This window comes from Calliphora vicina, chromosome 4 (assembly GCF_958450345.1).
Source record: "Calliphora vicina chromosome 4, idCalVici1.1, whole genome shotgun sequence".
Lineage (NCBI taxonomy): Eukaryota > Metazoa > Arthropoda > Insecta > Diptera > Calliphoridae > Calliphora > Calliphora vicina.
The window spans coordinates 18,439,026-18,722,135 of NC_088783.1; the positions used below are offsets into that span (position 1 = coordinate 18,439,026).

At 30.2% G+C, this 283,110-nt stretch overlaps 16 protein-coding genes across 24 annotated transcripts; 8 read left to right on the forward strand and 8 right to left on the reverse strand.

Annotated features, from left to right (window-relative positions):
- Positions 1-2,387: 2,387 nt before the first annotated feature.
- org-1 (optomotor-blind-related-gene-1) lies at positions 2,388-17,319 on the forward strand. Its single transcript, XM_065509130.1, has 6 exons — positions 2,388-3,507; positions 11,698-12,157; positions 12,331-12,487; positions 12,607-12,768; positions 15,346-15,413; positions 16,345-17,319. The coding sequence occupies exons 1-6, from the start codon at positions 3,312-3,314 to the stop codon at positions 17,204-17,206; spliced, it is 1,905 nt and encodes a 634-aa protein (XP_065365202.1). The 5' UTR covers positions 2,388-3,311; the 3' UTR covers positions 17,207-17,319.
- A 13,615-nt stretch (positions 17,320-30,934) lies between these two features.
- Es2 (ess-2 splicing factor homolog) lies at positions 30,935-32,685 on the forward strand. Its single transcript, XM_065509137.1, has 2 exons — positions 30,935-31,322; positions 31,384-32,685. Exons 1-2 carry the CDS (start codon positions 31,004-31,006, stop codon positions 32,580-32,582), a joined length of 1,518 nt encoding a protein of 505 aa, XP_065365209.1. The 5' UTR covers positions 30,935-31,003; the 3' UTR covers positions 32,583-32,685.
- Positions 32,686-32,996: 311 nt separating this feature from the next.
- On the reverse strand, positions 32,997-34,098 carry Sptr (Sepiapterin reductase). The gene has a single exon (XM_065507522.1). The coding sequence runs from the start codon at positions 33,998-34,000 to the stop codon at positions 33,206-33,208; it is 795 nt and encodes a 264-aa protein (XP_065363594.1). The 5' UTR covers positions 34,001-34,098; the 3' UTR covers positions 32,997-33,205.
- An 8,782-nt stretch (positions 34,099-42,880) lies between these two features.
- LOC135956455 (sepiapterin reductase) lies at positions 42,881-43,992 on the forward strand. The gene has a single exon (XM_065506961.1). It carries the CDS (start codon positions 42,948-42,950, stop codon positions 43,764-43,766), a length of 819 nt encoding a protein of 272 aa, XP_065363033.1. The 5' UTR covers positions 42,881-42,947; the 3' UTR covers positions 43,767-43,992.
- Positions 43,993-50,342: 6,350 nt separating this feature from the next.
- LOC135956898 (uncharacterized) lies at positions 50,343-54,694 on the forward strand. The gene is made up of 4 exons (XM_065507501.1): positions 50,343-50,399; positions 53,767-53,955; positions 54,057-54,148; positions 54,220-54,694. Exons 1-4 carry the CDS (start codon positions 50,343-50,345, stop codon positions 54,692-54,694), a joined length of 813 nt encoding a protein of 270 aa, XP_065363573.1.
- A 6,699-nt stretch (positions 54,695-61,393) lies between these two features.
- Positions 61,394-63,350, forward strand: Cp7Fb (Chorion protein b at 7F). The gene is made up of 3 exons (XM_065507503.1): positions 61,394-61,441; positions 61,516-61,798; positions 62,005-63,350. The coding sequence occupies exons 1-3, from the start codon at positions 61,394-61,396 to the stop codon at positions 63,348-63,350; spliced, it is 1,677 nt and encodes a 558-aa protein (XP_065363575.1).
- Positions 63,351-75,773: 12,423 nt separating this feature from the next.
- Positions 75,774-76,732, forward strand: Cp36 (Chorion protein 36). The gene is made up of 2 exons (XM_065507507.1): positions 75,774-75,818; positions 75,880-76,732. The coding sequence occupies exons 1-2, from the start codon at positions 75,774-75,776 to the stop codon at positions 76,711-76,713; spliced, it is 879 nt and encodes a 292-aa protein (XP_065363579.1). The 3' UTR covers positions 76,714-76,732.
- Positions 76,733-77,221: 489 nt separating this feature from the next.
- Cp38 (Chorion protein 38) lies at positions 77,222-81,309 on the forward strand. Its single transcript, XM_065507516.1, has 2 exons — positions 77,222-77,230; positions 80,292-81,309. Exons 1-2 carry the CDS (start codon positions 77,222-77,224, stop codon positions 81,189-81,191), a joined length of 909 nt encoding a protein of 302 aa, XP_065363588.1. The 3' UTR covers positions 81,192-81,309.
- A 13,653-nt stretch (positions 81,310-94,962) lies between these two features.
- otu (ovarian tumor) lies at positions 94,963-103,441 on the reverse strand. Its single transcript, XM_065507526.1, has 7 exons — positions 103,068-103,441; positions 102,673-102,830; positions 102,083-102,609; positions 99,465-100,839; positions 98,738-99,405; positions 95,376-96,014; positions 94,963-95,139 (listed from the first exon to the last, which is right to left on the reverse strand). The coding sequence occupies exons 1-7, from the start codon at positions 103,379-103,381 to the stop codon at positions 94,963-94,965; spliced, it is 3,858 nt and encodes a 1,285-aa protein (XP_065363598.1). The 5' UTR covers positions 103,382-103,441.
- Positions 103,442-105,566: 2,125 nt separating this feature from the next.
- Positions 105,567-107,854, reverse strand: Ndc80. Its single transcript, XM_065507720.1, has 3 exons — positions 107,725-107,854; positions 107,565-107,660; positions 105,567-107,497 (listed from the first exon to the last, which is right to left on the reverse strand). Exons 1-3 carry the CDS (start codon positions 107,787-107,789, stop codon positions 105,631-105,633), a joined length of 2,028 nt encoding a protein of 675 aa, XP_065363792.1. The 5' UTR covers positions 107,790-107,854; the 3' UTR covers positions 105,567-105,630.
- Positions 107,855-109,949: 2,095 nt separating this feature from the next.
- On the reverse strand, positions 109,950-172,751 carry LOC135956313 (solute carrier family 41 member 2). 3 transcript variants are annotated; one of them, XM_065506764.1, is made up of 8 exons: positions 172,606-172,751; positions 114,183-114,472; positions 111,698-112,022; positions 111,478-111,624; positions 111,131-111,278; positions 110,690-110,895; positions 110,468-110,616; positions 109,950-110,391 (listed from the first exon to the last, which is right to left on the reverse strand). In XM_065506764.1, exons 1-8 carry the CDS (start codon positions 172,628-172,630, stop codon positions 110,188-110,190), a joined length of 1,494 nt encoding a protein of 497 aa, XP_065362836.1. In that variant the 5' UTR covers positions 172,631-172,751; the 3' UTR covers positions 109,950-110,187. The 3 variants fall into 3 exon arrangements, with proteins under 3 accessions (XP_065362836.1, XP_065362835.1, XP_065362834.1); XM_065506763.1 differs by lacking the exon at positions 172,606-172,751 and adding an exon at positions 166,850-167,005; XM_065506762.1 differs by lacking the exon at positions 172,606-172,751 and adding an exon at positions 117,946-118,718.
- Positions 172,752-189,451: 16,700 nt separating this feature from the next.
- On the reverse strand, positions 189,452-194,595 carry LOC135956610 (late secretory pathway protein AVL9 homolog). Its single transcript, XM_065507148.1, has 4 exons — positions 194,258-194,595; positions 193,193-194,198; positions 190,776-191,364; positions 189,452-190,690 (listed from the first exon to the last, which is right to left on the reverse strand). Exons 1-4 carry the CDS (start codon positions 194,330-194,332, stop codon positions 190,057-190,059), a joined length of 2,304 nt encoding a protein of 767 aa, XP_065363220.1. The 5' UTR covers positions 194,333-194,595; the 3' UTR covers positions 189,452-190,056.
- Positions 194,596-198,949: 4,354 nt separating this feature from the next.
- Positions 198,950-214,503, reverse strand: LOC135959314 (leucine-rich repeat flightless-interacting protein 2). 7 transcript variants are annotated; one of them, XM_065510467.1, is made up of 8 exons: positions 214,242-214,503; positions 213,227-213,393; positions 213,009-213,156; positions 203,488-203,784; positions 203,055-203,418; positions 202,818-202,982; positions 202,566-202,750; positions 198,950-202,105 (listed from the first exon to the last, which is right to left on the reverse strand). In XM_065510467.1, the coding sequence occupies exons 3-8, from the start codon at positions 213,093-213,095 to the stop codon at positions 201,995-201,997; spliced, it is 1,209 nt and encodes a 402-aa protein (XP_065366539.1). In that variant the 5' UTR covers positions 213,096-213,156; positions 213,227-213,393; positions 214,242-214,503; the 3' UTR covers positions 198,950-201,994. The 7 variants fall into 7 exon arrangements, with proteins under 7 accessions (XP_065366539.1, XP_065366538.1, XP_065366537.1 ...); XM_065510466.1 differs by having other exon boundaries at positions 214,186-214,503; XM_065510465.1 differs by having other exon boundaries at positions 213,227-213,690; positions 214,186-214,503.
- Positions 214,504-216,190: 1,687 nt separating this feature from the next.
- On the forward strand, positions 216,191-220,224 carry Rab10 (RAS oncogene family member Rab10). The gene is made up of 4 exons (XM_065508008.1): positions 216,191-216,605; positions 218,764-218,963; positions 219,032-219,121; positions 219,242-220,224. The coding sequence occupies exons 1-4, from the start codon at positions 216,479-216,481 to the stop codon at positions 219,437-219,439; spliced, it is 615 nt and encodes a 204-aa protein (XP_065364080.1). The 5' UTR covers positions 216,191-216,478; the 3' UTR covers positions 219,440-220,224.
- Positions 220,225-222,775: 2,551 nt separating this feature from the next.
- Positions 222,776-224,593, reverse strand: Ost48 (dolichyl-diphosphooligosaccharide--protein glycosyltransferase non-catalytic subunit Ost48). The gene is made up of 2 exons (XM_065506833.1): positions 224,390-224,593; positions 222,776-224,118 (listed from the first exon to the last, which is right to left on the reverse strand). The coding sequence occupies exons 1-2, from the start codon at positions 224,526-224,528 to the stop codon at positions 222,905-222,907; spliced, it is 1,353 nt and encodes a 450-aa protein (XP_065362905.1). The 5' UTR covers positions 224,529-224,593; the 3' UTR covers positions 222,776-222,904.
- Positions 224,594-225,897: 1,304 nt separating this feature from the next.
- On the reverse strand, positions 225,898-226,843 carry c12.1 (spliceosome-associated protein CWC15). The gene is made up of 2 exons (XM_065507222.1): positions 226,671-226,843; positions 225,898-226,608 (listed from the first exon to the last, which is right to left on the reverse strand). Exons 1-2 carry the CDS (start codon positions 226,799-226,801, stop codon positions 226,008-226,010), a joined length of 732 nt encoding a protein of 243 aa, XP_065363294.1. The 5' UTR covers positions 226,802-226,843; the 3' UTR covers positions 225,898-226,007.
- Positions 226,844-283,110: the final 56,267 nt, after the last annotated feature.

Genomic DNA, 283,110 nt, shown 5'->3' on the forward strand with positions numbered 1-283,110 from the left:
CCAATTTAAAAAAAAAATCGGTTTGAGTAAAAAATTCTAAAAAGGCAAAGCACCGATCCACGAAAAAGTTCCATATACTTACTAAGTATTATTACTATCACACAGTAAATAACGTCACAGTAGGCACTTTTCTAAAAAAAAACTCAGTTTTTGGAACACATTTTCCCCGTTTTAGGAATTTCGGTATTTGAAAATAAAAAATGTCAAAAATTCGAATGCCATTGATTTAAGGACATTTGAGTCTATATTGATTCCAAATTTTGTTATGATATCTTTAACTGTTAAAATTTTACATTAATTCAAATTTTATATTTTTATTCGTGGAAAATCCCCATATTATATTTTTTTAGTTTTTAAGGTAAATGAAGTCTCAAAATTTTATAAAATTATTTAATTTTATTTTTGGATACTCTAATTCAAACACATACTGACTTAACAGAAATTTTTGGTGTAACAGGACAATTTTTCTCCCATCAAATACACAGCATTACATTAGCGGCATGGATATTTGGTTTTGGTGTCGATTCGGCTGGTTCGCGGGGCTTCCCATAAGATCTTTTTAAACGTGGCCGTGATTTTGAGACGAATCAGTTTATTCGCCTATAAAACAATTGCCGATTACAGATGGCATTTTTTTAAAAAAGTATGCGTTCGTTAATGAAGTAATTTATGCATCACTGATCGTTTGTGGAATGGCGATCATGATTTATAGATATCGAGAAAGCCTTCGAACTAAGGTGTAAATACGTTCCGCTCAAACTTATCTCACTTATTAAGTGCCTTTACCAGAACGCTAGCTCTAAGTAGAACTATAAAAGTTGAAATCCGTGCTCGGCAAGGCTGTGTACTATCACCACTTCTGTTTGTACAATTTCACGAAGTGCTCTCCAAAACGGCAAGGGAATTACATGGAGATTGCAAGGTCGTCTGAATGATCTTGACTATGTAGACCTAGTATCAAATCTGCGATATATAACAACAAAAAAAATAAATACTAATAAAATCAAAAACCTCCGAGACATTCCAAGAGTTATTTAAAATTAACATCACTCAGGTGCATATTATGAACTAAATTAAATTTTCGACTGAAGTCGAAATAGCTGATGGAACGAATTGTCATTTGGTATTATGGCGCACATTCGTTGCTTACAACCTTAGACCTGCATAAAATTAACGAAAATATTTCAGTTAGTGGTATTTGGTCCACCAAAAACAAATAAAATTACAAATATGTACTTATATTTTCAACAATATTTTTAATTTTATTTGCAGTGTCGAAAGAAAAATTGTGTTCGTTGAAAAATTCGATGTACAACGATACGAATTTTACATTCGATATTCGATAGCCAACGTATATCGTTTGTCGAATGCAACTCATAATAGATGTCAGCCATTTTTGCTACATTGAGAGCACAATTTCAAAAAAAGTCGCGTCGGATGAAGACATTGAAAACCGTGTACAGCAAACGTGACAAAATTCCGGTCGTTTAAGACCTATTTGGAATTCGTCTTCCTTTTCCACTCTTCTTTACAGTTGTCAAACGCTGACCCTCGAAAAATTCATAGGTTCCAGGTGTTTGTGAAGCATTTATTCGCAGGATCTTGCGAATTTCTGGCCAATGGTGATATCCAATATTATGCTCTGGGAACAATCCAATCCAGACCATAGCCTCAGAAATAAAAATACGATGGATTAATCACACATTGAGAAGGCCATGGAATGACATCACAAGAAATGCAAATGAGTGGAATCCACAAGACAGCAGAAGAAGGGAACGCTGCAAAAGATCAAATAAATTGCCCAAAAATGTAAGTACTTCTTTGTACACATATGCAACAAAAGCCGACGGAATACAAAATATAATTACACTAATTCTTTGAAATAATCTTTAGTTTGTTACATATCTAATGTCGGTACAAACATTTGTTGTCAAAATAACAATATTATTTTTGAGTTAAAATAAGTTGATTTTTTAAAAATGTGGCATCTTTAGCCAGTGATATATTATTGGTTTAGGGCTGGTAGCCAATCAAAATCAGTATCCGAAAATAGATTAAAATCACTCAGAAAAATAAGAAAGGAAAGAACAATCCCAAGAGAAATCAAATGTAAACAAACAACGATGGTGCACTCAAGTGTTTTACTTATATTGTGATGCTCTCTCTGCATTTTAGGCAAATTTAAATTTAATGAAATGCATTTGGGAGATGTGATGTGATGCCATTGGTCTAAAACAGATCTCAACTCCTGTGTGTGTCAGTTGCCACAAGTAGTGGTGCACACTTTTCAGTGATGTTGTTGTATTTGTTGATATTAACAACAAACTGAATAGATGATATTGTCTGAACAATGATTTCTGTTTATTTTACTCTAACCCGTTATACGGACTGCATACATATATTATTTATACGGCCAGTGTCTGGGGAGAATAGATTTTTTTAAAAAAAAGAGAGAGAGGATACCTTCATGTTGTTTGTCATTAAAGACGATAATATCAATTGATCGATGCCACGCTTACGGATCATTTCACACTTAACAAGCAAACTAGAATAATCGAGTACGGAATACAGAAGGAATATTCGAAACAAATATATGCAAATACAGTGTCAATACAACGGATCTACAACAAATCACAACTAAAAAAAAATTTAAAAAAAATAACATATCCGTCGCTCTGATCGTTGTTGTTGATGATAATGATGCCAGCCACAACAATTGTGATGAGATGATATCAAATGTGTTGCGCGCCTATCGGTCATGAATGAGTTGTTGAAAGTTTAATTAATTTCGATCAGTTCGCTTAACTTTGCTCGAGTGTTAGTAGTAGTAGAGTGTGAAAAGTGTCAAAAAAATTTGCTAAATCGAATAACAGTGATGATTTTGTGTGAATATTTCAAATTAACAAGAGCAATTTAAAACAAACAAAAAAAATAAAGAAGCAAAATAAAAAGTTCAAAACAATTAACGATTAAATACACTTCAGGTGTTGTCGAATTGATTGATTACACAGAAAGAAAGAGAAAAAAGTTTACTATAAATAAATAATTAATTAAATTTAAATATAAAATAAAACAAATTCAATTAGTGTAAAAGATAATTAAAGTGCAAATATCTGACACTAATATGAGCTAAATGAAAGACATTTGAAATACACACGAATTTAAAAGAAACAAATTAAATTGAATTGAATAAAAAAAAAAAAATATTTAGATCTTGATTGAAAACAAATACGTAACAAAACAAAAAATAATCCTAAATAAATCGAATATTTTGTGTGCGAAAATTTAAATATTTGTAAAAAAAAAGTGTTATGCATCAAGCTGTTTATATGAGACCTTCATCGAATATCATGGGTCCCACGGAATGTACTAGTGCCATTATGTCATCCATGTCATTTATCGACAATAATGGATTAGCTGCCAACATAACGGATTATGGTTGTTATACCACAGATCCTTGGTCTTCGCCCTACATGGGTAGTTTGAGTCCAATGAAACAAATCGAAGGTAATTAAGATTTAATTACATAAAAAAGCTAATTGTGTAACTTATAATTTTAGATAATATAAAATTTGAAACAAAAAATGATCGTTAATATTTCTAACTTAACATTTTGTACTTTAACGATTTTGATTTGTTTAAAGTATGTAGCAATATGTAAAATCACTCAGTTTTCAAGTAATTTTTGAATTTTTTGGATTCCAAAAATTGAAAACTGTTTTCTATTCGTGTTTCCATTCGTTAATCAATTAAAAAAAATCGGTCATAACTTTTCCGATTAGGAACCACAGTTGATATAGTGTGCCCTCTTGTGAATGAAAACAAGAGCTATGTTCCAGTACATGGCAGATTTGCAGGTTTTACAGAAAATTGTTTTCTAAAAAACCTGGTTTTTCTAATTATTTTTAACTATTTCTTACTCAAATCGGTAGTGTCGGTAAATGTCGACTTGACGTAACAAAAATGATTAGCGACATTTGTAAAGTGTTTTTTCAGTGATACTATTCCGAAAAATTGTCCCGACTATCCGCTTTACATATCTGCAATTATACAAGTTTCAGCGTTCAGATTCCTTCCCAACAATCAATAAATCTATCAGTTTAATCAAATATATTTTGATTAAAGGTATTTATAAACGGCAATACTGAGTATTAACACTTTTCAAATTTAAAATATTATTGAAATCATTCGGTATTTCAAGAAATCGTTTCAAAAAAACAGTTATTGTTTACACGATAGTATTACAAATATTTTATTTCTTTGTTGATCGATATTTTTCTGAAAACTTTATTTTTATTTTATATTTTCTTAACATTTTTGTTTGCCTTTTTTGTATTTAAAAATACATACCCGATACATATGAAAATAAAAAGTTTTTGAATTGTTTAAAACAAATTTTGTATACCGACCGTAAATCAAAAAAATCATTCGTATATTTTGAAAATCTAATACAAATTTTGCTTAGACGATGAAATTGTATTATGATACTTGAATTTCAGTATTGCCGTCTATGAATACCTTAAGGAACATTTGTGTTAGTTTTTTTCATGATGTGTACAGGGTTTTTAATTTTCCAACCTTTTTTCATTCCTGGGAATCGGAAAAATTTATTTCTACATTCTTGTTTACCCGACAATTCCCGAAATATATAACAATACTGTAAATTAGCAATATTATAACAATATTTCATATAAAAACTTAGTGTTATAATCATTATGTATATACATAGATTCGTATTAATTAATTCAATTTGAGCTGAATTCACTAAAATCTTAATCCGAAATTAAAAAATGTCAGCCTTTCATTACATAAATTCATTCACAATATATAATTCATTAGCTTCATTCAAAAGCTTAATTTAAATTTAATTCATTTTGAAGCTAGACAGAACAGAATTTATTCAAATTTTGAATGATAAAATTTTTGTTGATTCAAATCTACCACAAATTGAGTTCAAATGTTTTTTCTTCATTCAGTTTTATTTACAAAATGAATTGAAAAACTTTTTCTTAAGCCTTTTAGTAAAAGGAATGAATTCAATATTATGGCCGAGATATAAACGAAAAACTGTAAAAAAAACTTTTCTTTGTAGTTTCGTCAGTGTTTAATTCCCGGGAATTCCGACTAAAAATCCGGGGAATCGGGTAGTGAAAAATTGAAAAAATTCCTGGGGATTCAAACGTTCAAAATATTTTATCGGGAAAGACCAAAAAGACACTGTGAACAATTATAGAAATCGATAAAGTATTCAAGAATAATTCATTTAATAAATAAAAAGAAAATTAATAGAAAGTTCATTTATTCATTAATTCAATTTGAGTTTAATTCACTAAAATCTTAATTCAGGGGCCGAATTGCCGCATTCGATATCGAGTAAAATCGATCGTAATTTTCTTATTTGAGATTACGGCATTCGATATCGAGCATGAAATTCAGTACATTTTGTTATAATTACGATATCGAAATTATTTTTCGATACGATAGTTCATTCGATCATGAGTGCGGTAATTCGGCCCCAGAATTAAAAAAAATTATTTTTGTTAATTGAAATCTAATCCGAATTGTGATTCAGTTTTGATTTGCTCTTAATCATTAACAAAATTAATTGAAAAACATTGTCTAAAGCCTTTTTGTAATAGATTTGAATTGAAGAAAATTGTAATCATTCAATATTTTTTTAAAGATATTTTGTAATGGATTTGAATTAAAGAAAACTTGAATGAGTCAATAAGGAATTAATTCTATAAATAATGAATTTTCAAAGGAATTAAGACAACGAATTAATTCGTTGCTGAATGCATTAATGGAATGGTAAATAAACAATATGATTTTGAAAGTTTACTTAGGAATTAATTCTTTCGAAATAATTACTTGAAAAACAATCAGTTTTTCAAATATTTTCTTCAACCAATAAAGAAATTCAAGCTAGAGATTTAGCCATGTACATAGAGAAAACAGATTCGTGATAGCAACTGAATTTGTTGCCAATCGAATGATTCAGTTGCACACATAGAATTTTTCAGTTCTAACAACAGAAAGTCAGTTGATAAAGAAGAATTTCAGTTAAGGCAACCAAACTTTGGTTACCCATTCCAAAATATTGTAGCCACAACTGTAAAATTCGGTCACTAAGATAGAATCATTCGATTAGCAACAAATTCGGTTGCTATCACGAATCTGTTTTCTCTCCTGAAAATATGAGCAAAATCGGATAATGCAGTTATGAATCAGCAGGTTCCAGTAATATGACAGTAGATAACAAACAAAAGAAAATGTCAAAATGGTTGTGGTTTGAAAACAGGCACAAATATATAACACACTCGTTGCCTATTGAAAATTGTATTTTTTCTCTCGCTCTGCAACAACCATTGAAAAGTGGTTATAGACCGTCAAAATAACAATAATGTTCTATATTACTTCTTTGAGAACTGTCTTTTGTTTCATATCTGTTATAATCTGTGATTTAGAGGTTGCGCATATTATTTAAAGTTTCAATAGTAAAATAGCAATATTTTCCAAAAAATTTTAAAAATTAAATGTTAAAAAAATCAAAAAATAAAATAATAAAATTTTAAAATTTGAGAATCGAAAAAAAATTATTAAATTTTTTAATATTTTTTTTTTGGAAAATCTATTAATTTCAAGATTTGATATGTGTAAATATGCATAAAATTTTGTGATTTTTTTTTTATAATAATGTGTTATCGATGTCAGCAAATTATTATATTTGAATATATACTTTTAATTGGAATTTTTTCAAAATTTTTTTTTTTCAAAAAAATTTCTATTTTGACCCAAAATGTGCCAATTTGATAAAATGATCTGCATTGGAGTTTTAATTGACAAGAGACAAATTTAAGACCTTGGGGGCATCGAAAATCGCAAAATAAGCGCCACCATAATAGTCCCGTTTGCTGAGTAATTAATTATACAAGATTCAGATAAAAATGTCTGAAATTTTTTTGGAAACATTTTTGTTTTTTCACGCCTCAAAATGGGTTAAATATCATAAACATATCATCATGAAAAATTGAATTTATTTTGAAGCACTTAATTAGCAATTTATAGTAATATTTGTAGTGTTGAGTGACAATTTTCTACCGACGCCACACGTTGAGGTTTTTTCTCTCTTTATTTTCTTCATCTTTATAATTCCTTTCTTTGGCTGATGTTGAAAATAACAAGTTGTATTTCATCTAAATTTAGCCATAGCAATGCAACAATTTGTAGCACGTTTGTGTTTTTGTTACTCTTTTGCTTAAATGGAAATTGTATTGAAAAAAAGTGCACCACATAATAAAGAATGATGTGGTTGTTATAGGCAAAAAAAAATATATGTTTCTTATAAAACATGAAAACGAATAAAGGAAAAAAAATAATCAGTTTATTTTGGGTAGACTAAGAGAAGAAACTCATTAAAAATTTTCAGAAATATTATTAGGGGTAAAAGAAAATAATAGTCAGTGCTGCTAATTACACTATACAGCTGACAAAAATCTTTGCTCTTGCAATATATAAGTGCTGAAGTGCAAGTTGTGAACACAACATCTTTAAATCGCTCGTTTAGTTTTCAAGATATTTCGAATTTAAATAACTGCTCATCTTTTGATTTTATTTTTTAAATCAATTCTACTATAATAACGTGAAATTAATGTTTTAATAGTTTAATGTTAAAATTTTAAAGATAATCCAAATTTTTGAGTTTAATCTATCTAAACAAGGCATTTAACGAATAATATTAGGTGTATAAATGTAAAAATGGGGAATTTACAATAGATAGCGTATCTTTTAAACGTGGTTTATATTTTTAATAACTCATATGTCATTTTGAAGGGTACATATCTGTCATTTATTCTCATATAGTTATTGAACATTATAGTGTAAACAACAAAGTTTTTTTCTCTTCGAAAATGTCGAATTTTGTGCCAACTAAGCGTCATAGTTTTGCTTTACTTCTTTAATTTGAAAAAAAGTGCCGCTGAATCACACCGATATCCTACCAAAGCTTATGGTGAATGTGTTCCATCGGTTTCAACATGAGAGAGATGGTTTGTGAGGTTCAAGACCAAAAATTTTAGGCATTACTCCATGAAGATTGTTGTCAAACTCAACAAGAGCTTGCAAAATCATTGAGAGCTACACAATCAGCAATTTCAAAACCTTTGCAAGCAGCAGGATTCATCCACAAGCAGGGAAATTGGATACCATACAAATTAAAGGCGAGACACCTTGAAAGACGATTTTGCATGTCCGAAATGATGCTTGACGCAATAAAAGAAAATCATTTTTGAACCGATTCATTACTTGCGATGAAAAATGGATCCATTACGTTAACCAGTAGCGTAAAAGATCGTATGTGAAGCCCGGCCAACCAGCCGAATCGACACCAAAGCCAAATATCCATGGCGCTAAGGTAATGTTCTGTATTTGGTGGGAGCAAAGCGGCCTTATCTATATGAGCTCTCGAAATCTGGCCAGACAATCACAAGGAATCTGTACCGAACGCAACTGATATTCCATCATGACAATGCTGGGCCACAGGAGGTTTTGCCTCACCCGCATTATAGTCCAGACCGTGCCCCGTCCGGCTACTGTTTGTTTCGATCGATGCAGAACGCTTTCTCTGGGATAAGGTTCACTTTGGAACAGAGTTAGGAGTTATTTTGGCTCAGAATCCATATGTTGCCAGATAGATGGGAAAAGGTCTTAGTTAACAATGGCCAATACTTTGAATAAATTTATATTGTACAAATGTTTGAAAATAAATGCTAAAAATTTGGAAAAATTCCTCATTTTTAAGTCATACACCCAATATTTTGTACTAAGGTTGCAAAATCATTGAAGATTTCTTTAAATATTGAAAAAACCACTAGAAATGTACGTGTTTCTTATATAAAATTAATTGCAAATTTAATATACAGCCCAAAATCAAAATAATACCCCCAACAACAATATGGAAAGAACGCATTGAAATGATTTTACTGCATAATTAATCGAATAATAAATAATATGATTCGGATGACATGACAGAGGGTATAAATTCATAACCAAGCGAAGAGTGAGTGATGAAACTTTTGTTATAACAACCACCAAATGGATGGAGGTATATTGATTTTGTCATTCCGTATGTAACACATCGAAATATTAATCGCAGATCCACAAAAGTGCGTACGATCGTATATACGAAAGTCTAGTACGATCTAGCAGCTATGTCCGTCTGACCGTTTATCTGTCTGTTGAAGACACGATAGAGCCTACAGGATGAAATTTTTCTCAAATATTCTTTATTGTTCAGAAATATTGGTATTTTTCAATTTTTAAATATTGAAATTGAAATCTTTGAAATCTTGCACATTGAAAATGTTATTAATCGGTCCATGATTTCTTCCCGGAATATGGCTCTATGATACATAAATGTATATAATAGTGGTATCCATACAAAATTTAGTATTGAAAATATGAAAAATGTACAAAAATCGATGTCAGTCTTATATTAATGGTGGGTAAATAAGATTCGGCACAGCGGAATATAACACACTCTTACTTGTTTATTTTATTTTTGATAATAAACACTTGTTTTAAAATAAAATTCCTATAAAAAGAAACAATAAATTCTTCAAAAAAAAATTCACCACAAATAAGGGAAAACTCCAATAAAATGTGTAATATATGCAGATATTATCACTTTAGCATGTCAATGTCATTGTTTATGACCCATGACATGTTTTGTCCCATCAATTTGTGTTTGGGATGCCTAAAAGAAAAGGGAAAAATATCAACATTTCGTTTAGGCAACAAGTAAACAAAAGAGACGCTATATAATTTATTGGGGGGATCACAACTGATCGATTTCTACGATCTTCGAAAGAGACAAAAAGAAAAATGGTACACATTGAATTGATTTTTTTTTTGTTGCATTTAATGAATTCGAAAATCAATTAGTATTTGGCACAAATAATTGTTTTTCTGTCAAGCTTGACGAGAATCCCCAAACAAATTAGTTGTAATAGGAATAAATAGATCTTAAATTGTTCTGTTCTCTTTTTTTGGTTTGTTTGCATATAAAAGATTTTCTTAGGGAAGATTATGTAGAGACTGAATGGATAAGCTACACATATTCCAGTTTAGAAATACATTGTTTGTAAATTAAAAAAAAAAGTATAAGTATTTGAAGAAATATTTAGCAGATTTTCACATACTGCGCCACAGTATGACAAATTTTTGCAGCACCGACGTGAACAACTTTACGCAGCTATTACTGTTTTACAAATATGAAAAATATAAAGGAATCTCCATCCCATTTCTCAATCCCATAACCAATGGGAATTGTATGGGTGTATGACTTAAATATAAGGGAGCTTTTATTTTGAAACATTTGTACAATATAAATTTATTCATCCTTCTGGCAACATATGGATTCCTAGGAAAAATAACAACTTTTGAGCATAAGAACGAATCAAGTATATTTCGGATACTTTGTTCTGAAGTGAAGCGTATCCCAGAGATAGGGTGAGGCAAAACTTCCAAACCACTTCTTTCTAAATAGTTTTTAACAGGTATTGCAACATGTGGCATAGCCTTGCACAGTGGGGGCAGAATCAAAATTTTTTGGAAATCAATCGGGCGTTTCATATATTCCGAACTATATTTTTTTGTTTAGATAAGTAAATTTTTGGTCTTACAAAAAAATTTCAAGTCAATATCTCAATTCGATTAAAAAAAAAATCTACTTTGAAATCGGATGGAAAACAATAAAATCGCACGTGTTTAAAAATTTTACATTTCGAAGGTACCCTACTTTGAGCCCCCATAGCGCCGTCGACAAATGGAGCATTTGTAGTCCCAATTTGAATAACTAGAACTCGAATACTCCTTGGATCAGCCGTTTAGAAATGCCAGATTTATTTAAAAAAAAGTGATTCTGTGAATATTTAGGTTTCATGTCTGCCCGCATATTCTGGGCGTTTTTCGGTCAATGCTCGCTTCAAACGAATCAGTTGCCTTCGGTACAGGTTCCCTGTGATGGTCTATAGTCAGCTCCCACCAAATACAGATAATTACCCTACCGTCATGGACATTTGGCTTTGGTGTCGATTCGATTGGTTGGACGGGCTTAACATACGATCTCTTACGCTTCGGGTTATTGTAAAGGATCCATTTTTCATCACAAGCAATGATTCGGTGCAAAAATGATTTTCTTTTATTGCGTTCAAGCAACATTTCAGACATACAAAATCGTCTTTCAAGGTCATTCAGCATCATTTCGTATGGTTTCCAATTTCCCTTCTTTTGGTTGAATTCTGCTGTTGCAAACGTTTTGAAATTGCAGATTCAGTAGCTCCCAATGATTTCGACAACAATCTTCATGCAGTAATGCCTCCAATTCTTGGTCTAAAAACTTTTTTGGCTGGCCTGAGCGATATTTGTCTTCCGTGTCAAAATCACCACTTCAGAACCGCACAAACAATCTCTTGCACGTTAAAACAGATTCACCATAAGCTTTGGCGAGCAATCGGTGTGCTTCAGCGACATTTTTTTCAATTTACAAGATTAAAATATTAAATCCAAAAAGGCGTCGTAAACAAAATAATCGAAAAATTATTTCTATTCCCAAAGACAATTTTCTTACATCTTATAAACATGTTTGAATCATTTTTTTCAATTTATCTCACACTTTCCATATCTACCTTTGTATAGCCTGCATCCAAACAGCCGGTAAAGATCGCACCACCTATAAACCTCTTGAACGCACCGATTCAAAAATGACAGATGGCGATACGAATAGCACGTGCAGCGGAAAAGAAGAATCTGTCAACGCCTCAACAAATTATAGTGGCAGTGACACTAACAATAACAACAATAGCAGCAGCAATAATAAAAAATCAAATAAAAACAAAACAAAAGAATCAACGACAAATAATAAATTAGAAGAATCCATTCACCCACTATTGGCTCAGGCCGTTGTAGTCTTGGAAACAAAATCACTTTGGGATAAATTTCATGAACAGGGTACAGAGATGATTGTAACAAAATCAGGACGTCGCATGTTTCCTACATTTCAAGTACGCATAGGCGGTTTGGATCCACAGGCCACCTATATAATGATGATGGATTTTGTACCAGTCGATGATAAAAGATATCGATATGCATTTCATAAGTAAGTTTGTTTTCTAAAGCAATTTTTACATTAGCAGAATTTTCATCTGAGTTAAACAATAGATGTAAAGAGAATGTGAATTCTTTAAATGATTTAATTTTGGTGCACTCAGATGATGAGAATTTTTTTATTATTTAAAATTTTATAATTTATTTCTTTGTTTTTTTATAAAGTTCCAGTTGGGTAGTAGCTGGTAAAGCCGATCCCATATCACCACCACGTATTCATGTCCATCCCGATTCACCAGCACAGGGAGCTAATTGGATGAAGCAAATAATATCGTTTGATAAACTAAAATTAACCAACAATCAATTGGATGAAAATGGACATGTAAGTAAAAAAATATTTGATTTATATATTTTTCTTAATTTTTTTGAAATTATTTGTGTAATTTTTTAAAATTTTTAACAAATCCATCAATTTTTATTTTTCCACCACTCATTTTACAGATCATATTAAATTCTATGCATCGTTATCAGCCACGTTTCCACATAGTCTATCTGCCACCCAAGAACACTTCATTGGATGAAAACGAACACTCTGGTGATTTCCGTACATTCATTTTTCCAGAGACATCGTTTACAGCAGTCACAGCCTATCAAAATCAACGTGTAAGTGATATATTTCTTGTTTTTATTTCTTAAAATTTCGTATTTATCATAAATATGAGACTGCCCGCTCTAGGAGTGACATCTATAGAGACACTAATGATGTTATATATTTATATTTCATTGAGATAAATTACTTGTGGTGAAAAATTATTTTAAATAAATTAATATATTTTTTTTATTTTCTAAAGAAATTGGTGGACATCTTAAAGAGTATATTATGTATTTGAAATTCAATGGGGAAACAAATTTAAAAAAACTTAATATACTGCTCATTGATGTAGGCGTAAGTAGGGTTTTTATCCCGGGAATTCCCGGGACAAATTTCCCGGGAATTTTATAAATTTTTCACTACAAGATTCCCGGGAATTAAAAACAAGTTTTCACAAAAAAAAAAAACGTGAAAAGTTTTTTTTACAGTTTTTCGTTTATATCTCGGCTATAATATTGAATTCATTCCTTTTACTAAAAGGCTTAAGAAAAAGTTTTTCAATTCATTTTGTAAATAAAACTGAATGAAGAAAAAACATTTCTACTCAATTTGTGGTCAAAATTTTATCATTCAAAATTTCAATAAATTCTGTTATCAGTTAACTTCAAAATTAATTAAATTTTGAATGAAGATAATGAATGCTATAATACTCCTAATTTACAATATTGTTATATATTTCGGGAATAGCCGGGTACCCGGGAATGTAGAAACAAATGTTTCCGATTTCCGGGAATAAAAAAAGGACGGTAAATTAAAAACCCTAGGTGTAAGGCATAACAAGTAAACTTAGGAATCTACTTTTCCGATCTGAAGTTGATTTTTATCTATATTTTAGATAAAACTAACAATTTTAAAATGCCCTTATTTCTCCAAATATATAAATGTCCAATTCACAACTTAGTTGTATGTCGTACATTGTATGTTACAACTATTGTGGTTGTGAACACAAATTTCTCCAAGTCGTAAGTTTACCTCGTGTAGCGTTGAAAATGCCAAAAGAGGAAGATGAAATCTAACATTCAAAAGTATATTAATATTTAGAATTAATAATGCAAGCGAACAATAGCAAGCTAGTGTCTGCATTGTGTAAAAATGCAAACAATTGACAAATATTTAAAACAAATTATCGTTTTCAATAAATTAAATAAATTAATTGAATTTAGTGTTACCGTTTGGTTGTTATTTTGAATTAAAATGAGCTAATTTTTTTGTTTATGTATAGATATGAACTTTTGGTAACACTTAAAATTTCATACAACATTTGAAAAACATATGTAAAAATGTAGTAGGTGTTGTACATAACATTTATATAGAAATTATCAACAACATTTGTACAACTATTGTACATTCAGACGACTTACAACTCATATGACTGTACAACGTTAGTTGTGAATTGAACAAAAATGTTTTACTTTTATTTTTCACTTTTCTTAGTTTGCGAATAAAGTCAGCATCGAGTTAATTTAAAAGGTTCTTTATCAGCCAAAACTTATCCTTGGTCCAACAAATTATTATTTTTTAATCACGTAAAAATATGTAAAATATTATCTTTTCTAAATCAATTATTTTCAACTATTTTTCGCTGACCTTTTGGTCGTGAAAAAATCCAATATGAACTCTCAAAAAAATAGCAAAAGATCTGAATATTCATCGTCACACTGTTTAAACAGTATAAGGAAGACTTGAACATGGAAAGAAACCCTGGATCAAAAAGAAAAAATTGTCTAACAGAACAGTAATGCAATATAAGTCGAATAACTCTTTCGAATAGTTGTTCGACCGAACACTTCTATCAAAAAAGCAGCTCGTAAAGTTAAATGCTCCGATTCTTTTGTGCTTTGGCCGCCTCGGAGATGCGATTTGATCCATTTAGAGTTTTTCTTGATGCGAATTATCAAGAAAAATTCCACACCCTATTGCAAAAAGGCCTATTTGTAGTTTTTAGAATACTTTTTTAATTTTACGATCGTGTTCAAATTTCTAAAGCTTTTATATGAAAAGTTGTTAAAAAAAATTTAGATCATTTAACAGTCAATAGTACGATATATTTTAGGTTAGTTTAGCAATCTTTCAGATGAATAATTTTATACCGATGGGGAGATATACATGTAACGGGAAGAATGTATAAGTACAAAAAATAAATAAAAATAGCATTCACAAAATACCACACAGAATCAACAATATATGTAGGTCTCAACAATATGCTAGATCCACTTTAAAACAACAAAAAAATACTTAATCCATAAAATGTCCCCTCGTGTTTAGAGTTCGACCGAAACTGTTTTTTCTAGCTGAATCCTAACCAAACCTAAAATCGATTTAATCCGGAAATGTCAAAGTCGTGGTATACCGTAAACGACGAGGGAAACCCCTTTAACATATCTCTTCTTTCCATACAAATATAACTTAATATCCAAAGTAGTCGCGGGTTTTTTCTTTATTTCAAACTGATTTTTTAACAATGACTCGCCACAATCTAGAGCTTAAAGATTAAGTTCTCATTATCTCATTTAGGACCTTTTTCTTATAACTCTACAATTTCTTTTTCCCTTTCCTTAATTGCAATATAATTTTATATATAATTACAGGTAACCCAGTTGAAAATTGTAAGCAATCCCTTTGCAAAAGGTTTTCGAGATGATGGAACTGGTGATGCGTAAGTATTTAATTAAATTTATTAAAAATATTTTACAATTATATCCTGCAGATTTTTATATTTTCAAATGATATTGAATAGTTTAAATATTTGTTTTTTATAAATATAATAATATAATAAACCAACCGATTAAAAACAACAACAAGGAGTATTAAATCTGTCATATTTCTGAAATATATTTTGATCAAGAATAATTGTTACCCTTTTTATCAACGCACTCAAATACATATTTAATTTCTTTCTTAAGATTTTTTTCTAAAAATAGAGAAATATGTTTAAAATACTTTTTATAAATTGCCACTTACAATACGTTATTACGTCTCCAAAACAATTTTAAAAGTTCTTTTTAATCAAATCACTTGGAAATTTAAAACTAAACAAATCATTAAATAACATTCAAAATTCTTTATAAAATTAACAAACAAAAAAAATAAATGAAATGAAATTATATGGAAAATAATTTATATGAGTTATGACCGCGTGTTAACGATATGTGCGCCCACTTTCTGCTTTGACGAAGCTATAACTCTTAAATATGGAGCGCTAACACTGTCCGTCTGTCCTTCTTTTCATGTATATATTCATTTGTTAGCAGTATTTTCTTATTAGAAATAAATTTTTGGGGGCAAAAAATAAACAAATTTTTAATTAAATATTTAAAAAAGGGCTTTTGGTAACAAACACTTCACAGTTTTTTGTTAAATAATAAAAGAACTTTTTGTTGTTAAATAATAAAAATAACAAACAAATTTTTATAAGCATAAACACATGTGTTTGAAGCAGCCAAACTATTTGTTTATAGAAAAATTTAAAAAAAAAGAAAAATTGTTAAAATCAATATGCAAAAGAAATAAAAATATTAAAAATAAAAAATGTGTGTGTCTGATTTTTTATTGTTTTTCTTCTCTTCTTGTTATTGTTGCCATTTCAGAACATCGGGTATGAATCAAATGAGCCATGAATCACATGCCAGAATGAAACAACATCACAATGCCCAACAACAGCAACAGCAGCAACAACACCATCAACATCAGCAGCATCAACAACAGTTAAAGGCCCATCTCAAAGATATTAATACAGTGGCAGAAATGGAAAATCATCAAAATTCCCTACTAACACATGTGGCCACAACATCACCAAATCACATGAACACTTCATCGTCTACCCCCTCCACTACCGGCACTTCACCAGACCTCTTAAATTATCAGTCACTGACAACAACAGCCACAAATGCCCTGAGTGGTGGACACATGAATGGCAATTGTATATCGCCTAAAACGGATCACTCCCACCACAGTGCCAATTCACCTTATGGTGGTGCCCACTCACATCATACCTCCTCGAATTTAGTGGGTTTGTCGTCTAATATCTCTATGCCCAGTGCGGCGCATCACACTACCACACATCTCAATCTGAATCTTAATACCCAAGTAGTGCCCCAGCAGACCTCACCTCCAACACATCACAATCATGGCCAGGTTATGGGTGCTAGCAATATTTATTCATCCATTGGCCAGCCCTATACCACCGATAATGGCAGTTATGGTCCCATTTATCATCATCACCACAATGCCGCCCACTATCATGGCCATTCGTATGCCACGCCCTATGACAAACTGAAAGTTTCTGGCCATATGCGCCAAACCCACGCTGTTTCAAATACCACCCTCAGTGGCAATAGTGTTAGTACACCTTCTCCCAACTCCTATGCCATGAGCAGCTATCAATCGTTTTATGGCTCTCCACATCAAATGATGCGACCTGGTGGCTACCTTGATTTGGTACCCAGATAAATAAATGTGTATCCCAAATAAAATTAATGTGCAATTAAGCAAAACCAAAGATTACTCTATATAAATAGTATTATGATTAATAAATAAATAAATATTTGAAACACCTAATAATAAATACATTTTCAAATAAACGCAAAATAAAAAAGAGAAGTATTGAAAGTGTTAAATCTTCTTTTCAAGTATTATTTCAACGTACATACAACGTTTCCTTAACAGTTTTCATTCGTATATTTTATATGTAATATTTTTTTTTGTAATATTTTTAGTCAATTCTTAAACAATAAAAAATAAACTGTAAATAAATAAAATTTAAATAAATTTTAACTAAAAACTTTTGTAGTTAAATTAATTAATTGGATAATTTTTTATTTAACAAAGGTAAGAAAAGGAACATATCTAGTAATGAACTGCAGTAATAAATGTCGAAATCCAGTCAAGCAACAAATTATTGATTTTGAGTAAATCAAAGAAAACTGCCTAGCACCCTAAAAATTACTTTTAAAAAATTAAATTTTTTTTCTATCGGGGTTGTCATAGAATCCAATTATTGTCGGAATCGGTTTTGAAAACGGCAGAAAAAGTACATTGGTATCGTAAAATTCAAAGTTATCGGTTTTATATTCGATCTTGAATTAAATCCTTTATCGATTAAACAAAAAATTACATTGGATTTCAAAAGTGAAATGTACCTTCTTTGTCGTTTTCAAAACCGATTCCGACAATGATTGGATTCTATGACAACACCGTATGAATGGTATGTATTTGTGTAGCTGTTTGATAAACATAAAACTTTTGTATCTATGAATATTAAGATATATTTAAAAAATAATATAAAGTTTGCACTTGACTGGTTTCTGAAACAAACATCCATTTTTCAGTGGCGTTTTAGGCCACTGAAAAATATTCCTATAAACCTATAAAGTAGGGTTTTAGAGATTGTAATACCATGTTCACACGACGGCATTATTCGTCATTCAAGCTCTCATTCGTCATTCAACCCCCAATTACGAACTGAATTACATGATTCGCCATACAAAATTTCAAGTGCGAATTACCTTGTTCGTACGTAATTCAGTTTGAATTACGAACGATTTAATTCGATTATCATCTCTAATTTTTATCGATTATTTATGTATCAAAATCAGCTGTCCAAACAAAAATGTCAAAACAAAATAAAGAAAAAGATTTTAGTATTAAATAAATAAATTAAAAGAAATAAAAAGTCTGATTAAAGTTAAATTGATTTGTAGAAGTAGCAGCTCTGCCATTCTTTCAGCCCACACCTCTAATAAAGCCCGCTCGCTGCCCTGGTCCCACTTGCTTGCACTTTTTCTTTTTTCTAATAATGAAAATAATAATTAAATTATATTTGTTTAATTAATAATGCTACAATTTTATGTTTTTTCTTACCTTTTTATCCATTGCCAAATTACAAATTTAAAATTTGCACCAAACAAACAAAAAAAACAAGAAGAAGAAATAAATAAATGTCAAACTGAATTACAAATGTTATCGTGTAAACAGGTTGATTCGCAATCGTAATTCAAAACGCGAATTAAGTAATTCAGACTGCCGTGGAAACATGGCATAAATCTTTTATTTTTTTCACATTTATTGAGACCTACAACATTTATGAAAACATAGATTAGTATTACAGTCAAGCGCTGGTTCTTTCTGCACTAAACACGGATTTCACGGCTTTGCTTTACCATAGTAGGGGGGCTGTATTTTTATATTTTTTTTTTTTTGCTTTAAACGATGCATTTACCTTAACAAAACAGTAATCGTCCAATAACTCAATTTTGGAATTTTTGTTGCTTGACTGGTTTTTGAAACAAACATTTTTTTAAAAAAGTACCAAACGTTTACTCAGATTTGGCCCAATGCGCACTCGAGGTCCAAATACAACCAAAAGTAACATAATCATTTTTTAATAAAATGTTTTTTCCCTCTTTCTTACCCCCTTTTGGTACATTTTCCCCATAGTAATGTAATGAATACGATTTGTGGCAAAAATTCACCAAAAAATATAGTTTTTAACAGTACCAAACACATGTCTGTTCATGATTTAAGTAGATAAAGATTGGATTTTATGACACGGCAAATATTTGCTCAAAAAAGCGTAACCCAAATTTACGTGTTCAATCTTACAAGTGTTTTGTAAGACCAAACAGCATGAAATAAAATAAAACTAAATTTTTTGTTTTGAATCATCCTAAGTAAAATAAGTTTTTGAAATCAATAAAAGAATTCAAATGTATTTTATTTAGTGGTTACGTCTTTTTCGTCAAATATTTGTCATGTGTGACCCTACCTTAATTTGTATCATCATAATATGAACCAATTTAGTCATAATTTAATCCTTTATTATAATGATTTGTTAATTGGTAATTATAATATAATATGTGTCCAACAATAATATGATTCTGCCTCAATCTTAATATGGTTATGTTAAACAATTATAGCAGACATGATCATATTATGGTTGTAGCTCAAGAATATTATGGTTGACCTAAACCATATTTTGTTACCAACTAAATCATACATATGATTATTTTAAAAATTAACAAAACTTTTTTTGGAAACTCTCTACTGAATAAACATATTTTCCAACAGAAATCTATTTATATATGAAAAATTTACATAAAATTCTACTTTAGTTTTTTATGAAAATTCTCTTTAAAATTTATTTACACTTAACAAAATTCTATAATAAATTACTTTACAAACACCTTTCGACCTTGATATTATAAATTCAATACAAACTGTCAAAGAGATTCATTGAAATCTTTTTAATATTGATTGTTGTGAAGTCAAATAACAGATCAAATGATGTTTTTTTGACACATTGACACAGAAAACGAAAGTGAAACGAAAATGTCAAACATGCCAAACTACAACTGAAAGTCATTAGCTACACATGTTTTATGGATATTCCGATGCAGAGTCATTAGTTACAGATATGCCCAAATATTTGGTAAATATTAGAGGAAAAAGGAAAAAATAATAATTTGAATACCATTTAAACGTAAATTTAAAATTGTCGTACTTACATACATATTTTATAGATTCATCGATTTGGAATTACCTATAGAAACATATTTCAGAAATCGGTTGAAAGGAAAGCATATTAAAACATTATGAGAAATTTATTAGAAGATAAGGAATGTTCCAAAGATTTCAATTCATCAATAACTTTGTAAATAAGAGATTAATCAAGAAAAGATGTTCGATCTGTGATCTCTAATATATTGGACAGACTTTGTTTGACAAAAAGAGAAGAAATTTATTGGACATATATCATGTTGCAAATAAATTAAATGAAACATAAAATGGAATACTATTTTCGATTTCAATATTTTGAAAAATTAAAAGTAAAACTAATTTTTATCACGTGCCACAATTGGAATACCACAACAAAGTATTAAATAGGGGGCGGGACAAAATAATTTAAAAAAAACAAAAATACAACTCGTTAAAACAAAAGTGTACAGGAACACACCACATTTTCAATTATACGAGTATGACAAGGTACTACAAATAACACAAAATAATTGTGGATTTAAATTTAAACCAAAAAAACTATACAGGAAAATGTATCAGTCGTATGTAGGGAAGGGGTGTATGCTTGACTTGCTAACATCAAAGATCGCTCAACCACTTGAATATGAAACACAAACAATAAATGTGCGCTCGTTTAAACAACACCAAAAACATATCACAGACTCCGGCCTTCTCTATGCAAGGAATATCCGTCCGTCCATTTATGCTGCATATTCATACATAAATTTAACAAACAGTTAAGTGTAAGTGTCAAGAATGTGTTTCAGATACGAACACAATCTCTAGTATGTTGCAACTTGCAACAATATCAGATGGTTTTTTTTTTTGGGCATGAAGATGAATTGTACCTAATTGTGTATACAAATAAGGTTTCTCAATTTCAGAAAAGAAAAACACAACGAATATTTAAAGTGATTATTTTCACAGGCTCATGCAACAGAAGATACTGTAACATTATTAGAAATATATACAAATTATTTTATATATTAGGCAGAGACTTTAATGAATTTATTCATAATATTGATTTTATGAATTAATACATTAAAACTACATATTGTGGTAGTTCAAAATTTTCAACAAATTGAGAAAATTATTGTATTTGTGATCACTTGGATTACTGGGCAGAATTACTCGATATCGAGTAGGAAATTTAGTACATTCTATTATAATTTCGATATCGAAATCATTTTTCGATACGATAGCTCATTCGATCATGAATTCGGTAATTCGGCCCCTGATTAAAAGTTAAATTTTTATGTGAAATTCATAATTTGCCAATAACTTTGTAAATAAGCTTTTGATCAAGAAATGGAGCTTAAATTTCTGGCCAAAAATCGATTTTTTTTATGAAAAATGTAAAACATCAACAAATTCCTAAATAAGCGTTTAATCGGAAAAAGGACATTGATCACTGATCACTATATCTGTTATCACTCATATTTTTTTTATAAAAAAAACTCCAGATATTTAAAATCGTCAATAACTTTGTAAAAAAGTCATAAATTTAGAAAAAAAACCTCGATCTCTGATCACTCATATTTCTGACCAAATAACGATTTTTACATGAAAAATTTAAAGCGTAAATAAATATCTAAAACGCGTTTAATCGAGAAAATGATATTGATCTGTGATCACTAATATTTTGGACAACAAATTTACCTTTAAAAAATAGTCAATCACCCCTATCGCGAATCAATATTTCACATGAAATATTTTCCCTTTTCCTTTTCTTGTTCATCAACTTTGTTCACGTGAAAAAATTCCACTTGTTGTGAAATTTTTAGATGGAATTTTGTAAACAATAAACAGCTGCTACGAACAAAATCATTGTGAATGTAAAGTTCAAAAATATTGTGAATGTAAAGTTCATCGTGATATTCCCGATAGCAATTTTCCCTTCGAGGGAAATGGATATTTCATGGGAACAAAATTTCACATGTTATTGCCGATAGGGGTGAATAACTTTTGAGCTCGATCTGTGATCAATCACAAATTTCACCAAAATTATATTTTTATATAAACCATTAAGAAAATCTTTGTAAATATGAGTTTAATCAAGAAAGGAGTTCGATTTATGACTACTAATATATTAGACAGAAAACTCATCTTTACAAAAAACCAAAAAAGGTAAAATCGTTTAATCAAGATATGGAGCTCGATCTGTTGTCTATATATACAAAAGAGTAACGTTACTGACTGACTAAATGACAGATTCATCATCGCACAGTCCAAACTGCAGGAGCAGGAGCAATTTTAACTGCAGGTTCCTCTCTTCCCAAATGGATCCACTAAGAAGGGATTTTTGGGAAATCTTTAGGGAAAACAAGCTGTGCCGAATCTTATAAAAATTTTAAATATTTTTAGGTAAACAATTTTTTTTTTTTCAAAGTGGTTTTTTCATTTTTTGGAAAAAAAAAATTAAAAATTTTTTTTTTAATATTTAGCGAAAAAAAAACTTTTGGTGAAAAAAATTCGGATTAAAAAATATTTTTTGCGATTTTGACCCATTTTAGATCCAACTTACAATGGTCTTATATATGTCGTTGCAAAGGTCTTAGAAATATCTATCATTAGATATCCATCATATCGTCTATATTAATGACTTAGTAATCCAGATATAGGTCAAAAATAGGTAAAAAATCGAGGTTGTCCTGGTTTTTTTCCCTATATCTCAGCCATTTGTGGACCGATTTTCTCGAGCCGGAAGAATTCCGGAGCTATTGATGTATGAAACGTGTATGTAATGTAAGTTATTTGGGAGCTTGGGAAAGTTGATTTCAACAGACAGACAGACGGACATGGCTTAATCGACTCCGCTATCTATAAGGATCCAGAATATATATAATTTATATGGTCGGAAAATTATATTGTGGAAATTACAAACGGAATGACAAACTTATATATACCGTTCTCACAAAGGTAAAAGGTATAAAAACGGGTAAAAACTGTATTTTGTACTTTTTTCTAACGTGTATTTTGTGGCATGTATCTTTTAAACCAATTAGCATAGATATAAATTTTAAATCGCATTTTTTAATTATCAAAAAATAACAAATATGAATTTGGTACTTTTTGGAAATTTGAGGTATTTTTTATCATTAAATATGTTATTAATAAAAGCAAAAAAATACAAACATGAAACTATTAAAAAATCATATTTTTGATTTTGGACTTTATAAACCCATGTTATCCCGAAGTCAAATATACTGTTTATAAAGCAATCACTGATCACTCATATTTCTGAGCCAAAGTCAACTTTTTATAGAAAAAAACTTGACAAGTTTTTAATCGTCAACTACATTGTAAACAGCTTTTAATTTTTATCACCAAAAATTTAGTTTTTTATTAAAAACTCAAGGAAAGGTCTCGATCTTTAATCTGCGATCTGTTATTTCTGACCAAGAAAACAATTTTTTTAATCCAAAAAATTATGAAATCTGAAATAACTTTTTAAATAATAATCGAGAAAAACAGATCGATCTATGACCATTCATATTTCTGATCGAAAAGATAGGATTTAGATTTTATCAAGTTTTTTCTATTTGTATTGTTAATAAAAATGTATAGATAGATAGGCAATTTAAAAGATTGCATACCTTCTAGAACTGAATATTTGTTAGTGTTACGCACATCATAGATATTTATTAATAACAATATATGAAATGGAAATTTTCAAGTGCTTTTTGTGTAATTCAAACGCCAGTGTAATGTTTGGTTTCATCTAAACACTATGAATTTTCTTTCTTGTCTTGTTGCCTTGAAATGTGACACTTTTCGGTTTTGTTTAGATGCAAATCCCTCTTATATATACAAAACAAATTACAACAGGGACAGAATCAGAAGAGAAAGTGAAAAAAGAGTGTAATGTTGCAAGTTATACCTACCGCACTGAATTTTGGCTACATACTCCTAAATAGTTTTGTACCACCTTCTTATATTCATGCAGCCAGTCAGTCATTCATTCATTCATGCATATCCTGACAGTGGCTGCGAACTAATTTAATGTTTTGGCATTTACTCAACGGGACGCCCTGCACTTCAGTTTTTTTTAGCTCAAGAGCGACATTTTCTAGCCCTTGAACCTTTGAAAATATGAATATGAGCAGGACTAAAAAGATCATGAATCATGATCGATATGCGTGGAATATTATTTCAGCATGTCAATTGATTTATGATAAATAAACAAATATGATTGTACGATTGTCGTATTTGTATCTAGGGTAATATGTTTACACTAAATATCAATTTATCAGAATTTATGAACAAAAAGGACAAAAACTCTATGACTTTTATTCTATGCCGTCAAATTATCTAGAAAATTTTTAATTTTTTTCATAGTCATAAATTTTAACTTAAATTATCTAATAATTTTTGGAAAATTTCCAAATTAGTTTTTATTATTTGGGTTGTTGTTATTAAATGATAAACGTAGACAATAATAAAAAAAATTGTGCTATTTTTTTGAGGAAAAAATTAAAAAAAAATATAAATGGTTATTGTTTTTTTTTTTAAGTTTTGGGGTACTCACACGGTGTGCTATTAGCCATATTGTCATAATGTCCTAATTATAATAGTTGTTGTTGTGTTTTAAACAAAAAAATATTCAGGCCTATTCCTGTTCTCACTTTCACCATTCACCCTATTTTTGGAAGCGTAATTACAACAATAATATATGATTATCTCAGCATTTCTAATTATAAATGTTTACACATGATTTTTTTAACCTAAATTATATAATTTTCGAAACTTTATTTAATATAAATATTTTTGTAATTATGCTTTCAAAAATACGGTGAATGGTGAAAGTGAGAACTGGAATAGACATGATTATGTTATGACAAAACTATAAACATAGTTCAAATAGTCTTATTAGTTTAGAACTTTTTTGTTTGAAACACAACAAAAATTTGGTTAAACTATCATAATATAGTATTAGGACATTATGACAAATTATGACTATTTAAAAATAGTACCTTGTATTAATTTAATGTAAGTAAAAAATGGATCACATCCATGAACTTTTGTGTCAGTTTTGAAGGATTTTATCTACAGGAGCCGCATTCGTGACCAGCTCATTCGGATCGTAAGTCCCCTTTTACAATGCAGAAATTGAAAGGCAGACAGACGAAGTTTGTTGGCGAGGGGTTGAAGAGGCAGAGTGTGTAGTACACGACCATCTGTACTAGACAATTTTTGTATCTCTTTTCCACTTTTCGCAATTTTCAGGTTGTTGCTTTATATCATTTTTCTCACATCAATGTCTAAATGCATTTGACAATGCAAATATTCATACGCATCAACAACGAAAAATAATGAAAAAAGGAAACGATAAATTTCTGTCTGTCTTTTAAAAGGTTGTAAAAGGTTTAGGCATGTTCAAAAGAGAATGAGAAAAATGTCTGCCTTTCAATTTCTGCATTTTAAAGGGGACTAAAGCAAAATAATTTCGATATCGAAATTATAATAAAAAGTACCAAATTTCTTACTCGATGTCGCGTAATTATCGAATTTCTCGATTTTTAATACAAAATAATCTCTCTTATATTTAAACAAGCCCACAACGCTTAAATTCGCTTTAATTTAATAACATTCGTAGTAAACCAAAATCACTTTTTACCAATTACTGTTCCTGAATCAGATGATTTGCAACAGCGGGGCACGATCTGAGGGGTTACTATGTATTGCGATGCGAAAGCAAGTTCGATGCGAAAGGTAAATGCGATAAGAATACAATTTAGTACTCTGTATCGTCTACGCAAACGCTTTCGCAAAATAAGTTGAAAAATAAGCAACACTGGTACCATAGAATAAACAATAGCGAAATGAAATGTCAAAACTTGTAAATAAAAATATTTTAAACACATTTGTTTGCGATGCGAAAACGGAGTAGAGGGTACCAATTATTCAGTTTTTCGCATCGCAATAGAGAGTAACCCCCCTGGACTATAAGGCGGGTGAAGCGAAACTTCCCAACCACTTTCTAAATAGTTTTTAACAGGTATTGCAACATGTGGCATAATAGAATATTACGGTTTCATGGCAGGTCGCATATTCTGGGCTTTTTTCGGCCAATGCTCGCTTCAAATCAGTTGTGTTCGGTACAGGTTCCTTTTGATGGCCGGGCCAGATTTCAGCAGCTCATAATATATAGGATCATTTTGGTCCCACTATATAACAGCATTACCAAAGCGACATGGATATTAGGCATTCGTATGGATTCGGCTGATTGGCCGGGCTTAACCTATGATCTCTTACGCTTCGGGTTATCGTAATGTATCCATTTTTCATCGCAACTATTGATTTGGTGTACAAATTATTTTCTTTTATAGCGTTCATTCATCATTTTGGTCATGCAAAATCATGTTTCAAGGTCTCTCGCCTTCAGTTCGTATGGTACCCAATTTCCCTGCTTTTGGATGAATCCTGCTGCTTGCAAACGTTTTGAAATTGCTGATTGAGTAGCTCCCAATGATTTTGCAAGCTCTTGTTGAGTTGGACAACAATATTCCTGGTGTAATGTCTTCAATTCTTGGTCTTCAAACTTTGGCCTGGGCAATCTTTGTCTTCCGTGTCAAAATCACCATTTCTAAAACGCACAAACCATCTCTCGCACTTTGAAACCGATGAAACACATTCACCATAAGCTTCGGTGATCAATTAGCGTCCGTACATCTTAAAATAACTAGTTAAGTAGCTGATTAAGTAACCAGTTAGGTAGCTAGTAAGGTAACTGACAATATGTAACCGGTATGTGAATACAGTGCGTTGACTACTCTGGACCAGATATCGGTCTGTTTTATTGTAATCCAAAAAGGATCCCCTTCATAGGATATGTGTGTAGTCACGTAACTAGTTCTTTCTCTAAATGATAGGTAAAATCACTAGTACTGCTAGTCAATGTATTTAATATTTTGATAGTATGTACATAAGGAGTGAGATCGAAAAATTCTTAACACACGTTTTTCATTACATTTTTTAACCCAAGTATTATTTGAATTTTTTTTTGATCAAGTTACCTTTGAAAAACATGTCAGTTATTATGTGTAATGTCAATTATATTAATTTTTTTGTTAATCTGATTAAAATGAGTGACCAGAAAAAAGTGCGTACTGAAATTATTAAATATTTTCAACAAAACCCAACTTGGTCTTACAAAAAGTTGGCCAAGCATACAAAGGTCTGCCGTCAAACTGTTTCCAATGTTATTAAACAGTACCGGGAGAACTTGTCAGTTGATAGAAAACCTGGTTCAGGTAGAAGGAATGGTCCACATGATGTTTCTAAAGCCAAAAAAATAGAACGCATTTTCAAAAGAGCTCCCAACACATCCGGTAGGAAAGCAGCCCGGTTAGCTCAGTGCTCGGACTATTTGGTACGAAAAGTTAAAGCTAATGCAGGTTTAAAAACATACAAGGCTCAAAAAGTTCCTGACAGGAACGCTACTAAAAATTTAGAGGCCAAAAACAGAGCACGGAAATTGAAGTCAAGTTTTATAAAAAAATATTCTTGCTGCATAATGGATGACGAAACGTATGTTCTGGCAGATTTTTCGCAACTTCCAGGTCAAAAATTTTATGTTGCTGATGCTCGAGGGAATGTTGAAGAAAAGTTTAGGACCCAAAAGCAGACAAAATTTCCCAGAAAGTTCTTGGTATGGCAAGCAATATGCAGTTGCGGCAAAAGAAGCCACTCATTTGTTACAACGGGCTCTATAAATACCGAAATTTACATCAAGGAATGTTTACAAAAAAGGCTGCTTCCATTCATAAGACTTCATAATGTGTCCACTTATTTTTGGCCTGACTTGGCATCCTGTCACTATGGCAAACAAGCCCTTGAGTGGTACAAGAACAATAATGTGGTATTTGTACCAAGAGAGGCAAATCCTCCAAACTGCCCGGAGCTAAGGCCAGTGGAGAGATATTGGGCTCTTGTTAAAAGAGAATTGAAGAGTACAAAAAAGGTGTCCAAAAGTGTGGTAGATTTTAAACGGAGATGGACTACATGTTCGAGCAAAGTGACAGAAAGCACTATAAAAACGTTAATGGAAGGGTTTCCGAAAAAGGTTCAAAATTTCATCACTAGTGATTAAAACTATAAAAATAATTTTTTTTGTAAATTGTAATAATAATTTCAATCAAATAAAAAAAAAATTAAAGCTGTAAGTTTAGTGGTTTCTTTTTTATAAACATATATGTATGTTAAGAATTTTTCGATCTCACTCCTTATTTGTTTAATTTCAACCAGTTTTTTTTATGTTAAATAAAGAAATGTATTTTAAAATTTCTTAAAACAACAAATGTTTTCAATTCAACCATAGATAAAACTCATAAAACTAAAGAAAACGATTTATTTAACAAATTATTTTTATAGGCAGTGAAAATAAATAAATGTCAAAATAAATATAAAATAGCAAAAAAAAAAAACAATCAAAAATATAATAAATAAACTGAATGTTTGGTTGGGGACACAAACTCCCCGAAAGTTGAAATATCTGTTTAGTAGTGGTGCATGTTGCATTTATGAAGAATCTCTTCATAGCTGCTTGTTTTATTTGGGAATGCAATGAGTATGCAACCTTGTCATCGAATACATTAATATTCATAAATACACAAACATACATTTCATCACATCTAAAGTGCTAAAGCAAATGTAGACAGTGCGTAACATAAGTGTTTTTTTTTAAATCACATACATGAGCGAATATCATAAATGTAGTACACTTTTTCACAAATTAAAATTCGTTAAAAAAAATCTTTGAAAAAATCTATAGTCCATCCAAATAGATATAGTATAAAGAATAACCCGCCCTATCCGAAACTCTTTAAATGTACATACTTCAAACTTGGCTTATAATTTAATACTCTAAATTCTGGATCATGTTTCATCTCATTTCTAATATGTCCTGTAACTAACAATTCCATTTAAAAACTGCCGTTTTTCTAAAAATTCTTCGGCAAACGCTAAATTTGGATAACGTTTCGGTATTCTGTAAAATTTTGAGCGAATTTATTATTTTAAATACTGGATAGAACCCGATTTTTACCCAAACCGATAATGAGTATTCGAACCCTATGCAATCATGCTTTTATGGCAGATTTTTGTTCAATTCAATTTAGAGAACAGTTTTTTTTGGAATTTTTTAAATATCTGGTCTGCATAGACGATTTACAATATTATACAAGCTTCTGCAAAGCGTAATTTGGATAAAGTTAAAATCTATAATTTATTATAAAATGTCTACTTTACATAAATACTTGAATGGAATTTACTTTTAAAACCCACTGTAAAAAGCTATAAACCAAATAAAATACCACAATTAATACTTCTTCCTACTGCATGTCAGGCAATATATAGTAGAAATTATGGCTGTTGTTTGTATTTGTATTTTTGTTTTATTTTTATTATTTAAAAGAAAAATTACTTTCGTATTCCAAAAGTAATTATGCGTATAATTTCCAATGAATCAAGATTCAAAATTGTCTGCTACTGTTGCAAATAGTTTATTTCTTCGCTTTTCTTTTTAAATTTTTTTATATTAAAACACATTGACACGATGTGTTTGTTTTGATGGTCGGTCGGTCGTTCGTTTGGTACGAATCATTGGTTGGATGTGTTGTTCATCACATTATGTTGGAACAAAGTATTGTTTTGTCTTAATGACTAGAAAGTGTTAATTGAAGAACAGCGCAGAAAAGATATAGAAACTACATACTATAATAAATAATATAAATAAAAAACTATCACTAGCAGTTTGGTTTAAAGATAAGTTGAGTGATATTTTCACTAAATTCAAAATTAAGTTCAAAATCTCCTGTCAAAGACCTAACTCAGTTGTCAAAAATCTAATCTAATGAGAGCAAATTTAACAAAATTACTGTCTTTTCACACATATAGGGGATACAATACAACAACATAAAACATGACGATATATTCTCATGAGTTAGGTTTTTGGCAAAACGTCTTCTGAAGACTTAGGTTTGTACATTTTCATTTGCGATACCCTTAAATATATAAATATTCTGGATTGTTATAGATAGCAGAGTCAATATGGCCTTGTCAGTCTGTAGGTTAAAATCAACTTTCCGAAGACCCCATATAACTGATTCGGTTGCTATTTCAATAAGTGTCACAAATGGCTGCGATACATATTAACACACAAAAAATACTTAAATATTTGGACCGATAATCGGGAAAAATATTTTTTATTCAAACAAATTTTTTCACCAAACAAATTTTTTTTTTACACCAAAATATTTGTTTACCCAAAAATTATTTTCAATCTTTATCTTAAAGTGAAGGTAATACCTATAAGATTCGCCACAGCGAAATACATGTTTTTTTTTAATTTGTTCATTAAATGTAGTTCAAAAACATTGAGATCAAAAGTAAGTGCATATTTATTACAAAAAATTAAATAAATATGTATTACTTAAAATTTATGTTTGTTTATATTTTTAAATTTAACGCTTTAAAAAACCACATTTAATATTTATTTATCGCTTACATTTGTTGTTAACATACCAACCATCTCTAACAATAGTATTGCCATTCATTGTCAACATTAACTTGGCAGCACTTTTGCACATTCACAACAACACCACGAACTGTCATAAACATATGATGACATTGTTTTGTTTTCATCAAACGTATAAATTTTTTCATGCAAACTCTTTTTTTTTGTACAAAAATCATTGTTTTAGCAATAAAAATAAATAAATTTTGATCAACAATATGTCGGAAACCAGTGAAACACCACCCTCTACACCGGGATCTGGAGCATTGATAAATTTCAAAACCCGCAATCATGCCATGGAAACTTTTAAGAAACCCAGCTCACTGGGTGTTGTGAAAAAGAAAAAACCAAAAATCTTAACCGAAGAGAAATATATTGAAGAGATCTCAAAAATTATACAACGTGATTTCTTTCCAGATCTAGAGAAATTAAAAGCACAAAATGATTATTTGGATGCCATGGATCAAAAGGATTATGCGCGCATGGAATCCATAAGAGCTAAATATAGTGGCAGAAAACCCACTGAACGAAATAGAAGTAATTTTTACACAGAATTATAACAAAATTAAAAATTTTATAAACTAATTTTTTCTTACAGGCATGACACCCGATACTTTCGAAACTCCTTCCAGCTTCGGCGAAAGAACACCCCGTAACAATGAACCTTCGGAAACTTGCCGTTCTTCGGGAGCACATTCGGTAGCCTCCTCAACCAATTCCACAAGAAGTAGTACAAAATCTGTTAGCGATAATCATTCTCTAGATTCTTTTCTCCAGTCCTATACCAGTGAAGACAATGACAGTTTCCAAAAAATCGTAGATACCGCCGATGAAAAGTTGAGGCAAAAGTTTTCAGTTTATTATAATGAGGAAGCATTATCGGTGGAAAAGTTGCAAAGGGCTTTAACATTGCCCTCTATAGAGCAGCAGTTTGAGGAGCCAGACCCCTTGCGTAAAATCGAAACTTGGAGTTATCAAAATAAAAATTCCATCATGTATACACCAGAGGGCGTAGAATTGACAGAGGTAGAAAAAATCGACATGGCCAATAGAAGACAGGTCATACAACACAATGCCACACGGCTGCATGTGAATCTTTTTGAAGGTGTACAAAGACAAAAGACGGGCGAACAAAGTGCTGAAACTATTGTCTCACTGGGCGACAGAGTGGATGCGGATGGCGCCAGTTTAAGTCAAACTAATTTAGCTTCACAATTGAAACGTTTTGATTTAGTCAAGACACCCTCACCACGGCCAGGTGAGGCTTTTTCACCTCTAATGACTTGGGGTGAAATTGAGGGTACACCCTTTCGTTTAGATGGTTCCGATACACCAGTGCGCTCCAATACAGGACCTTCTTTCAAAATAAACGAATCTTCTCGCCGAGAAACAATTGCCTTAGCTTTAGCCGAAAAGGTAGGCGAAAAAATAAGAGCCCAAAAACAAAAGGCTATGGATACGGCACGCCGTAATATTTCATCGCCCTTTATACGTTCAAATATGGAGAGATTGGCCTCCATGTCACCAGCTGCCATAAACTTGGCCACCTCTAAACTAGGTTTGCGTACTACACCCACAATGGTGACTCCCTCACCTATACGCACACCCTCTTTACTAAAGGGTAAAACGAAAGCTCTTCCTACTAGGGCCCCCTCAACGACAAAAAGAATCATATCGGCTACATCGCCGGCTGTTAAATCTAAAACTCCTAATTTAATGAATAATAAATCTGGTACCATAACAGATGATCTATTACAAATTCCTACAAAACGTCCCCGGGCGGCGGATTTCTTTTAGATTATTTTACTTTATATTTAGTTATGTGTATGGAATTATATTGATATTGAAATACTGGATCTATTAGTGAAATAAAAACTATGCAAACAAGTCACAGTAAAAATTGAATTCGAAAATATTTATTTAGAATGTTGAGTCTTTTTTAAAGGCTTTATTTAACTTGCAATATTTTTAGGCTCGTTTAGGTCAAGCTTTGTAATGGAATTTTGCATTCATGCATAAACCAGATGACAATGAACGAAAATTCGATCTTAGGTTCGAATTTTCTCTTAATATGTAATTTAATGAAAAATATATTTAAACCAGAAATCACAATTATTGAGAACAAGCATCAATATACAAATTATTGAAAATAGTAAAAATTACCTTAAGTATCAAGCATCTAATGAAGAATTTCCAATAATCCATACTGCATTTTATGTTATGTTTCTTTGATTAGCCAGCACCAAACTTTATTAAAATTATGAATATATACAAATTGTAACAGTTGCATGAGATTAAACAATAACTTTAGCACCGCAATTATATAAAAGCGTATAAATTTGTGTTTAAGGAATGATAGCACGTTTTAAATATAATTATTTGAGCACACATTATATCTGAACATAATCTAAAATCACACTTTAATCCCAATAATCCACATGAGCACCAGATTTGAACTTTTGTTCCTTCAAAATACTCAAAAACTTTGCTGTGGTCTTCTCGGTGGTCAACATGGTCTTTGTATCACGTTGACTTTTGAAGACATCATGCAGTTCTTTGCTTATAGTGGCATCTTGTACATAAACTGTCATATCGGTATCAATAGCACCGGGAGCATAATTCAGCACCACAGTCTCGGTATCCTTTTCCTCGGCAGCAAGCACACCAAAATACATATCACGAGCAGCTTTGCCAGAACAATAGAAACTCATAGAGGCAAAAGGTTCAATGCCACATTTCGAACTAATGTTAACCACTAATTTGGGCACAAAAGCGAACATCTTAAAGAACTCAACATTAAGCGAAATAACTGAGAAAACATTGGTGTGATAGTATTGAGTCCAAACATTTGTATCCGACTCATCGATAGCCTTCTTGGAAACATCACCCACTGTACCGGCATTGTGTATAATGAATGCTCTTTCAAAATTATTAATTTTCTCCTTCGACTTGAGCAAAGAATCGGTTAATAGCTTTTGAAATTGCTCGGCCTTAGCCTTGGACAGATCAACGGAATATGTTAAAACCTTAACATCTGTACGTTGTGATTCAATGGATGCTTTAGTTTTTTTCAAACCATCTTCACTGCGAGCAATTAGGACAATCACGGAATCGGCTTTCAATATCTTTGACACTTCTATGGCCATGGTCTTGCCAATGCCACGGGATGCCCCAGTGATAAGGAAATAGGTTTTCTTATTAAAATCAAGCACCATATTTGATGATTAATAGATTTCGTTCTAATCACTTGTTGAATCTGTGAAAAATTCCCTTTCACTGTGCACGAATTAAATCAGAAACTTGTTGTGATTTTTTTGCACACACACACGCATACACACTGTGCAGATATAAAATCAAAACACAGAGTTGTTATCTACATATATGCTGTGTTATCGATTAGTTTTATTAGAGACATCTAGTAGTTATACGTGCACTAATAGATTACTATGACTGTTATATTTCAAAACATATTTTCAGACGTTTAACCGGGTTTTTTAACGAAATGTATTTTTTAAAGCTTATTTGTACATAGAACATTTAAGCAATTCACAAATTATATACAATAATTGCATAAAGTTAGACTCATTAAATATTCAGAAATATAAAATTTAATTCCTTGCACAATTCATAATATATCTGATAACATGAGGGCGGATTTTCATGCATTTATTATTGGAAACTATAAAAATATTCATCAAAAAACTGAAAATATGATCTTATATTTAAAAAATATGCACTTATATAGGAAATCCCTTATAAATCGAAAATATAATGAAAAATTCTGACCAAAAATCGATTTTTCATATGAAAAAACTCAAAAATCCTTTCGATGCGTTTAATCGAGAAAAGGAGCTCGATCTTTGATCACTCATATTTCAGATAATAAATCTACTTTTAATATGAAAAGACTCAAAAATATAAAATCTTTAATAACTTTGTAAATTTTCAAGAAATCAAGAAAAGGAGCTCGATCTGTGATCACTCATATTTCTGACCAAAAATCGATTTTTCATATAAATAAACTCAAAAATTTAAAATATTTCTCATTATTTCTGACGATTTTTTATATAAAAACTCAAAATATCTAAATTCGCAAATAACTTGGCCAATAAGAGGATTGATCTGTGATCACTCATATTTCTGACCAAAAATCGATTTTTCATATAAAAACTCAAAATATCTAAATTCGCTAATATCTTGGGCAATAAGCGTTTAATCAAGAAAAGGGGATTGATCTGTGATCACTCATATTTCTGACCAAAAATCGATTTTTTATATAAAAACTCAAAATATCTAAATTCGCTAATAACTTGGCCAATAAGCGTTTAATCAAGAAAAAAAGCTCGATCTGTGATCACTCATATTTCTGACCAAAATTCGATTTTTTATATAAAAACTCAAAATATCTAAATTCGATAATAACATGGCCAATAAGCGTTTAATCAAGAAAAGGGGATTGATCTGTGATCACTTATATTTCTGACCAAAATTCGATTTTTTATATAAAAACTCAAAATATCTAAATTCGCTAATAACTTGGTCAATAAGCGTTTAATCAAGAAAAGGAGCTCGATCTGTGATCACTCATATTTCTGACTAAAAATCGATTTTTCATATAAAAACTCAAAATATCTAAATTCGTTAATAACTTGGTCAATAAGCGTTTAATCAAGAAAAGGAGCTTGATCTGTGATCACTCACATTTCTGACCAAAAATCGATTTTTTATATAAAAATTCAAAATATCTAAATTCGCAAATAACTTGGCCAATAAGCGTTTAATCAAGAAAAGGGGATTGATCTGTGATCACTCATATTTCTGACCAAAAATCGATTTTTTATATAAAAAGTCAAAATATCTAAATTCGCAAATAACTTGGCCAATAAGCGTTTAATCAAGAAAGGGGGATTGATCTGTGATCACTCATATTTCTAACCAAAAATCGATTTTTCATATAAAAACTCAAAATATCTAAATTCGTTAATAACTTGGCCAATAAGCGTTTAATCAAGAAAAGGAGCTTGATCTGTGATCACTCACATTTCTGACCAAAAATCTATTTTTTATATAAAAACTCAAAATATCTAAATTCGCAAATAACTTGGCCAATAAGCGTTTAATCAAGAAAAGAGGATTGATCTGTGATCACTCATATTTCTTAACCAAAATCGATTTTTCATATAAAAACTCAAAATATCTAAATTCGCTAATAACTTGGCCAATAAGCGTTTAATCAAGAAAAAAAGCTCGATCTGTGATCACTCATATTTCTGACCAAAATTCGATTTTTTATATAAAAATTCAAAATATCTAAATTCGCTAATAACATGGCCAATAAGCGTTTAATCAAGAAAAGAGGATTGATCTGTGATCACTCATATTTCTTAACAAAAATCGATTTTTCATATAAAAACTCAAAATATCTAAATTCGCTAATAACTTGGCCAATAAGCGTTTAATCAAGAAAAAAAGCTCGATCTGTGATCACTCATATTTCTGACCAAAATTCGATTTTTTATATAAAAACTCAAAATATCTAAATTCGCTAATAACTTGGTCAATAAGCTTTTAATCAAGAAAAGGAGCTCGATCTGTGATCACTCATATTTCTGACTAAAAATCGATTTTTCATATAAAAACTCAAAATATCTAAATTCGTTAATAACTTGGCCAATAAGCGTTTAATCAAGAAAAGGAACTCGATCTGTGATCACTCATATTTCTGACCAAAATTCGATTTTTTATATAAAAACTCAAAATATCTAAATTCGCTGATAACTTGGCCAATAAACGTTCAATCAAGAAAAAGAGCTCGATCTGTGATCAATCATATTTCTTAATAAAAATCGATTTTTTATATAAAAACTCAAAATATCTAAATTCGCTAATAACTTGGCCAATAAGCGTTTAATCAAGAAAAAGAGCTCGATCTGTGATCACTCATATTTCTGACCAAAAATCGATTTTTTATATAAAAACTCTAAATAGCTAAATTCGCTAATAACTTGGCCAATAAGCGTTTGATCAAGAAAAAGAGCTCGATCTGTGATCACTCATATTTCTGACCAAAAATCGATTTTTTATATAAAAACTCAAAATATCTAAATTCGCTAATAACTTGGCCAATAAGCGTTTAATCAAGAAAAAGAGCTCCATCTGTGATCACTCATATTTCTGACCAAAAATCGATTTTTCATATAAAAACTCAAAATATCTAAATTCGCTAATAACTTGGCCAATAAGCGTTGGATCAAGAAAAGAAGCTCGATCTGTGATTACTCATATTTCTGACCAAAATTCGATTTTTTATATAAAAACTCAAAATATCTAAATTCGCTAATAACTTGGCCAATAAGCGTTTAATCAAGAAAAGGAGCTCGATCTGTGATCACTCATTTTTCAGACCAAAATTCGATTTTTTATATAAAAACTCAAAATTTCTACAATCGCTAATAACTTGGCCAATAAGCGTTTGATAAAGAAAAAGAGCTCGATCTGTGATCACTCATATTTCTTAACAAAAATCCATTTTTTATATAAAAACTCAAAATATCTAAATTCGCTAATAACTGGTAAATAAGCGTTTAATCAAGAAAAAGAGCTCGATCTGTGAACACTCATATTTCTGACCAAAAATCGATTTTTTATATAAAAACTCAAAATATCTAAATTCGCTAATAACTTGGCCAATAAGCGTTTAATCAAGAAAAGGAGCTCGATCTGTGATCACTCATTTTTCAGACCAAAATTCGATTACTTATATAAAAACTCAAAATATGTATGTACATTGATTTACATGCTGTCGGGTCAGCTAGTTTCTAACCAAAAATCGATTTTTCATAACTTTGTAAACTAGCGTTTAACTGTTTTTCATTTCTGTAAAAATAAATAGAATTTCATCAAACAGAACTAATTAAGAGCGCTGGGCCAATGTTTGCGGATTACTGCAACAGCATTACCAGTTTATAAAAACTTGGTTTGTTTACAAAAATAATCTACAAAAATTGTTGGAAAATGTTTTATGGCAATGCTGTTAGATGCGTTGGCGATGCAAAGTACATATTTGTTCAACTTTTTTAACTTGCCGCTTAAGAAACATTCATTATTTGTCCAAATAAATAATTAAAAACTTAAAAAATTAATAAATAAATAAATTTAAAAGAGCAAGACTGGGCCCGAAATAACTAAGATCAGCAACGATTCTGACCAGTAAGTAAATATTTAAGATGTATGTACATTTTGTAATGCAAAATTTTGACAAATCTTTAAAATTAATCTTTACTTTAATATTTACTTCTAACCCCCAGTAACACGAAGTCTGATTATGTATTAACTAATAATTATACTGACAGACAAAAATAATTTTAACCGACAGTATAACTATAAGTTAAGGCGTAACCAAGATTCGTGTTAATGGGGGTAAATATTTTTTATTTCTCCCAGTTAAAAAGTTAACTGAAAAACTTTGTTCAGCTTAATTAATGTCAAACTTTGTTGTTAAGTTTCTTTGTTAAAATTGAACTGTATTTGGTGGAAGACATGATATGTTAACTGACAGTTAAATTATATCAGAAAATTATTGTTTATTAATTATTTTATTATTTGAAATACTCAAAAATGGTCATTCTTCCAATAATTCGATAATAATAAGAAAATTGTATTCAAAATACATTATTTGTTTGGGGCGCTGATCTCAAAATATATCAAACATTTCAAAATCATACGGCCAATTTTCGAGATATTTTCACTTTTAGATTTCCACTAAAAAGCCTGTTTTTTAGCAATTTAATTTCAAGACGGTGGGAATTTAACTGAAAGTTTTAAAAACTATTTATGGATTCAAAATCTACGAAAGTTTATTGTGTACGATTTTTAATTTTTTTTTATATTTAAGGACTTTTGGAATATGAAAGGAATTGAAAAATTAAAATTTTTCATTTTAATGCCAGTAACTTTTAGCACACATAATGTATTTATTTTCACATAATTGAGGGATTCAAACGGTCTGCTATTATGTCGTATTGTCATAATGTCGTAAAATATTTTTTTAGTTTAAACAAATTCCTGTTGTGCTGCAAACAAAAAAAAAAGTGTTATTTTATGACAAACCAATAAACATAGTTCAAAAAGTCTTATTAGTTTATAACTTTTTTGTTTGAAACCCAACAAAAATTTGTTTAAACTAAAAAAATATTTTACGACATTATGACAATAGGAGACCGTTTGAATCCCCCAAATGTATTTAATTTTTTTAATACCCCAGAAACTAGACAATTTTGTATTAATATTGAAAGAAATTTAATTTTCGATAAAAATTTAAAAAAAATTGTTGCTGTACATAAATACATACTTAAATATATTAATTTAAAGCAAGTCTAAAGCAAATATTTTTTTAATTTCATTATTATTTTTAATTCAGAAACTTTTAGCAAAAAACTTAAAAAGTTGTTCATAATAATTCAGCCCATTTTTCCTATTCAAATTCAATGTTAGAAATGGGAAAAAACACCCGCAATCTTTTATTCAAAATTGGGCAGATTGTTTATTTTTATTTTTTTTTAAATTACTCAAATCAGCTAAAAATTTAACAAAACATTAGATATTTTTGGAAATTTAATTTATAATTTATTAAAATTATTCAACAAAAACTTTATTAAACATTATTATGTATTTGTCGTTAAGAAATATAATTGATATTCTTTGGAATATTGAAAAATATCTGGGAAAAATATTGAGTTATTCTAAAATATTTAAAATTCCAAAATTATCTATAATTGTGACTAAAACTGATCTAGACAAGCGAAATTTAATTATGCCACTAAACCCAAAAAAAATACATGTTGAATTTCTATTGTATTTCAATATGTTTATTTGCATGTGATCAACAAAATTTCTTAGTTAAAAATCATCCCATATCATTTTCTATTTTAATAGATCACCAACCACACTTTCAAATCTATACGTCATTGTTTCTATTTGAAATAATCTACACACTGTACTTTCATCTGAAAAACAAGCAGAAAATAAAAATCCCATTAATATTCTTGTCTGAGTAAATAACAATTGTACATCCTATATTGAATATATTTTTTGCCATGCACACGACTTATTATCACTTATTAATTTTGAAATTGTATTACACAACAGACAATTGTTTTCGAAAAATCCATGATGGTTTTTACTACACTTCTACATAGTAACTCGATTCTATTGAATATCAAATTCAATGAACTATTCTTCGGACACATGTCTTCTTATTACATGTCACAGTAGAGTGAATTGGGGATAAATTGGGATTTATGAACCACTTTTCAACAAATTTAATAAATGTGTGGATTTCAAAATAAAATAATATTCTTAGCTGTGAAGGTTATATTGAGAACTTCGAATTTATTCAATTAACCCCCAGTAACTCGAAGTCTGGTTATTTGTTAACTAATAGTTATACTGACAGTTTTCATACAAAAATAATTTTAACCGACAGTATAACTGTTAGTTAACGCATAACCAGGCTTCGTGTTAATGATTTCAGCAATTCATTCCATACAACTATTCCTAGCCTAACAAATTATTTAGCTTCATTAAAAGACTTTATTTGAATAGAAATCATTGTTAAATTAATTCATAATGCAATTAAATCATAATAAAATTTATTCAACTTTGGAATAGTTACATTTTTCTTAATTCAAATCTAAAATCAAATTAGAAAAATCGAAGTTATGTTCGAAAAAATTTGTAAAACTGTTAAAATAATCTGTAGAACAATGAAATATAAAGTTCGAATAATTCGAATTTAAGTTCGAAAACTCGAAGTTGGTTCGAAAAATTTTAAAAATGTTAAAATAAACTCTAAATCGTGAAGTTTAAAAAAATATGCTTTTGGTTTAATTTGAGACCAATTTCTTACATTTTAAAATTTCGAAATTAAAAATTTTGAAAGAAAAATATAAAAATTTTCATGAATTTTAAAGTATTTTCAATATAGTTTCAGAATATAAGCTTTTTAAGGTATGTTCGAAAATTCGAATTAAAATTCGAAATATTCAAGGAGCTCTAAAAACAAGAAAATAATAAAAAAAAACATTTTGAAAAAGCTTTAATTTAAATAAAATGAGATTTCGAAGTTATGTTCGAAAAAATTTTTTCTTTGAATCATGAGAATTCATAATAATCGATATTTAGTTTTATTTGAGGCAATTTTCTTATATTTTCCAATTTCGAAATTAAAAATTTTGAAAGAAAAAAAAATAAGAATGTTATGAATTTCAAAGTATTTTCAATGTAGATTCAGAATAAAGCTTTAAAAGATATGTTCGAAAATTCGAATTTAAATTCGAAATATTCAAGGAGCTCTAAAATGAAGAAAACAATATAATAATAAAATACATTTTGAAAAAGATTTAATTTAAATAAAATGAGATTTGAGATTTCGAAGTTATGTTCGAAAAAATTGTGAAACTGGTAAAATAATCTCTAGATCATGAATAAGCCTGATGACAATGAAATATGAAGTTCGAATAATTCGAATTTAAGTTCGAAAATTCGAAGTTATGCTCGAAAAGATGTTAAAATAATCTTCAAAAAAACTTTTAGTTTTATTTGAGACAATTTTCTTACATTTTACAATTTCGAAATTAAAAATTTTGAAAGAAAAAAAAAATAAGAATGTTATGAATTTCAAAGTATTTTCAATATAGTTTCAGAATATAAGCTTTTAGAGATATGTTCAAAATTTGAATTTAAATTCAAAATATTCAAGGAGTTCTAAAAGAAAGAAAAAATAATAATAAAAAACATTTTGAAAAAGATTTTATTTAAATAAAATGAGATTTGAGATTTCGAAGTCATGTTCGAAAAATTTGAGAAACTGAAGTTGTGAAATATGAAGTTCGTATAATTCGAATTGAATTTCGAAAACTCGAAATTATGTTCGAAAAATTTTTAAAGTTGTTAAAATAATCTCTAAATGATGAGGATTCATAAAAATATACTTTTAGTTTTATTTGAGGTCATTTTCTTACATTTTATAATTTCGAAATAAAAATTTTGAAAGAAAAAAATAAGAATGTTATGAATTTCAAATGTATATTCAAGGAGTTATTAAAGGGAGGATAATAAATTAATAATAAAAAAACATTTTGAAAAAAAATTTTTTTAAATAAAATGAGATTTGAGATTTCGAAGTTATGTTCGAAAAATTTGTGAAACTGGATCATGAATAAGCATGATGACAATGAAATATGAAGTTCGAATAAATCGAATTGAATTTCGAAAACCCGAAGTTATGTTCGAAAAAATTTTAAAGTTGTTAAAATAATCTCCAAATCATGTAGATTCTTAAAAAAAACTTTTAGTTTTATTTGAGACAATTTTCTTACATTTTCCAATTTCGAACTTCAAAATTTTGAAAGAAAAATATAAAAATGTTCATGAATTTAAAAGTATTTTCAATATATGTAGTTTCAGTATAAAGCTTTAAAAGATATATTCGAAAATTCAAATTTAAATTCGAAATATTCAAGGAGCTCTAAAAAGAAGAAAATAAAATAATGAAAAAAACATTTTGAAAAAGCTTTTATTTAAATAACATGAGATTTGTTATTGAAAATACCACAATTTCCAAACAAATTTTAAAAAAATATTTAAAAAGTAATTTAAATACTTGTTCTGCAGATACCTATTTCAGAGAAAACTGTTTTTTTTGCAAAGTCCCCTAGGGGAGTTCAGCAAAAAGTATTATTCTGGCTAAATTTCAAAAGTCTATTTAGAAATGTTTAACCAGATCATTCACACTGTGCAAAATAAGCACAGTCAACTAATTTAATCCGCATTCAACTAAGGCTTCTTTCTTATCTCTAAAAAATTATGAATCTGTATTCTGTGTTTGCTACACACCGCCAACCAATCAAATGTATTACCCCTGACAACAGATTTCAGTAAAATGCTTTATAAACCCGAGCCATTGACTCAAAAAGTTTACTTGCAAACCAAAACAGCTTATGGAAAATCAGTACAGTAGTGCAGTCGTTAGTGGAATAACACATCTTATTTATTAAGAAAAAATAAATAAAAATTTTTAAAATAAAATATTAAATCTTTAATAAAGATAGAAAAAAAACTTAATTTTAATAATAAAAACAAACACAAACACACTCAAATAAAATGTCTTCGAAAAAGATGGACTTAAATAAAATGTGCTTCTTTGTCCTGAGCGGTGTCTCCAATCCCTTGGGCAAAGAATTGGCAGTTGAAATGTGTCGTCGCTTTAAAGCGGGATCTGTCGCCATGCTCATCGATGGCGAGGAACAAAATCTACAAGAAGTTCGCAAAGAAATCGAATCTCTTGAAAATAATATCCAAGTCGTTTGCTGTAACTTGAACGACTGGCAACAAGCAGACTACAAATTATTCCACAATTTACTTTCCACTGTACTCAGCCATGAAGTTAACGGCAACAAGCAGTTCGAGCTTGCATTTATCGTACACAATGAGGGCAATACCGCCACCCATATGCTAATGGAACCCCAAAGCAAGGACCAATGGACATCGTATGTGCAACAAACCCTATACGCTGCCATTGCCCTCAATCAGGAATTCATTAAATGCCAACAACTGCATGGCTTACCAAAACTGATGGTCAACATTAATTCCAGTCTATGGGTTCAACCATTGATCTTCAACTCATTGCTTTGTTCCAGCAAGAAGGCCCGTGATATGTACTTCCGTTCGGTGGCCGCCGAAGAGGCCGACAACGCCGTTATTGCAATGAACTATGGACCTGGCATTTTCGATACCCACGAGCCAGTATACGATTGCAATAACAATATCATTGACATTGAAGAACTGGTGGGCGATAGCAAAATTCTCAAGTTACCCCGTGTGGAGCCATTGCAGACCACACTTAAGCTTATTAACATTTTGGAGGAAACCTCATTCATTTCCGGACACGATGTCGACTACTACGACACCTACAACTTATGAGTCGTACTCTATAAATATTGCCGGAAGCACTTGGCAACCGGTGATATTTATACGATATTGCAACAATTTTTAGACTACGGCTGTGTTATAAATGACGACGATAGAGATCACGATTTGAATGAGGATGTTGATAATGTTGAATTTATTCATTTAATAAATAAATTGCTGATTACGATTCTAGTTGCTCTGACTTCTGCAGAGCGGGAAGATAATGAAAAAACTGAAATTTGTTTGTGTTTTTTTTTCTTTCTTTATTTCTTATTTAGTTTCAATTGGGATTTTTGTTATTAGCAGGCATTTTTATACTAAGAAAATTTTTAAAAGATTTCTTAGAAAAAAAAAACAATGTTTAGAACAATTTTGTAACAATTAGGAAGAAATCAAAAATGTTTGAAATCCGGTTGAATTTTCGAGTTAAGCGAAATACCTTGAAGGTATTTTGGACTCTAAGATCTGAGAGCCGAATGCGAATTTGCATGAAACTATTGTACACAGCGTTCATATGACCTAATCTGACTCAGGGACCACCACCAAACTTTAATAGGACGTTTAAATAGTAATACCGTTACGAGATGACTGGGTTTTGTTCTCCGGGGTGAGGCAATCTGAGTCTACACTGACACACAGCTGTTTCGATCGAAAAAATTGGTTATAAATTTATATATTTTCTTATTAATCATGATTTGTTTAACAAAATTCTAAGTTTATCATTAAAAAACAAAAGTCACATAGAACGTTTAAAATTTCTTTACAGATTATAATAAACATATTTATTGCAATTGATCTGTCATTTAATTATAAATGAGAGCAGAAAGTTTTGCAAACCAGAGATGGCTAATCTTGACACCCTGTATCTAACCTTGAATTCTAACAGGGTCGCCACAAATTTAATTTTCAGAAAACTTATTATCCTGTTCGATACGTTTGTACACCATTTTGCAATGCATCTAACACTTTAGAAGATACAGATTTATTACCCTACTATGTGACGGTTCAAAGCACTGTCTCTGAAAGTCCTAAACATCGAGACAGCGCAAAAAAAATTGGGGGACGAATTACCATTCGATATCGATTAAAATTGCTCGCAGTTTTCTTATTTGAGATTAAGGCAATCGATATTGAACAAGAAATTTAGTACATTTTATCATAATTTCGATATCGGAATAATTTTTTGATACGACCTAATTCGATCACGAATGCGGTAATTTTGCCCCTGAGAATTATATCTCGAAACGTCAAACATTCTCATCTCCAACCTAATAAAGTCGTAATGTCTTCTTAATTGAATTTATTGTTATTGCAGGGACCAGCTTGGATAATAGGCCTTTTAAATGATCCGGACTGTCTCAAAAATGTGTTATTGATGGATTAGTAAAATTTACCAGAAGTTTCGGTTGTTGAGAGAGAGAGTTATTTTTAAACTTTGTTAGGGAATCAAAATGGGCTAATGCCCATAATAACCCCCTGTCTATACCTGATAAATTTGTATCATGATAAACGTCAAAATGATTGTCAAGATCAAAAATGATCAGGTATAGTCTCCAATTGTTAGTGCTTTTGCACAGACAACTTTGTCTTGACAACAAACGTCATTTATTGTTATGATAAATATTTGTCAAGTATAGACAGGGGGTAATAATGACTTAAACAAATTATATTGTTTCTGTCTAACATGGTAATAAACTTTTTGCGTTTTTATAAATGCGTCAATCATGCACTTTCTGACTTCAAATTAACCACGTTCACTGACAATGATATCAAACTTTGGACAGATTTGTGGAATTCCCTAAAATCACTTGATTAAGCAAATATTCGGCAACATTGATCGAGCTTAAGGGTATTATATAGGGTATTCAATCGATTAACCGATTAATTTTGGACGGTTAACTGTTCGAATAATTTAAAATCGCCGATTTTCAAATAACAAATAAACCGATTAATTTGTGTCGATTAACCGATTAACCGAAATTCCTTTTTTTTGCACTTTAACATATTTTTTGGTTTTTATTTTTCCGTTTTAATTCCAATACAAATGTGAAATTAAAATTACATATTTTTCGAACATCAAAGAAACATATAACAACTGTATTTACATGTATTTGAAACTTTGTTTGTATTTACATGTGTAGACGAAACTTTTTTTTGAAAGGAGTCTTTTATCAGAACTTAACGAAAATATTAAAAGTATTCAAAATCTAAAACAATCCAAAAAGGACTCCAATGGTATAACGAAGGATTTTATATTCTTAGATAAAACTAAAAAAAAGAACTGAGATATTGGATATTCTTTATCATGCTTTCGATTTCTCCAACATCTACAATCAGCGAGAGAGTTTTATCAAAATCAAGTTTTATTAATTCTAAAGAAAAAAATCGTTTAAAAGGAAAACATTTAAATTATATTTTGTTTAAAAGATCATTTCAGAAGATCTCACTAAAATCCTAAAAAAAACTCACAGGTGTATACAAAAAGGATTTTAAATACCATATTTGCTATTATTTTTGGTTGAATTATGTTTTGTTTGTTTTTTATGTTTTTGTACACAAAATTCGTGGTTGTATTTTCAATTTAAAATTAAAATATAAATTATTCGGTTAATCGAATAATTTGAAATTAACCGATTATTAACCGAATAAATCTAAATCCCGATTAATTATTTGCTCGATTAACCGATTAAATCAGAAACCCGATTAATTGAATACCCTAGTATTATACAATTTGTTATAAATAATTTAGATAAAGTTAATACTAAAGAATTAGTTACTTATTTTAAACCCCGAATTAATGAACGACATAAGTTTATATTGTACTTGAATTCAGATCATGTCCAACTAGCTCAAATTTTTTAAAGCTCCAAAACGGAAACTAAAGATGTTGGCATAGCCAAAGAGTTTTCGAGTTTAAGTTATTAAAATGAGCCCTTCAAATGTTCCAGGGGCGGCGCTATGGGGGTTCAAAGTGGGGTACCTTCGACATGTAAAATATTTGAACACGTGCCATTTTTTTGTTTCAAATCCGATTTCAAAGCTTTTTATATTTTGTGTTGTGATGTGTTTGTTTGAATCATTTTGTCATATTAGTTTCAAATTCCAATTTGCTTCAAAAGAATTTATCGAAATTAAATTTTCACATTAATTAAGAATATATAAAAATCGAATCGAAATTCATCACACCTAAATCGTTTTTGAAATTGATTTCAGTTTCGAAAACAATCGTTTTTCATCAAATGTCTGATTTACTTGAAATTGTTTTTGTAAGAACAAAAATTAACTTATCTAAACAAAACATTAGTTCGAAATAAATGTGGATTAAATTGGTCCTAATATTTGCAATCCTATTAAAATTTTGATACGAATTTTAGTTTTAGAAACTGTAATAAAATCTTTATTTATTAACAAAACTCAATGAAATTTTCAACGTTTTATAAATTTGTCATTCTAAATAACAAAGTGTAAAAAACTTGTCAAAAGGTCAAAGGGAATCCCACAATTCCTAAAATTTAGAGCGGAAAATCCCAAAAATTGTGTTTTTTACAATTTTTCCCCATTTCCATCGGGGCTGTGTAAATACTTTGGGGATAAATAGGGAACATATCGAGGTTTCCCAAGCTGCTTTCCGTTTTCTGATCCCAGCTTTGGGATTTTAGAACATGTGGCCCAAAGTTGAAATTTTGATAAAAAAATAGGTCACATTACGAAGGGCGTAGGGGCGACATACTCGAAAAATATGACATATTTTTTATACCAAAATGTTCTTCAAAAAGATACCTTATAGAAAAATATAAAATTGTTATATATCCTTAAAGAAAGTTTATTTTTAACAAAAAAAGAGTTAAGTCACCTTTTCGCCCAAAAAAACAGCAAAAATCAACTATTTTTTGAATATTTAAATTGAAAATCGTTTATTCTTGGATCCATAATTGATATTGTTCTGAAATCTTTTGTATGTTATTCGTAATTAAGTTTTCTAACAAACAAAAAAAATTCGAGCCCATTCGGTCCAAAAGTCCGACATATATTTTTAAAAAAAGGGGACCAATGTATGGAAAAATTTTAAAATTTCAATTTTGAAATGCCTATAAGTCGAAAGAGATAAATAGCACACGCAAGCATGTTTTTCAAGACCTAGCCGAGCGCTTTCCAAAAATATAAAAAACAAAAAATTTCACGTGTTTAAAAATTTTACATGTCGAAGGTACCCTACTTTGAGCTCACGTCAAATTTTATCCCAATCGGACCAGCAGTTTAGAAATGCCAGATTTGAAAATAGTTTGGTGAGCAAATGGTCAAGCAAAAGGCTTTCAAATGATTAAATAAAATCAGTTAATCAATTTTTCTTTAAGAAAGTTCAAGATCTCACTCAGATCATATTGTTTTTAGATAGCCTGTGTTTTATTTAGATAAATATGTGTATTGACATCGGTTTAAAACCAACCAATTGGCACTGCAGTAAATCCTAGATATTTCTTAATAGAAAATATCAATTCAATTCAGGAAATTAGAAACCCTAGCAATGACCCAATTATGATAACATACTTTATTTAAATATATATCTCTAAATGTTCAAAATTGTTTTACCATCGTTTGTATTACAAAAAAATCCATTAAGTAGATTAAACTAACAAAATGGAAACCAATTAATCATGACATTGTTCTAGATATAATTTGTTATGACCTGGTTTTGAAATTTGTTTGTTGAGCAAATTGCTAATAATCCAATTAAATTATACAAAAACCCCAATAAATTTGATACGTTTGATAATTATAAAACAGAATTGCATTTGTTGTAGTTAATATGAAAGAAATATTTCCACATAATTTACACATTTCTCACTAATTTAGCAATGAAAAAAAATTGAGGATTTTATATGTAACCTAGATTTAATTTAACAAAGAAAATTAATTTAACCCTTTAGGTGAAAGAAAGTTTGGTAAATTTAAAATTGGGTGCACACCAGGACAATAGTAATTACTTAGTGAAGTTAATAAATTACTCTTTTATAGACCATTGAAGGTGTCTAAAATATATTTCAATTAATTCCAAATAAAATATTTACATTCAGTTTATTTATATCAAAATCAAATTGAGTTAATACAATCATTCAAAACTATTTTTAAACTTTTCTTTCAAAGTAGAGGATCTCGCAGTTAGAACTGAAAACAAAATGATATATTGAATTTTAAATTCGATTTTCAATTAACAAGGAATTGTTTCAATTAAGTTTTGTAATTTCACTGTATGTATTGTAATTCGTGTCCACAATGGGTTACTTATTTAAAATGGCGCAATAATTTTAATTTTGCTGATAGTATTAATATTTTGTTAATAAAAAATTGCAAACTTTAACAAATTAACAAAAACTAAATAAATTGTAAACAGTATTTTAGTTAAACGTTTAACATTTTAATTATTGTCAGTGAAATTTATATGAATTTAGTGGAAAAGTTTAGTTTAAAAATAATCGTATGACAAGTAACAACAAAGACTAATTTTTTTTAAAACTTTTCTGGAAATGTTGTTATTTTAAGAATAACAAAGAGAATAAATAGATGGCAAGTAAAACAAATAATTTTTTGGTTTTAATAATCATAAACAAAGATAATTTTTCATGACTGTTTGTGGAAATATTAAAAGTGTAGAAGTTAACATATGTAACCCCCCTGTCTTGACGTGTCATAAATTTGTTCACTCAGCCATAAATATTTTTGTCCGCATTGTGGGGGCAACTCATGTCGATGTTATTTTAACAAATTTCAAATAAAATGATTAACATGAACATTGACATGTTTTCGCCACATATTATCATATTAGCTACTACAAATGCAAATCTATTTTATAATTCTCAAATGCGAATATTCTAGTTTTTCTAATTTCTGAAAGCAGTTCTGAATCAAGCATTAGTGTCGGAAAATAATCCTTTTATAACTAATCTACAATACCCTTGATGAAAAATAACTGTGCTAAGCAATTCTATGAAACAAATTTAGGTGGAGCATTTGTAAGCTCTTCCACAAGATCCTGATATTTTATATTTAATATTCAATTATACAATTTATTGAATCCTAAGCACATCACCTCTCTCTTACAAAAAATTCATTTTAGTTTTGTGATTTAATTTTAAATCTAATTCCATAAATGTAAAACTTCATCGCACTTTTCTAATCATCTCTAAATTGTTTTTCAAGAAATATTTCAAATTTTTCAGCACAAACTTCTGGCCAGCAAAATGACGTACTTGAAATTATTATTGTTATTATGAAATCACTTCGATTTAACAAACTCCAGAGTGTGTACACGCTATTGCAGTGCAACACCAGCAGCAACAGTTTTTTACTAAATATCAAATGCAACAATCATTGAATAAATGACGTTCTGCACGAATTCATTGCAGATAACTTTAAATTTTCTAAGAAGTTATAAAAAAAGCAAAGGTGTCATGACGATGTTGGCCAAAGAAGTGTTTTGTTTAAATTTCGCAGGTTCATTAATAGAATTGTACAAGTCCAAGTAAGACATAAGCGAAAGAAATATACTTTATAAGAAAAGAAAGTGGAGTGATACAGTTTAAGGATAATATGGCTACAGAAAAGTGGTTCCTAATTATAGCAGTGATAATGGCGGTGACGCAACAGGTATTATTTGAAAATAGAAAAAAAAATACATTTGTGAGGATTATTTGACTACAATACTACACTATTTCAAGTTGAAATTGAAAAGATACAACGAATGCCCATTTAATGTCGAAAAGCAAATTAATATTGAGAAAAAACAAATTGAAATTTGTGAAACCCAAATTAGTGTTGAAAAATTACAAATTGTATTTAAGAAATCCAATTAAATACTGAGAAAAACTCTAAAGAATTGAGAAATCGAAATTAATATTCTGAAAATTTAAATTAAAAACAAGTAAGAAAGCTATATTCGGCTGTGCCGAATCTTATATACTACCTTTCACCAAATTATACTTAAAAAAAATATTTTGGATTTGGAGCCCGAAGATATCTGGGGTCTTCAGAAAATTCAAGAATACATATACTTTATAGGGTCAGAAATGAAAAATGTAGTAATTACAAACGGAATGACAAACTTATTATACCCTTATTTTTTTAAATTTTTTTTTTTTTTTGTGAAAAAAAATTCGGGTTAAAAAATATTTTTTCCGATTTTGACCCAAAGGTCAAACTTACTATGGTCTTATTTACGTCGTTGTAAATGTCTTTGAAATATCTATCATTAGATATCCATATTGTCTTAGTACCCCAGATATAGGTCAAAAATCGAGGTTGTCCTGGTTTTTCCTCATATCTCAGCCATTTGCATAGCTCCCATATAAGGCCCACTTCCGAAAATCAGTCACAAATATAAGTTATTGATATTTTAAAAGATATTTTTTGGAAAAATGTTTACGTAGTCAAGGGTTTCTTACTTTGTTTATTCTAAATTTGTATTTTCTCAATATTAATTGGAATTTATTAATTTCTTTTTGTTTTTGCTCAATACAAATTTGATATTTTGAATTACATGATGTAATTTCTCAAGAATTTTCCAAATATTAATTTGAATTTCTCAATTTAAATTTGTTTTCCCTCAATATGAATTCAGATTTTTTTTTAATTTCAACTTGAAATGGTTTAGTGCTGTTGAAAAGTGTCTAATATTATCCAAATAGAGTTTTAGTAAAAAAAAATACTTCAACACTGTTTGGAGATCCATAATTACAATTTCAAAATAATTTTTATATATAGAAAATCGATTTGTCAGTTTGTCTGCTAAAATAAACTCTCGAAGAGCAGTTACGATGCACAATGGTGGAAATAAATCTGAAATTTTTAAACTGGTTGTCCGATTTTAATAAAATTGCTCATGGTGTTATTGAGGTTAAGTTTTGAATTTGGACTTTGAAGGGCAAGGCGGACGGCGGAATCTCAAGGACCTAAAATGGGAATATGAAAGCTGTAAACACTCCCACATCGAATGTCGTCTTTGGTAACAAAATTCGTGCACGCGGTCACATAGGAACTTCTTGAGCAGGGATCATTTTAACACTTAAATCTTTTCATGCACCACTGATCTTTGCGATGCATTTGCTAAGAAAGTCCATTGATGAATTTCACCAGAGTCAAAACGAGGTGCCGTAGTAGTCCTATTAGCGGGCAAGTGTCCCATAACAAGCTCAATTAATTTGGACTCGATTACACCACATTCTATTACCACAGGATTAATGATACCCACTTTTTCTGTTGCCAGAGCCACTAAAAGGTGGTTATTTACCACCTCGTTGAAGGGTCATCTGGTTGTTGCGTATCTCGGAGCTGCTTTTTGTCACCAAACTTTCTATTTTTGGGCGATATTTTTTTCTGAGAGCGATTGCGCTTGGACATCATGTTCATGGGGGCACCGCTGGCAGCATTCTTATCAATCTTGTTAAGAATGAATAACGCCTTGGCGTATCTTGATTTATGATGTCTTTCTGACCCTTCACCATTTTCCTTGGTAGGGGAGTAATGTGTCGGTCACACGCGCTGCTTGATAGGTCGACCAATGTCTATTGACTGGAGGTCGTCTTCTGATGATGATCCGAGATCATCGGTGTTTTTAATACGTTGTTGTTATTCATTTTTGGTCCTACGAGTAGGCACGTAAGGGGATGGAGCCCCTTTGTTTGTTATAACCAGCCCGTGTCCTAAAACCGGAGGGGAGCTGTTAGCTCCAACAATTAGCCATTCAGGTTCTCGGCACCAACCACGTTAATCTTACAAGTGGGGGAAGGAAGTGAAAAGGGTGCGAAGGGATTAAAGGGGATAGGGAAAAGAGAAGGGGTAAATGGAAGTTTTAGAATTTAAAAATGTATTTCAGAATTTTCCATTTGTATTTCAAATACCAATGGAAATTTCTGAAATAAAAATAGAAATTTCTGAAAAACAATTGGAAAATTCTGAAATACAATTAAAATATTTTTAAGCTCAAAATTAAAAATTATGAAATACAAATGAAAATTTCTGAAACTCAATTGGAAATTTCTAAAATATGGACTACATTCTTGATTAAGTGTCAGAAAAGAATAGACAAAAATTCCCGGTACAAATTTCCCGGGAATTTTGCCAATTTTTCACTACCCGGGAATTTTGTCGGGAATCCCGGGAATTAAAAACTGTCGAAAATACGTAGAAAACAAGTTAGAACTCTGTTTTTTTCACCAAAAAACAGTGAAAAGTTTTTTGTTTATATCTTGGCAATAATAGACCGCTTATTATTATTATTTATTTGGGGTTTTTCGTATGAAAATTTAAAAAGAGAATTCATTGTTTATAGAATTTATTTCTTATTGAATCATTCTATTTTCTTTAAGTTTCTTCTTCAAATCCATAACAAAATAGCTCCAAAAATTTATTAAATGACAAAATTTGTCTTCAATTAAAATCTAGTACAAAAAGGTTTAACCATTTTTTCAATTAATTTTGTAAATGATTTGATTTAACAAAAATTTAATCATTCAAAGTTTGAATAAATTCTGTTATTAAATAACTTTACAATTAATTAAAAAATTAAATATTAGGAATGGAGTTATGGAATGAAAGGCTGACATTTTTTAATTACGGATTAAGATTTTAGTGAATTAAGCTCAAATTTTATTAATTAATTCGAAGCTGTGATATTTAATAATTATAACACTAAGTTTTTATATGAAATTTGGCTATAATTTTCCTAATTTAAAGTATCATTATATATTTCGGGAATAGCCGGGTACCCGGGCATGTAGAAACAAAATTCCCGATTCCCGGGAATCAAAAAAGGTCGGCAAATTAAAAACCCTACTTCAAACCCCCGAATTGTTTATCCATAAAACCGATTATACCAAATTTCCATCAAAACCTCTTTTTTTCACCAAATAACTGATCGGATGTTTAATTTTTCCTTTAATGTATATTAAGCTTTAAAGTGTATAAGAATCGATAGGCTTGAATACAACTTTATATCATGTTTTAAATTAATTTTCAGATACATACTGCTTGTGTTTGTAATGCAAAGGGAACAGACGCCTGTGCGGCATGTTCTGAAATACGTGTTGTAAGACCTAAACCAAAATTTGGCAAAAAACCCGATATCGCACTACCACCCATTGGAGATAATTGTTGGTGCAGCAAAACAATGATACAGCCAGCTTCATTGCCAAAACCCTGTCCCAAAGTAAGTATGTAATAATTTTAATTAAAAAATATCATTAAAGAGTTCAAAATGTTTTACAATCAAACACTAACTTAATGTTTATAAATACTTCTTTTTTACAGTTGAAAAAACCACCACCACCCTGTGCTTGCCAACCAGCAAAGCCTTATAGTGCTTTACCTTCGATATTTAATTCCCCTTATGTAATGCCACAGTAAGTTTTTTTTTATTAATATTAAACAAAAATTCTTATTTTTAATAAAATTCCATTTTATTTCATTTAAGAATGAATTACGTGCCAGCTTTACTCAAAGATGATTCCCTGCCCGCCGATCCCATCAGTATTAGTCTAGCCATTCAAGCTGGCAAAGCCATTCAAGTACCCGAAGCCAAGTTGGCTTACGGTTTTGTACAAAAACCCCTTGATGATCTGCCCAAAATTTTTGTCTCTTCCATTAAAGAGGAAAATTTGTACGCCCTGAAAAGTGATGTGATCACTTTGAAAAAACCCTTGCCACCCAAACCACTAGAAGAAGACTACCCAGAACCAGAAGATGAAGAACCAGCGCCCGAGGAAGCTGAACCACCCAGTTTAACCTATAAACAATTGGGTTATGTGGCAGATCAATTTAAAAATCCACTATTTCAAGAAGTGCCTAATCTACCTTTACCGCCTCCCGGTGCTCCTGCTGCTCTACCGTGTAAACTTCCTGTGGATTGTGGTTTCAGGCCGGGACGTATTGGCAAATATTGTTTGTAGTGCAATATGTATTAAAAAAAATAGTTCAATTTTATTTGTAAATGTAGTTTTATACATTTTATCATAATGTATTTTTTTCCTGCGATTTGTTGTTAAGAAAAACTTTTTTTTAATTTTAAAATAATTTAATAAAAATACGATTTTTATACTAAACTAGCTGAACCCGATCCGCGTTGCAGAAACGGATGTATTTAAGGCAAATGGGATATTATATTTATGAATTCATCTTAAGGACAGGGGATATACGTTTCTTTTTTTTTATTTACTCGGGAGCAAACCACAAAACATGAATTTTCCAAATGTAAGCCAGCAATAGTCAACGATTGGCCTTATGCTTTGTCGTTGGAAATCTTTGGTATGCGTGAAATCATTACATCTTCGCATTTTAATCTGCCACCGATGATTGTTGGCTCAATTAAATTTGGTGAACATTTTTTGATGGTCAATCGTGTTCCGTTGCATAATTTTGGCGCGTTTATGTTGCGGAGAAACATTATCTGTGATCCAACCTTCAATGTTTCAGTAGCATAATTGGGGCTTGTTCTTCGTTCATTACTGTGTCAATCGATTTGTATTTCATTGTTTTGCCAGTCAGTTTCAATTAATTCGCTCATTGAGCTTGTTGACATCATAATTTTTGGTACCAAAGTTGCACGTTCCCACAGCCAATCCGAATTTTTGTAGTTGGTTGTAAGACTTGTGAATACCTTGTCGACAACGGATTGAATATTTATTTGCATTTGGCAGAAGTTCGGCGGGAACGAAATCTGATTTGTCGACGTTGTTTACTATATTAGTTGTACTTTCGGAAATTTTGTTTATCATCAGTTGATAATATAAAAGCACTTTTATAGTACAATGTTAACAGCGGCCTACTTGTTTTATCGAACGATATGAAAATTTGGTATGTACCGGACATGTTACACCAAATCATTCGCTTCAGATTACAGCACTGTGAATTAAAATTTTTAGAATGATGTTAAGCAACAAAATTAAAATCATCATTGTTTGATCGTTGGGAATGAAAAAAAGCATTTATTTCTCGAATGAAAAAATAAGAATAATTTTTTGACAATTTTTTTTTTTATTTTTTTTTTAATTTTTTATTTTATTTGCTAAAGTTTGGCCACAATAACTGACCTTGATATCATTAGCGGTATAGTGTCATTAGCGGTATAGTGTAAAATTTGATTTTATCACCCCCCTCCGCCCACAGACCGAAAATCAAAAATCTGAAGATCCACTGAAAATTTGATAAAAATCGGTCCAGCCATATCTCCGGAACCACTATGCCGATTTCGTGCAAACTTCACATAAACCATCTACAGACCATCCCCAATGTACCCTGAAATTTTGGTTGAAATCGGTCGACCCGTTTTCGCAGTTAGTGGTTCTTTTTATATATAAGATTGTTAATGTAACAAAATTTGGAAAATTTTATTTTTATTGTTGACTATTTTCATTTGAACTAGAGTTCCTAATACACGCAGAGAAAAAATATAGTTGAGCATGGTTACTGTAACCATTTCAATATTGTTACAAGTTTTTTAACAATATTATAGTCACAGTAACCATTTACATGATTGTGGTAACCATAATATGGTTAATTTACGATTCACATGATTGTATCAACCATATATATGGTTACAGTAAACAAATATATGTTTGTGACAACCATTCATATGATGAAGGACTTATCATATTATGTTGCTCTCGGCTTAAGGCTTATCATAATCTGAGAACAACATATTATGATAAAATTATTCATCATAAATATGGTTGCCATAAACATATATTTGTTTACTGTAACCATATATATGGTTGATACAATCATGTGAATCGTAAATTAACCATATTATGGTTACCACAATCATGTAAATGGTTACTGTGACTATAATATTGTTAAAAAACTTGTAACAATATTGAAATGACTATAATATTGTTAAAAATCTTGTAACACTATTTAAATGGTTACAGTAACCATGCCCAATTATATTTTTTCTCTGCGTGTAGGGAATATTTTCCCGGACATTCTCGGGAATATGTTTTATAAGTTTTATTCTTAAAGTTACAGAATTATTTCTGCACAGAAATAACAGATTGTGATTTGCTGTCAATAAATTTGTTTGATACTAGCAACAGAAAATCATTTGACACCAAAGAATAACAAGAAGGGAAGCCTCTCAATTTTTCTACAACAACAACTTCTCTCTTCTCACATACGGTTAGTATGTGAATTCAACACACTTGAGAGAGAGATTTAACTTCAAAACTTTTTCTTGAAAATTGCAGTTCTAACACACTCTTTCATAAAAACATAATATTCTTTTATTTTTTTACACAAATTCAAACCATTAAAGTAACCGAAACATGCATATTTTGCACAAATGAAAAAAAACACATTTGTAAAATTTCGTATTGAAAATTAATAAAAAATTCAAATAAATTTAATGTTTGCAGAAATTTTGGTATAATAAGCAAAAAAATCTATTTATAAAATATTTCCAGGTCAAATATAAATTAAATAATTTGAGATTTGTTTGAATTCTTAAATTTAATTGTAATAAAATTTTGTTATAATTTTTAAGGTCGCTTTTTTACAACTCTGTGTGTTTGAGGAGTGTGGTGAAAGTGGTTTGAAAACCAATACATATAAACAAAATGTTACCAATACATTCAAATAGTTAGGTTTTTTATGACAACCGACTTAGGTTTTTTTTGACAGCGTTTCACTTCTTGTTATTATTCTTTGTTTGACACAGACGAATAATGATTTAAATATACGTATTTTTGTCAAGCAAACTAAAATTTTTCGATCAATAATTTAGACTGCATCATTTGATTAGCAATAAATTCGGTTATCACTACAAAAACTACTTATATTTGTGCGGTTCAGAAGGAGTGATTTTGACACGGAAGACAAATATCGCCCAGGCCAGCCAAAAAAGTTTGAAGACCAAGAATTGCAGGCATTACTCCATGAAAATTGTTGTTAAACTCAACAATTTCAAAAAGTTTGCAAGCAGCAGGATTCATCCAAAAGCAGGGAAATTGGGTACCATACGAACTGAAGGCGAGAGACCTTGAAATACTATTTTGTATGTTTGAAATGCTGCTTGAACGCTATAAAAGAAAATTTTGCACCGAATCATTACTTGCGATGAAAAATAACTCAAAGCGTAGGAGATCGTATGTGAAGCCCGGCCAAACAGGCGAATCGACACCAAAGCCATATATCCATGGCGCTAGGTAATGATCTGTATTTGGTGGCAGAAAAAGGGTAAAATCTATTATGAGCTACTGAAATCTGACCAGACCATCACCGGGAACTTGTACCGAACGCAACTGATTCGTTTGAACATGACAACGATCGGCATACGCATGTTGCAATACCTGTTAAAAACTATTTAGAAAGAAGTTATAGGGAAGTTTTGCTTAAGACGAACGAACCTGTTTTATTTTCGAGGCAAACAGAGGGAAAAATATAAATCTTTTCTTTAACAGGACGCAATTTAGGTCGACAGACAAATTCTCTTTACTGTATGAATAGTACATACATATGTATGTATTTACCGATTAGGAGGCTTATAATAAATATAATATGCTTGGTCATCTTCAGTTCAAAGTCCTATATTGTAAAATTATACTAAACATTTCAAAGTTCTCATTTAAAAAGTCTTTGCATAATCACTACAAATATTGCATCATTTCAAATTTACTATTATTATAATGAAAATTACATAAACGTTATTAAAGCTTAAATATCAGACATAAAATAAATTAATCTTTTAGATAATTTATATCAGCTGTAGTAAATACTATCTCCATGTTAAGTAGTAAACATTATTTGATATGTGTACCGTTGAATGAAATTGGAGCATCTTAAACAAATTTTCTTCCGGTTTTGAAATACAGAGACAATATTTTAGTTAAGCGTACATTGCCCTATATTCTGATTGTACTCATATGAAGTTTTTATTATTATTTTTTTGGTTTGCAATATTTGCAACGTTATTTTGTGTTATCAGCTAAAATTTGAAAACACCATCTTTGGTGTTTTAGAATATTATACATTAAGTGAAAATAAAAAAGAAAATAATAATCTAGTACATACGAAATGAAAAATAAGAAAAAAAAAAAATTGCAACATGTACACAGAGAAAACAGAATCGTTATGACATTTATCAAATGCAGTTTGAGAATTTTATTAATACGCTTTAGAGAACTGATTTTTTCCCGGGTTACTAAAAGAATAATCACCCCTATCGCGAATCAATATTTCACATGAAATATTTTCCTTTTTTCGTTCATCAACTTTGTTCACGTGAAAAAATTTCCCTTGTTGTGGAATTTTTAGATGGAATTTTGTAAACAATAAACAGCTGTTACGAACAAAATCAACTATTGTGAATGTAAAGTTCATCGTGATATTCCCGATTGCAATTTTCCCTTCGAGGGAAATGGATATTTCATGGGAACAAAATTTCACGTTATTGCCGATAGGGGTGAATATGAATTATTTGGAATAGATCATAGTATCTAAAATAGCTTTTGAATTTTTAGAACAAAGCATAAATTCAAAATGTCGATAAAAAAAATTGGTTAAATTGGAAGGGTCTAGGGAAACCCCAAATGCATATGCTAGGCATTTTCTATTATAAAGCTATCTTTGTTGAGATATCTTTCAAAAGCACCAAAAATCCATCTTAATCTGAATTTATGCAAAAAACAAGTAAGAGTGCTATATTCGGCTGTGCCGAATCTTATATACCCTTCACCAAATTATACTTCAAAATTTTAAATATTTTTAGGTAAACAAAATTTAATTTTTTTACAGTTGTTTTTTTCATTTTTTCGATTGTTATTTAAAATTTTTTTCCTTTTTTCAATTTTTTTTGGTGAAAAAAAATTCGGGTTAAAATTTTTTTTTCCGATTTTGACCCATTGTAGGTCTAACTTACTATGGTCTTATATACGTCGTTGCAAATGTCTTTGAAATATCTCTCATTAGATATCCATATTGTTTATATTAATCCAGATATATGTCAAAAATCGAGGTTGTCTTGGTTTTTTCCTCATATCTCAGCCATTTGATAACCGATTTTGCTGATTTTAAATAGCAAAATTCTCGATAGCATGTCTGACAGAATTATTGAAGATTTGGATCCCGAAGATATCTGGGGTCTTCAGAAAATTGATTTCAACAGACAGACGGACATGGCTTAATCGACTCCGCTATCTATAAGGATCCAGAATATATATACTTTATAGGGTCGGAAATGAAAAATGTAGAAATTACAAACGGAATGACAAACTTATATATACCCTTCTCTCGAAGGTGAAGGAGTCGATTAAGCCATGTCCGTCTGTCTGTCTGTTGAAATCAATTTTCTGAAGACCCCAGATATCTTCGGGATCCAAATCTTCAATAATTCTGTCAGATATGCTTTCGAGAATTTTGCTAATTAAAATCAGCAAAATCGGTCCACAAATGGCTGAGATATGAGGAAAAAACCAAGACAACCCCGATTTTTGACCTATATCTGGATTACTAAGACATTAATATAGACAATATGGATATCTAATGATAGATATTTCAAAGACATTTGCAACGCGTATATAAGACCATAGTGACTTGGACCTACAATGGGTCAAAATCGGAAAAAAAAAAATTTTTTTTTCACAAAAAAAAATTGAAAAACAAAAAAAAATTTTAAATTTAAAAAAAAAAAATTTTTTTAAATTTAAAATTACAATCCAAAATTTTTTTCCCAAAAAATGAAAAAAAACTACTGGAAGAAAATTAAATTTTGTTTACCTAAAAATATTTAAAATTTTGTATAATTTGGTGAAGGATATATAAGATTCGGCACAGCAGAATATAGCACTCTTACTTGTTTTTTTAATATCGGTAACCGTATTTACGATTATACCGGTAACGGTATGTTAGGTGATAGCAGTTATTTCGGTATCGGTAGCTTAGCTGTAATGGCAGTTGAGCTGAAAGAATATTTTAGGGGTAACGGTAGCCAATCTTGCTTTCTACCATTGGGCATCACTACTACACAGAGAAAGCAGATTCGTGTTAGCAACCGAATATGTTGCCAATCGAATGATTCTACCTTAGTGACCGAATTTTACAGTTGTGGCTACAAAATTTTGAAAAGGGTAACAAATAGTTGGTTGCTTCAACCGAAATTCTTCTTTATCAACTGACTTTTTGTTGATAGAACCGAAAAATTCTATGTGTGCAACCGAATGATTCGATTGGTATGAAATTCGGTTGCTATCACGAATCGGTTTTATCTGTGTACTTAAACAATTTTCGAGCATTTTCTATATCTATTAATGATCAGACTTTGTAAAAATAACATTTACATTTGCAAACGAAAACCTTCAAAACAAACATCACCAACAAGAATAAGACGGAAATAATTTCGCTGGGTTGAAAAAACTTTTATTTTTTAGCAAAAATTTACACATTAAACAAACTCAAGTTCAAGAGACAGACTTCTTTTAACTACATGAAAATATTCAAGTTCAAAGCCACGTTCGAAAATTTTGTGAAAAAAAAGACAAAAATTTATATCAAAAATTCATAAGAATTTCATAAGATGCGAAATTTATATAAAATGCTCACTTAAGATAATATCTGATTAGTATAAACGGAAAAATTGAATACTTTGTAACGGATTAATTATGAAATTAAACAATTTATTAATAAGCTCCGTAATAGGAGTGATATTAGCAGTGGTAAGATATAATATATAAAGTGAAAATGGTTTACATTTAAAATTCTCAACAACACTTTATGTATGTAGATATCGTGTGTACATGCCGGTCCTATTGAAGTGATTTATAGTGGTGACAGTTGTGATTGTCCGAAAAATTTAGATTATTTGGTGAATTTACCACCACCGCCCGTGCCCAAAGAGTTTACGCCTAGTGAATATGGTTATAAGTTAGATGTGCCGCTGCAGGCTAAGGCCAAAGTAACCTATAGTTTTGATTTTACGGTCGAGGAACCCAAAGCACCACCACCACCTCCAGAAGATAAATTGGAAATTTTTGCTAAAATTGATCGAATGACGGCTCATAAAAAGGGTAAGTAGTTTGGTAAAAGGAATAATAATAAATGTGTGTTTAAAAAAATTTTAGAAATTTTGTGTTAAAGTGAATTATTAAAAAGAAAATTCTTTGTGAAATTATAAATTTAAAGTCTGCGTTTGACAACAACTAAAAGTAAATTTATACCGAATTATTAAAATTATTTATTTCTTATTGTAATTCATCTTTTTTCTATTGTACAGATTGTCTCGCCGCCAAAGCATTACCCAACACCTGCAGTTGCAATCGATGCATTGCCAAGAGGCAAGTATCGCCCGAAGATCGTGCAACACGTTATGCGCGAAGTTTTCTACACCCGAACAGTATAGACAATATGACGCCGTCAACCTCGCAAATAATGGCAATATTTTTGGAACCCCTAAAACAGACACAACTGGGAGCTTCGAAAACGCGTAATAAGCGTGATATATCGCGTATTTTCATGAGACCGCGTAAAAATGAAAAACGCTCGGATCGTGTGGTCAAACAATACAACAAACGTTTAAAGGATCAACCTAGTAACAAAGCATTTTTAGCTGAAACTCCAAAACCCATACGATCGAGATCAATAGCAGCAGCGGCGCCGCCCACTAATGTCCGTCCTCTGCAGCAGCTGACAAGTTTTCTAACGTTGCCACGCTTTAGAAATAAACGTGATATTAAAGGTGAATATGATTTGATTGAAAAAGAACGTGAACAAATGGATTTAACTTTACCAGAAATCATACAATATATGCCCGAAACTTTAGATCCCAATTTTAAAAGAAATCAATGTCATTTTGGACAACGTTGTCAACTTCCTGATCTCACAGAATCAACCACTACCACAACGACCACCACCACCTCAACTGCTAGTGAAACAACCACAACGACTTCAACTGACAGTATAGATACTACCCAAGAGACTTTGAGCGTTACTGATGCGCCCAATAATGAGGAAGACGTGCAGCAAGAGGTGGAGGAGGAGCATGAAACGGCATTGGATAATTCTATAAGTTCAACGCATACAAAACGTAATGCAGCGGATTATGGTGGTGCTGGTGGTGGTGGTGGTTGCCCTTTAGTTTTTAACAGCTACAATCCTACTCCAAGTCCTGGCTATACTTTTGAGCCCCTCACTAGTTTTGAAGCCATTCCCAGACCTTTTGCCACCGCCAATAATCCTTATGGTGCCGATCCAGTACCCCAACAATATGTGGGAGCTCCCCATAATCCTTATGCCTCCACCATCCTCGACAGTTCGCCCTTAGTTGGTGCTGCATATCCCAATCCAAGTGTTCAACCAGTTTCAAATGCTCAACTAGATCAAATTATTTCTGAAATTGTAAATAGACACACAGATTTTATTGAGGCCAGCTCACATCGTGGTGGTGCATATACGGATCCCGTTGGAGTGCAAGAACAACAAGCTAAATCGTTTCTAAAAAATCTTATGGGTGGTTGGTTTGGTGCTGAACAACAGCCGCAATATCAAGCCCATGCTCATATACCTCATTATAATGCTCCAGCTGCGGGTCCTCTCCATAGTCCCCCTCCCTATTATCCCTAAATTTATCAATTCTACTTTAGTTTTAAGTCCATTTAGTTGCTAATTTAATGTTAATAAGGTTTTAGTTTTTAATAAAAAAATCGCAAATTCTTGACAATTCTCTAAATAATTTTATGTTTTATCTTTTCATATTTTTTTTCCAGCTACTGTGGTCACTAAACAATAAATTGCGTTTATTTAATTGCGATTGTGCATTTTTGATGGCCTTTTAACATGCGAATGTGTCGTCACGTCTATTCAATACTTTCTAGTTTTTTTTATATTTTTACAAATTTGTTAATTTTAAAATAAAGATTTTTTTTTGCCTAAACTATTTTAAACGCATTTTATTAGCGATTTATATACATAAACAGTAACTGTCTGCTAGGAAAAACTTGACCGATATAAATTTCATAACTATTGAATTTACAGAAGTTGTGTGTCTTGTGTTGTATTGTATTTTTTGTTTCCATCCTGGAATGCTTTGTTCGTCGTCCAGATTCTTTAAAGGTCTGGTTGCTTTAAAATATATTTAGCATGGAGCTGTCTTGCTCTTCGAATAACGAGAACCCTGTTATTCAATTCTAAATCAAACAACGAAAGGAAATTGTATTATGAGAACGACCTGACAAGATAAATACGAATACACAAATAGAAATAATCGGATGTGATGATGACGAGAAAACAGTCTTCATTACTCTGCTCGGTAAATTCAGTCGAAATATAAATTGTAATTGTAATATAAAAAAAAAATAAAAAATTAAAAACAGTTCGAAGATATAAACACTTCGGCTCTCGATCGCCCAACTACGTGTTATTAAAAATAACGTCAATCCATTCCACAAGTAGATTCCATTCTGGCTAATTCGCCTGCCTGTTCATTGCCATAGTAGTCTATGTACGCACGAACTCAAACTAAAGTAATGTCAGATAGACGATCTAGCCTTCACAGAGCATTCAGCATTCATACTAACTACCGAATTTCTATTGATAGAACCGAAAAATTCTATGTGTGCAACCGAATCATTTGATTGGCAACAAATTCGGTTGCTACTATGAATCTGTTTTCTCTGTGTACACTAGGGTGGCCCTTAATAAACGAAAGTTGGATTTTGTCCAGTCTCACCCCCCAGTTTGATGAACATTGGTAAAAAAAATCATCCTGAAAAAATTTTGGGTAAATCAGTTGGGGTTAAGACGTGCCGCAAGCCCTCTAAACTTTTGAGATGCATTTACAAGGGGAAAATGCATTTTTTTCAGTTTTTGTAAACATTTTGCCATCAAAAAATTACTTTTGCAATTTAATTTAAAAGAATCGAAATATGTACGTAATTGACGTTCTATGAGATGTAAAAAACAGAAATTGGTAAAAAAAATTTTAAAAGTTATAAAAAAATTCCCCAGGCCATTACGTGTCTCAGGCCACTAGAACAAGAAATGTAGGAACAAAATTAACATATTTCGATAAATCTATCTATATAAATAAAAATCAAATATCGTTCGTGCAATTACCACATCAGTTGAGAACGGCAAAACCGATTTTGACATTTTTTTTTTTTAAATATTGGTCATAGTCCAACTTACGTTTTTACGGAATGAAAAATTGACCACGCCCACTTTTTTCGATTTATCTAAAATCGGAAAACGGTTAGACCGATTTGGCTAATTTTTTGTTTAAATGTTCGTAGTTACCCAATTTAAGTTTTTACTGAAGGAACAATTGACCACGCCCCCTTTTTTTCGATTTATCTAAAATCGGAAAACGGCTGCACCTATTTGGCTACTTTGTTTTTAAATGTGAACTATTGCTCACAAACGTTTTTTACGATCTGTGATCACTCATATTTCTAAACAAAAATCGATTTTTTGGCCAATAAGCGTTTAATCAATAAAAGGAGTGATCACTCATATTTCTTAACAAAAATTGATTTTTTATATAAAAACTCAAAATATCTAAATTCGCTGATAACTTGGCCAATAAGCGTTTAATCAAGAAAAGGAGCTCGATCTGTGATCACTCATATTTCTGACCAAAAATTGATTTTTTATATAAAAACTCAACGCTTATATAAAATATCGATTTTTGGTCAGAAATATGAGTGATCACAGATCGAGCTCCTTTTCTTGATTAAACGCTTATTGGCCAAGATATTAGCGAATTTAGATATTTTGAGTTTTTATACAAAAAAATAGAATTTTGGTCAAAAATATGAGTGATCACAGATCGAGCTCTTTTTCTTGATTAAACGCTTATTGGCCAAGTTATTAGCGAATTTAGATATTTTGAGTTTTTATATAGAAAATCGATTTTTGGTCAGAAATATGAGTGATCACAGATCGAGCTCCTTTTCTTGATTAAACGCTTATTGGCCAAGTTATTAGCGAATTTAGATATTTTGAGTTTTTATATAAAAAATCGATTTTTGGTCAGAAATATGAGTGATCACAGATCGAACTCTTATTGGCCAAGATATTAGCGAATTTAGATATTTTGAGTTTTTATATAAAAAATCGATTTTTGGTCAGAAATATGAGTGATCACAGATCGAGCTGCTTTTCCTGATTAAACGCTTATTCGCCAAGTTATTAGTGAATTTAGATATTTTGAGTTTTTATACAAAAAAATAGAATTTTGGTCAAAAATATGAGTGATCACAGATCGAGCTGCTTTTCTTGATTAAACACTTATTGGCCAAGTTATTAGCGAATTTAGATATTTTGAGTTATTATATAAAAAAATGATTTTTGGTCAGAAATATGAGTGATCACAGATCGAGCTCCTTTTCTTGATTAAACGCTTATTGGCCAAGATATTAGCGAATTTAGATATTTTGAGTTTTTATACAAAAAAATAGAATTTTGGTCAAAAATATGAGTGATCACAGATCGAGCTCTTTTTCTTGATTAAACGCTTATTGGCCAAGTTATTAGCGAATTTAGATATTTTGAGTTTTTATATAGAAAATCGATTTTTGGTCAGAAATATGAGTGATCACAGATCGAGCTCCTTTTCTTGATTAAACGCTTATTGGCCAAGTTATTAGCGAATTTAGATATTTTGAGTTTTTATATAAAAAATCGATTTTTGGTCAGAAATATGAGTGATCACAGATCGAACTCTTATTGGCCAAGATATTAGCGAATTTAGATATTTTGAGTTTTTATATAAAAAATCGATTTTTGGTCAGAAATATGAGTGATCACAGATCGAGCTGCTTTTCCTGATTAAACGCTTATTCGCCAAGTTATTAGTGAATTTAGATATTTTGAGTTTTTATACAAAAAAATAGAATTTTGGTCAAAAATATGAGTGATCACAGATCGAGCTCCTTTTCTTGATTAAACGCTTATTGGCCAAGTTATTAGCGAATTTAGATATTTTGAGTTTTTATATAAAAAATCCATTTTTGGTCAGAAATATGACTGATAACAGATCGAGCTCCTTTTCTTGATTAAACACTTATTGGCCAAGTTATGAGCGAATTTAGATATTTTGAGTTTTTATATAAAAAATCCATTTTTGGTCAGACATATGAGTGATAACAGATCGAGCTCGTTTTCTCGATTAAACGCATATTGGCCAAGTTATTATCGAATTTAGATATTTTGAGTTCTTATATAAAAAATCGATTTTTGGCTAGAAATATGATTGATCACAGATCGAGCTTGTTTTCTTGATTAAACGCTTATTGAACAATTTATTAGGGAATTTAGATATTTTGATTTTTATATATAAAAAAACTCAAAATATCTAAATCGAAAAAAGTGGGCATAAAAGTGGGCGTGGTCAATTTTTCATTCCAACATTTAAAAAAAAGTTGTCAAAATCGGTTTGGCTGTTCTCAACTGAGGCAATTACCAACGATTTTTATTCCCTATATATAGATATAATAGGGAATAAAAATGTGAAAAAATAGTGTGTCTTATAGTTTTTGCGTACCTGCGATTTAAATTTTGAAATTTTCGAGAAAAACCAATTATTTGAGTCCAAGATATTTTGCATAATTTAAAATGGGGATTTCGCAGTTTTTCAAACGTGGACGTCTAAAGCATTGGAAACAATCCTGATACAAGTATCACCACATCTTTCGCGACAACTTGTATACCTTCTTTGTTTAGTTCAATGACAATCGTGTTAATAACGATAAGCCAGAATAGTGGAGTTATCACAACGCCCTGAGGTGTGCCTCGTCCAACTTGCTTTTTAATTCTATTACCAAGATTTGCAGTAACTATTTTTGATTTAAACATGGATACGCTGATATACTCTTAAACATCTAGGTTAAGAAGAGCTTATTGAATTGCAAGATTAGTTATATTATTGAAAGCACCCTCTATGTCCAGGAAGGCTGTCATTGTGTATTGTTTAAATTAAAGATATCTCTCTATAACTCTTTTAGAACTTCATGCAGAAATGTTTATGTAGAGTGACTCTTAACGTAGGCGTGCTGACAGCTTGAAAGCCGTGTTGTGCCCTCTTTTTTTTACAAAAATAAATTCTCATGAGTTATTTTCCCAATTTGGGAATTAAAACGACCTTGACTATAACTTAGTACTTCAGATCAGAGAAAAAAAATTGTAAATTTTTGCTTATATCTCTGCCAAATCTGGTTTATTTTCCTGAATTTAAATAGCAACTAAAGCGGATATATTGATGTATCAATCATGTATGTAAGATATTTGGTGGCATAATCCAGGCGCGGATCCAGAGGGGTTGAAATAGGAAATTCCCCCTCCCCCCTTCAAAACCGAAAAGTTTTCATATAAAAAAAGGAATAAAAAGAAAAATGTAGAACATATTTTAATTTTTTCCCCCGCAGATGGTTGACCTGTATCCGCGCCTGCATAATCAAACATAAAAGTGCTGTATGTCCACAATTTTGCAATTTGAATGAATTAAGTTTGCGTTCTTCATTTGGGAGCTATGAACAATTATGGGCCCATCGTTATAAAACTTGGTGGTATCATTTACACATTTATAAAAGTTGTTTGAGTCGAATTTTTTCTCAATATCGTTATGAGAATTATTCACGTTAAAGTGATTTTCTGAAGTTGACTTATATGGATGCTATGGAAAATTATGGACAGATATTCAGATATTGTGTTGTAATTTTTAAATTTTATATGAACAGCGACATATTTAAGCCATTAATCAGGATTAAGGTTTTATTCGAGGACGACATTTGTATGGGAGCCATGTGAAATCATGGACCGATTTTAACCATTTTCGATAGACTTCATCATTCGCTTATTCAGAAGCTTATGTACCAAATTGTACCGAATTATATCCTACTATGATCTAAAAATACATCGCTGTTGTATGCAAATACACCTAAGAAAGCGAAAACTACAAAAATAAATTGATATGCACTACAAAACATGACTTTTTCTTTTACCAAAATCTTAATAAAAATATGCCAATTTCCCTCTCCTAATACAAGTCCATGTTAAAGTGATGCATTTTATACAAAGTATCTACAAATGAAGAACCAGTCACATAACTAGTTCACTTTTATCTAGCACATCTCTTAAAAGCGTTTTTTTATTGTTTAGCCTTGGAGAACAAAATTTAAAGGAAAACCTAGTGGAGAACCATTGTATCGCAGTTCAGATATTGATCAATTCTTTGCATATATACACTTTTTACATAACATTCATTAACTGATAAAAACATAGGAAATGGGTCTTAAAGGCCAAATTCGTTAAAAAATAAAGCGAGCATGGTCTGAGGAAATGAGCTAAAATGTAAGGTTATTTACTTTTTAGTGGAATGTTAATTTTATTACCAAAGAAAAATGTAAACAACACAAAAAATAGCATTTAATTAATGCATTTTCATACACTTAAATGGTATGTACAACATAATTTAAGTAAATTTCAAAACGTTTAAAAACATTCATTCAACATTTAAAAAATACATCACGTATTTGCTTGAAAATCGCTAAATCAGCACATAATTCTATACAAAAACTATTGTGGAGATATTTAAGAGATTTAAAACTAGTCAATAGCTGCAGTTAGAATGACGACTCACAGATTAAGACATCAACAATGCCGAAATATGGTGGACATTTAAAATTGAATGTAATATTCCTAATTGGCCTGACATCAACAGTAAGCTACAAAAAAAGTTTATAAAAATAATGAAATATTTGAATTAACATTTTAATTGTTGCCATTAGATTGTAACAGCGGAAAGTGGAGACTTGCAACATCAAAGATATGACTACATAGATGTGGCCAAAGAGACAGCCAGTGGGCGAAGTAAAGGTCAGACTACACGTATTTTTACCACCGGAGACGATTTGGATGAAACATTTTGGTTGAAATATTTGGGAGAAGAATTTCGTCATGCCGTTCATTTGCAAGTAGACGATGACAATAATGTTGTACCAATTGAGCAGAAGAACAAACAACAGAGCCTTCACAATAAATCGAATAATATTGAAAATAATGAGGAGAAACGCACAAGATTTGTGCGTCAACCATCTGATGATAATAAACAAATACCAGTGGAGTCTTTATACAAACTAGATGATAATCAATATCCCACAGAGAAACCGGAAATCTTTAATGTCAATTCTACTACCTCCTTCCACGACACTAAACAAAAACACTTACACAACACCAAAAAACCATTAAAACATAAAAAGAAACTACTCATACACAACAAATACAAACAGAAAATTATCAAAGTCAAACCCTCGAGTCCTCTCAAAGCCATACATGAACCTATTGTGGTAAATTTGCCCCAAACTGAGGAAGCCGAACATCAAATCAATGAGGAACAAGTACCAGTTGTTGTACAAATGCCTCCGGTAATTTATCATCAAAAAGCCGATTTATATCCCGGACAAATTCCAAATTCAGCATTAAACAACCAAAAGCCGAATATATATGACATAGGCAACCAAAAGGAAAATTTATATTATGGACAAATTCCAAATTTACCATTAAATAATCAACATCACCACACCCACAGTTACACTACACAAACACACACTTTTTCACACTCAAACGGACCTGAGTCATCGCAACAACAGCAACACATTCATCCATCAGGCTACACCCTACACGATCAAATACAACAGCCCTATTCCTATCAAACACTTCCTCTTTCCCCCATGTCTTTAAGTCAACTTCCGGCTGCATCATTTGCTCCACCACCTTCTAGGTAATGTGAGTTAGGCGAGCTTAATTTTTGTTATTACAGACATTCAACTGATTTAGTTTTAAGATTATTTATTATAGAATTATTTATTAAATAAATTTGATGTGAAAAAAAACTATTCTTATCCCTGGAAATCATTGTTCGTTGAATCGACGATGCATGTTGAAATGTTTAAGGGGTTTCTTGAAATTTTTGATTTTTTCCTATTAACCTTCGCTTTACCAATACCCACCCGGGTGACCATATCGATTTTATTGGTTTAATATTTTTTTTAATTTTGTTTCGATTTAAATGAAATTTGTACTCACTGATCAAATTCTAGAGTTCTATAGAATTTAATAGAACCATTTTAAACTTTTTATAAGGTTTTTTAAATTTTTTAAAATTTCGTTCGTCGCATATATTTATAGAAGTGTAGTGTCACCCGGGTGGGTATTGGTAAACCATGTACATCAAAAATCGTTGGTAAAGCGAAGGTTAAAGGGTGAGCCGAAAAAATTGAGTTAAATAAAACTTAAACTGTTCAATATAAAAATTCTCAAAAATACGTAAATTTTTTTTTCAAATATTGTACAAATTCATAAAAAAATAATACCCTACACCAAGTAAATGAGTAAAAATATTTTTCTTTTAAAATATCAATAATTTATATTCGTGAGTGATTTTCGGAAGTGGGCCTTATATGGGAGCTATGAGCAATTATGGACCGATCACCATAAAGTTAGGTCGTGTGATTTATGTATATATTAAAGTTAACTATGTTGAATTTTGTGTATATACCAACATTTTTAAGTGATTTTCGGAAGCGGGTCTATATGGGAGCTATGACTAATTATGGACCGATCGTAATAAAATTTGGTGACATGAATTTTGTATATATAAAACTTATTTGGAGCGAAATTTGTGTAGATACATATATAAATTAAACATTTATGACCGATAAAGTCCAATTTCGAGAGGACATTTGTATGGGGGCTAGGTGAAATAATGGACCAATTTCAGCCAGTTTCAATAGGCTTCGTCATTGGGCCGAAAAAATTATATATACCAAATTTTATCGAAATATCTTCAAAATTGCGACCTGTACTCTGCGCACAAGGTTTATATGGACAGCCATCCAGCCAGCCAGATGGACGGACGGACATCGTTTAATCGACTCAGAAAGTGATTCTAAGTCGATCGGTATACTTTAAGGTGGGTGTTAGACCAATTTTTTTTGGGCGTTACACACATCTGCACAAACGCATAATACCCTCCCCACTATGGTGGTGAAGGGTATAAAAACATTAAAATATTGACATATTACTTGGTATTTATTAATTTATCCTATTTTTCCGGAAATCCTCCCATTAAAAATTTTATAGTTGCTTCCGTTACTTTTTTGGACGAAGTAGTCCCCTTACGCTTAAGATCAAACATGTTCTGGGATACCTTTCCTGTGCTCTTTAATTCTTTTTTTACAAAAGCCCAATACTTTTACACAGGCCGAAGTTCGGGATAGTTGGGTGGATTTGACTTTTTCCATAGTGGCATGATTCCAAATCGCAACAGAGTGCTGTTTTAAGAAAGGTAAAAGCCGTTTTTGTAGACTCTCCGTAATATATATTTCTGGGTTTATCGTGCCTCATATAACTTACATACACGATTCATACATCAATATCTCCGTATCTGTTTAAAATCGAGAAAATCGGTGGCTGAGATATAAGGAAAAAACCAGGACAACCTCGATTCTTTACCTATTTTTGACCTATATCTGGATTACTAAGTCATTAATATAGACAATATGGATATCTAATGATAGATATTTAAATGACCTTTCCATAGTATGTTGGACATACAACATCTTTGTAATCTCTACCGGTTTCGGTTTTTTGAAAAAGCGGTTTTTGTAAGACGGTTAACCGGTTTTAATGAAATATATTTTCAAAAGTCCATTTAAACATATTTTTGAAAAAAATATGTTTATTTAAAAAACAAATTTTTTGGTCAAGTTGTGAAAAATTTTATATGTTCATGGTGAATATGTATGAATTGACACAGTCGAATAAAACACACTTGTGTGTTAAAACAGTCCTCATGCATATATATTTGTGGAAATATTTGAAAAAATAATTGACAATTACATGGAATTTAGCAAATGAATAGCTTTTTTTAAAAAATCACATTTCCGACGCAACGATTTCAGCTCTCTTAAAGTATTAGAAATCGGCACTGGGAAAAAACTTTTGTCAAAGACGATTATCGTGAATTAATCGAAATATGCGTAGTGTTTTTAAATGGCAATCCAGAGAAGAATATTTTTTTTTTTTAAAACAAACACAAACTGCGAAGCGATTTGCTTGTCTGCAGGTACACCAGAGGGAATCGAACCCGCAACCCTCAGATTAATAGTCCAGCACATTATCGACTGATCTATCGGGGCACCCTATAATAATGATAAAATTACTCAACATTTGACAACGAGGTTGATGGAAAGAAAACTTGTAAACTTAAACAGGAGAACAATATCATATTTAACAAACGAATATTCCATCGAATGATGAATTTTCAAGCATAGCTGTAAATTGTGAATATTTTTATTCAAAATATTTCCAAAAACTTAATTATTTTTGAATTTTAGTTATATTTAAAAAAATAAATTTACATTGAAATCATTCTATATTATTCAAAATAGGATACTAATTAATATATATCTATTTAGAATATAAAGCATTAAATATTATTTGATTTCAATATAATACGATATTAAATAAATTAAAAGTTTTTAATAAACATTTATAAAATTATACTAATAGTATTTGTATTTTAGTAACAATAAGTTGTATTTTATTTATTATATAATGAATAGATTTTAAAATATAGATTTTATTCAAAGCAATTTTCTTTGAATAATTTTATTTCACAAAAAAAAAGAAAAATATTTAAATATTCAACAAAAAATTTTAGAATTCATAGAAATTTTCTTTGAATAATTTTATTTGTGAAAATAAAGTCAAATATTTTAACAACAAATTTTTGAAAAATTTTATAAAAAAATAGTTTTTTTTTGTGAAAATGAGCTCGGACGATAACGATTTCTCTTCCGAGGATTATGAACAAGATTCTTCGTTTGCTATAAATAAACAAAAATAATGCTCAAAAATAATTCAATGATATTTTGAACGTCTAATTTCACTTGCAGGGTTATTAAATAGCCATAGGAGGAATGCCATGTAAGACGATCATTTTGAACAACTAGTTACTTTAAAAACAGTTTTTAAAAATAATTCATGAATTTTGTTCTTCACAATTTAAATTAATAATAAGCCTCCAATTGAAACCATTAATCTGTGTCCATATTCTAGTGATAGTCAATGATTAAGTAGTAGTTTTTAAAAATAGAATATTAGATATCAGATAACTAGGGTTCCAATTTCCCGGAATTTTTCCATTCCCAAACTAAGAAAAAACAAGTTAAATCTGAAACAAATTTGTAATTCGTTTCGAAAATAACTTTTTCAACTCAGAATGCAATCAGAAGACATTTTACATCAGTATTATTGTGAAATAAAATTATTTAATATTTATTAGAATTATTTCTATTCAGTAATTTTTGGAAAAATAAATTTATTTGTTTCAAATTTGTGAGAAATAAAAATATTTCTAAAGTTTTATTAGAATTATTTCTATTCAGTCATTTTTTGTTTGAATAATTTTAGGTTTTTGTGTTTTGTTTGAATAAATATTGATTGATTTTATTTGTATCTAAATGAAATAAATTTAAATTTTATTCAACTTTGTTTTATTTGAATATATAAAATTTTACTATTTTCTAAAAAATATCAATATAATTTAATTAAACTAATATAAAATGATTTTATTTATAATTTATTTGGTTTTAAAAGATATAAATATGCATAAATTTAACTGTAAATATTATTAATAAATTAGACAAATACTTTATTTAACACATTGACTGCCAAGGCACTTTCAGCAAATAAGATGCTGGGGGCCACAGGATTTTCTTTGGAATTTTTTATGGGATACTGAGTTAGAAAAAATACTCAGTACAAGTTCTGAAAGTGATGAAGAATGTGAAGATTACAGTTTTGATGAGAAACTTCCAGACAACATCGAAAAAATTCTTAAAATCTAGCACTATTGTCTGACATGGCTAGAGAGAATAAAAGTCGTGTCGGACATATGTGTCCGACGTGGCGTAAACCGCATAGTGCAGTGTCACACATATGTGTCCGACGTGGCAGTCAATGTGTTAACTAATAAATAATTTGAAAATAAATATTTATAATTGGAAACAAAAACTAAAATAATATAAAAAATATTTATATTTTGTATTTTATTCACAAGTTACAGCTATGATTTCAAGCAATAGCAATTTTTATTGCGTTGTGTTTAGGAACATAGAAATTTTTTATCCAGACTACTGGAAAAATTCCTTAAAAGGAACTTATCCCAGCTATTTTTAAGAATTTTTAATAAACAAGTTCTTTAATTTCATCTTAATTCTTTTGTTTTCATTTATTGCATTTTCAAAATATTTTGGTTCACTCGGCACGGGTTGCAATCATGATATCGTATTTAACAAAATGGAGTATGAGTTCCAAAATTCCCAAAAAAAAAAAAAATGTTTGGCTTATAATTTTGTTTGACTCAGTCTTTGCTACAATTTATAATCTACTAAGTAATTCAGATCTGGACTACTAATAATTCAACTGAAAATATTTTTGTCACTTTTTAATAAAGTTTTAAATTAAGAGAAGGAACTTAATAAATCACGGCATACTGCTATATTTTTAATATACATATATTTGTTTAGTTGTTAAGCAAACCATTATAATTTTTAACTAATCATTAAACCTCACACACTATCAATTGTTAATTTCTTACTATTTGTCTTTTTCTTTCAAAATATTACACCCACCTCTTAAACAATATTTATGTACATTAATTTTCATAACAAAACATTTTACGGAAGACTAAATAAACCAAATCTGTTTAAAACTTCATACAGTTATCTGACCTTTAAATTTAAAATATAATCATCATCATGTTAAAGAACCAAAGTAGATAAAATATAAAATAAATAAAAATAAAAAAAAAGAAATTTGAATTGAAATGATTTTTTTAACAAAAAACTCACGTACCACTAGCATCTAGTTTCAATATTTAAATATATAAAAGCAAGATGTTCAGCAAAAGCCATAAGCAGTAAAAGTTGTGGGTTTTTAAGAGAGAGCCTAACCCTCAAATATACACCAAATATAGCGTTAATGATGAATCCTCATTTAGTTTTTGTATTTGTTGCCATTGCATTACCGGTAGGTTTAATTTAAATTTAAAACAAATTTACATTTCTAATAATTAAAATTTATTATTTAGTTTGCAGCTGCTAGCTATGGTCACGCTCAATATGGCCATTCCCAAGGTTCTTATTTGCATCAAGGTTCTGGCAATGGTGTTGAAGAGCTCATAAATGCTGCTACTGCCAACCAACAGGCAGCTGCTGCTTCACTTACAGCCACCGCCGATGTTGGTGCCTCACCCGGTGCTCAAGCTGGTTTGGCTCAAGCCAATGCCCAACTCCAAGCTTTGAATGCCAATCCCTCTTATCAAAACCTTAAGAATTCCGATTCTATTGCTGAGACTTTGGCTCAAAATACATTGGCTGCCAATATACGACAGGGCAACATTAATGTGGTGGCTCCCAATGTTGTGGGACAAACAGCGTTTCGTTCCCTGTTGGTACCTCAAGGTTTAAACAACCATCAAGTTATTGCCACTCAGCCTTTGCAACCAATTATTGTCAACCAACCCGGATCTCCTCCCGCACAAATCAGCAGCGGTCCTCCAGCTGTCGTAAGAGCTGCCCCGGTTGTGTACAAACTGAAACCCTCCATTATCTACCAACAAGAGGTTATCAACAAAGTACCCACACCTCTCAGTCTGAACCCCGTCTACGTTAAGGTGTACAAACCAGGCAAACAAGTCGATGCCCCAGTTTCTGCTCCCGCTTATGGTCAAGCTGGCGGTTCTTTTGGTGTTAGTTCATCAGGTGGAGCTTTCGGTGGTAGTTCATCAGCTGGCGGTTTTGGTGGTAGTTCATCAGCAGGTGCTAATGCTGCTGCTAACGAAGTTGCATATGGTGCTCCACAATACGCCAGTGCTCCTCAGTATATTGCTCAACCCGCCTATGGACCTCAGTCGGGATACTGATGTGGTCTCAAACAATAGTTTAAATTTTAAATTACACGTAATTAGGATACGTGAACATTTTGTACTCAATAAAAAATTTTATTTTTTTATATAAATTTTAAATTATTTGTATTTTTTTAGTTTTTTTTTTATTATTAATAAACCAAAGATTAAAAGATAATGGTTTTTCTGTGTTAATTATGAATTATAAGAAATCTTTTAAGTTTTTCTAAATTCGTAATTATATATTCACCCCTATCGTGAAAAACATGTGAAATTTATGTTCCCATGAAATATTCATTTCCCTCGAAGGGAAAATTGCTATCGTGATATTCCCCTAAACTTTTCATTCACAATAGTTGATTTTGTTCGTAGCAGCTGTTTATTGTTTACAAAATTGCATCTAAAAATTTCACAACAAGGGGAATTTTTTCACGTGAATAAAGTTTATGAACGAAAAATGGGAAATGGGAACACACTTCATGTGAAATATTGATTCGCGATAGAGGTGATTATTAGAAATATCGAAATGATCACGGTAAATATAGATATAATAGAGTGTCTCCATTTGTATGGAGGAAAAATAAGGTGGCAATGTTCCCAACTAAAATGAAAGTTAAGCTTGTTTGAGGAGACAATTTCTGAAAATGTTTGTTCTGGCGTCTTAGCTAAATGTTTAAGACAATCACAATATGGATATCAAATAAGTGTAATTTCATAACCCTCTGTATATACCTGATCAATTTTTATCATGATAAACGTCAAAATGATTGTCAAGATAAAAAATTATCAGGTATAGTCACCATTTATTTGTATTATTGCTTAGTTATGACAAAATTGTTAGTGCTTTTGCTCAGACAAATTTGTCTTGACAACAAACGTCATTAATTGTTATGATAAATATTTGTCAAGTATAGACAGGGGTAAGTTTAATTATATATGTATACTTTATAATTTCATCAATATAAAGAAAAACAAGTAAGAAATTATAGTCGGTCAAGTCCGACCATATGGTACCCACACCGAGAAAATGGGAGCTATGTGTAATTATGGACCAATCGCCATAAAATTAGGTGGCATGTCTTCTCTGTATACATATATGAAACTTATTTGTTTTGAATTTTATTTGAATACCAAAATGTTTAAGAAATCTTTACTCGTTAAAATTAATTTCGGAAGTGGGACTTGTATGGGAGCTATGACTAATTATGGACCGATTATCACAAAAATTTGGTGGTGCGGGTTCAGCTTATATAAAACTTATTTGTGCTGAATTTGGTTTTTTATCTATATAACTAAGATATTTATGAGAGCTTATTTATTTTTAGATAGGGCAAACGTATGGCGGCTAGGAAATATAATGGACCGATTCTAATTCTTTGCAATTGCGACCTGTAATTTGATTTTGAAGGACGGACATCGCTTAATCGACTCAAAAAGTGATCCTGAACAGATTGATATACAAATATCGATATCTCCCCACTATGGTGGTGTTTGTTTGTCTGTGACATATAGAAGCCTAAACCACTGGACCGATCCTCTTGAAATGCTTACTGTATGTTCCTCTACATCTGGAAGGAACAATAGGTTACTTTTAATTTTGAAATTTCAAGTGGGCGGGGCACTTCAGTAAATATTTGTTATGGAATATCTGGTGAAGTATAATTCTGAAAGCCGCAAAACTTCACGGAATTTACTTCGCTACCATTGTGAGCTTATTGGAAAAATGGACATGGCACCACCCATACCAAGTAAATAGTTATTTTCGATTATCTGCAGAACTATAATTGTGACAGTTTTCAAACTTTATACGAATCAATTTCATATTAATGCATGAAGTCTAACCAAAAATGGGATGGATCGGACCCTCCCATACAAAGTAAATAGTTATTTTCGAATATCTGGAGAACTGTAGTTGTGTACATAGTTTGAATGAAAATGGGCGGCATTGTATTAGTGGGCGTGGCACCTCCCATGTAATGTAAATCCTTAATTTCGAATATCTGAAGAACTAAAATCGTGAAAGTTTTTAAATTTAATACGAATTAATTTCTTATCGCTATAAGGAGTTTGGCTGAAAATGGGAAGGATTGTATTAGTGGGCGTGGCACCTATTACGCAAAGTAAACATAATTGTGAAAGTCTTCAAACTTTATATGAATCACTTTCGTATCACTGCATGAAGTTTAAGTCACCTCCCATACAAAGTAAACAGTTATTTCTAAATATCTTGAGAACAATAATTACGAGATTATTCTCAATTTACATATATTTTTTAAATTTAAACTTTTTATTTCATAGCGATACGGGTAGCTAATTGGGTTATAAAATAAACATTTTAGTTTAACTAAAATACTTTTAATAATTCACGCAAAAAAGTTGTCGTAACCATGCCCAACCATGTTTTTTCTCTGCGTGTACCAAGTAGTTTATCTGGGGTCTTCCGAAAACCTATATCAACCAACAGGCGGACGTCCCATAATCAGCAAGGAAAGCCAAAAATATAGAGTTTTATGATTCTGTTTCATCATCCCTTGTTTTTAATAGTGAAAGGAAGCTAAATCAAGCCAATACTTTACTTGAAGAGGCGGCAAATGGAGAATTCAAATGTCAAAAATTTGCAAATTTTTCGAAAATTTCCATAAAGATTTCTTTTTATGAAATAAAACTTATTTTTTGTGCTATTTGAAAAGTGTTGTTTTCTGTACTAAAATCTGTTTTTAATACAATATATATATCATTTCAACACCGTACCATATAAAGGGTTGTAGATCTAGGTGAAAATGTTATCAGTGCCCGGGAATGTGTTTGGTAAAAATGTACGTTCTATAGAAGGGACATCCTTATATGGTTCAGAAAGAGATTCGTCATTACAGTAATCTCTTCCAATATTTTCTGGAGATTATACATTTATTGAAATCTATTAGAATCTATGATTATTAGAAGTAATGAACTTCAATTTAATCTAAGAAATTGTTTATAGAAAGAACAAGCTTTTGAATGATATGGCAAATTAACAAAGTTGATAAAAAAAAACACATAGTTCATTTTGCAGGTGCATCGACGATATGTACATATTTTAAGTGATAAAACTTCTAATATTTCCCAAAGACATTGCAAAAGAAACTAGACGATTAACAACTGAATAGAAAATGAAAAAATATATGTATTAAATTTCATTGAATTGCAATCTTAATAAGTATAATCAAAAATTATTAAATGATACATAGCTAAAAAGATTGGAGAGAACTTTACAATTAACAACAACGGCCTAAATGTCACGTATTTGGAAGTGAAATGACGGCAGACAGTATTGAAAATGTTTTATTAGCATGTCTGTGAAATCATATTTAAATACATGATGCTGGCTAACCGAAGCATCAGTCAACAATAGTTGTTGCCTTGAGACTCAAGTACAACAAGAAGAGCAGCTTCACAAACCAAATTGTGATTTGTGGGTATAAAGAACTCGAACGACAGAAAATGAATCATTTTTTCATTGCACTTAGCGTTGCAGTAATTGTATGTATTTTATAAACTATTACAATGTAACTTCCGGATATTTTATTAACTGGCATATCTTTACAATTTTTATTCAGGCATCTGCTCAAGTTTATGGTTATTCAACCGGCAATGCTTACCAACACCAAGCGGTTGGTGGTGATGGTGGTGCCGGAGAATATCAGTTACAAGGTGCGGGACACGGAGGTGGTCTTGGTGGTGGTCTCGGTGGTGATGGTGCTGGTTCTGCCAGTGCTGGTGCTTCAGCTAATGCTGCTGATGGTGGTGCTGGATTTGCCAGTGCTGCAGGTCCTTCTGCATTCGGCAGCAACCAAAATATTCCCTATCAACCCGCCAACACTAGAGGCAACAGTGTCTCCTCCTCCATCTCATATCCCAACAACAAGGGTGAAATTCTCATTCATCGTCCTGCAGCCATTATTGTCAAACGCCCACCCACCAAGGTTGTTGTCAACCATCCCCCACTAGTCGTCAAACCTGCCCCAGTTGTTTTGCACAAGCCCCCAGCAGTCGTGGTACGCAAGGTGTTCGTCAAACATCACCCACGCCCTGTCAAGGTTGAGCCAGTTTATGTTAATGTTGTGAAGCCTCCAGCAGAGAAATACTTTGTCAATGAGAAACAACAAGCTGCGTTCGCTCCTCAAGCTGGCTTCGCTCCCGTCAGTGTAAATGCTGGTTTTGCACCAATCGGTGCCATCGGCGGTCTCGGCAACGGTTTTGGTGCCGGTTCCGGTGGTGCTGGTGCCTCAGCTCTCTCTGGTTCTGGTTCGGCTGGATTTGCGGGCATAAACCCAGCCGCCTTGGCTGGTGCTGGCGCTGACAGTGCAGCTCATGGTGGTTACCAATTGTTGCAAAACAATCAAGGTTTAGCCGCTTTGGCTAATCTTTCTGGTTCCGGTAACTACGCTCATGGCGCAGCACCATCCTACAGCGCACCTTCATACGGCGCACCATCATACAACGCCCCATCATACTAAACATTCTCTAGAAGAATGTTGGGAGTTGTTTCCTAACATTGCGTGTAGTACTCATTAGAAAACATTTTTTATTTGTACCATGTATGTTGTAGTTTTAAATAAAACGTTTTTATACAATTTTTAAAAAAAAAAATTTTGTAGTGAATTAAATTTGTGCATTATAATTGGTTATTAATGGAGGTTTTAAGATCGGGTTTGAAATTTCAGGCACCAATTAATTGAGATAAGAAAAACTATTTTTAAATCCAAACAAAATTTTCAAAAATTTATTCGTAAATTTAGTTTTTATTCAATATGTACACGAATCCAAATCATATACATACATATGTAGGTCGTAATTCAAAAGACAATTGATATGTGTCTTCAAGGAGCTTACTACGACAGTATGAGTCTGCTTTAGAGTAACCAATTTGTACGAATTCGGGAGCCTTGCAAATGAAGTTATTCTTCCGGGAATCGCGAACTACAGGATATCGGTACACGATTTCGGCATTACACCCATAATAGCGTGCAGTATTCACAGACGGACATGTGATTCATATAGGCATTATTTTTTCTGTTCATAGAATAGTCTGATACTTCCCGACGAATGCAGCGTCAAACTGAGTTGTCTGCTATTTATGTTAAAAGTCAAGCGGCAATGAGGACTTTCACGTGCCCTCCTATGTCATACTTCCAACCATATCTATTCATATTCATTCAGTTACAGACGAAGCCTATCGGAGATTGGGACAATGAGGCAAAATATGAATGATTTCCTTAATCGGTACCTTCTGACAATTTCTGAATGGGGTCGTCCGAATAGGGTCACATTTAACGCATGTTGTCACAAAAACGTGGTGTAAATATTGTGGTATCAGACGCTCTTGATGTTCGGAGCATGAGAATACAATACAATGTCGAAAGAAGCATTCAAGTGTCTCGGATTTGTGAAACGGTGTAGGAATTACTTCTCCTCAATATTTACACCTCCTATATCCGACCGAAAATGGAATACAACTCTCATGTATGGGCCGGTGCTTCAAAGTCTATGTTGAAGCTTCTCGACCGGGTACAGGAGAAGGCGAAGGTTATTATTGGTGCCAGTGTAGGTATCCAACTCTACTGAAATAATTTGGGGAAATTGTTCCTGATACCCACAGATCTGTAGTTCCTATAGTATAATATTTGAGAGACATGGCAGATTGATGTTAGGATTGGACAGACGCAGTTTGAGAATAGTTGTGAGGATGATAACGTGCCATTGTTAGATAAGGACTCGAAATAGTCAAACAGATGGTGACTGTGGAAAAAGTTTACGATGGTAAGGGGGATGGGTCAATACCATTTTTGGACATGAGGATATACTATGTATAATGACGACGGAAGGATAATTACCGATTGGTATACGAAATCTTTCGCATCTGCAACTGGGGATTGATACAGCGATTGACTTAATTCGAAAAGTTAGGAAACTTTGTGGGGGGGGATTTATGAATGGGGATATGCGGGCGGACAATCAGGGATATATTGGTCAATGATAATTACCCAATACATGTAGCCGATAATTTGGTAATAAGGAACACAACTGAAAGACACAACGGGAAAGATAACACATCTGGTAATCCCAAAATATATGACGGCCCCTCTCTTACATTCCAATACTAACGGGGAATAGGAAGATTCAAGGGATAATGGGCGACAAGGAAATGGCACTAGCACACGAAGCAAACAAGACAATGGACCCATTATTTAGTAGGACAAAGAAATTGAGACACAAGGACAAGGTAATGTTGTCTACGAGATCAAATGTGACGGCAATATGAACGAAAGCTGTGGAAGGGTATATGTGGGAACGACAAAACGCAGCATACATACAAGAGTGACGGAACATGAAACTGATATGGGGGGACGAGGACAAACTACTGCTTTGACATAACACTGCATAGGGATGGGACACACAGCGGATTTTAGGAATGTTGGGATTTTGGATGAGGAAAGGAGGAGATGAGAAAAGTTACAATTTTCAGATTCGTTTCGATGGCCAAATTTGTTGCTAATTGAATCATTCTATTATATCCATAGATTTGTCGGTTCTAGCAACAGATAGTCAGTTGGCAAAGAAGTATTACGGTTGAAATAACCGAATTTTTGTCACTAAACTCAAGCCACATCATAACAATTTGGTTATTAAGAATGAATCTAATTTAAAGTTTATTACAATTTTTAGGAATATTCAATGAATATTCAAATTTGTTTTTCTACAATCAGATATGAAAAATGTCTCTAACTACGCATATTTTATAGATTTAACATAGTCGAAATTCTTAAAACTACGACTGTGATAATACCGATAAAATGCCACTATTAAATTAGAAACCCTTATAAAGGCTGGACCAATATTGTACAATCAAATATAGTTATTTTATACTTCTTTTAAAACCGTGGTACAATTATAAGTCATTTTATTCGAAAAAAATTAAATTTAATTTAGTGAAATGAAACCATTTTTTAATTTCCTCCCGGGAAATAAAAAAAGTCCGGGAAATTAGGAACCCAATTGGGGAGCTTACGAATACGACAAGGAACAACGGTTGCAGTGAATAGAAAGGGAGATAAGGACAACATAAACGCTAACTACACAATTCCAATATTGTAATTTTTAGTGTAGTAATTTGATTTCAACTGTGATATTTAATTTTGATTATTTTTGCATTTTTTTATTTATTTTGTGTTTTTAAGTCGTGGTGTAAAAACTTTAATTGTTCAAATGGAAAAATTACTAAAGAAATATATCGCTGGCTTAACACGCAAAGGCTCTAAGTCCATATTTTAAAATTTTACAGGAGAGACAAAAAACATTCAAACTTTTTTTTGCGTAAATATTTTTTGAATTCTGTAAACGGAATTTTTTGGTATTTTTCTTTGTTTTCGATGTGCGTAAAAGCAAAATGATAACATAAGTATTTACCGAGATAAAAGGTTTTTTGGACTTAGAGCTTTTTCTATTGCTTAGTTTGTATTTTTTCTATGGACTTAGGTCTTTTTCTTAGAACTTGTCTTTCATTCCTTATTTACTAGTTTTTATATCTGGATTACTAAGTCATTAATATAGACAATATGGGTATCTAATGATAGACATTTCAAAGTCCATTGCAACGATTTATATAAGGCTATAGTAAGTTGGACCTACAATGGGTCAAAATCAGGAAAAATATATTTTAACCCGATTTATTTTCATCAAAAAACTTTTTTTTTGCCATAAATTCTTTTTTTTTAATTTTTAAAAATCTAAAAAATTTTAAAAATTTTCAAAAATTTAAAAAATTTAAAAAAAAATTTGGAAAAAACTTTTTTAAGAAGGATATATAAGATTCGGCACATCCAAATATAGCTCTCCTACTTGTTTTTCACTAATAATTTTAAAAACATTTCAAAAACTTGGAAAAAAAAAACAATTTAAAAAAAAAAATTTGGTAAAATTTTTTTCTTTAAATTTTAAAAAACAATTTTGAAATTTTTTATTTTTTAAATTTTGTATACCTAAAAGTATTTAAAATTTGTATTTTAAAGTACAATTTGGTGAAGGATATATAAGGCACAGCCGAATCTTAGAATCACTTTATCAGGTATGTTCTGCAAATCACATTTTATAAAAGTGGTTTGAAATCACATAAAAGGTGTTCTGAGCACATAATTTTGTGATTTTAAAACGTTCAACAAAGTCACTAATGTTTTCAAATCACTTGGTTATTTCTGCGGCTATTGCATGGAAAATATTAAAATAAATTATTTAAATAAATTAAACAATATGTCCTTTATTAATTTTCTTATAGAATTACTTGTTTTATTAAAAAAACACTTAAAATTTAATAAAAATCTAGAGACACCTTTTCTGCTGTAAAAAGTTTATTTGCTTTTGTGATTTCTTTTGTGGTTTCAGGTTTGTTTTCAGTTGTCAGCTGTTTATGATTTTCGAAAATACATGGAAGCTTGCCAGACTAAAATTTTTTAATGTCTGTCTAAAATATGTTCAATATCTTTAAATTGATTATAGAATTCGTCATAAAATTTATAATATTTGTTAGATTATATTATAAGTTATCAATATGCGTTAAGTTTTTTGCGCTAATTGGAAAAAAATGCAACAAAGTTGAAGCAAGTGGTAACCAAAAGCAATTGTGTACTGTGGCAGCTTTGCTGTTTTGTTTTCTTTTTGACATAGTGGTTGAGCTTGCGCCATAGTTTTTTCAAAATTTTTATAAAATGTAATTCCATTCTTTTTAATTAAATTAAAGATATAACAGAAGCTACAGGCATTTCTTTATTTTCACTTTAATATTTCTACAAAATTATTTGCAAAACAAAACATTTAAAATAAACGAATCAGCTGTTTTCTTGTGCTTTCGAAAATTTAAAATCACACCGAAAAATACAATAATAGTGTGATTTACAGAACAGGCACAAATCACACGTGTGATTTTAAAACGGTATGTGATTTGAAATCACGTGGATTACAGAACATACCTGTATGAGTCGATTAATTTTTAAGACATTTCGATAAAATGTGGTATATACACTTTTTTAGGCCCAAGGACGAAGCCTATTGAAACTAGCTGAAATCTCTCCATTATTCCCCCTAGCTCACATACAAATGTCCTCCCGAAATACTTTATACTATGGAAATCTTGTCACCTAATTTCATGCCGATCGGTCTATAATTAGTCATAGCTCCCATATAGGGCCCGCTTCCAAAAATCACTTTAGCGATCATAAATCTCTTGTTGGTATACACATAAAATTCAATGCAAATAACTTTGATGGCGATCGGTCCATAAATAGTCATAGCTCCCAAATAAGACCCTCTTCCAAAAATTACTTTTTTTAAATTTAAAAAAAATGGTTGGGCATGACCGACCATTTTGTCTTACATGTTTTAATACATGTCATTGAACAATTTGACAGAAATGGTTAAACTGTACTTTTTATAGGGACTTAGAGCTGTTTCTTGTGATAAATTGGACTAAGCGTTTTTGATCATCACTACAAAACAACAACAAAAAGCGAGATAACTCCAATTTTTTCTTTGTAATCAATGTATTTTCACTTATTGTACATTACTGCATTAAAATCTCAATTTATAAAAAAAGTGGACTTAGAGCCTTTGCATGTTAACCCAGCGATATGTATTTCAGTAAAATCATGAAATTAGACTATTATCAAATTTTTGTAATTATTACTTTTTTGTGTTGCCTACATATTGTTGCCAGATTCAATAAAAACTATCCCTGAAGATGCTGGGAAATAAACAGCGAAACGTCGGATGAAAGAATGAGATAATTTCTTTTATTTACATTTAAATACAATAAGGACCTTGAAGGCCCACGTTAGAGAAAATCTAATTAAAATAAGAAAAAAATATCATCTCTCATTCGCAAGGCTACGACTAAATGGTGGCTTAATGTCGGGAGAGTGTTAACTGCCCGAGCACTTGTTTCGTAGTCTCTAACAATAGCTTTTTTTAGTTATAATTATTTTTCTTTCTTAACTTTATCAGGAATAGCAATGTACCCACCCTAGGGGTATCCGAGTGAATGTGTACACTACCCTTATTTAACTAATTTAACTAGCAGTCCAGATGGACTTTCAATTCAACTTTCCGAATCTCCAAACATAATCCCCGCGTTCTGTAAACTAAATCATATTTTGGTGCTCTGTAAATCGAATCCGAGTAAACAAACCTTTTTCAATGTACAAAATCGAGCGATTTGCAGAACATAAATTTTTCAAATATTAATTTTTGAAAATCTATCGTTTTTTAAATCACTTGACTTATAGAACAGAGGCGATTATTGATATTCAGCCATTTTTCATACAAAAGTGAAGGATATTCAAAATATTGTACTCGAAATTATATTCGAGTTTGACCGAATGATTGGTTTCGGTTAGGGACACAGAACGATTCGGCTAGTATTCATACCGAAACTTTAAAAATGAAAAATACACATACATAGATAATATTGTAAAAACTATAAGAAAACCAACAGATATCAAAACAAGCAAATAAAAAATCGTAGGGGAAAACGATTGCAGACTATCGGACTGACATCGTTAAATCTACTTAGAAAGTGATTCTGAGTCGATTAAGGTGTTATATTCAAATTTTTGGTCGTTACAAACTTCAGCACAAACGCAATTTACCCTCCCACATGGTTCGGTATACAAACCAGATGAACAGATTGATAAAGATACAAAATATAATTGAACACTATGAATAGGTGGAGAGGGAAACATGTTCTATAATTCAGAGCACTTCATTATTTAGGAAATTAATAGTATTAATAGTTCATATATTAATAATGAAGAATAGCTAAAATTCGACATTTTAGCTCAATACTTTGTCATAAATGTAACAAATTATCAGCACTAAACTTTCAAACCAATATTAATAAAGAATTTATTTAAATAAACTTATTTCGTGTACATATTTTATTATGAATGAGTTCTGTTGCAATGCTAACTAACTAACAGCGAATGACTAAACATATTACAAATATTAAATTCACCATAAGGCTTCACGTGAATCCATTCTGTTCAATAATGTTCCCTCAAACGTAAAGGTTAATGCCAAATGATACGTTGACGTGTGTAAGCAATTTCCGTTAAATAAAATAAAAAAAAATATATGAAATTGAAATTTCTTACAACATTGGAGACAATAAAATTCTATGTTTTTTCGAAAAACAAAACAGTTCAACGTAATTAATCGAAGCCAATGTAATAGAGATAGAAGTGTATAAAATTTTCTGCTAAAACGGCAAAAAAATATTTTTGCAAAATAACACAAATAAAATATAAAGTTTCGCTAACGCTAAATATACATAAATATATTTAGTACAAAACAATGACAAGTGAAGCAGTTTTAAAGTGTTTATGCTGGTGTATTTTGTTACTATGGGCAAATGAAAAAGTAAATTATGACAACCGAGAATTTAATATAGTTCAAATGTGTGTTAATTTAGGCTAATTTAATTTAATTCATTCAAGATTTTCTATTTAAATGCGGCTGGTATTATGGTACAAGAAAATCTCCTAAGGACAAGAGATAACAACTTGAATTTTATAAAACCATTGGAAAGGGTTGTGCAACGTCAACAATCTGCGGCAGCCAAAACACAAACATTTCTAGAACTAATTTTGGGCATTGTGGATACCTTGCAGTTTGGTAAACGCAAAATTGGAACGCCAACTTAAATAGTAAAATTAAACAAAGTAATATTAGCTGTTTAGAAAAGTATAGAGAACATAAAATTAGCTAGACTTAATTATTAACATTTGAATTGAGGCGTTAAATATCACTTGTCCTCTAGTCTAGATGTTAAAGGCCAAAGTTTTGAATGTATAATTTTAATTTTTGCATATTTTTTGATTTAACTTCAATATCATTAGTAGCGAACAAGTGATTTTAAACCAGAAACCGAAAATAATTCTTTCGCAAATTCAAGTGTTGGAAATGATCACTTATTTTTAGTTATAAAAAAGAAATTAATAAAATTTATCATATATTTACATTTTACTATTTATTATTTTTTTTATTCTCTTAAATACAAATCTTAAACAGACTTTCTGAAAAAAAGTTTATGAAATTCTTTATTACTGGGGACTATAATGTAATACGATGCGAAAGAAAACATTCCCATAAAATCAAATAGGAGAAAACTATGTTTTGGTACCCTTTTATCTTTTAAATCAATAAAAATAGAAATAAATTTAAAATCGTATTACATATCGCACTCGTTCAACAATACTGTATTAACGTAAAATTTAAAAATTTTCAGTAGAGGGCAAAAACTGTTTGTGATTACATTTTAAGAGAATTTGAAAATCCGAATACATCATAGTAAGCAAAATCCTTTTGAAAATATGTATGTTTACATTGTTTTTCTTTAAAATTTTTGGAATTATTGCAAAATAAATCTATTTTTTGAGTTACTACCATTTTTCTGGAACTTCTCGATATTTGTTTGTATTATTTTATCACACAGAACAAAAAAATTCATAATTGGAATGAATTTTGTAATAAATATTATTAATCGAACTTGACTTTTTTTTCCCAAACTTATTTCATTCAAAATAAGAACATGTTCATAAATATTATAAAATTTTACATGACGGAAATTTTTGCTTTTTTTACTTAATTTTTTTTAATAAATTGCATTATCATAATATTAATAGGCAAGTCGATTTCTTTAGACCCCTATTACGCTCACATTATACATTCAATTTGGGAAAGAAATATACCATTTTAAAGGGATTTATTCACAGAAGTGCAGAATATATATTTTATTGAAATCGGTTCAGTTTTTTAGGAGTTAAAAGCGTTTAAATATGTTACTAACACATATGCAAAAACGTGTACATGTGAACCTTAAGCTAAAAAGTAAACAAAGCAATGCGTGTTTGCCCAATTTGTTGTTATAAATAAATAAGAGAAACAATTAAACAGTATTGATTTCGCTCTGTTTTAAGTGAGAGTTGTTATAGAAAACAAAGAAGAAGACTTTAGTAATTTAAAGTCACAAAAATATATTTTGAAGGTGTTTTTTTTTATTTTCTAACTTCCATATGCATAAACAATTTTTAAATTTGTCAAAGGATTATATATAAAACAAATTTTGAATGAAAATTTTGTTTTATAAATCTGTTTATGCATATGGGGATAAATATGTAATTGTACATAAGTAAATAGTTATTTTATATGTGCGAACTATAATTGTGACGGTTTTCAAACTTCATACGAATCAATTACTTATCACTGCATGAAGTTTAATCAAAAATGGGACGGGCCGGAAAAAATGGTGGGTCGCCTCCCATACAAAGTAAATAGTTATTTCTAAATATTTTGTGAACTATAATTGAAAGATTCTTCAAACTAAGTCTAAATGGCTCTTTTATAATTTTGCATAGTTTCACTTAAATTGTTCGGGATTGAAATAGTGGGCGTGGCAGTTCCGTAGAAGTTCTGTAGTTCTGCAGAACTATAATTGTAAAAGTGTTTAAACTTTTAGCAAATTAATTTCTTATTACTGTGCGGAGTTTAGCTGAATATAGACGGAATTAGATTAGAGGGCATAGCAATATGGAGGTGAGTCACCTCCCATACTAAGTAATAATTGCAAGGTTCTTCAAACTTTGTCCGCATAGCTCTCTTACCATTTTACACAGATTGGCTGAAAATGGTCGGGATTGCATTAGTGGTTGTGGCACAAAGTAAATAATTAACTTAAAGTTAGCTTTTACTATTACGAACTTAAAGGCACGTTGTAAAAGAAATTAAACTCTGTATCAAGCGATTTATTACCATTCTACAAAGGTTAGCTAAAAACGAATTTATTCCTGTTCCATGTTCGAAGTTTAGCTATGCATGATCGGCTTAGTAGGAATGACACATCCCTTATAAAGGAAAGTTAAAGTAAAGTTTGATATTTACATAAAAGATTTAATAATGGGTGGGATCAGAGCAGTGGAGTGGTATCTCCCATACAAAATTAGTTTGTTATTTTCGAATATCAAGTGAACTGTAATTGAGAGATTTTCAAATTTTGTATGTGTTATTTTCGTATTTTCATTCATATTTTTGTAATTTTACTAGGGTAGGGGTAGCGAAGTGCACCGGGTTATGCTAGTAATTGTATTATATAATGAATTAGTGCAAGAATATTTCCATAATAGCCATATATTGGCCAATATTTTAAGATAAAACGGAGAATATCTGAAACTTAAAAATTATTATTAAACATAATAAAACATTCATAAATATAAAAGCATTTCATCCTCTTAAATCAATTTAATCATTTTCGCGCTATTTTTGTAGCTGAAAATCATAAAAAAACTAAAAATTTTCCATGAAAAATTTCAAACATTTTTGAACAACATAAAAATAAAAATGAAATTGAAATTATATTTTTCAAGCCTTCTAGATTTTATTTCAAAACATAAAATATTAAAAAAAACATACTATTTAAGAAATTATTTATAAATGTTATAAATTGAAATCAATGAATTCGAATCATAATATTTTTAACTTGAATGAGGTTTATTCAAGTTCAAAATAATACAGTTTTTATGTAAATATACGATGTATGTATTTCTATTTAAATTTTTGTATTAACTCAAAATAATACCTTTTTGTTGATACAAGGTAGTCACTAATTATCACGAAAATGGTCTCAAATGTAATTTTCAAGATGAAAGAGTAATCGGAATACGATGAAATTTTTACAGTAGATAGATATTGATGTTGTTAGTTGATTTCTTGCAAAAAGTGAATTTTTAAAAATTTTGAACGGGTGCGATATTTACTTATCAAAAAATACTAAATTAGACCAATTATGAAAAAAAAAATTCAGCGGGAGTTTTTTTCCCATTGAAATTGAATAGGAAAAATGAGAAAAGGGGAAAAACTCCCGCGGAATTTTTATTCATAATTGGCCTTTAGGGTAAACAAGGGAAAAATTTATTTGAAATTATTAACCCAATTTTGACAAAACTTTAATCATTTGCTTCTATAGTCATGCATACATAAATAACCTATCAAGATTTTATTCGGAACTCGAGTGGGATGCAAATCCGGATAAACAGTTTGGTACTTTTTTAAAAAAATTATTTTTCAGATTATTCAATAAACTAAGCCGTTTTTGAGTTACGCGAATATTTGTTGTGCAGCCTCCTCCATTTTCGAAATAACGGTATATCTCGGAAATACGAGCTAACTTAAAACAAGTAAGAGAGCTATATTCGGCTGTGCCGAATCTTTTATACCCTTCACCAAATTATACTTCAAAATAAAAATTTTAAATATTTTTTTTTTTAATATTTAACGAAAAAAAACTTTTGGTGAAAAAAAAATCGGGTTACAAAATATTTTTTCCGATTTTGACCCATTGTAGGTCCAACTTACTATAGTCTTATATCGTTGCAAAGGCCTTTAAAATATCTATCATATTGTCTATATTAATGACTTAGTAATCCAGATATAGGTCAAAAATAGGTCAAAAATCGATGTTGTCCTGGTTTTTCCTTATATCTCAGCCATTTGTGGACCGATTTTCTCGATTTTAAATAGCAACCGAGCCCGAAGAATTCCGGAGATATTGATGAATGAATCGTGTAAGTTATTTGGGAGCTTCGTAAAGCCCCGACTCGGCTATCTATAAGGATCCATAATATATATTTTATAGGGTCGGAAAATTATATTGTGGAAATTACAAACGGAATGACAAACTTATATATATACCCTTCTTACGAAGGTGAAGGGTATAAAAACGGTTAGCACCACTGAATTCAGCGTACCCGAATTAGTTGACAGTTTTTTCAACTAGCACAATGTAATCAACATAGAATCAGGAAATTAAGCACACATGGTCCTGACTGAATTAGAATCACCATAAAGGGACTTTTAGATACTTTTTTCCCACTCGAGTGGGAGACTTTTTGAAATATTTATTTTTTTAATGGTACATTTCTATTTTTATATTATAACGAATTTTGAAATTGGGCACATGTGGTGATGTGAGGCGCTTGAATTGATATTAACCTAATAATGAATAAAAGACAAAAGTCGAAGTCACACAGAAATTGCTTTAATAAAATTTCTTAATGAGTTCATGAACACTGGGTATTTTAGGATTTATGAGAACTCAATCCGAAAACGAAAATTTTCGAATCGAATTTGGGAGTTTGGGCCCCAAACTATAAACAATCCAGCGGGAAAAAATTATAGGACTTCAGGCCTTCTAAAAGGCATACATACTCATTCTAAAAGATCCGATACTCATTCCACACTGCCTGCTCTTAGAAGGTGTTCAATAAGCATGAATCCCCTTCTAATAATAAGTGAGTAAATGAAAATAGTCTACATCAAAAAATAAAATAATCTGCATCTCTTTGATTAACTCTCTTTACAAATTTACAACAATAAATTGCATGTTGGCTACCAGCAGCCCATCATAAGTAGGCCTTCTCTAACAGCAGCGAGTATGCAACGCCTTGGCTCGCAAATGACCGTGTAAAATTGAAATGATTTTGCCATGCGGCTAGAAGTTCTTGTGTCAAACAAAATGAGGCATTTAAGAAGGCCTCTTTACTGCATATTTTTCCGGCTGGGAATAATTATTATATATGCCAACCTTACAATTTAATATTTAAATAAATAAAAAAATGTCATGTTTTAGTTTTTAAGCTTACTTGCTAATTGATTAAATTTTTATTTATTTTTTTTTTGGTTTTACAATTTTTTTGTTATTTTTTATATTTTTTTTTATAGATAATTAATAGAAAAAGTATAACTTACTTAACAATATATATTTATATAATTTATATACAAAGATGTGATGTGCTGATAATATGATAAAGTTGTTTTTTTCATAGTGATCATGAATAGTATTTACTTTTAAATTTTATTTAAAAATGTAATGTGTTACCAATTTTCTTTGAGAGCAATGGAGTCTTAAAAACTAAAGTGGAAAATTTTAGTAGATAATAGTTTTATTTTCTTGTTTTAATTAAATTTATATAAATTAAAGTAGACTAAAATCTGAAGAAGGAAAAAATAATTAGAAATTTGAGTTAAAATAAATATGGCCATAGTTACAAGTATTTATACAGATATTTAAAACAAATAACGAAAATAAAAAGTTATTATAATAATAAATATTTTTTATAGATCAAAATTTATTAAATTTTTAAAAATTCGAAATGAAATTTTTGAATATAATTAAAATTTGTACGATTACTTGCGTTTAAATAACAAATAGTAAGTGAATCGAGATTTTTTACAGTTTTCTTTTTATAAATAATTTTTGTTTTAAATTAGAAAATAAAGAATTTTCTAACTACAAATAATGGGTCTATTGGGGATGACAACCGAACTAAAGTTGTGTGTCAGTTTCCTAAATGGTATTGCAGATGGTAACTGGTAGTTATTATATTTGTGGTTTTCCTCTGACACATAACCAAAGTTCGGTTGCCATCCATAATCGACCCATAAGAATATTTTTAAACAAATGTTTTTTAAAATATTTTGACAATTTTACTATATTTTTAAATCGAAATTTTGGAGAATGTATTAACGAATATTTTAACACTATCTGCTTGCATATGTAATGTATTGCAAAAATTAGTTTAAATAATTTTAACTATGGCAAATAACAAAAGAAAAATTAAAACCGAGAGATAAAGGATAGATGTTAAGTAAAAATAAGAACTACTTATTTTTGAGAAAATATGCTAATCAACACTTAAAAAGTTGTATGTTTAAACTATGAAGATTTTGAAAAGTTAACTTTTTTAATATTCTCTATTAACACACTTTAAAAACTAAGTTAATACATATTTTTTATTTGAGATTTCTTTGTCAACAAAGAAATCATTTTAATATGTAGTTGTTTTTGTTATAAATATATTTTTGTTGTTTGTTATAATATTAGACATTAAAAAGAGTTAATGTAACTATTTAAAGAATATGGAAAAGTATTTAAAAAACATTTTTGCCAATAACGTAATAATTTAAAATCTACTAGTAAAATTTTAAAGTTGTTATAGAAGAAAACAAAGAGGAAAACTTTTAGTTTATATTAAAATAAATATAAAAAAATGTGCTTATGGCGTAAAACAGGAACTGGTAAAAAGTAAGTGAAATGTATGAAAATTACATTATAAAATTGGAATATTTTGTAGAGCGATCATCATTATATGAAAATCATTTAAATTAAATAGTAAAAATCAATTATTTTTAATCATTATTTTGTTGTATTAAGTCGTTACGGGGGCCATTGTTGATATCGTGCGGCAAAGAGTTGGAAACCGGTGTTCTGTTAGCGGACATTGGTGATGGCTGAGGCTGCATCAGTTGGGGAGTTACTTGCTGCTGGGGAGGTAGCGGTGGCGGCGGTTGTAAACAATAATAACCCTATTTAAGGGAGTTATAGAGGAAGATTGGAATAATGTATGAAAAAAAACTTTTATATTAGATCAAGAAACATAAAATAGAAACATGTTTTATCTACCCCGGGACTTTAATCACAAATTTACTAAATAATTACAAAAACACAAACATGTATATCTATTTTCTCCGGACTAAAGGAGAGTTTAAAAACATAAGAACAACTAAAAAGCGGGCACAAGTAAAATTACACATTTGTTTACCTGAGTGGCACCCATAGCAGGAAGTGGTGAGGCAAATGTTGTTTGATTAGATGGCGTTGAAGGTGCTACTTGATGAGAGAAGGGAGCTACTAAATGAACGCCATTTGCTGATGCCGGTATGGGTCCACCACCACCACCACTACCTCCTATAGAGTTAACACCATTTGCAGAATAATAAAACGGCATGGGTGGTGGATAGTTGGGACATTGAATTTGCATGCCCGGTGGTGGGGGCATACCTATAAGACCTCCATTGTTAGTTATCATCTCTGAATTGCCAACATTTTCCATATTATCAGAACCAGATCCAGAATTCATCGCACTATGCATGGCTGCTTGTTGTTGGGGAGGTGGCAGACCACAATGTGTTATTATTTGTGGTGGTGGGCCTGTCATATAATTTGGATGCATTCCCACACCAGGTGCCTGATGTGCACCAGCTGCTGAGGGATGTGGAGCATATATGCCATAGGGCGGAGGAGGTGGCGGCCCGGCTGTCATTGGAATGGGAATGTAAACACCACCTGTTGTAGATTGCATAGAAACAGGCATTTGACCTAGATTTCCATCATTCATTTGATCAGCATTGTTTGCATACGTAACCATAGTATTAGGATTTGAATTATTTGTCGTGGGAGTCTGCGAATTAGGAGTAGAGTTTGAAAGTGTTCAAACAAAATTAATTTAAAGTTTTTCTTTTTATTTACACAAATAACATATCACTCAACATAATTGTTACACACAATTTTAACGTTCATGATGACTAAACTTAAAATTGCCTAAATTTTAGAAAATTATTGAAATTGTACACTTTTTGAAAGTTATTGCTCATAATAAATCATTATAGCGATTTTTCGGTTTCGGATTAGCCCAGAAATAGGGTTTCGGTCAGCATTCGATATTTATAAATGAAAAAAATATTATTTTTTTTAAGAAATTTTATACGAATTTCCGATTCATCATAAAAGTATGAAATAAAAGTTACTTTTTCTGCTGTTTCGTGTATAATCGAATGGTAATATATGAATTCAAAAATGGGGGATTTTTAAAATGTTTATCTTTTATTTTGAAACACTTGTACAATATAAATTTATTCAAAACTAGCTGACCCGACAGACGTCCTGTCCATATTAAAAAAATGCTTGTGATCGATTTGTGAATTTGTGAGAAGCGGTTTGAAATGGGTAAAAATAGTTAAAAAGAAAAAATAAACTTATTGTTGAATGATGTTTATAAATATACACACAGCCTCAGAAGTGAGTATACACCAGTGATTTTTTTAAGATCATAAAATTCCGATTTTAATATTTTTTTTCGGAACCGAATCTATTTTTCATTTCAACCTACAACAAACCGAAACTTTTAAATTTGAATCGATGAATATATTTTAGGATTTTCATTATCTTAAAAAAATTCAAATAATTTTTGGTCACTTTTGAGGCTCACTGTAGGTTTGGGTTATGTTTGATTTACATTTGATTTCAAAATATATACAATGAATCTTATGGTCATAGAACAGTAATGCGCAGCCCATAGCACAATTGTGCAGAATCAAATCACACGTATTCTTATGCTCTTACATTTTAGTAGTCGTTGTCCACTCAACGAGACAACTAGGAATACGCATGAGCACTGGTGTATGACTTTTTCTTTATTTTTTCAGTTTTTGTATTTGTGTGTTTGTAGGTGCACTGAATAAAATAAAGAATTGAATGTGTTGGTGAGAGTAAGTGTATTGGTGAGAGGATTTATTTTTGCGAACCTCTGTCATAGAATAAAATATACATAGAAGCGTTACTGAGAGACAAAGAACCTAAGTCTGTTGTCAAAAATCTTAGTCTTGGAACAACAGAATACATGTAAATCAATGTACTTTAGGCCGGGTCGAATTGTATGGACCATAAAAAAGTAAAAAATCGTATAGCAGAAACGCAATCTACGGAAAATTCTAAGAAAGTTTCCTCAAGAAACTATAGGTCTAAAATTATATGTGGAGCATTTCGACTTTTATCCGATGATATTTCAGTATATATTTTTTTTCATTCAATAAATTTTTTAGGTAATAAGTTATATGGATGAGAAAAATCACATGTTTGGCCAAAATGTCAAATTTTGACCCCCTCTAACTCAGAGAGTTCTTGCCCGATCTTGTTGAAAAATTGTGTTTGTATCCTCTAAATTAATTCTGTTGTATGACAAAGAATGACCAATTTTATTTGCTATGTAGTTTTATTTCAATTGATATTTTCTCGTGATCTCGTTTTCGAATTTTAATTAATATTTTTAGTTTTATATTTTAATAAAGCAGTTAATAATAAAATAATTTGACGTTCAAGCATGTAAAACACAAATTTATATAAAAAAAATATATTTCTCATGAAATTCGACAATCGTTAACATGAACCCTCTTGGTTTTAATTAGTTCGCGTTATCGCGAGTGCTCTGTATTTTGTTGTTGTGTCAGCCATAAAAGTTCGGAGAGTAATTATTTTTACTCTCAGTTACGACTCTAGTTCTACGCTGTGCTTATCTACATTTTGATTGAAAGATCGATGTACAGTTAACCAATTAAAATAATGAAATACTTTTCGATTGGTTTGCTGTGATATCATAATTTCGTTCATTGCAATGCTCTGGCGCGTATACAAATAATGCTGATGGTGTTCCGACACGGGAACAGGCGACATACAATTGACCTGCGAGAAGCATCAAGGTTAATGCCGCAAACATGCATAAGCACTACGTACATTTTACTAAAAAACGCAATATATTCCTTCTACTAGGTAATATTTATTTACAATAAAAAGAGATCTTCGTCTCTAATTTAAACTTGAACTTTGTTTTATTTTTATAACAATTTTGGAAAACTTGGATTGATGCCAAACAGTTAGCTATGATAACCTTTTCCCACCTTTCTGACAACATATGGATTCCGAGCCAAAAGAACTTCTCATCTTTTGAGACCAAGAACGATCAAGCCGGGGCGGGGCAAGGTCTGGACTTTAAAATGTAAAAAAATCTGAGTGTAATTTTCCATTTTTTTTGAAATGAATACCCTCAATTTTTATTGTTAAAAATTGTTAAATGTTATAAAATCTAATTACAAATTTATTTTAAGGGAAAATTACACTTTTTTTACTCATTTACTCAAAAATTCCCAATAAAAGTTGTATTTTTAAAAAACTATCGTTACTTTGTAAAATCTGTAATGTTCACATACATATGAATATTGCAACAATTTTGCATTTATTGCAAATAAATGAAAATCAAATTAATTGAATTTTTGCATAATAATTTATCAAGAATTTAAAATTGCACAATACAAGAACTTCTAAATAAATAATGAAAATTTTTGTACTCACGTGACAATTTCGAGATTCCACCGAATTTACACGAATTGATGCCTCATCAAAACCACAAGTGGGTGAAATTTGACGAGATTGTTCGGTTGCAGCAGATGGATGTGATAAATGTTGAGGATTAATGTGCTGCTGATGCTGCAATGATTGCAAATGATGCTGTTGTTGTTGATTTGCCTGTAGTTGTGCGTTGCGAGTATTATTGGGTGTATTAGATGCATTGTAATTATTGTTGGAGTACTTGTTGGCGTTGTTGTTAAAATTGCCCTGCTGATTACGTTGCGAGTGATTCTGATGATGATGATGCTGTTGTTGCTGCTGTCCAGCATTTTGTAAATTTTGATTTGTATGGTTACGTTGTGGCATTTGACGATCTTTGCCACTAAAATAACGAGAACTATAACGACGTGGATTATTATTGTTGTTGTTGTTATTGTTATTTTTATTACCCCCACCAGTGGATGAGTTTACAACAGGATTGCTGTGCTTATTTGTTTGATTCGTTGATGGATTCGTCGTTTCGTTAGCATGTGTAGCAGCATCATTTTGCGTAGCAGTAATATTGTTATTGTTGGCATCCGCTTTAGTACTTGAAACCTGATTTGCATTCTCATCGAGTTTAATATTTTGCAGATCATTTGAAAGTTTTTCTTGATCTTCACTTGATGGAGCTGCAAAATTAATTTGTTCATGTTACTTTTGTTAAATCAAATAGATTTTCTATACTTACGTTCGTTTTCATTGGATTTTTGTTTTTGATAATAGTCCAAACCCATATTGTAGAAAAATCTTAAGGTGGCCACATCATGTGGCAAATCGACGCCATTGGCTTTTAAGGATTTTTTGGCTTCATAATTTATGCGTCCACTTAAAGGTGTATTGGTGGGCGTATTTGGCACACTGCGGTTGGGTAAACGTGAGGGTGTGTTATTAGCAGAACGATGTATGTTGGGTGGAGGTGCTAAACTTTGAACAGATTGTGTGCTATTGGCTCCACTACTAGTTAACGGTGACTGAGTATAGTATGTAGTATTGGGAGTATTGGCTGACGCTAGCATTGGACCGACACCTAAAGATTGAGGTGTTGGTGGTGGTGGATAATAGGGATTAGCCGAGTTGATGTAATTCCCGGGTGGTGCCAAGGCATTATTACACAAATAATAGAAACCATTAACGTTATTGACTGCCGGCATAAAGGCAGCACCTGGTGGCAAGCCACCATCAAAACCACAATAGCCATAATAATCTTCTGGTATTCCTGGAGCTGAGTAGGGATACATGGGATAAAAACTTTGCATTTCGGGCATGTATAAAGCACCATTATGATTATAATGATCAACATCATAACCCTCCATCATATGGGGTACAGAGTATACCTGTGGTGGACCCAAATGATCCTCCACATTATTAATGCCAGTGTTTGCAAGAGCTTTATTTTGAACCCCCTCCGTGTTATTACGTTGCGTACCAACAGCTGTAGAAGATCTTGATGGAGTTCTTGAATTCTCGCTAGAATCAACTAGTCTTGGTGTGTTACCCGACTTTCCGGCATCCGATTCTCGACTCGCATGCGCCACCGTCAACGGCATGGTGCAATACTCGACATGAGTGCGAAAATCCTCCAAATGCGTGTACTGTTTCAATTTGAAATACGATGCGGCCGCAGTACAATGTTGATTGTGCTGCTGACGTGGCATCATCTTGGGATCATCATCGATATAATCATTTGAACAACTATCATTATCCATAGCCGAACCGCATGCAAACTCATGATGGTGATGATGTTCAGTGGTTGTATTAAATTTAAAACGATAATTGTACTGGCGTGTAAAACGCACCGAACTATACTTCTGCATGTGGCGTTGCAAACGATATGGTACGGTCCACGGTTTAAATTGATCCGGTGGTAGGGGTGTAAGATTTTCATAGGGCACCAAACGTTTTTCGCCCAATTGTTCAACAAACACAATACACTGACCCTTATCGACGGCAATTTCCTGAATGTGACAAGTGTAGAGATCCTGCTCTGATCTGCGCAATTTCACGTGACACTTGGCGCCAACCTGAAATATTTTGCGAACTCGTCTTGTGCTATAACGTATTAACTGAATATTAAACATAAAACATATAAATGACGAAAGGACAAAAATACATTAAAACGAAACATTCAACAACAATTAATTAAAACAATACAGTAATAAATTACGCAATGTTAAACATAAAATACACAATAATAAACTAGTAAGCCTGCAATATTCGAGTACAAGGAAACTTTTCTTAAAAACTATAATCCGTAATTTCAGTTTTCAAAAACATGAAAATAGACCAACAAATGGTTGAGATACAGTGGTGGCCACCAATTTAAGACAAATACTTGAATTTTTTTCATCAACTGAATTTTAAGTGCGATAGAGCCAAAATAAAAGGACCTCTAAGGGTATGAAATTTATTATTAATATTTCTAGTTTCTGAAAAATGTTTGGAAAAATCGGTAAAACATATATGGACAAATATATGTGGAAATACGTTGACGATACCTCGGCGAACATCCGCTGTTAATAACATGATATGACCGAAACTAATGGAACTAAAAATACGAAATTTGGTCCGAATATTTTATAATAATAAAAATATAATGATATAAATGTGAGAAAATATGTTTATTTAAAAAAAAATTTTGTTGGTCAAGTTGTAGAAAAATTTTATGTGTTCGTGGTGAATATGTATGAATTGACACAGTCGAATAAAACACACTTGTGTGTTAAAACAGTCCTCATGCATACATATTTGTGGAAATATTTGAAAAAATAATTGACAATCACGTGGCCACCACTGTATATGTAAAAACACCACGAATACCTCGATTTTTTAAATATATCTCGATTACTGTCATTACACCATAGAAATTGATTTGTTTTCCAACATTTTTTTCAATCTAATCTTGAAGGATAGGTATATAAGATTCGGCACAGCCGAATATATCACTCTTACTTGTTTTAACGATACATATCGTCACCTAAAATGTAAAATAACGTAACATCAAAAATTACAAAATCAAATGTTTGATCGATAATGATAAATAACTTAAAAGTAATAAAAAAAAAAGAAATTTCTTAATTGAAAAAATGTGTTTGTTATTCTGCTTTAAGATAAAGTCGGAGAAGTTAAGTTTATACCATAGATACTTTTCTTGTTGTAATAGTTTTATGTCCATCACTTTTAAAATTGATGAAATGATGTTACGTTATTTTGCATTTTAACTTTTTCTGAAATTTGTTTTTTTAATCACAAAAAACTGACATTTATTAAATTAAACTACACAACTAACCAAAAACTAATTCCACCTACCTTAAAATTTGCATCACCATTATACCAATTTTGTAATTTCAGCTCTTTACGCATTTCATTCCATGAATCAAACTCAATATTACGATACATATTCGGATCGAGTGCTTTTGCAACTTTATAGGGAAATGGTGTAATGCCCTCTTGTAAAAGTTGCCTTACACAAGACACATATTTATTCGGTAGGAATGATTCGGCAGTACGTTGTATTATTAACGAGTTCTTGTCATAATCCTCACAGTTATTGGCTGTTTTAAGTTCCCGTTGAAGATCATCCGAGTAGCGGGGAAAATTTATATAGTGAAAATGACATAATTTATAATTTTCCAATATACAATTGGTGTTGTAAGGTAAATCCAATTCAAATGAACGACCATCACTTAAATGCAGGCGAGTAGAGTAGCCCTCTTCGTTAGTTTCGGTACGATATTCCATATTTTCAAAGGTGGGACCGTGTAACATTTGTTCGACAGCAAACGATACATCGGGCAGTTTGAAAAGGTCTTTGTAAAGAATCTCGTAACAAATGGCTATACAAATGAATATTTAATCAATGTTGACTTTATATTTAACCTTTTTTTTTAATAACTTACATTGACATATAGCTGCCTCTTGTATATAATCGGATGTAAAAACAGAATCAAAATGTCTTTCAGGCGTATAAAAAACACGAAATACTTCTACGAAATTCGAACGATATTCATTAAAATAATTACCCAAATTAAAAGGTTGAAATAAAAACACATTTCGCCTGAAAAATATAATACAAATAGGTATATTTTAAAGAAAATTTGTTTATTAAGATAGATCTGAACTAGTGCTTAAAGTAAAAATTCTAAAAGTTTTTATTGAGTATTTTGGATTAAAATTTTATTCAATATCTACTCAATTATTCCAGAATCATTAGTTTACAAACTAGTTCAGAACCACTTTAGTTTATAAATAAAATTGCACCTGTTAAATATTATTTCACATTTAATTCACTTACTCAAACATATAACTGGCTGCCTGCAGCTCTAATAATGTTCCATAGGTTTTTGGTTTTGACATGTCATCCAAATACTCATCGAAATCTCGATCTACATGATAATCAAAGTGTTTACGATGTTTGCGCATGTACGTCACACATTTCTCTCGAATTGCCAAATGATGTAACTGCGTGTCATACATTTGTTCCGAAATGACACGAAACAAACAAGACGCATCCCTGGCAGTATGTTTACGATAAAAATTATGCTCTTCAAGAAACTGATCGAAGGGATCAGGTGCCTGGCGGCTGCCCGAGGTAAATTGACGTTGCATTTTCTAAACGGAGAAAGATGTTTGTCAAAACTTTGACCGAGCAGTTGATGTTATTACACAGAACAATAAGATCTAAATTAGAATTTAATAGATACATTCATTAAATTAAGATATCTATATTTTAGAATAAGAAAAAAACAAACACAACTGTACATTTTAAAACTAAACTCTTTGCCATCAAAATATTTACTTTATTTTATTTCATCACAAAAAAGCCTAGACTGGAAGGAAGCAAGTTGCAAAAGAAAATACATTTCAAGGTCTAAATTTCTAGATTCTTTCCTTCCCTTTCATTGCAATGGATTTTGAATTAATTTGATTGTGTGGAGAGAGATAGAGCACAATAAATAGCCGTTATTTAAAAAGGAAAGACAGAAACAAAATGTAAATTAGCTTATTTTCTCTTAATTTGAATTTTTTATTAATATTCATTGGTAATATTTTATGTAATTCATATTTTTTTCTTATTTTGATCGATATAATTTACTTACATTAAATTAAAACACTAAAAAATACACTTTATAAATTGTTTGAGTTTCGCGTCTTCAAATTACAAAATTTTAGCACTGAATGAAGGAATATCATTCTGTGTGAAATGATTTATTTATACAGAAAACAAGAAGGAAGAGGCAAAATATGAAAAAATACCGTTAGAATAAGTGTTGTAAACTTTTAGTTGCAAAAAGCGCTTGTTATTATTATTATTATTTGAAGTAGAAAAAGAACTTTTTATTAAACAATTTAAGGGAAATAAAAAAATGTCATCAATACGATTGCTTATTTATTTAACAATTGGTCAATTCACAAGGTCTCTTATCATGTCATAATGTCCTAATATTTCTCAATGTTTTTTATTGATTTTGTAATGGATCACGCAAAATTAGGTTATTCTGCGATTTGGATCGCGATCCATCAATACTGCATGTTACACCTTCAATAAATATCGCGATACTGGATCGCGGTCAATATATATTGAACGTGTAGCAGTGCCAATATGTTTGTACTAACACAGTCACTATGCATGTGTAAATTTACACAATTGTGTTAGTGCAAAAGTATGAATGTGTTGAGTTTTTGCAACTGTTACATGCATGTGTAAACGCTAGGTTACGAGAAAGCCTATGAAATTTTATAGCAATAACCCTGATATCATTTGCCACTAATAAAATGTACTTTTGTATTTCGATAAATTAGATTAAATTGTGTTTCCGTATAAATCTGCACAAGATAGTTTCGATTGCAATAATTGAACATGTGTTTATTTTTCAAAAGTGCTTAAAAGTCCTATTTTGTAAATAATTTATCTAATTTTATGAATATTTCGTAGAACATTTTTTAAAAATATAGCACCAGATCGTTGTTGCTGTACTTGACGGATGATATAGAACCTGTGAGAATTATACTCTTGTCTCCCATGACTTAAAAAAAGAAAATAGATTATTTTCAAACGCGGCTTTTATCTTTATTAATATCAATTTGATAAATTGCGAATAGTCTTAATTGAAAAAGATTGCGACTAACGGAGGGTTAATTCTATTTGCTATTCTACTTTGATCGTTAAGTTGAGAGATAAGTTCGAATTCTCTAAATCGGCTAGGAAGTTAGTTATGTACTTTTTGGGTGGAATACAACAATTTGTGTTGCCCCAAGGGATCAGTATTAGGTGCGTTGATGTTTGTATTATCTCTCCCTGGTGTTATGTTAGTCGATTTCTAACAATTCCCAAAAAAATTGAAAAAAAAAATCAAAATATTCCATTTTTGGGATTTTTGAGAAGTTTTTTTTTTCGAAAATATGGGATTCTCAACAGCAAATTTTAATTTTCTATTTTCACTTTTGAATTTAAATCAAAAATACCTATACCTTGCTAAAAAAATTGTTTCCAAAAAATCTTGCATGATTTTGTTAATTCTTAAATTGATTTTTGAAAACAAAGAAGTTTTACTAGATATCAAATGCGGTAATTTGGCCCTGGTTTTATTTCTGAAATTGCATGATTTCTTGAAAATTTATTTAAGAAATAGTAAAATGTCAATACATTCAAAGCCGTTTTTCTCGAAACGACTTTTTTGGAATTATTACGTTGTTGCAGCAAATGAGCGATATGTACTGATATTAAGCATTTAATCCTACAAAATATCTTTTATATGTAAATATAAAAAAAAATAAATACGAAGAGTAAATGTTTTCTTTTGAATGATAAAAACATTTATTGAATTCATAACACATTTTTAATTATTTTATTACAATTAATTCTTATTAAAATCCTTTTTAAATTCCTCCAATTGTTTCTCTTGCAATTGAACCTGTTTGATTAGCTGCTGTAGTACATCGTTTTGTATGCATTCCTCCAACATTTCATCGTAGGCTTCCAGAAAAGCCCTTCGCTGTTCCAAACACTGGCGATGTTTTTGTTCAGCATGCTGCATTGTCTGTTCATTGGCTTGCATCAATTCATCCACCAGGGATTTCTTCTGTTTGATGAGCAATTGCAATTCCTCTATAGTTTTATCGGCCGCAATAATATCCTCTTCCATCTTCTGTATTGTTACTAGCAGTTTACATTCCTCCTGTTTGAGGATATTCACAAGCTTTTGTACGTTACCAACATTAGAGATATTGGCTTCACGTAAAGCTTTTAGCTTAGGATGTAATTTTCCATCAATATCAGTTACTAATTGTTTGCTATTATCCTGTAGCTGGAATATTTTCTTTTTATTAGTTTGTATACAGTGTAAAGCATTTTCATTGATTTCATGCAGAAGTGGTATTAGTTTATCCAATTCCGTTTGCTGGGGCCTTAAAGACAATTCGAGTATGCTTTCGTTGAGCGAAGTGTCGCTATTGGTTTTCAAGAGATCGGAGAACTTAATTTCTCTCATGTGAGCATTGAAGGTTTCGATTTGATCATTAAATTGTTTTATGGCTTTTGATTGTAGTATCTGCTGATTGTGATAGCGAGTTTGAAGATCTTGTATGGCACGTTCTTTAATGGCCATCATCTGTTTGTGCTGCATAACATCTGCTACCAGTTGATTACGTTGTTCCACCGTGCACGATTGACTATTTAGCATTTCATGCAAGGATTTTATATCCATTTCAATGGAATCTACTTCCTTAGCGGTGACCTGTTTACGAGAATTTAATTCTTTTATATCTCTTTCATCAGCCTCACACTCATCTTGCAGAGTTTTGATTTCACGTTTTAAAGTTTTCAATTCGTGTGAAAGTTTTGATTTCATTTTCAGCATATCTTTATCTTCGGAAGGTTTTTCTTTTTCTAGAGATTTTAAAATGTCTTGCAATTTTTCTACTTCAAACTTGACAGCATCCACATCGGCTAGGCCACAGTTTTTTTGTATTAGAAGATTACAGGTCTGTAGTTGGAGAGTATTGAATTCATCAGTTTTCTGTTTGTCCCACAACATAAAGCCTTCCTCCGAGTTTCTCAGCAATTGCTGTTGAAATTCCAAGTCCGGTATTTGAAAATTATCTTCTTGCATCCTTGAAGCACTTAACTCTTCGGGCTCTTTTAAATCAAAATATATGCCATTGCTGTCCTCTTCCTCGGCAGGTGGCACAAAATCCATAAGAAAGTCAAATAAAACAATGACATTACCAAAAGAATGTTGAGTGTTGGGAGTTTTAAGCCACGACTTGTTGAGAGGATGTGGATATTGCAGTTTTTGCAAAATATTTATTATATCTTCTACATGATTGGTACCCACAGTATAACGATTGCCCCATATATAGCTTAAGAAATAGTTGATAATGGCCACAAATTGTTTAATAGACATTTGCCTTAGACCACGATTTAAAAAATCCGTACTTATGCCATTACCCAGAGTATTTTGGCTGAGCAAGTGCTCTGTTATACGTTGTGTTTGTTCCTGCACCCATTTCTTATCATTATGCAAAGGCATCGAACTGCCTCCCTGGCCGGTACGTTGTTTTTCGGCGGTAAACAATACTCGGTTAGCAGTGGTCTTGGGCAAAGGGGTTTTTTGCGGTGTGACCCCACGTTTTATGGCCGATGAGGGTACGGCCAGGTAGGGATTATTAGATCCGCCACGGTCACTGGACGAGGGACGTGATGGTACGGCAATTCGACTTTGCCTAAAAGTAGTTTCTTTGTACATTTTATGTATGTTTTCAGAGTTTTGATTATATTTACAAAACTTACCTGGCGTTATATTTCTTAGCCGTGCCGCCAGTACAAGCTGCTGTAACACCAGCATTTCCAGCAGGCGACGGAGCTAGTGTATTCCTTTGTTGGACTCTGTTGAACAAATGTAAATAGTTCACATAGCGTCACTTCTTCCGACATTCTATTTAAAACTCACCTTGACTGACGTCGTATACCAACCGGATCTTCTTGAAATTCTGAAGTTCTTCTAGGTCTTTGCATAATTAATTAAAGTATTAAAACAAAATTAAATAAAGTTTAGTGGCGGTTGTTTACTAAAATGCTTTGAAATAGCGGCGTTCATAATAGACAATTTGTTTACTTGTCAAAAAGTACTGTATAAACATAAACAGATTTGTTATATACAAAAGCTGTTTGATGTGAGTTGGCAATGCTAAATTATTTTGCACACCTAAAAGTATGCTAATGTATTTGATTTAACATGTATTTAGTGCTGTCAATATTTGTTAAATTTGAATTAGATTAATATTGTTCTTAGGTATTAAGATATCTAATTATTAATTCATAATTAGATATCTTAATACCTAAGAACAATTATATACTAACAAGCTTCTCCACATTAAATTCTATAAGTTTCATTATATGTAAATCAGAAAGCAGGTCAACCTTTTTTTGAACCGATTTATATGCTTTTAATCATTGGGTAACATAGAGACGAGACGTATGTAATTGTCAAAAACCCAAGTCTGTTGTCAAAAACCTGACTCTTGCAACAACAAAATACATGCTAGTCAATGTATTTTGTTGTTGTATCAGACATATGATTTGTTGCTTTTTTGTTTGACAAATCGGAGTGTCTCGTCTCTATGTATATTTCTCTATGCTTTTAATTATCAGTAATATGTCAATTATTTCAGAATCCATCAGTTTTTAGAATTGTTTTTTTCAACAGCGAGATGGATATTGTTAAATCGACGTCCCTATCTAGTTATATCGCACTGGTTCCTCTAAAGAGAGTCAACTCAAAATTTAAACATTTTCAATAGAGGCAAAAAACAGTTTATTTTAATACATTACAATGAAAGTTGAAGACGGATGGAACTGTATATTTTGTCGAAAGAGTATAGAAAACGATGTTACAGTGGGTATATATGACCACTGTACATCGATTTCTTGCAAAAAGTGAAAATTGAAAACATTTGAGTTGACTCACTTTAGAGGTAAACAGTGCGATATATATTTATAGAATGTGAGTAAAATCTATTGATATTCTCATCTATAAAGCCCAGATGATTTAGCTATTTATTTCACTCGATGAATGAATGCTGTCATTTTCAAGTAATTGATCCATTCCTCGCAATTTTAGACATGTAAAATCTGCTATTTTTAAAAAAAGAACAAAACACAAACTGCGAAGCGCTTTGCTTGTCTGCAGATACACCCAGAGTCTCTGGCGGGAATCGAACCCGCAACCCTCAGATTAATAGTTCAGCACACTATCGACTGGTCTATCTGGGCAGCCAATGGATGAATCCTGTTGTTCGTAAACGTTTTGAAATTGCTGCTTGAGTAGCTCCCAATGATTTTGCAAGCTCTTGTTGAGTTTTACAACAATCCTCATGACGTAGTGCATTCAGTTCTTGGTCTTTAAACTTTTTTGGCTGGCATGGGTGATCTTTGTCTTCATTATCAATATCAACACTTCTGAACCGCATAAACAATCTCGCGCACGTTTATACCAATGGAACACATTCACCATAAGCTTTCCGCGGCACATTTTCTCAAATTCAAGAAGTAAAACAAAACTTTTCGCATATGACGCTTCTTTGTTGGTACAAAATTCGACATTTTGGCAGCAAAAATTCCCTATCAACAACCCTAAATAATAGAAATCGAAAGTCCTGCTAAAAACCAAAAACATTTTCTTACATATTTGTTTTTCTTGATTAACTTTTCAATTTATTTACACATAAATTATTATAATTTTTTTATTTTTTTTTAATTTTAAGTATTTTGTTTTTTATTTATCAAATTAAATTCTCTATTTAAATAAACACATATTTATTTAGTGGTTTTTTTTACATCATTAAGAGGGGGAGTGGGTTAAGGGGGAGGGTAGGGTTTTTTTTTTGTAAAGATAGGTAATTACTTAATTTCATTTAAAATAAATTAAAATACATACATATTACTAAAATTTAAATCCATTAAGGTACACTGGAGAATGAAATTAAACTAAACACTGGTCTCGACCATTTCATCATCATCATCATAATTATTGTTGTTAGGATTTTATATATTCAACATAAAATTTAACATGTCCAACTTCTTTACATCTAATTATATATACTAATCGGTAACTGTAGAATGCACATAGCAGTAATAATTAGGCGTCGATGACTGACTATATAACTTACAACCCTGTTTATTGTTTGTTTTCTTTTGTATTTTTATTTATTTTTTTTTTAGTTTTTGTTAAAATTTATTTATGGCAATTATTTTTAAAATAGTACACGCATCCATTTTCTGCTTAACAATGACTTGAGAATGGCAAAATCATTGTAGGGCAAATATGTAAACATCTCTGTCACACTCTCTATCTCTCCTTCTTCTTTCTCGATCACAGCACATACATACAAACATATGAATAAATCAATCTTTTTCAGTTTGAAGCATTTAAAGTATCCAAGCCAACGCCATATTCCTTGTTAATCGATAACAGGAATATAAAGGCCAAGGCCAACAGACTAGAGCCCAATAAATCACCCAAGGCCGTAAGATAAGGTATTGAAGAATTGTCCGGATCTATTTTCCACTTCCACATGGCATGCACAATTATGTGGGCGATATACAAAAGAAGCATTAACTGTAATATAATTTAGGAAAAAATAAACTTTAGAAAAATTTCTTTAAAAACAATTAATGTTAATAAAAATTTATACCTGTATTAAACTGGCAAGCAAGTATGAGAGAGCAAACGCCCAGGTTATTGTCGATTGGGACATGTGTATATAATCAGCTACATATATAAACAATATATTACCAGGAATTGACAGGGCAATCAATAAACGTGCAGTTTTAGCATAGGGCACTAGAAATAAACAATTCATATTTTTATTATTATTAAACATTCAATTTATATGTTTAATCCAATTACTACATACCTCCTTTGAACAAAGCTTTCCAGGGCCATTCGAATATTTTTGTATGTGGTGGTATAATGCCAATAATTGAACTCTGATGCAGCATTGTTGATATTTTACTAGCCTGTACCGATACCAAATTACCGCCAATACCATTAATAATCGGCTGGAATACCACAAAGCCATGGAAAACTTCGACAGCAGCATCTAGCACCAAGCCACCCAAACTAAAATTGAAAGTGAATAATTAAAAATTGTTACAGTGTGAGTATGATTATTAAAGTTATCAAAACTAAATTTTTTTAATTTAAAAAATTGTTTAATAAACAATTATTAACTTTAATAATCGTTTTTGAATATGGGGGTTAGTTTTTAGTGAATTGATTGAACTCAAATCGATTTAAATAATTGGAAGCTCAGCTTGATAAATAGATGAATTGATTGATTTTTAAAAACACTTACCCACTAATACACAATGCAGACAGCACTGGCACCCATCCACTCTTGAGTACAGGGCGTGTATATTTATTTTTTAATACAACTGTTACCCACATGGGTAACAAGACCAGATAACAGGCGACTACAACATAAGTTATCCATAAATGAGTTTCTACAAAAGCAAAAGAGAAATATTTAGTATGTAAATATTAAAGAATAAAATCATTTTAAATTAAATTAACCCTTATCATCTACTTTAACAAATAAAACAAACATGTGATTATTTTTCCTTATGTTTTTTAAACTCATTATGGTTTACTTTGACCCATGAGTACAGGATAAGGATTAAACATTAAACTCCATTCACTTACTTATGTTATCGAATAAAATCGAAGCAATAAACGATAGCAAACTAATTGAAACCACATCACCTATGGAGGCAGCTAAGGGGGTTGCCAAATTATCAGGATTCAAACGATACTTTTGAGATAATAATATCACAGCCACTAATACAAAGTCTAAAACAAATACAAAATATACAATTATGTATTTTTTTTTTGGAAATTTATTTAATCACAAAGAGAAACTCACCTAACACAAAACATGACGATGTCGCCGTAAACATTGCGGACGCCGTCAATAACATAACATGTTCAAAGTAGAAATTACCATCCATGGCAGCTCCCACCGACACCGCAAACATAGCAACCAAAAATGATGCCACCGTGGCCTGCACCTGCACCAATGCTATGTTGCCCACAATCATACGTATAACCTCTTTGCGTCCCGTCATATTGCCCAAATTGACCTGAGTAGATAGACGTGAGGCCAGGCACATGTCCAAATTGCCCTTCAGACCCAACAGCGCGGGTACCAAAATGAACAATTCACTAACAGACTTAAAAACTCGCCATTTCTGTAAGGAAATTTAAGATTTTTTTTAGAAATTTGTGTTGATATTTGTTGATTTCAAAATATGTATAATTTGTTCAAAAATCTTCAATTGAAAAAGGACTATGTAACCTCAAAACCACATTACATACATATATCCTGAAAGATATGTGTCTATGTCAACACTAGAGATGCTAATCGGGACTGGTTTTTGAAAATCCCGGGGTTCGAGATTTGGTAAAGAATTTCGAAAAATCTAAAATCCCGAAAATTATAAGAAAGAAACGTACATAATTATGTCTTTACAATTGAAAGTAAATTTTTTATTTAGCAATTAATTTTTATTAGGCACTAAAAAGCATAAAATACCGTTGCATAAGTACATTATATAAGAAGAAATAACAATAAAGTATCTACATTAAATGTTTATAAACATGATGAATGTTGCAAGCAGCCGTTACAGACCGTATTGCAATTAGAGATGCTAAACGGGGAATCCTAAATCCCGAAGGAGTTTTCGGGATTTTCCAAATCCCGTTTTTCATAAATAGGGGAAATTGTCATTTTTGTGTGCCTTTTTCATGCATTTTGACATTCTATTGCAAAGTGATGTTCAGAAAATTTAAATAGAGCTGTTAAAAATTTTAAACTACTGATCGCTCTTATTTGCAATTAATAGAATACGGTTTTTTAAAGGAAATAAACCTACGTTTTTAAAAGGTGAAAACGTAACAATATAGATAACCAATCAAATGCCAGAATGTTCAGTAGCAAAGAATGCTTAGGCAATGATAAGCCAGTTTAGGATACTGTTACGAAATTGCACTATCAATTAGAATTTAACGATTTAAATACGGGTTTCCACATCCAACAGCTTTTGTATACATTGTCATAAGTAGAAACATGGCATCACTGTGTTGTCAAAGCTGCTAATAAGAACATTAAGGGCGCCAAAAGCTCTGGAAGTTGAACCTCTAGTTTTATCCGTTAGAAAATTCATGTGCTTCTAGAATGTGGCACTATGAGTTTAAATAGGTACAGCAAGTTGAAGTTAGTTTTAGTTTATCATAGGCGATGTCAGAGTAAACAACATCTGCATTACCAGTGTATTCTTGTACATTATAAAGTGTGTGAATTAAAATAGTGTTGTATAAATTTAAATAAATAAAGAGTTACAAACTGTCTTTATTTGCAATCAAAAGTGTCCGGTTTATTTAAAGGAAATAAACCACCGTTTTTAAAAGGTAAAACGTAACAATACATTTACACCCATATGCATAAACAGTTTATAAATTTATCAAAGGTTTATTAAACAAAATTTCCATACAAAATCAGTTTCATAAACCTTTGATAAATTTATTAACTGTTTATGCATATGGGGGTTAATGTTTGAAGTTTAAATCTAATAATAGCTATTTGTGGATACCTAGGTAGAATACTAAATTGTTTACTGAAGATCTACTACTAAAGAGAAGAGGAAAGCGTTAGACCCATTTCGGAATGTCTAATATAGGATTCGTTCGTAAATGTATTAAATGCTTTAAATTTGAGCATAATTGTTGCTTTAAATTTGCTTTAAAAAATATAAAGCAGTATTGCAATATTAACCATATCTCTTTTATTGGTTGCAAATCTGTTCAAATTTATCTTTAACATTATAAAATGTCAGACTTTAAAGTGCCCTAAAATTATTGCAAATAGTTATCATAAAAAAACCAATCAAAGTTTTATTATCAGTTATAAATGTTATAAAAAAACAATAATAAACTACAAATTATGAATTTTTAACTAGTTAACTGCTCTTTAGTGACGGCACTTGTCTATAAAGTTTTTTGTTTATTATTTTTATTAACAAATCGTACACAAAATCTATACATTCATATTTATTAATATAGATTTCCAATTCGAAGACATAAATTTCAAACACAAGGGGGGTAGAGGACAGAGAGAAGCTAAGAATTATTAAACCGAAGGTACTTATTAATAATTGCATGCATGTCATGTAATTTATATACGATGTCATTGAATTTTGTTTTTTTTACAAATATCTAAACTTTTAAAACTTTTAACAGTCAAAAACTAATTATTTAATTAATTTAAAAGATAAAAATATAATTGTTAGATTATGGGAACAAACTTATAAATTACTTCAATGAATATTAAGAAAACAAATAAATAAACTCACCTCTACTCTACCTAAAATAATACCAGCTCCTATTGTGCCTATGCCAGCCAAAAAGAATGGTATAGACACTTGTATTAAGATCGAAGACCATTTCTCTTGCTTTATACCCGGTCGATTTAAGGCCATCTTTTCATCTACACTATTTGAGGGATCATGACCACCGCCGCCATTGCCGCCACCGCCGCCCGCTCCTGGATCAGGTTCTGAGGATGCTATGGACGTCGTGATGATAGAGCTTAATGAACCGGTTGTCGAATGTGGTAAACCGGACAATTTGTCATTGTCGGTGTCTAGAATAAGAAATAGAAAATTGAAGAAGAAAAAAAGAAGAGAAATAACAAAATGTTTAAATTAGTACATAATTTTTAATGGAAATATAATATTTATATAAAAAAATTAAATAAATAAATTAGTAAATAGTTATAATAAAACAAAAATTCGTTGTACAAATATTGAAAATAAAATTTGTATTGAAAAAAATGTGCTTAAAAATATGAACATGCTAATTATAAATATTGTACGAAACAAAATTGTTTTTAACTTGAAAATTAACAATAGAAAAAAACAAATGTATAATTACTTTTATTTTAAATAATAATGAAAAACTGCATTATTCACACATACACATACGATACGCTCTGTTGGCAAACATTTTTGTAATCATGTTTTAAATACTTCTAAAATGATGACAAAGTAAAATTAAATAATTTACTTGCATGATTACTCTGGTTAAAGTTAATTTAAATAAAAGTTCTATGCTGTGAAAATACTGATTTTATTAAAAAAAAATAATCTGTAAATTTAACGCTGCATTGCTTAATTTTAATACTTTCAACTTTCAATAACAGAGGCTAACATCTTAGTTACGAATTGGTCCATCTCCAACTGTAGGTCTCCACGTAGCAACATTAATAGCTTAGCAATAATTTCGCAAGCAATCATGACAATTGCGGTCTACACATCGCAAATTTTATGAACGCAATCAAATTCAACAATTAATATTGCTACATGAAGACCTACGGCAAAATCAATTTGTTACGGTATATTTTACACTTAACAGAAATATTGTTATCAAATGTAGAAGAAAGTGTTGTTCATAACAAAACTTAAATACAATACATACATATGTGTTATATAGTGTAAAATAGTGTAGAGTTATGAGTGATTAATGGGTCAAGTATGGATGGCAACCAAACATCTGTTGCGTTGCAACTACAAATTTCTGGTAGCAATTTGCAAACTGACAATGCAACTTTAGTTCAATTGTAATTCATAATACACCCATAAGTGTTTTATAGGCACTCATGAAGCTGCATGATTCTTAAAGTGAAAAGAGAGATTATTTTTTAAGTTTCCAGAAAGTATTGGGAAAGAAAATAGTTAAATAATAACATAAAAAATCATAATTGTATTTGTAATACATCTAGAAGTCATTTGTTAAAAAATTCTTTGAGTATTATTTGTTAAATAAATAAATTTGGTTAATTTTTGATGTATTTTTTTTAATATATAGAATATCTTTCAGAAGTTTTGCTGTATTATTATTGGGTGTATGACTTAAAAATGCGTGATTTTTTTCACACTTTTAGCTTTTATTTTGAAACATTTGTACGATATAAATTTATTCAAAGTATTGGTCATTGTTATACATGTTCCGAGCCAAAAGAACTGCTCATCTTTTGAGGCCATGAACGAATCTAGCCAATATCGGATACTCTCGTCCAAAGCGAAGCGTATACCAGAGAGAGCGTTTTGCATCGATCGAAACAAATAGTAGTTGGACGGGGCACGGTCTGGAGAGGCAAAACTACCCAACCACTTTATTCTAAATACTTATTAACAGGTATTGCAACATGTGGCCGGGCGTTGTCATAATGGAATATTACGGTTTCATGTCTGATGCGTTCGGTAGAGGTTCCCTGGCCTGGTCAGATTTCAGCAGCTCATAATAGATAGGGCGCTTGTGGTCCCACCAAATACAGAGCATTATCTTAGCACTATGGATATTTGGCTTTGGTTCGATTCGGCATTTTTCAACACTAGTAATGATTCGGTGCAAAAATGTTTTTAATTTTTAGCATTCAAGCATCATTTTGGACATGCAGAATCGTCTTTCAATGTCTCTCGGCTTAAATTCGAATGATACCAAATTTCCTGCTGCTCGCAAACGCTCAAGTAGAGTCGAAAGGACCCCGTTTTGACAAATGAGCTGCTTGAGCTGCTCTCAATAGTTTTGCATGCTATTGTTGAGTTTTAAAACAAACTTCATGGACTAATGCCTCCAATTCTTGGTCGTCAAACTTTTATACCTGGTCTGTGCGATATTTGTCTTCCGTGAAATGAACCGCACAAACCATCTCTCGGACGTTGAAACCGATGTAACACATTCACCATAATCTTCGGTGAGCAAAACTTCACGCATATGACGTTTTGTTAGCACAAAATTCGACATTGTCGAAGCTAAAACAACTTTGTTGTTTACACAATAATGTGCAAAACCCGTTTTCAAAGATACGCCATTTATTGTAAATCCTGAATTTTACTGCATTCAATCGCTTTTTGCTAACTCAGAAACCGATAAAGTAACGGTAAAGCAATGTTATCGAAAAATTTTGATAGATTTGTTTAATTAGTTATGTTCTTGTTATATTAAAGCAAAAAAACATGAATTTCGCATAAACTTTAATATTGAATTTTGGCCAAAAAAGTGGTAAAATTTCCTATAGTGACCTGGTGTAAAACTAAATACAGTCATACAAAGAAAACTTTAAAGATGATCATCGACACGTTTTCCCCACACAGAACAAATTTGTATTCGTAATTCTACTAACTATTTGTGTATGTTAGCAAAAGCCGATGCTTACTTAGTCTGGACATAGTCTGTCACAGTGTCCATGAGTTGCAATTAGTCTTAATGTCCAGAGAACACTTCATTTAACAAAGCCGATAATGACGACCACGGGTACACCGGTGTCCCAACAACGAAAGAATGGGTTCCATTTTAATTAGTCCTTAAACGTGTCTCTTTTTTTAATGTATTTAGATTAAAACAAGTTCGATTACAGCATTTATTTTTGATTGTCTTTGAAAATTGACAGTTTTATTGGTACTGTTCAAGAATTGTTCAAAAATTTTTGTTATGGTCGTGAAAGGGTTAAAAGAATCTTGTTTGGTCATATTTTTTCATCGCCTGTAGTTTGTAGTTACAATTGTATTTAAAGATTGTAAACAAACAAGTAAATATAATGAATGTTGAGAGTCCTGTTTTATTTTTTTTCTTTCTTTATAAAATGTGTAATTTTGTCATTATTTAAAGTGTATTGCTAGGGTATAGAATTACAAAATACATACTTTAACAAAGTAGTACAAATAAACAAAATACTAAATAAATTTATTGTATAAAAAAGAAAAATATACTATACATATTAAGAGAGAGTGAGAGAGAAAGAGAAAAGGGCCAAATATGTAGGCCTTTTAGTTATTACACTTTTAATTAGGGATGTGTGCAAATTGATTTAGGAGTTTCTTAAAAAACAGCTGGGCATTATACATTTACAGATATGTAACAATAATAACAATATAAAATATTTAATTTAACAAAAGTTTTTTAAAAAATAACAATATTTTAGAGTTTATTATTTAAAAATAAATAAAACAAAAAAATATAGACTTTTTTATAATAGTAAAAAAAGAAGTTAGTTAAGAATATGTTTTGTGGGAGGTAGGTGGGTAGAGAGAGAAAGAGAGAGAGGGGGAAACTCACCATTTCCATAAATTGTAAATAATTTAAAATTATCATCTTGAGGTGGTAATGTATTACGATAGTGTCCATGTGGCACACCATTGTTACTGGTGTATTCATGTGTTGTAGAGTTTAATTTCGAATTTGTAGATAATGTTGGTGTTGATGGCTGTTGTTGTTGTTCATGTTGTTTATTATTATTGTTATTGTGTTGTTGTTGTGGTTCATGTATATCTAATGTGTGAACATCTAATGATCTTCTACTTAAGCTGTTGCTGTTACTGTTACTCATACTTTCACTATTTGCAGTTGTTGCTGCTGGTGTTGTTGTTGTTGTTTTTGGTGTTGTATGTGAAGAAGGGGGAGGTGGAATGTGTATAAAACTAGAACTAGAAGTGTTATGATGTGTTTTGTTGCTGTCTGCAGCAGCATTTCCTAATGCTGATGTTGCAGTAGGCGCTGACGACGACGTCGTCGTTGCTGGTGTAAAGGAGGTATCTTTAAGGTCATTATTGTTGTTGTAATAATTATTATTCTCTAATTGCTGCTGGGCTGCATCATCTGCATTTTTACCGTTGAGCGACATGTTGAATTTTCAATTTTGTTTTTTATGTTTGTTAATATAAATTATTATTTTTTGTTGTTTTGTTTTTAAATATTTTTTTTTACAATAATGTGTATTTGTATAAGAAGTTTATTTTAAATTTATTTAATACAATTTAAATAATTTATGAAATTTTGCATTGTTGCAGCTTTTTTTTAATTAATTTAATTTAAAATAATAATGTATAATTAGGAATGTTTTCTTTTTGTATAATAATACTTTAGGTTGCAAAATATAAATACAAAAAAAACTGGACTATATTTGTTCAATACTATATTATTTACATGACAGCTGTCAATAAAAATTCTATACTTTTTGCTTTAGTACATAAACATTTGGTAAAAAAAACTATGTAAATATAAATAAATTAAATTAAAAAGTAACTTAGTAGATACTTAAATAAAGAAAAGATTCCAATTAAACAAAAATGAAAAAAATAAGTAGAGTTTTGAACGTAATAAACTTTTTGTTTAAGTATTTAGACTGCTGCTAACAACATATAAATTTTGTTTACATTTAGCATATATTTTGCGTTTTTTTTAAGGAATTTTACAATAATTTATACAAACAAATATATTTCAATAAAATATCACACAATTTGTAGTTGGTTTTTTTAATAATTTATATTATAACTACAGTGCTAATAAACCTACTACTAATTAATTATTGTTATTTAATTATTTATAATTTAAATTGTTTGTTTTAAATTTATTAGCGTTTTGTTTACATGTTAATTATTTGTATAATCTAAATAGTGTGTGTTTATTTTTGTAGTGTAGTGTATTAAGTGTAGACTTGTGTACATGGGTTGGTTTTTATTTTAGCGTATTTTTGTTTTTCTTTAAGGTTTGAACTCTATTTGTTACTTTAATAATGTAACAATTTCGAGAGCTTTAGTCACCGGACCGTTGAGATGGCTAGAAAAATGAAAAAGATGAAGAAAATATAGAGAAAAATAGTCGAGATATGGGGAATCATTAAAAAAAAAACTTTCACAAAAAAAAATTAAAACAAATTCTTATTTGTTGTGTTAAAAAAATGCAATTAAATTTTTCTTTCTTTTTCCACGTAATAAAACCTTTAAAACTAAATTGTGTTGTAAGATAAAACAAAGTAAAATTCATAGAGTTTAAAAATGTTAATTTTTAAAAGGTACTTTTTTAAAAATGTTAATTTTTAAAAGGTACTTTTTTAAAAATGTTAATTTTTAAAAGGTACTTTTTTAAAAATGTTAATTTTTAAAAGGTACTTTTTTAAAAATGTTAATTTTTAAAAGGTACTTTTTTAAAAATGTTAATTTTTATAAGGTACTTTTTTAAAAATGTTAATTTTTAAAAGGTACTTTTTTAAAAATGTTAATTATACACACTATTCGATCGAAAACTTATACTTGGTCCAACAAAATATTATTTTTTTAATAACGTTAGCTTTTTAAATATCAAAAAGTAATTAAAAGTTTTAAAAAAAAATCCAATCTGAGGGTTAATCTTCACCCGGTTTCAAAACCCATTAAACAGTATAAGGAAGACTTGAAAATTGAAAGAAAACCTGGATCAGGAAGAAAAAAGGTCTAACAGTATTGGTAAGGCAAAAGAAACCGAACAACTCTTTAGAAGAGCACCGAACACTTCTATCAGAAAATCAGCTCGTAAAGTTAAATGCTGTGATTGTTTTGTACGCAGAGCCAAAGCTAATGCTGACCCCATATGTGAAATTTTTAAATGGAATTTTGTAAACAATAAACAGCTGTTACGAACAAAATCAACTATTGTGAATGAAAAGTTCATGGGAATATCACGAAAGCAATTTTCCCTTCGAGCTAAATGGATATTTCATAGTAAAATAAGTTTCACATGTTATTGCCGATAGGGGAGAATGTTTAATGAATTTGTACAATGTTTAATGAATTTGTACAATATTTGAATAAATGTAAGTATTTTTGATAATTTTTATATTGAACACACTACCATAATAATGAATACTTTTTCGATTTTTTTCTATTTTAGGAATTTTATTATGTTTTTATTTTTATTCTGTTAAGTAAATAAATCCTAAACAAATAAAAATTTCTTAAATATCTTTGGAAAAGTTTCCATTATATTATTGTCAACCACTACTGTATGTATAAAAATTCGATTTATTGCATGAAATTTAATAGCTCTATCCATAAATTCCAACTAATGAAGGGAATTTTTGCCATAATAAAACAACAGTTAACATTTTGTTCAATTGTTTAAACAGATAAATAAAAATATTTTTTTTCTTTAAAACGTCATTACAAAAATACTTTGAAATTTCTTATTTAACAATAATCAATACAATCAATACCTATGTCACAACTGAATTTCCATTTTATTTGCCACTTAATACTTTTTATTAAATCAGATGATGTATTTATGGCCTTAACCCGTGCACATGAATCATACAAAAATCGATAATTAAATTTAATCAGGAACTAAATTTGTTTTAGATTTAATTTTTGTTTTTTTCTTTTCAAGTGTAGTGGGTCGAATTGATTGTAAATAAAAGAGAAAATACGACACAAACCGTTATAAATGGACAATTTTATTTATGAATGTATGAATGTGAATACAACTATGGGGGAATAAGACCAACAAACAATTTTGCCATTGAATTGTTATCGAAAAATTAACATCATTTAAGGTCGTTTCTAGGTAAACAAGTTAAAAACTCAAAATTTTTTATAAATAAACACGAATTTTAAAGCTACTTATTATTTATGTTAGAAAACCTACCATAATAATTAATAATTTTATGGTTTTATGGTAATGTTTAATCATTTATTAGTTCCCGAAAATAGTACTTTTTCCACGCAAAACTAAAAATGGCAAAATTCTAGTAAACTCAAATAAATTTTATGATAACCATAAACAGAATTGTTTGTTATATGTAGATATAAACATTTATAAATTCAGACAAAGTCATTAAGTCTATAATTTGTTTAAATTGCCCCAAATTTGACAGCGACATTTGTAAAGAGATTTTATTTTAAAATATGTGTAAAGTTAGCAACTTGTAGTAGTATATTTATTGTTTATTGTCACATTTATTACTTGATATGATAAGAATTATACTATAAATATTTGGGTACATTGTACCTGTTAAAAGCCTTAATGTGCATTTTTAACAGCAATTTGTTATTCGTAAAAAAAATATTTTATTAAATAAGTTAAATTTTGTTTTATTGCTTTTTACAATTTGAAGGTTTTTTAAATGGAAATTTTGTACAGTAATTTTTTTTTAAATAAAGAATTATAAAAATTTGTGACAAAATGTTTATTTTTCGTTTTCTTTAGAATGTTATCTCTTAGTAGGTATTATTTGAAAAAATTTATCAAAATTATGTTTAGTTGTAAAAAAAAAATCATATTATCTTCTTTTATGAATTAAAAATCTCCTAGTAATTTTTATTACCAGCCAGAGATTTCTCTTGGATAATGAATATTTTGTTAATAATGAAACTTTAACTTGAAATTGGATTTTCTAATTTCCCCGAATTTTATCATTCTATGGAATCAGAGACCTCAGCCGACCAAATTCGACTGTGGAGGAAACTTAAAATCGGCTAAAAAATACTAAAATCCAAAAGCAGCGGCTCTAAGGAAGTTATACAAAAAGCGGCGGCTAGGCTCAGCCGGTTTACAGATGTTCGGCGAAGTTCTCAGCCAAGAACGAATCAAGCCAATATCGAATACTCTGTTCCAAAGTGAAGCAGATATCGTTCTGCTACGATGAAAACAAATATTATTTCGACGGAGCAACGTCTGAACTATAAGGCGGGTGAGGCAAAACTACACAATTTTTCTTTTAAAAAGTCGCCGAATTAGGGACAAACGTCGTCAAATCATGATTGGGACAGTAAAAATCCCTAAAATGACTACAAATAAAATTGAATATCGATACCATAGAATAACATAGATCCGAATCAGCTGTTTTTAGCAACATGGCGGAGGCAAACAAAAAATTAACAAAAGAAAATGTATAATAAACCACGGTAGATTTAAAAGAGGGACAAACATATAAATTTATCTTTCTATATCTCGTCTCACACACTCATCGATTTTTTACTATATTTTATTTTTTCTCTAAGATCTGCCTTAATGGTGGAATTGAAAAAATGGTAAACAAAAAATATAAACAAAACCATACGGTTCGATATTACTATTTTGACAGCTGTCAATGGTTTCTTATCTGGGTATCTGTGATCGATACGTTTCAGATTGCAAATTTAATTTTTTTTAACATTGAGCCAACTATTATTCCTAATTGAGAAAATTTTCCCGGAAATATTTTTTTATAAATTTCTGGGATATTTTTGTCGGGAAATTAGCGGAAGTTACAGTATTATTTCCGCACGGAAAACCACATGCGAACAGAGTACTAGGCTTAAAAACAATAACAAATAAAATATGACAACATCTTCTTATTCCTAATTGAGAAAATTTTCCCGGAAATATTTTTTTATAAATTTCTGGGATATTTTTGTCGGGAAATTAGCGGAAGTTACAGTATTATTTCCGCACGGAAAACCACATGCGAACAGAGTACTAGGCTTAAAAACAATAACAAATAAAATATGACAACATCTTCTTTGTTTATTTTGAGCATTTCTTTCAACTTTCCTTATAATTTAAATTCGCCATATTGAAAACGAGAGAGAGAGAGAGAGTGATGCCAACTCAATACACATTACAAATAATTGTTCTACTTTGTTTATTTTTTGTATTTCTTTAAATTTTTATTTAAATTTCAGTTTGCCATTTTAAAATTGAGAGGGAGATAGATAGAGAGTGATGTTAAAAGCTAAACTAGTTTGAGTGTTGTAAAGATGAAATGGTGTGACAATTGCAATCATGTGTATTTTGTTGTTGCTGTTTAGCAAAACAAACAAAAAAATCGTAATTTTGCAAGATCATTTGCAAAGTCTTAAATTAGCCATACTGTTTTTTTCGACCTAAAGTCGAGAGAATAGAGTACATCATATCGTATATTAATCAAATTGTGCTGTAATACTGAAAAAAAACACTCATACCACCCGTTAACCATATTATGGTGTTCCTTGTTATAAACTTATCGTATTGAATATAAAAATTTTCTTTTCACGATTAAGGATATAAACAATTTAAGTCACATTCTTACAACATTTCGCTACATTTTTGAAAAATTTTGTTTGTTGGGTTATTTTTTCTATACAAACACATGCCCAAGCGAACATATGATTTGCATGCATACATTTTCTATTCAATAAACTCTGTCACTCACACACTTTCATAGAAAAAAAAACTAAAAATATAAAAATAAAACTAAAATTTGATTTAGACCGGTTGTGAAGATCTTGTTGATTGTAGATGGATGATGACAATCGCAGTCGTTTCAAATGTCCGGCAATGTGGCTAACGAAAAAAATTTAAAACAGTCAATCCATTAAAATTATTTACGTACGTTTTAATACTATGAGTATTTAAAAAAAAGTTGTATTCTTCTTTTTTTCCCACTTTTTTCTATTCTTTTGATTAAATGTAAAATGCCGTTGGCTTTTAAAAATAATTATGACTGTTGTTATTTACGTTGTGATATTTTTTAAATATAAAACAACAAAAAATCCGTAAATAATAAAAGAACCACATACAATTAATTTAAATACATAATTAAACAAATAAAAATAAAAACTTTAAATTGTTAGTGATTTCAGAACATCACAAATGGGGAAATAAATGTTCAGTAGTTGAGTTTTATTATACGTATAGATTTTTATCTAAGTATGTACATTTGAAGAGTGAATTAATTGTTGGCTTTAAATAATTTTTTTTTTTTTTTTTGGTAATTTAAAAACAAAAATACTCCTAATCTTTGTATGTTTAGATTTTGCTTGATTGTTTTTATGATTACACAATTTCAAGCGTCATCATGTTGTGTCATTTGAGCATGTATTATTTTGGACAGATCTGTCTGCGGAACCTCTAAGAGATTCTTCAGACATTTGAATTATACTATTTAATATAGTAAACAATTATAATTCATAAATATCATTTATGCAACGTACAGTGAGAGTAAAAAGAATACATATTAGCGATATTCATGATGTAGAGCTCTTGGCGTAGTAAAAAAGCAGAAGAGCTATATTTCTAATATATTTTATGATGCATCTACTTTTAAGTTGGAAAATGTGGTTTGAAACAATGTATATTTTTATACATATGTATATAAACTGTCTATATAAATAAATTTCGGTGAAAAGTATAATTATTACATTCCACAGAATAAAATTATAATAAAAAAATCATAGTAATATATTTGAAATTAACATTTGCTGCTGATAAAGTCGAAACCATTTCTCATTGCTATATAAAAACTTGATAAATTGAATAATTCTTATGTTTGATCTATTTAGTACTATTCTACTACTTTCTTATAGAACAAACTGTTGCAGCCATGCACGTGTAGTCTTAATTTGTAGTTTGTAAACAAACACACACGAGTACACTGTAATTTGGTACGTTTTGAACATACGAGTGCAATAGCAACAACAATAACAGCCAGAACAGCAATAATGACAACGATGACAACAAACGAATGACACTAGCACATGCAAAACATACAATTTTTTTTTCAAGATTTCTACTTAGCACGAGTCATTAGCATGGGACAGACAGAAAGACAGACACTCAAATTCTAGACCCACCATTTAATATTTAAAAATCATAGATGGTTTGAAAGTAAAATAAACACTATAAAGATGATGATGAAGATGGTTTCGAGTGATGATTATAAATTTTACTACTAAAAAGACTTCCTATGAAAATTTAAACTGTATAAAGAGGTATTTTTTGTTTATAAATATTAAAGATTAGATAAAAATAAATAAGAAAATTTCTAAGGATGATATAAAACAAAAGAATACGTAAGTATGTATGTAGCATTTTTGTAATAGATAATAGAACTCACTCACTTAGCCAACCAATAAAAGTCGCAATTTTTATATTGACAGTTAAATTACTTAAAGAGGTTATAAACAATTGTATTGTATATTTTAAGGTTGTGTTTTTATTTTGTTTACGTTGAGTAAATAAACTATAATAAACTATTTTTTTATTATTATTTATAATAATAATTTTAATAGCTAAACACAGACTTTCAGGGGATGCCATAGGTTTTCTTTTGTTATGCCTTTATTTGAATATTTTATTGATTTTTAAGATTTACCTCCGTAATCAGAAACAGTTTTTAAATTTATCAAAGGTTTAAATTTTGTTCTACAATGTATAGCTTTCATAAGTTTAAAAATTGTTTATGAATATAGGGGTTAGTATAAAATTGCTTAATCATAAATTTATACTGGCTGTGTGTAAAAAATTGTTGTCAAGAGATCTTTTTGCATTTTGTGAACAAAAGCTTCAAAAGAATTAATTCTAAATTCAATTATCAAAATCAAATTTTATTTCTTAACCATTAATTAATTCTTTACAAATTAATTCACAAAAATTAACCAATAATTCATTACGAATTAATACAGGCTTAAATCCGTAGTACTTAATTCCTTATTATTTTAAATGTATTAAGTTCATTGTACCATTAATTCCTTATTAAATTTGTCTTTAATTCAAATCCATTTCAAAATAGCTTAATAAAGTTTATTGAATGATTAAATTATTCTTCAATTCAAAGCTATTATAAATACTCTTTAGACAATTTTTCCATTTAAAAAAAAAAAAACATATTGAATGGAGAAACAGTAATTTCATTCAATATGGATTAGATTAGAATTTACAAAAAATAACCATTAATTCATAACGAATTAATTCATTGGCTTAATTCCTTCATAAGTATTGAATTAATTTCATTGAGAATTAATTATTCAAAGAATGAATTCCTTATTTAATCGTTAATTTTTTCTTTAATTCTAATCCATATAGCGATTTCTATTTTGTTGCAATATTTTTCCGCATTTGTTAAGATCGGTTTGTAAAGTACTTTTAAAATAAATTATTATACATTTTTCCTCTATAATTAGATATGATAGGTTTTTTTGTTTCAGAGACGATGATATAGCGATTTCCGTCTGTCAGTTAACATGAACTTTCTGAAGACTTCAAATAAATCCACTATTGCAAATCAGCTGAGTTAAGAATTTATTTTCGAAAGAATTTAAATTCAAGATCAACATCTGTCAGAAATACTTTCTAGAATCTGTGGCAGCTTTGAAAATCTGTATTTTGCTTTTGTTATATATTTTTTATTTACTAAATTATCAATTCATTTTCTTTGAATTCCTTTCCTTTAGGTTTTTACACCATTTTAGCCAAAAAATCCCATTCACCTCAAACTACTCCTAAACTTTATATAAAATCCCCACAAAAATGGTAGCCCTGCATAAATATTATGCCTTAATGTGATTTTCCAAAGCAATAACAATAAAACCAGCAATAAAAACAATCTGTACTCACAGATTAATTGAGGGGGAGAGAGAGAAAAAACCCTTTATTATAGTGTTACTACACTGTTAAATGAATGTCACAATCTAAAGTATCACTAAAACAAAATAAACAAATTGTCACTCTAGTGGGTCAAGTTGAACTAAAAGTTGACTAATTGCCATTAAATGTGGTTTTGTTTCGGATTTATAAATTCAATACCTTTAACTACAATTCATATAAGATTATTTATTATAGGTTATAATGAAAACAACAAGAAAAAATATTGCAAGAAATGCAATTTTTATTGCAATTTTAGATGTTTGCATATAAACAAATATACATAAATATTCAAATTACATAATAAAAATAAATTATAATAAAACTGTCAACAATTTGTCTATTTAGTGACGATTATTGTATGAGGGTTTGTATGTATTTAGATTATATTTATTATTCGTTTGTACGACAAAAAATAAATTGTTTTAAAAGCCACAATTTTTTATGCAAGACACAGAATACAATCGATACATTTTTGATGTTTTTTTTTTTTGTTTGGTATAGATCATTAAGAATTAAATTATGTCATACTTAAATGACGTATTCAATTCAATGGTTTGAAAAAACACTCATTAATTCCAATACGTGTTGCTAAATGTAAATAGTTATTTTTATATAAAATAAAACTTTATACTTCCTAGCTAGGAAATTTATGGTATTTGTAAAGTACCAAACATTTAGAGACATATGTATTGTATGTGAATTTGGTAAATTTTGATTCTATATTTAAGATAAATAAAATCCCCTTAATAGCAATAGACAAAAAATCTAAAACTGATGGAAAGTTTTAAACAATGTTGTTATAAAAAACTCCTCAAGTTTATTTATTTTTAAAATTTTTGAAATAAACAACTAATACTTACATACAAGTATTAATCAAATACATATTTGTTTAGTAGTGTTAAACAATTAAAGAGATACGAGTATAAAGTTAACACAAGAAATAATTAACACTAACATCAAATTAAACATTTTTATGTTTTACAAAATTTTTGGCGTTTTTTCTGTGTCTTAAATTGTTTTTTTTTTTTTGATATTTTCGTTTGACAGTCAATTAATCATTTAAAGTTTAAAAATAGTCACAATGTTACATTAAAAAAGGGATCCTAAAATAACACAGAAGATTTGATAAACCTGTTTTTTAAAACAATTTCAGAATTGTCTTGAGGTTTCAGCCAAAAAAACAATATTTAAATATTTTGTATAAACCTTTAGTTGTTTTAAGTTTTAATAAAATATTCACGTTTGTTTTTTATATTTATAAAAATATTTAAAGTTTCTTAATTACAATAACATATGCTTTCTAAGCTTATTAATTCATTCCTTTTATAATTCATAAAAAATGTTATTTGCGATTCTGTGATGTACTAAATAACTATATTCCGGATTCTTAAGCCTCTGTCTATACTTAACAAATATTTATCATAACAATTAATGACGTTTGTTGTCAAGACAAAGTTGTCTGAGTAGAAGCACTAAAAAATTTTGAATTTTTCAACGAACAACGAATTAATACTAATAAATGGAAACTATATCTGATAATTTTGTATCATGACAACCATTTTGACGTTTATCATGACAAAAATTTATCAGGTATAGACATTGTGAAGGTAAAGGTAGGATAATCGATTTAGCTATGATCTTCAAATCAACTTTAAGAGACCTCAAATAACTGGAAATTCAGCTAAAAAGGACGATAAATGTGATCCATTTTTTACTTGAATTAACAATTTTGTATAGAAAAAATGTACCATTTTGTGTTTTGTTGAAATTTTTTCCGCATACGTTAATATACAATTTTTAATTTTTGTTTGTTTCTAAATTTGTCAGCTTTGGCGGCATTTAATTTAGAAATGTTGTTTAAAAATAGCTATTTATTGTAATTATTTATTTATTTCAACAATATTAAAATTTTTAACATGTTTTTAAATTTATGTTTTCGGAAACAAGGTAAACTATTATTATAATTTATTAAGACTTTTCATTAAACATTTTGTTTAACACAATTTTTAAACCAATCACGTAGCCTAGAACATTGACATTTTTACTTCATTATAAGCTAGAACAAAAATTTGCCCGCTTAAATCTAATCACTTATCAATCGACCTATTCATAATCAAACAGTTTCTTTTGTTCGCTCACAATTTCCAAAAAGCCTGCATTCCAATAATCATGATTATTGATTAAAAATTGTATGTATAATTATTATTAGCACCTTGTTATTTAAATAAATGTTTTGAATCACACAAAAAAATTTCCACCTTCACAAGAATTAACAGACAGACGACGGCCGGCCGGGCTAACTAAAACCAAAAATCAAAACAACACAAAACTCTACTTTGACAAACTCTGACGTAAAAAAACAACAACATTAACGTGTTAAGAATTATAAAGTGTAAACATAACAAAGAAGCAACAATAATGACAACAATAAACAGACACACAATCAAATGTGATGTTTTGATGTTTTGTTGTCTTGTTGTTGTTGTTGCATTAAACAACATTTGTACATACAGAGTTGCTATTTATTTATAAATTTTCACAGCAATCAAAATTGTTTATATTTGTCAAATAAAACTTAATTAAATTGTTGGCACATATTTGTTGTTGTTGCTGTTGTGGTCAAGTATGAATATGATTTGAAAACTATTATTATTTTTTTGTATTATTAGCAAAATAAATTATCGTATTGTATTGATGCATATCCACAGAAGTACATACAAAATGAGATGACTGTAACTATATTTAAATATAAATATTGAAATAAAAATACATGGTTTAATCACTTTTCCAATATAGACTGTATGTAGTAGAGCTTCCATAGTCATTATACTTGTACTAAAGTATTAATGTTCACTAATGGTATTAATTGCTTTTGATTAATTTTATTTCAAATTATAATTTGCTCTAAATTAATCAGTTTTTTGCCCATTTAACTGGTTAAACTGGGTATATTTGGCAATTGGGATGTGTGTATTGTCAAAAAAAAAAAACAAAATGTAAAAAAGTTTCCATAGCTCGGCTTAAATAAAGTTTCATAAATCAATTGAAAGTTTTATTTAATGGATTGAAATTATTTGAACAGTTTTTTGGTGGGAAAAATTAAAATATAATGGCAAAAACAAAAGTACAACTGTTTATACATAAATTGTTATTATTATCTTTTTATATTTGTATTAAATAAATATTATTAAATATACAATTTTGAAAGAAAAAAAAACATTATTTTGCACAATTAAAAACAGTAAAAAACATAAATTGCGACTAAGGCAACAGAAATGAGTTAAACATCAAACCAAGGACTGGGCTACAGACATTTTTTCGCGTATAGATGAAAATGAGACTATGATGACAGTTATGTCAAGTATGGAAATTTGGAAACAACATTTCTTTAACTTATAAGTGGCCGAAGAACCAGCTGAATAAAGCAACCCTCAAACAAATATAGACGATGGTGTTAAAAGCTCAAAACCTAACTAAAATGAGGTCAAAAAAAGCGAATTAAAAAAACAAGCTGGAATATCGGCGACATAGTTTGACATCAAAAGAAATAATTCTTAATTCAATTTTCAAAATCAAATTAAATAATTTCTCTTAACAGTTCCATTAAAGCATTCAACACGAATTAATTCGTTGTCTTAATTCCTTAGTACTTTAAACATATAGACTTCATTCGTTTAAGAATTCGTTCTTTATACAATTAAGTCCTTGTTGAATTATTCAAGGTTATCCTTAATTCAAATCCATTACAAAATATCATAATAAAATGATTAAATTTCTCTAATGTATTAAAAATAGGCTTCAAGTTACATTATTCGTTGCGATTTCCAAATTTGTTGCTAATTGAATGATTCCATTATATCCATAAATTGTTTCGGTTATAGTAATAGTTAGTTAATTGGTAATGAAGCATTACAACTTTATTACTCAACACAAGACACAGCAGAAAAATTCAGTCATTAACAATGAATGAAATATTATGTTTTTAAAGGAATTATTAAGGTGCCAAACATTACAACTTTTAAGGATATTCATATTTAGTAAAATAATAACAATGTCTTTCGAAACTAAGATTAGAGATAGTAGAAATTCTTAAATTGTTTAATTAAATAACAGAATTTTTTGATTTTATAACGATTAAACCACGAGCGTGACAAATGAATAATAACACATAGAAAAAATAAATTTGACATTAATGACAACTAAACTGGCAGCTTATTGCTTAGCAATAATTTCAGTAGAGCAAATCATCGCGATCAAATTTGACAATTGCGGCAATTAATATTGCTACGTGGAGACCTAACCCTAGGCTATGGGAATACGTATTTATGTTAACACACAATTTAAAAGACGATTTACTTTATTTTATATTTTTGTAAAATTTCTGGAAATAATTTTCTTTTGATGCAAATATAGCATTTTTCGAATTTTAGAAAAGTCAAACACAAATTGACAACCAAATTTGACATTTTATGTTAGCAATTATTGACAATTAATTACAGGCACGAAAAAGATACGCCTGCACTGAAGATAACATAATTTTGATATTTGCTGCAATATATGTTAATGATTTTTTTGCCAGTGTAGACGGGGGGTTTAAAAAGGTTGGACCAACATTGTATCCCCAAATATAGTTATTTAATAAAACATTTTATTCTAAATAATTTTATTGGTTTTTGGCTTAATTTAGTATTAAAAAATTCCCGGGAGTTGTCGGAAATGAAACGATTTTTTAATTAACTCCCGGGAAGGGAAAACGTGTATCAGCATTGTGTTAAATAAATTGTGTATTACCCTTTTAAACAATGCGCTCCTTATAATTATTAATTATAAAATAGATTGCCAAATGTTTATTGAGCACTTTGTCATGATTGTTTCGTCATTATTAACAAATTCTGTTTGCAAATTTATTTTTAATTTCAAATAGGTACATACAAGTTGTTTTTTAAGGATTTTTTTAAATTTTTAATAATTTTATAGAGTTTTGATTATTATGACATTTTAAAGATTTTATTTAAAAAGAGTTAACAATTATATTTAAATGTAAATAATAAAACAAAACAAAGAGTAATAAAAGCAAACTGGAATAGTGTGTTCTAGATATTGTTTATTTAAATAAATATTCCGTAGGAACAATAGAAGTAAGCGGTTTAAATTGTTTAATAAAAATAAACATGTTTTTTTTATATTTATATACATATGTATATAGTTCTTTTTTAATTGTTTATATATTATTTTAAATACAAATCTGGTTTTTTTCTAAATTCATTTCAATTATAAAACAAATTCCTGAAGTCTGTCTGTAACGCATGGTAGATATATAAATACATATTTTCTAATTTCAAACTTCACACTAAACTATAAAATTGTATTAAAATCATTAAATATTATTAAGCAGTAAAACAAATTGGAAATGTTAAGGTAAATTATAAAAAAAGAATGGAAACTTCAGTTTTTTTTTTTGGTTTAACTTTAAGGTTTTTATTTTAAAGGCAAAGTTGTAAAACTAAAATAAAGAATGACTGGCTGCGATGGCTGACTGGCTGACTGGCTAAATAGCCCTGAACACATTTTAAAAGAACGAATAAATTAACCATTAATGAAATACATAATAATAAAACAAAAATGATTTAACTCATTTAACGAAACATTCAAATTTAAAGGCTTATTAAGGTTAGTGAGCGTCAAGAGATTTTAAATACAATATTAAATTAATTATTAACACTTTTGTCATTGATTTTAAAAGCTTAGGCTTTGTTGTCTGACGTTTTACAAAAATTTAATTGCATTTTTTCGTTTATTTTTTTTCATGAACTGATTTGATTGCGTTTGTAAAATGCTTACACTTTCTGTAATTTTTTTTATAATTTTTTTGCTTTCTAATTGCTTATTATTTCATTTAAAATGAATAATTTGAAGTTGATTTAATTTAGAAAACGTTTAATTCATTTGGTTTAATCACTTTGGTGTTGATGTTTTATTTGAAAAATAAATTTAAACTTTTTAACGTTATTTTTTGCTTTTAAACTTTTAAATTTATTTGCTTTATTATTTAATAAATAAATATTTATTTATTTTAACTTTTTTTCTTTCTTTGAAATTCTATTTATTTAGTCACGGTTATTCTATTCCTTTTTTTGAAAATAATTTTTCTACGAATTTTTATTAAATTTTTTGCAAATGTCAACGTTATTTTTTTCTTCTTTTGTTGGTTTAACGAAATTCTATTTCTAGCCGAATTTATTAAAATTCTTAAGGGTTATGAACAGTCCGTCTTAACTTCATGCCGATTTACCGTGTACTGAATGCTTGAAGACGTTCGACACCTGGTATTATAACGTATCTCTCCTAAAAACCATTTAAATCAAATGAACAGAAAAAAAGCGTAACCAACCATAATCCATATTTTAAACTTAAACTAAAATATAGAAAAAAAAACACACAATATCAATTATAAGAGAAACCAAGCAAAGATAAGACGACGACGACAACGACTACAACAACGAGGCAGGCAGGCATTCATACATTTGCGCCACACGATCATCAATATTTATAAAATCTAAATAAAACTGAGAAATAAATAAAATAAAATAAAATAGCAAAAACCATAACTAACAATATAGTTAAATAAAAATAATGTAAAATATGATAGACAAGCTCAAAAACTTTTTTGCGATTGCTTGCTTGCACTCACTCTCAAGTGGCCAGCTCTAGAAAATAAATACAATGATGATGATCATCATCATCACGATCATCATACTTTTGAAATAACGATAAAGAGCAAACAGCCCACAACGACTAGTAAATAGTATTCATTAATAGGTTTTGTTGTATTGTAGATTTCAAATACATAGAGCGCGTTTATTTTTTTTTGAGGTGTAATGAAATATTCAAATAAAAATCGTTAATGATTAGATTAATGCTTTTAATTTTAACGTTTTATAAGTGTCTGTTGCACGCAAATGTCAATATCGAACAAATTAAGTCACACATTAAAAAAGTTTTAATGTTTTTTTAATGAAGAAAAATTCAAAATTTCACACAATTTTTTTTTCTTAATTTAGCGTTTTATTTATTTGTAACATTAAGCTTAGAATTTCTTATTTTTATTTGAGCACAAAATAAATTTGTTTGTTTTTTTTTAATCTGAAAAAACGTTTCATGTGTAATGAAAATAGATCGATGAAATGATCGTGATGAATTTCATTCGATTTCAAGAATGTGAAACAAATTAATTAAAAATTGATTTCCATCTTATACCTGAATATGTTGGTGGAAAGGCTTAACATAATAGATGGTTATTTTGCATTATAAAGAATCAATTCTAATATTTAAATATATTACCTTTGACCTTGCAAGGTAAGGAATCTTTGCCTAAATTCGGGATTTACAATAGATGGCGCATCTATTGAACATGGTTTTTGTTTTTAATGACTTATATGTCATTTTGAAGGCTACATATCTGTCATTCACTCTCACTTAGTTATTTCCAAAACACGTCACTTGTTTTCAACAACTCGAATATTTTCAAAACGATTTTTAGAAACATAATTCAGTATATATCATTATTTCGTTATCATTAAAGATGAATAGGAATATTCAATAAAAATTTTGTTTAAAAAAACCAAAGAATTTAATATTTTTGTTCAAAAATATCCAGAAATATTGCAGCAAATGTCATAATTATGTTATCTCCAGTGAAGACGCATAATTTTCGTGCTTGGAAATAACTGTCAACAGTTTTTCATTGAAAATTATTGCGAACATAAAATGTCTAATTTGATTCTCAATTATTGTTTGACATTTTAAAGAAAACAAAAAAAGAAGCGTCATAAACATCAGAAGAAAATGATTTGCAAAAATTTTACAATAAGATAAAATAAAGTAAATCGTCTTTTAAATTGTGTGTTAATATAAATAAGTTTTCCCATAACCTAAACATAAGTAAAGCAATAGACAATATTTTTCCGCTGTCTATACTTTACAAATATTTATCATAAAAATAAATGACGTCTGTTTTCAAGACAAAGTTGACTGAACAAAAACATAAAAAATTTTGTCATAACGAAGAAATTATACTAAAAATAAGGACTTTACCTGATAAATTTGACTTTTGACAACCATTTTGACGTTTATCATGACAAAAATTTATTAAGGCATTATTGCTTTATTGCCAACATATTTATTGCTAGTCTAGTATGGGGTAACGGAACAGCTGGTCGTTTTTGTTGTGCGTAAAGTAGTTAGAGCCATTACACTAATAAAATATAATGTAACTGTAACGTAATCTGTTGTGAATAGAATTTGGTTACGTTTTTACATAACATTTGTTAACAGTGTTGATTTTTAAAAGCCTTCAATAAAAAATAATTTTTTTTTGAAGAATTCACAAAATATTGGTTTTATATTTAATTAATTATTTAATATGAAATTAACATTTGAGCGCTAAAAAATTATATGTTTGAATTTTAATATGAAATTCGTTCTAATGTTGTATAACCGCAAGGACTTACGCTAAGTGAACATTACGGTTAAATTCTATCAACTGCCTATCTATCAACCCAGCCTTTACCCCCAGTCTATAGATGACAAATATTTATCATAACAATTAATGACGTTTGATGTCAAGGCAAAGCTGTCAGAGCAAAAGCAAAAACAATTATATCATAACGAAGCAATAATACTAAAAATGGAGACTATACCTGACAATTTTTTATCTTGACAATAATTTTGACGTTCATCATGACAAAAATGTATCAGGTATCGGGCTACATTTAAAACCGTTCGATGCAAAGCATTGATGCCAACTAAACTTTTATTTTGGCAATACAGCAATAGCAATATTAATGCGTTTCAAAATTGTTTTGTTTTTATTAATATTTTATATTAATTCGTTTAATTATTTAAGCGTTTAATTTAAATTTTATGAATATTAAAAAGTAGTTTTTGTATATAGGCATTAATTACTTAAAAAAACAATTTAAAATAAAAAAAAATAAAAGGATTTAAACCTTTTTTTGTAATTACCAATTATGTTTATGGGAAATGTGAATGTATGCATTTTACGAGTTTTTATTTATTTAGCAGTTTTCCTAAAAATTCAAAGAAAATTAAAAAAAAAATGAGAATTAAAATATTTAAAATTATATAGAAAGGTTTTTTAAGAATGTTTCAATGAAAACAATTTTTCAATAAAATTAAATTTTTGCCATGTTACCTTCAAACAAAGGCGATTAACAAATTAAAACAAAACCTTACAGATTAGATAAGTCTATTTTTTTAATCGGTTATTTGGCATTAAGGCTAATAAAGCGGTTTTTTTATAAATTGAAATAAAAGAATTCTTTAAATACATATTTAATTTAACATCCACAATTTTAAAATCATTTTATCTCACTCATATTTCAAAAAAATGTTCATATACAATTTTGAAATTTCTTAAAAATTATTACATTTTTAAAGTGAGATGATGCAGATATCTACAAAATTAAGAGGAGGTCAGTTGAATAAAGTTGTTTAGATAATTAAAAATATAGATTTTTATTGAATACAATATTAAGTTAATTTATAAAATGTTTTGAGATTTTAATTAAAATAAAAATCGATTTAAAATTAATTTAGTATCAGGAATTAACTTTCAAAGTAAATCAAGCTTATTACAAACTTTTACAGTAGACAACATTGCCTTTGATGTTCAATCAATCCATGAAATCCATTGTGATAATCGCAATCAATGAATGAACTAAAACTACGTTAAAACCAGTGTTGCCAGACAAAGTTTACCTCATGTCCCCAATTTGAAAGTCGATGTCCCCAAAAAATCCCCATTTCAAAATTTAAATCCCCAAGTTTGTACCCGTAAGTTTATATGTATTTTTAAAAAAACAAAATTAAAAAAAAAACTTATATTATATTGTTAATACAAAATTTTACTATTGTCCGTTTTACAAAAAGTTGATTCATCGATTTTGGAACAACTTGTTTAGAAGATATTATTTTTTAGGACTCCTTGAGAAATCAAGAGTTTTTAATATTCGATTTTTAAAATGTAGGGGTTTGAATTTTTTATCCCAAAAAATTATGTTTTTTTAAAAAATGTAAATTCAGTTCACCTTTTAGTACATAATTAAGATTCGAATTTAGAACTTTAACTTAATTTGCAATACAATTGATATATAAGATGGATACTGTATTCGATTATAGCCATGTCCGTCTGACTGTCTATCTGTAGAAATCAACTTTCCGAAGCCCCCAAATAACTTACATACCCGATTCATACATCAATATCTCCGGAATTCTTCCGGCTCGGTTGCTGTTTAAAATCTAGAAAATCGGTCCAGATATAAGGAAAAAACCAGGACAACCTCTATTTTTGACCTATATCTAGATTACTATGACCATAGTATGTTGGACCCATTGTAGGGTCAAAAACGGAAAAAATATTTTTTAACCCGATTTTTTTTCACCAAATTTTTTTTTACTAAATATTAAAAAAAAATTTTAAAAAAAAATTTAAATTTAAAAAACAATTTGAAAAAAAAAATTTAAAAAATGTTGCCTCTAAAAAGCCTTTAAGGCGCTGAGGCATAATTTATAATTTGAATTTTTTGTAATGAATAAAGAAAAAAACCCTTAAAAAAAATTAAAAAAACTACTTTTAAAAATAAAAATTAATTTTGTTTACTTAAAAATATTTAAAATTTTTATTTTGAAGTATAATTTGGTGAAGGGTATATAAGATTCGGCACAGCCGAGTTTTTCAGTGCTATATAATTTTTCTTATTTAAATGATGATAGAATTATGGTAGCAATACTAAATGTCAAACAATTATCGATAATTTTGCATAAAACAGGTGTTCAACCAAAACAAAAATTTGTACGTTTTACCCAATAAAAAAATTAAAGTTTATTAAAAAATAAAATTATTGGTAAGAAAATGGACAAAGAAGACACCGCATCGGAAGTGGAGTTTTTGCTTTGGAGTTTATGAAACTTAAATAAATTTTAAATAACTAACGTTGGCCATTTAAGTACCATTTAAAAGAGCACTGAAAAACTCATTGAAATAGAACATAAAGATAATTAATATTTAAATACGAATTCAAAAAATAGCTCTTAGAGAATGATTCAGCTTTGTATTTTTAGCAAGGATTTAAAACAATTTAACATCTGTGAACATTTTTTGAAACCTTTTTTTAATTTTTAGATTATCGAAGTAAATTGTGGCCTGGGAGCAAAAAAAGTCTCGAAATGCATATCTAAAATTTTTGTCATTTTCGTCAAATTCTGAAGAAATGTAATTAACATTTTTAATTACCGATACAAGCACTATAAAATTTAAATAAAGAATGTCTAAAAATGTAAAATCCCCAAAAATGCATGTAAATCCCCAAATTTTGTTAAAATCCCCAAATCCCTCCCCACGAAATTCTGTCCCCAAAAAAATCTTGAAATCCCCAGTTTGGGGACAAATCCCCACATCTGGCTACACTGGTTAAAACGAACATCGCCGCATTCACCTGTCGTTTATTAACAAAATCTCTTTGTCTCTCTTTTTCTTCGTTAATTTCTCTTATATGAATTGGGAACTATTAAGTACTGGTGTGAACACCAACAGTTGCCAGATTAACTGAGTAAAAATATCGTCAAAATATGTTTTAAAAATCGTTAACAATAATGCGGGTATTTTAGATAAATGGAATTTATCTATGCACAATTTCAATGTGTTATTTGTTTCAATTCAAAAGCATTACAGTTTTTTGTGAAAAATTGCTTAATATTTCCGGAATTTGAACACATGTGGAATCGGATGTTTATATAAATTTAAGCTTAATATATCTTGGATTTAATTTTCTTTACTACAATAAAATATATTATTTTTATAATATTTTTTCGATATTTTTCAGATTTTCTTCAAATTAGATCATGATCCATTCATATGTATATGTAAGTTGCGTTAATAGATTCGAAATTCAATTTTATCTCATAACCATTCCCTTAACCTTAACTTTGTCTATACTTAACAAATATTTATCGTAACTATTAATGACGTTTGTTGTCAAGACAAAGTTGTCTGAGCAAAAGCGCTAACAATTTTGACATAACGAAGCAATAATACTAATAAGTGGAGACTATACCTGATCATTTTTTATCTTGACACAAATTTATCAGGTATAGAAAGGGGGTTACGAAGAAATAATACTTATATCTTGACAATCATTTTGATTTTTATCATGACAAAAATTTATCAGGTATATAATGAATTCATTACGAAATTACTAAAGGCAGAACTCATTCTTTATAGAATTAATTCCTTATGGAATCATTCAAGTTTTCTGATTAAAAGCGAAATAAATTTAATGAAGTAAGAATATTGGGTGTATGACTTAAAAATGCGGGATTGTACAATATAAATTCATTCAAAGTATTGGTCATTGTTCCCATCTTTCTGGCAACATATGGATTCCGAGCCAAAAGAACTGGACATCTTTTGATGCCAAGAACGAATCAAGTCAAGAGAGAGCATCAATCGAAATAAATAGTAGCCGGGGCATGGTCTGGTCTTTAAAGTGGGTGAGGATAACTTCCCAACCACTTCATTCTAAATACTTTTTAACAGGGATTGTAACATGTGACCGAGCGTTGTCATGATGGAATATTACGGTTTCGGTACAGCTTCCCTGTGATGGTCTGGCCAGATTTCTCACCAAATACAGAGATATTTAGCTTTGGTGTCGATTCGGCTGGTTGGCGGGATTCACATACGATCTCTTACCCTTCGGGTTATCGTAATAGATCCGTTTTCCTTTGCAAGTAATGATTCGGTGCAAAAATTATTTTCTTTTATAGCGTTCAAGCATCATTTCGGACATGCAAAATCGTCTTGCAATATCTCTAGGCTACCGAAATTCCCTGCTTTAAGATGAATCCTGCTGCGTTTTGGAATTGCTGCTTGAGTAGCTCCTAATGATTACGCAAGCTGTTGTTGTGTTTGACAATAAAACTCATGGATTAATGCCTTCAATTCTTGTTCTTCAAACTTTTTTGGCTTTTGTGTCAAAATCACCACTTCTGAACAGAACAAAGCATATCTCGCACATTGAAACCGAAGGAACACATTCAACATAAGCTTTGGTGAGTAATCGGTGGGCTTCAGCTGCACTTTTTTTCAAATTAAACAAGTAAAACCAAACTTCCCTCAGATGAAGCTTTGTTGGTACAAAATTCTTAATTTTCGAAGCAAAAAAAAACTTTGTTTACACTATAATGTTCAATAACTAAGTGAGAATAAATGACAGATATGAACCCTTCAAAATGACATATAAGGTATTAAAAACAAAAACCGCGTTCAAAAGATACACTATCTATTGTAAATCCTGCATTTTTAAGTTAATCTTCCTGATATAAATTAACATTTTTCTTGTTTTGTCACACAGATAAATTACTCTATTTTGTTTTTTGTAAATAGTAAGATCAGTTGAAGTAAAGTATTATTTATATTAACTGAGGAAATTAAGTGCTTTTGAATTAATGCTTGAATTAATTCTATTCAGCCTTTGAATGAATGTAAATAATTGATTTTATTGGTTATGGTTTTATGGAAAATCTGTTAATTTTAAATTAAGATTTTAGAGAATTAAACTTAAATTTACTTTAATTACTGCGAAGATCAGTTTATAAAACTTTTTTAAAATTAAAATTTGTTTGTGAGTATAAAAATAGTTTCAGAGCGAAAATCGTTAAAACAAATGTCGTATAATCTGGCAAGAATAGCTGAAAAAACACTTATACCGAGCTGTGGTGAATGAGTACCTTTTTTGTGATTTAAAGCTCTCGCGTGTGGTTATTATGCTCTTATCTATTAAATACACACTCGTAGATATTTTTTTGTAGATTTGATTTGTACGATCGCCGGCTGTCTGTCAAATTTATAGTGAGTATAAGTATACAATTTATTGAAGAATCATTAATGATAAACATACAAATTGAGGTTTAGTGTTTAGCTTGTACGTGTAGTTTTTTATTTGATTTATACAAGAATAAACTGGGATTTTTTTTAACCCAAAATGTCTACAATACGATGTATAAGTGTATAGGATACTTGTATAATTCAAGACATTTTAAACATAAATAAACTGAACATGCAATGATATATTGGGAAGTACAAGTAATGAGTGTTTTATATCAGTTAATAACTTTTATAAATAATACATATATGTATGTAATCTTTGACGTATAAGAATAATATAAATATTAAAGGATTTACATTTGATAAGTACTTAATATATAAAGATTTTACAAACATTTATATTTTAAACTAAAGAAAATATAAATAGAGATCTGGGTCTTGGTTAAAAATCATTATAAAAGGGTTCTTATCGAAGTTCATGACAAATCTGTGTGATCGTGTCAAGTGATCTGTTCTTTCAAAACCACCCAAATCTAATAAAAGTTGTTGTGCACAATAGAAAAAGAGCCTAGAAAATTGTTATTTTATTTAGAAACAAATGAAATTTTTAACTACATTTCGAATAGAAAATATTTATTATTGCGATCTTATATCTATGATCAGAAGTGTATGTATATAACCTTGAACTTGTGCTGTTAACCATACACTTTTCAACAATGCAATGAGACTGTATGTATGTACTTCAAAATATTTAAAAAACTTTAGATAAAAATAGCTATTCAAAATATTTAACATTTAAAATCCTACTAAAAACGTATTAACTCATAGAGTTTTTAACTATACCTAAGCTTTTTTCAAAAATGTAATTTTCTTACAAATTAATTTGTAACTGTTTTAAATTTGCGGGAAATTTTAGAATACAATATAAACGAACGTGCATTTAATGTTTAAAATTTAAATAAAAAGTGTTATAAGTTTACAATTCAATTTGACAGTTTTATTAACATTTAAACACCCCGTTATACAAGGCATATTTAACAAAGTCAAGCAGCAAACATTTGTTAACAAAATTTAAGCACAAGATAAATTTAAGCAAACAATAAAATTATTTAGCACGTTTAGCTCGTAAATTATTAAATTTGTTTTTAATTTAAGGCTGGTTAAAAAGGGGAATTTTGAAAAAGAAAATAGCTGTATTACATACGTTTATTTATAATTAGAAAATTATATAAATAGAAGTTAAAAACTTAATATTAGTGTAAGGTAATGCAGAGAAGAACAACATAAATTTACATTAGAAGTAATTAGTAACAATACTCCTAGTATGTTTAAAATGGAGAACTGTTTTAGTAGCTAAAGACATATATATTAGCTGCAGGTTATGTATTTAACTGCATCAACATCACATCAACACACACTCCCAAATAAAAGTAAACTAATTGAGTGTAAGTGTGTTTAACAATCAGTGACGTTGTCAAACTATTGTATATTTTGTAAACAAAAACCATATGATTTTGTTTACTGTTGTCCATGTGCGATTTTTGTTTATTTACAAAAAGTTTAACAAATAAAATTGTTAGTTACTATCAATCAATGTCTTTATAAATAAAAGGCCTGACTAAAAAAAGAAATATAAATCTAATATTTCATATTAGTTGTAGACAGACATACAATCACGCTTAACCAACAAATATTTTTAAAGCAAATAAAATGTTATCGTGCACTCTTAACGTGCAAATAGTGTCTGTATTTATATTGCCTGTTTGAAAAATGTGGATTTGGGGAATTTTGTAGCTGAAGTGTATACTTAATATTAAACAAATGCATGACCATTTAAAAAAAATACTACATATTATACTATTTACAAGTGTCCTTTAAATGTAAGTGTTTTTATTTTAAGAATTGATTAGTAATAAAATTATATGTCCCCAACTAATATTTAAGATAATAATTGTAGAAATTACAAACGGAAAAACAAATTCATATAACACTCGTGCTGAAGAGTATAAAAATTAAGCTATTCATCATGACTCATTTAACAGATTGTCAAAAGTTCTTACAAACCCCTTTATTATACCCTTTACCATGAGTGTCAATCCGCTTGTAATTTCTATAATTTGTAATTCAGATGTGTATATTTAGGATACTTATAGTTTGGGAAGTTGATATAGGGATATCCTTCTGTACGTATTATACATACATATTATTATTAGATATACATTCCAGAATTTTGGTATTGAAAATCTGCATTTGTTATCAATAAAAACTATAAATAAACAATTTATATATTTGCTACATCTATTACAATTAAATGTAAACTTTGAATATTTAATAATCATGGTGTTGTCAAAATAAATTTACAACTCCATTTTATGTTTATAACATAAATCTAATATTGACCTCAAATTGATTTGTAAGTCCCCACGCATTAAGATTTGGGGGATTTTTTTTCAAACCAAGTTAACAAATGCAACATACAATTATTACTTTTAAGAATACTAAACAAAATTTCGTATGGTCAGAGCTTCAAATGAATTAAATCCGAATTAAAAAAATCACTCTTATCGGGGTTGGAGTATGCGTTTTAAGCCATTGACAGTTTCGTAATAGATTAAAGAAACGGGTTGCATTTTATCTTTTATCTAGTACGAAAAGGCCGATGGCGTAAAACTCCTATGCCAACCGCGATTCATTACATAAAACCATTCCCAATAGAAAAAATTCTTAACCTTCAAAGGGTTTTATTTGAATTGAATTCATTTCTAATAATTCATAATAAAATTCATTCAATCTTTGAATGGTTTGAAAATACTTTTTCTACATTCAATTTGTTCTTGTTTTGGTTTTAATCATTTTCAAATGAATTGAAAAAAAGAAATAGTTTAAAACTTATTTGTAATAGATTTGAATTGACGAACAATTTTAGTCATTCAAAGGGTGCAGCAACTAATCAACTGATCGGTTTTTGCTCCTTTGTGTTTACATACTGATCTTATCAAAATTTTTGTTTGTGTTGGCTGGCGCTGTCAAAGTCTGCCTTTTGGGTTTGTTGTGGTATTGGCAACAACAAACTTTAGTGAATTAAACAAAAATTAGTGAGCCATTAAACAAGTGATTATTAGCTGTGTTCTAATGAATAAATTCTTAAATAAATGGATTAAATACGTTTAAGTACTAAGAAATTAAGCCAATTCGTTATTAATTATTTAATGGAATGAGTGGTTAATAGGTAAAATTTTATTTGATTTTGAAAATTTAATAAAGAATAAATTCTTTCAAGCATTGGCTTACGGTGAATTACAAATAAACATAAAGAGAAGTTTGTTTGCTATTTTTAGTATTTTTGTCTAGAAATATGACAAATTTAAGAGTATGTAATCGGTGCATGTGTTATTGAAATTTAAAAAATAAAAAGAAACAAAAATGGTTAAATAAATAGGTAAATCCCCGTTTACTCAATACACCCATAGAATATTTTAAAACATCTGCGATTTTATGTATTAACTTCAAAAGTAAACCATTAAACAATGTTTTTTTTTACAAATATTAAGACTTTAATTTATATTATATTTGAAGCGTGTTTGCAAAACATAAAATTAAGAATATATCGCCACCGAAAATGCAAAACAACGTATCATTAAAAAATTCGAAATTGTACTTTAAAATAAAGATTTTAAATATTTTTAAGTAAACAAACTTAAAAAAAAAAAAAAAAAAAGAGAGCTATATTCGGCTGTGCCGAATCTTCACCAAATTATACTTCAAAATACAAATTTTAATTATTTTTAGGTAAACAAAATTTATTTTTTTTCCAGGTGTTTTTTTTAATTTTTTGAAAAAAAAAAAATTCGAATTGTTATTTCTTTTTAAATTAAAATTTTTTTTTTTTTGTGAAAAAAAATCGGGTTAAAAAATATTTTTTCCGATTTTGACCCATTGTAGGTCCAACTTACTATGGTCTTATATACGTCATTGCAAAGGTCTTTGAAATATCTATCATTAGATCTCCATATTGTCTATATTAATGACTTAGTAATCCAGATATAGGTCAAAAATCGAGGTTGTCCTGGTTTTTTCCTCATATCTCAGCCATTTGTGGACCGATTTTGCTGATTTTAAATAGGATATGATAAAGCATGTCTGACGGAATTATTGAAGATTTGAATCCTAAAGATATCTGGTGTCTTCAGAAAATTGATTTCAACAGACAGACAGACGGACGGACATGGCTTAATCGACTTCGCTATCTATAAGGATCCAGAATATTTATAGGGTCTGAAAATTATATTGTGGAAATTACAAACGGAATGACAAACTTATACAGTGGTGGCCAGGAATTTAAGACAAAAATTGTTTGCTAAATTCCACGTGATTGTCAATTATTTTTTCAAATATTCCCACAAATATGTATGCATGAGGACTGTTTTAACACACAAGTGTGTTTTATTCGACTGTGTCAATTCCTACATATTCACCACGAACACATAAAATTTTTCTACAACTTGACCAAAAAAAAATTTTTTAAATAAACATATTTTCTCACATTTATATCATTATATTTTTATTATTATAAAATATTCGGACCAAATTTCGTATTTTTAGTTCCATTAGTTTCGGTCATATCATGTTATTAACAGCGGATGTTCGCTGAGGTGGGTCAACGTATTTCCACATATCTTTGTCCATATATGTTTTTCCGATTTTTCCAAACATTTTTCAGAAACTAGAAACATTAATAATAAATTTCATACCCTTAGAGGTCCTTTTATTTTGGCTCTATCGCACTTAAAATTCAGTTGATGAAAAAAATTCAAGTATTTGTCTTAAATTGGTGGCCACCACTGTATATACCCTTCTCACGAAGGTGAATGGTATAAAAAAACCTTTCTACAAAAAATTCCAACTTCCTTAAAGTTTTCCATCAGTACATTAAAATAAAAATAAACCAACTTATTTTAACAAAACAAAAGATGGCCTTGAAAATTGTCTGTCCATACAAAGAAGCCCTTTGTATACCAACATCACTGACGATCAAATGAAACTGTTACCACAGTAAAAATCCCCAGCTAAACTGATCGATCGATCGTTTCGCATTGTCTCTTATACAAACAAACATAAATAAGTACGTAAAGGTAGGGTCAGACTACGCAAATTATTTGACACAAGATGTTTCATGTGTTTGATCAAAACCACATCAAATAATTCATGGGTTGATTTTGTGTTCACACTGTACACATTTATTTGCCATATGTGTTTAATCAAACTACACCGAAATACTATCAAACACACAAAGGGGAAAATATATTTGACTTGTGGTCACATTTATGGTAATATTTGTTCTAAATAATTATTAAATAAAGCTGCAAAACAACTTTAATTTCTTTCATCAATAAAAAAGACATTTCTAGAAAGTAAAATATTACAAAATTTTGCTTTACATTTGAAAGAATTATGAAATTTCAGTACTTTTATTTAAGCGTCAAATATTTTATGTTTCTAGTTTGAACACAAAATATTTTTGAACTGCAAACAAGAAAACAGCTGAATTTGGTCAAACAAATTTATTTGCCAATATGAAAACATTCTTGTAATGTGACCAATGTGTGACCACTAAACAGCAAATATTTTCCTGCATTTTGGGTATTTTTTTATTTGATCTTGCAATTCATTTGCAAGATCAAACAGCGTCAAATAACAGCTGTTGCATCATGTGTTATCGCAAAAGTAGTGTTGCTATATCTTAAATTAAAAATCGCTAAATAATGAAAACAAATCGCGAAAAGAACACAACTTGAACAATTTAATAATATAATTATTAAATGTTTATTTATTAAATTATATCACTATCACAATTCATAATTGAAATTGAATGGAAATGTAATCATGTTTTATACTTGAAAAATATTTGAAATATTAAATATTTTTCAAACAAAAAACATATGGCTTGAATTTATGTTTCCTTTTTACTGGAGAATGCTATTGAAATAAAATGTAATACAACTGTAATTCAATTGCTTGACTATAACTCAAGGCTTGAATTACACTTGCTATCAACTTGAATTCCAGTAAAAATGCTTATTGGTCTTTTAATACATATTATTAATCGAACACGACTTTTTCCAAAACTTTTTTCATTCAGAATAAGAACATGTTCCCAAATATTGTTAAATTTTATGGAAATGTTTACATTTTTTACATAAATTTTTAATTAATTCCAATTCAATCGCATTATCTAAAAATTTATAATAAAAATTTTTGTATGATACTAAAATCAGAAAAGTGAAAAATGCTATTAGACATATTCTTCTTCTGCAGTAAAAAAAAAATTAAACAGGTCATACTGTTTAAGAATTATTTTTTAATTACAATCAATTCATACTATTTATGTATGTATAAAAAATTTTCTTTGATTTTAAATTCAATCTGTATAAAATTTCAGTTAATATTCCATATGTACATATGAGCAATTTTAAATTTTGAAAATAGACAAACTCCATGTATAAATAAAAAATAATCAAACATCAGACTATGTTAAACGTATAAAAATATAAATCGCATAAAATTGCAAAAATCGCAACATAGACTTCATGTGTTCAATTAGTTTTTCTCCCACTATGTCATCCTAGGCTGAATGACTTTTATGTGAAGAAGAAGACTTTATTGATGCAATTATTTAGTGAAAATAATTTAAATAACAAATATTCAAGAAATATTGAATATGTATTTATGTTTAAAAATAAAATAGTGAATTTGTGTCTTTAATTTAGTACGAAAAATATTTAAATAATCTCCTCTTATTTTTCCGCCATGCTGAGCAAATAATTTTCTGTTTTTTTCTATTTGATCAAACAATTATTTTATGAAAGTGTTTGATATAGTGTGACCACACGGCAAATATATTTACTGATTCTTTTTCGCAGCAGTTTGGTCAAACAAAAAGTGAAAAATTAAATTCAATATATGATAACAAAATTCAATAAATCTCTAATAAAATGATTACTTTACAATTCGAAATAAGTGCTTTAACCTTAAAAATATTTGCAAGATCAAATTATATATTTTTTAGGTATTTATGTAGCTAGTGGTCACACTTTGTTCACATTAAGAAAATATTTTGTTTGCCGACAAATAATTTTGTTTGACTAAAATCATCTGTTTTGTTGTTTGCTCTAAATTTTATTTGTGGTCAGATTCAGGCAATGAAATATTTGACGATAAACGTCAAATATTAGCTGTGTGTGACCGTACCTTAAGCCATATACTTTCTCGTATAAATTATTTTTACATGATCATTTACACTAAGTAGTAGTAAATTTTATGTATTTAAGATTTGTATGATTGTTTTTTTTTTATTTTTCTGTAAAACAATTATATTTACACGTAATATGAATTATTTAATGTATTTTCCGTGTTGAGTTTATTTTCTAATTAATGTTCAAATGTATAAAAATTAAGTATAATGAAAATTTGTGTTATTAGTTGAGTGAAGTTTTGATTAATTAGTTGGTTAATTAATTAAATTGAAAACATGATCATCATATGTTGGCTTTCATCATAAGTAATTATAAATTATTTATGAAATATTTATTGAAAAAAAAAACATTAATAGAATGTTTAAACTCCTAAAGCTTAAAGACATTTATTTGTCAACAAACTTTGGGTTGATTCACTCATATCAAGTTTACTTGGGAAAGACTTTAGTTTATAGAAGAGTGAGGAAGAAAAAGAGGAAAATATTTCCAATCTCTTCTCCTCTTTCTTCTACAAATTTGCGCAAGTAAATTTGACGTGTGTGAATCAGCAATTTCCGAACTTTGACAGTTGATAGCGGATATATTGTTGAAGCTACATCTGTCGAATTAGCTGTCATTTATTCAGTTTGTTTTGCCTAATCACCATATAAGGATATAGCGTCCGACAACACGTGAAAATTATAAAATTGTTTTATCAAAATGGATTTTCCGTTCTGTTCCTTTTTACAAAAAAAAAATCATCTTCCACCAATGCATCCCGAAAAAGTCACTGTTTGGTGTGGATTTCGACTTTTATTTGTCAGTTTTCAAAATGGTTTACTTTAACTTGAAAGATTGTGATCAGAGTATGAAAACAAACAAAACATTTCGCAAACGTTTGCAAAATGTACAAAACAAATCAAAATTTTTATATTGTACATGAGCAAAAATAAAACAAAAACTTTTCAAGTCACAAAGAAAGAAAACGAAACGATTAGCTTTTCACTCATCTGCATTATTTAATTTACCGTTACAATCGTACATTTGAGTACAAAACAGATAGAGAAACTTATTTTTTATTCGTTTTGTTTTTTTTGTACTGTGTTCTCTATTATAATGAGTAAATCTATTACCAAACGTTTGTTAAACGTTTTTCATGTTTCAATATTGTTCTTACTCTTTTCTTTTCTAGCTGCGTACGTTTATATTAATGTACAGTTTGCGCTCGTGAGCAAAAACAATACAAAACAAAATGGGACAATCATTCTCATTGTTTATGTTTGGTTTTTGTTTTACTCACTGCAAAGAACAAAACAAAACGATACCAAACGTTTCGATTTGTTTATTTCCGTACTCTGATTGTGATGTAGTTTTTGTTTCCATCTAGGGTAAGCTTCCTTTGAAATCTTTACCACAGAGCTGTCTTGGATCTTTGGAATGTGTTTGTTAATCGGCGAAACTTCTAATAGAGGATTCGACGAGATAAACGTTTCGGCTCTCGGTCGGCTAACGACTTATTATTAAGTAAATGCAACGGATGCAATCCAATGAGATGAATTCGGTGGCCGACGAGATAAATGCTTCGGCTCTCGGTCGGTTACCGACTAATTATGGGTTAATGGATGCAATCTGAGGAGTTAAATTCTTCGGCTCTCATCGGCTAACTACAACTTATTGGCTGACTAGCAAATGAATACAATAACGACTAATTATAGGTATAGGGTGCAATCTAAGGAGATAAATTCTTCGGCTCTCATCGGCTAACTACAACTTATTGGCTATGACTAGCTAATAGGGTATTCGAATTATTCGATTTTTCTCTTGTTCGAATAAAACGAATAATTCGAATAAGAGATTTTAACTTGTTCGAATAATTCGATCACACGTTTAAAATTAATCGAATTATTCGAATAATTTAAATTTTTTTAAAAAAGTAAAGAATGAAGTTTTGATTTCGGTTTTTTAATATTTTATTGTTAAGGAAAAACAAAAAATATCGTTAAAGTTAACCATTGAAGTATTGATAATGTTAAAAAACATTCGAATCTACAAAACAATTGACTAGCAAACCCTTTAGTTTCCGTTTTGGAGCTATGCTTTAAAAAATTTGAGCTAGTTGGACATGATCCTGAATTCAAATACAATATAAACGTATTAAGAACTTTTATATGTCGTTCATTAATTCGGGTTTTAAATTGAGTAACTAATTCTTTAGAAAATTAATTATTTACTATTTCTAAATTATTTATAACAAATTGTATTATTCATCAAGCTCTATCAATGTTGCCGAATCTTTGCTTAATAAAGTGGCCTTGGGTAATTACACAATAAAGGGAATTTGTCCAAAGTTTGATATCATTGTCAGTGAACGTGGCTAACTTGAAGTCAGGCGGTGCATGATTGACGCATTTACAAATACGCAAAAAGTTAATTACCATGTTAGACAAAGATGTCCAACGATGTTTAATATCATGTATAAGACGAACTCCATGCTTTTCTTGCAACAAAACGTTAGTTTTATCATTCGATTTATTAAATATTTTGCGGTTAATAACATCACTTATATACATATATTTTAAGATCATGGCCTTCATCTATTTCAATGTAATCATTATAAATGTCATCCTCAATATCACTTTCGACGACGGTTTCAAAATCACATTCTCCATCACATTCAACTCCACTTTAATCTAAGTTAATATTTTGATTATTAATTGCGATTCTTCTAATATTTCGCCAGCTAAATAATAAATATTTTATTCCGTACCTTTTATTTTCATTGGTTCAAGTCCTAAGTTAAAAATGTTGAAAGATTTGTTTTTAGAATTGTTACTTCTTGCAGTTATATTTATATATTTATAGAAGGAGCTATCGGAACACTCATCTGCAGTGATCGAAAGTCCATTTGTCTTTAGTTATTTGTCGAATTTCAGAAACAATACAATTTATGTGAGTCATTATTACTTATTTAAATTTGAAAGTATGAGAAAATTTTAAGCAATTTAATAAATTTAAATATATATGAACATTTATTCGTTTTATTCGATTATTCTACATAAAATTGTTCGAATTATTCGTTATTCGAAAATGGCCATTTTTAAATTGTTCGAATAATTATTCGTAAGAAATTATTCGATTAATCGAACAATCATTAGTCGAATGAACACCCTACTAGCTAATGAGCACAATCCGACGAGATAAATGCTTCGGTTCTGGGTCGGCTAACGACAAATTATTAGTAAATAAGGCTTATGGATGCAATCTGAGGATAAGTTGATGGATTGATTGACTTTTGTAACTGCACGTTACAAGATACAGGATTTATGGGAAATTCGGGTGAACTAGCAAAACCGCTTCAAAAAGTATTCAGATATGTTAAAGAACTGTAAATTTAATATCAATGGCTGTCAGTTTTATATACAGTGGTGGTCAAAACATATGCAACCAGCAACAGAATTTTACAAAAATGGTTTAAACTAGTTTAAGATGTAAACAAAAATATTCAGTTGCTTATAATATTTTTTAATATATATTTTTAATTAATTAAAAATAAGAATATGAAATTTAATTCAGAATTTTTTGCATTGAAAAGAAAAAAAAAATAAAAAACTACGTATGGGTTGATATTTCATTGGCCAAAACATATGCAACTAATTGCTTTTAAAACATTTCTGTCTATAAAACTTAATATTTCGTGGCAAATCCTATATTTTCAATGACGGCCTTACATCGGCAAGGCAGTGAAGCTATCAAATTGGTAATAAAATTTGCAGGAATAGCGTTCCAAGCATCTACCAATCCTTGAAACATAATATCTGAATTAGTGCAATTTACGGGGTCGATTCTTTGATTAATGATTTCCCAAATGTTCTCAATGGGATTTAAATCTAGTAATTGTGGTGGCCATTCCATTACCGAAACTCTTTCTTGTGCTAACCACGATTTAACAACATGTGAAGAATGCTTGGGGTCGTTATCGTGCTGAATAACTCATCGAAGAGGCATATTATCCACAGCATTTGGAAGCATTACTCTTTTCAAGATGTCTCTATAGATAAATCCATCCATTATTTCATTAATTTAGAGCGATGGGACAACTCCAGCAACAGAAAAACTGCCCCCATACCATTACGTTGCATCCTCCATGCAAAGCATTAATTAAAAAATATTATAAGCAAATGAATATTTTTGTTTACATCTTAAACTAGTTTAAACCACTTTTCTAAAATTCTGTTTCTGGTTGCATATGTTTTGACCACCACTGTATATTTTTTTTTTACAATTTTACACTTTTAAAAAGATTTCTTCTTCTTATTCTTTAACTGCATTTTTTTAAATCACTTTTTTCTGTTAAAAAACTTACTGTTAAACACGACATATATTTGATAAATATTGATTTCCAATTTAGAAAGGAAATTTCATAGTTGGTTTTCAGTTTGATTATTGCCAGAAATTGGTTTTCCATCTCAGACTTGTGCTGCTGTTAATATAAACACCGTACACTAAGGTTTTTCACTTGCAAAGTGTCAAAGTATAATGACCCAGTACAGAGTCAAGTGTCGCTACTATATATAGCTGGAGGTGAATAAACAAAATTTATAAGTGTCCTACAAATATAACAGAGCAAAAACTTTTATATTTTTTATTTATAAAAATATAAGAACAATATATTAATAACAATTAAATGTTTTAGTTATGTTGTTTAACCTGATAATTACATATGTATATAAATAATTTTAATCGTTTTCCCAGCCTATTATCAGTGGAAAAATCTGCAAGGCTAATACGCATAATCGTACAGGTATAGGTAGGTACAGCTATGATTAAATTTATTTTGTTCTTTATACCGCAAGAAAATAAAATATTGTTTGTTTGTTTTTTATTTATCAATATACTTATTTATAATCAATACATTTATGTCTGATTACAGGGGTAAGTTGAGTTGAGTAGTTGACAAAAAAAAACATAAGTTGAATGAAATAAATTGGATGTCATGTATGTGAAGTTCAATTAGCCATCAAGACAAATAAAGTGATATCTTCACAATAAGTAAGTGTTCGGACAATTCTGACGTAAATTACTGTTTATTGCTACTCGGTTATATTTAATAGGGTTTCTATTCGGACAAAATTTACCAGGAAATATTGGGAATTTCTTTATAATTTGTCTTCTTAATCAGTTTTAAACTAAACTGATCGAATGATTCGATTATATCCATAAATATTTTAGATACCATCAACAATAAACCAATTCGGTCATTTAGACTGATCATTTGATTAGCAATAAATTCGGTTATGACCACCAAAACCATTTTCTCTTTTTGACAAAAACAGAAAAATAATTATTTAAATCAAAGGTTTTTAATTCCATTTTCAAAATCAAATTAAAATTTGTCTCTAACCATTCCGTTAATGAATTCATTACGAAAAAGTGCGGGATTTACAATAGATGGTGGTTTTTGTTTTGAATAACTTTTATGTCATTTTGAAGTGTATATATCTGTCATTTACTTTCAGTTATTGAATAAAATTGTTTTTTTGCTTCGAAAATGTCGAAATATGCGGGAAGTTTTTAAACATTTTTAGGTAAACAAAATTTAAAATTTTTTTTTTTTCAAAATGGTTTTTGAAAATTTAAATTTTTTTTTTTTAAATTTTAAATTTTTTTTTTTTAATTTCGAAATTTTTTTCTAATTTTTTTAAAATTAATTAGTGAATAAAAATTTATGACAAAAAAATTTGTTTGGTAAAAAAATTCGGGTTAAAAAATATTTTTCCCGATTTTGACCCATGTAGGTCTAAATTACTATAGCCTATATACATCGTTGCAATGGTTTTTTAAATATCTATCATCATATATCCATATTGTCTATATTAATGACTTAGTAATCCAGATATAGATCCAAAATAGGGCAAAAACCGAGGTTATCCCGGTTTTTTCCTATTCCTATTTTTCTCATCCATTTGTGGGCCGTTTTTTTGGATTTTAAATAGCAACCGAGCCGAAAGAATTCTCGACATATTGATGTATCAATCATGTTTGTAAGTTATTTGGGGGCTACGGAAAGTTGATTTCAACATACAGACGGACATGGACATATACATATATATACTTTGTGGGGTCGCAAATGAAAAATGTAGAAATTAATACGCTTCACTTCAGAACAGAGTATCCGAAATTGGCTTGATTCGTTCTGGGCTTCTAAAGATGATCAGTTCTTTTGGCTCGGAATCCATATGTGGCCAGAAAGATGGGAAAAGTTCATAGCTAATCCAGTTCAACGCCATTTTGGTGGAGGGATGTGAGGAAGTCCTAGTCAAGGTGAAAGAGTTTGGTATACTCAGGCCAATTTATGCACTTTTTTATATTTCTGGAAATAACAGATTTTTTAATATTTCCTTGGGAAATTAAGAACCCTAGTTGTATTTAATTTTATTCTATTAGAGTGTAGCATGGGGGGGAGACTAGACTAGTATTTTCCATGCAGACTTTTTGTTATGACATTTAGGTTAGTTTATTATAACATTTTAATTAATAATGTTTGACAACATTTAGTTACTACACTAGTTTTGTTATCAAAATTCCCAAAGGAATATTTTATATTATTTTTTTTTATCTCAGCTGTCTAAGCTGAGATTTTCCATGGAGACATTTGTGTTATGAAAAACTAAATATTTAAATGTCTAGCTATTAGTTACTATCCTAGTTTTGTTATCGTATTTCAGATTTAGATGTCCCAATTTTGTTTTCACATTATGATTAATGTTAAAAATAACATTTAGTCAACAAAGAAACTTACAGTTGGTTGGAAATACATAATATTTGACTTTCGCTCGGATGGAAACAGTTTGATCTTATTTATTATTAAAAAGGTAACATACAGTGTTTCTATATTTTATAAATTTTATTTATATTTAAGACAAAATACATATGAATGTATACAGTGTGTGGTCGATTTGCAAAATCAGCTAAAATTCCAAGAGTTCGCACAAGAACCAGTCCTATCCGAGAGTATAAAAACTGACATTTTATACATTTCAGAAATTGAATGTTAAACTTATAACGTCCTTCTCCACGTAACACATGTATGGACATTTTTATGTTGGCAATTGTCAAATTTTATTGTTTACATAAAAATGTTAGATGGATAGCCTCCAAATTTTTGTAAAACATCATGTAGATATTTGAAAATAACAATTTACTTTGTATGATAGGTGTCACGCCCACTAATCCAATCCCGCCCATTTTCAGCCAAACTCCGTACAGTGATAAGAAATTGATTCGTACAATATTTAAATACTTTTATGATTATAGTTCTTTAGATATTCGAAATTAACAATTTACATTATATGGGACGGCCCATGCCCATTTTCACCCAAACATTGTAAAATAACAAGGGAGATATGTGGAATATAAAATTTGAAGACTATCACAATTATAGTTCTGCAGATATTCGAAAATTACTATTTACTTTGTATGGGTGATGCCACGCCCACTTATCAAATCATGGCTATTTTCAGCCAAGATGCGCTCAATGGTACGGAAGTCAATCCGGCGAAGTTTTGCGACTTTCTCAATTATATTCCTCTAGATATTCCATAATAACTATATACTTTGTATGGGAGGTGCCCCGCCCACTTGAAATTTCAAAATAAAAAGAAGCCTATATTTTCGGTCCAGTGGTTTAGGCTCCTATTACTAAAAAAACAAACAAATAAAAAGGCATACATTCTTTTTTATATATAAAGATAGCATTCGATTCCTACGAATTTACTCCACCATGTGCTTTTTCATATATGTTTTATTATTATGTATTTATTTATATGATTCTCATTATAGAAAGTACTTATGATAGTGGAAATTTCTATAGAAATAAATACAATCCAATACAATAGAATAACAAGTACCAGTTAATATTAAATGTTACGCTAAAAAAAGTATAATTATTTTAAGTGACTTTCTTTAATCGCACACGTAATCTCACGTACAACAGATAAGACAAGACAGACGACATTTAAAGGACACCATAAATTCTAAATAATACATAATATATCAGCTATATATAAATCGGGATAACAAATAATTCATATAATATTGTAATTATAAGATATAACACATTTCAATGACATGTATTGACGCAAAAAGTTTCAATAGTCAAATTGTATTCAATGGAAACTCTTTAGACAAAACACTTTAAATAGTCTGATACTTGTGTTAAATAGCTATTTATTTTCAACTAGTTTTGGCTTAATATTTGTTTATAAAATGTGCTAAAAATCATGTTTTAATAGCTGTATTTTAATTTAGCAAAATCATGACAATAATAACAACAATTTAACATTTTCTACACTTGACCGTAGGAATTAATGGACAAAACGTTCTTAGATAACCATACTTGAGTAAACATAGTTTATTTAATCAATTCCTTATCTGAATTTTTAATTATTTTAAAGAAAATTTAAAAATTAACTAATTTTGGGGTCTGAATTTGGCAACACTGTAAGTGTTAAGTATATACTAGAGATGTGCAATTAATCGAGTAATCTAACATCACTAATAATCAAATATTCGATTAATCAAACTTTTTTATTATTCATTTCCATAATTAATTTAATAATTTTGATTGTTCAAAGCAAAGAATAATGTTAGTTACAATTTCAGATTCGAAAAAATTAATTCTTAATTTTATTTTCGAAATCAAAATAAATTTTATCTCTTAACTTTTCCGTTAATGAATTTATTATGAATTAATTCTTAGGCTTAATTCCTTTGTACTTCAAATGCACTGAATTCATTCCTTTGCAAATTTATTGTTTATAGAATTAATTCGTTATTGAATAATTAAAATTTTATTGAATTGAAATCCATTACAAAATAGCTTTAAAAATGTATTGAATGATTAAATTTTTCTTCTATTCAGTAAAGAAAATTTTGTATACCCTTCACCATGAGTGACAATGGTATTTGTAAGTTTGTCATTCCATTTGTAATTATATTCTGGATCGTTATAGATAGCGGAATCAATATAGACACGTCCGTCTGTCAGTCTGTTGGTTGAAATCAACTTCCCGTAGTCCCCAAATAACTTACATACATGTTTCAAACATCAATATATCTGCAATGGACCCCGTTCGGTTGCTATTTAAAATCGAGAAAATCGGCCCACAAACGGCTGAGATATAAGGAAAAAACAAGGACAACCTCGATGTTTGACCTATTTTGGATTACTAAGTCATTAATATAGACAATATATGTAGATATCTAATGATAGATATATCGAAGACCTTTGGAACGACGTATGTATATAGTAAGTCGGACCTACAATGGGTAAAAATAGGAAAAAATATTTTTTTACCCGAATTTTTTTCCCAAAAATTTTTTTCACTAAACAATTTTAAAAACTAATTTTTTTAAAATTGATTAGTGATGGTAAAAATACCATAATATTTTTTCCAATAATTTAACAAAAAAAAATTATTTTTTTTTAAATTTTTAATATTTTTATAAAAAATTTTTTTGTAAAGTATAATTTGTTAAAGGGTATATAAGATTCGGCAGCAACGAATATAGATCATTAACAAAAAACTAATTATTCAAAGGTTGAATGAATTTTGTTATGAATTAATTCAACGATGAGTGAACTCTATTTAAATAAATGCCTTTGAATGAAGCTAAATAATTAGATATTGGAAATTGATTTATGGAATGAATGTCTGACATTTATTAATTCCAAATTAAGATTTACTAATTTGAATAATTTCAAATAAATTAGTTGAATTTTGTGTAATTTTTGTTTTGTTATTTGTGTTTTTTAAGTTTTAATTTGTCTTTTTCATTTTTCTAAATATTCAAATTCGAAAAATCTAAATTTAAATTAATTGAATAATCATAATTTTGGTTAATCAGAACTGTTGATTAATCAATATATAGATTTATCCGAATGCTTGATTATTCGACTAATCACACATCTCTAGTGTATACATTAAAGCTGGCAATATAGCCTATACCAATCTTATCAAATAGTAGTAGTTTTTGTTTAAATAAATTGAAAATAAATTAATAAAGTTCAAGTTTAAGTACTAATCGAAATTAAAAAAATCATAAAATCTCAAATTTAAATCAAATCTTTGTTTCAGTTTGAGTAAACTTGTTACATTTAATAGCAATTGAAAATAACACAATTTTTGACTTTGCATTATTAAACTTTGTAAACAGTTCTAAACTATTTGTTTAAATCTGTTTACACACACAAAAATCTTATAAACATGCGAAATATTACTTTGCAACTTAACACGTTCTAAATATTTGTTTAAGTTGGCAACACTTTCATTATAAACTGTGTTTGTGCTAAGCGCCATATGTTTCTTTTTTTTTCAAACTATAAATACTCGTAGTACGTCCAGTGTACACCTTTTATTAACACTGCATTTTAATTAAATTTGTTTTGTATAATTTTCTTATTATATTGTGTACTTGCTATAAGTGTTTCTTTTTTTCTTTTTGCATTTTTTTATAACATTTACTTTAAATTGCTAAATAATAATTAACACATTTTTTCCAAAGCTATTGTGTGGCAGACAGTAGTAGAATAAATTAATAGTATGGTAACGATTATAAGTACTATTCTAAAAATGTATATGAGAACCATGATACAATTATAAACAAGGTAGAAACACTAGGGAGAGTTTACAATATACATATACCCCTGCAACGTCAAATGCAATGTTTTTTAATACGTTTATTACGCTTTCGAGAAGTTTCTATTTAAAATCAGCAAAATCGGCCCACAAATGGCTGAGATATGAGGAAAAAACCAGGACAACCACGATTTTTGACCAATATCTGGTTTACTAAGTCATTAATATAAACAATATGGAAATCTAATAATAGATATTTCAAAGACCTTTGCAACGACGTATATAAATAAGACCATAGTAAGTTGGACCTACAATGGATCAAAATCGAAAAAAATATTTTTTAACCCGATTTTTTTTTCACCAAAAAAAAAATTTAAAAAGAATTTTTTTTTTTAAAACAAATTTTTTAAATTTAAAAAAAAATTAAAATAACAATTCGAAAAAAAAAATATTTAAAATTTGTATTTTGAAGTATAATTTGGTGAAGCTCAAATTTATTTAAAAATATATACTTTTTCTTCAACAATTTCAAAATGAAATATTTGAAAATAATTTTTTCAACAAATAATAATAATAAAAAATTTTTTTCTTCGATTTTGATTTTTTCATATTTTCTTGTAACAGGCATTAGACTGATGTCAAAATTTTAACAAGCTCCGCCATTTAGTTTGTGTTTGACAGTCATTGGAAAACAAATAAATTTCGTCTGCGGAAAAAAACATCACTCAAATAAAGGCTAAATTTTATTAATACTATGGGAACTCTGCACCACCAATTTAAATGGTAAAAAAGTTGTTTACTAAATTTTGTTGTGGCCTTACAAGTGCGGAAAAGAAAAAAAAGAAACAATTGAAAAAATTTACGATATGGTGTTGGCCGAGTGGAAATTGGGAGAGATTTTGGAAGTCATAGGTATCATACATGACTCTGTGGTTAAAATTTTAAATTATCACTTGGGTAAGAGAATGCTTTCCACAAGATGGCTGCCGCGTTTGCTCACAATCGGGTGCACACATGTGCAGTTTACATTGCAAAAATTCATGAATTAGGCTACGAATTGCTCCATCATAAAGATAAGAAAGAAAGATAATGATCACTACAAATGTATTTCTAGTAGAAAATAGAAAGAAGTAGGTAACAAGAGCTCCGCCAATTCATAATTTCCCATCATTAATCTACTTGAGTCCAATAATGAACGAGTTATGTTCCCCAGCCTATCGTAGAATCCTCTGCTCAGCCATTTAATTCTATGGCTTTCCTCAATCTCCTCGACATAATACAGAAAACAGACCTAAAGATTCTCAAATTGCACCTGTGCAAACCTAACTGGCCCTTGACACTTTGCAATCCATTCTGGCAGAGAATGATTGGGGGCATCCAGATTTTATCCTATAATAGAGAGAGCTCGGAGGTTTTATCCACATCTCCAAGTCCAGCCCAGAATCTTGTCTTGCAAGTTCGACCTCATTTCCCTGCACCACGATAACCAGCATATCCTAACATTGTACGCACTAATTCACCCCTATCGCAAAGCATTTCATCCATTTTTCTTTCATCAACTAAATTTTTAGATGGAAATTTGTAAACAATAAACAGCTGTTACGAACCAAATCAACTATTGTGAATGAAAAGTTCATGGGAATAACACGATAACTATTTTCCCTTCGAGGAAAATTGATATTTCATGGGGACATAAATTGTACATGTTATTGCCGATAGGGGTGATTAACTGTCACCCACTATCTTGGAGTTGACCTCATGTCACTTCAAATTTTTCAGCTTCACTTGTCATTATCAATTCCGAGACCGCCAAGATCACTGCCTGGAATACGCAGCAGACGTCGGGAATTCTATATTATATAGACGTATATTTTTACTCTAACAAGACACCAGCTCCAGGCGATAGGCCATCGAATGGTTTATCGGATCTCTTTCTGGGATCGTTATTGGGGCTGTAATACCGAAATCGAATACCGAGACCCTATACACCGTGATTTCTGGAAGAATAACTTCGTACTACTCAGATGCCAAGTACAACCAGGAGCGCTCTCTCAACATATTTATCCTTACGTTAGACATGTTGAACGTATCACATTGTAGGATTTAAAAGATTATTTAAGAAAAATATAAAAATCTCTCACCTGTCACATAAATAGATTTTATAGAGTTAAAGAAAATACATAGTTTCTTTTTAAATCCATTTAAGTACATAACCTAATTTTTTAACAACTTTAAGTTACACACTTCTTGAGTGATTCAAACATTTTATAACTTGTTTACTTCAATACAAGATTATAAATAAAAATTAAACCATTTTTTTGATAAATAGTCTCACTTCTGCAGTAGGTGGGTATTGGCCCCCCAAAATATACTCCCAATCTATGTACAAGAATTCATATTTATTGTTTTTGTTTACTTATTATCAACAGCGATTATTGTATTGTATTTATTTGTTTATGTATTTTGTTATTATTGTTGATTGCTAATAAAATACTTCCTTCTAGGTTTTTGTTATATTTATTTGTTTCTTTCTATTTATTTTACTTAGCAAAAACAGTGAAATACAATAAATAGCAAATTAGAAAAAATTATGAGATATTTTAAATAAACAATTTTGTTATTTTTGGTAAATTGATTGTATGATGTACAAAGAAAGAAAGTACTTAATTATAAATTGGTTTGGATATTTGAAAGAATGCGGTCTTATTTGTTTAATTAAAAATAAAAGAAATTATAAATAAATTTCTTTTAAACCAAGGCCAACAGTTTGTTTTGTATTTGTTTCTATCAATAATTTGCAAGTTCCAAATTAGTTGTATTTTACCTGTTTTTGTTTTATAATTTATTACCGTTATTTGCATTTTTATTTTTTTTAATGCTGTCACAGCAATTGTTTAGTTTTGTAAATTACTTTGACATTTTCACACTTCGAGTGAAGTCACTTACTTTGTCACAACAAAATAAACTACTCGTATTAGCTGTCAAAATCAAACAATTGTAAGTTTATACTTAATTTGTTAAGCAAAACAATAAGTGTAGAGAAAAAATATCTATAAAGTAAAATGTTTATAAACAATTATTGTAATAAGTTTTGTGGGAAAACAAATAGCGTTTAAAAATAATAAAAAAAATTATTATAATAAAGGTATTCAGTTTAAAATTTTTACATTTGGTGTTCAGTATTAAAAGCAAAAGGTGAAATAAAACTTCAAATTTCCTAGAGAACAAAGCGAATTTTCATTCGTCTTTTATAAACAGTGACAATACAATGGAAACTTTGAAATTAACCAATTCGCTCGAATTCGCCTCAGTTTTAAAATGAACCCGCTTTAATGGCAAGTTAAAAAGTACTTTAAATTTGCACTTTATATAAAAGTACTATTTATGAAATGTCTACATTGTAGAGAATAAATTCTAGACATTATTATTATATATTTATTCCATGTGTGTTTCTTCCTCCCACTCCTTCGTACAATTGTAACTACATTGTAATTGTATGCTTTGCAAACACGTGATTTACAAGTAATTTAAACTTATACAAACTTTGTCGTAGTGGGGTTTTTATAATCATTTTACTATTTACGAGTGCTATTCTATTACAACTCGTGTTTATAGGAAGAAAAATAAGGCAAATAAGGCAAATAAACAAAATCAATAAACTATGACATTATTTACTCAAACAATTATTTATGGGAAAAATGTCGTTACATTTAAAAGAAAATTTATTGATGTAAGTAAAGAATGATTGTGACATTCCGTTTGAAGAATAAACCTACAAATATTTATTTTATATCATCTTCCGTATCAAAAGGAGGCAAAGGCAAGTTATGCAATAATCTGAAATTTGTGCATTTGAAAATAAAATAGTCAGGCATCACTGACAACAGTTTAAAAATTTATCCAAGGCTTATAAAACAAATTTTTTTTTTATGAATTTAAACATTTGGGGTATTAAAACGATCTACTATTAGGTCGTATTGTCATAATGTCCTAAAATATTTTTTTAGTTTAAACAAATTCTTGTTGTGCTGGAAACAAAAAAAGTGTTATTTTACGATAAACCAATAAACATAGTTCAAAAAGTCTTATTAGTTTTTATAAATTTTTAGTTTGAAACCCAAGAAAAATTTGTTTAAACTAAAAAAATATTTTAGGATATTATGGCAATACGACCTAATAGGAGACGGTTTGAATCCCCCAATTATTTATGAATATGTTTAGATAAAACTCCTTTTGAATTATTTATATTTATTGGAAAACACTTTAATTCCAAAAACTATACATAAACGATTTTCAAGGGACCAGACATAATACATACTGTATTTCATTATAAACTTTATTAAATTACTGAAATCGTATTGATATCTGGTATATTTTTAGAATGAAAAAAGAACCATTTGGTAAAATGTATTGATAACAAATTCTTAGCAATAATAAGTGAACATTTTTTTATATTTAATATAAAAAAATCCAAATCAGATAAGCGTGACTAACACGGTGTGAAATTAAAGGAATTATTGCATTAGTAAAATAATTCACATACATACATTTAAAATAATAATTGTTTTAAATACGCAGAAAATATTACATTGAAAATAAGTAACAGTTAATATACCTGTTCAATTTGGAAAAATAGCCAAAAAAAAATGGACTTCACGTATTTTACGTATCATAGAGGTTTTACATCGACTATATGTCAAAATTTAAACTTTCCCACTCAGAAAAATGTGTAGTTAAAATTTGTTTCCGATTTTGACCTATAGTAGCTCCGAAGTTCTATGACGTAATATCGTTGGAAAGGTCCTTAGAATGCCTTTCATTTGATATCCATATTGTCTATGTACATGATTTCGTAATTGAGATATACTAGATAAAACAATCTAATGCTAAAGGATGACAGCTCAATTCTTGAAATTTCATCATTAATTTACTTCATAACCTTAAATTTTCATAGCCTTTAAATTGATATTTTTAAGGCGAGAAATTATTCGCTCACAATTGGTTCTAATGTAAAATGTCCAAAAAAACCGACAAATTTAAAAAACCGGTTTCCGGTTTAACCGAATAATTGTGTTTTTGAAAAAACCAGTTTTGATTATTGTCTTTTAAAAAAACGGTTAACATATGAATGAATGAGTAGTATCCATAGATGTACCTAATTTTACGATTCTAGGTTCATTATTATAAAATATCTAAAAGGCACTCCCTCATTCAGGCCATATACATATCGCTCATTTGCTGCAACAACGTCATAACTCAAAATCCGGGTGTTTTGAAATGAGTATTACAAAATATGCGCCGTTCTTTAGTCTTTCATATAGTTTTATCAGTTTTAAAAAAAGTCAATTATTTTTTTTATGAGTGTTTTTTCGTTGTAAACGTCCAAATTAAAATTCATGTTTTCTCGTATATTTGACAAGTAAAAATTGGGTTAAATACAGATTTGAAAGATATTAATAACTACTATTTAAATCAGGTTTTATTTCTGAAATCGCATAATTTGTTGAAAATTTATTTAAGAAATAGTAAAATGTCATAAAACATTCAAAGCCGTTTTTCTCGAAACGACTTTTTTTGAATTATGACGTAGTTGCAGCAAATGAGCGATATGTTTAATTTAATGAATTCGATCTCATATAGGATCAATAGTGTTTAATTTCATTAGCAGAAATAAAAAATTATTCCCTTTTTCGTTATTATTTCTTATTATCTCAAAAGCAGACATTTCAAAAAGTACCATCCTGAGAACGAAGAAAGTATAATTAAGTCCCACGTTTGCGAATTCAAAGTCATTTGAGATTAATTATAATCTTCTTTTTTGATACCGTTAGAAGGAAAAAAGTACAATTAAAATCCTTTTCCATTCAATTTTAAATATTTAAAAGTATAAATAAATGAAAACAACTACCAACACTCTTGTCTAAATTTTCAGAATATTTTATTTTTTCGATAGTTTGTGTAACACAGATATGACTCAAACAATGCAAATCTGCGTTCATTTACTCAAATAAATTGTTCTACGGGAAACTTGCTAGCCTTTCTATCGAAAAAATGATGTCGTTCCATTCAGCATTTTGGCGAAAGTAATGTCGTGGCTCTAGATATTTCCAAGGCGTTCGTTAAAGCGAGGCATGGTGCATTTTTATCAAAACTTATTGCTTTTGGTGCCGGTATTAACTACTCTCGATTTATATCGAGATTCCTCAGAGATCGCACTGTACGAGTGGTTATAGATGGTATTTCATCAAACGAGTTCAAGATAAATTTAGGGGTACCGCAAGGCTCTGTTCATTCTCCTAGTCTATTCCTTATTTTTCTAAACGACCTTTTACGTCAAACTTCTAAAAATATCTATTCTTTTGCAGATAACAGTAATATTTGCCATTCATAATCAATCAGTTACAGACCAACACTGTCGGAGATTGGGGCAATGAGACAAAACAAGAATGATTTCCTTAATCGGGACCTTATGGGAATCGCTGAATGGGGTCGTGGGAATACAGTCGCTTTCAACGATCAGAAGACTCTGTGTTGCATGTTGACACAAAAACGAATGACAGACCATGTCGCGTCATCTGTAAATATTTTGGAATCGTTCTTGATATCTGGGCATGAGAATACAATGTGATGTCCGCTGGTCTAAATACATTTTTCAAGTGTCGAAAGAAGCATTCAAGTGCATCCATCTGATCTCCTCACTATTTACACCACCTACATGCGACCGAAAATTTAATACAACTTCCATGTATGGGCCGTTGCTTCAAAATCTATTTTGGAGCTTCTAGACCGCGTACAGGAGAGGGCGAAGGTGATTGTTGGTGGCAGTCTCTATTGATTCACTAGATCACCGACTCAATGTGGGCTGCAATTTACTGTTCTATCGAAACTACAATGGAATGTTTTCTAATGAAATTAGGGAACTTGTTCCTGATACCCCCAGATTTGTACGTAATATACGTATTTCATCCAGAAAAATTCCCACTGAAGTGTTTCCTGTGTTTCAATGTAGGAAAGTTCAAATCAAATGTCCACAAACACTACTCCCTCTTTCCACCCTCCCATAACCTATTTTTCTAGTTCTAACACAATGCTTTGCATGAGTAGGAGCCATCCCCTGAATGCTGGTCCATGAAGATAAAAAAACAAAGATACGATTTTATTTTATTTTTTGAAAAAAGTACCAAATATGATTTAAAATTTATTTCTAAATATTTCGATTTTTCGAATACATACTTTCGATTAAGGAAAAATCGACTTATTTAATTCAAGATTGGCTACCTATTCGAAACGGTTAAAATATAACGGCAACGCTAATTTTTTCGATTATTTCGGTAACGTTATTTTAATGATAAAGGTAATTTCGGTCAGACTTAAATTTATAATAATGTTTAAAAAACTTAAAAATAATTAGGAAGATTTCAAGAAACTCTATTATTGAAATCAAAAATTTAAATTTTCATAATTTAAATTTATTTATAGAATAGCGGTAACAGAACTTGCTGTTATGTCGGTAACGATAGCTTAGCATGAACAAAATTATTTTTGTTCATAAATTTTAAAAAATATAGAATTGTAAAAAAAGTACTGTCCAGCTGTCTGATCTTATTTTAAATGGATGAAAATGTGTTTTAAGTATATTTTGCATCTGTATCAGATAAAAAGATATAAGTTTACTAAATTTAACCCTAAAAATAGCCTCTGAATGGTACTATTTGTTCATGGCGAAGAAGAGAAATACAAATTTCATATCACTAGATTCAGTTGTTTGAACTGAGCGATCATGAATCAGTCAATCACAAACGTTACTCTTTTAAACATATAGAGAAAACAAGTTATTCATTCTTTTAAATATCTGGCACGAATAACAACGTAAAACGCACATCAAAAGATAATCATGAAATGTTATGGCAACAAGCCCGTTTAATAACAATATAAATTGGCAACACCACAAAATTAACGGTACAACTTGAAGAATTTTTGGACTAGAACTAGTGAAGTTATTCTAACTTATTATTAAATAGACAAATATAGTAGTAGTTTTAAAAGCCTACCTTCACCATCAACCGCATCATCGTCTCGCGAGGGCAAGGGGCTATACCCCTGAGATCTAAATATGGAAACCATATTTAGACTGTTTTAGTTTTGAGAGTTTTTAAATGAGACTGAAAACGATCACACTGTTATTTTGTTAGTGATCATATATAAGTAACTTTATTTTGTTGACTATAAATTCTTTGTTTTTGATCACTCACTCTTCTTTGTTTAATTAATTATTATTAAAATATTCAAAATATGTATTGTACAACAATCATTTGTTTTAATCTAGTTTTTTGCACTCGCATGTTCTCTGACGTTGCCCGTATTCAACTAATGTTTAAAATTCTTGTTTGAAAGATATTTGTTCTGTATTTTGTGCAGAATTGGAATTATTTCAGAAAAACATTATTTTTGTTTTTTTATTTGTTTATTTTTGTGTTTACTTCTTTTCTTTTTGAATTTTATTTCGATTTATATGTTATTCAGCCACAATTCCACAAACCTAATAAGCAACACCTTTAAAATATAAACCAAACCATCCGCAAATGTGCTTCTTTATTTTATTTTATGTTACTTTTTCTTATTTCTCTAATGTTCTCTAATTTTTACTTATTTTTTTTTGTTTTGCTTTGTTTTCGGTTACTGTTCCGTAAAGTGTGTTAAGCCCATTTGAGAGGTGCACTCACTCGGTTGTATTTGGGTTCATAATTTAACACAACAACAGCAACAAAATAATAACAAAACAAAAATTATTTCGAAGCAACTCGATTAACCGTTTGTAATGAGACACAGACGGACGGTCGTTCAGGCGGACTTTCAAGAGAAACCACCACGTTGTAGCAAATTAACTCAAACACCACAAAAGTTTTTTTTTATTTTTTTATTTTCCTTCACTGCTTATTTCTCTAATTTCCTAATGTTAAATTTGAAATGTCGTTAAAAATTTTGATAATAAATAATAATAATAATACAAATTGTTTATGGCTTTCAGTTGATGTTGTTGTTAGTTATCCGATTGAGTATTTTTGCGAAACTAATTATTTATTTAAACAAAAAGTTAGAAAGAAAAACAGCAGCAATGTTTCACCGCAAAGTAGAATTAAATGAAATTTGAATCTTCACAACAAAGCTGCGATTTGAAATAGCATGATAATTCATACAAAACTATTTTTTTTTGCAATTTACACTCATAAAAATATGGGAATAAATTTAGTTTTAAACTACATTTTAGAAAGAAAAATTCATTCGGTTAGTTAAACCCCATTTAAACAGTAGATAGGTTAATTGGGAAACAATTAACCATTAGATTAATTAAACTAAAATCGAGTGTAAACTCACGTAATCTTTCTATAAGTTTATTCATAAATAATTATAAAATCTTTCAGCCTAGATATTTGATACACGTTTTTCTGTTATTCCTACTTCAATAAAGTTATTCAAAATATTGAAGTTTTAAACCACCTTTTAGAAATGAAATCTCATTGGGTATGTTTAACTCCATTTAAACACTGGATAGATTGATTGGCAACCGTTTAACCATTAGATTAGTAAAACTAAAATCGATAGTAAACTGACAGGGGCAGATTTTTTTTATTAGTTTTATTCCTATTACCCCCATTAACACGAACTCTGGTTATGTGTTAACAATAATTATTTGTTAACATTACTAAAATTATTTTTGTATGAAAACTGTCAGTATAACTATTAGTTAACACATAACCAGAGTACGTGTTACTGGGGGTTTGAGTATTTCCGGAGTATTATATTCACGGTAATGTAATGCAAACCTTAGTCTTAAAAGACAGTTACTCGTTATTTGATTAAATATTTAACCAGCTCACTAATTCGAATAATCTTCATTGGTAACCATTCTCTTATCATTTCTGCTTATCAGCCTAAACTTGGTAACAATATTAGCAGTTATTTAATTTAATAGTCATAACTCATGGACTGCATTGATTGATATATTATTAATTATATTATTGAACAAAAGAAGGTAGCCAGATCAACCGGTAGAAATAAATATTTTATTCTATAACAATCCAAAACGTATGCATTTTTCTTTTCTCTCGTTTTATATCGAGCTTTCTCAGAGTTCGCCCTCAGAGTTTACCATCTAAGGAGTGAGATCGAAAAATTCTTAACATACATATATGTTTATAAAAAAGAAACCACTAAACTTACAGCTTTAATTTTTTTTTTATTTGATTGAAATTATTATTACAATTTACAAAAAAAATTATTTTTATAGTTTTAATCACTAGTGATGAAATTTTGAACCTTTTTCGGAAACCCTTCCATTAACGTTTTTATAGTGCTTTCTGTCACTTTGCTCGAACATGTAGTCCATCTCCGTTTAAAATCTACCACACTTTTGGACACCTTTTTTGTACTCTTCAATTCTCTTTTAACAAGAGCCCAATATCTCTCCACTGGCCTTAGCTCCGGGCAGTTTGGAGGATTTGCCTCTCTTGGTACAAATACCACATTATTGTTCTTGTACCACTCAAGGGCTTGTTTGCCATAGTGACAGGATGCCAAGTCAGGCCAAAAATAAGTGGACACATTATGAAGTCTTATGAATGGAAGCAGCCTTTTTTGTAAACATTCCTTGATGTAAATTTCGGTATTTATAGAGCCCGTTGTAACAAATGAGTGGCTTCTTTTGCCGCAACTGCATATTGCTTGCCATACCAAGAACTTTCTGGGAAATTTTGTCTGCTTTTGGGTCCTAAACTTTTCTTCAACATTCCCTCGAGCATCAGCAACATAAAATTTTTGACCTGGAAGTTGCGAAAAATCTGCCAGAACATACGTTTCGTCATCCATTATGCAGCAAGAATATTTTTTTATAAAACTTGACTTCAATTTCCGTGCTCTGTTTTTGGCCTCTAAATTTTTAGTAGCGTTCCTGTCAGGAACTTTTTGAGCCTTGTATGTTTTTAAACCTGCATTAGCTTTAACTTTTCGTACCAAATAGTCCGAGCACTGAGCTAACCGGGCTGCTTTCCTACCGGATGTGTTGGGAGCTCTTTTGAAAATGCGTTCTATTTTTTTGGCTTTAGAAACATCATGTGGACCATTCCTTCTACCTGAACCAGGTTTTCTATCAACTGACAAGTTCTCCCGGTACTGTTTAATAACATTGGAAACAGTTTGACGGCAGACCTTTGTATGCTTGGCCAACTTTTTGTAAGACCAAGTTGGGTTTTGTTGAAAATATTTAATAATTTCAGTACGCACTTTTTTCTGGTCACTCATTTTAATCAGATTAACAAAAAAATTAATATAATTGACATTACACATAATAACTGACATGTTTTTCAAAGGTAACTTGATCAAAAAAAAATTCAAATAATACTTGGGTTAAAAAATGTAATGAAAAACGTGTGTTAAGAATTTTTCGATCTCACTCCTTATGTCAAACTTCCAATCCCTATGGCTATTCTTTTACATATGATATCAACATTCGCCATTCGCTTTCATTCAACTATAGGCCAGGACTGTAGGAGATTGATGCAATGAAGCCAAACCTGGATAATATACTTAATCATGATCTTATGACAATTTCTCAATCTTTGTGAGAATAGAGTCAAACACAAAAGCGCACATCAGATCATGTTGCTTAATCTGATGTTCTGGACATGAGAATTAAAAGTGATGTCCGTTAGACTAAACATATCTTTCAAGTGTCGACAAAAGCATTCAAGTTCATAAAAAAATTCGCGGGTGTTTACTCACTTTTGAGGCTGTGTGTAGAATAGAATCTCTGTGTGACAACTCTCATGTATTTGGAGTTTCTCGATCGCATACAAGTGAAGGCAATGGTACTTATAGGTGAAGGAATGTTTTTAAGATTAACGAGGGTACATGCCTTGACGGTCCAACCTCACGGTGTTCTCAACACTGCTTTGAAGCAATGCGTCTATCCCCGTCATTGTGTGACTTGAAATGAACACACAATTGGCAACTTTTCGCACATTGACCGCACAGATCAAACAACCCCTTTGCTCGAGAGCTCGGGCTATCTAATCCCATCATAGCTAGCTAGTCAAGCAGCAACATCCGACCTGGTAAACCAGTCCGGTATATGATCTCTGACTTCAAAAGATCCCGGCCGATAAAAGTCAAAGTGTGTGTTTCTGACACCACACACAATAGACCTCGACCCAGAACCAAGTTCAAAGATCAGTATATCCCGAATGCCACCATTCCAATACCTTTCCTGAGCACAGCGCCGAAATTTGTCAATAGCACAAATATCAGTCCTTTAACCAACGATCTTCTACCCGCTTTGGGTGAACAGCGCGTTCACAAAAGTGACCTCACCAATGATCCAGACAGGACAAAATCCTGGATGTCACTGGATCCCCGCTGTACTAGCTTTGGAGCATAACATTAAGGTTTGGGGTTGCACGAAGACTGAACTCATCCAACTCTATTGATTCAGTGGAGAATCGTTGCAACCTGGTTTGTGTTTCTGCTGAAATTCGTGGCTCCCAATACCCTCCGTGCTTTTTACGTATTACATGTTCTTCAACAAGAACATGTTATACGCACAACACACATTCGTTCTTTATACCAACTGCAGAAGTTTTTACAGTCACTTGTAATTTAGGAAAATTCAAATCGAAATTCAAGTGAGCATTAGTAGTATCCATCCAAAGAGTGCGGATCAAAGAGAAACAAAAACACTTTAATACACAACTTACCCCCATCAACACGAAGCTTGGTTATGCCTTAACTTATAGTTATACTGTCGGTTCAAATTATTTTTGTATGAGAACTGTCAGTATAACTATTAGTTAGCACATAACCAGACTTCGTGTTACTGGGGGTTAATATAACTGATAATCACTTGAACATTTATCCTTGTACCTTTCTTGCTTCCGTTTAATAATACTTAAACGTTTTGCTAAACATTTTTAAAGGTCTTGTTAAAAACTTCTATATAAACGTCCTTAAACATAACTCTATCGTTAACTATAAATCTAGAACAACAACCTGTTACGCCCATTGACCAACATCGAGTTCGTATACATTAAATTGTCTTTAAGTTCAATGCCTTAACCTTCTGCAATTTTAAAATTTATAAATAACTACATAGCATTTACACAAAAAAAAGTATTACATTTAAATTATATTATAAAAAAATGCAAATTGCATATTAAAATAGTAAGTAAGTTAAGTTAACAATAGCAATTTTGTTGTATTTTTATAGCAAGTAAAACAACTTTTAGCAAAGCAAATTATATTTAAATGTCTTAATAATTAATTAGCATTTAATTTACAACAATGCAAAGCACACGCACATGCATATATTTGTTTATTTGTTGTTAATTACCAACAGCACATTTAATAACTTGTTAACAATACTTAATTGATATAACAATAACATTATTATTAAGAGATATAACAAAAAAAAATAAATAAAACAAAAATCTGCATCATAGCTAATAAGCAGACGTGTGTCAAAATAACGGTATTATTTAGAGTAGTAGAATTGGCAACACTTGTTACATCTGTATGTCTGTCTGACAGATTATTTTGTTTATTTTGTCATCAATGACGTTCGATATCAAAACCGATAATAAGTATGTGTGAATAATGATTAAACAAATTAAATGTTTGCAATTATTAATAAAATAATGTTATGTATATGTACATAAGTGTTTAATTTAACAATAACTAATAATAAATAATTATAGATTTATAAAATAATATGTACATATGTAATACAATAAAAAATCATAAAAAATTAAAAGCTTACTGGAGGTTGTTTGCCGTCTCCTCATGTTGACGTTGTGATATCAAAATCAAATCAAATTTAAAATTTATTAAATTATTTACACACACTCAAAACACAAATTGTTACAATACAAAAAAAGCTTAATTTATTTGTTAACTGGTGCGCGCTTGTTTAATATTAAAAAAGGCTGCAATAAAAAGAAATAAAAAGAAACAAAAAATAAACAACATAAACACTAAATAAAAAAAAATATATTGTACAATTTTACACAATTCATTATTATTATTTTTGTTTGTAAAAAATAAAATGCATTATTATTCACTATTTACTTAAGAAAAGAGCTTTTTATTTTGTAGCCAACTAAACAATAAAAAAAAGAACTTGCGAAAAGTTTTTAAATTAAAAACTTTTGCAAAGTGAAATGAGTAAAATTTTCAAAGGGCTTTTGAAAATCTTGAAAATCTACAGTGTTGCTTGAAATAAAATGAATATGGCTGGACGTGGCAAATTGTCACTTATCTGTCTCTAAGTAATCTAGAGTGTAGCCACATCAAAAGTTTATTTTGTACTGCACTTTAAAATGTAGTTATATTACCCCAAAGAAGTAATCTATTGGTGAGTTGTCAGAGGAAAGTTTGTTTAGAAGCAATCGGTTATTGGACTGTCTACTAGATGTGTTCTATTTGAGGAAAATTAGCACCCGTACATGTTAAATAATTAGTTATATTACTGATCAAGTAACCACAGGTAGCTAGTAAGGTTACTGACTCTATGTAACCAATGCGTTGACTACATTTTACCAGTTATCATTCAGTCTCATTGTAATCCAAAAGGGTCAAGAAGGGGGTCAGCTTAGGACATGCACGTGTTAAAATAACTAGTTATGTAACTAGTTATGTAAGTAGTTGTCACCCTAAATTATAGGTAAAAATCACTAATTCGGGACAGTATCCTAGAACTGCTGGCTAAGTAATGCTAAATTATAAAGGGAGTTTTTGTAGAGGCGAAGAACTTTAAATTGAAATAACAGAGAAAAACGTTTTTAATATCCATCCAATTGGTTTTATTTGATAAAACGATTCAAACAAACACATCACACCTTTTGTCGTTTTCAAATCGTTTTTCATCACATACCTGATTAATTAGATAATAACGAAATATTGCATGACCTGGAGGTCAAATTTTCACAACCCTTCGCAGTAAATCAGGCAGTACTTTGGCAATAACGATTCGAATATTCTCTTTCAAGTGCTCGTATCTCCAGAGAAAGTAATCTAATGGCGTCAAATCACATGAACGAAGTGGCCAGTTAACAGGCCAAGTACAAGTTAAATCTTGGAAGCACGCTAACCAAGATCCTTAAGATCCTTGACAATGACGAATTGACACATTTGGATCATTATCAACACTACGCTGAGCACCATCCATCTATCGCTTGTTTTGTGAAAACGATCAATAGATTTACGAATTAATCGCTCTGATGGTCGATTATAAATTTCCAAACTCTAAACTAACCTCAAAATAACCGATAACTGTCAAATCAGCTGTCGCAGAAAACAGTGCTGACAATTTAAAGTTTTCGAACTCTAAAGAAACACCATTTATTTAGAAATGTCTGCTGATTTTCTGGTTCGAATGAATTTATTCTTAATTCAATTTTCAAAATCAAATTAAATTGTATATCTTACAAGAAAACATTACAAATAAATTCATAGGCATAGAGAATTATACATAGAGACGAGACACTCCGATTTGTCAAACAAAAATACAACAAATAATATTTCTGATACAACAACAAAACACATTGTCTAGCATGTATTTTGTTGTTACAAGAGATAGGTTTTTGACAACAGACTTAGGTTTTTGACAATTCCGTCTCGTCTCTATGTTACCCTATGTTCATAGGTTTAATCCTTTAGTACTTCCAACGTATTGAATTTATTCCCTTGAGAATACATTCTTTATAGAATTAATTCCTTAATGAATCATTCAAGATTTCATTAATACAAATCCAATACAAAATAGCTATAATTGCCAGCGAGAGCAATTATAATTCACCTTTCTAATGGAAACTTTTGCTACCAAGAAAGTCATATAAAATATCTTAACACACAAAGAAAGGCACATAGAGGCATATAACTATTTCTTTGTTTAACAAACAACATTTAATTTAATCATTTATGGACAGTACAAACTCGTATATTAACTCGTATATATTTTATATAGGCTAGTGGAAATTTTAGATATTCACTCGAGTGGACTTTATCAAGCCTTTTTATAAAATAAACACCACCGTAATCTCAACCATTAATTAAAAATTATGTTGCTATCGAGACCCTATCGATTTCCGTTTTTAAATCAAAATTAAAAAAAAAAAGTTCGCAAACAGATTTTTTTTTAATTTCTCTTAAGATTATTTCGAAAAGCGCGACAAGGTCATAAAAACAAAAAGAAATTATTGCTAACAACTGTCCGATTTGATAAAGGTTTTAGGGGCAATGTTTGAGTGAACCCATAAATCGAGTAATAATCATTTTTTGGGCAAAATGTTTATTTTATTAAAACTAACACACTTGTTAACTAAATTCTAGGTATTACTATTTGTATTTATATTTATGGCTGTTTTTCATTTAAATTAGAGAAATTGATAAGCTCTGGTCATAAAACATTTACTGCTATTAGTTTTCTAACAATTCTAAAGGAGTTTGGAATAAACCGCCCGCTGCATACTGCAAATAAATATGGAGCTTTTGTGATCAGGGGTAATGTTATTTGAAATTCATATTGCAATTAAGTAATTTTGTTATTTCGGCCGAAATCAACTTGAAATTAAGTAATTTCCCATATATTTTAAGTTATTATGTTAATTTCGGCGAAATTAACTTGAAATTACAATGAACATCTCTGTCTTAGTGTAAATACTCAAATAAACAAATAAAACATCAATGAATTTCAAGCTTAATTGTGCCAATAAGTGAATAAATTAATAATGAAAACATCTTTTTGAGATATTTATTAAAACAAATTTTTACTAAAGTGCATAAGCTGTGAGTGAAAACAATTTTGGTTATAATTTCTGACCGAATTTAAGTAATATCGATGCAGTCTGAATGTGCTATTATATGATGATTTATAAATGAAGTATTTATTATTATAACCATAGAATAATTACATAGAAGCGAAGAAGATAGAAATGTCCATGAAAAATGTGAAACAAAATTACTCTCTTGACACATGGCAATACATTCTCATGAATTAGGTTTTTGATAACAGACTTAGGGTCAAGGCGAATTTATTTAATGAATTCGCCTTACTTAAGTTTTTGCCTCTCAGTTACCTATCCAGTTGTAATTTGTGATCATGGTCATATCTGATCTTTATGACAACGAATTTTTGTTTGCCCATAACCAACAATTAACATAAAATATAGCATGTATTTGAATGAATTTACTTATCGCAACGTAAAATTTACTTTCATCTACCTCCCCCGGTATTAAACTCATGCATGTTATCAATACTAACAGTCGCTCCAAATAGCATTCGTACAACAAACAATACTTTTTAGTAATTAAAAATATTTCGTTAAAAAATGTTTTTAAAATCTTAATATAACTTTTACTTAAGGCCATGAATGATAAAAATCTGACAGAATAATCTCCCATTATTCGTAATTCAGACGAGGCTCTTTTTGGAATAGCGTTATATCCATATGGATCGGCTAAATAATTGTCCCATCCCTTGCTTGTTTCAAGGGGGTAAATAACCAATTATGTCCAATTCTAATTAAATTACAACTGTGTATTTTAATTAAATTTTTAGTAAAAATGCACTAGATTGGCTCGTTTCCCTTTATTATCCCCTTGGGAGTATAGGATATCAACCCAGTTACTCCGTCGAACGCTGTCATTCGCCATATTCTTAACTTGCTGTCATGTTATATTATTGTCAGCTAAATCTCACACTGCACGTTGATATGTGTTACGGGGCCTGACTCTCCTTTTGTTTCCGTGGGGGTTCCACTCGAATGCCATTTTTTTTTTGCTTTTTTGCTTTTCCTTGTTTATATCAAATTTTACGGTGTTGCGTAGTCCGAATTTTCTTTTTTACTTCCTGGATTCGCTGGATTTCATCTAACAGTAGTATGCATTGGAGATAGAATATAGACTTTCCTAACCCCTTTCGAATTAACGATAGGTTTGTTATATATATTGTCGTGAAGACCGTAATTTCTGGGAACGTATATCTCCTTAGAACATTCCATATAGCTTTATATTCAGATTGTTCTACTATTATTCGTAGGGTATTGACTTGATCAACACAACTACGATTAAATCGGAATCCAGCTTATTCACTACAAGTCTTTTCTCAATGAATGGTTGAAGTCGGCAGTTGTAGATGTTACGCAGATTACTTCTTTTCTTACGTTTTTTAAATGTAACTCCCGATTTCCACGTGGATGTGATATTCTCCTCAGAGGTCCATGCCTTTACTATATGTGGTAAGAAGACTGTTGACGATATATTTTTTAAATTTGTTCAAATTGTCAACATTAATCTTAAATTTTTACCAAATATTAAATCAATAGTATCAAAAATGTATGATTTTACACGCAATAGAGAAATATCATGTGTAAAATACAAATTGTTGCTTATGCTGTGTGTGCAGTTGCACCTTCCTACCTGATCCATAGATTCTGAAAACCCATTTCCAGCAATATAAGTTTCATGACCATTTTATAGTGCTTCGTGTGAAATAAGACAATCACATATTCAAATTCCAACAGGTTTTGGAAATCGGAAAAAAGTTTTTTGTTTCTTATATCTCGGTTGTGGAATATAAAATTGTATGACCTTTTCCCATCATTTTGGCAACATATGGATTCCGAACCAAAAGAACTGCTCATCTTTTGAGGCCAAGAACGAATCTAGCCAATATCGGATACTCTGTTCTGAAGTGAAGCGTATCCCAGAGGGAGCGTTCTGAATCTATCAAAACAAATAGTAGTCGCACGGGGTAAAGTCTGGACTATAAAGCGGATGAGGCAAAACTTCTCAACCACGTTTTTTTAAATAGTTTTTAAAGGGTATTGCAACATATGGCCTAGCGTTGGCGTATTAAGGGCAATGCTCGCTTCAAACGAATCAGTTGCTTTTCGGTACAGGTTCCCTGTGATGGTCTGTCGAGATTTCAGCAGCTCATATAAGACCCTATTGGTCCCACCAAATACAGAGTATTACCTTAGCGCCATGGATATTTGGCTTTAGTTTCGATTCGGCTGGTTATAGCGTTCAAGCAACATTTCAGACTTCCAAAATCGTCTTTCAAGGTCTCTCAGCTTCAATTCGTATGGTACCCAATTTCCCCGCTTTTGGATGGATTCTGCTGCTTGCAAACGTTTTGAAATTGCTGATTGAGTAGCTCCCAATGATTTTGCAAGCTCTTGTTGAGTTTGACAACAATCTTCATGGAATAATAAATCCAATTCTTGGTCTTCCAAATTTTTTGGCTGGCCTGGGCAATATTTGTCTTTTGTGAGAAAATCACTACTTCTGAACTGCAAGTGGAAACCGATGGAACACATTTCACAAATTGCAAGAGCTACCTATTCCCGACCATACCAGTCATGAGACCATACCAGAGGGAGAGTTTAAAAATACAAACATTTGAATACCCATTACTTATATATTCCTAACGTTATTGCCATCAACTATTTGCAACTGATAAAATATGTTAATTATCTTTAATTGTACGAATAATATTTGAGGCGACTGTAAATACAGTACAAGTATGAGTAAGTACAACAACATAAATATATTCATATACATATATTCAAATACTATTTTCGTTCTTGTAGAACCATGTGTTTAATAATTGCAAAAAAAGAAAAACAACTAAAACAAAAAACATTAATGCCACATTGAACGAACTATAGCAAAAACTGGGCCACAAACACTATTTGTTGCTAAGTTGAACACAGGAAACTTAAGAAAATTATTAAACTATTTATGTACTACGAGTAAAAGCAATGTACGTATGTAAAAACATACATTGTACTTTAGTTTTTGTATTAATATTTTTCTTAAGAAAATAAATTAAATTAATAAGAGTTAAATATTTAATAACTTGTCACACTATACACATAAATATGCATTAAAAAATTCTTAATGTCAAAATTGATTGATACGATTTGTAAACAAAACAATGAGATTGTTAAGTGGTGAACGCAAATTCCCCGCCCCTCACGGCACAACTAAACTTCCTTCACTACAATTTTAATAACATTTCAATTGAAAAGAAAAAAAAAACAGTTAAACTCATAATTAATTAAACCTTAATAAAAATGCCAATGACAATTAGCAGCCGGCTGCATTAATTGTAAATAAATTTTAATATTTTGTGGTTTTACGGCATTTTTGCGAATTATTTCAGACTAATTTACGCCAGCCAACAAAAATACAATTGATCAGTATTTGAAAAAAAAAAAAATACCTCTCGCTCATCTTCTCAATCATCTGGTCTCCCCTTATAGACTCTGTCTAGTTCTTTTTAATTAAATGCTCTTTTCTTGTTTCTATTTTTAATAATTTTCTTTTTACATTTCGTTTTTTAACAAAAATTTCATGAAATATTTTTAACAAAATTCATAATACATACATTTAATTCCACAGCAACGATCATTTAATAATTATATTTTTTTTTATTTTTGGTATTTTCCTTAATTAAAAAAACTGCTTTTCTTAAAATTTTGCATTAGAAACACACACATTTGTATTCATTGAAATTTTTCAAACTGAAGAGCAAAAGGTTCGTTTGTTTGGCTGGTCTTTTACTTGTTGTTTTCTTCTTCCTCTCTTTATGTTTTCTTCTTGCATTTTGTTGTGTGTGCCGTGCTGTGTTGTGTTATTTGTGGGGTGTTTAAAGAGGAACATCGATAAAATATATTGAATAAAGGAAAACAATAATTCTTAATTGTTTGTACAATAGACAACGAATATTTGCACGCGCTATTAGCGATAATTATTTTTGCTAAAGAATTTTAATAAATGCTACAATTTATTCGTAGTTGCAAGGAAGCTTTTTTGAGAACGTTTGAAGTGTTCACTTTAGATAGACAGCTAAAATTAATAAACTTTAAATGTGAAGATACCCAATCGCTATGTTGTCGGTTTTAAGGTAAATTTAAAATGGAAACTTTTCCAAATATTCAATTGATAGATTACAAAATCGAAAGAAATCTTTATTTTTTAAATAAATTAGAAATATACGAACACAACTTAGCTATTCAACATTATTATACAACAAAGTTTTTTTTTGCATCGAAAATTTGTGCCAACAAAGCGACATATGCTGGAAGTTTTGCTTTACATCTTTAATTTGAAACAAGTAAGAGTACAAGCTATATTCGGCTGTGACGAATCTTAAATACCCTTCACCAAATTATACTTCAAAATAAAAATTTTTAGTTAAACAAAATTTATTTTTTTTTCCAAAGTGGTTTTTTCAATTTTTTGGAAAAAAAAATTGGAATTATTTTTAAATTAAATTTTTTTTTTTGTTTTTAAAATTTTTTTTTTAAATATTTCACTTTTGGTGAAAAAAAAAATTCGGATTAAAAAATATTTTTTACGATTTTGACCCACTCTAGGTCCAACTTACTATGATCTTATATACGTCGTTGCAAATGTCTTTGAAATATCTATCATTAGATATCCATATTGTACATATTAATGACTTAGTAATCCAGATATATGTCAAAAATCGAGGTTGTCCTGGTTTTTTCCTTATATCTCAGCCATTTGTGGGCCGATTTTAAATAGCAACCAAGCCGGAAGAATTCCGGAGATATTGATGTATGAATCGTGTATGTAAGTTATTTGGGGGCTTCAGAAAGTTGATTTAAACAGACAGACGGACATGGCTTAATCGACTCCGCTATCTATCAGGATCCAGCATATACATATATTCATTATAGGGTTGGAAAATTATATTGTGGAAATTACAAACGGAATGACAAACTTATATATACCCTTCTCACGAACGTGAAGGGTATATATAATTTGAGGAATTACTCCATGAAGATTGTTGTAAAACACAACAAAAGCTTGAAAAATCATTGAAAGCTACTGAAGAGCAATTTCAAAACGATTGCGAGCAGCAGGATTCATCCAAAAGCAGGATAATTGGGTACCATACGAATTGAAGCCGAGAGACCTTGAAAGACGATTTTGCATGTCGGAAATGATGCTTGAATGCTATAAAAGAAAATCATTTTTTTACGATAACCCGAAGCGTAAGATATTGTATGTGAAGCCAAATGACACCAAAGCCAAATATCCATATCCAATTGCAGACTTCCCATAGTATTTATCAAGCTTAACCTTTATTTGAGTGATAGTGGTGAGCACACGAAATTCATATTATAATCTGTCAGTATGACACTTGAAGGTTCGATTGCCGTCAGATATACTAGTCTGTTTCACTACAACGGGCTTTTGGTCTTCGTTGTTTGTGTTGTAACAGCTGCATCTAAGTCAAGGCCATGGAATTGAGCTAATTTCAGCGGTTTAGTACATAAATCTATAGGGCGAAGTGAAGTAGGAGGGGTATAATGATTAACCCTGGCCACAAGCTGGACATAAATTAAGGGTGTATGCGGGCATTAAGCATGTTGCTCCATACTGACCTCAATTGTCCCAGAAGTAGGGCCTTTTCGGAAATGCATCACTGCGCTGCATTTGATGCGCATCTGTGATTAGTTGGCGATGCTGATGTAAATCAGCTGATGCTGATACGCAGACAATGCATCAGCCATTTTTGTGATGCCTGTTTGATGGTTTTTTGCGCATCATCTGTTTCACTGTTGCTTTTTAGAACTCTAGACATAGGGTAACATAGAGACGAGACGGAATTGTCAAAAACCTAAGTCTGATGTCAAAAACCTATCTCTTGCAACAACAAAATATTTGCAGTGTTGCCAACTTTTGCATTTTAGAACGTCCCTGTACATCATCTGATGCGCAGGGATGCAGCGCAGGGATACATTTCCGAATAAGCCCGTAATCTTGCTTTCCGCGGAAGGTTCCTCTCTGTAATGGGTGGCAAACTCCAAGTATGACATTCATGCGGTATTATGCTAACGTGGAATTTTATAGCTCCGGTATACGAGCTCCGGTCCAATGGTTCCAGCACATATCTCTGTATGTTATCGTAGTACATACGATGGTCCTCCCTGACATGCCTCGAGTTAGAATTCAACTGTATGATGATATGAACAAATGACAGTTCTCAAAAAAGTAATATCGAACCGTATAGTTCGTTCAACAACCACTTTTCAATGGTTGTGGTTTGCAGAGCGAGAGAATAATTGCAATTTTTAATAGGCAACGAGTGTTATATTTGTCCCACTTTCCAAAACCACAACCATTTTGACTGATTTATATCTGTGAAATCTGTGATGATGTAGTTTGAATGATGACAAGCCAGCAAGAACTGCTATGTCAATATGGAATTATGTTCAAAGACTGCGATAACTACTGGGTGATTTTCGGAGGTAAGCTTTCAATATTCCTCCAATTAGTATAACTTACGAAGTGGAACACAGTTGGGCATGCGATATGGAGTACATTTTGTCGTATTTCGGAATTAAGGGTGAATTATTTTTGCTGGTGAATTATTACACAGGCAAACAATGATTCTGGTAAATTACTTTTTTGAATTGATTCGGGTTTTCGGGATAAAACTTTATAAAGATATTAAGGATATTGCTCCATTTATTTTAGCCTAGCTCGAGAACGATTTGTTTAAAATACATACATACATATACATATATTTTTTAATTTACTCAATAGTTTTCTAATTGTTTTTTTTTCATATAGTTTCTTTAACTGAAACATTCTCACAACTTAGGTTTTTGAAAACTGAGTTAGGTCGTTGACAGCAGAGTTTCCGCTATATGTTTTGTTTAATCGCACATTTAACTAATAATGTCATGTTCCCCTACTGTAAGAGCAAGGAAATTCCAAAACCGCATTTACTAAAAGCACATACATATTTCAAATCTTAACCACAACCAATTAAGCACTTACATACAAATATACAAAGTTAAAATAAATTTCTTATAATTCTTTAATTAATTATGGGGAAATTTATTCGGATTCGCATTTTAAACCACATTGATCTTTGATATATCCTAACATTGAATGTAGTGCTGGAAAATACTACTATTTATGATTACTCGTTTTATGTTATGCTAGACAGTGAGTTATTTTTATGATTCTTGAACAAAAAAAAAGGCAAAAATTGATCGAGTATGCAAAAATTCTGAAAATACTCCATCAACACTATTCAATACTTTGCCAGCACTAGTGCGATGTCATAGAATATCGAGTCATTGGGTCTTGGCCCAACGGCAAATCGTGCGTCAAGACGTTTGTTATTTTAATATTTACTTCCAAAAAAATACATACTTTGTTGCATTCTTAAAAATAAAACATATGAAAATGTTGTTATCTATCTTCTAATAGACATATGTTAATGTAGTCCCATTGTATCATTAATTAGCATTCATTTGCAAAATTTAAACTGGCGCTTCACACATCAGTATACAATGGGGCGATTCAAACGGTCTGCTATTAGGTCGTATTGTCGTAATGTCGTAAAATATTTTTTTAGTTTAAACTAATTTTTTTTGTGCTGCAATCAAATAAAGTGTTATTTTATGACAAACCAATAAACATAGTTCTAAAAGTCTTATTAGTTTATAACTTTTTTGTTTGAAACCCAACAAAAATTTGTTTAAACTAAAAAAATATTTTACGACATTATGACAATACGACCTAATAGGAGACCGTTTGAATCCCCCAAATGTTTCAAACGAAGTCTAAGAGACCTTAAGCTTAATAGCAAAATACCAAATTTCTTTAGAACATGCTAAGAAATTTAATTTAGGTAGAAACTTCATGGCCAAAAATATTATCATAGTGTTTGTAGTTCCTCAATTACATATTACGTCATGTCACCCACATTAACGTAGTACATACATATTGTTGTCCATGGAAACACGGTAATTTGGCAACATCAATAAAAAAAAATGTTGTTGGTTATAAACAGTGAAGAAAATATGTATTATAATCTGCAAGTGGAAATTTAAAATATTTGATGCTGCAGTGATGGACAAAAGTTATTGTTACCAAAAGTACCACTTTTCTGGCTTTTAGTCAATCAATTGTTATTTCAAAACGATATCCATCAGTTTGTCGGTTCTCGATCATAAGCACTACATCGGTTTTCGATCATAAGCACTACGAAATACTATAAGGATCGATTGATAATTGGTTATAGGTGCTATATAAGGACCAGTTTCTACAATCACTTCAACGCCTACATGCATTAACATACATTGAGGTGTATACTCTCATAATGTCAATACGCCTCTCAAACGGAATTTCAGTTTCTCCTATGAACAGCTTGTTTACAAAGCTAACTGAAATTTAGATTGGTAAAGTTTTAAAGGGATTTAATACTTGTATTGGAGATTTTTAACCTCAACTGATCTATTTACAATTGGTATCAATATATCAGATATAGTCAAGAAAATTCAGGAAGATCACCAAAATCTGCCCACAAATTGCTGAGATAATCAAAAGCCTACAACTGCTTTGACTTCCTAAAATATATGTATTGAAAGAATCATCCCAATTATTTATCGATGACGGCTACTTTTTTTGGCCTTATCTCGTATACTAAGTGATTTATATAGACAATATGTATATCAAATGAAAGGGTTTTTAAACATTTGGATGGACAATGGAATAATTTCGCGAAAAATATTTTGCAATCCGACTTTTTTTTGTATAGTAGATCTTATTTGCCATTCAGCTAGAGTTGTAGAATTTATACATCGTGTTGGGTACTCGATATAACTCATTACTTTTTGAAGCTGTATTAAATATTTCAAAATTCTTATTTCAGAAACACCATTGCACTTTTTCAATGAAAAATATTCAAGTTTTTTTCTTATTGTAGTGAAAAAAATACATAATATCTGAAAGTATCGAGTAGTTTGGTATTTTCTACTGGGAAAAATAATATTAAGTACTCACTAACCAAAATACTCAATACATTTACAACTCTATATTCAATCAGTCTTGAGAATTTTTCCACCAAATGCGTATTTTGAAAAGCGTTTGGTGACTGGGAATTTTATTGGGGACATTTTGAAATATTTAAATTACCAGTAATTGAACTTTATCTCATGTTCTTTTGATAGAAAATTAAGATGTTTAATACATTCAAGTACTTATCATTATGGCTGTATTTCCAAGAAATTTTTTGTCGGATTTTCGGATTTTGTTTGAAGATCATAATAATTTTGTATGATCAAATTCAATGAAAGTCGTACTTCTGTAATTTCGTAATGAATGTTCTCAAATATGCTGTTAATGGTAAATGTTTGGCTATGAAATATTTATTACTAATTTAAAATATGAAACAATGTGTTACGAGATACCGTTTCAACCAATTGCAATGAGAATTTTGACTTAAAGATACCTTAATGTAACAATACCTAATTTAATCAGTTATTAAACATATTAATTTAATATATAGTTTAATTATTTTCTATAGAATGAAGATTTTTCGATGATATTTTTATTTTTTTTTTTCAGCGATGAAAAGTACCTGGCATCTATGCATTCAATTGAGCTTTCATAGAGAATTACAACAAACCAAATGTTTGATACAACAACAAAATACATGCTAGTCAATGTATTTTGTTGTTGTATCAAACATTTGTTTTGTTGTTTGGTTTTTGACAATTACGTCTCGTCTCTAGGTTACCCTATGAGAACTTTCTTAACTCTATGTCTATACCAGATAAATTTTTGTCATGAAAAACGTCAAAATGGCTGTCAAGATAAAAAAAAAATAAAGAGCCTGGCGATGAAGACTAATAAAATATATGTTACTTCTTTTATTTATTTGGAAAACGTTTGTTATATTTAATAGTGTTTGCTCTTACAAAATATGGACCACATTATTGAACACTGTGCGTCATTAGTTTTGTTTAATTAATAAATAAATATGTTTTATATGAATTATTCTCTAATGCAAATTCTAAACAAAACACTTTTGGTAAACAAAATAAGATAAACAGACAATACCATTCAATTTAAAAATCTGCTTTGTATTATTCAATTGTATTACACCAAATTTTTATAAATATTTAATATATTTGCTTAAATTCATAACAAAACAAAAACAATATTAGTCACCATACATAATTTCGTTAAAATATCCTTAAAACTCTAGTGATTTCTAAAACGTAATCTGGCATCGCCATATTACCGTAACACTAACTGCTTTTTGCTCTCTTAACATTTGTTGTTGCTCTTATAAAGTAGAGAATTTTTAACATTGATTTTTCTTCATTTTTTGTTGCTATTTTACATTTTAAGCTCTTCGAATTTTTTAGTTAATTTAATGCAAGTTTTTGTTGTTGTTTTATCTTTGCAATTCGTACGTATGAATGAATTACAATAACATCAAAATAAGAAATTTGTTTTTATTGATTTTACCAAAAGAAAAAAACAACAACAATAACAATACTGTTGTAGACAAAGTTGTTGTCGTCGTCTTCGCTGTCGCATCACACTATAAAACACACAGCCAGGAATGAACAGGAACATCAAAAAAAAACTCCATGTGCAGAAATGCTAAAATGATTTTTTCTTTTTAATGAACGAACGCCCTTGGTTTTTTTTTCATTTTTCTCCTTTATGTAAATGAATTTCACAATTTAAATAAATTTCACTAACGAAATTCACAGGGATTATAAATAATATACCTTTTTTTTTGTCGGCCTTAGTTACCACACACAAAAATTAATTAAATGAAACTAAGTTTTGGTAAATATGTATTTATGTATAACAAATTAATTGGAAATTATGCAACAAAACTTTATGTAGTTGTCTTCTGTAATATTTTTATTTCCTTTTATTAAAAAACAACTTAAAAAAACACCTTGTGATTGCAATTAAACATAATTTTTAACACAAATATAAACGGAAAAAGCATTAAAATTTTGGTGAAAACTATTTATTGCACTTTTCTCAATTAAATTCAAGTAATATTTTTTTTATTTTTCTAACAAACAACATGAAACTTACATCTTTTCCAGACAACTTTAGTCGCGGTAACAGCGCGAACTTGAAGTTTACCACAGACTTCATTGACTTAAAATTTCAAACTGAATAAACGACTCTTCTCGCACTAAAAGAGCCTGTTTGTCAAAATAGAAGAACATCTCACACACAAACACACACGGCAACAGACATTCTCACTGGAAAAAAAAATAGTGAAATGAAAAGTAGAAGAATAAAAGAATGTTGCCATTTAAAACACTCAACAACAAAAACAAGCTGTTAGACAACAATAAGACAACAACGCACACACACACTCGTACGCGGAGAATTTATTAAGGGTGTTGCAGGGTTGGTTATGTAGAATTGCTCTTTTTATTGTAATTTTTGTTTTACAACTCAGTTATATGTTTGAAATGTTTGATATCCATGTGTGTGTTTGTTTAGATGGCTTAAAAGCATAGATTGTGATGCATGAGATAAAGAAGATACATAGATACAATTGGAATTTTCTAATTTGATTTGAATAAAAAAGATGTACATACGTCATGAATACAGATATGTACATCCTTACAGTGTTGCCAGACAAAATTTGCCTTAAAACCCCAAATAGGAATAAATATTGAAATTACCCGAAAAATTTCTACAAAAATAAAGAAATTGTGATATTACTGGAACCAGCTGATTCGTACCTGTGAAATCTGTTTACATATTCGTAATTCAGCTTTGGGGGAGAAAGAGCTAGCGCGTCATTGACATTATCGCTTAAAGGCAATCAAGCCGTCTTTTTTGCAATGCTGCACGCGTTATGATTTCTCGAAATTTGCTGTGGTCTCATGCATTCGTTTTTGGTTATGCATTGAACACATTGAAGACAGCAGGCTACACGACTACACGAACACAAATTCTGCTGGTTGGAGTTGTAGTCGTGTGGCAGCTACTGAATTATTTTAAAGACGACAGCTACAAAGTAAACAGCTGATTTATAATTAATAAAAAATAACCGTACAAAATTCCAAAGTAATTAAGATTTAAACACTTATTTTGAGTAAACATATATATATATGGTTATAATTAATTATGTACCTGTTATTAATTTACATCAATATGGTTATCAAAAACTTCTCTTATTTAAGTAAAAAAATATATTTTTTTTAAGCACTCATTTGATTTACATTTTTTATTATATTAGCAACACTGTTTATGCTTTGTAGTTGACAGAAATAGAAATTAGTTTAATTCGGCTACAGCGGCAAAAGCAATCGTGTGGTCGTGTAGCTGTGCTGTCGTCAAAAGAATCGTCTTCATATAAACGTGTGTATTCTAATTTTGACAGATTGTAGTTGGTAGCCTGCTGTCTTCAATGTGTTCCATGCATTATAATTTATAACCTACAGTCCCAAATAAATCTCAATTTGGAAATTGGTGTAGAGTCTACACTGTAGACTATAAAACTTGGAGTTTAGTTCGAGGGTTCCAGCTTCTTGTATGAAGGTATAGGTCGATTGGCAGTTCTTGGACGAGGCCCTTCCTAGGAGTAATCCATAATTTGAGATGGCATTATGAATTTTTTCGTGGTTTTTTAAGGGGATTAATCCCATAGAAAACGTATGTGAAATTGTAGATCGCATAAAACGGACTCAAAATTATACCACGAAGGAAGCATTACAGATGCTTTTATAAGAGAATGACAAAATATTTCAAAAGAGTCGATTAAATCTTTAATTGGTTCAATGTATGTATCCTCAAGTTTCACCAACAATTTTCTCTTATTAAGAAAATTGAGAAGTGAAAAGGTGGCAATATATTAAAAACTTAAAATTTCTGAGTTTTACCAGGAATTTTTGATTTGTTTTCATTACAAACCATTTAAAATCGAATAACAAAAAATATCAGCCGTTCTCACGTGAAGCGATTACATCAGTTATGGGCAAACACATACCACCATGAGTATATTTGTGTGCGTAATAAAAGAGAGAAAATCATAAACATAAAAAAATCCGCAACATAACCTTGCTTATAGTGTAGGTGTGTCAACAAAGCGTCAGCAGAATTTTTTGGCATATGCACGCGTGCATTAGAATCCCAATTTTGCTCGTGACTGGATTACATACATGGACCATTTAATTTGTATCATAAATCCTCATCTAGTGAATAAATATCCATTCTTCTGGCAACACTGTATCCTTTTTACTACATAAAATAACAAATTCTCTTGATTAGTGGCGATTTACAAATCTCTTAAGCTGTAAAGTTCTCTGTTAACAGCAAAACAGTGTTGCCAATTGAGGTATTTTTCACTATATTTAAAATTTGTGGATAAACATGTGCTATGGGAAAATTAGTAACTTCAGCAAGTATTTAGGTTTTTTTGGAGACTTTTTTCCCTGAATTATCAATTTGGATTTTGATTGAACATTCAACCCCAAAATCAAAAACGTGTTAACTTTTAACTTGCTTACCCCATTAACACAAAGTCTGGTTATCTGTTTACTAATAGTTATACTGGCAGTTTTCTGCACTAGCAGATTTACGTACTAGGTTTCTGAAACATAACTCCTTTAGCAGGATTAACGCCTATATTTAAATCGAGCCATTGATTTAACACAAACTGTTTTTATTTTGAAACTTATTTAAAGTTTATATTTATTTAATATCTTTAACCCAACCCATGTAGTCTATATTTGTTAAACAAAGAAACACGATTAAATAAAAATAATAAAAACAACTTGTTTCTTTCTTTTTTTTTGTAATTTTTAGCTTTGGCTTTTTGCTTTTCTTTATTTAAACATGTTATTTAAAAAGATTAATTATAGGTTGTTTGTTTTTGTCATTCTTTTTTTTAATTTTTAATAAATCCATTTCAATTAATTATACAAATTTGTTTACTTTTAATAAATATTTTGTGTATTTTTAAAGAACATCAAACAAATATTCAGCAGACTGCACAATTTAAAACCAACAGTAACAACTAGATGTGAAATTATTCAAATACTGGTAACAAACATAACCAGTTGTTATTGTGGGTTTTACAAAATATCAAATAAGGACTGTTTAAGTCTAGGGGAAGGAGGGAGAGAGAGATCACCAAAATGACTTATCAAAAGTTCTAGGAGTAGCAATACATTATACTGGCAAACTCAGGCCATTTGTTTAATGTCTACTCCCATTTAAGGGGAGGTTTTTTTTAATGTACTAAAAATATAAATTATATATATCATATATCGTATATAAATATTATAATGAGGGAGATGCACTGAGGATAAATGGGACTTGGGTCCTGGTACACAAACACAATGTCAAGCTAGGCATTTTATACAAATTCGTTTCTTTATTATACTATAAAAATAGCCCCGTTTGTGCAGGTTGTAGTTGTTGTGGTGTCAGTTGAATCAGCCACTTCAATTGCTCCGCAATTGTTTAAAGTTTCATTTTGTTTATTGTCTTCCTTGTCGAGTACTTCAGCCTCTTTGGCAATCTCTACAATACCTCGTCGGGGCTGTACCTCGGTATTTGTAACAGCGGTTTGATTTTCTGTGTTAACAGCTGGTCTTATTTTATCCAATTGATTTTCCTCCATTAATTCTTCAGCACTATCGATTAGTTTTTCATCCTGGCTTCCTGCAGAGGGTTTGTTAATGGGAGTACCCTGGTTTGATTCTTCGTCTTCGTTAATTTTCTTATAAACTACACCCTCTTCGGTGTGTACACTTATACCTACTTCAATTTTGTCTTCATTGGAATTATTTTGGAATGTTACGGAGATTTCTTGGGGTCGAGTGGAGTTTACGTCTGCAGTATTGCCGGGATCGGAGGAGGGAGATGCCGAGTTGGCTGGAGTGGTAGTAATTGAAGACCACCAATAGGAAAATGCGCCTTTGGCTTGAGAAATGGCACCACCCACTGCACGACTAGTGTTGTTAACCGCTTGATTTATTTTACGGCCACTTTCGCTATTTTGCATGGTTCTATTTAAGATTTAAGGGAAAAAAATAACCATAATTTATATTATAATCTAATTATTAAATTTCTTTTCTTTCTAGTTTTACTTACTGTGCCAACTTCAATTTCATATCTGCCACCGACAATGTACCCGAAAATGGATGACCAGCTGGCAGTTGCTCAAAGAACTCTGTATCCGGCTTGACGTCAAACCACTCTTGAAAACACTGGGTCTTTTGAAAAGCATTCATGAAATTTATATTAAAATGATCGGCATCTTTAGAGGTGGCATCGGTGGCCACTGTGGTACGCAATAATGCCAACGTATAACCCTGAAATTGATTACGTATCCAGTGTTCACTGCCCTCTGCATCTTCTTTGGGCGCATGTACATGTTTTAGCAAAAAGTCCATAAATCTGAGGTCTTCTGTAGTTAAAACTAACTGTTTTCTTAGTTCCGAATCACGTATATCGAGATTTCCATTTTCAATGTCCACCAGTACCTCGGCCAAATGGTGTTTCTGTTGAAACAATACATTCGAGGTACCAATAACGTAACTGAGAACAGAGGGATCGGTGAGCAGATCCATATATGGCAACGAGAGATAAGGCAAGCATAGATTACCGCTGGCAAATATCGAAATGGGTGAACGATACTCGTCGGGATTGACCATAGTTAAAGCGGTGAGAGTTGCGATGGCTAGAGTGGGAATGAAATGGATTTCTTTAATGTTTTTTTCTTTACATTTTTTTTTTTATGTAAATTTAATTTTTTTTAAATTTATTGGTGAAACATTTTTATAGAAAACACATGTTTTTTTTAAATTTTTTTTAATAATAAATTTTTTAAAAATTATTAGTGAAAAAATTTTAATGAAAAAAAAATTTTTGGTGTAAAATTTCTTTAATGTTTTTTTCTTTAAAGATGTAGAGTTTTACTAAAACAAGTATAAGAACTCTATTCTATTGTGCCAAATCAAGAAATTATACTTTAAAGCAAAAATTTTTTTTAGGTAAACTAAATTTATTTTTTTTTTAATTTATTGGTGAAAAAATTTTTTTAAAAAAATTTTTTTACTAATAAATTTTTTAAAAAAATTGTTTAAAATTTATTAGAAAAAAATTTAATGAAAAAAAAATTTTTGGTGAAAAAAATTCGAGTTAAAAAATATTTTTCCCAATTTTGACCCATTGTAGGTCCGACTTACTATGACGTTATATACATCGTTGCAAAGGACTTTGAATTATCTATCATTAGATATCCATATTGTCTATAGTATTATTACTATTGTCTTAGTAAACCAGATACAGATCTAAAATAGGTAAAAAATCTAGGTTGTCCTGGTTTTTCCTTATATCTCAGCCATTTGTGGGCCGATTTTTAATAGCAAACGAACCGGGTCTATAGCCGATATATTGCTGTATGAATCATGTATGTAAGTTATTTGGGGGCTACATAAAATTGATTTCAACGTACAGACGGACATGGATATTTCGATTCCGTTCGATCTAGAATATATATACTTTGTGGGGTCGCAAATAAAAAATGGAGAAATTACAAACGGAATGCCACTCATGGTGAAGGGTATAAAAACTACATTAAACGGGTTAAAAATATTTTTCACGATTTTGACCCATTATCGGTCAAATTTCCATGCGATATATACGTATCCATGCGATATATAAGTCGTTTGGAAGGTTTTTGAAATGAGAAATGAGACTTAGTAATCCAGATCTTATATAAGCCATTTGTGGGCCGATTTTCGCCAATTTAAATAGCAATCTAACCAGGACTAAAGCGAATATATTTGGGGGCTTCGGAAAGTTGAATTATACATAAAGAAGGATATGGCTATATCGAATCCGCTAACTATAACTATGAATATATATACATCATGGGTTTGTAATCTTATATTTATTCCCTTACCACTCATAGTGAAGGGTATATTGAGTGTGATCAGAAAAACATAAGTGATTAATTTGAAAGTGGCTGACGTCACACAATATCTAAACATTACTTTACAATGATTTTAACAAATTTTCTATTACTAATGAACGAATGAATCAATAAAATTCTTCAAAATTAATAATATACCTAGTATAGATATCGTTCTCATGGGATATTTGAGATTCGAAAACATGCAGAATTATAGCGTACGGAAAGTAAAATATGTATAAAGATTTTGAAAAATCGCGGTGTGGCATATCCTTCAAAATTATAAAGAATTTTTCATTCAATAAATTAATTTTATTTCTTATAAAATGTTTTAGAATTTTTTATTTTCTATGGATTGTGGAGCGATGCTTAACGAGTTAAGCTAATGGTATATGTAATTGAATGTGCATTAAATTTACCAAATATCTCTTTGTTATTTTATATCACACACATGTTTTTGATGATTCATAATCAATTGGAGTTTGGATGGTGGCGTGTTCGATTTAATACATGTTCTTTATAGATTAAACTTTTTATATTTTAAAATTTTCTGACTAAAAATAAACGCTAGTGTCTTTTGTTTTATACTCACATGAGGTATCCTCACTGGGTTGTCTAGTAAATGAATTACTACGTTCTAAACGTTTGCTACCACCAACCTCTACAGCTACATTTGTCAAAGATGAGGCATCAGATGCCTCAGCATCCTTACCCGTAGGTGTCGAACTGCTATCGCTATTATTCGACTTAATACTTTCCGTTGTGGCCGTCATAATACTGCTGGTATTGTCCACAAAATCACCACCAGCACAATTATCAATATCTGTAGGCATAATATCCTCCTCTACCTCCGGTTTTTCCGTTTTAATATCTTCTTTTTCGTCAGCATCATTTCGATCTTCCCTACAGTCGTCGGCTTTTATCAGAGATTCTGTATAGTCGGGCATGGGTGACAGTGGACGAGAGGTTCTAACACAGGCCACCTCCTGGAAACCTTTCTCCAAAAGTCTCGGTATTAACGAGGAAATACCCAAAATCAAAGCACACATGGTGCGCACAGGAGATCCAAAACATACCACCCTTCTTTGCAAGAGAAACAATTTAAATAACTGCAAGGTTTTGTGACGCCACTGTAGAACAATTTCCCGCAAAGATAAGCCCACATGGAAATGACGTAGTGGTCGACGTGACTCATCGCTCATTAAGCATGCATTTAATTGTTGATAAGCCTTTACCAAGAGCTCAGTAGAAGCAAAATCACCCGTTTCAAAAAATGCATCAGCAATCAGAGCCAGTTTCACTTCGATGTAACCGTATATGGGCAAACGAGCCAAACAACAAACTGATTTTTGCACCGTACTGCGCGTAACGTCAGCCGTTCGTATTTTCAGTCTTTCCACGGGTATCTGACGATAGCAAGAAACACCATAAACACTTTCTGTAGGATCTGTTAGACTGGGCAGATTAAAAAATACTGTATCTTCGGTGAAGTTATGTGAGCCATCGGGCAAGGCCAGGGTTGATAAATATTTCCAACCGGACGGACATTCGTTCATGCCAGTTGTACCCTTGACCAAGGGGGGATACGAAAACTCCACCTATAACAAAATTAATTCATTATTACTAGGAAAATCTTAACATTTTCTTTAACTCCTACCTGACAACCCAACTTGTGATGAAAACCCACTACCAAAATATGTAGTATTGGTGGTTTATTCTCTGCCGAATCCATATCGCTTACAACTCTTTCCTTTTTTTTCTATGCTATTTTCTTCGGTGTAAAATAATAAAATCAATGATTTGTTTTGTTGGTATTTAATTTCTGAACTATTGTCTGGTTGAGGAGGTAATTCTTTATTGTTTTTACTGATTACAGCAGAATTGTTTTATTTTTTTATATATATAAATTGCATATATATGTAAGTACGTATTAATTTGTTTATTTTTCTTTTCCTTTTTCTTCTATAAAAATTATTTGCACTGTTTTTTATTTTTTTGCAAATACTGTTGGCCAGTATCATTAACACAGAGTTGTTAAAATATTGTTGTTGTTTTTGGTGTCAATAAGAAAAACGCTCAAATGAAAATCGCTACACTGAGAGTATGGCATAGTTGTATTTGTATGTACAGAGTGTATTTTTTTTTTTAATTTTAAACGCCGTTATTATTTCAAATTTGAAAAAACCGTAAATTAAGTGCACATGTATATGTGCATTAAAATAAATAATTTAAGGAATTTTTCGTATAAATTGTTTTTATACCCTTCACTATGAGACCCCATAAAGTATATATATTCTTGATCGTTATAGATAGCGTAGTCGATATAGTCATGTCCGACGGTCCGCTTGGTGTCACGAAAAGTCAAGTAGAGTCGAAAGGATCACTTTTTGACAAGACCACACCACTCGTCAGATGTAATGTCATTTATACATGGTAATGCTTACTAAAACGTCGAAGTTATTAGACTCAATCTGTATATCAGTAGGTCATTATGTTTTCATCCAGATACCTCACCATGCTTGGTTAATATGTAGTTGTCAAGGAATTTGTGCCCTTTTTAATACCAGCAACCTTGATATATCCCTTCTATTATGGAATACAGTGCACTCGCGATAATATGAACCCCCTAATATATGAACACTTGTTTACTTCCATTGAACTTAGTTAATTTTTTTAACGTCTTCTTCAGAGTTGAAATCTAAATCAACAGGATAGTGGCTAAATTCTAATTCAACTGTATAATAATTTGGGGATTTTTCTAGCTGTTTGCTTTTAAATTGTCTTCAGCTGTCAATCAAAAATTCTAACATACACGTTTTAGTTAGTGCACCCATTCAGCTGGAATTCCATATTCCTCTTTTCAAAATAAATTGTTGGTTTTTTAAATCCAATAAACAATAAATAAAAAATATAACATAAGAAACTTTTATTTTTATGGGAATTAGATTCCATTCGCAAATATTAACAATCTTGCAAAAGTCAACTGGCCTGGTTTTAATTAGTTCATATTATCGCGAGTGCACTGTAGTTCGTTTTTCGTTAAAAGAGGGCCACATTAACTTGTCCACCCTACTGTATCTCAGTTGCGCATTGCACATATCCAAAGCAGATCCCATTCTGGCTCTATGCGCAGGGACCCAAACTAAAGTACTGTCAGATAGACCACCTAGCCTTGACAGAGCCTGACTGTCGACAAAAATTTCAGCCTGAAAAAACACTGCATTCGGAAGACAGTATGAGATACCTATCCCAAGTTTGTCACAGAAAACACCAGAACCAACACCACAGCTCATTTCAGAACCATCTGTATATATCCAGTTGTCATATTCGTACACGAGATTACCCCTACACCACTCGTTCCTGGAGGGAACTAAGACTTTCAAAATCTGTATATGGAGTAATATAGTCCGATGGTTTGTATACGATCGAAGGCAGTACGATCGAATTTTGACCTATTTATGATCTATACCTGGATTACTAAGCCATTAATATAGACAATCAGCCCAATTATGAATAAAAAATTCCGCGGGAGTTTGTTGCCCGGGAGACAGGTTCAGTTACTATTTAAAATCGAGAAAATCGGTCCACAAATGGGAGATATATTTTGAAAAACAGGGACAAACTAGATTTTTGACCTATTTTAGATCTATTTCTACAATGGGTCATAATCGGGAAAATTATTTTTTTTTGTGAAAAAAAAATTAAATTTTTGAAAAAATTTAAAAATTAAATTTTGAAAAAAAAAAATTTGGCTTAAAATTTTTTTCTCTAAAAAATTAAAAAAAAATTTTGAAATGAAAATAATGAAAAAAAATGTTGTTTACATAAAAATACAAAAACACAAAAAACAAAGAAAATTGTATTTTCACATATACAGTGGTGGCCACCAATTTAAGACAAATACTTGAATTTTTTTCATCAACTGAATTTTAAGTGCGATAGAGCCAAAATAAAAGGACCTTTAAGGGTATGCAATTTATTATTAATGATTCTAGTTTCTCAAAAATGTTTGGAAAAATCGGTAAAACATATTTGGACAAATATATGTGGAAATTAGGGATGCCAAACGGGACTGGGTTTTACAAATCCCGGGATTCGGGATTTTAGAAATGTAAATCCCGGGATTTTTCGGGACCCCGGGATTTTTCGGGACTTCGGGATTTTAGTTAAACGTCAAAAACATCAAATTCAACAATAAAAACTATTGATTTCATTAATATATTTAAGTAAAAATATAACAAATCAAAAACTAATGCATTAAATTAAAATAAATGGTCCATGATTTCCCCTAGCTCCACACAATTGTCCCCCGGAGTATTGTTTGAGCAGTCATAAATATCTTGATTATGCGGCAATCCTTATAAAATTTTGCACAAAATAAGTTGTAAGTACTCTGAAATTATACTGTAGAGTACTGCGGAAATCGGACTATATTTTCCCCTAGTCCCCTTCAGAAAATAACTTGAACATAAATTTCGTCAATGCAAGGGATACATGCTGCTCCCTGATTCAAATGAAAAAATCTGGATGCGTTTGGATTTGAAGCGAGATTGGTATTATAAATATGTTGAAATTTAGCTTTCTTTGGGTTCTTCAAAAATCTTCCTAAAATATCAAAAATCTCATAATATTTCGGGATTTGTTAATCCCGAAAAATCCCGGGATTCTTTTTCACAAATCCCGGGATTCGGGAAATCCCGATCCCGAAAAATCCCGGGATTTTCGGGATTGGCATCCCTAGTGGAAATACGTTGACCCACCTCAGCGAACATCCGCTGTTAATAACATGATATGACCGAAACTAATGGAACTAAAAATACGAAATTTGGTCCGAATATTTTATAATAATAAAAATATAATGATATAAATGTGAGAATGTGTTTATTTAAAAAAAAAAATTTTGGTCAAGTTGTAGAAAAATTTTATGTGTTAGTGGTGAATATGTTTGATTTGACACAGTCGAATAAAACACACTTGTGTGTTAAAACAGTCCTCATGCATACATATTTGTGGAAATATTTGAAAAAATAATTGACAATCACGTGGAATTTAGCAAACAATTTTTGTCTTAAATTCCTGGCCACCACTGTATGTACTCAGTATAGACTGATATATGGTAGGGCTTACCTGTTTATAGGTGTAATTTCGATTATTCTAGGTTCTAGTCATATTCTTTGGCAATAACCCTCATTCAGCAAAAGAGTTATGTTTTTATTTTTCTATATGTATTTAAATAAAACTGCAAAATAATTATTTTTTTAAGTTTTTTTTTATTATTTTTTTTATGTTGTGATAATTTCGTTTATTAATATTTTTACTCGTTTATATTAATTTACGTGATTTCTTTTATTTTTATTTAATTTTTTTTTTTAGAATATTGAGCGAAGCAATAGAAAGATTTTGGTTGTTTGATCTTACGTTAAACATTTTTTTGTTTATAAACATTACTTAGACACTCTGGTAAGTCCTGTGTACAACTGTAGTAGTAGCACAATTAAACGTTTAAATTGTTGGCAAGATTTTATTTAATATTTTTTTTTTATAATTATTATATAAAAAAAAAGAATATATATTTTTTCAACTTGGCTCAATATATATAATAATACATAATTGTATTTAAAAAATGTGTGATAAATGATAATTATATGTATATTACATTGTTTTGTGTTTGTTTTTAAGTACTTAACGATTTTTAAAACCAAATATTTATAATAAAGAGATTATAGCAAAATTCTAAAAAAAAATACAAGCCAAAGTTTTTACTTTTGATTTTAGCATAAAATAATTTAAAATATTTATGGTTGCTTGGTTCCTAAAATATATTTTGTTTATAACTTATTAATTAGAAAAATAATTTTGTTTTTACTTATGGCCATTAAAAAAATTATATATTTCTATATTCACTTTGTTTTTGTTTTTCTTTATAAAAATCATCATTAAACGAAATTGTATCATAACTTTAAAAAAAAATACGTTTCTGTTAGTACATAATTAAAAGTTTCGTTACTATTTTTTTTTCTTAATTTTTGTTGTTGTTTTAGATAGAGTGTTTTTTTTATATATAAATAATAAAAATGACGATTTTTTAAATAACAGCTAAATTTTCTTTTTTATACTTCAAAATTACAAAAAAGCACTAAAATTTAAATATTTTCAACAAATCAATTATAAAAATGTTTCAACTACAAAAAAAAAATTAATTAATAATATTGTTTGTAAGTGTTTTAAACAAATTGTTTAAACAATTCTTGTACATTTACTAAATGTAGCCTTTTAATTGTAGATAAAAATGTGTTAAAAGAGAGTAATAAAGAGAGAGCAGTGCAGAGCATAATTACAAAAAGAAAAATATGTATTGGATTGTTGTTATTCTGGCGGTGATTTTGTTTTTTTTTTTTTAATATTACACAGAGGTTTCAAAAAGTATTGGAAATATGGTAGCGATTTAAAGATTCGACAAATTTTTAATTTTTCTTTATTACTCGTACCCATGTTTTTCTAATTCTGTTTCGAATCATTAAAACTCAAAACTTAATGATTTTTGAAGTTGTTAAAGAATTGGCACACTATTAATTTGTTTATGTATAAAACTACAATATGAATTAAGGTTTTATTTAAATTTTCTAAAACATAACCTCAATTTTGCAATTTAACTTATTTGAGTTTATTAAATGTTTGTAATAGTTTAGGGCACTTTTAGTTTTGTTTAATTAAAATTTATTAAGAGTTTTACAGTTTAATTTGAAGAATGAATTTAAAATTTCTAATTTATTAGAGCTTTGAGACAGAGGAAAACATAACCTCAACTTCCTATTCATTTTTGAATTTTAAATGTTTAAGACAGGGATGGCAAAGTTCATACGATCGATTTTGATAGAGTTTCAATTGAAAAGTACCATGGTACTCCCGAGACTCATTTTCTCTAGAAAAAATCTTGTGTATAACAGTATTTTCTATAGAAAATCGTGTGTATAACAGTATTTTTTTATCACTGTGAACAATTTTGTGTAATCTTTCGATTTGTAATAAAATCTAAAGTTCAATATATAAAATCATATAATTTAAAATGTAACTTGAAAGTAAATTTAACTTTATACGTGTAAAATTAATATAACATTTACTGTTTAATAAAATTAGTATTGTAAACATGCATATTTTAAACTAAAAACAGGAAATATTTTTTCACTTTTAGGCATAATTACCATGTTAGCCAAACTTAGCTTAACAAACTTTTTTACAGCTGGCTATAATCATTTTTTGTAAAAAAAACTTTTATTACTTTGCCTCATGCAGTGAAAGCATTAAAAAAAAAACATTTTCAGAAAAATTTAAAAAATTTTCAGAAAAATGGTAACATTTTCCATAACAAAATGTTACAATGCACAAAATCGGGCGCTTTCAAAAACACCAAATTATCAATATTTCGTTTTTGAAAATCGTTCGTTTTGTATTACTCGATTTACAGAACAGAAGGTGATCAATAGGATGACAGTACATTTTTTTATATTTGTTTGAAGGCAGTTTATTTTTTGCATTTGTATTTTGATAAAAAATAGGGCAACATTTTAAAAATGTTACCTTATAAAAAGGCAACTTTTCTCTGGGCTAGAAAATGATCGAATCTTTTAAATCGATTTATAGAACAGGTGTGCTTAATGGGGTAACGTTTTTTCATTTGATAAAAATACTAACGATTGAACAGTTCTTAAGAAAAAAGGCAATATTTTCAAAATGTTACCCCATAAAAAGATAACTTTTCTTTGGACAATAAAAATGCTCTTAGTTTGGTATTATTGTAAATTTTAAACTTCATTTATTTACCTACTTTTCTTTCGAACGGCCATATTTTTGAAGTTTATGTTTTGAAACATTTAACTAATGTTTTTGAAAATCGCTCGATTTACTGAATAGAAGTGAAATTTTAGTATATTTGTATGAGGGCAGTTTATTTTATACATTTGATAAAAATGCCAACAATTAAACAGCAGTTAAGAAAGCTCATATGTTGATAAAAAAATAGGGCAACATTTTAAAAATGTTAACCCCTAAAAAGGCAACCTTTCTTTGGCCAAGAAAATACTCTAAATAATACTCATTTAGTTTTTTTTCATTCGAAAAATCGCTCGTTTTTAAAATCACTCGTTTTACAGAACAGCGGTGACGGGAACATAATTTTTTCCATTTGATAAAAATTCCGACGAATGAACAGTTAAAAAATAGGGCAACATTTTAAAAATATTACCCAATAAAAAGGTAAGTTTTCTTTGGACAGTTCATTTATTTCCTATTTTTTGAACGTCATTACTTTTTACTTGACTTTAAGTGAACCTATTAAACAAATTATTTTTAGTTTAAACCAAGATTAGAGAGTTTAACCAAGATTAACTAATTAATACACGTTTGAAGACAAAATTTCAGGTTTTGAAAACATCGTAACACCTTTTTCTTCCCCAACCAAATGTAATTTTTAAGGTTAAATTTGCCCACTTCTAAAATGGTAAATCCTCAACCTATTAAACCAAATTTTTTTTAAATAAACCAGGATTATTTAATAGATTGACCAAAATCAATAGTTTAACCAATAAATTTAGTTCAACTCCTTAACAAATTTTCAATCATACATAATAATACGCACCATATTCTGTAAACGCTTTTGGAAACCTCTATATCTATTGGTTATGGTTAAATACATATATGTAACTAATATATATATATTTCGTATATATAATTTTTTTTCTATAAATTAAATGTGTGTATGTGTTGTGTGGTAATTTTTTTTCCATTTCTATAAATGTATGTAAATATGAGTGTAATAATGATTTTGGAAGATGTTGTTTTGACATACAATTTTTAAGTTATTTGTAAAAGCTTCTTCATATTGCGTGTTATTTTGTTTTTTCAATTACAACATTTATTGACATGTTGCAAACACCATCAATTATGTATCGTTTTCTATTCTTTTTTTCATCTTACTAATTTTTGAAACGTTAAACTGTTAAGTCTTGTTCATGTTCTACTTGATGCCCAATTGAATTATTATTAGATGTTGCTTTTTTTCTCAATGCCCATTTCTACTACTACTTCTACTATTTGTATACGTTGTTGTCAATGCCTTATTTGTGGCGTCAGAGCCGGCGACATCGTTCACGTTGACGGCGGCTGCATTGACTCTAGTACTCGTCGTTGTCGTTTTATTATTGAAGTTATATGGCGGTTGTTGCTGTAGCTGTTTTTGATTTTGCTGATGAATTGGTGATGTAGAATATTGTTTATTTGTTGCCATTGTATCCTCAATATCAACGTTATTAGCTGTTGTTGCTGCTGCTGTTGTTGTTGTAGTATTATTTTGAGACATACGCTGCTGCTGTTGTTGTTGCTGATATCCATATATAGGTCAGAGATCTTTGAGCAAAGCACTTTTGGCATTCTTTAATTTGTCCAGACGTTTAAGAAGATGATTATTTGATGTTTCTAACTCTTCGAGTTTTTCCATTGTTTCGCGATTCTGAAATTGGAGAACAAAATCGTTGGTGAAACCATATTTTTTAAAGAAAATAGTTTTTTGAAGAAAAATTTTTTAATAGAAACAAGTAAGATTGGTATATTCGGCTCTTATTACCCTTTACCAGCTCTTTTATAGCTCGCTATATTTTAAATATTTTTAGGTAATCAAAATTAAAAAAAAATTAATTTATTAGTAAAAAAAATATTTTTTTTCCAATATCCTTTTCAAAATTTTTTCTAATTTTTTTTTTTCAAAATTTTCTGTAAAATTCTTTCAAAGTTTTTTCTAAAATTCTTTCAAATTTTTTTCTAAAAAGTCTTTCAAAATTTTTTTAAAGAAAAAAATTATTTATCAAGAAAATTGTTGAGCACAGACTTTGTTGTAGAATCTTTGTTTTTCGATTTTTTTTTTGGTAATATAATAAAACTATTGTTTATATTTTAATCCTTTTTACAATTACCTCTCTTTGTAGTTTCCTCCTTTCGATTTTAAGTTCTGCCTCTGCCTTTTCGGCCGCCTCTGCTGTACTTTTATAGCGTATAACTTGTGTTTCGGAACGTGCCAAACTCGATTGTAGACTAGCAATTTCCTGTTCAGCTTTTTGTAATTTATATTTGTAATCCGATATGATTTTATTAGCTTCTCCTTAAAGCAAAACAACAAAAAATTAAAAATACAAATAAAATTCACAACAATTAAAGAAAACACCTACTTTGAGCTTCATAATCATCATCGTCTGAACCTAAGGGACCATTTGAAGAATTGCCTTTACCTCGACCTTTGCCCTGACTTTTATAGGTTTCTAATTGCTCCTGCAACTGCTGGACTTCGGCCTGCAGTTGTTGTTTCTCCTCGCTAAATTTCTTAAGTCGAACATCTGCTCAAAAGTAAATAAATATTTGTTTAATAAATTCATTTATTATGCAATTTGTAAAAAATGAAACTTTACCTAATGATCCTTGTACCGAACCCAATAATTGTGCATTTTCAACGCTGACTAGAGCACGTTTGGCATCAGTGCCATCCTCATTTTCAATTGCCACAATAACTAAGCCTTGTTCTGCTATCAGTGTGTCACGCTCATTCAGCTGACCCTGTACCAGTTTAAGCTCTTCACTCAGTTTGTCCAACGATCGCTTCAAGGCATTACAATCGCGTGTCTTTTCCTTACACTCACGCTGTAATTGTGAATACGATTCTTCCATATCTTCCAGTTTATCTTTAAGCAACTGTATCTGATAGGTTTGTGAGGCACGATCATTATCCAACTGAGCGTTCGCTATCATAGCCTTACGAAATCGTTCTTCAACATCCTGTTTATTATAGAAAGAAATTGTTAAATGTTAATCATTGTGGAAAACTTAAGTATAAGAAAGAAATACCTTTAACTCATGACGTATATCTCTTAAACTGCGGCCTTCCTCTTCCAGTGAATCTTCACTACTACGTCTCGACGACATTGAATTGCCTCGCGTAGAGTTTAGTAAGCCAGTTACCGGCGAACTGCCCAAACCCAGACGCATGTGTGACAGTGGTGTTATGCCTGTAACGGTTGAGTGCATATCGAATACCCGATCTGCATTAGATTCTTGTTCTTTTTGCTGCCGTTCCAATTCTCGCATACGTATCTCTCGAGCTTCTGCTCGGGCATGCCTTCTGGCTGCTAATCTAGCCTCAGCCTGTAAGAGAAGAAAAAGAAAATAAGAAATATGTTAACAAAATATTAAATAAAATTTGCAGAGTAAAACGATTTCAAATTAGAATTAATAAAACAATAATTTTACCGGCATGTGAACTTATCTAACAGACAATTGTAATTCCCCATAAATATTACTCATTGTTTGGATTAAGCGTTCTTAATAACAAAACATAAATTAACGAAAAGCTTTATAAAACAAATAATGGATGACACATGTTTCGTATATCTTAAACTATAAAAAATAGGTGTTGCATAAATAAATATTTTTTAATATTAAAACCTTAAAAAAATCCCTTAATAAAATGCACAAAACAATCGACCAAAATCAATATGCTGTATAATTACTTGTATTTTAATTATTTCATAAACATTTTTGTGCAAAATATTCCGCTAAATATAATTCAAATAAAAGTACGTGCCTTTGTTTGTTACGTTTTAATGAAAAGAAAACAACATTAAAAAAAGTATTGTTGTGCAACAAAATTGATTCATCAACTTATAAACTTAAAAATAGGACTCAACCTACACTTTAACCAGACTCAAGTTAACAAGAGAGCCAGAAGAGTTAAAGTGTGCTCTTAAAAACTTGATGTTTTATTATACGAAACAGTTAATGTTAAGAGTAATTTCTCAAATCTGAATAGAGTTACCTAAATCTTTAAAAAACAATAATTGTTTTGCCATAAATTGTGTACTTTAAATTGCAAATCAATTATTATTATTAGAATAGAGTATAGAGTCTACTAAAGTTCAATAAATTAGAACAATTTATTAAAAGATAGTAAAGTGAGGGCAATTATCAATTAAGTATTATTAAACATAAATTTATTAGTATTATTAAAGGTATTCACGTCATTCATTCATCATTTAAATGCATAAGTTTATATTATACATTTTAATGATGACAAAGCAATATGCAAAACGTTAGGTATTCCTAACAAAAAAAAAATGAGAAAATTAAAAAAAAATTTAATATTTTTATGCTAACAAAAATTGTGGAAACTAAATTTTGGTGATTTTTATGCTTACAACTTTTTTACGTTTTGGGTTATAAAACTAGTATTGCAGTAATAATGCATTTAAAATATGTGCAGAACTTATATAAATATGTATACAGTGACAATACAATCGAATATTTTATTGAAAACAATTGCGGGATTATAATGCGGGATTTATAATAGATGGTGTATCTTTTGAACTCAGGTTTTGTTTTAATTTATTTGTCACTATACCCTTCACCTTCGTGAGAAGGGTATACATATATAAGTTTGTCATTCCGTTTGTAATTTCCACAATATAATTTTCAGACCCTATAAAGTATATATATTCTGGATCCTTATAGAGTCTATTAAGCCGTGTCCGTCTGTCTGTCTGTCTGTCTGTTGAAATCCAATTTCCGAAGCCCCCAAATAACTTACACAAGGATTCATACACCAATATCTACGGAATTCTTCCTGCTCGGTTGCTATTTAAAATCGAGAAAATCGGTCCACAAATGGCTGAAATATAAGGTAAAAACCAGGACAACCTCGATTTTTAACCTATTTTTGACATATATATGGATTACTAAGACATTAATATAGACAAAATGGATATCTAATGATAGATATTTCAAAGACCTTTGCAAGGACGTACTATATAAGAACATAGTAAGTTGGACCTACAATGGGTCAGAATCGGAATAAATATTTTTTAACTCGAATTTTTTTTTCATCAATAGTTTTTTTTCGCTAAACATTAAAAAAAAAATTTTAAATTTTTTTAATTTTAAAAAAACAATTCCAGAAAAAAAATAAATTTTCCAAAAAAATGAAAAAACAACTTTTGCAAAAAAAAATAAATTTTGTTTACTTAAAAATATTTAAAATTTTTATTTTGGTGAAGGGTATATAAGATTCGACACAGCCGAATATAGCTCTCTTACTTGTTTTTTATCGATTGATGTAGAACGCCCTCTCTGTGATACGCTTCACTTTGGAACAGAGTATCCGATATTGACTTGATTCGTTCTTGGTCTCAAAAGATGCCAGAAAAATGGGAAAAGGTCATAGCTAACAATGGCCAATACTTTGAATAAATTTATATTGTGCAAATGTTTCTAAATAAAAGCTAAAAATTAAAAAAAAAAATTCAATATATTTCGTAATTTCAGTTTTCAAAAACATGACCTTTTCAAGCGTAAAACTTTACAAAAATACATTTATAAGCACAATTTTTAGGATTGGCAAAATTATGAAAGCTTTTTTTTAACTTATGCTAGGAAGAAGACTAAAGCAAAAATAACATGTAAGAAAACTTCTGTGATAAATATTCTATTAATAAATCAACAGTTTCAAAAACTATAACAAAATGTAGTGAGACAGATAGTTTAAAAACTCAACAATTGGGAGGATGGCCAAATGGTGAAACAAAAATTTTGTGAATAATTTTTTTTTTTGGTGAAAAAAAAATTTGGTTAAATAATTAAAAAAAATAAAAAAATTTCGGTAAAACGAAATCGGTATTTTTCCCGGTTTTGACCCGAAATTTGTAATTCTGAATTAATATTTAAGTGAATTACGCTTAAATTTAATTAAATAGTTCAAAGGTCTGGTTTGTGGTCTTTGTCATGCTGGGATCTCCAAATTTGGGGCATATTTTACTCTTTGATTAGATACGAGTACATAACATTGTTTAAAATAGATCTGTATCCGATTGCAGATGCAGTATATTTTATTGATATGAATTTCCATAAAAAAATAGCTCCAGATCATAATATTGTAACCACCCAACTATACTGTCTTATTTGAGCAATTGAGAATCAGTATTTTTCTCTTCGGCCGTCTTATAAATGTTCTCCCATCACGATCTATTAAATTGTATTTAAATTTGTATGTTTTTTTTTTTTGAGAAATAAGAGGCCCAATTTCCAGTTTTAGATTATTGATAACCTCAAAGGAGTTATTTTTTTGGAATTTCTTTAACACTTGTCTTCGAGTTGTTTTACGAAGTCTTCCTCCGAAATGTTGAAATTTTATCCCATTATACAAATGTATTCTTGTTGAACTTTAATGCTTAATAACTCTGAAAATTGCAAAATTTTAATAGAAAATCTAGTAAATTTGATTTTATCTTAGAAATATAGTAAATATATATATGTATCTGGTAAAAGGTCATGTTTTTGAAAACTGAAATTACGGAATATAGCTTTAAAGAAAAGCTTCCATTGTACTCACTGTATATGTAAATAAAGGTGAGTCGTGTTTTTTTATCATATCTCAGCCAATTATGGACCGATTTTATATGTGATACTATGATATCAATAATACATCTAACCAACATACGGTCGAACGGACATTGTGATATCAATTCCCTATATATAAATATTAATGGGTATATTTCAAAGGAACCTAGCGATAGATATTCCATTTCATTTCTTAGCCACATTAAAAACATATTCTTGAAATAAAATTCCTTTAATAAACTCTTATAAATACACATGATTATTTAGTAGATATCACATTCCATTACTAGCTAACCGCAGAAATTTAAACTTGAAAACAATATTTGCATAGCGTTTAACTGAAATTAAGATTACAAAGACGTCTTCTGTAACATAATATTTCTATTTGAAAAAAATGACAATGTGATAAACGTTTCTTAATTAACAGGTTTATAAATATCTATTTTTTTCACAAATAAATACTTGAAAAATTAAACTTATAATTGTATTTATTTCTGTATTGATTTTATTTGTAATATATTTTATAACCCAATAAAGAAAGCTTTTTATGGTTATCTGTTAAATGGAGAATGTATTGATGTTTTAATTAGATAATAGATACATAGATATTTATTTACAAAACTGAGGTTTTCAAAATGCTTAAAGGCAGAAGTAATTAAATATAAACATTTGTTTGTATATTTATATATTTGAATTGTGAAATTATATTTTGGCAAGGTTTTTGTTATGAGTTTCATACCAATGTGCGAAAATTATCAAATTAGTTTAATAGAATATAAAAAAAACACTATTGAAAAAGTTTCCATGCTAATAATAAGTAAAATTTGCTGAAATGAATAATATTCTTGTTGGACTTTCACCTATCATATAATTTTAATAATTCTTAGGCTTAGTATTTTATGTGTAGTTCATCTAAAATATTGTTAATATGGCCAAAACTTTCTACATTGCTAGCATTTCCAAGAAGTTGATTCTACGCACCTGAATGACCAAGAGTACTTCGGTCAAAGCCTGTAAATTTAGCAACAAACGATAATTGTATGTTAAATTAAATTTTTAATTTAAATATTAATTTCCAAACGTTGATCGTTTATGAACTTTACCATAATTAAAATGTCACACAAATGGTAATGTGATTATTTTGCTTGTGTAAAGAAATTTGTTAATTTTGTTTTGTGTTTTTTTTACATGACGAAAGTTCCTCATTATTATATACATTTAGATTTCTAGGGGAAATCTGCACCCTAATGATGGGGTACAAATGTATGTTCATTAGAGAGACGCGATCAACAAAATTTATGTAAAGAATACAAGAAAAATCTGTAGAACCAAAAAGTCTTGGGTAAAATAAAATTCTAAGACGATCTAGCTATGTCCTTCCGTCTGTCTGTTATTGGAACGATAGGGACTCGATGCTTGGACATGGGGAGAAAATTTTCCTAGGTATTCACTTTTGATCATACAAATCGAACCAGAGTTATGCAACAAAATATGAGACAACCTCAAAAAAAGATGATAAATTTTAAAAATGTTTTGCTAATTTGTTTATATTATTGTAAATAATATCATGAACAAAAAGACATGCTCTGTTGAAATGTGTAAGAATCGATCCGTGATCTCCTAACCCCCATACAAAATTTCTTCCCGGAATATGATAATATGAAATATAAATGCTAATGCAAAAATAAGTTCCATGTGTAAAGAAATCACAAAATTATATATTTGGTCGATATTTGAACCCATATAAAGTCCAATTCCTAAAATCACTTAAATCCGCATCTCTTATAAATATAGTTATCATTACACATTAACCTACATAGTAAATGTCTTATAAATATCGATATCGAACTAAAATTCGAACTAAATATCGTTCAAAAAACTTTAATTAATTTAAATAAGACTCAATTTCTATTTTAATTGTAATGATTTTGAAGAATTTATGGAAAAGTTCTTTTAAAAATACATGGCAAAGTGTAACGTATTTTTTAGGCCGCTATGGCCATCTTCATCAATATTTATGTCCACATAGAGTTAACTAGTAATTATCATTCAATATTCAAGAATTTTTCATTATTACTTGTAACTTTACTATTTCCCTACAAATTGTAAAAATATTTAAATACAGCGAATACCTAAAAACTAATAAACTAATTCAGAGAAAGCTCTTTAAAAACAAATCTAAAATTCGTGATTTTCGCAACAATTGTGAAAAAATTAAAATAAAATTCCCACAAAACTACATGTGTGTTTTCTTTTGTTAAGATGGCATGTGTAATTTTAATTAAGCTTACAATCTGGTTGGCTTCATCAAGGAATTGCACTAGTAGTTCATCATACGGTTCGGCATACTCATCATCATCAACGCCATCGTCATTTAAATCATTGTTATCATCATGCTCATTGTAACTGCTTTCTTTATTTGCAACCAAAGACGACTCTGGAGTATCGTCAGTTGTTTGCTTAGACTTTGTGTCTGAAGAGGTTGACATTTTGTTGTCATTGTTGTCAGACGTAGTCAGTGGCAGTTCGTCAACAATAGAACTATTGGTGATTTGCACGGGAGTGCTGCTAGTGGTGTCTTTATTTAACAATGTATTCTCATTGGGTTCTTTTTCTTCGTTCTCTTGTTCTTCTTCTTGGAAAGACTCTGGTTGGTGTTGTTGTTGTTTTTTATCAATTTTATTATTATCTTTATTTCCTTCTTCGCTAATAATATTTGCAGTCGCCGCAGACGTAGCCGCTGTTGGTAATGTTATTATTGTCGAGGCTAATTCATTGTCTTCTTGTTGTTCTTCTTCGTTTTGTTTATCAATGTTATCAATACTCGACGATAATGAGTCTCCCACCTGTTGTTGTTGTTGCCTTTCTTCGTCTTTCACTTCGTTATTATGATTATTATTGTTGTTATTATCATTTTCTATAGCTTGCAATTGCACCTCTGACTTTTTGTCAACTTCATCTTCTTCCTTTAATTCTTCAATATCTTTATTTAACAGCTCGATACTGGTAGTAGAGTTTACGTTTTCGTTGTTGTTATTTTCGCTAATTTCTTCTTTAGTTTCTGTATCGTCGAGTTCTTTTAAATCTGTATCGCTAAAATCAAACAACTCCTCGATGATTTCATCGTTTGCCACTTCAACATTGTTGTTGCTGCTACTAGTGCTGTTTTTGTTATTCGTTTTTTTGCTGCTGTTGTTGTTGTTGACATTAGAAGTGTTTGTAGTTTTTTTAGTTTTTGATGTTTTCAATGCTTTTTTAATGAATTTCTTACTACTATTGTTGTTGTTATTGTTCTTTTTATTAGTTTTTGTTAAACTCGAATTTGCGGTTGTTGCTGTAGTCACAACATTTTTATCAGTTAATTTCTGTTCCACTGACATTTTAACTTAGTTTTTTTTTTACTTATTTAAATTTAATTCATACAGCTTATTTTTTTTAAGAAACTTTATTATTGTAATAATTTTTAATGGGTTTTCTGTACTTTATTTTGTATTTTACTTGCGTTTGACTACGTAATCACAGCTTGTTTTCAAATACGTAGATGACTTATATTTACATTTAAACAAAAAATATTTATTAAACAAAAAATAAGTAAGTAAATCAACAAAACTCGATTTTTTCTTAAAATTATGTTTTTTTCTTTATACAATCCACGGATTATTTCGTTTTTAACTTGTGTACGCTTACTCACTGTGTCGACAACTGACGATCTAACTCTCTTTATCGTTTAAAAGTAGCTAATAAATTTTTAGTAGACAGGGTTGACATGCATGAGGAATTCATTTTAGCGTTTTTCGTCGTTTTCAAAGAGAGTGTACAAAACATGTTTTAATAATAGTGATCGCATGAGTAAATCGTAAATTTATGAATGAAAACACACAAAATACAATACAATTCTCAAATTATAACAATAAATTAATTATTTCCAATCTACATATGTACCTAGAGTTATGTAATATGTAGTTGTGATTGCAAGCCGCTTCCCAGCAATCATTAAGGTTTGATTTCATATTGAAAATGTTTTGAAATCTCAAATGTTTGGGCATGACTTGATATAAATATTAGAATAAGAGTTTTTAAAATTTCTTAATTTTTTTTCTTAATTAGAGAAGTGCTATAAATCTCAAATCTTATCAATTTCATTTATTGTAATATGTATTTGAAAGCCATATTTTTTTAAGATAAATTCAAATTTACATAGTTTTCTATTGAAATATATTTAGTTTGGAAGCCCAGACTAAGCTGTTTTCAGGCAATGTATGTATTGTATCCATTTTAAACAATGTTATACTCTAAGAAAAATATGCCCCCAGTTTTAGGTGCATATTTTGAAATAGTATACCACGAAGGAAGCTTTATCAGTTGCCGTTATAAGGGAATGACAAAATTGTTCAAAGAAGACTATTGAAACTTTAATTGGTGCAATGCATCGTCGCTGTGAAGCTATAATACAAAACAAGGAATAGCCATCAAAGTACTGAATAACTAAAAGGGCCATAAAATGTTTGTAAGGATGAAACATAAGTTTCCATTGTTTTGTCAATACCGTAAAAATAAATACTATTATAGTTTTTTTTTGTATTTTCGGAATTTATTTCAAGATATCGCCCATTTTATGTTTATATGACCGAAATAAATATTGATACAAAACTCCATATTAAAAAAGTATGGTCGGTCAAGTCCAACCATATAATACCTTATACTGGGCAAATGAGCCAAAACATTTTATTTTCGTGAATGATTTTCAGAAAGAAGTTGGCTTTATATGGGATCTATGACTAATTATGAACCAATGTTTTTAAAGAACAATTCGAATCTTATATACTCAACAACAACCAACATCATATTTTAAGAAAAGAGAGCAGGCAAAAATTATTAAAACGCATGCAATTTTGCCGATCTTGATTTATACCAACCAAATACGCTATAAAAAAATTAAAATATAGGCTGATAGTGTCTTGATATCTACTTTTTCATCTGTTGTATCCGTTAAATGATATGAATTAAAAAGCTAAAACTTACTGATGCCACAACTTAAATCCAATTTAAAATGTATATCTTATTATTAGTATTATTAATAAAAAAAAATATTTTTGTAGAAAACCCCCTAACTATTCAATAATTTTGCCAATAATGCAAACCCAGTTCAAAAGTGACAGAACTCAATATTTTAATTTTTCAGAAATCGCAAAAAATTATATACCAATTGAAAGTAATAAAAGATAAACATAATTGTTTTTTTAGCAACAACGAAATTCACTGATATTTTTTATAAATAAACAAGTGTATTGTGCATAGTTTAAGCATACATAGGTATAAACCCGAAAAATTAATTTTGGGTTGTAACACTTTTGAACTGGATGTGCGATATGTAGAATTAAATTGTGGCCATAAAAATATATTGTAGAAGAAAGAATTCAATATTCCCGAAATAAACAGTTTTTTGCACTTTTGTTTTGGTTTTGAATATAATCCCTAGATACCTTTTTATTAAAGGTTTCTCCTTAAAATGAAAATATTCGTGTATGACATCATGTGAAAAGTGTGTAAGAGTTCAGCTTTTTTGCAAAAACTTCTACTGAAAACTTTTTTTATTTTATTTTTATTAACAATTTATGTAATAAAGCCTTTATTATTTTAACATTTCCTAACAATTATTTTAACATTTCAGCCAACCATACAGAGATGCAAATAAACTAATTAAAAATTGACAACACCACCTAATTTTTGTAAAACTTGAATAGAATGCATAATCGATAATGAACTACATATTTAAAACAGCTAACAGCACTGTTTAAAAACGTACATTCATATAAAAGTATGTACACGATAATAATTGATTGATTGATTCTCTTATTCCTTATTTGGGAGAACAAAAACAAAGCTGTTTATTACGAATAACAATATTATGTAGGTACCTACATAATGTTTATTTTATGTACATTCAAACATAAAACATAATAACTTATAGATTTATTTACCTCTTTTGCTATTTGATCCAAAGCTTGATCCTCGGCATTGACACGCGAATTTACACGACGCCGTCCTACGGCACTTGTAGTATCCATATTATCCTATAATCCAGTTGTTGTTCTTGTTGTTGTTGTTACTATTGTTTTTTACGATGAGCTATAAATGCGAGATTATTTTTGTGTTTAGAAAATATCAATCATCACAATATAATTTCTATAAAACATACATTACAAAAAACAAAACACAAACACACGTACTCAATGGAACAGAGGAACAGTAACAAATTCTCAAAGCTTTTATTTTTTTGGTTGTTGTTCTTTTGAACAACATAAAAAACGAACAAATCTATTTGCTGTTGTTACTACTAGTGTTATTTTTTTTATGTTTTTTTAGCTGTTGTATATTGTGATGATGATGATGATGAATGAACGCAAAGAACGAACAAACTAGGTGAAGATTGCTTTTATTATTTTGCTTTTTAGAGTAAGTGTAGACGTTGTTTTTAATTTTAGTTGCTTTTTTCTATTTAAAAAACATTATGCGGTAAGTTGATTCAATATGTATGAGACACTTTACTTTGCACACGATTTTTATTATTATTCGTTACTTTTTTTATATTTTATTACTGTCAAAAACACATTAAGGCCTTATTTGGACGCTATTTTTTCTACTAACGACTTAAAGTCGATGCTACAAATCAAGAAATGTACATAAATAATAATGTGGTATAAATATATAAAAAAATATGTTATGTATCAACAAATATGGCATTAAGGAATTATTTGCATATTATTATAACAATATAAATGAAATTTTCAAAATATGTTTTAAAACTTTAAATTGATTTCCAATCAGCCTTGACGAAAAATTTAGTCAGTGGTTAATTTTTTTGTTTTAATTTGTATGTGTTGTGTGTGTTTTTACTGCACTTGGGGTGGGTTTTCTGAATTGATCGATTATTGCGGTCGCTGCGCTGTTGGCAGCTCGGCTGACAAGCTAAAGCTGCTGTGCCGAAATCAACACCTTCGCTTTTTTCTTTCTTTCGTTCACTCCTTTTTCAATAGTTGACTACTACTTTTTTTATATTATTAACATTATCATTATGATAGTATTTAAACAAAAATATTTTTATTTCTCTAGATTTTTTAACTAATTTTCCATTCCAAAATATTTTTTAGTTAGCACCTTTTTTACTTCGAATGTTAACACAAAAAATAGGAAGAAAAAAGTTCATGTCACACTTGAGATGGGTAGTATTTTTTTGCAGCACTCTTCTCTCCCATATTTTCCAATTGAAACAATTAAAATAATGTCGTTATAGCCATGTATGTAAGGCCTGGAAACATCTAAACTATTTGTATGTATTTATATTTGGCTATTTAGGTTGATAAATTCAATTTTTTGCTATTATTATTGTATTCAATTATTTTTTAATTCTCTTTTTTTCACAAATTCACTGCTCTGGCACACATACTAGCGAGGTACAAAAAATCTTACTGCCAGGAGTTGCCATTTTCGTTCATGTAATAGCAGTGTTGTAAAAAAGAGCAACAAATTATGAGTATTCTGTGTTGTTAACTTTTGTGTATCGAAGCATAAATAAATTTTGTCAAAAATCGCTAGGAATAATAAATTTTGATATCGTTCGAATAAACAACATGGAGAAATATTTTGATGTAAAATTTAAAAAGTAGGACTTCTTGTCACATAAAAAAATGTAATCTGGCTATTTAGTCAATTTATAATTTTTTAAAATTATTTTAAAACATAAATAAAGCATTTTTTAATTTTTCCAAAAATTAAAATCGGTAATAGATTAACGAGTTTACTGAATATGATAAAAATCACAAGTTTGTGATATCTTATGGAATTCATGATATGTATATTTTTTATGATGAGAGCTTTTTTGATTCTAAAAATTTAAATATAAAAATTGATGCCTGATCTCTTATAGTAGAATAAATAAGATTAATTTTTATATAACTGAAAATATTTCATATAACAAAAGTTATTATAACGTTAAAGTCTGATATGACGAAAATGTTTTTCCAACAAAGTCAGCGTTCGAAATATAAACTGTCTTTAGGATACCATTTACCAGATATTAAAATTATACTAATTTTAAAATCGTTAGATTTTACGTGAAAGTCGCTAAGTTACCATAACTGATTAAAACAGTGTAGGTTTTTTTGGGACAATGAGGAAACTCTATGAAAAGGATTAACAATTCTTTCCGGTTTTTTTGAATAACTGGGGAAGTTGTATAAATAAAATAATTTTGTATAATTGTTAATCGACCTTTTTTCTAATTTTTCAATATTGATTTTTAGCTTCTGACGACAAACATGAATTTGCATGTAAATTACACCATGTTTAGTTCGGTTTAGTAGAATTGTTGATTATGTAATAAAGAAATCTTAGTTATTTATTTTTTTTTATTTTGTTGATAATTATAAAAGAAAATATATATTTTCAATAATTATTAATATTTATTTTTTATTTATTATTATTTATTTTCAACAACCTAGCCTATTGACATTATTAAACAGCCATTAAAAGAAGGATTCATTTTATTTATTTATTAACAGATTAGGTAACTAAAAGGTAACGCTAGCTTAGCGTTAACGGTATTTTGGCTTATTTCGGCTTTAAAAGTCGCATCAAACCGCATAAAATCGAATCAGATATCGAACGGTTTCAATTTATAAAGATATATTTAAAACGGTATTTCCAATTTTCGGCAATTACAAAAAGCAACTGCTAATAAAATGTTTTTAAGTGTATGCACAGCATTGGACATCGCACTATACATACAATTTTTAAAAAATCAATGATTTTTTTAAAAAATAATTAATAAGGTTCCAAAAACTAAAAAAAGTGACATAGGTGTCACATCTTATTGAAATAAAAAAAAATTATTATTATAATTTAAAAAGATAATACATAGCTGTAACGGTAATTACAGTTATTTCGGTATCGGTGGCCTAGCGGAAACGGTAATCGTGCTGAAATAATATTAAAGGGGTAACGCTAGCCCATTTTGTAAATAAATTTATATTTTGGAAATTTAATAAACTTATTTGGGAATTCAACAAAAACTACTTGACAGAGTTTATTTTGTTTAAACTTCATATGAAGGAATTTTGTTGAATTAAATGATATAGGCAACTCTGTTACTTTTTCCTCTCAGTTTTTTTTTTTAACCGAAAAGAAGAAGAGAAACCAAAGAAAAATATAGGATATTACAAAAAAGAATTGCAGCAAGAAAAAAACATAAAAACTTAAAGTTTTCAGTAAATTTAAATAAAGAAAATTTAGCAATAAGATTTATTATATAAAAAAAAGTATTGAAAAGCGTTAAAAACAATTGTCAATAACAATTTAGTGCACCTGCAGAAAAACATTGGAAACAAATTACACACAAACATAATCTAGAGAAAAATTCCCATCTACTCTACTTGTGCGACGACAAACGAAAATGGCCAAGAAAACGTATGATCTTCTGTTCAAACTGTTGCTAATCGGCGATTCAGGCGTTGGAAAAACATGTATACTTTTCCGTTTCTCGGACGATGCTTTCACATCCACCTTTATATCCACCATTGGTAAGTAAAACAATTAAGCTGCTTTAAGCCGTTTATGAAAGTGAACAAATAAAGTAAAAAAAGGTGGGGGTTTTAAAAAGTGTATCCATCCATCCATCACCTTTATTTGTTGCAAGGGCGTGGTATACAATTATTGCAAAGTGTTAATTGGAGTTTGGATTTTGGAATTGGCCGGAAAAGGGCAATTTTCTAAATGCAATAAAGTGTTAATGGATTTTTCTGTAAACTACTATACTTGTTTCTACTACTAAATGGATGGCTGTAGGTCGGTGGGTCTGTTTGTGTTGCTAGTGTGTGTTGTGTCTTATTCACAATTGTATTTTTATTTATTTTTTTTTCTGTCTATATCATCATTTTTATTTATTGTATTTTATCATATTTTCCTATAGCTTGGCATAGTTGGTTAGAGAATATTTGATATTGGTTATTTATTTATGGAATGGAAGTAAATCGTAATTAAATAATTACATAAAATATATTGTGACGCATTGTATTGTAGAATTGAACGTAAAAAAAACAATCTAGAGGGTTGCCAAATTGTTGGCGTTTTTTTTGTAATTACTAACATACCGCTATAATGACAAAAATATAAATACAAATATTAAAAAAAAAACAACGGTATCAAATAAATAAAAGAAGACAATGAGAGATTAACGGAAATTAATATGTTGCTGATAACATTTGATACTTTTTATATTTACTTTCCTGTTCTTTTTTATCGTAAAAACGTATATTAATTTCTAGGGAATTTAATTAATGTGCATGCGTTCATTTAGTTCACGAAATGGAAAATAAATGTTTGCGTCATTTTTAATTAAAACTCACAAACATTTTTGAAATTTTATTTAGAACATTCTTACGGGGATTGTATGATAATGCAATGACAAGTGAATAAAATATAGCATTTTTTTTAATGTGAACATTTTTTATTTTTTATTTGTTTTTTGAAATTGTCTTAGAAAATTTAATTTATAAAATACCTACATTAAGTTAATACAGGTTAGTTACTAGGTCATTACAACATCTCAATGTTGGCTACCACTATGCTTCCCTTATACATACCTTCAATACCATATCATTAAAATACCGTTACCGATATAACAGCAAATACCGTTACCGAAAAAATATAACCTTAAGGACTGTTACAGGCTGTCTTCAAATTACCTCCGAACACCAACTTCACGAAGGAACTTGTTGCTCTCGTATCACCAATAGCAGACGTCGAGAATATTCTGACGCATAAACACGAGTCGTTTTGACAACTAAGATCAGGAGTAGGGTTTCTAATTTCCCGGGAGGAAATTAAAAAAATCATTCCGGGAATTTTTTAATACTAAATTTAACAATAGTTGCTGGAACAGAAAAAAATCTATGGTTATAATAGAATAATGCAATTAGCAACAAATTAGTATCTGAATATTGTAACTTTAAGAAGAAAACTTATAAAGAACTTCTCGACGAACTCCCTGAAATTTTCAAAAAAATATTCCTGATAATTTCCGGGCAACCGAAAAACAAATCCGAATTAGCATTACCTTTAAACCGTTTCGAATCAGTAGCAAATTTTCAAAAATATTGTTACATTTTTACCTTTTAAAAATTGTGGTTTATTTCCTTTGAATAAACTCGATACTTTTTATAGCAAATAAAAGCAGTTTAGTAGTTTAAAATTGTAACAACTCTATTCAATGTTTTTATACAAATACACGTTTATAATTCACAACTTATACATCACACAGTCAGGCAATTAATTTATCTTTACTTAACGATGCTTAAAATTAGACTAACTGGACTACACTGCATTACCATCTAGAACTTTCCAGCTCCAGTTATCGATGCTTCTGGAAAGTTTTATTTCTATAATGATTAACTCAAAGCACAGATATGTTAATAATGTCCAAAGTTACGTTTACTGCGGTTACTCGGCCGGTAAACAACATTGTCTACAATTAGAAGTAGACAGAAATAGAAAGAAACATGATGCAACTTGAAACCAGCCGTTAGAAACCGTTATGTTTGAATTCAAATACAATTGAAATGTATAGTACTGGCGCGATTTCCAGTAAAATCTGCAAATACTGGAACAAAGCTTTAAATTATATACATAAATATTGAGAATCAAGCCTTTTTAAACATGTTTTTTGTTTTTTCATTTCAGGTATCGATTTCAAAATCAAAACCGTTGAACTCAGGGGTAAAAAAATCAAGCTACAAATCTGGGATACTGCGGGTCAAGAACGTTTCCATACCATAACCACATCATATTATCGTGGAGCGATGGGGATAATGCTGGTTTACGATATAACGAATGAGAAAAGTTTTGAAAATATCGTTAAATGGTTAAGGAATATAGATGAGGTAAGTGAAATATAACAGCAACAAAATTTCTTCAGAATTAAAAGAAAAATATTTGTTTATTTCAATAGCATGCCAATGAGGATGTGGAGAAAATGATATTGGGCAATAAATGCGATATGTCAGACAAGCGCATTGTCAGTAAAGAAAGAGGTGAAGCGGTGAGTTTTAAGAATTTTTACAAAATTTAAAAGTACACATTTTAAAAAATTAATACACACTTATACATTTTTCAACTGTTAATAAATTATATCATACATATTTCATTGTATTGTTTGTAGATTGCCCGTGAGCATGGTATACGTTTTATGGAAACCTCAGCTAAATCCAACATTAACATCGAACGTGCTTTCTGCGAACTTGCCGAGGCTATATTAGACAAGACAGCTGGCCGAGAGTCTGCCGAAAATCCAGAGCGTGTTGTGGTCGATCGTCGAAATAATGAGAAACCTCCTGCCTACAAGAATTGCTGTTCTTAAAACATTAATGAACTAATAGCAAACAAACAAAAACCAAACAAAACCGATAAACCAACCAACCAACAAAACAACAAGAACAATTTTTTACCACAAAAACTTAAGAAAGAACATTTTTTGAACGATATATATTATTAAAACTTTTTGCTGAATTCCAAAATACAACACATCATCATTAACATCAACAGCAACCACAAACATTCTAATCAAAACCAGCAAATGTTGTCAAGCTACCACCACCACCAACAACAACAAACAAAAACTTTAAAAGAAAAGTAAAAAACCTTTGAAACTAAAAAAAAATTTAAATAATAATACACTGCTACAACCACATTAGCACATTAATAATAAATAAAAAAACATACATACTACATATATACATAAATACATATATAAATAACATTTATACGTCATTTATATACTAAATATGTGTGTATACATACTTAACGTTAATCCCCCCCTCAACGTACATAAATTAATTAATTAAATTAAATTAAGATACATGCATAATTTATATAACAACAAGTTTTATTATATTATTATTTTTTTAGTTAAATACAAACAGAAAAAACATACATATTTTGCTTTTTATATAAGACGACGATCTAAGAGAATGAATATGAACAGAAAAAGCATTAATAATACTATACTACACATGCATATATAAAGTTTTTGTTAATTTAATATAAATGAAAAGAAAAATGGATAAACAAACAAAAAAAATCAAATTATGAGACGTCAAATTGTGTGCGCAAATAAAAAAAAATATAACTGGGAAAAAAACAAAATGCTTGATCTTATTAAACATACTCCAGGGTGTAGATTTTTTTAATAAACATTTTTAAATAAATTAAGTACATACATGCTTAAATGATGTAAAAAATGCGTATAGCTTTGTGTACTAAATTGGTTTTGGCATTAGTTTGCAAACAGTTAATAACACCTAACCCTTTCGACCCGAATTTATACATATGTTAAGGTTTAGACATTTTCTAAGTACATGTACTTGATGCGCTGCATAGTGGGGGTAATTAAAAAAGGGTAAATAAATCAGTAACTTATAAAGGATAGCTGTATAAAATTTAAAAAAACAAAAGAGCTATATTTGGCTGTACCGAATCTTATATACCCTTCACCAAATTATACTTTAAAGTAAAAATTTTAAATATTTTTTTTTTTTTAAATTTTACTAAAAAATTTATGGCAAACATATTTTTTCAAAATTTCTTTTTTAATTTTTAAAAAAATGTTTAATTTATTATTGAAAAGAATTTCATGAAAAAAAATTTTTTTTGGTGAAAAAAAATCATGTTAAAAAATATTTTTCCCGATTTGACCCATTGTAGGTCCGACTTACTATGGCGTTATATACGTCGTTGCAAAGGTCTTTAAAATATCTATCATTACATATCTATATTGTCTATATTAATACTTATTCCAGAAATAGGTAAAAAATCGAGGTCGTAAAATATAAATGTTTATTTTTTACGTATTTTTTCCTAAAATTATTATTATTTCTCTTATATTAACAAAATTTCTATATTTCTGAAAGAAAACTTAACGTAAATGCGTGTAAAATAAAAATTACCCCATTTAACTGAATAGGGCCCCTCGCCCTCTCCAAACTTGTCCAATTTTTAAGACAAATTTCAGATTTATCTAAAAAATTCTAAAAAGTACATAATACCCTTAAGGAGATTCACAAACCTTGCCATCTCTTTCAACGGTATGCCGTACATTATTTACTGCTTTATCATTTTTATTTACTTTAATAAATTTGATATAGCAGTGACCGCACCAACAAATAAAAACATTTTTAAGCTTTATAAACAAACTGTTAATTTTTTATTAGATTTTTCATATTTATTAATGATTTTATTAGATATCAAATAAATTTTACACACAATTATAAACAAAATGTGATAAAAAAATCAGCAAATACTAAATGTACAAAAAACCATTATATTTGCACTTTATTACCGACATACAAACAGCACCATCTACACGTAAAACGGTTATAGAAATTACAACCATGCGCCCTCTGTATGTCGAATGATTCAATATTGTGCTTACAACTACAGGTTCATGGCGTAACTTTTATAACGGGACTTGGAAAATTGAGTAAACAAAAAAAGTGTGAAAATGAAAATAAATGGTTGCATTAAAAATGTTAATACGAATAATAAATTAAAAGTTTATAATTAGTAAATAAAAATATTAAGAAAATTGCTGGTTTCTACAAAATAAAAGCAATGAAAAGTAAAAATTAAAAAAATAGTTAATTGTTTGTTTACAAACAAAAAGTTGAAAAAGTTAATGTAACAAAAAAAAAATACTAAAATATAAATAAAATTAGTTAAAATGTTTAATAATTTTGCTAAAAAGTGTTACAAACATACCTGATTAACGATTTATATAGTTCTTACTAAAGTTTGTGTTAAACATTTGTCATTGTTGTGCTGCTGGTCTGGAATGGAGCGAAGTTGTTTGGCCGGTGAGTGCTCCTTTTTGTATTTTCAATATTTAAAGGTCCGGAAACAAAATATTTAAAATATCCTTATTTGTTTTATATTATACTTTATGAATATGTAATGAAATTTAAGATTTTAATGATTCTGATCAAGTTGTTTACGTCATTGGCAGTTAGACAATTTTCTAAAAAAATACCTACCTATAAGAAGTTATTTTAATATTTCGATTGACAAGTCTTATGGGTATTAGAATAAAACAAAATTGTTACAAAATAATTAAAGCTGCCCAGACACGGATGGTTTGTGAGTGCGATTGGTTAGTGTTCGACTTGTTAATGGGACTGTGCGCGCACAAAATCACAAGTAATTGCAAATTTTCAATCACAAATCAAGATAAAAAAATCAATTTTGGCAACCAATTCAAAACTGTTAAGGTAGATTATTTCGGTAACGGCATTTTAGCGCTTACATTAATTGCAGTTATTTCAATAACGGCAGTTGAGCTGAAAGGTTATTTTTGCCAACCTTGCGAAAAGTATAAACATTATGAAGCTCATTTACATCCCTACATCACTAAAATCGTAAATATCTGCTAAAATAATTAATCGGTCTGAAATGTTAGGTTCCGTGGGCAGCCGCTCTTTAAGCATTTGGGTCCATGCAAATGTTGATCCCGCCAATAATCGGCGTCGACCATATTCATCCGGGCGGAAGGATTTTCACCACCGGGTATATGCGACACATGAAAGTACACCTTTTTTTATTACCGTATTACTTGTAAACCAAAAGAGAGCAGGAAATACAATTGTTTATTCAAATTTGGAAATTACGGCAAATGCATTTGCAAAGTATTAAGAAAAAACTAAAATTGTTTATTAGACTTTAAATTTTCTTTATTTATAAAAGTTCTCAATACAAATACTTTCCAGTTATAAACTCAGAAATGGGGGCGACAAATTCCCGCTCTTTCATATTTCTCACTCCAACTTCTCTCAACTTATTGAGTCTTCTTGCTGTCTCCCTTCTTAACGGCACCAGTTCCGGCAGTTTCTTCTTTGAAATGTAAAAATACCAAAGAGAATATAAATACACCCACCATCATGGAGAAGGCGCTGCTGTAGTAGGGGAAAGCACTGGGTATGAAACGCTCATATTCAGTATGCTCTAAAGGTCTCACCGAGACCTGGGTGGTGCTGTACAGCTGGGTATAGCCAATTCGATCGTAATTGACCTTAAATTGGTACACACCATAGACATCGGGTATTTTAAATTTGGCTTCGAAGCGACCACCAGTGACATGTTTAAGTGTGGTGCGTACAAAGGGATCAATGCGAACAAATTCCAATTGTACATCGTTGGCATTGAAAGCTTGCCATTTGTCCTGCACCAACTCCTCGATGGTTATCGAGTAGACAACGGGTTCTGTGATAGTGTAGGCTTGCTCTGGGGGTTGGGTTTCTCCCTCCTTGTGATGTTTAACTTCAGCAACACGTAGACGGCCAGTTTCACCAAATACCCATTTGCTAATGGACGAGGCGGCATCGCGATTTCCAGAGTGTTCGAAATGTTCACCACTTTGAGCATAAGTAATGGGGTTGGTAAAAGCTTCGTCGGAGAAGAAATGCAAAGAACCTGAGAAAACAACACGGGCATTGTTGCGAGCCTGAAGAGCAGCAATCAACAAGGTATTCTTGCCAACAGCATGTGGGTAATCTTTAATGGCTTGATCGGGATTGTAACTGTAGGCAGTACTTTCGGCAGTCAACAATTGCAAAACTAAAGAATTTTCTTTGTCGGCCAATAAACCAGTACCACGGTACAACAAAGGTTTGCCACCAATTTTACGACTGTCACCAACAATTGTGGGAGAATTGATCAAATTGCGGGCAGCTGTTAGAATTGTGGTATGGTCTCCCTTATCGGAAAGATCATAGTGCAAATGATCCAATACAGAAGCACCTTCTTCGTCGATTTCAAAACCACATTCTGAGGCAAATTCTCTTAAGGCATCACCGGATTGTTCACTGCCGGCCACCAACACATTGCCACCATCATCCACAAATTGGGCCAATTTTTCCACACTCAATTCTCCACCAAATTCCTCCACACTGGGAGCGAAAATGATCAAATTTTTGTATAGATATTCACCATAACGCGACAACAGAAGACTGGCATCATCAGCTAATTTGTAGGTCAATTTAAAGCCGCGTTCTGAAAGTATTTTAAAGGAAATGTAAATTTTTAAGGCCACAAATTATGGTGTTTACTTAAAATAACTCAAAGGAGTAGCGAATCTTTTCAAACTCATGTTTGAATCAATTGTGTCACGATAAAAACTAGTTTCAAAGTTACATAATTTTTAAGTAAATACAACAAATTTTAATATAAGTTGATGGTTTTTGCACTTTAGAAATTCATTTTATTAAATTTTACTTTTTCCTTGCTGAATTTTGACCACGTCACTGCACATAAACCAACTTACCCTGCAATGATTTAAAGAACATGGAATGTGTTTCACGTATGGCCAAATTGTCCAGTAAAACCAAAGTATCAGCATCTGTTTGTAGCACAGCATTGCTATAATTTGCAACAGCAAATATTAATAATAAATATTTCCACATATTTTCTATAAATTAAACGCCCTTTGGAAATATGTGCTGATAAAATAACGAAATGACAAGAAAATGTACTGAAAAAATATAAAGCCGGTTAGTGTTGACAAAAAACCGACTACCATCGACAATCGATTACGAGTAATCAACAGAGTTGTAAAAAATAGTATGAAATGTAATTGTGAATGAACTCTGTATATTAAATAGTAGTGAGTGAGTTTTTTATATCCGTTAACGGTCTTTTTTATTAAAACAAGAAAATTTAAGAAAATAATAGAAAAGAAAGGTATTAAATTGAAATATAATAAAAAATAAATCGGAGAAATGTGAAATAATAAAATAAATTAAAAATAGTTGAAGAAAAATTCCAAAAATTTATTAAAAAATAGAAAATTAAAAAAAAAATATTAAAAGTAAATAATAATAAAATAATATAACTAGATCTAATAAAATAGAAAAATATCGAGAAACTATCTTTAATTTTCATTAAATTGAGTTTTTGATGTCAAACAAGCCCACATTTGTGGTAGAAATTTCAAAGGAAAATAAAATATTTTTTACAATTTTATTAACATTATAGTATTGCTTTATCTTAAACTAATTTTATTTCTGAATGCAAAAATCTTTATCTTTCTGAATAATTACTTCTTAATTCAATTATTTTGTCTAATTTTCACTTATAAATTGTTAATTTTGACATGCTGATCACGAATCTGACCAAATATTATACATGGACTATTAATATTTGACCCGGAATAAATTTTATATAAACCTCCAAATTAAAATTAAGATCATGTAAATATGTTTTTTTGTTCTCCTAAAAACTTGTGTTTTTTTAAGATAGTGGATTTTGAATATTAGTTCCTCGATTTGTATAAAGAATATTAAAGTGCAACAAAAATATTAAAATATAAAAAAATAATTAAAATCATTATATGGCAATAAAAATATGCAAAAATATAAAATAAAAAGTGCAAATAAAAATTTATTTGTAGGTTATGGCTGCTTAATCAATCAAAATTGTTGCCGCATTACGAAGGAGTCTTCAGAACATACATGCTGTTTATGGGTGAGTTATTAATTTTTTACAAAAATTTAAAATCTAGTTATAATTAAACTAACAAAGAATTGAAGACAGCCCTTATTTAATATAAGAACTCTAAAATTCTTCTCTTTGAAGAAAGTCTCCTTGTAATAATGTTTATTATACTCATTCACACAAAATCCTATTTCAGTTTTAATTATTTAATTCGCACTATCGTACAAAACAAAAAAAACATCGAAATTATGGGAGTACATACAAGCAAATCTATTTTCTAATTTCTTTTCTTATCCATTTATTAACAATTTCAAAAACCCACAAATAATAACTCCAAAATTATTTATTCTAGTCTTTAAAATTTATTGGGTATATTCTTGTACTTCACTTAAACAAATAATTTGTAGTAGAAAAGGATAAATCATTATTGTCCTACAATCGTAAACCTTTTATTTAATATATTTCTCCATAAATTTCTTGTGAAATTCACTACGCAACGAATCATTAATAAAATGTGATTTCTTTTCCGGTTCCGTACGAGCACAATTCTTGAACACTACATCATCGTCCCAACGACGTTTAACCTTTAAATCAGCTGTTGGTTTTGTATTGGCCGCTGTGGCAGCAGAACCAGCAGCATAGTTAATCAAGGGATTACCCGATAAAATGTTTTCCATACGTATGCGTTCTTCCTCTTGTTTCTTTTCTTGTTCTTTGCGTGTAGTCTCCTGTAAACGTTCGTGTTTGATTTTATTAAGTTCGGCCAACAAGGCAGCAGTATCATCTTCATCTTCTGAATCCGAGTCACTGTCGGAGGTGTCATTGTCCACGGGATCGTCAGCATCTAAATTAACGGGAGCTGCAGTTTGATCTAATTTGGCTCTTTTGCTGCTGGAGCCTCCAGTACTGCTTGAGGAATTGTTGGCTTCTATGGCTTTGCGCACAATGGAGGGCAAATTTTTGTTGGGTCTGACTTCACGTTCGCGTTCATCCAACTCCTTGCGGAAATCACGGGCACGCAATTCATCGGATGTGCCTTGACCAGTTTCTCTGCAAAATATATATAAAATAAATAATGTTTTCCACATTTCTTCAACAATATTTTAGCTTACCTGTATTTCAATCTTGTATGGCCTGGCAAATCTCTGCTGGAATATTGTTTACTCAAGGCACTTAAATCTTTCTCTCCCTTACCACTGCCTCCTCTGGCAGGATCGAATGTGGGCCTTGCTGCTGTGGTCATTTTTATTAAATTTCTTTAATTATTTTCGCTTTTAATGTTAATAATTGTGTGTTTTTGTTAAAAATGTCCTTGTATTATTCACAAAATGAAAACGTTTTTGTTGTTTGCTCGTTTCTCTTTTGTTCTTGACAGCTGTCTTCGTTTCGGAAGTGTTCGGTAAAACTGAATTTAAGCAACAGGGTGTGTTGTGTAAATAAATATGTTGTTTGGTAATAAACAGAGTGGGTCTGATGATATTTATTTTAATAGTACCGTTAAATTCAAAGCTTTACTTTATAGTTTTTTGGAATTTTGGTTGTTATCGTGGTAGTTTAATGCGCGCAAACAATCAAATAGGGTCAAAAGGGCCTTGTTTGGCATTTTAAATTAAAAAATGTACTAACATTTAATAATATTACAATTTAGTACCAATTCCGGGTGATGCAACTGTCACTAAGTTCACAATATTTGGCCGACTGAAACACCCGTCATTCTGGAGCAATCATCCTATTATATGCCAGATTTATTTAAAGGTCTAATATTGCTTTCATATATGATTAGATTCTGAAGCCCTATTCCATGTGTGGTTGTACATAAATACAAGTCATAAATTCCCTATATTATTTAGAATATTGGCATCAGAATTATTTGTATTGCTGAAATTTTATTGTTCCTGCAAACATGAAAATAAATAAAGCATCCAATTAATATTTAAACTAAATAATTATTTCAGCAAAACGTGTGCCCTTACAATGTCAATATTATTCCCTTAAATGGTACGTACAACCTGTGTTGTTTCACATACAACCAACCTCCTCTGCCAAAATACAAAATTGCATATAAACTACAAGAAACTACGAAAAATAAAAGAATAAATTCAAATTAGCAACTCGAACTTATTTTCAATTTACTCGTAATTTATTTTTATTTTTTTATATCGTATAATTAACTTCCGAAAAGAAAAGTAATACAAAGTTCATCATTGTACTGTGATCATGAGAGCTAACGACAGTGCAAATACTAAGTGATCGGGCCACAGTGGCAAAAACATAATCAGCAGTCAAACCTGCAAGTTCATAGCCGGTAAAGTTGTACAGGAGTGATTTGAATGAACGCTCACGTAGCACAAACAATACGAGCACGAAATGCGATCAACTAAAGAAAAGAAGAAACAGAAAAATAAATTCAATCAACTTTATGTAATGATTGTACAAGATGGTTTATAGAAAAGATGCCAGATTTTGGAATAGTAATATTTTTATAAGAATTTAAAGTCCTTCCCCATGTTATGATGGTGTTAGCTAAGACCTTTTCCGATATTTCTAAATATAAATATGGTTTCCGAGCAAAAAGAACAGCTCATCTTTGGAGGCCAAGAACGAATCAAGCCAATATCGGATACTCTGTTCCAAAGTGAAGCGTTTCCGAGCGTTCTGCATCGATCGAAACAAATAGTAGTCGGCCGGGTCAAGGTCTGGACTATAAGGCGTGTGAGACAAAACTTCCCAACCACTCCTTTCTAAATAGTTTTTAACAGGTATTGCAACATTTGGCCTATAGAATACTACGGATAATGTCTGGCCGCATATTCTTGGCGTTTTCCTTGCTTTAAACGAATCAGTTGCGTTCGGTACAGGTACCCTGTGATGGTTTGGTCAGATTTCGGCAGCTCATAATAGATAGAAAACTTTTGCTCCCACCAAATACAGATAATTACCTTAGCGCCAAGGATATTTGGCTATGGTTTCGATTCGGCTGGTTGGCCAAGCTTTACATACGATCTCTTACGCTTCGGCTTATCGATAATGGATCTATTTTTGGTGCAAAAATTATTTTCTTTTATAGCGTTCAAGCAGCTTTCAGACATACAAAATCGTCTTTCAAGGTCTCTCGGCTTCAATTCGTATTGGACGAATCCTGCTGCTCGTAAACGTTTTGAAATTGCTGATTGAATAGATCTCAATCTTCATAGAGTAATGCCTCCAATTCTTGGTCTTCAAACTTTTTTGGCTGGCTTGTCCTTAAAAAATCTACTTTTGGTCAGAAATATGAGTGATCACAGATTAAGCTTATTTTCTCAAATGAACGCATATTTACGAAGATGTGTACGATTTAAGATATTTAGATTTTTCATGAAAAAAGTGAAATATGAGTAATCACATCTGGTAACATTATTCCAACAAAAACACATCCCATTAAGGCTTCAGCCCTAATGAGTGCTGAATAAAAGTGAGATGGAGAGAGAACATTTCTTCATACTCTTCATTTAATAGAGGATCAAGACTTCTAAACCTAAAACAAACTACATTTCCCCTCACAAACGTATGAAATTGAAAGGAATTTCACGAATCAACAGAAGATCATGATCTTATTATTTTTTATGATATTAATACTTATGTCTACAAATAAAGCAACAACAGGCGGCAGGCAATGAACTAAAATGAACCTGCAAAATAATCACAATCATCATCATTATGATTATAAGTACACAAGTACGATTTACATTTGCTGATCGTTGATTAGCATAAAATTGAACCATTTCAGTTGTAGCGATCAAATTGATTTTTCTACACTTAAAATGCCTTAAGAAATCGATTATGATTGATGTTTTATTTTTGTGAAAATATCAAGAATAAATGTTAAACCAAGATCCAGTAGTAGTAGAAGTGAATGAAATTGTTTTAGCTGTTGGTGCATGATCTTGGTATTTCTAAGTGGAAAAAGAAAAACCAGTTGCAAACATCTCCAACCAACTAAAGTAGATAATTTATTTTGCCATCTTTTGCATCTTTGGGGTTTGCTCACACACAAATTTGTTGCGCCAATAATTTGAATCATTTTTTTGTTGTTGTTCTCATCTTTTCTGTATTTGCTACCGATATTTTTCTGCGGTTTCACACTTTGGTTAAGAATTTATACGCCTGCGCAAACAATGAGGCTTGGGCAACAAAAACAAAAAAGAAAAAAGTTCAAAGAAACGCCAAAAAAACAAAAGAGTCAATAAAGCAACAGAAAACTTTAACATGATGAAGATGCGCACACAAAGTTCAGTTCAGTCATGTCCATAAGTCATTTTCATGGAGCCTCAAAGACTTACACAAATGCAGCCAGAAAATCAATTTAAAAAGGATGTGTTAACACAGCAGTTAAATAGTTTCAACGTCATTTATTTCCACATTTATATTTCATTCATTCATTCCTTCCATCTTTCTCTACCATGATCGTGTGGAAATAAAAAGAAATGAAACATGAGCAGGGGGAAGGTTAAAGTAATCAGTTAGTTAGGTTTTGCTTATTTAAGACAACATTAAAAATAATAACAATAATTTGTTAACCATTATGTAATTATTTACCTGCTGCTTGGCAATGCACTAATTTTGGGAAAAAGTGTATTATGCAAAGTAAATTGTGATTTATAACTCAAAGATCCAGCTCCAAATTATTTGAACATTTCGATAAGAATTTGCCTGTGACATAAATCTCATCATCTTCTCCGTATGACTCTGGCTCTTATGAAGAATGTAACTTCTTTCCTTTTTCACAGTTTTACTCCTTTTTTCACAGATTTATTAACCATTTCATTTCAATTAAGTTTTCAAGGATAAAACACTAATATATCAATGGTTTTTAAATAACTTATTTAAGATTTTCTTATTTATCTCTGCTCTTAACTATTTAAGTTAATATCTTAATATTTTTATGGTATCTTATGTCACATGCTTCATTTAGCTTTATGCTTATGCAAATGCATATGTAACAAATTAATAAAGAGCCTTTTAAATATTTATGCACTAAAACATGTGTAAATATTTAGTTACAAAGATATTAAAAGTTTTTTTTGGTTTTTCATTTAAAATTTACAACACATTAAGTGTTGTTTGTACAACACAACACAACACCAGTGAGTTTTGTTTTTCATTGCTTTCCAATAAGAATTTATGAACAATTATGTGTCAGAATTTGTTTACAATATGTTGCCACCAACTTGGAGATGTCAGCGATTCAAAGTTGAGAATAAAACCCGGGTTCGAATCGTAAACTTTTTGGGTTTCTACCAAATAATCGATTTTTCTTCACGAATATTAGTGATTACATGTTTAGATTTTATTACGAAGTATGTACGAAGTTACATATTAGGTGTATGACTTAAAAATGCTGGATTTTTTCAGATTGTTAGCTATGACCTTTTCCCATCTCTCTGGCAACATATGGATACCGAGCCAAAAGAACTGCTTTTATTTTGAGGCCAAGAACGAATCTATCCAATATCGGATACTTTGTTCCAAAGTGAAGCGTATCCCAGATAGAGCGATCGAAACTAATAGTAGTATTGGGAGGCACGTTCTACACTATAAAGCGGGTGAGGCAAAACATCCCAACCACTTCATTCTAAATACTTTCTAACAGGTATTCCAAGATGTGGCCCAGCGTTGTCATGATGGAATATTACGGTTTCATATATGGCCGCATATTCTGGGAGTTTTTCGGCTAATGCTGGCTTCAAACGAGCATTGGCCGTTCATTCGGTTCAGATTCCCTGTGATGGTCTGGTCAGATTTCAGCAGCTCATAATAGATAGGGTACTTTTGCATCCCACCAAATACAGAGAATTACCATAGCGCCATGGATATTTAACTTTGGTGTCGATTCGGCTGGTTGGCCGGACTTCACATACGATCTCTTATGCTTCGGGTTATCGTAATGGATCCATTTTTCATCGCAAGCATTCGAGCATCATTTCGGACATGCAAAATCGTCTTTCAGGGTCTATCGGCTTCAATTCGTATGGTAACCAATTTCCCTGCTTTTCGAAGAATCCTGCTGCTCGCAAACTTTTTGAAATTGCTGCTTGAGTAGCTCTCAATAATTTTCCAAGCTCTTGTTGGAGTAATGTCTCCAATTCTTGGTCTTCAAACTTTTTTGGCTGGCCTGGGCGATCTATGTCACCATAAGCATTGGTGAGTAATCAGTGTACTTCAGTGTACTTCCTGCATATGACGTTTTTTTGGTACAAAATGACAGATATGTACCCTACAAAATGACATATAACATCATATTAAAAACAAAAAACCTCGTTCAAAAACCGCATTTTTAAGTCATACACTCAATATGATTGATCATAAGTACACGCAGAGAAAAAATATAATTGGGCATTTAAATAGTGTTACAAGATTTTTAACAATATTATAGTTACAGTAACCATTTACATGATTGTGGCAACCATAATATGGTTAATTTACGATTCACATGATTGTATCAACCATATATATGGTTACAGTAAACAAATATATATTTGTGGCAACCATATTTATGATGAATAATTTTATCATAATATGTTGTTTTCAGATTATGATAAGCCTTAAGCCGAGAGCACCATATTATAAGTCCTTCATCATATGAATGGTTGTCACAAACATATATTTGTTTACTGTAACCATATATATGGTTGATACAATCATGTGAATCGTAAATTAACCATGTTATGATTACCACAATCATGTAAATGGTTACTGTGACTATAATATAGTTAAAAAACTTGTAACAATATTGAAATGGTTAGTAACCATGCCCAACTATATTTTTGCTCTGCGTCTAGATTTAAGTTATTTAGGGTTTTCTATAAAAAAATCAAGTTTTTGTCAGAAATATATGTAAGTGATCACAGGATGCATCACTTATATGCATATTTACGAAGATATGGACGGTTTTAGATATTTAGGATTTTCAGAAATATAAGTGATCACAGATTGACCTTTTTTTCTCAAATGGACGTATATTTACGAAGATATGGACGATTTAATATAATTAGGATACTCTATAAAATATCGAGTTTTGGTCAGCTATATGAGTGATCTCAGATTCAGCTTGTTTTCTCAAATTTGCACATATTTACGAAGATATGGACGATTTATGATATTTATGGTTTTCTATAAAAAATCGAGTTTTAGTCTGAAACATGAGTGATCACAGATTGATCTTGTTTTCTCAAATGTACGCATATTTACGAAGATATGGACAATTTAAGATATTTCAGAATTTTCTTAAAAAAAGTTTGGTCTGAAATATGAGCGATCACAGATTGAAGTTTTTTTTTCAGAAGGACACATATTTACAAAGATATGAACGGTTTAAGATATTTATGGTTTTATAAGTAAATATAAGTAATCACAGGTTGAGCTTTCTGTGATCACCCATATTAATTTATTTTGGATACATATATATTTATGTTTTCAATATCCCAATAAACACCAAAGCCCCAAAAATTCAAGCACTTGAACAATGTGTTTGAATTTGACTTGAATGCAAATAGAATTATGTTTTAAACATGAAAAATATTTGAAAAAATTAAATATTTTTCAAACAAAAAACATGTGACTCGAATTTATGTTTCCTTTTTACTGGAGAATGCTATTGGTGTAATACTTACAACTATAATTCAATTGCTTAATACTGAGGTCAAGGCTTGAATTACACTTGTTTTCAACTTGAATTTCAGTAAAAATGCATATTGGGATTACTCAAAAACAAGTAAGAGTGCTTTTAATCGGCTGTACTGAATCTTATACCCTTCACCAAATTATACTTTAAAATAAAAATTTTAACAAAATTGAAAAAAAAAATTTTATATTTTTAATTTTGTGGCTAAAAATTTTTTTGGTGAAAAAAAAAATCGAGTTAAAAAATATTTTTACCCGATTTTAACTCATTGTAGGTCCGACTTACTATGGTTTTATATACGCAGTTGCAAAGTTCTTGCAATATCTATCACTAGATATCCATATTAAAAAATAGGTCAAAAATCTAGATTGTCCTGGTTTTTTCCTTATATCTCAACCATTTATGGGCCGATTTTCTCGATTTTAAATATCAGCCGAACCGGGTTTATAACGGGTATATTGATGTATGAATCATGTATGTAAGTTATTTGGGCTGATTTCAACATACAGACGATCAGACGGACATGACTATATCGACTCCGCTATCTATAACGATCCAGAATATATATACTTGGTGGGATGGCAAATGAAAAATGTAGAAATTACAAACTTATATTTACCCTTGCCACTCATGGTGAAGGGTATAACAACCGGTTTTTGTAACTCTTTAAAATCTAGACACAAATTTCCCATACACCCTTGTAATAAATGCCGCACATGCAATAGACACACAGCACAAAATAGCACAGACAATTCTTCAGTTTTGCAATATGAATGGAAATGTAGGAGCAACAAAATATAGAAGAAAAAGATTAAAAAAAAATTGGCTTTAATGGTCAGTTAAAAGTGAATAATACAGTAGCTGTGGCCAGCTGAAGTTAATTGTCTAGTAAAACTAAACAATAAACTGTAAAATGTCTGAGCCTCCTTTCTAAACAAATTACAAGAGTATTTAGTTGTAAACTGAGCGACCATCAGACAAACCCAACCATCGAAAGAATCAACATATTGAGTTACAGTTACAATATTTTCAAGTGTTTTCTTTTGTTATTTAGGTAAATGATTTTCCTTTTCTTTGCTAGATGGAGGAAGGGTGAATTTACTTAGTATCTTCACTTACAGAGGTATTTTTATACCCTTCACCTTCGTGAGAAGGGTATATACAGTAATATTGACTTACCTGCACAACCAACATTGCACGATATTTTGTGCAGGTAAGTTAAAAGTGCAGTTAACATCAGTTAACTTAACTGCTCATTGATGCTGGTAAGTGCATTTAAGTTTACTGCCCAAAAGAGCAGCTAACGGCAAATAATTTACATGAAGTTTTGTAAATTTGGTATTTTAACTACTTTTAAAATTATTAAGAAGTTTACAACACAATTTTTTATTCAAAATCATAGCTAAATGAAATTTTTTTCATGAAAACCAGTTATAGCTTCCAAAAGTATTATGCACTTATCTTAAATGTGCAGGTATGAAAAATGCACTTAAATTAACCAATTTGTATGGAGTTTGATAATAAAATCGCAGGTAAATGAAATTTTTTTCATGAAAATGTGCAGGTATGAAAAATGCACTTAAATTAACCAATTTGTATGGAGTTTGATAAATAAATATACAAAACACAAGTTTTGTGCACTTATATGCAAAATGCTCTTAAGTGAAAGGCTTATACAGTAAGTCAAAACTACTGTATAAGTTTGTCATTCCGTTTGTAATTTCTACATTTTTCATTTCCGACCTTATAAAGTATATATATTTTGGATCCTTATAGATAGCGAAGCCGTTTAAGCCATTTCCGTCTGTCTGTCTGTTGAAATCAATTTCCTGAAGACCCCTGATATCTTTGGGATCCAAATCTTCAATAATTCTGTCAGACATGCTTTCGAGAAGTTTGCTATTTAAAATCAGCAAAATCGGTCCACAAATGGCTGAGATGTGAGGAAAAAACCAGGACAACCTCGATTTTTGACCTATATCTGGATTACTAAGTCATTAATATAGACAATATGGATATATAATGATAGATATTTCAAAGACCTTTGCAACGACGTATATAAGACCATAGTAAGTTGGACCTACAATGGGTCAAAATCGGAAAAAATATTTTTTAACAGGAAAAAAAATATTTAAAAAACAAAAATTTTTTTCACCAAAAAAAAAAATATTTAAAAAAAAAAATTTTTTTTAAATTTAAAAAAAAAATTTTAAAGAAACAATTCGAAAAATTTTTTTTCCAAAAAAATAAAAAACTGAAAAAAAATGTTCACCTAAAAATATTTAAATTTTTTATTTTGGAGTATAATTTGGTGAAGGGTATATAAGATTCGGCATAGCCGAATATAGCTCTCTTACTTGTTAACATTAAATAATTTTTTAAGCAGTGAATACACTAAGCTCTGTAGAATTCTAAAACAGTCTTCTGTGACGCTTCTGGAGAAGCGACTTCAATTGATTTTGAATCCCTTGTTTAATAAAATCTTAATTTGATTGTTCTATTTCTATGGAAAATGTGTTGCTAATATCCTATTTGTCATGGAATTATTTATATTTGGAAAGTTTTTTTTTAATTCTTGTTCAATATTTACATTTAACAAATTATGTTAAAGTGAAATGTTTTAATTTATTTGTTGAATAAAAATGTTTAAAATATGCCATTCGGTCAAACCGGAAACCCATAGTATTTCCCTTCAGTTTGAAAAAAAGCATTTACTGCCATCATAAAATAAATGAAGAGACAATTTACAAATTGCAGCACCCAGAACGAGTAAATATGTCAAGTACAGGCGTGACGCTTTGGTTGGCAGACGAAATTCATTAAAAAAAAACACAATTTTTTTTTACAACTGCCTCTCACCCACTTCATTCAGGTTGTGATATTTACTCTTTGGAAGCAGCATGCAATTTGTTTAAAAAAATAAAATAAAACGTTATAATGCATTTCCGGCCGCATGTTAAAAACTTTAAAGGACTCTGCATAGGACAGACACACTTCAATGCAATGCTAAAAGTTTCAGCAACAACTACATTGGCTTTAGCTCTGAAAAAAAACCAAACATTCTATGGTTCCTATAAAAATTCTAGGTCTAGTATAGTTAGTTGTTTGTTTGTTATGGGTTGGTGGGTAGTTTTTATATCCTGCTTCATTGTCCTGTACTATTTACATTGCATGGCTATATGGCTGCATCTGTTTGGTGAACTAAATTATGCAATTGCTGACTCTGACTCTGACTGTGTTTGTGGAGATACAGAGTCCATCCATAGAGTGTTGAAGGTCGTCGTTGTTGCATTTTATATGCAATATTAAATTCATAACAGAAATTGTTGTGCTGCGCCTATCTTTGCTTTACGAGTACTATTTAAGTATCCTTCCATTTTTTTGTTGTTTCGTCCTGGCCAAGTGTATTTATTGTATATTCGGGTTTTTTGCATGGCTTGTGTTGTGAACAGGTCCATAAATATTTTGTTTTTGTCTCTCCCAGCTAAAAACATGTGTTCGTGGTAAATTTTTTGGTGGTTGAACGCTTTTTGCTTTTATTTATATATTTTTTTTGTTGCTTGTTGCAATTGGTTTTTATAGTAAAAGTAGTGATTTGTCACTTTTGGCCACAATAAAAATGTTGCTATTGAAAGTGTATGATGCACTTTAAATATTGAATTGATATAAGCTGCAGTATTGCAAAGATATGAATATGAATATAGGGAATTTATTAAGTTAAACAACTTGTCAATAATTAAAACACATTTTTTAGAGCTTTTTTAAAGCTTAAATAATGTTAAATATGGACGAGGCTTAAAAACGGTTTATATATTGGGTGTATGACTTAAAAATATGTATTTTTTGAACAAGGTTTTTGTTTTTAACAACTTATATGTCATTTTGAAGGGTACAATCTGTTATTTATTCTCACTTAGTTATTGAACATTATAGTGTAAATAACACAGTTTATTTTGCTTTGAAAATGTCGAATTTTGTACCAACGAATCGTCGTATGCGGGAAGTTTTACTTTACTTCTTTAATTTGAAAAAAAGTGCTGCTGAAGTTCATTGATTGCTCACCGAAGCTTATGGTGAATGTGTTTCATCAACCTGCGAGAAATGGTTTGTGAGGTTCAGAAGTGGTGATTTTGATACCAAAGACAAAGATCGCCGAGGCCAGCCACAAAATTTTGAAGACCAAGAATTGTAGAATTTCAAAATGTTATGACCGCATCTGGATTCATCCAAGAGTAGGGAAATACATACATACGTACATTTCCATTCATTGATTTCTCACTTAAGTGCAATTAACAATTATAACAATTTAAAACTAAATTTATATCAATTAACAAGTAACAGACATAAATTTCCGTTTACAGACTGCATGTGTTTGTTGTTGGAAAATATAATTTTCCAACAAATAAATTTTATGTAAATTCGATAAGAAATTTCAATTTTAGATAATTGACTCCATAACTAAGTTTTAAAAAACAACACAACTCAATGCAATTTCAACACTACCAAATACTCTGACATCTGAGGATAAAATTACATTGAATTGCAGTGACTTGTGTGTTTGGTTGGGTGGGTGAGAGATGTGCGTAAAACACACCTACGCAGTAAAACACTGAAAGAAACAATTTTTTTGATTCTAAGAGAATGATGAACTTCAGTAAATGGAGAAATCTTGTTTAGCTAATTTAATATTTCAAGTCAATATTTTATATTCCTAGATTCGTAGATTAACTAAGTTGATTAATATTTATTTTACGTGTAGCCCTTGCACTAACTTATGTGTAGGTGCAACATGCGTATAGACATAGGTCAGTGTAAACGTAGTAAATCATTGCGAACGGAAATGCATTCCTGTACTCAAATGTGACAAATACACAAATCCTCAAACTTAATGAAAACAGTTTAATGTTTGTACGAGTTTTTTTTTGCTCTCCTCATATTTGAATTATAGACTTTTGAAACAGTCTCTGCTGATGCCTTAACTTTGGGCCACAGATCTCGTAAGGGTTTGGGAAAACTAAAGCTCTCATTTGTGTACAACTTCCGCTATGAAATGAAAATACATTTCCTTTTCCATATCTCTTGGTCTTGTTACACTAAAATGCAACAGTAGCAGTAGGTTGCATTCACAAAAAATTCAAGTTAAATTATGCGTTTGTTTAACAAGTCAATTTGTTGTTGTTGTTGTTCTTGCTTCATGATGATTCTTTTATTGCTGCTGTTGCAACATCTATTACAAATGTAAATGATTTGCTTAAACATTTGTTACAACTGTTGCTACAACACATACGAAACAAACCTTCACAACTCGTTTCAAGAGTATTGTGTCTCCAATTGTGAGGATATCAAATGACTAGTCCCTGGTTGAGAGCCTTGGTGCTTCTGACTATTCCAGAAAAATAGATTATTTACACATTTTCACGAAAAATTATGGTTACGCACATTTTTCCAACAACTCTTGTAAGGCAAATGTATGCAACTTCAACAAGAAATAAAAAAAAAATTCCTACTAAATTCAAAAAAGCTCCTCTAACTGACAATTTGTCTTGCATGTGAGTGTGTCTGACTACAGATGTTTTTCGATGTGAAGAAGGGGTTGTAATGTTTATAAACATTTTTCAAATGTCCATGGATATGCTTGTAAAAGTTTACATATGTAGTACTTGATTTTAGCCATAATTTAGTGTGAGAAATTGGCCATTTAAAGGGAAACATACATACGGACACTTTCCGTACTCTAAAGAATTCTATTTTAAAATGCAAAAAAATAAGGCATAAAATGCACTAGACATATTAGTGTTTATATCAACAGGGTTATGAGTAACAGCAGTTTAAATGTATGATTTTATTCGACTTTTTTCCTAACACTATGGAGGATAAAGGAGGAGACAATGATCACAATCTCCAGTATTCTCCCTATAATTGAGGAGACAATGATCCCTAGCTACGGATCATTGACTCCTCATTTATATTGAGGAGAAAGACAATAATTGCTAGCTCCTGTTGTCCCCCTACAAAGATGGAGATAATGATCTCTAGCTCTAGTCGTCCTAATACAAAGTTGGAGACAATGATCGCTAGTTCCAGTTGTCTTCCTAGAAAGTACGACTCAATGTTCACTGGCTCCGGTTGTCCCCCTTTAAAGGAGGAGACAATGAACGTTAGCTCCAGTTGTTTCCCTATAAAGGAGGAGACAATGATCACTAGCACCAGTTGTTTACCAATAAAGGAGGATATAATAATTACTAGCTTCACTTGTTTCCTTATAAAGGAGGAGAAAATGATCGCTAGCTCCAGTTGTCCCCCTTTAAAGGAGGAGACAATGATCATTAGCTCCAGTTGCAACCTTATAAAGGAGGAGACAATGATCGCTAGCTCCGGTTGTCCACCTTTAAAGTAGGAAACAATGCTCGCTAGCTGCAGTTGTCCCCTTTAAAGGAGGAAGCAATGATCGTTAGCTTCAGTTGCAACCCTATAAAGGAGGATACAATGATTGCTAGCTCCGGTTGTTCCCCTATTAAGGAGGAGACAATGATCGCTAGCTCCAGTTGTTTCCCTTTAAAGGAGGAGATAATGCTCATTAGCTCCAGTTGCAACCCTATAAAGGAGGAGACAATGATCGCTAGCTCCGGTTGTCCCCCTATTAAGGAGGAAACAATGCTCGCTATCTGCAGTTGCAACCCTATAAGGGAGGAGAAAATGATCGCTAGCTCCAGTTACAACCTTATAAAGGAGGAGACAATGATCGCTAGCTCCGGTTGTCCACCTTTAAAGTAGGAAACAATGTTCGCTAGCTGCAGTTATCCCCTTTAAAGGATGAGGCAATGATCGTTAGCTTCAGTTGCAACCCTATAAAGGAGGATACAATGATCGCTAGCTCCAGTTGTTTCCCTATAAAGGAGGAGACAATGATCGCTAGCTCCGGTTGTCCCCCTATTAAGGAGGAAACAATGTTCGCTATCTGTAGTTGCAACCCCTTAAAGGAGGAGACAATGATCACTAGCTCCAGTTGTTTCCCTATAAAGGAGGAGACAATGATCGCTAGCTCCGATTGTCCCCCTTTAAAGGAGGAGACAATGATCATTAGCTCCAGTTCCACCCTATAAAGGAGGAGACTATGATCGCTAGCTCCAGTTGCCCGCCTATAAAGGAGAATACAAAGATTGCTAACTCCATGTGTCCCCCTTTAAAGGAGGATACAATGATTGCTAGCGCCATGTGTCCCCCAATGATCGCTAGCACACATGTTGAACTTTATAAAGGATAAGACAACATTCTTCAGCTCTCCCTTCAATTTGAACAATGAACTCTTTAACAAGCTTTTCAAAATAATAAAGCAGTTGACTTTTCTCACTACCTCTCATTTCTTTGACTTGTTTCATATAGATACAACTAGTGTTCCTAAATACATTGAGTATTCCTACATGTATATTCATGTGACTTTATTCACATGAGGATTAGAAAATTGTAGGTTTTGGTTACACAATCTAATGTCAACGTCAAAGTACTCATACCTAAATGGAAATATGTATGTTAGAATGCTTAAATGCTGTTAACTTATTTTCACTACTCTGGCACTTATCTACAAATGTGTAAAAATCCTTTATTTCTTTCTAGGCATTTTAGTATGCCAAAATGCAAAAAAAAGAACAAAAATCAAATTGCAGAGAAAAAATGTCTTTACAATGTGTTTCAGGGTAATTGTGCGTAAGGTGTAATTGGCTTCATTTACATACGAAAACATGTACGAGTAGTAAGTAGCCTTATGCAATGTGTGTCCTATGACAATAGATATCCTAGAGTCCATTGATATTTAAACCATAGATTTGTGTTGGTATTATGGGGTCTATTAGTTACTTGTGACTTTGGTGAAAAAAAAAATAGATCTTTGTCTATGTTTTAGTGCGTTTACATGTAGACACTCACACTTACTCAAAGACTTACACATTTATTATGCGTTCAATAAATAGAAAGTCGTTAAAAGAATTTTGTGGTTTTTTGCGTCCACTTTTCAATTGGAAAAATTCACTGGGAAAAAATGTGTAAGAATTTTCTTTGGCACATTGTGGTGGCTTCATTAGTTGACACTCATGGAAATAAGGTGAACAAAAAGAATATTGGCAGAATTTAAAGATTGAACTGAGTAAACCATTCTAAAAGCGGATTGAATTGTACTTTTTTTAGTGTGAATAGTGTGTCTTAAATTGAGATCGTGTAAAATAGCGTTTAAAGCCGCGATCACATTTTAGGACACTTTTTTAGAAATGCGATTGTTAAAAGGTTTATTTTAATTGTTTTTATACCCTTCAACTTCGTGAGAAGGGTATATATAAGTTTGTCATTCCGTTTGTAATTTGCACAATATAATGGTCCGACCCTATCGGGGTTGTCATAGAATCCAATCATTGTCGGAATCGGTTTTGAAAACGAAAGAAAAAGTACATTGGTCTAGTGAAATCGAAAGTTATAGGTTTTATATTCGATCTAGAATTATATTCTTTATTGATTAAACATAAAATTACATTGGATTTCATAAGTCAAATGATTGGATTCTATGACAATCCCGTATAAAGTATATATATTATGGATCCTTATAGATAGTGGAGTCAATTAAGTCAAGACAGTCAGTCTGTGTGTCTGTTGAAATCAACTTTCCCAAATAACCCAAATAACTTACAAACACGATTCATACATAAATGTCTCCGGAATTCTTTCGGTTCGGTTGCTATTTAAAATCGAGTAAATCGGTCCACAAATGGCTGAGATATACGGAAAAAACCAGGACAACCGCGATTTTTGACCTATATCTGGATTACTAAGTCATTAATGTAGACAATGTGGATATCTAATTATAGATATTTCAAAGGCCTTTGCAACGACGTATGTTATATAAGACCATAGTAAGTTGGACCTACAATGGGTCAAAATCGTTTAAAAAAATTTAACCCGAATTTTTTTTTCACCTAAAGTTTTTTTTTCGCTAATTATTAAAAAAAAATTGAAAAAACCAAAAAAAAAATTTAAAAAATTTTAAAAAAATAATTCGAAATTTTTCTTTTCCAAAAAATTTAAGAAAACAACTTTGGAAAAAAAAAATTTAAAATTTTTATTTTGAAGTATAATTTGGTGAAGGGTATATAAGATTAGACAATATAAAAATGTTAAAAATGTATTATTCAAATGCCAATATCTCTTACGCTATAAGAGATAATTGATAGCTACGAGATGTTATATGTAGTACTCGACGAGAAGATTCTATATATATGTATTTTTTTTGAAATCGGAACACAAACGAAGAAATATTATTATTTTTAAAATTGAACATACCCGAGGTCTCCTAGCAAAAGAGGTCTTGAGCTCCAAATCTTCTCGTAAAAAACCGGAAGCTCGATTTTGATTTTAGAACCATGGTTTCTTCTGAAAAAGTTCATAGAATTTTCCGTAGATTACGAATTTGCTATACGCTTTACCACGTTTTTTGGGCCCGAACAAATTGACCCACCCTAATGGATATCTAATCATAGATATTTCAAAGACCATTGCAACGACGTATATAAGACGTATGTAAGTTGGACCTTCAATGGGTCCAAATCGGAAAAAATATTTTTTAACCCGAATTTTTTTTTTTCACCAAAAGTTTTTTTCGCTAAATATTAAAAAAAATTTTAAAATTTAAAAAAAAATTAAAAATTTAAAAAGAAATTTAAAATTTTAAAAATAATTCGAAATTTTTTTTTTCCAAAAAATTAAAAAAATGGAAAAAATTAATTTTGTTTACTTAAAAATATTTAAAATTTTTATTTTGAAGTTTATTTGGTGAAGGGTATATAAGATTCGACACAGCCTCATTTGCTCATTGCCTTTAATATTGAATAATCTAATAATAGAACCTATTGAACCTATTGATCGTAGACCAGACACTGATCCAAATGAAGCATTTGGGGGTAATGTAAAGCGAACGTTCGCTAACAACTCTCCCTGATGTCCAAAGTTCACAAATTTAATCAAAATTCTTTCTGTCTAGAATTTCTTCATCTATCTAATATTTACCATTACTTCCCCTTTACAGACATTCCATATTCATGTAACCTCATATTACATTTCTCCATTGAAAACCATTTAACAATTTATAACATATATGCAATTATAATTAAATATTTATAATTTTATATCATTCAGTTATTAATTTATTTAACAAACAATTAATAAATTGTTCATAAAACCAACTATATATCAAGCCATAATTAATGTTCTAGAAGCCAAATAAAAACGTGAATTATTAAAAAAACCTTTATTATATTTTATTAAAAAATATGCATAATTAAATAAATATTAAAAGTATTTAATTAAACAATTCGTGTGATTTTTTCTTTCCCAAAAAAAACTTCACTTTATTTTGAAATTTATTGCATTTTTTTTTATATTGTTTTGATTTTAAGAGCGCTACAGTGTCGGAGTTAATATTATGGTTAAGTAGATATGATACGAGCCAAGGTTTTGTGCGCACAACAACAAAATATCGGCAGAATGACAGACACAAATTTATTCATGTTCTTAGGTGTGGGGAAAACGTGTCGATAATAATGTACATAGTTTTCTTTATAATTTTTTAAAGTAGCGATCTTTTTGTATGAAAATGGCATTTGATGTTAGAAATAGTGGTGCGTACAAGAACATAACATCGACAGGAGTTGTCCACACTAGAAACATTCATGTGCTGACAAAGAAATTATTCGGTGTGTGATGTCTTGCTAAGAAGTGGGTTAAGTTGAATGATAGAGTTAAAACAAAATCTCCTAGGTTGGAAGAAATATTTGGCATTAAATATATAGTTACAATTCGTGAGATTACACTTTAAATTGAATCGAAAAAGTAAATGTTAGAATCGAAAATGCAAAATATTGTATATTTTGTAAAGTTTTTCTTTTCGAATCGAGTTACGTAGTAATTTCACGAATTGTAACTATATATTTAATCTATGTATGCCCAGATTATTAAAGAATTTTAAAAAAGATAATTCCACCAACTAGATCTATAGAAAATATGAATGATTCTCTTATAAAAATCTAGTTATATTATAAATTTGTGAACAGTATTCAAAATTCGTTATAAGTTTTAAATTACTGTTTTTTTTAAATAGCATTTCGAAAGCAAATTTAGCAGACTTTAACTAGTCTTTAAAAAATATATACAATAAAATAAAACCCACTTTGTTGTCTTCCTAGCAAAATTAAGTTTATTTATAAATTCTATACGAAAAAAGTTAAAAATTCCCATGATTTGCTAAACAAAATTGGAAAAATAAATAGACAATAGACAAGGCGTTCAACTTGTTTGATTGTTATGATTTATAATATAAAATTTACACCACATTTTGTTATCCATAGATAACAAATATTTGTATTTGTTTAAATGATATTTATTTATATTTGTCGACACAAATATTAAATACAAAAATAATTATAAAATTGATAGATTTATTTTGTTGACCAAGTCAACAAATAAATAACAGGTAATCAGTTTTAGTAGCAAGTTGAATTTTCTGTTTTTTGTTGTTTTCGTTTATAACTGTTGTTTCCATATTGGTGGAGTGATTTGTTAGGGGTGTTAACAGTTTGAGATGGGAGAGAATCAAATTTCAACATACTATGCATGTTTTGACAATTGGTTTCAGTTTTGGGTAATAATCGGGTAAAATTTGGCCGCAAACGAAACTTTTTATTTTGGTTAGTTTCGGATTAAGATTTTTGAACGAATATTAAGTTTGTCATTACCCGAGTTCTGGTTAAGAACAGTGAGATGATATGCACTCGATTGTGAATTTATTTACGTTATAATTTTAAAAATCTTTTCGCTTATTTCAACTCGATATACGATTCTAATGATACTAGGGTATTCAATCGATTAACCGTTAATCGGTTAACCGATTAATTTTGGACGGTTAACTGTTCGAATAATTTAAAATTGCCGATTTTCAAATAACAAATAATCCGATTAATTTGTGTCGATTAACCGATTAACCGAAATTACTTTTTTTTGCACTTTAAACAATTTTTTTGTATTAATTTTTCCCTTTCAATTCAAATACAAATTTAAATTAAAATTAGATATTTTTTGAACATCCAATAAACATGATTAGTGAGTATGTATAACAACTGACATATTTAATTTACATGTCTTTGAAACTTTGAATTTAAATTTATAGACAAAAATTTTTTTGAAATGTGTCTTTTATCATTCATAACTAAACGAAACTATTAAATTAATCAAAATCTAAAACAATCCAAAAAGGAATATTCTTTATCATGCTTTTGATTTCTGAAACATATACAATCAGCGAGAGAGTTTTTTTCCAAGAAAAGTTTTATTAAATCTAAAGAAAAAAATCGTTTAAATTATATTCTTTTTATGAAAGATTATTTCAGAAGATCTCACTAAAACCATAAAAACTCACACATCGCTCATTTGCTGCAACAACGTTATAATTCAAAAAAAGTCGTTTCGAGAAAAACGTCTTTGAATATTTTATGACATTTTACTATTTCTTAAATAAATTTTCAACAAGTCATGCGATTTCAGAAATATAAATAGTAGATGTTAATATCTTTCTAATTTGTATTTAACCCAAATTTTTAGCTATCAAATATACGAGAAAACATGAATTTTAATTTTGATGTTTACAACAAAAAAAAAAACACTGTTGCAGCAAATAGGCGATATGTTTACAAAAATGATCTCAAATACCTTATTTGCAGTTTTTTTATGTTTTTGTATACAAAATTCGTTGTTGTAATTTCAATTTAAAATTAAAATAGGAATTATTCGGTTAATCGAACAATTTTAAATTAACCGATTATTAACCGAATAAATCTAAACCACGATTAATTATTTGATCGATTAACCGATTAAACCAGAAACCTGATTAATTGAATACCCTAAATGCTACGTTTACACTTTGATTTTTAAGACGCCTTTTTTATTTTAATTCTCTTTTGAAGTTGCTACCAAAAATCATTTGTGTCCACGTGATGATTTTCTAGTTTCATGATTATTTTTATATTTTAATTTTTTCCTTATACACAGGGTTGATTTTTTTAAATTTTTAATCGGTTTATGAGAAAAATACAAAAGAAAAATGACAAACAAAATCATGTAAAACAGAAATCGTGATTTTTTTTCATTCCCTCTTTCTATTTTCCCCGCTCGTACCAAACAAAAAAAAACATGATTTTAAATCAACGTGTGAACGTAGCATAAGTAGTGTGTGTCGGACGTAAAAACTTTTTTAGGAATTTATAAACACTGATAAAATTATTTTGTTGTTGTTTAGACTCTAATTTTGTTAGTGTGTATTTATTCAGGACATTTTATACTCTACTAGTTGACCGCACCGGCTTCGTCCGGTAACATTTACTAATGTTAGTTCTTCAAGTTTCTCCAACCCGCATACTTCTGCCTGTTCTTATTTATTTGCAAATAAAATATCTAAATTTGTACTGCATACTTTAGGGAGCTTTTTTATTACAGTTGGCTGGACTCAAAAAAAAAATCCGAAGCACACCAATTGCTCGCCAAAGCTAATGGTGACTCAGTTTCAACGTGCGAAAGATGGTTTGTGCGGTTCAGAAGTGGTGATTTTGACAGGGAAAACAAAGATTGCCCAGACCAGCCAAAAAGCTTTGTTGTCAAACTCCACAAGAGCTTGTAAAATCAATGGGAGCTATTCAAGCATAAATTTCAAAATGTTTGCAAGCAGCAGGATTCATCTAAATTAGGGAAATTGGGTACCATATAGGGTGATCGGCCCGGTTTTTAATAACCGTTTTTTTTGGTTAAGTCGGTTTCGGTTTATTTTGAAAAGCTCACATTTCGAATATCGAAGAAACCGGGTTTTCCTCCACGAATTGGAATTGGAATTTTTCGAAGAAACCGAAAACCGGTTTCTAAAAAATGTCGAAGAATCGATCATTACAATATTTTGAATAAATTTACAAAAGTTTCAAAATAAAAGTTACAAATTTGAAAAAATCACACAATTCATCAATCAAATATGCAAAAATATGCCCCAAAAATCGATGCCATTAAATTATTGTGAATATTTTGAGGATTGTGAATGTTCAAAGGCTTGATTAGTCATCAAATTTCTATCATATCTAAATCACCTGATACTTTCCACTATATTAAGATGTGTGCAAGTCATTAGTTTTACAATCAGACTGTGAGTTGCCTAAATATCGTTTTTATTTACTTTTAATACCTTTATATTCTTTGGTGTTTTATTTTGGTGGCTTTTATTTTTGTTTAACTTTTTTTTTTTAAGTTTTGATTTTTGTTTTGGCTTAAACGATTTTGTTGTTATTTTTAAAATACTCGTATTTGATTGTCTGTTTTTGGATGAATATTTTATTGTTTTGATTGCATGCGTAATGTGTATTGGAATTTCCGTTATCAAATGTACAATATTTATTCATAGTAAATTGTATTTTATTTGACTACTACTATATTTTGTGTTTTGTGCATATTGATTTGTTAATTCTTAAACATTTGTTAATTAGTGTTAATAACTTTTCCATTTCATCTGCTTAGAATGTGGGTGTGTTTGTGTGTGCTGTTAGCAGATCAAAAGTGACTTTTATTAAATAAATTTATACAAATTTATGGGTATTTCCAATATTTCTTTTTGAGGTTTGTTTAATGACCAAAGTGCAGTTAACGAGCTGCAATAATTATGACTTAGATTTGACGTTGCGGATTTGAGGGCAATGTTTTTTTTATTTTGCTTTTGTGAATAAAGTTGTATATGTATTTGTTTAAGAAATTATAAATTAGCTTTATATTAAATAATTGTTAAGTAGAGTGGAGAGCTTTTGGAATAGGATTTGAACATTACGTAGGTTTGAAGGGCTAAATAAATTTTAATATATATTTTTATATGTATATGTAAATAAAGTTTTTAAAATACATATTGCCAAAGTTTATTTGCTGTTTTTTTTTTGTTTAAAGAACGTAAATAGTTTTAATTAAATGTAAACATAATAAAGCCCACTCCTTGAAGCAATAAAATTTAAATTTAATGTAGTGGTTTTAACAGTTTTGTTGCACTGTAAACTTAAAATAAGAAAATGCTCTCATAAAAACTACAATGGCAACAAATAACGCGGCACACTTTTTAATTTCCTTTTTAAACCCGAATGTATGTTTGAATGTAAGTGAAAGAGTAAAAATACGGTTATAAATTATCGATATCCGAACTGAAACAACAACACCACTAAATACAACTGTAAAGAGTGGGAAGAAGAAAAACAAACCAAAAAAAACTATAACAATTTCGTCAGTAGTAGGCAGTAGTATGAGTGTGTGTGTGTGTGTACGTGTAATGACAGTGATGTATTTTAAAGTAAAAATGGAAGTTATAAGTGTGACCACATTCAGAGCAGACAGATTGGCACTTTGTGGCTTTTTTGCAACAATTTTTTTTGTTTATTTTATTTAATTTGGAGAAAATGTTGTAATAATGATAAACGACTGAGTATTTGAGACATATTTCTATATATGAGAAAATAAAATTTGAAGAAGATGCAAAAAATCACTTGTGTAGGCAGAAATCCATGAAAAAAAACCAACAGGATATGAGTGATTATATTAATAATTCCTCATTATTGAACAAAAAACCCAATTTAGTTTTTTTTTATTATTTTAATGTTGGTATATTCCAAACTAAGTTTTGGTTCTAACCTAGGTTAATACTCTTTAGAACAACAAAATACGTCATGTCTTTTATACATAAATATATTTAGTTTGCTAATTTTTTATTTCTTAAGCAAAATAATGTTTTTATTGCCTTTTAAATTGAAACGCTTTAATATGAAAATATCTACGCATTTTGCATATTAATTATGACAAAAAGTCCAATTGCCAGGTCTCGCTTGGGTATAAAAGTTTTTTTTCAGATTGAGTATGTGAGTTTGGTGTACGTGCATTTTAAATCGTAGTAATTCCAAAGATGTTGTGATTTTTATAAGAAAATGTTTATCTTCTTGGTTGTCGCGTTTTGTGTTTTCTAGTCAATTTGGATTGTTAATAATACAGTAATAATGTTTGTTACCATTTGGGAGAGTCTTTAAAATCCACAAATGTTTTAAAAATCATGAGATTTTGTAATAAATTGCTTAAAAACATTATACATATACTGTTCACATCAATTTGTAATTGGTTTACAAACAGCTGATCCATGTAAACCTTAATATAAAGAACACTCAAATGAGAATTATTTGATTATTCGACAAAATAAGCGAGATCACTAAAATATTTAATTTCATTAATTTGAATAAATATTTATTTAATTAAAGAACAGTATAATTGCTTGACCTTGTTTGTTATCACCAGGGAAACCGGAAATATGCTCTAAAAAAAGTGTTTTAAGCGCTTTAAATATGCAGTAAAAACTTTAAAATATGCTTTAAAATTTAAAAAAATATGCTCTTAAAAAAACAAACTTTTACATAATATTTAACCAAAAAATATACTTTTATTTAAAAAATAAACAAAATTAACATGAACTAAAACAAGTCTAACAAAAAATATATAGTAAAACATACATCAAGTAAATGAGTAAAAATATTTTTCTTTTAAAATATCAATAATTTATATTCGTGAGTGATTTTCGGAAGTGGGCCTTATATGGACCAATTATGGACCGATCACCATGAAATTAGGTCGTGTGATTTATGTCTATATGTAAGTTATTTATGTTGAATTTTGTGTATATACCAACATTTTTAAGAGATTTATGCATGTTAAAGTGATTTTCGGAAGCGGGTCTATATGGGAGCTATGACTAATTATGGACCGATCGTAACAAAATTTGGTGACATGAATTTTGTACATATAAAACTTATTTGGAGCGAAATTTGTGTAGAAACATAGATAAATTAAACATTTATGACCGATAAAGTCCAATTTCGAGAGGACATTTGTATGAGAGCTAGGTGAAATAATGGACCGATTTTAGCCAGTTTCAATGGGCTTGGTCCTTGGGCCGAAAAAGTAATATGTACCAAACATGATCGAAATATCTTCAAAATTGCGACCAATACTCTGCGCACAAGGTTTACATGGACAGCCAGCCAACCAGACGGACATCGTTTAATCGTCTCAGATTCTAAGTCGCTCGGTATACTTTAAGGTGGGTGTTAGACTAATATTTTTGGGCGTTACAAACATCTGCACAAATACATAATACCCTCCCCACTAGGATGGTGTAGGGTATAACAATAGGAACTTAAGCTATGAAAAGGCCTCGAAAGGTATTTTTGATGATATTTTATATAAATATAAAGTCACATCTTCAATTAAGGTTACTATTGCAATAAATTACAAAATATTAACTTAAATTTTCAAATTAAAATCGCTGTCTATTGGATCTGAAAACATTTTTATACATAGAAAATGTTCTTTAACACTTAGAACGGTTAAGTTTGAATTAGAACTAAAATTTGATATTTAGATGGCGCTATTATTAAAATAGTGCTTATTTTATATTAAAAAAAGGAATCTATTTATCAATTTTGAATTTTAAACAAAGGAAGTAAAAACCTGTAACAGAACAGCGAAAAATAAGTAAGACAAAATTTGTTTATAATAAATTCAAAATATGCTATTAAACAGTAAAATATGCTCTAAAAACGCAAAATTATGACATAAATATGCTCTTAAAACAAATATATGCAAAAATATGTATTTAAGGGTAAAATATGCAAAAATATGCACTAACAAATCGATGCCAAAATTCTTAAATATTTCTGAAACGTGTAAATATCTTATCCATGTGCTCATTAGACTCACCAGAAAAAACATGCATTTGCATATTTTGGTTTCCCTGGTTATCACTCAAAATTGAAACCACTGAGCCATGTGAGATGCCTATGGCTTTCACAATCTCTTGTACTTTCAATCTCTAATCGGCCGGGTGTAGTGACCTCAACTGGGCGTCCAGATTGTTAGGCATCTTCCGTGCTTTAACGTCCACAACGAAATTTAATAAATCACTTTTTTAACATTGGAATTGATGAAGAAGAAATAATGCTTAATGAGTAATGAGTAAATTAATGAGGAAATTAAAAAAGTTGTTTATGTTGGCTTTTATCGTGCTTTTATATGAAGTGTTAAAATCTTGAATGTCGGGTTCTCTCAACTCTGAAAGTAAACTTCTGGGAAACTATGTCGGGGACAAGTTGAGTGTTATTGAATGTTTCCTCATTCTTTCTGGCAACATATGGCCCAGAAGGAATTAATCTTATATCAGATACTCTGTTCCAAAGTGAAGCGTATTCCAAAGAGAGAGTTTTGCATCGATCGAAACAAATAGTATTCGTACGGGGCACGGTCTGGACTATAAAGCGAGTGATTTTTAAAGCTCTTGTTGTGTTTGACAACAATCTTCATGGAGTTGTGCCTCCAATTCCTGTTCTTTTTGGCAGGTCTGGGTAATCTTTGTCTTCGTGTTAAAATCACCACTTCTGAACCGCACAAACCGATGAAACACATTCACCATAAGCTTCGGTTAGCTATCACTGTGCTTCATCGGCAAAAAAGTAAAGCAAAACATCCCGCATATGACGATTCGTTGGTACAAAATTCGAAATTTTTTTAAAAAAAAAAAATATTGTTGTTTACATTATAATATTCAATAATTTAGTGAGAATAAATGACAGATATGTACCATTAAAAAGGTCATTAAAAAGCGACAAGGAAGTTGACAAAGTCAAAGTAAGAGAGCTATATTCTGCTGTGTCGAATCTTATATATCTTTACCAAATTATACTTAATAATATTTTTTTTAAGTAAAAAAAAAAATTTTTTGTTCTCCAAATTGTTTTTTATTTTTCTAAAATTTTGTTTAACATTTTTTAATTTTTTAAAAAAAAAATTTTTTGGAAAAAGAATTTATGACAAAAAAAATGTTTAGATGACAAAAAAAATTCGGGTTAAAAAATATTTTTTTTACCGATTTTGACCTATTGTAGGTCCAACTTACTATAGCCTTATATACATCGTTGCAAAGGCCTTTGAAATATCTATCATTAGATATCCATATTGTCTATATTAATCCAGTAATCCAGATATAGATCAAAAATAGTTCAAAAATCGAGGTTGTCCCGGTTTTTTCCTTATATCTCAGCCATTTATGGGTCGATTTTGACGATTTTAAAAAACAACCGAGCCGGAAGAATTTCCGATATATTGATGTATGAATCAGGTATTTAAGTTATTTGTGGGCTACATACGGACATAGCTAAATCGACTTCGCTATCTATAATGATCCACAATATATTTACTTTGTGGGGTCGCAAATGAAAAATGTAGAAATCCCCTGTAGAAACCCTCGCCCATAGGGTACAACTAGAGGCGCAACTGAGAGTAAGCTGAGAGTAAAATAATTACTCTCTTCACACGTACTTGTGATATGTGAATTCAACATACTTGTGAGAGAATTAAACACATACAAATACTTGAAATTTTAACTTCGATATTCCGATTAAATAGAGACCGAACCACTTTATTACACTTCTACACAATATTTGGCATTTTTTTTAATACTTTTCAGGACACTTTTTTGCCGATACACGTTAATTTTGCTCAAACGAAAAAAAATATTTTTTATTAATTTTTGACACTTAACTTTATTTGTGGTGGAATTTAATTTATAGAACAGAGTTGCAATTTTTGGCATTAAAAATAGAAGAAAATTTAAATAAATTAAAATTTAAAAATTTTTATACAACTCTGTGTGTCTGGTGAAAATTAAAAAGGCACCAATACAATATCAAAACTATGTACTAAGGAGTGAGATCGAAAAATTCTTAACATACATATATGTTTATAAAAAAGAAACCACTAAACTTACAGCTTTAATTTTTTTTTTTATTTGATTGAAATTATTATTACAATTTACAAAAAAAATTATTTTTATAGTTTTAATCACTAGTGATGAAATTTTGAACCTTTTTCGGAAACCCTTCCATTAACGTTTTTATAGTGCTTTCTGTCACTTTGCTCGAACATGTAGTCCATCTCCGTTTAAAATCTACCACACTTTTGGACACCTTTTTTGTACTCTTCAATTCTCTTTTAACAAGAGCCCAATATCTCTCCACTGGCCTTAGCTCCGGGCAGTTTGGAGGATTTGCCTCTCTTGGTACAAATACCACATTATTGTTCTTGTACCACTCAAGGGCTTGTTTGCCATAGTGACAGGATGCCAAGTCAGGCCAAAAATAAGTGGACACATTATGAAGTCTTATGAATGGAAGCAGCCTTTTTTGTAAACATTCCTTGATGTAAATTTCGGTATTTATAGAGCCCGTTGTAACAAATGAGTGGCTTCTTTTGCCGCAACTGCATATTGCTTGCCATACCAAGAACTTTCTGGGAAATTTTGTCTGCTTTTGGGTCCTAAACTTTTCTTCAACATTCCCTCGAGCATCAGCAACATAAAATTTTTGACCTGGAAGTTGCGAAAAATCTGCCAGAACATACGTTTCGTCATCCATTATGCAGCAAGAATATTTTTTTATAAAACTTGACTTCAATTTCCGTGCTCTGTTTTTGGCCTCTAAATTTTTAGTAGCGTTCCTGTCAGGAACTTTTTGAGCCTTGTATGTTTTTAAACCTGCATTAGCTTTAACTTTTCGTACCAAATAGTCCGAGCACTGAGCTAACCGGGCTGCTTTCCTACCGGATGTGTTGGGAGCTCTTTTGAAAATGCGTTCTATTTTTTTGGCTTTAGAAACATCATGTGGACCATTCCTTCTACCTGAACCAGGTTTTCTATCAACTGACAAGTTCTCCCGGTACTGTTTAATAACATTGGAAACAGTTTGACGGCAGACCTTTGTATGCTTGGCCAACTTTTTGTAAGACCAAGTTGGGTTTTGTTGAAAATATTTAATAATTTCAGTACGCACTTTTTTCTGGTCACTCATTTTAATCAGATTAACAAAAAAATTAATATAATTGACATTACACATAATAACTGACATGTTTTTCAAAGGTAACTTGATCAAAAAAAAATTCAAATAATACTTGGGTTAAAAAATGTAATGAAAAACGTGTGTTAAGAATTTTTCGATCTCACTCCTTAATACATTCTCACGACTTAGGTTTTTGACAACAGACTTAGGTTTTCTCCCTCTCAGTAACGCTTCTATGGATATATTATTCTATGCCCTCGCCACTCATGGCGAAGGGTATAAAAAAGAGAAATAAATCTGTAACCCCCTGTCTATACCTATTTTTATCATGATAAACTTCAAAATGGTTGTCAAGATAAAAAATTATTAGGTATTTTTGCTTCGTTATGACAAAAATGCTTTTCCTCAGACAACTTTGTCTTGAAACCAAACGTCATTAATTGGTCTCCAGCAGTAAGCCCGCGGGCACCGTCTATATGTGAGTTTCTTATATATGTGAAACCGAAATTAAAAAACGAACTTGAGTTATTTTACAAGTGTTGCCACACGCAGAGAAAAGATATAATTGGGCATGGTTACTGTAACCATTTATACAGTGTTACAAGATTTTTAACAATATTATAGTCACAGTAACCATTTACATGATTGTGGTAACCATAATATGGTTAATTTACGATTCACATGATTGTATCAACCATATATATGGTTACAGTAAACATATATATGTTTGTGGCAACCATATTTATGATGAATAATTTTATCATAATATGTTGTTCTCAGATTATGATAAGCCTTAAGCCGAGAGCACCATAATATGATAAGTCCTTCATCATATAAATGGTTGTCACAAACATATATTTGTTTACTGTAACCATATATATGGTTGATACAATCATGTGAATCGTAAATTAACCATATTATGGTTACCACAATCATGTAAATGGTTATTGTGACTATAATATTGTTAAAAATCTTGTAACACTATATAAATGGTTACAGTAACCATGTCCAATTATATTTTTTCTCTGCGTGCAGTAAAGGATATTTTCATAAGAAATTTGGTTCAGTGTACACACATCGTAACACTAGAATACGAAGTAAATCTATTGTTGTGAGAGTTTGGTTAACAATGTTCTAAACGCTTAGTCCGATTTGAATGAAATTTGAAATTTGAGTGTTGTCGAATTTATGTTTTAAATTTGGAGCAAATTATGAAACAATAAAAATATTTAACCTTTGTCACCCGATTTTGGTAGAACATACATAATTTTGTATTAAATAATTATAAATTCTACTAATATTGAAATGAACACATAAATGACTAATTTAAGATTTAAATACCTATATACCACTATAGTGTCAGGGTACTCTGCACACGTACACCACATATCAAACTACAGCTCATAGGCAAATACAAACGAAATTAATAAATATAAATATAAGAATTATTTTAATAATAAATCTGTGCATTTAATTATGATTCATTTACACTAAACTTGGTACATATTTATTGCCAACATTGCCTATATTATTGAATATGATTGTACTAGTAACTGAATACCCACAATATTTGACGTGTTTGATATTGTTTTATTTTTTAATCAGTTGGTGAGTGATGTTGGAAAAAATAAAACTACGAATATGCATATTTTATCATTGTTTTCTTATTTACTTTAACGTTTAAACTTCTATATTAAGATTAAGCACACAACATGCAAACATACATGGTTTTGGGAAATCCAAGATTGTTTTGTATGTTTTTAATGCACCATTAAATCATTTTCAAATCTAAAAGAGAAAAAAAAGAAATTTTATGCAAATATTTTAGTTAATTAAAATTACTAAAGTATTCATTTATTTGTGGGCCTTTTTTATTTCTAATTTTTTTTTTTTATTTTTATTAAAACCACTATTTTGTCGCTAATTTTATGAAATTAGTATTTTCCTCTATTCTTTTTCAAACGTTTTGTTTGTTTGTTTGAGCTATTCAACCACTAACATCCTCTTTTTCACATTTTCCAAACTCGCATGCGAAAAAATCTAATTTTTCAATTAACGCGCACAAATTTGCTAAATTAGTGTTGAGATAACGGTGGGTAATGAGTACTTGTGGAATAGATTGAAAGGTGGGTAGGAAACTGAAATAGGACTAGTTGAGTGACTGATTAATAGAAAGTAAATGCAGGTTCGAGTTCCACCACTGTATATGAAAGGAACCTGTCATTCTAACATGGAGTTTGCTTTGGAGTTACCCTCTTTAGATACTTTTTTAATACGTTACAGAATTTTTTAGCAAATAAATAAAATTCATTGAAAAATTTTAAACTTTTATCGCAATTGAACAAGTTAAGACATACATTATCCTCTTTGACAAAACAACATTGACTTAATCTTTGACCGTATCCGGATTCAAACCGGATCCAAATTTTTTGTCCCGAAAGGTTATTTAATTATTTTATTTTTTGTTAGTCTGCTATAAACTGATTGCTATAAATATAATCACATTCTGTGACTAATCCAGGTTCAAATTTGCCCTAAATTACTTCCATTTATTTATTTCACACTGTTTTTTTATTCTTCTGTAAAATAATTGGCTATAAAAGTAACCACATTTTGACGCAACACTAGTTGCTTTTATTGATTGTGTATTTAGTATCTATAGTCTTTCTTTTAAATATTTAATAAGCGGTTTACATTTACATTTTTTCACAGTTAAATCCTTTTTAAACTTTCTAATAAACACTAATTCATAAACAAATTAACTTTTTCATAGAATATTGTAAAACGTTACCGTTAGGCATAGGAAACGTTTTAAAAACATGGGTCAGATGAACGAAAACAATGTTTCTTTTCAAATACATATTTACGTAATTTTAAGATTTTTAGGTATTGGTACAACAAATCTATAAAAAGTTTACATCTTACTTGGATCCATCCAAAATTTATTCCATTGCGAATTCCAAGGTGTAAACTGCTGATCCCTTAATGGGATTGATCATATCAAACCAACTAGTTTCTCTGATAAATGGGTAAATATATCTGATATTCATCCTCTACAGCTCTTCCAAACATGAGAGATAAGGGAAACCTAATATCTATCTCACAGTGGTCAAGACTGGACATTATCATAATTGGTGAAACACCGTCTCCTCATCTTTCTTATTATGGCAACTTTTGCAGTAGTCGTTGAACTTTATACCCAGTCTCATGGCATGAGATTCTATGATGAATTGATCTGTAATAGTTGAATTCTGGAATTCTTTAAGTAAATTTGTCCTGCCAAATTTACTTCGCAATAGCACAGATTTCAGTGGACCACATAATCTCTGCAAGCCCAAACAGTTTCTGATAGTCTAGTGATTCATTAAATATATAGTTACCCTGACAGTTTCCAAGGTTTCATATTAGTGTGGTCCTACAAGGTCTCGCAAATCATTCAGAAGCACTCGGCATTCTTCGATTTATCGTTTAGACATCAGCTATTCCGTTAACGACCGCCTTGATATAAGTAAGAATACAAATGCCGCCAGATATTCCATAATACCTAAGTCAGTAGTATGAATCAGGATTTTATTTTATATCCTTGAAGAAGCCACCACCAACCATATTTCCCCTTTTGGAGATATAGGTATACTCCCTCATGACACCAGGAGGGGGAGGACGAGGAATTCCAGTAGTCGACACTCCTATGTATAGCCTCATAGTATACTAAGATCCTGGAGCGCTCAGAATCTATACCACTCCATGTACTTCCAGCGTTTAGCCTCTCCTCAGAGTTGAGAGTCAATTTTACAGCCATTTTACTAGTTTAACATGGTTTGATGGCCCTTACTGTTGCATTTATGAAAGATTACTCTTTTACATCCCCTGCGGGATATATGTAAAAGGCCTCCCGGAGTATATGTACTTCGACTACAGATTTACTTAAAACAATTAATTGTTGGCTTCGTGCCCTAAGGAATAGATATTTTTCCTTTACAAAGGTGGATTAATAATCGTATTATGCAAGTGCAATAACACCATTTGCACCGTAGGGGATATGAATCCCGACTTTAGATATAGAATAGTAGTTATCGTTCCAAAACGTTCAACAGTGGCGTCGATCGAAAACCAAGTGCTTTCAATGGGTAGGCCTTTCCACTCCTATTGTCAGAATAACAGTAGGAATAAGAACACATTCAACGGCCTTTTGGTGGAAGCATGATCATCTAAAATTAGTATCCCTCAGACCAACACCCTATTTACTACCATTTATCATTTTGCATGAATGTACTTATTTGTCCTATGCTGGATATTTTGATTTCAAGATAGTTTTCTGTCAAGGATGATACTTAGCACTATTACAAAATTTATGTTAAATACCATTCCATCTCGCAGGAATAAAGTTATCAATCTTATATTTGCTTGAGTAATGTACCAGTTTTGACTTCACATCTAGTTTACTAGAAACTCTCCACTCTCTGAATGTATTGAGTACATTCAGTGATTACAATGTATCCAGAAGTTTAACAGATATAAATATCGCTACATCATCCTCATAGGGCACAGTTTTAGCTCTCCCAATTTCAAACTCAACCAACAGGGTATTCACAGACAAAATCCAAAAAAGGGATATAATACTACTCCCAGTGGAGTGGCGCGATTAGGCGGTTTTAAAAACTGACCAGCGTTGCATTCATATCCCTATAATCCAGGTTTTTACCAATGAATTGGCGCATACAAAGTTCAACCCCCAGCCAGCAAACAGGATGTCATTGGGCCTGAAATTATGAAAAACTTTGTTAATGCCTAAAACTTCTTTGTTCTATGGTTTTTCACGTAGACTAGTTATTCACAATACCCCAAAGAAAGTAGTCTAGAGCATCAATTCGGAAATTTTGTTACATTTAAACGCATAGGCAAACATGTATCCATTCTGATCAATAGAAACTTGTGCAAAATTCTTTAACAATAATTATGGCCAGACGGAATCGGCTGGGATGAAAATATTAAAACACAGTTTCTTTCTACGTTTTCCTAAAAAACGACAATATCTATATCCATGGATTCTGCTACGCCTCAGAGCTGGCTTATTGTGCAACTTTATATGTTGTATCAGAAAACTTCGCAGTTAGTTATTTGAACGAATAAGTTTACCTCGCCTTGAGCTATCTGGAGCCCAACTACTTTCGAAATTCCTAAGACAAACACTAGTGAATCTTCTACTCAACAGTCCCTGACTATATTTATGGTCTTACTCACAAAACTGTATTGGCTTGTCTACAGAAACCTCCAGAAGTTTGGAAAACTTACGTTGTCAAAAGGACAATTCAAGTCATTGTCTAAATTTTTGGAAATACTATCTGAAATCAAGTACATGCGATTGTAAGTCGCAAAATCTAGTGAGAAACCCATTGTTGACACGGGCAAGTGCGGATCTTGGATTTCCAAGACAACTGACCTAATTTTTATTACTTGTTGGAAGTTCTTTTCGAAAGCCAGGCTAGTTATGTCACTAAAGTCCTATACTACAACATCTACACAGAGAAAACAGATTCGTAATAGCAACCGAATTTGTTGCCAATCGAATGATTCGGTTGCACAAATAGAATTTTTCAGTTCCATCAACAGAAAGTCAGTTGGTAAAGAAGAATTTCGGTTGAAGCAACCAATCTTTTGTTACCCCTTCTTAAATTTTGTAGTCACAACTGTAAAATTCGTAACTAAGGTAGAATCATTCGATTGACAACAAATTTTTCTATGTGTACTTTAGTTCGCAAGTGCAAGTATGAATTTCCTAGGCAGTTCATCTAACTGTCATCTCATTAGTTTGGGTCCCTGTGCATAGGGACTATTACGGTAATGCACAGGTAGACGAGATGGCCAGATAAGGTTCTCCTTTGAATGTCTCAAATGCAGTATCTGACGCAATACCGATTGGCTTCATGTAACGCGAAATCATCAGACATTGCCTTTAGAAGGCAATATGTGGTGCAAACAATAGGTTGTGCAAATTAGATACCTGTAATACAAAATTGTGGCCAGCAGATAACGTGAAATGCAGTATATAACTCTTGAACAGGAACCACACGGACAATTCGAGGCTAATAGCAGTGTTAACTGCAGATCACTGGGTGATCTGCAAGCATGCAAGCAGACTCTAACTTTCCTTCATCAGCTACTGCCGCAGTTGCCTGGATCGCGGAACAGAAGAAACAGTTTCTCATCTCCTCTGTAATTGCCCGGCTCTTCATTTATTTACATGATCAAGCTTAGACATCTGGTATCAGATTGTGCTATCGAATTGGATACCCTGCCTTAGTTACTCATACCAGCAACTACATAATCAAATTTACACCTATCTCATGGAGTGGTGTAGTCTTTTCAAAACGGAATCTAATATATTCCACTTTAGTTACCACTTAAGCCAACCAACCATCTTCTCGAAAGATAAAAAGTTCAGATTTTTTGTTTAACGAAGAACGAAGACTACTTTTCGATTACTAAATTAAGGGAGCTGTTCCATAATTGTTTAGGTTAACGATGTTCAACTGAGTAACTCCATGAGGTTCACATGCGTTAAAAAAGGAAACACATCAGACACAACTTGAGGTATTGTAATAGATCCATATCCATAAGAAAGAAATAAAATGGAAACTAGATAGCGAAATATAATCACCAACAAGTGAGACAGAACAAAAGGTACTTTTTCGATTTTTTTTACAAATTGATTTTTTGGTATTTTTATAATATTTGGGTTGAAATTTTCTAGATAAAATCAATTTCCCAAAATTTTTACATTTTCAAAAAAGTACGTTTTGTTCCGCGGCTTTTCATATTGGAAAAATAATTCTAGTCAATCTACTGACTTATCAATATTACGGTAGCATGTAAAGTTTTACTACTGGTCTGGGTACCGGATGTTGTTCGACATCAGAAACGCGAAAGCGTTTATCATTTCCTGAATGGACTACTTCAATTCTTCCCATTTTCCATTCACCTGGTGGGAGAAGTTCATCATTGATGATGACGAAATCGGCAGATTTAGTTGTGAGAGTTTACACTTCTGCTGTCTCCATTCCATTTGATTTCTTTATTGCCGATGTGTCCATGACAATCCTTCGATTTGTGTCTGGTGTGTTTTCGTTTATAACTCTTGTGAGAAGCAAAGAATTCAGGTATTTTAATTTTTATTCCATTTTAACGTTTACGATTTTCCTTGTCCCATTTAGCACTTTTTTTGTTACTATTCAATTATAAAACTAAATTTAACAAATAGAAAATTAAATAAATACAAATGAGCGAGAACAGCAACAAAAAAAATCGGAAAAAAGTAAAACGCAGCGAATAAACATGTCAAAAACTTTAGCCAAAATAACCGCTAATCAAGTTCACAGGTCATGTTTGGCCGCAACATTACAAAACATGGTGTAAATTGCAGTCAGTCGGTAGTCAAACCAGCGACAACAACAACAAATATATGAGGCCAACACCAACAAACCTAACAACACACACATTTACACTAAACTAAACATCGATACAAACACTAAAGATTAGACACATTTAATCACGCAGTTTAGTTTTAGCCTTGATTAGTGAGATGATGATGATGATGATGATGACGTTGACGACCATACAGATGCTGATGATGATGGTGGCAATGATGGCTGATTTACCATCTAAACGGAAACTGTGACATAAATTGTGTGTTAACTGAAAATGCCATGCAAAAAAACAGCTATAAAAGTATTTCAACACAGCCATGCACATATTTATTTAAATAATTTTAGGGAAAATCTTTAAACAAGATACTTTGAGTCATATTGATTAGTAAGACAATCATTTCAAATTAGAAATATGAAATTTATAGAAAACATGAGATCAAACACTGCTGCGAACAGAGTCTAGCCGCCTATACGTTTTAAAAGCCGCCGGCGAAAATTATTTAGCTTAAGTCCACTTTAAAATAGCCGCCGTTTTTAACACAAACTCCTCCTTAGTAATTTCATTAAATTTACTTTTAAAATTTTCTATTTTATTTAAATTTAAGTAATTTGGCTTTAGAGCCGATTTAGAGCCGCCGCCGCTCACATTACAGATTCCTTCTGAATACCTTAAGATTGATTTAACTACTAACATTTTGCTTTAAATCTTTTATTTACAATTTCTTTTAATTTATTTGTTTTGCAGAATTTAATTAATTTTAAACAAATATTAAAACGCCATTCTAAATTTCAATCATTATTTTGTTTGAAATTAATAAAATGATATCCACAAAAAACTCTTTATACGTTAAAAGTATAAACGATAATTTATTATAAATTGTGCTACGATACCGCAAAATTAGCATATTTTTTTTTCACAGCACAATTATTTGATCACCTTCTTTTCAAGTAGTAGTGGCTCAAACAGATGTGTGTTGTTGGTTAAATGGCAGGTGCCAGAAACACTTTTTCATTTTAATTTTTTTTTTTTGAAAACACTCTCAAAACTTGGCAAATTTTGTTGAGTAGATTTTTTCTACAGCTTTTTAGAAGTTCATAAAATGATTGAAGTTCTGACAGTTTGATTAGCGGCGGGCCAGTTTAGACAAATTTGCCAAAAAATCATCCAGCCAGCCATCATGCGTGTGCCATAAAACACTGCTGTGAGTTTAAGAAACAAATTTGCAACAGATTTATATTTGGTTTTTGGTGTCTGTTAAATCATTGACCTGTTCTGTTCATTGGTTGTTTCGTTTAGTGTGTTTGCTGGTTGCATTTTAGTTGTATGTAATGGATTCCTAAAATTTTAAATAAAACTCAAGAAACGATTATAATTTTATGTTTAATTTACGATTACTCATTTTACTTTGTATTTTATTTAATTTCATTTCATTTAGCCAAGTTCCTAGTGCTGTGGAAACTTATATTTACCTGAAATGATTATTTATTGTTATTATTATTTATTTGTGTTTGTATTTAGTTTTGTTTCGCAGTCCAGACGCCTTTAGTGAAAAATCTTCCAATATAAGAGCGAGCAAAAAAAATCCCTGTAATTTAACAAATCGTGTTTAAATTTGCATTTTGAGCAAATACAAACTTTTCTAATAGTGCTTAACGTGACCAACTGTATTGGTTTTGGGTTTGGCTTTGTTTTATCATAGAATTCTGTAAGATTGCTGAATTATTATTACATTGGATGACGTTGCAGTTTAATTTTCTTCTGCAAACTTCTCCCTTACTATATAAACTTTTAAGGTTTTGTGGAAGTTTTCATTTCTCATGTACCCTGATGCATCTGCCATGAACCAAAGAATTTGGAATTAGGCCCCCTGTTTTAGATAAATACTACTAGCTTTGGCATCTCGAGGGGTTACGATATACAAAGAGTTCGATCTTGGGAGGCGTCATTGACTCATTACTTTGTCCAAAATTGTATCCGAAACGTATTAGGGTGTGTCAAAAGGTCCGTGCCTTTTTGAATGAAACACAGGTTTTTGGATAAAAAACGTTTTTCATTCAAATATATGAATATTTTAGTAAAATTAAATAATTTTATAAAATTTTGGGACGTCATTTGCCTTAAAAACTAAAGAAAATACAATATGGTGATTTTCCACGAATAAAAATACAAAATTTGAATTAATGTAAAATTTTAACAGTTAAAGGTATCATAACAAAATTTGTAACCAATATACACTAAAATGTCCTTAAATCAATAGCATTAGAATTTTTGAAATTTTTTTGTGTTCAAATACCGAAATTCCTAAAACGGGTAAAATGTGTTCCAAAAACTGAGTTTTTTTAGTAAAAACACTTAGTAAGTATTTAAGAAACATATGGGGTTATACAAATTTGGAGCTTTATCGTGGATCCGTGCTTTGCCTTTATTTTTTACTCAAACAGAATTTTTTTTCTTAAAAATTGGCCAAGTTTGGATAGGTCTGCGGGGTGATATGTCCGATTAACTGAGCCAAATTTTTCTTTACACGCTTTTGCATTAAGTTGTCTTTACGGATCATATAAAAATTCTATATAGTCCCGAAGAAAATTTTTTTCTACAAAAGAAAAAATATATGGGCTTTTTTGGGAAAAAACGTAAAAAATTCGGCCCTTTTTACAAGTTCCAACTTTGGATGCGTATAACTTTTTATAGGGAACAGATCACTGTTAGCAAGTTTTTTTATTTTATTTAGAATTTTATCGTCAATATAGTTGATATTTTAAAAATAAATTTCGACCCTCCGTAGGCCCACCATATCTAAAAAGCCATAAAAAGATCGACCAAAATTAAAAAAAAATAAATCAATAAACTTGAATATCTCTTCAACTATAAGAGATAACCTACACTTGAAAGCATATTTTTTGTAGACCTTCTCAAGGACTATTTATATTTAAAATTTTAGCTCATTCGGATCATAAATGGATTTTTTGGCGATTTTTTAAAAAAAATTGAGACTCGAGGTGACCAACTTTGGTGGGCTACGCACTGACCGCCATTATCGCTAGGAAGCTGGACAAACGTAAATCAACTCAAAAACACCACAGCTCAAACCATGTGAAATTTCGTAACAATATATCCAATAATTCACAAGATACCGAATTATTTCCAAAAAAAAAGTTTCTAAACCACTGTGCGTTGTCCAATGTTTTTCCAATTTGTTTATCCCTTTCAAAAAAATAAGATTTGTCAAGGTCATCAAAATAGGTATTTTTTGTGAGATGATTTCATCGTTGGGTTCAAATCTCTTTCCGTCGAGACATTTCTTCAGGTTTGGAAACAAGTCACTCGGAGCTAAATCCGGAGAATAGGATGGAACAGGTAGAATTTTTGCCATGGAAACTGTGTGTGTACCCTTTTGTGCACCCAATTGTGAGCAAATGCGGCAGTGAGCGGAAAGCTTTCTCATACCCAAGTGATCATTCAATATTGAAACCACTTAGCCATGTGAGATGCCTATGGCTTTCTCAATCTCTCGCACTTTTAATCTCCGATCGGCCAATACTATATCGTGATTTTCTAATAGTAGAGACTACAACTGGGAACGTTCGGCATCTTCCGTGCTTGTACGGCCAGAACGAAATTCAGTAAACTACTTTATTACCATTGAAATTTATGGTTTAAGTGATGTGTTTTTTTCCGCAAAAAATAATGCTTAATGATCAGATGAAATTCAATTTCTCCTCAAGTCACTAGGTAGTCTGCTATCATTGGCTGTCAAACACAACCTAAATGATGCATCTTGTTCAAATTTTGACAGGAGTCAACTGAAAGATGCCTGTTAACAGGAGTAGTGTTGCCTCACCATTGCTAGTAATAGTAATTACATTAAATGCTGGCTTCAAACTAATCAGTTGCGTTCGGTACAGGTTCCCTGTGATGGTCAGGCACGATTTCAGCTGCTCATAATATATAGGACCCTTTTGCTCTCACCAAATACAGAGAATTACCTTAGCGCCATGGATATTTGGCTTTGGTGCCGATTCGGCTGGTTGGTCGGGCTTCTCATACGATCTCCTACGCTTCGGGTTATTGTAGTGGATCCATTATTAATCGAAAGTAATGATTCGGTGCAAAAATTATTTTCTTTTATAGAGTTCAAGCTTCTTTTCGGACATGCAAAATCGTCTTTCAAGGTCTCTCGGCTTCAATTACCCAATTTCCCTACTTTTGGAGGATTTTGCAAGCTCTTGTTGACTTTTACAACAATCTTCATGGCGTAATGACTCAAATTCTTGGTTTTCAAACTTTTTCGGCTGGCCTGGGCGATCTTTGTCGTCCGTGTCAAAATCACCACTTCTGAACCGCCAAAATCATTTCTCGTACGTGGAAATCGATGGAACACATTCACCATAAGCTTTTTGAGCTATTGTTGTGCTTCAGCAGCATTTTTTTTTCAAATTATGAAATGTCCAAAAGATACGCCATTTATTTTAAATCCCTCATTTTCATGTTATGCACTCAATATCTGGCAAAGATCAATGCTTTCTCCTCAGCTGTTTATATCCAACTTCCACCAGATTTGGGACAATGGGCTTTGTCTCTCTACCGATTGCTTTATGTTCCTTGTTGTCTGCCAAAGGGGAAAGTTTGAATGTTTAGTATTCTTCAAATTTTCAATGCAACTTTTATTTCTGCGATCCTCTTCCAAAATAAGTGTTTTTTTAATCCAACATGTTGCCACTCTCTTCTGAATAAAAACATGAATTTTTGATTCCCGGGGAATTTTGGAACTTTGTGAGATCAAGAGTTGAAATCATTTAAAATGCGATGCCTTCGCTGCATTTATTAATTTCTTTGTCACATTTTAAGCTAATATCTCTTTAATAAAATACGAGTACCTTCAAAGTATGAACACATTTTCCCCTTAAACCTGTTTTCTATTTTAATAATTTCAGCTGGTCACATTGATCACCAAAAACCAGCGTCACTAATGATTTGTCATTTTCAATTCAAAACAAATCGCGCATTATTCAAATATTTATTTAGTTCTATTTATTTTTTTTTGTTTGTTTTTATTTTTATTCATTTTACAAAAACAACAATACCTAAAACTTAGCCAACTTTATATACAATACGGAATACAAATAAAAAAGCTTTTTTTCCAATTTCAAAAGTTTGGAATTTCTAATTCACACACTAAACTTTTCAATCGTGTTTAATTTATGAATATATACTTTAGAGCTAATTTTAAAACAAAAAAAAAGCCGGGTAGACAGACAAACAGACAGCTGATTTTTGAGTATTGCGGACAGACGGACCAGTACGTACGGAAGCAACGTAAAAATTAAAATGTTTCTGCTACGTCACTTTATTTTACCTGAATGATTCACCCCACTGACCGTTTAAATGTGAACGTTGTATTAATGACAGCATGCAAAAACCCCCGTTGACAAGTTTATTGTGTATTTTTGATTGTTCGCTCTCAATTATGGGACAGAGAGCTTTACTAAAATGAGATAACTTTGATAATAAATAACAGGTTTTCTTAACTTTGATTACTGAGATTGATAAGAGTTATTATGGGTTTAAGAGATCATTGTTTGTGTTGAAAATTCTCTTTATGGGGGTGTGAACAAATAATTGCCAATGATTCAGCAAAATTATGGACCTAACGATGATTTTGCAGCTTAGTAATTTAAATTGTAACATCTGTTTGGAAATCGTTTTATATGGAAAATTTTACTTAAAGACCTTTGATTTTATTAGATGCTTGTGAATATTGTTGAGAAATCTTTTGGAAATTTTATAATACTTTTTTTAATACAAATTTATACTGTCCTGTAACGTTTAGTTAAAATTATCAAATTAAACCTAAAGTTTATGTTCTCATTAATTTCATCAAGGAGACTCAGAATGTTCTCAATGACTAAAAATTACTCTTGCTTAAATGTCTGGCACAATTCCAAAAAGTATTTAATTTTTTTAAATCGGATAATGAATTAAAAATACCACCATCTATTGTATATTGCATTGTCCCTTTGTAATCTGAAGTGTAATCAATTTGCATTTTTAATTCCCTTTCATGTTATTGTCCCTTGTTAGACCAAGCTGTAGTCATTTCGAAAGCTTAATCATATTCACATTGAGTGTATGACTTAAAAATGCGGGATTTACAATAGATGGATTATCTTTTGAACGCAGTTTTTGTTGGGTACATATCTGTCATTTATTCTCACTTAGTTATTGAATATTATAGTGTAAACAACAAAGTTTTTTTGTATCAACTAAGCATCATATGCGGGAAGTTTTGCTTTACTTCTTTAATTTGAAAAAAAGTGCCGCTGAAGCACACCGATTGCTCGCCAAAGCTCAGGGTGAATGAGTTCCATCAGTTTCAACGTGCGAGAGATGATTTGTGTGGTTCAGAAGTGATGATTTTGACACGGATGATAAAGATCACCCATGACAGCGGAAAAAGTTTGAAGACCAAGAATTGGAGGTATTACTCTATAAAGATTGTTGTAAAACTCAGCAAGAGCTTCTCAAATCATTGGGAGCTACTCCAACAGTAAAAACGTTTACGAGCAGCAGGATTCATCCAAAAGCAGGAAAATACCATACGAATTGAAGCCGAGAGACCTTAAAATAACATTACTTACGATGAAAAATCGTTTCATTACAGAAACCCGATGCGTAAGAGATCGTATGTGATGCCCGACCAACCAGCCTAATCGACACCAATGCCAAATATCCAAGGCGCTAAGGTAATGCTCTTTATTTGTTGGTACCAAAAGGGACCAACAAATAAAGCTGCCGAAATCTGATCAGACCATCACAGGGAACCTATACCGAACGCAACTGATTTGAAGCGTGCATTGGCAGACATGAAAATGTAATATTACATCATGACAAAGCTCGGCCACATGTTGCAATAGCTGTTAGAAAGTATTTATAATGAAGTGGTTTGGATGTTTTGCCTCACCCTAGCCCCGTCCGACTACTAATTGTTTCGATCGATGCAAAACGGCTTCTCTGGGATACGCTTCACTTTGGAACAGAGTATCCGATATTGGCTTGATTCATTCTGCGCCTCAAAAGATGAACAGTTCTTTTGGCTTGGAATAAATATGTTTTCAGAAAGATTGAAAAAGGTCATAGCTAACAATGGCCATTCACAATAGTTGATTTTGTTCGTAATTGTTTAAAAAATTCCATCTAAAAATTTCACAATATGGGGAATTTTTTCACGTGAACAAAGTTGATGAAAGAAAAATGTGAAAAGGGAACAGATTTCATATAAAATATTGATTCGCGATAGGGGTGAATATTCTATAATTCTTTAATCTATTTTACCTAAGTTCCCTGGAAATGAGTCGACTATCAAGAACAGACAAAGTATTAGAATGTCTCTTTGTAGCTGGTTTCTGGTTGGGTTCAGTAAGTTCTGTCTATAAGGGTCAATTATGCTAGGAGTCAATCATAATAGAAGTAACTAGTTACATAGCTAGTCAAGTAAGCAATCATGTAATTTCACGTGTGTTGACTACTTTGTTCTAGTTATCAGCCAGTCCATTTTTAATCTATGTAGTGTCAATTGACTTCGCCTATATGTGGTGGCCCTAAATGATTGGTAGACTCACTGTTTCGGCAGACTCACTCAGAACTGCAGAACTCTGAAATTTGTGTAATTGTGTAAAGTTTTAGTTAAAATGTATTTAAGATTCGGCACTGATGCCTAAGTATTTAAAGCAATGGTGTCCACAATTGTACAAGCTAACCATACACATCTTATTATTATCTTTTGTTTAGTTGTCACTGAGACAGCGACGAATGCACATGCTAAGTGTATGTATTTCTATTTTTTCATGACCACTGAAAGTATTATTTGGATTGTTTAATATATTTCGAACGTAAATAAATCATTGAAGGGTTGTTTCACTTTTTTTAGATTCTTTTCCAAAAAAATATTCTTTTAATACAAATTTCCCGCAAAAAATTATTAATATCGAACTCTCAATTAATGAGCTATGATAATATGTCGGAGACATTGGCGCATATTCATAAACGATCACCAAGTATTAACTTTTTTAAGTACCTATTTAAGTTATTCACAATTGGTTACTTTCAACACAATTAGTTAGCACTTAATCAGGGGTAAAGTTGTTACGAAATGCCAACTAACTAATACATTCAAAAAAACAGCTGATTGATTTCATTTTAATACATCTATACATAAAGAAAATAATCTAGAGATGTGTTTTTTTTGGTCGACAACATTCCATTGAAAAATTTAATTTTAAATGCCCTTATTTTAATTTATTTACATATAAAGTATAACTATACATTTTGTATGTACTTTTTAGAGAACAAAAATAGTTTTTAATAGCTTCATAAACCTTTTAATTAATTACAGTATATATCGATCAAAATATTATCGACATTTTGTTTTTCCTACATGTCAAAGCAGTAACTAAGATAGTTATGAATTGTGAATAAGATCTACAACTTTCTATGAACTATTTTTTAGTTTCTGTTTTACTAGTTCCGACTTTAGTTATGATTTATGAATATGCGCCAATTTGATTAAGATTGTTGACTTCATTATTGTTAACAAATAAAGCCTGATAAACGCTAACATTTTTTTTAGTTAACTAAACTTTTATTTCAGTGGCGTTCTCTTTTACCAACACAACAGCATTGTTAGTTTTGGGCATCCCTGATTTAAAGTCAGTTTACTATTGATTTATTTAATGGATTAATTGTACATTTGATTCAGCACGAAAGGGGCATTTTCTGTCTTTTGATTCATTTACACAGAAAAAACTATTTGTTAAACCGTTTCAATTCAAATATTTGTCACATATTGAACTGGTTTCAATTATTTCATAATTAAATCAAGTATTCATTTGCTCAAAAACAAAATTTCTTGATATTTTCTATTGAATTTTTAGTTTTGAATTTGATTATTTTAACAATTGAATATACAATTTTCGTTATTGGTTGAATTTCAAATACAAAAATTATTGAATAGATAATTTTCGTAATTGAAAACACAAAAAATAACAAAAATGTGTTTTCAATTACGAAAATTATTTTTTCAATAATTTTTGTATTTGAAATTCAACCAATAACGAAAATTGTATATTCAATTGTCAAAATAATCAAATTCAAAACTAAAAATTCATAATGGCTGAGATATAAGGAAAAAACCGGGAAAACCTCGATTTTTGGCCTACTTTTGATCAATATCTGGATAACTAAGTCATTAATATAGACAATATGGATATCTAATGATAGATATTTCAAAGTCCATTGCAACGATGTATATTAGGCTATAGTATATTGGACCTACAATGGGTCAAAATCGGGAAAAAAATTTAACCCGAATTTTTTTTCATCAAAAAAAATTTTTTTTGTTATAAATTATTTTTAGAATTTTTTTTTTTTAAATTAAAATAATTTTAAAAAAATTTAAAAAAAAAAAATTAAAAATCAATTTCAAAAAAAAAAAATTTATTTTGTTTAAATAAAAATATTTAAAAAAATTAATTTTAAGTATAATTTGGTGGAGGGTATATAAGATTCGGCACAGCCGAATATATGTAGCTCTCTTACTTGTTTATAATAAAAACCATTTTATACTGGAAAAAAACTATTGCAAAATGATTTGTAAAATGCTAGAATAAAATAAAACATAATTAACAAGAATTATAATTGCAAAATTCAAATGAAACCTTAGAAAATCTTTTCAACAATTTATTGCAGCAACAATAATAGAAAAAAATATGGAAATTAAAGACAAATAAAAACAAAAAAAAAAAACACAATAAAATTATTACAAACAATTGTAACTACTTGAATACAAATAGAATAGATAAATAATAAATAAATTAAAGATTGAAACTGCACAACAACAATAGCCAGAGAACAACCACAAAAAATACAACAAAAAAACTAACAAGAAACACTCGTAAAATGTGCAAAAAGAGGCGGAGGATCATCATATATGAACATATTTTGCGGTTTTTACTCTGGCATTAATAAAATAAATAAATAATAAAAAAAAATTGTTTGCATTTTATTTTGAACACCCCAAATATAAACAGTTAACAAACACTCAAGTATTTACATATGAAAATGCATTGTGTACTTACCTACTTACATACATATGTAAATAATTAATAAAAACTACATACAATTACGAGAGGGTAATCTGAAAAGTCCTTTGGGAGGGTAATCTGGTAGCTCTCTCGTTTCTGTCCAACCATCATTATTCCAAATGAGCAATTAAAGTGTAAAAGATCTCGAAAATCGGAGATTTTTAGAAATTTTATTCTTTGAAAGGGAGAATTGAAAGTCCTTTTTACATCCTCCTCGTTTGTAGCTACATTTAATACAAACCTTAAGCAATGTGCCTAAAGTAACACGAAATATTTTACAATTCACTGCACACAAACGTATAGGGGTGTTTGAGGAAAATTCTGCCACAGAAAACTTTTAAAAAACCCTAAAAAGAAGATGGTGTTTTTGGTTTTTGCATAAAGTTAAGAATTTGTTTGTTGTTTAATTTAATATTTTGAAATTATCGAGTCGCTTTTTTTTCCATTTTTGTTATAGTCGTACAAGTTTCAATTTATTTTAAGATCTCAAGAAGCCCCACAACCATTGAACAACATTGATTGTTGATGGTAACTTTATGCCTTTTGTAAAAAGAGAAGGAGACGTTGACGATGATGTTAATGTTGAAAAAGATCAGGCAGATGAAAAGTAAGTAGGAGAAAATGTTGTTATTGTGTTGGCAACATTCTTGTTTGTGACATTTAGTTTTTATAGCTTTAGGTTCAGTTTAAAAGAGTCAGCAATTTCAGTTTAATCTTGCCTTGTAAATGACTTTCAGTTACAATCCATACTCCTTGGATGCATTGCATTCGTACCTTGTCTAGGGGAAGACTTCAGAGATGTATTGTTGTCAAAACGAATTGACGAATCCACCTTCTGCACTTCATCACTTATCCATAATTGTTTGTCAGGATCGTTCCTACGATTTAATCGTCTCTGAATACCGTAACTACATCAACCAAAATAAAGCAAACAACAGAGTCTTTATAATATTCAACAATTGGATCTTACCGATGATCTTCCAATACCCTCCAACGTATACTAAGCACACAAAAGGTTCTGTGAAACTTTTAGCGCAGTAGCTCCATGCTTTATTGTCATTTAAGTGTTTATAGGACTTCTTAAAAGAAGCAGCGGAACTCGCAGACGATCGTGATGATATTTCAAATACCGACCTAGAGGACCCAAGGATCGCCCAGTTTAATAAAGCAGGTTGGTAAATGAGGTCAAGCGGAAGAAATTTTTAGATCATTTGAAGAAATGCAGCCTGTGTACAGGAGTTGACATGTTGTGGTCTACAGTTCGGTCTCTCTCCAATCCGACGAAGAAGGATGGTTAAGTCGCGTTTAAGTTTGCGGATACCACCATTTTCTACGCTGAACTGAGATCACCCTAAGTGAGATAATGACTTTACACGCCAACTAAATTTACAAAGGTCATTAAAACATCCAAACTAGCCAATGATATTGGTTCTCACAGTATAACCATGTTGATGTTTAAACAGCTAGCCGAGTGAATAAGCACCTTGCTCGAGAGCTAAGGCTATCTAATCCCTGCCATCTCATAGCTCAGCTAGTCAACAAAATAGGAGACAATTGCCAGAGTTGAGCGACGCACGCTCTGGTTAAGACCAGCCGACACACAGTGCTTTGTTTTCATATTGGCAATGGACAAAAATAGAAGGAGTTATTGCAGACGAATAAAAATTAGTGGAATATTACCTTTTGGTAAGATTAAGAAAGAATATAATTTTTGAAAAAATCCGTCAAAGGACACGGGTACCTCCCATATATCCTGAACATATAATTTTGAATAAAATTCACAGTTATACTCCTAACATTTTAAATTTTGGTTATAGTCATTTTAATAAAGTTATTGTTGTTTGTGAAAATTTTTATTACAATCGCAGCACGGATTCGGGTGGCTGCCATACATCCTTTTCCTTAAAAAACCTATAAACCTGTATAAAATTATTAATTTTCAGAAATTATTGTTCTCTTATAATATTAGATGCAAAGTTATGAAAATTTTATCGGAAGGATATTCATAATTCTAAGACATCAAGATTTCAATATCCTGTATAACATCTAAATTTTTTTTAAAAAATTCGTAAAAATCGTTTCTTATTTTTGGAACCAATTTGGTTATAATCATTTTAATAAAGTTATTATTGTTTGTGAAAATCGCAGCAAGGATTCGGGTGGCTGCCATATATCCTTTTTCTTAAAAAACCTATAAACCTGAATAAAATTATATTTTCAGAAATTATTGTTCTCTTATAATATCAGATTAATTTAGTTATTAACATTTCAATTCTAGCAAGGATTTACATAACTGCCATATATCCTTTTTTAAAAAAAATACTGAAATATTGTATATATTTTCTAAATTCGGAAGGACGGATGGACGGACATTTTCAAATGTTGATAGCCTTATGGTTCAGCTGTAATATTAGAATCTGGATAATGGATTATACTTTAAGTGTTCATAATATCAGCAGAAGCTCATATTAATATCTCAATCTGAGGATATGTAGGTTATATTCAATTATTGAGTTACTTACATTTACTGCAAAAATGTATTATTTATGGGTGCCATCAAAAACAATTTTTTTTAAAGTTCTGGTCAAAACGGACAAATAATGATTTCACATTATAATAAATAAGAGATAAGCATTAGATAAAATTAAAGAAAAATTAAAATTAATTAACATGTTTTTTTTCAAAATTAAATCAAACTTTGGATTTTTTTTTTGATTTCAGCAAAAAAACATACAATATCAAGAACCAAATAAAGAAATATTAATACACTTTATGCCATTAAACTACTTTTATTAAATAACGCAATATTTCTTAGTTATTTAAAAGAAAAAACGGTATTATTTTATAAAAAACCGAAAATCTGGAGCTCTTTCCCCAAACCATCAAATTGAAAATTTACGAAATGGTAATTTATATATTTAAACAAAAACAAAATTTTAATAGTTTTCATACGAAAGGACAACTAATGATTACATTTTCTTATAGATAATACTTATGGCTATTCTATAGTAAAAGATAATCAAAATAGATTAACACGTATTTTACTAATATTCCAACAAAGTTTTAGAATTTCAGGCTTACAATAAAAAAAATGTTAATTATTAAAAATTGCGCAGATTAAACTGTTAAACCTTTTTTTGACAAAGACAGTAATTTTCCATAATTCCACATTCATATTCTTTCATTTGCAGCCAATCGCGAGTTTATATCTTTTAAAACGAACTTTTAACAATAATTTTAGTTAAACTTAAAACAAATATATTTTTCTCTATAAAATTTATGTTGAAAATGTACTAACTTTAGCGACCTCTAGTGGCGACAATAAGAGATATTTATAAATAAGTCTTTTTTATACGAATGAGTTATTTAGTTGTCTATTGAAAAATATAAGTTTCATTAACATCAAAGACATGATCTTGTTTTTGATTTTTGTCCATTGAACAAAGCACTGTGCGACACCCCAAGCCGTTATTGTTAAGGTGCGCCCCTATAACACACCATCAACAACGACAGGGGCCAAGCTCTAGTCCATGTACCATGCCGCCCAATTCAGCAAATTTCCCGAACCAAGCCAACCAATCTTACTACTACATGGCTCTGTTGTGTTCAGCAGCAGCACCTAGTAGGTTTTGGTTGTCCGAAATATGCCATAAGGTCCATTAAACCGATCCTCTACCCGCATTGGGTTTTAACCACAGCCACCACGTGTTCACCTTAGTGACCTCACCAATGATCCAAGTCCTGGGGCTCAATGGATCACCCATGGTTCAATATAAGGCTCTAGTCAGCTGCGAATTTAAATTAATAAACTCTATCTAATGAGGTCCGTGCACCTCGGGGTCCCTTGTTTACCTTTGAAGCATAACGTTAAGGTGTGAGTTATCATCAAAATGTACCAACCATGCGCCAAAGGGGGCGATTGAGGCACAATCGTACAGGACTATATCCCTCTTATCACCTGCCTTAAGGATGTTATCCTTCAACAGATGAACCTATGTCTCCGCCATCTCACTGGTGTTAAACCAGCAGAGTCTTTGTGAAAGGACTTCGACGTCCTGAAGTCCACAATGACCAACAACATGAAGAGATATAACCTGAACTATCTGAGTGATCCCCACTCGTTCGAGGTGTTTAGGGTAAAATGCTTAAAACCGTTAGGAGGTAAGCAAAAGAGTTTCTCTGGGAGTGGGAAGTCCTTTTGAGATTCTTGTTGATCTACTACTCGCACCAAGGACTGGAATTGATCTCATATATGGACTGTTGCACCATTATGGTAAGTGTTTATCTCAGTTTATCACGACAATTGCATCTTCACTCCGAAAGGATTCGAGTCTCAATCGACCAACAAATTTCAAATCTTTGACAGCTGTATAAACTGGAAGTTTTTGTTTGTTAGGATAGAATTTCTCACCACCTAGACGAACTCTTATTCATGGCATCATCTTTTTCTTCTCAGCAGCAGTAGAAACAAGGTTTTCAAAGCGCTAGCCGGCAGCTCATAGGGCACCTTGCTGTTTTCCCGCAAGATGAATGGTGGGTGAGTGGTCAATTACGCTGACCCATTGTGGTCACCTTCGTTGAATGATGCCCAGTGGAGAAATAAGTTGCATGCAATTTACCCTAAAACATCATCTGCATGAGGAAACGAAGGTTCTTGCAGTTATGGAACATAATATCATATTAGCAAAGCAGTTTCTACTGGGATGTTACTGGGAGTCTATCCTAGCTATAACATCATACAATTGGAGTCTACCCCAATAGAAGTCAGAGGTATGTACTGGATCTGTTGTATTGGAAAGCTAATATCACATTCATAGAAGACAAGAAAAAAAAGTGGCGTCGGATTGAAGCAAAATGATCACGTGATAATTTGATCATGCAATACCATTTGAAGACACAGACTCTACATAATATTTTATAATTGTTAATCCTCTTTTAGAATAAGCTAGCTGAGGAACAACTGAGATTCTACATCATATTTCTTACGAATTTTTTAAATCAGATATTTTAATTTGGGTGAAAAATTGTTTGATCTTTTCTTAATCATATACATATAACTAGTTTAACTATTACAACATCTAAACCAGGTTTAATTAAACACTTCAAAACTGACTTTCAGATGCTGACAAAGTATTGTTTAAAGAATTAATAAAAAAAAAACAATCGAACCTTCATAAACAAACAATATTTGCCTGCATTTTTTTCATAATATTTTTTTTTTAACAGCAACTTGATGCCAAACGTACAGTAGGACACATGGACATCATTTTAACATCGGTTGATCACAAGCTTAACTAAAGTCTAAATTGTCAACAATAAACTACAAATACTTGTGAAAAAGAGCGAGTGTTCAAGTATTAACTGGTGATGTGAGATACTTACTTACATGCAATTTGTAGTACGAGTATGTATGAAGAAACTTGTGAACGAACGTACGTACTACACGATCGATCATCATACATGTCATCAGTCATGTGTGAAATTGTCAAGACTTGAAAAGTCTCAACTTTACAACTGGTATTTTGCATATTGTTTGGCACACAATTAACCCTAAACTGATGATGGGGGGCCAGGATTTTTCAAGATAGAATCTAAGGTCTGGAATGATATATGAAAAACTGCACAATTTTTTATGTTTGGAAATATGAGTATTTAAGTGAAGTCATTTTTAATGAAATGAAACTGAATTAACAAAAAAACATCATTAAAGTACTTTTACGAGTTTTGCTGGGTTAAGGGTTAAAGGAATTTCTAACTTGATCCGTAAGCAAGCAAATATACAATAAAGAAAGAGCTTGTGTAACTAGAGAATATTTAACCATGCATGGCTACGCATTCAGAAAAAATAATATTGAGAAAAAAAGTCATGCAAAAGAAGGGCTTCTTCTCTAGAACGCAAACAGAAAACAAGCAACACGCGCTTTGTAATCACAAGACGAAACTTAAAAAGGGGAACATTATTCCAACAGCATTGTCATCATCAACAGCCAACGTACGAGCCAGCCTGTAACTGATCCTACGCATCGTTGACAATTTTACTCCGCTGACGAGGAATTGTAATGGAAAGAGAATGAGAGAAAGATAATGAAATAAAGAAGTAGAAAAAGTCATTGTGCGTACATTTGATCACCTTGCGGTAAAAAAATTACTAAAAGGAAAAAACTAAAATAAACTTTCTAACATTTAGTAGTTGGAACGAGTGATGGAGTGAGTGAATGTGTGCGAGTTGCATGCGTTCGCTCGTAATCATGCTCGTAATAAAGTTCTTCTAATGTAACATTAAACTCTCTAATAAACTCTTTGTAAGGCATACTCCAGTAAGTTTAAAAAAGCAAATGCTATTTGAAATCCATTCAATTGACTGGCAGTTGTAGTAAGTGTTTCCAAAGCATCGACAGGGTGGCCAAGATTGTTAATTGTGATAGCTGAATGAACTTCTGTAATTCTATGATGGTGGTCTGCGAAATAATGGACAACTTCGAATGTGTAGAGGATGTAAGAAACATAAAAAAACTGAAATGTTAAACTTTTAGAATTAGAACAAAATATATTTAATTGTCCTGATTTGCCTCCAGGACATCATATCTAGGATATCTTACTTTATAGATTTTACACTTACCTTGGCTAGTGTTTTAGTTTGTGGTCTTCTTTCGAAAACTATATAATTACTCGTACCTAGCTTAAAACCACATTCATATTCTCAAAAATATAATTTCTATGTTTTTTTGTTTAATACAAACCAAATTAGAATTTATTTGCTCTTGAAATCATAAACAAGTTATTGCCTGCCTGCGTATTTACACGTGTCTCCAACATGAATCATTTTATTATAAAAAATCTCTTGAAATAAGAAGTAAATAAATGTTTAATATTTTAATTCTTATCGCATATCGGAACCGCATTTTTAAAAGCGATAACAACATTCATACTCGTAATAACTTTGTGCTTGTTATACTGCGCTGCATTAAAGGTAAGTGGTGTGGTAAATTTGTCAGGGAGTATGAAACACTTTGAAATATTGATAAGAGAATTATAAATTTTTAGTCTAAAGTCTAATACGACTGATAATGCTAACTTTCCACTTTTTATAAAAGGAATGTTGCTCTAAAGTATTCCAATTTGCTTTATCTAAAAAACCTAGTTTAATTATAACTTTCTTATCCTTGAACGAAAATGAAAATTTGAGGATTTCTGCAACTTTGTAATATGGATGCATGTCTCAAACTAGCTTAATTAAAAATTTGTTGTCCTTTTATAACATGATTAACTATTTTAGCACTAAAACCAAGTTTAAGGAAATGCTTACCTTGAACTATTTGAATATGAAACTTTGGTTGTGGGATCTAACAATAAAAGGGACTCTCTGCATCATAATATGATATATATATTATAGCTTAGCATTTTTATGATTGTTTTTTAATTTGATTTTGTCATTCCTTTTGTAACACATCGAAATATTCATCGTAGTCCCACAAAAGTATATATATATTCTGGATCCTCATGAGATTATAAGACGATCTAGCTAACTGTTCGTCAACCGAAGTAGCTAGATGGCCGAAATTTTCCACAAATCTCTCTGTTTATAAAGTTGGTTTGGTATTGAAAATGGGCAATATCGGTCCGTGATTTCACCTAGCCCCCATACAAATGTAATACCGGAATACTGTTTCAGCAGCCATAAATATGTTGATTATGCGGCAATCCTGATAAAATTTTGCACAAATTACTTCTAAGTATTCTGGAATTATACTGTAAATTTTGGCGAAAATCGGGCAACATTTTTAGAAGTCCCCATACAAGTTCCCCCTTAGAAAATAATAGGGTATTCAATTAATCGGGTTTCTGGTTTAATCGGTTAATCGAGCAAATAATTAATCGGGGTATAGATTTAATCGGTTAATAACCGGTTAATTTTAAATTATTCGATTAACCGAATAATTTCTATTTAGATTTAAAACTGATAATAAAACTATGGATTTTGTGTTCTTATTTAAGTATTTTATTAATAAAATGAACAAAAACATAGAGCTATACTCGGCTGTGCCGAATTATTAATTATTAATATTATTAATTTATTAATTTAAAAAAAAATTAAAAAAACGACTTTGGAAAAAAAAATTTTGTTTACCTAAAAATATTTAAAATTTGTATTTTGAAGTAAAATTTGGTATAGTGTATATAAGTCGTTTTTTTAATTTTTTCTAAAATTTTAGAAAAAAAAAATTTGGTTTATAAATTTTTTGGTGAAAAAAAAATTTGGGTTAAAAAATATTTTTTTTACCGATTTTGACCCATTGTAGGTCCAACTTACTATGGTCTTATATTCGTCGTTGCAAAGGTCTTTGGGATATCTATCATTAGATATCCATATTGTCTATATTAATGACTTAGTAATCCAGATATATGTCAAAAATCGAGGTTGTCCTAATTTTTTCCTCATATCTCAGCCATTTGTGGACCGATTTTGCTGATTTTAAATAGGAAACTTCTTGAAAGCATGTCTGACAGAATTATTGAAGATTTGGATCCCGAAGATATCTGGGGTCTTCAGAAAATTGATTTCACCATTGGAGTCCTTTTAGAATTTTTTTCGATTTTTAATACTTTTACTAATTTCGATAAGTTCTGGTAAAATACTCGTTTCAGTAGTGTTTCCAGTTTCGTCTATTATCATGTTCTCATCCGTCAAATACATGCAAATTAAATATGTCAGTTGTTATACTCACTAAATATGTTTCTTGGATGTTCGAAAAAATATGAAATTTTACTTTGACATTTGCATTTAAATTAAAACGGAAAAATAAGTCAAAAAAAAATATGTTAAACTGCAAAAATAAGAAATTTCGGTTAATCGGTTACCGACACAAATTAATCGGTTTATTTGTTATTTGAAAATCGTCATTTTTGAATTATTCGAACAGTTAACCGACAAAAATTAATCGGTTAATCCTTTGAATACCCTAGAAAATAACATGAACATTTATAATTGTCTTATAATAACACTGTGCAACAACCAAAATCGGAATGGGATGAAACCAAAAGCAAATTAAAGCTTACGTTTTCCATAACAAAACCCTCAAGGCTTCTTTTTAGTTCAGGAATCCCTCAATTCCCAAAAAAGTCTTGAAAAATCACAAAATTGGGAAATATTTGGACGCGTTGTTATAAAAAAAATGTAAAAATGTTCAAAATTTAATTTTCAAATGCGAATATCTCCTAATAATTCAAAACTTTAACTCATCAACACTTCCTCTTTTTGCATGTCAAATTTCATTAAAATCGGACCAACCGTTTAGGAGTTATAGATTTATTTCCCTCTTTTTGTCTACACCACTGTGCAGCGCCCTCTATCATGAGTTTTAGGTAAAAATAAATATCAAAAATAGTAAGATACCACAACTTTCAGGGATAATAAAAATAAATAGGCATTGTTTTATCAATTTTTTAATGATTTTTTCTTGTTAGCCAGCCTTCCAAAATCACTGACTTCAAATGCGTGTAAAAAAAATCTAGTGCTGAACTAAAAAAAAGCTTTGAGGGTATACAAGATTCGGCTCATCCGAATATTACATTCAAGTAAGAATGTGAATTTTAGTGAATTTTGAAATGTTCCATACTCGTTTAAGGAAGAATTCATATCAAAACGGACAGAAAACTGCTATTTTTGGATTTGACATCTTCGTTTTTAATGCAATTTACCACACATATTACGGTTCCAAAGAGTTCCTCAAATCAATGACTTTTTTCATCCGAAATCCATTTAATTTCAAAAATATCGCGATTTGAAAATTGAAAAATTTGTTAAAATTGTCTAAAATTATATACACATAATTGCCCTAAACTTTGAAACTACTCAAAGACCAGCATATTGTCCTTAAAATGGTGTGAATAAAATTGTTTAATTCCAAAAGGTTAGAGGTCAATTTTCGGTATATATAGTTCAATGTAAAAAATATCAAAGATCGCGATGTTAAAAATTAATAAAGAACACGGTTTGAGGACACCTAAACTCTCAATTATATCCGTGCAAAAAAATTTTGATGGAGACTCGATTAGTTCAGGAGGTTTTTCATATGAATTCACATACAAATTTAAGCACCTGCATTTTACCAAATAAATTGAAATTTATTCCTCTGTGTTCTGTTTTCTATTTGCTTAAATTTGTATATGAAAAAACGTACTTTAAATAACGTTTTTCTTTATAACTCCGGAATGAACGTCATCATAGAAAAAACATGCATCTGCATGATTCCGATTTCCCTGATTACACTGTGTGTAATGGAAATATTACCATATACGGACACCACTACGTGATAAAAGACAAAAAAAGAAGACCCGTGTCTACCAGTTTTGCCCAAAGTCATGCACCTTTTTTATGGGCCCCCAAAGATTTTGGGCCTCGGTGTAATTTTTGCAAAAAAGTGATAATTTTCTCAGGCTCATATCTTGCAAACAGTTCGGAATTTTGATTTACTCTCTGAGGCAAACTTGTAGCCTTTGTCAAAAAGAACAAACATTTTTAACATATAAAATCTAAAAAACTTCATCTTCAAGATCAAAATCACAAAAAACTTTAAAAAAATCGAGTTTTTCATTAATAAATTGTAAACAAAATTTAAAAAAAAAATTTTTTTCCATAAAATTGTTTTCAATAATAAATTAAAAAAACAAATTTTTAAATTTTGTTAACTTAAAAATATTTAAAATTTTTATTTTAAGGTATAATTTGGTTCTATTAGGGTGGAGCATATGGTTCGGTACAACCGAACATAGCCCTTTGACTTTTTTCCCATTAAAGTTTTGCAGACTTAAATTTATGATATTGGTTGCTGTGGAAATTATTTTGATCGGACACTGTTACAAACTGCCATAAAAATGTGACATCTTAAAGTCTTGGTTTAGCCATTTTTATACCCTTCACCTTCGTGAGAAGGGGCCATGTCCGTCTGTCTGTGGAAATCAACTTTCCGAAGACCAAATAACTTACATACACGATTCATACATCAATATCTCCGGAATTCTTCCGGCTCCGTTGCTATTTAAAATCGAGAAAATTGGTCCACAATTGGCTGAGATATAAGGAAAAAACCAGGACAACCTCGATTTTTGACCAATTTTTGACCTACATCTGAATTACTAAGTCATTAATATAGGCAATATGGATATCTCATGATAGATATTTCAAAGACATTTGCAACGTCGTATATAAGACCATAGTAAGTTGGCTACAATGGGTAAAAATTTAAAAAAAATATTTTTTAACCCGAATTTTTTTTTTCACCAAAAGTTTTTTTTTAAAATTTAAAAAAAAAAATTTAAAAATTCATAAAAAAACAATTCGAAAAAATTATTTTTCCAA

Excerpts from the sequence above, each read along its gene's own strand:
- LOC135956898 (XM_065507501.1), top strand. The coding sequence starts at position 50,343 with ATGGCTACAGAAAAGTGGTTCCTAATTATAGCAGTGATAATGGCGGTG. Across the intron at positions 53,956-54,056 it reads TGCCAAAACCCTGTCCCAAA|TTGAAAAAACCACCACCACC; the intron begins GTAAGTATGTAA and ends TCTTTTTTACAG. Across the intron at positions 54,149-54,219 it reads TCCCCTTATGTAATGCCACA|AATGAATTACGTGCCAGCTT; the intron begins GTAAGTTTTTTT and ends ATTTCATTTAAG.
- Ndc80 (XM_065507720.1), bottom strand. The coding sequence starts at position 107,789 with ATGCAAAGACCTAGAAGAACTTCAGAATTTCAAGAAGATCCGGTTGGT. Across the intron at positions 107,661-107,724 it reads GGTATACGACGTCAGTCAAG|AGTCCAACAAAGGAATACAC; the intron begins GTGAGTTTTAAA and ends TTTGTTCAACAG. Across the intron at positions 107,498-107,564 it reads GCTAAGAAATATAACGCCAG|GCAAAGTCGAATTGCCGTAC; the intron begins GTAAGTTTTGTA and ends AACTACTTTTAG.
- Cp36 (XM_065507507.1), top strand. The coding sequence starts at position 75,774 with ATGAATCCTCATTTAGTTTTTGTATTTGTTGCCATTGCATTACCG. Across the intron at positions 75,819-75,879 it reads TTGTTGCCATTGCATTACCG|TTTGCAGCTGCTAGCTATGG; the intron begins GTAGGTTTAATT and ends TTTATTATTTAG.
- LOC135956313 (XM_065506762.1), bottom strand. The coding sequence starts at position 118,510 with ATGTCGCTCAACGGTAAAAATGCAGATGATGCAGCCCAGCAGCAATTA. Across the intron at positions 110,617-110,689 it reads GAAAGCTTTGTTCAAAGGAG|TGCCCTATGCTAAAACTGCA; the intron begins GTATGTAGTAAT and ends GTTTATTTCTAG. Across the intron at positions 110,392-110,467 it reads TGCTTGCCAGTTTAATACAG|TTAATGCTTCTTTTGTATAT; the intron begins GTATAAATTTTT and ends ATTATATTACAG.
- c12.1 (XM_065507222.1), bottom strand. The coding sequence starts at position 226,801 with ATGACCACAGCAGCAAGGCCCACATTCGATCCTGCCAGAGGAGGCAGT. Across the intron at positions 226,609-226,670 it reads CATACAAGATTGAAATACAG|AGAAACTGGTCAAGGCACAT; the intron begins GTAAGCTAAAAT and ends TATATTTTGCAG.
- otu (XM_065507526.1), bottom strand. The coding sequence starts at position 103,381 with ATGCAACGTCAATTTACCTCGGGCAGCCGCCAGGCACCTGATCCCTTC. Across the intron at positions 100,840-102,082 it reads ATGGTGATGCAAATTTTAAG|TTAATACGTTATAGCACAAG; the intron begins GTAGGTGGAATT and ends TTTAATATTCAG. Across the intron at positions 99,406-99,464 it reads AAAATCCAATGAAAACGAAC|CTCCATCAAGTGAAGATCAA; the intron begins GTAAGTATAGAA and ends TTAATTTTGCAG.
- Ost48 (XM_065506833.1), bottom strand. The coding sequence starts at position 224,528 with ATGTGGAAATATTTATTATTAATATTTGCTGTTGCAAATTATAGCAAT. Across the intron at positions 224,119-224,389 it reads GTTCTTTAAATCATTGCAGG|AACGCGGCTTTAAATTGACC; the intron begins GTAAGTTGGTTT and ends AAATACTTTCAG.
- LOC135956455 (XM_065506961.1), top strand. The coding sequence starts at position 42,948 with ATGTCTTCGAAAAAGATGGACTTAAATAAAATGTGCTTCTTTGTCCTG.
- Rab10 (XM_065508008.1), top strand. The coding sequence starts at position 216,479 with ATGGCCAAGAAAACGTATGATCTTCTGTTCAAACTGTTGCTAATCGGC. Across the intron at positions 218,964-219,031 it reads GGTTAAGGAATATAGATGAG|CATGCCAATGAGGATGTGGA; the intron begins GTAAGTGAAATA and ends TTATTTCAATAG. Across the intron at positions 219,122-219,241 it reads GTAAAGAAAGAGGTGAAGCG|ATTGCCCGTGAGCATGGTAT; the intron begins GTGAGTTTTAAG and ends TATTGTTTGTAG.
- Cp7Fb (XM_065507503.1), top strand. The coding sequence starts at position 61,394 with ATGAAATTAAACAATTTATTAATAAGCTCCGTAATAGGAGTGATATTA. Across the intron at positions 61,442-61,515 it reads CCGTAATAGGAGTGATATTA|ATATCGTGTGTACATGCCGG; the intron begins GCAGTGGTAAGA and ends TTATGTATGTAG. Across the intron at positions 61,799-62,004 it reads AATGACGGCTCATAAAAAGG|ATTGTCTCGCCGCCAAAGCA; the intron begins GTAAGTAGTTTG and ends TCTATTGTACAG.
- LOC135959314 (XM_065510463.1), bottom strand. The coding sequence starts at position 210,407 with ATGTCAGTGGAACAGAAATTAACTGATAAAAATGTTGTGACTACAGCA. Across the intron at positions 203,785-209,318 it reads TTGATGAAGCCAACCAGATT|GCTGAGGCTAGATTAGCAGC; the intron begins GTAAGCTTAATT and ends CTTCTCTTACAG. Across the intron at positions 202,751-202,817 it reads TGATGATTATGAAGCTCAAA|GAGAAGCTAATAAAATCATA; the intron begins GTAGGTGTTTTC and ends TTTTGCTTTAAG.
- LOC135956610 (XM_065507148.1), bottom strand. The coding sequence starts at position 194,332 with ATGGATTCGGCAGAGAATAAACCACCAATACTACATATTTTGGTAGTG. Across the intron at positions 194,199-194,257 it reads ATCACAAGTTGGGTTGTCAG|GTGGAGTTTTCGTATCCCCC; the intron begins GTAGGAGTTAAA and ends ATTTTGTTATAG. Across the intron at positions 190,691-190,775 it reads ATGAAATTGAAGTTGGCACA|AACCATGCAAAATAGCGAAA; the intron begins GTAAGTAAAACT and ends AATCTTAAATAG.
- org-1 (XM_065509130.1), top strand. The coding sequence starts at position 3,312 with ATGCATCAAGCTGTTTATATGAGACCTTCATCGAATATCATGGGTCCC. Across the intron at positions 12,158-12,330 it reads TATCGATATGCATTTCATAA|TTCCAGTTGGGTAGTAGCTG; the intron begins GTAAGTTTGTTT and ends TTTTTTATAAAG. Across the intron at positions 12,488-12,606 it reads AATTGGATGAAAATGGACAT|ATCATATTAAATTCTATGCA; the intron begins GTAAGTAAAAAA and ends CTCATTTTACAG.
- Es2 (XM_065509137.1), top strand. The coding sequence starts at position 31,004 with ATGTCGGAAACCAGTGAAACACCACCCTCTACACCGGGATCTGGAGCA. Across the intron at positions 31,323-31,383 it reads ACCCACTGAACGAAATAGAA|GCATGACACCCGATACTTTC; the intron begins GTAATTTTTACA and ends TTTTTCTTACAG.
- Sptr (XM_065507522.1), bottom strand. The coding sequence starts at position 34,000 with ATGGTGCTTGATTTTAATAAGAAAACCTATTTCCTTATCACTGGGGCA.